We start from the raw sequence: 247,002 nt of genomic DNA, 5'->3' as shown, positions 1-247,002 counted from the left end.
AGAAGGAATATTCATAGAGTAAGGCAGTAGATTCATAATTTAATCCTGTGGCTTCAAAATCGGTCCCCTTTTCTTTCAAAGGGTTCTTTGCTCCAACCTTGGGAGCAAATCAACAAATGCCTTGTTTATGGCATGCTCCTTTTTTATCTCCTCAGACAAGTCATGCTTCCTGCACATAGTTTTTATTCCAAAATCACAAACGCTCTAATAGCTATTGTAAGGATGTCTCTGACCCTGTGTCATTTATCATGAATAATGAAGTGATATGTATCATTTTAATTCAAAGAGTGACCACCTATGAGGAGAGTAGATAATTCTTGATCTAAAACTACTGTGGTGTAAAGACTGAAAATGTTAGGGTTGCCACGGGTTAGGTAAGCCAGTCACATATACTTGAATGCCAATGATTGTGCCATGCCAAACTTCAGTTTATCTTACTAGAGACAGGTACCCCTCCTTTCAATCTTCCATGCCTTATCACTTTCTTTATTTCACCCCATCCCTTTAATCGGTCTTTCTTATCTGTTTCTGTCCAGACTCCTAAAATTGTATAAAATTATTAACTTCTTAATCACTAAAATTTATGTTGTGCCCATTAGTATGAATAATTATGATGAGCGAGATGCCTAATTTGTGTAATAATTGAAAATAATATCAGTTATTCATCTATTAGTTGAGTTGGAATTAAACAGGAGATACAAGTACTTGAAAGAAAATTCATTGGAATATTGAGTAAACTAAACATTACCATGTACTCTTATGAAACTATAATATAAAACTTAAATTTTAATTAAAAGTTGGCAATATTTTCCACAAAATAAAATTTATTAATGTGACCGGTTTCAATGTAACTGCATCATTGTCAGGTAACAGTCATCGCTCGGAGTCCAGTATGTATGCTGGAAAGCAAGTAAGGGGAAGGTAAGGGAAAAGAGGGGGGGAAATGGAGATGGCATGGGTGACTACGTATTTGAGTGGGGGAAGGGAAAGAGGTGGGGTCGGTCGCATTAGTAAATTTTATTTTGTGGAAAATATTGCCAATTTTTAATTAATTACGATATTCCACCATATCACACCTGAAGCATCTCTTTTTTTTAAATTTTTATTTCAAGTTTTGTCTAAATTGCTTTCTCAAACAAGGTATTAATTTTTCATAAATTTTTATTATTGCTTGTTATCCAAAGCTTTTCAAATGTCAGTTTGATGGCACTCGTGGAAACCACTTTGTCTACAATTTTATGTTAATGGGAATTTCTTTTTGCTAATGAATTTTGGTATTAATTGTTAAGGTGTTAGATAAAATCACAACTATAATTCCCAAGAAGGTGTTGCTGTCAGATTCTTTTGGCATTCTCACGCCTCACTATATCAATTTTAAGATTAGTTGGTGTTTAGAATTTTAAGAACTTCTATGTCAGGATGGAATTTGGGAACAAGTCCTGTAGCAAACAATAACAAGCTTCTCTAACTGGCCATAATCATAATTAAAAGAATGGATGTTAATGAAATTTGTTTGAAGCAGCAGCAGAAGTAAAAAGTTTGCATCCCTTTATAGGTGAGGCAAGTAAAGCACAACTTCCTAGGGGGTCAGGGATGTGTTTAGTGGAGTATCACTACAATAATATTGTCTCAAATATTCAAAAGAGGGTGGTCAGGAGAAGTGAAGTTGAAATCATTACTGCTAATGGTAAATCTCATCAGGGTTTCCAAGAAATTTTGGTGCTGGGAAATGGGGATATCAAGAAATCAGTTCACAAACTCAGTAATAGTTTTGTGCAAATAATTTTGTGAAATGAATAAATATTCTGAAGAAGTTAACAATGGACTGGTAGTAGAATATTTTTAGTACTCAATTTCAGAATAAGCAATAGACCGATTGCTGAACAGTTCACCTGAAAAATCTTATAGCCCATATGAGTTTTTGTTAATAGATTATTGATAAAACATAGGAGCAGCTTGCCAAATGTTAAAAGAACTGAAAAACGATAAAATGTGCATGGTGCTTGCATATTGATTGTGCACGTCAGGATGGAATGTCATGGTACTCTTGAAGTATATCAGTATAACTATTGAGAGGTCATAAAAATGTTAGTAAATGTCACCCATAAAGGAAACTCACATAGTGGAAGACTCAAGAGAAATATCTGCACTACAAGCATAGTTTTGAGTATTGATCGTGATTGCTTTGAAAATATGATTTTAAAGAAAATGAAGAGATGATTGCCAATGTACCAGTTCTTTGTTACCTAAATATTGGCAGTATTAAGAGAGATTATTTCTTCTGTATATATTTTTATTGCTTCCATTGCCTTACGTGAAAGACAAGATCTTTATTTGGCAGTGAGTATACATATGTATATTAATGGAATAGTCATTATGAAAGAAAACTTTATTTATAGATTAGTGATGAAGAACACATTAGATAGAGTTGATGTTTGTCAGACAGGCAGTAAATTAATAATAAATGTCAGCAAGTAAAAAAGCCTTAACTTTATGCTGAAAACTATGAAATGGTAGATCCCGGAGTCACTGGTATATGGTTGTTAATTATTGAGTTAGAGTATAAAGTATATTGTTGACATTAAGTAGAGCGATTCAGATGAATATCATTCCTTGATGTGGTGTGATGCTCATGACATGTAAATATTTCTTCACAATGTTACACGGGTACATATTATGAATGGGTGTGGAATGTTTAAATATTCAGAACTCGAAAAATAAATTTCAGGAGGAGCCAAATTGAAACACCAACAATTTATTTCAGTTTCTGAATAGGGGCACTTGAAGTCATCCATTATGGTTCTTGTTCCATTCAATCCAACTTATTTTAATTACCGATTCAATTGAGCTAGGTAACTATTTTCCAATTGAGCAGCGGCCACAGATTTTTTCCCTGTAAAAAGGCTGCCATCACTAAATAACCATATTCTTTCGTAGCTCATTTGAATACATGCACTTGTTAGAAAGTGGAAGTGCTTTTGTAATTTTCTTAAATGAAAATTTTGTCACTTCATGTAAGTTTCACTGATGAAATTTTCATGAAATTTCCATTTTCAATGATCCTTTTGAATTATTCATATTTAACAAAGCATTACAGGTATTTGGCCAAAAATGACAAATCTGTAGATAGACTAGTTTAAAATTTGAATTTTTTACTCTGATAATATGAAAGGCCTCTTTTAAAAACATGGTCAGGGAATGAGTGGATTTAGTGGAGTATCCTTTTTATAGTATTTCATAAAATCAGTCATCAGCAAGGCATTGTCTGGTCACTCATTGTAAGTCCGACTTTTTGTTTCATTTATATGATTTATGCCAACCTATTTTGCCAAATCTCCCACTACAAGCTTTCTGTGCCCTTAATGATTAGAGAGTTAACTTTGGTAGAAAATTATATAAAAAGTAATGAGTTGTGAAAAAATCTGGCATTATTAGTGACTTACTTCATCCATGGCCTCAATATTTCTAGAAATTAAATAGAATGTTTGCAATTGTAAATATCCTATCCTTGGCTTCCTCTGGAAATTTTTTAATTTCCAGAGGAATCCAATAAAGGATGAGTAATTTACATAAACCCACATTATGTGTGATGTTCTCTTTTTAATAATTACAAGCACCTGCTGAGATACTGCATCATTGCTTAGATAATAGGAACAGTTTTACAAGCAATTTTAGGATTGTTACTCTATGTAGCTACTTTAGTTACCATTTTATTCCATTTTTAAGAATATATTGAATGGAATATTGCAAATGTTATGTCATGCACAGGGAAAATTATTGATAATTATAAATAACTACAATCTTCATGAAAAATGTTTTAAATGTAATGAATGTCATTGTTAATCATCAATGATGAGATAACTTTCCTACCAAGCATTTTTTAAAATCTTTCTTCTGCAAAATAAAAAAACAAGAAATCATGGAAAGTACCGTTTTTAAGTTTTCCCATTTAAGAATGTTAAAAAAACATACCAAATATCTAATATATTTTGTGATCCGTTCCATGACAGGTCCTAGCAAGAACATAATGGGGATGCCACCTTGGAAGTTTTGTGATTATTGGTAGGATATGTTTTAAAAGTATATTTAAGGATTAAATGGCTGAAAAATGAAGTAATTTTCATTTATATTTCATCTTGAGAGTACATATTATTTGTGTTATCATTAGATATCATCAGTGAAAGTCTGGAGGTAAAATATCTTTCGCAGCTATAAAGTGATCTAACTGTTGATTGTGATGATACCTTTCTGAAAATTATTATTTTTTTTAAATTTCCATTATGTTTGGTGAAGTGATTTTTTTACAGGCAATGTTGAATCTGGATCATTTCCTTTTGTCTACTTGCGGAATTCCTTGGAAAAGGCTTGTGAGAACGTCTCAAAGGTGGTTCATCACTTGGTGATGTAATTATAATGAAGAATTTTATTGAACATATGGAGGAAAAAAATGGAATTGCTGAACTACTCTGCGGAAAATCTTTAGATGGCAAGGGTAACAAAATATCCTTTTCATTTGAACATTGTTTTTACCTTTACATTATAATTTTTGGTATAATTTTCTATTCAATGAGGGAGGGGAGATTTCTCTTTTATGCAGGACCCTTGGATAGTAGATGCATTTATTGACCTGTGACTGGTGAAGACAGATCCTTTCCCTGTTTCCATGTTCCGTGAAGGCAGCGAAACTAGTGAATTTGTACGTTATTATTTGTTCTTAACTTAGATTATCAGTGACAATGGGTCCCTGTTAATGATTCCATTTCTATTTTTATTCACCCACATATTATTCTCATTTTTACATCCTCCATCTCGAATTTTATTTCAAGAAGACATTATTAAAAGGGTTTCTTAAAGTAAATATAATATGATCACAAAAATCAACACATAAAGACAATGCACCAGGAACAATTACAGGTGAAGTAAGTCATTCTCCTCTTTTGTGTGAAAGAGGATGGTTAAATGGTATTCTTACTTTAGTTTATGTGTTCATAATTAGAAATGCTTTTGAGAGGGCAAATATTTATAATTGCATCCTGGGTGTAATGTTATGTTTTCTCAATATCATGTTTTTGAACCCATTGAATTTACTGTTCATTTCATTATCAATCAGTTTTCTTTCAGATTGCCTCCATGCAGTGTCTACGGCACGAGGCAAAGGGTCACTTCTCCATAATTTCAAGGTAAGTACATTCATTGTAAATCCACTATACCACATATGTACCGCTATATTAATGATATCGAACTTAATATATTATTATATTTTTTAAAATTACGATTCCTCAATAAACTAGGCTCATCACAAAATTTATTGTTTATAATTTGTACCGACATTGTTTACCACTTGGATGTTGTTATTTTTCATAAAAAAGCAGTATAAAAATATATAATGACCGTTTTAATCCCAATAGTATTAATTGTGTAATGATTACGCAAGTTTAATACACAGGACTTAAATCCGGACAAATAAAACTTTTTGTTTAAAAGCAAATTTATTAAAAAAATACAAATGAGAATGAAAATTCTTTTCCATTCAAGTAGTGGTAACTGTCATTAGTAACATTACTCAATGAAACTCCCTTCGGCTGCAATGACCGCCTCCAATCTTGTCCTGAATCGATCGCTAGCAGTCTTTAAAACAGCGCTGTCCATGTTCGCGAATGATGCTACGATAACGGTGCGTAGAGATGCGACATTGGGGTACCTCGTCTAATTTGTAACTCTTTCGACTACGCTCCAAACATAATAGTCGAGGGGGCTCAAATGCGGGCTAATCGGGGGTCAGAACTCCTTTGACCAGAATATGTCAATATTATCTGAGATCCAGTTTTGGACTACATGACTCGTATGAGCTGGTGCACTGTCCTGTTGAAAGACTAATGTATTGTCTCCCCGAGACCACAGTTACCATACACGGTTTTACTATATTCTTCAAAATTTGCAGATGACATTTCTTTCGTGATAGTTTTCCCGTTTTCAAAGAAATGTGGCGGCATGACATCACCTTCACTGGACACAACACATAGAACGTGAACATTAGCCGGAAATTTGGTTTGAGCCACAATCGGGACGTCCTCGGGGTCGTGGGCGAGCCAGCGATCATTTTTCCGGTTGATCTTCGCGTCAACGGTGAAAATATTTCATCAGAAAAGAATATAATTCGCCCCACAGCTTCATTTTTTTAGAGAACACAATAGCAGGTTACAGCGAGCAATCCGCTTTGTTCAGGCAGCCTCAGACCGCATGTGTCGCACCTTTATTATGTACGACTTGCATTATGGGTCCTCCTCTGCCATCCGACGCATTGTTCGCTCGCTAACATTCAATTCTGACGCCTATTTCCTCAGCGATGGCCCCGGGTCCTCTGAAATTAGCGCCTTAGCCTTTTCGCCGACTGCCGCAGATCGTAACACGCGTTTCTTCGAATGAGGTTTCCTCGCCGGGTAAGCGAAACTTTCCCCAGATTTCTCAGAAGCTGGGGTACATGAAGAATCCAAATATTTCACTGGGCGAACGCCCAGCGCGAACACTTTCGATAATAGCGGCTTTTCGATTGTACTCCGCACGAGTAACCACCGCACCCTGTGTGTGTGGGTGTATATATATATATATATACACCCACACACACACAGGGTGCGGCGGTTACTCGTATATGTATGTGTGTGTATATATATATATATATATATATATATATATATATATATATATATATATATATATATATACACACATACATATATATATTTTTTAAAGGTAATCTACCGGTTAAGGTAGGTTTTTGGGTGGAAACAGCTACAAAATAAATATTTTGTGACTCCTAACAAAACACAAAATCCAGTATCCTACTCTACATCAGGTCCCTCTTCATCTCTGAGTACTTTCTTCCTCCCTTCATCCCGTCCAACATCCCTATCCTGTTCCTTCCCTTTCCTCGTTTGACTAGCATTCTCCCCTCTATTACCATCTCCAACATCCCACTTCCGGTCAATACCTCCTTCATCCACTTTTGCTGCCTCCACAGAATTTCTACCAACAAACCCCTCTCTTCGCCCACCATAACAAGTACTTCTTCACTTGTTTTCTTCTCGGTCCATTTCACCTTCTCCATTCTTCTCCACACCCACATTTCAAAAGCCTACAGTCTACGTCTATCCTCCTGCTTCAATGACCACGTTTCCGCGCCGTACATAGCTACGCTCCATATCAAAGTCTTTTCTTAATATCCTTACTCAACGTCCCTGTCATCAACTCCCTCCTCCTTGTGAAAGCCTCTTTGCCCAGCGCTATTCTTCTCCTTACGCCCCTACTACTTTGACAGTGTTGGTCCAAAACACTTCCGAGATACGTAAACTTTTCTACCTGCTCTAGTTTTTGCCCTCCTATTTTAAAGTTTAGCTTAGCCTTTTTCTTTCTAGAAAATCGCATAACCTTTGTAATATTAATATTGATTCTCATCCCATACTTGTCGAACTGAATTTCCAATTCACTCAGCAATGCTTGCAACCCCTTGGCTGACTGACAAACTAAAGCTTGGTCATCAGCGAACCTAACTGATTTTACGAATTCCCCCCCACTTTCATTTCTACCTCCAGTTCTTCCCATGCCTCTTTCTTACTCTCCAGTTCTTCTCATGCATTCCCTCTGCATACAGGTTGAACAGCAACGGTGATAATGGGCAACCCTGCCTTACACCTCTTCCTAACACTGCCCAACCGGACTCCCCGTTCCCCACTCGTACCTGAGTAGTCTGAGACATGTACAGGTTGCGGATTAGCCTCCTTTCCCTCCAATCTATTCCTATTTTCTGGAGAATACTCATTAGTTTTTCCCAATTCACTCTATCAAACGCTTTTTCGAAATCTACGAAACAGGAAAATACCTCCTGATTGTGTTCTATATTCCTCTCGATTAATAATCTCATTACGGCAATGGCATCACGCGTACCTCTCCCCTTCCTAAACCCAAACTGATCCTCCCCCAAGTAATCATTTGCCCTACTCTCTATCCTTTTGTTTATGATCCTAATAACAACTTTAGCTGCGTGGGATATCAAACTAATTGTCCTGTAGTCCTCACATGACGTGGCCTTTACCTTTTTCGGAATAGGAACTAAAACTGATCTCACAAAGTCTTCCGGCCAGATTCCCTCCTCATAAATACTACGGATCAGCCCATATAGCCTCTTCCTCCCACATTTTCCTAAGCATTTTAAAAGTTCCGCGGGAATGTTATCCACCCCCACGGCCTTATTTAGTTTCATCTCCCTTAATGCCCTTTCTATCTCATTGTCTAGTATGCCTGGACCTGAGCTATCTTCTTCTACGCCATGTTCCTTTTCAATGTCTAACTTTGTTAGTCTAAGCTCTTTACTATACAGTTCTCCTACATATTCCTTCCATCTCTCTTGGATCTTTCCTGTGTCAACTATTACCTTACCTGCCTTATCTCTAACTGCTATCGTTGATCTCCCTTTCTTACTTCCCAATAAAGATTTAATTTTGCTGTACAGCGCACCGATTTCACCTTTCACTCTTTAATCATTTCCTCTACATACAGGTTGAATAGCAACGGTGATTATGGGCAACCCTGCCTTACACCTCCTCCTAACACTGCCCATCCGGACTCCCCGTTCCCCACTCGCACCTGAGCAGTTTGAGACATGTACAGGTTGCGGATTAGCCTCCTTTCCCTCCAATGTATACCTATTTTCTTCAATATACTCATTAGTTTGGGCATATATAAAATGTTGCGTGTTTCATGCATGTTTTTCAATTGGTAACATGTCATTTACATCCAATAATTTTTGTGCTAGCTCTTAATCTACCCTAATAAATGAATCGAAATTCAAGATTTGTACCAATATATTTTAAGAGAGATATCTATCTTATTTTTTGCATTTATTTTTTCCGATTCATAAAATATACCTGTTTTCTACTTCATTTTCCGTTTAATATTGAAGCTGAATTGCTGTTGATTAAGACAAATATCAGATAATAGCTTTGTTTTGGATTAGTTAAAATATATTTTTGATTTACTTTTAGACAATTTTTATGGTCTTAATTTGGGCCCTGACTCTTTTAATAAGGGAGCAAATGTAATTCAACGAACAATTTTTAGAACGAGTTCTAACCTTGTTGTATGATATCACACTGTAGTTTTTAAGATTTGCACAATAATGGGGAAGAAGACTTGGGTCGATCGACTTTAAGACCGTCTGCAGGAATAAGAAGATAAGAATTAAAATGTAATCAGTTTTCTTTTGACCTTTACTTTTTAAAAATATAGCATCCAGGCAAATGAATAACTCGAATAAGGAGTTATTGCTGTTGCAATGTTTTTGCACTATGTTTTCCGTGAAATGGAAAACGACGGCTTCATTATCCGATTCTTCGTTTTTCATTTCCACGGAATGCAGTGTAATAATTTCTTTGATATTCCATGAGTGTTCACAGTGCGGGGTGAAGGGGGCACTTTGACAGGCCTTTTACACCCTGACGAGAATAGGATCCCCAAGCCCTTTAAGAAGCATACGCTCCGAGAACTCGGGTGTTGTGTTTTCATGTTCATTCCTTTATGGCTGACTTCCTTCCATGTTTTTTCTATTAAATATGAGTTCATGAAATCCCTACGTTATTACTGTATTACGTTCACTTATTTATGATTTGATATCCATAGTTATTTGCAAGCATTAAGCAATGAATTAGCTCACATTTTGCAATATTGGGCCTATGAATGAATATAGAAATGAAGAATGATTATTGTCTTATATTGTTATATTTTCGTTAATGTCCATGATTGTTTATACGCCTCGTCTCTTTATGCTTTATGCAGATCTCCAGGCACTACCGGCACAGATGGGACGGTCCTGATTCAATGGAATGTTGCAACCTGTAATGCACGCTGAATACAGATTCGGCAACGCATGTTGGTGCTCTGCTCAGCATCATGTTGTCAAACTCACACTATGCACAATCCAAAAGATATTACTGACATCTCGGTAGTAGTAGTAGTTTTGAGGGGAGGCGACCGACAGCTAAGGTCATTTGCGCCATAGGGGATAGACAGGAAAGGATGAAGGGTGGAGAGAAACCCGGCGTCGGCATTAGCCTACTCTTTACGAAAGGCGCCAAGGGGTCCGCAGTTTAACGTCCCATCCGACGGACGGCGTACTCACTCAAAGTGCCCTCCACAAAGCACCTCAAGTAGGGATCGAGATACCTCTGAAAAATATTCAACACCGCCGGGATTTGAACCCGCGCCCTCATGGTGGGAGGCCAGTACGTTAGCCCGCGCACCATCTCGATCCCCCTGACATCTCGGGCAAGTCTCTCTACGCTTCTGGGAGAGGAGGCAATGAAACTTGGCTCCGTGTTGTCTTACTAGACATCAACCTTGAGTCTTCACTTCTATGCTTATGGAGTTAACTACTGCCGAGTGGCCGACCAGCTGTAGGAGCCAGCAGCGTCCGAAATACGAGACGTCTTATGTTCAAGAGCAGGAAAAGCTGCAATTCATGTTACTGGCCGCCAGGACTTGATTTCTGGTCGCTTTTGAGTTCCACAGCCGCTCAACTTAAAAGAATGATGCCGTCCACTTTTCCTCATATTTTAATATGTAAACGGGGATGCACCCCTTTATTCATCGAATAAAATTTTTAACTAAGACCCTACACAAATTTTATTTACCAGATTTGCCACAATTGCTCGTGAACATCAATCCACTGTCTGAAATCTAAGCATTACCGGGAGTCAGAAATCACATTCAAGATATTCTTACCAAGAGGTAGTTATCGGTAATCGTATTTGGATTAGCATATCCGAATTTTAAGCGCATTGTAGTTCACGGTTACCCTCGAATCCCATAATTTTTGTGTATTCCTAGGGAATTACCCCGGAGTAGTGTTCATTATTCTCTAAATAATAGGATTTGACATTAATTTGAATATCAATGTCAAATATGAACAGTGTTGGCTGACAATACTTTGGTTCACGCCTAAAATTATGTATGCTCTTTCGCAGGAGGACGAGGTAGATCATGAAAGTAATAATTTTGAGGTTAGCATTTAAATTAACGATGGTTATTTAAAATGAGTACTATCTAATAATTTAACTGTGAATATTAATTCTTCTTCGACTTTAAGTGAATGATTTTGATGCTAGGTCACACGTAAGCACTCGTTTAAAGTGATAAAGGAGTATTAGTTCTAGCATTACATCTAACCAATATATATGAGGCATAAATAATACGTTTTTATAAAAATATTCCTCAAGTCTGAATATTTTCTTGCTCAAAAGCGTAAACAACCTTACGAAATAATATTGCTATTTAATACGAAAAATTATAAATTTAAGTCTCCTTAAGTATGAATACTAAATTTGTATGAGTACTAATTGTCTGAAATGGTAAATTATTGTATTTTCGGTAGATGTAGTATGGTAACAATCGTTTATACCTCACAATTGCTTTGCACAAAAACTATAGCTCTAGCAAAGTATTTAACCGCACAATGCGTAATATGTCATTAATTTTTAAAGAAAGAAAATTACTATGTAGTTTAGAAGAATTCATTATTCCTGATTTGACGATTTATTGGGGGGAAATGCGAAAATGCTCGAGACAGAGGGGAGAAGCGAGGCTTGAAATAACGGCTGAACATACTGATTTTCAAAGATTTGTATCCGGCGCGCATAACTCGATAGGAGGTATCCTCGTAGAAGGTTCCACTTGGCTCCTACTCCTGGTACCGCGGGGAAATTTCCTCACACTACTCCACCAGCTGCTAGTAGGCAGTTGTCGGTGGCTATTGGCCCGTTGGTCAAGTAGGCGGATCCTCGAGGCTCCTCATAGAAACCATCCAATCATATTTTTTCCCAGTTACCAGGGGTGGTAACTGAGAAGTATTATCGGATTGGCTGATACACTTTTCTCTCTGCCTTCATATCCGCCTCCCCGGTTTCTTCGGCCAATGGGATACCCCCGGAGCGTAAGTGGGAGGGAAATTTCCCGCGGTACCAGGAGCCGGAGTCAAGTGGGACCCTCTACGAGGATACCTCCTAATATGTTATGCTCGACGGATAGGAATCTTCGGAAATTCAGCTTTTCGGACTCGTTGCTTCCCAGGTCCGCCGGGTTTTTTGTACCGCGGAAATTGAAACTCGCTTATGCCATCTTTGCCGCTTTTTCTGGAACGTCCCAGGCGCATAACGCTAAACCAGCTAGGATATATTTTGAATGTCTTCATATAAATAGTTCCTTTTATTGATATGCATTTCGCTTACTAGATTAACCTGATTTCTGATCGATGAATATGAAATGCGTACACTTATTTAGGATTTCATATGTTGGTGTAATCAAACTGGCTCTTAAGAGCGCTATGAGGAGCAAATAAGAGTACCGTGCTCATTGTACTTTTTTAAACCATAGATTAATCTTTCGATGAATATGGGCAACCACGAGACGGTATGATTGATTAACTTGTAACAGTAATCATTTTTATTTAGGCTGGATTTAGCTTTACGCTTCAAGACTGTCATTTGTTTACTTTATTTGAAATTGTTTTAATGGATTTTGGAGGCGAACAGTTGCGTTCCAGCGTGTTAATTCTTTTACTTGGTCTACAATTAAGTTTTCATCAAGCTGTGGATTGTATCTGTGAAGAATTTTAGGTTTACATTTCGGAGAACTTGTTCGTTTTATGCTATGGTTTTGGGACATTTAGCTTTATGTAGTAATTTATTTTTAAGTTAAAATCAGAGGTTTATGAGGGATATAGTTGTGGACTACCGTCGTCTAATTTCCTTATGTGCATTTCCTCTTTAAATGGATGCTTGATATATCTTCCTTACCATTTGCAAATTGTACATTACCACTTTGATGTACAATAAATGTCATAGAGGAATACTCAAATAAGACGGAGAATTAAATGAGTCTACTTATTCGGTGAATAATTTGGAACTGGCCTCTTTTTCCGACATGTATTACTGTTAATTGTCAGAATGTTTCATTTTGCATAATTTCGAAAACGATATATATATACCTACCTTGCTCTAAAATATGTATAAGTAGCCTTGCCCTTACTTAATCATAGAATGCATACTATAGCTACTTATTTTGCTTCAGACAACTCATTCAGAAGTATTGTCATTATCCCAATGAATAGTCATTTCAATTATGGTTAGAATATTTAATCCCTAAAATATTTATTAATCAATAATGGACTTAAAGTAAATATTTTATTAGGAAAATATTTATGGTGTATTAGACAAGGAAACAATATATTTTCTACTTAATGCCTTTACTTCCATATTGTAATTAACTGTAACTATTTAAATAAATTAATATTTTCTAAAGCATTACCTTCGAAATTAATATCAATTTGCACATCTCTCCTCTTCACAACATGAACATATGTATAATCATGCAATGTTTTGAGACAAATATTTAATTACATCATACTAATTACCTGGGTATCCTTTTAGGGTGAGAATTCCTTTCAGGAAAACTTCCGGGGTTTTTATAAAAGCTAGGACCTAAATGTCGCACTTTTACCATTATACCTGAAAGAAATCCGGTGATAGTTTCCTCTATAACCTAATATTATCCAAGTATACAGTGAGAACACTAAAACTATTCATACACATTTGATGCTAATATCTGAATATTAATATACTGGCAGTTCCTACACAAAAAATTAGAAGCTAATTTTTGCGATGAGCTTGGCATATAGCCGAAACTTCACATGGCCATCATGTCCACATTGGAGTTGAAGAAATGAAATCAGGAAATCCAGGGATTTCAAAATTTGAGGTATCTGCTTCACGTATTTCTTAGCAATTAGAATGCTGCCCGATGGATTTCATTCACCAGTATGTTAGATATAAATACCATATTATCCACTTATGCCCCAAAACTTTACATATCTAATTATGTATACATGCATTTATGGATATATACACACACCAAATTCATTCTTCTCCAATAGGCAACATACTGTAGAAAAGGACAGAATTCTTTACAAACTAGATGCAAATTTAGCCTGAGGACATGCTAAGATGTACTTATGCAAAGACCTGACAATTTTAGTTCCCTGCTTCTCAGTAATGTTGCATTTCCCAATAATTAATTATTAAGTAACTGCAAACTGTTCATAATCTGTGAATGGTATCCATATGCCATTATTATACAATGCAAGTAATAAAAAATACAAAAATAATTTAGAACCCTTTTACTTTAATAAGAACACAATAATACAATATTTTCACAAGGAAACTTAGGGGTCCTTGCAGTGATAAGAACAATTGTCAATGGAGGCGTGGAACCTACAGAAAATTTAAAAAAATATAGTCAGGACACAAACTCCCATTCATTTTCAAGTCCTTAAGCGAGAAAGGCCTTTCCCACATGAGAAGATTAAGGTTAGGTTAAGCAGGCAGGTGACTGGATGAATTAAGTAAACTTTCCCCTCTGACAGAGGGCACAATGAGTAGGTGATGGATGGATACTTGGAGGTAACTCCTCTGGATCTCCAGAATAAGAGAGGGATGGGAAAATTCAAAAACCTAGACAAAATTCCTGGGAATGATATGAGCAGTCATTATTAACATTTAACATCTGGGAAGTCTCAAAGGAACATTCTCCTCTCCCTGATTTCTCAGAAAAGTCTGGTCTCCCATATCCTAGATGATTTTTATTAGATCCAGTCCCCTATACATACATTACATAGCTCAGTAACCATATAGTTTACACCAATACTTCTTCCTGCAAAAGATACAGTACAAATGGATGGTCATACTCATTTTGTTGGCATGAATTTTTTGGCAAGCCCTTGATCAATCAAAACTATGTCTTTATTAGTGGGTAAACAGTGGATCAGTGAATTGTAGCTGCTTAATTATTTTTCCTCTTAAATGTCCACAATCAGCTACCTGACTTACAGACTTGGCAAATCATTGCTCACCAAAACATGGGAGATAGTCCTAAGAGGACAGCGTGGCCAAGTGAAACGTACAGCTAAATACCTGTGAATGCTTTTAGACTTAATACCAACAAAATGATAGGGGAGCTTGGCCCATCCAATATGGAAATTAAATAAATACCTGCGAAACTGCAGCATTTATCTGCTCAAGTTAATTTTGCCTCAGGATTGATTGAATGAGAACAAGCCGTATTAATTCAGAAAGTGAAAATGTCACACTGAAATGGAGATGTAAATTGCTTTTCACAAAGATTATATGTGCATCAAGACAGCTATTGGCATTATCCTAGGTAAATAATATTTCCAAATGTTATGAACTAACAATAGCCTAAGTATATAATTTTAATATACAATGGAATCAGTCAAATTAAAGTAGATCCAATTATAATGTATCAATTCACAGTAAATATGACAAAATATAATTATTTTAAGAAAATACCAACATTGGTAGAAATTGGATATAACAAACTGGGCAATTATGGCAGTGATTATCAAATTATATTGCTATGAAATATGCATATTCATGGAAAAGGGCTTGAGGGTACTCAAACAGCTCCAATCACATCAAACCTATCTTGAGAAAAACCAATACCTGCCTTGCCACTCAGGAGAAGCTAAAGTACTTGTGAAGGATATTGATTCAAGTAAAAGTATAAAAAATATGATATTTCTCATTAAACACGGAAAAACTTATGAAATCTTCATGTTTTCTTCAAACATTGAATAGTTGAAATTTATATAATTATTATATTTTATATTATTTACATTATTGTTAACTGCATAGCAAAAAAACATTCATATCCCCATACCTTAAAACCAACATAAGACTGAGGAAACAATACACTTTGGAAATTAAAGAGGTGAGGACACTACAGTATTTGAATGCTCTTAAGTGCATTCTACCTCTGCATTGAATAAGTATTAACCAAATCAATCAGGAAAATTAACTTCATTCTGAAATGCAGATTTGATGGAAATATTCATCGAGACAACCATCCACATAAGGCAAATTAATTGTGTGCTCCTCTACAGTATCCAAATAAGTGTACAGTAATTTATCATTCAATTAGTCAAAATACAGCACACAACCCATTACAATGGACCAATTGATGTTAAATATGTAAAATAAAAATTTCGGAGAGTAATCCAAGTGGCAGCAATGGACACACACCTTACAAATAAATAACTAGCAGTAACAAATGAAATTTCAATGAAACAATCATACAAATTAGGAATAAGGGTTTATGGCGATTCCAGTCACATCAACCCTACCTCATTGTGGTATGTAGATTATGTAGTAAAAGCGGTGCAGCCTTAGGTGTTATTCTGCCATCTTCATTCTTCAATCTGCAACTGGAAACACCATCTGCACTTCTTTGATAAAAAACAAGTATTTTGACTTCCATAACTTTAATGGGTTGAAAGAACACATCGACTTAATTATTTTTACAAATATTTATCAAACAAGTTAATATATACAACTGAAGCAATCAATTCCCATATTACATTGTAAGGCATGCATGATAAAGCATACATGATAAACATACAGCCAAAAAGATTAATTAAAGTGAGCATTTGTTGGGATTCCACCATACACACATACAACTCACAGGTTATTGCAAAAATGGATATAGTTCTCTCAACATTATCAAATTATGTTCTACTAAAGGGAAGTAATTAGTTTTATTCAACAGGTAGTACAAAGGTGGTTGAGTATTTTTATTGAACACCACTGGATTTGTGCCTTATAAGAATAAAAGTTTGACAAAGTATCATTAATGCATTAGCCACACAGGTATGTTGTATGTAAAAAATTATTACTAACATTTTATCCATAACTGCTTTTGCATTAAATGAAATTGAAACCACACCTCCTAGAAAAAGAAAACCTCCCAAACATTTTATGAAAGCAAATATAAAGTTGAAAAGCATTGGTAATTAAATGGTAATATGTACAAAAAATTTGCAGCAGGAAAATATGAGTGATAAAATTAACTAAGTTATTATCATACAAATTAAACGTATTAGATCTTACCGAAATTTTCAAGACAATACTAACGCTTGGATAATACTTGGCTTTGGTATGTAGAAAATGGTTGATCATGGGCGAAGGACTTTGAGTCTTACAGTTCAAGAAATTCGAAAGAACAATACAAAAGTTTTTCCCAAAAAAGTTATGCAAGCCTTGCAACTTAAATTTTACAACAAATGCTTTCTATGATCTCACTTTAAATGGCATAAAACATTGAGATTTGAGGCTGTAGAATCTCTACTCAAATCATAAGTATTTTTAAATAGCTTGGCCATGAAAGAAACATAAACCGATCAACCTCAATAAAAATACACCTCCTTGTATATACCTTCATAGAGGTCCTCTCTCTATACGCCCTCATTGAAGTCCTCTTCATATTTTCCTTCATAGAGGTCCTCTTCATATATGCCTTCATAGAGGTCCTCTTCATATATGCCTTCATAGAGGTCCTCTTCATATATGCCTTCATAGAGATCCTCTTCCTATATGCCTTCATAGAGGTCCTCTTCATATACAGGTATGCCTTCATAGAGGTCCTCTTCATATATGCCTTCATAGAGGTCCTCTTCATATATGCCTTCATAGAGATCCTCTTCATATATGCCTTCATAGAGGTCCTCTTCGTAAAGCCTTCAAAGAAGTCCTCTTCCTATATGCCTTCATAGAGGTCCTCTTCGTAATGCCTTCAAAGAAGTCCTCTTCGTATAGGCCTTCATAGAGATCCTCTTCCCATGTACTTTTACCCTTTCGCTGCAGGTCTCTCTCCAGAAAATTACTTCTCACAATTGGTAAAAAGGGAAGGTATTGTATCTCTGTAACAGTGAATATTCCCCAAATACTAAAATAATCTAAATATAAAATATATGGATGCTGTAAAATAATCTACAGCATATTCCCTGTTTTTTAAAGAATGTTTTTGTTTGTTTACATAGTTTTTATCAGTGTAATCATATTTTCCAGCATTTTGTTGGCATCACGGTTGGTATCATTGTGTGTAAAAATTGTTCCAACCATGAGGGAGTTCTGGAGTTAAGTCCACTGGTAGCCAGAGGTTTAGCACACGGACTGAAGAGGATCAATGTTTTTGGGAGGGGGAGTGGCACCAGGCAGGAAATGGACATCCATGAAACTCTGCAAGACACTCCAATCGCCATCAGGTGAACTGAAAAAAGGCAAATTGTTATAAATTTAAGTTAGAACAAAAACCACCCTGTATTCTTATTTGAATTCATATATTTTACACGTTCACTTTCACCTTAATTCTTTTTGGCTATGTCGTCTCGAGATTTAATGTGCTGCGATGCCTTAATTTAGAGATGGCAGTATGCATTTGCAAATTTATCCTTATAAATGTGATCCAGTTTTGAATGTGAATGGAGCACTTAATTTTATTCGCAGCATGGCAAGAAGTCAACAACAAACAGGAACAAGAATCAATACCATAAATCGAGCAAAAAGTCAGAAAAAATTAGCAGAAATTTTTGAATACTTGACCACTTGAATGATATCTTCAACACCTTACCAGTGCTCCCTCTCTTGAGAAGACACCTATTGTTGACGCCATTTGAAGTCTCTATACCTGAGAGCAAACCATTGCTAGAGATGATGTCTTGACCTTGCATTGATGGAGAATAGCTACAAAATAGGCTAGGAATTAAACAAGTAGAGAGTAAAAGGAACACAATTAGGGACCCAAAAACATTCAGAAATATGAGGCTGAATACAGAAACTAGGCATGAAATAACACCAAAGCAATTAATGCAGAAAATTGAAAAATGTAAAAGGAAACAGACGATTATAATAGAATGCAGACTGTCTGAAATAGAGAAAATTATGTGATAAGAGAAACACTGAAAAAGCTCATTCCTTAACCTTAAGGATATTCAAAATGTGAACAAAAATTTGGGGAAGAAAATTGTAGAAGTAATAATTGGTGACAAGGAATTTGCAGTGAGATGGAATGAATTGTATAAGAAAGAAATATATGCTGAACAATTGCATGCAGGAATTGTATACAGGACAATTACGAAATGATATCCTAGAAAAAGAGCAAACTTGAAGAAATTAAACAAATCATAGTTCATAAATCATTTAGCGCTCATTCCTAATAATCATTTCTTGGCTTGGTGCTGTCAAATACACTATCTGTTCAAGCTCATGTTGGGCTTTGAAGGGAGGAAAGATGAGGGAGGGGGCAGGGAAAAGAAAAAAGATTGAAGAAGGGAAGGCCAAGTTGTTCGGTGGATGGGAATATTTGTGAGGGTTACTTTTAACTCTATTAAATGGGAAATGTTTGAATTATTATTAAGTGGGAAGACTATACCAGCTGTTGTGAATAAACAGAAGGTACTGGCTAATAGGAATCCAGTTTACATATGCCTTCTTCAAAATTCTTTCATACATACCTTCTCCAGAATCCTTTCACATTCACCTTCTTAGAGATTGTCTATCTATATTATAACTTCATGAAAATCCTTTTCATTTACCCTTTTTTGAGATCAAATGCCTTCCAAATCTTCCCTTATGTCTTTTTAATTATCTTCTAACATCCTTTTTTGAAAACCGTGCTCTATTTTCTTTTTAAAAACCCTTTCTAAATGCACCTTATTTGTATTCTCCCTAATCATCTTAATAAGTTTGCAGATAACTTAAAACAACCTAATGATTAACTCATAACGTACTGTGGTGTTGAATTTTAGGACCTACTAAAAAGGGCACAGCAGCAGCAGTATGCTTACACCATCAAAATCTTTTAAAAATTGGAGCTTAACAGACCTATCAATAATGATTCCAGACATTTTAAGCAAACAATGTAGCCTTTAGCATGTTGTAGTGACATCCTAGATGCATTAATTTTGAGATAAGGAGATGATGAGAACAAGTTGATAAAGTAGAGTTAAATATGAATTTTTAGGCCTACTTCTTAATAAGTTTACAGTTTGCATGGATACCAGGCAGCCTTAATTAGAGATTTATACATTTCCACATTTTAAGTTCAAATGTGGTCTTTTGGTGAAAACTTTCCTTCTTATAATTGAAATTTCCACTCAGAATCAAAGTGGGAAGCCACCGCAGGACTGCAGCAAGATAAATTTTTCATCACGTTCACTGGCTCTGCATGTACTGAATGACAATCAGCAATCAACCATCATCCAATGAATTTATCACTTCTTGGATTTAATAGGTAATCTGGAAAAGAAAAAAGCTCTAAGTCTTCTAAAAATCAACTTAGCATTTTTAGATTGTTAAAGGCAGTAGTCACCAGACATTTTAAGAACCATAAGGACAATTTCATTTGGTAATACTGCTTCAATATAAATAGATTTGGTGTGGTAGGGGAAAAAATGTTTCTTTGTCCTAATCTTTATTAAAAAAATTTATTTTTTATCTGGATTGCTAATAACGGGCCTATTAGGAGCTTCAAATTTCACTTGTTAAGGAATTTCTTATATATAACTCTTATTTATGAAAATAAAAAACAATAATTTACACGTGACCCTTCAATTAATAGAACAGCGATGTTTCGAAAATGTTTCATGGTTTAACAGTTACCAACACAAAACCCATTCACAACCAGAGAGCAGTAGAGAGTTGTGGGTGAGGTTAACTATCAAATTAAAGATATCAAATGAAAGACTCATGGAGGATGAAGTGTGAGAGTACCATGAGCTACGAAAAATCCCACTCTTAAGAATGGTATAAACAGAAATTCAGGAATAGAAAAATTATAAGGATTAATGGTATGAAAAAATCTGTATCGGGATATAGAATGAGGAATCCAGGATTATATGATCGGTGTATGAATGTTTGAAGCCCTGCATCTTGGAGGATTTTGCAGCATCTATTGCCTGATATTCAGTTTTTGGCTTGTGGCTGTCAAAGCCACTATCTGTTGAGGCTATGTAAGAATAGAAAATAAATGGGTACTATGGCCCAATTATGGGGTGGATGAAAATGAATGCAGGGGTTGCTTTTATTATAAGCAGTGGTAAAGTATTAAATAGTATTAGAAGGAAAACAATGCTGAAAAAAGGGGGCTTGGTTTATACTAAATAATTTTGAACTACATTTTTGGAATCTAATTTGAAGATGTGGCTCACACAAGAATTATAATTATAATTTTGGGCAAATATTTTGCTAAGAATATGGGAACTCTCCTAAAGCATGAAAAAAGGCAATCTAAGAAGAGATGGAGAAAAACACAATTGACATTATTGGAATAAGCAAAGTGAGGTGGGCAAGTTGTGGTGAAGAAAAATGTGGAGAGACTACATGTTATAACAGGGGAAAAAGAGTAAGAAACAGAGTTGGATTTATTGTAAAAAAAATATGAAGGCTTGCGTCACCAAGGTGATCCATGACAGTGACAGGCAATAAGGTATTAGAGTATTCAAACCAAAATAATTCTAGTCATTCAGTTGCATGGTATGCCAACAGGAGACAACAGTGGTGGGGAAATAGAGTACGTGTATGACAGAATAGAGAAAATGAGGAGAAAATAAGGATGACGATGCTGCAATGCCCTAATATGTGACTGGAACGAGAGTATAGGGCAGTATGAAATTGGAGAGAAAAATAACTGGAATGGAATGAAGGAATGAGTAAATGAGAGTCAATGAATAAGGGCATATCATTCGCCAAATCGACCAGTTTTAAACTATCTTATCCAATTTCCATTTGAAGAAGAAATATTACTCTTGTCGTAGTACCTTCGCACTGTAAAAACTATCTTTAAAAAGTGAACTTTAGTCAGTATTAAGAAATGATTTATTTTTAATTCCCTCCAGAATTTAGATAATATTACATTTGTTCCGGTATTTAATATTTTTAATTTTATTTTAATTTTAACAACGTACGATAAATTATAATATCACCCGGCACACGGTGAGCTAAATCAGAGATGAGACACGATTAGCATTAAAGTCAGAGGGCACACGTGATAAAATATTTATAACTAACCTCGAAATTTGACATACCATCATGTACATTGGAATAAATATTATTTAATATTTTTCAGGTTTCCTTACAACAACGTCTGATCCTTAACGATTATATTTTTCTCTAACTAGACAAAAACAAAAAATCTTAAGTTGAGCCGGTGGGCTTGAGTGACTGCGAAAGAGACATAGTAGCAGTTAATAATAAGAGTGTGAATGCGCCCATTTAAGAGAAGACAGCATCAGATATACATAAAATACTGAAATTATAATTACCTTTCAACAGGTGAAGTATCATTAGCAGCCCGGGCTTCCCGAGATTAACCTTTCCGATCAGCTGTTGACAAGCGCACCGGAGCCCAAGAATTAGTTTATCCGATGCCTCCCTCTCCTGATTTGAAGAATTCGGTGTGCTCCTCTCTTCTGTTTCTCAGGTCCCCAAAAAGTCCTCGAAATGCGAAATGTGGTGAGAAATGTAAAATATGGACTTTGAAGTTGCTGATGATTCGCATTTGTTCTCCCTCGCAGGCGGTCATTCATTCACCAGAAAACCGTTGTCGTAGCGATTTTCTTAATCCATTTGCGATAAGAGTTCCGCTTCCATTTCGATATCGTTAGCCAGAAAAGAAAGAATTTCGACCGTCCTTGTACAAAAAATATTTGTATATTATCATTTTCACTAAAATCTATTCTAAAATACGCAAGCTACAATACTAAAAATTAGGTACAGTTCAATGCAGATTCTATTTAATTAATTTCGCAGTAATAATTGCGAAATTAATTATTTCCGCTGAAGTACTGCTCAAACGTGTAAGAGAACGAATAATGACCAGTGTCATTTAAAATGAGACATTTCAAACTTCTCACACACAAAAATGCTGAATTAAATTAAGACAAATGAAACAGGATTAGCAATGAATACATTCGTAATGATTATTAAAACACATTGGTAACTTATCATTTTAAGAAAAATCAATTTCCAAATTGTCTTTAAATATAAAGAAAGAAACTAATGAATATTTAGAAAGCGAAGCAAGACAATACCTGCCAGAGCCTGCAGGCCTTCCCTGGCAGGTACAATTAAATATGCGGACATTTGAATGAAGTGTAAGAACAATTTGGTAGACAAGCGCGAATATAAAATCGCTTATGGATAAATTAAATTATTTTTACCTCAATTGAAATTGTGAACATGAAACATTTGGATTCGGAATACGATCCCGTAAGCGCTCGCGATTTCACTCAAAGTAAGCACCCTGATCTAAAATTACGATTACTGTAACTTTATTAGAATTAAAAGTTCATCAGAAGGCTAAATAAAATTAGGGCGCAGGAATTGAGTTACCTTTCCGGAGCAGGGATGAGCAGCATCTGAGAACCTCCAGCCTCCTCGCCGCGTAGTTATTTGCATTGCGAAGTGGGACCCTCTTAAAATGATGAAATGGCGATACAATGATATAGTGGAGAGCGACAATGGGCATGAATCAAAGAGACGGAGAAGCTAACTGCTGAGTATTACTACGCAACAAGCAGATACCGATTGTATCGCTGGTCCATCTCAGCGTTTTAACTCGTTAACAAATAACGGTCCGCTAAATATAAAAAGCGGCGAGAACAATCTTATTAAATACATCAATTTAAGACATTTCTTAATTCATATTTTTGAATTATCATATCAGTGAAATTTGTAAGTTAATAAAAGGTTACATGATAAAGGAAATTTAGACAAAATGCCTTATTATGGTAACTGGATGATTAATACTCGGCCAGAAAAGCCCCAATAATTTCAGCAGGCAAGTGGCACCAAACAGAGAATGACCCCCCATGACGTTCGTAAAAAACTAGATCCAATTGCGTAATTACAATCATTTGGGTGAACTGAAAAGAGGCATATTGTCACGGTAAGTTGAAAAGGACCAGATCAAATATTCATATGAGCGAAATTTTAATTAAAGTTTTGCATGAATTTTTGATTTAAATATTCACGTTTGGTCTATGAAATTTATTTGACTATTAAAAATAAATGCGAATAAATTGTTAAAGAATTAACTTTTTCCAGAGCATTTCCACATATCTTTAATGTGCCCAACAGAAAGTCAAAGGGAAACTACTTTCACTACTATGAAATCATTGATCCAATCAGAGAAAAATTCATTTTCATAAAAAATGCTCAAGTCTAAGTGATACTACATTTTCTGAGGTATCAGCCTTTTTAAAAAAACATTTGGCCAGTCAGACATTGAAATTTCTGCAATAAAAGACAGGCTCAGTTCTCTCCAAAACAATACATTGGATATATAAATACCACATACCTAAAGTAGTATTTCAAGAAAATAAGTAATTGACTGAAGAATTTTTCAAATAGAATTCCCTTTATACTATATCTGAGAAATGTTTATTAGCCAGAAGGTGCACCCTTTTCCAGGCAGAGTGTAACAATTAGAGGTAGGTTTTTGGTCATCCCTGATAACTATACACATTCTGTTAACATCTGAAGCTCCTCGCTTAACCAAACTCTGTCTGATTTGGATTATTTCCTTCTATGGTTCTTCATATTTTCTACCTCCCTTCATGAGGCACAAAATGTCCTCTCTTTTCTTACAACCTCCCATCTTATCCAGCATCCTCACTTCAATTGACTCCCTCAACTTACCACAAAGTCTTAACATCTATCTCCTTCATTCTTTCTTTCCCTGCTATTATTCCTTATCATATGACACTTCCTGATGAGTCTTACAATTTATTAAGGCTGTTACTTTATAAGTCTCTGTACCAACTTCTCAGAAGGCATTAATCCATGGTCATCCTCTTTTTTTCATTAGCTTCAAAACCATACAATGCTACACTAAATCATTCAATAATCATTTAGTTCTAGGAGTTCTCATTTCTCTCAGAGTTCTTGCCATTGGTGCCAGAATCCTTCTAAGTGTATTATTTTTAATTCGATGATTCACTCTGAATTTTCTGTATATACTGCCCAATTTTTTCCAAAATATATTTGAAATACTTTATCCATCTACCACTTTTTTTAAATGCATGCTCTTAAACAGCATAGGTGGTTGGTGCATCGTGTTCTGGTGTGCAGAGTCAGGGCAGTCCATTAACTATGATTCAGGATCCCTAATACTGACTGACTAATTGAAAAATCAATATGGGGATTTTAATGCCCTCATGGTCAATTAATGCCTCTAAAAAAATTTTGTTTTAGGAATTGGATACAGTCAATTTCATAAATTTTCCTTTGATGAAAGGACAGCTATTCTTTGTCAGAGAGAAGATCAAGGCAAATGAAAGCTTCTTCATGTAAATTTTTTCATTGAAAAATAGTCACTGAAAGTTTGAATTTTAATTACGAAAGGTGAGTTGAAACATCCAGTATTAGCATAAAGTACACCATTAGTATTAGTTAATATAAGTATTACTATTAAGTACTTGTTCAACCAACCTGTCCCACTCCAAAATAAACATGTGAACATCCAAAATCCTGCCAGTTGACCTTCAATATATGTATATTCATCAACCTTACAGGCATTATTGAGTGGATTAACCCTTCTCTTTCTTTTCTCTCAATCCTCTAACTGCCCTCAACATACAAATCGCAACTTCCAATTAATCTGAATATTGCGTGGTACTTGGACTGAATATGTCGTGGACAGAATACCTTGCAGAAGAATCAAGAAGAACATTTAGGATATGAAAACGAAAAGGAACACCTGGAGAGGAAGTCCATGCATTGAAAATGTGAAGCAATGGCAGAGGGGAAACCAAGAAAATATGATGGCCTGAAGTCATTAGCCAAGTCACAAGTCCTTATATCATCCACTCAGGGGTTGATGGGGATATAAGTGATATAATATGTAATCGAATATCTTGATCAAAGTTCACAATAATTACACAACAAATGATCAATTTGGAATGAGAATGATGAGGGAGTTTGATGCATAAGACTTCACAGACCAAATGTAGAACATAGATACCACACAAAGAGCAGAATTTGGTACAAAGTTGCTCCAAACCAAACATTTCATTGTGGTGATATTATCATTAATATTGGCCTATCATTTGGCTTAAGGAAGGAAATCCAATTATTATTTATTAAGCAACGAAAGATTATTTTTCATAAGCAACGAAATATCCCGATGATGAAAGAGTAATGTTCTCGCCTGCGAACCCTGAGGTCATGGGTTCAATTCCCACCCAGGTGGATTTTCCTCCACCTATGTCTTGCGTATTTGTAATTGTTTTTGATGTTATATTTTTGTTAAAAGTCAAATAGAAAGGTCAAAAGTATCTGTTTTCGGATTAGTGCAAAAAAAATAAAAATGTTTAATTCAATAAAATTCACGTGAGAATAGCTTATATCACTGGGATATAAGCTATTCTCACTGGGACTAGCAAAAGTTATTTACTTTTACAAGTCGCTGCTCTTTTAGATCAAATTTTATAGATATCAGAGAATGACAAATTTAGATAAGATATAGAATATTAAAGAAAATGTAAGTTTTGCAAAAGAAATGGGAAATATTTATCCTCTTGGACGTGGATGTGTTGGAAAGGGATAATAGTCTAACTTTTTCAAGGCGGAATATGGAGCGAATGGTTTAGATTACTTGTATAACCACGAATAAATATCGGTAGCATTCAGTCCGGTTTCAGCCCATCATCCCCATACAAATGTATGTTTTCCCGGGGAACCTCATTGTAACACTTCTGGCCTATTTCTCAGGATACGCACGATTGTTTTCCCATTGAAGTTGTGTGGCGATCCGAGAGCAGAAGCCAAATTTGTATAGTAAAAAACACGTTTTCATTTCATAATGCACGGAAAAAAATAAAAAATAAACTTTTTTCAGTTACCAACTAAATTTCCATACACAACCAATCAAAAATTATAGCGTGGGAAATTTTTCTAATTTAACGTCAACAGAAAATTTCAGATCTTGTGCGAATATTGTGAGCCAATGATCTGTAAGATCATTATGCTATTTAGGGGTTAGATGATGATCCATTAGTCAAGGGAAAGAGTTAAAAGAGCTCACGCTTCTATTCTTGAATGTGTAAAAATGAAAAAAATTGGTTTCTGAGGAAATATTGATTTTCAACTTTTTATTGTGTTTTGAAACAAAAACGTGTTTTTAAAGTCTTTAAAAATATTTTCATTTGACATTGTTTATACATTTCTATAATTTTCAATCTCACTCGCTTCTCGATCTTCACTTAAGCAATCATTCCACCTTAACGACATGCTTTCAAATTTCAACGTTCCACCCCTGTGAAAATGTCTTTCTTCGTGAGATCCGAACCTTCATCCTTCACCGCGAAATTAGATACCCATAAAATTTTCCGGAGATATAAAAATCAAGGAGTTGGGAGAAAAGAAGGCGGTTAACCCAAATTTGAGCTCTGCCCACTATGAACTTCCCCTTTATACCCATATTTCTGGGTTTATCTGATAATATGAAAATACGGGAAGGGAGGTTGAAGTCAAATTTGATAAAATATTGTGTTGTCATCAGGAAGCTTGAGCATTCGAGCCCATTTAGCGTCGATACGTGGGTTAAAAGTCGATCTCAACCCTCGAAGTCTAAAGAACGAACCTAAACAAAAATCCGGTAAAAAGGTTCAAAGAGCAACAACTTCCCTAAGCCCTTAAGTACCCCTTTCAAGTTTCACATGAGTAGATTTTTTCGATTTTGGGTTAGAGTGCTACTTCACAAAAAGCTCATGAAATAGTAATGTGCACATTAATAGTATTGGTAGTTTTAGAGACTGCTGAGGCGGCTAATCTCAGTGGGATGGTCGATCAAAATGATAGTATCACGTGTAAAAACTATGAAGGAGGTAACAAAAAACGACATACATTTTTATTTTCGTGAAAATATTTTTGGAGGTAAACAAAAAAATAATGAAACCGGGGAAGTTCATAACCCACTTGGAGTGGATGACATGCCCAGCAGTGGGGGAGCCCAAATCTCCGCGGTCATCATCAGGCGAAATTCTTGAGCAACCGAGTCGACAACAGCAGAAAATAGAACATAGAAGACGATCACCACTGTTAGAATAGAGAAATGGAAAGTTTGGACGTGAGATGTAGAAAAAACTGGGAGTACTGGAGCAATTATTATCGAATTATTTATAGTGGGGGAAAGAGAAGAATCAACTTGGAATAACCGTACTAGTGAATAGGAGGAAACTGGAAGGAAGAAAGCTGGAGGTGATAGAATTTTATCAGTAGAGATAAAAGCAGACCCAAGCAATTGTTTATTAATCCAATTTCACTTGCCAAATACGAGTATTTGTCATAGGGAGGGAGAAGTAAAAAATCTTAATAGACAAATGCATAAATAATTGAGAACGTACTTGACATAAATACCAAGTAGTGGTCGGAGAACGAGAATGGAAATGTGCATAAAGTCAAAATTTTCAAGATGTTGGTGCAGATAAGTTGGGCAATTGGAAGATAAAATGACAAAGTTTCACACATGGGGGGGGGGAGAGAAAGCTGCTAAATGATTATTTTTAAGACAGAAAAAATCGATGAAGGACGTGAAGGGTATTCGGGCTGTTGAAGGTTGTGATAGAAGCGAGAATTTCGGATACTCGTGTACTACTAATCAATTAACCCTCCTCATTCTGGTAGCACGCCGTACCTGTATACTTTCGCTATTGACTGATTTCCGAAGAAGAATGAACTGAAATCTTTAAGCTTTCTAATTGAAATTGCCACACGCATGCCACCGAAAAGAATCTATGCCCAAGCATGGATTTTAAAATAAGATCTCATGGTTAATCGGCTGGCACATTACTTACCAGGGTATTGGGGTCGGCAAAAGACAACTTCATTTCAGCATTTAATTGGGTGAGAGTGGATGTCCTCGAAGGTCAAAAACACCGAGCCCAATCAATCTGCACATAGTCTAATGACATCTTGCCGTCAATCCAAACGTTCGGTGACGAGCGAAAATTTTCCTGGTCACCTCACATGAGCAATTTGGAGAAAAATGTTCCTCTTTTCTTTTTTCTCTCCCGACGCCTCCGGTTGTTTGAACCTCGGGACTCTGATGAGAATGGCTTGCTGTCCCGTTTCAAAGGGGTCGGACCACCATAGTAAACACAACACGCGCCCGAGGTGAGACTCGAACCCGCGACCTTTGGGTTGGCAGGCAAGCACGTCACTCACCTGACTAACCTACTCAGTCGTTCTTTCCTCTATTTTTAAACCAATGATCGGTTGGAAGAGAATTTTGTTGAAATACTTAAGAACGGCGAATGGTGAATTAACGCACTCACCTTGAGTCACACACACAATAATTTTAGCCTTAATAATTCTCCCAGGACTTCACGATTTTGTCACAAACTAAAGAAAAATTAAAAATATCTATTCGGGTGGAAATTTCTCTAACTTTCGATCAAAATAACAAAATATATACTAAACGGTAACCAAATACCTCAGGGAAACGCCTCCTGAAGTGTACACTTAAGTATACATGTGACTGTTTTAAATATATGTCTCACAGTTGGTTGTTCACGTTCTCCAATCTGAATGTTCACGTCCAAATACATGGCATAACCATGAGGTTCGGCACCAAAGTGAGCACCTATCCTATTATAGTGAACAGAAATCCCGCGACAGCATTCCTTTTCTCGATGCGTGGTCTTAATGGGACGCTTTCTGTATGAATCCAAACGAGTATGATGGGTGCAATAGAAAATGAAGGAAAGGAAATGTCACAGAAAAAATCAAATGTGCCAGCTGGAGAATGCCATGATTCCTATTTTTCTGAGGTTGCTTAATGTGGGGGGCAAGCGGGGGGGGGGGGAAGAATGTGGTAAATTTGTAATAGGGGGAAACCAATTGTATTGGGAAAGGTGGGAACATACAGAATTCCCATAAATCTGGATTCGAAGCTTATCTCCCTGATCAAAACCAAGGCAATGTTTTTCAGTCTGTTATTAAATCAGGATCTCTCACATCCCTTTTACAAAGTTACTGGAGGTGAAAATATAAATTCCAAACAGATTCACTGCCTCCACATTTGTGTACTCTGGAGGAAGCAGAGTACTACAAAATAGAGGACTACCCAGTATTTCAATGAGATGCTTTCTGCGATTTGAAAAAAACCTAATTTCTTCTAAATATCTTCATTTGTCATCACAATTTAATTTCCCAAATATGGCAAAATAATTGAGGTCTTAGGCATTTTGACAATAGCCTGAGGGGATATGACCTCTAAATGGAATTAGGGGATTCCTAAATCCATTTTCTTGCTGTTCCTTACCTTTAAAAACTTCCTTTACAGTCCCAAATCAGACTACTACCCCTAATCACGACATCTGACCATTCATATACATCGATGACTCTTTGCTGTTAAGGTAATGTAAATATCATAGATCCTGGTTCAATTTTTTGTGGCTGTTGTACTTCAGTCCTATTGGAAATGCAATGTTGCCACTCATACACTCCCTGGTAATATTTATATGAAGAAACTCTTTGGCTGTGGCAGGCCTGATCATTTTCTTGTGTAGCAATGTGGGAGAAAGGTGAAGTCTCTCTCCTCTGAAAGTAAATACAAAGCAAGTAGAAGACCCTTGGGTCCTCATCTTTCCTCATATCTTGAAGGGCTGGTAAACACTGAGTACATCTTGATGACTCACCAGGGGAGCTTTTAATTCCAGAGATTATTTTTCTAACTTTGTAAACAATTTATTTTATTTGTTTTTTCACTATTCTTGTGATAATCTGATTGATTTGACACCATACAGTAAACAAATCTGTTGATATTCAGCCATGTAACTTTTACTTACTGAAAATAGCAAGCAGTTGAAAAGTGTGGTCACACCTCCAGTGATGAAATGCAAGCCCTCATAGATCAGGGGGTAAGGGTTTTGGAGGGTGAAAGAGTTGGCTTTTTAATGGTGAGAAAGAGTTCAGGACTGTGGGTCGTGGGAGTGAGAGACGATCAAACATGCAAGGAAGTTCCTCCTGCAGTTGCTCTTGCATACATTCATGCGCACTTTCTGCAGCACAAGGGTTGACTGATTCTTTATTTTGAACAATATTTAATACCACGAAACCACTTAATGATACTTTCATAGAAAATCCATGTTCCTATTGAGGGGAGGTAATTGCTCAAGCCTATTAGTGTCAAGCATGATGACCATTAGAAAGCGAAGGAAACAATAATAGTATTAATCATGATTTCAATGTCAATCAACTAAATAATAGTGTGATAATGAGGACAGAGCTCACCTCATACCTACTTTATCCTGCGGAATTTTAAATATGAGGCAGTTATTTTTGTAAGTACAGAATAAAGCACCTTTATAAATTATCAATTTGAATGGCAAACTAAATGCACTGGAGATTGGAAATAATCCTTAATGTTTCACCACACCAGCTATAAAATCTTTGATACATTTTTAATGCAAATGACTATGTATTCATTGTAATTCTGGTGACCAGAAAATGAAACCACTGGATTCTTAAATGGAGCAGTCCAAAGACATCATGTGGAGGTGAGCACCAGATCTTCCGGTTGAATACTCTACTGATTGAGCTACCATGCCACATCCATAATCAAGCCACCTATGAAATTATACTAAACATAATTTTATTCAATTGAATAAGTGTGGAAATATGCTGTATAGCAAGTTAATTTAATATTTTGTAAAAGATTATTAATTATATTCACTACCCTATTCCATTAATTTGCTACACTTTTAATTAATTCTTTGGAAAGTTTTACTCTATGTCATATTTTCTTAGATAAATTAGTTGCCTTCATTGAAAAATCGATAGGCTTTCTTGTCAGTGTCTTAATTCATAAATACAATTTTTAAGGAATGATTACCATGAATGAGGCTATGAGCAGAATCTTTTTGTCGACTCTTGGAGTGCCATAGCAGATTTAATGAACTTTCTCTCTCTAAATTGCATCCACAGTGGCTAGGAGAATGGAGAGACATAATGGTGGATGTAAAGTGTCATTAGTTGATTGTTCATGGTTTATTAGCAGTAGCAAGGGATATTTGAGTTGCACAGAATTTAAATATAAAAAAACACTTAAATTAACAAAACTGTATAAACCATTAATTTTTCATGTTGAATTAATCACAATATAATAATTGCTTTATTATTAAAATACAAAATCATATCAAATGGTCACATGATATTAGGTACATTAAAAAACATTCTTCCCAGGAAGCAATACCTACAAGAAGTATTGAAACCCACCAAAAATGAGTGGTACCCAACAAAAAATGAGTATCAGTCTTCGCAATGACTTGAAAAAAATCTTTGAGCAATTAAAATATCTCTTTTCAAACCATCCTAGGAAATTACTTAAGATCTTTGAATTGTCGTCATTTAAATTCAAATGATTTGTTCATCTTTGAAAGTAGGTACTTTTGAGAAACTATATCAAAATGGAAAAAAGTAGAAAAAAGGTGCGCTTCCTTAATAATTTAGATTTAAAAAAAGCATAATCTTACTTTTTTCTTTGAAATTTTCACTGGAAGTGAAATTGACTAAGATCTGATTTGTATATGTGTGAGTCTCAACCAAAAGTGACCACAACAAAATTTGGGATCAGCGCATGAATAAATAAATACAAATTTGGTCTCAGAAGAACTGACATCTTTTTTAGATTTTAGTCCATTTAGTAGCTTTTGTCACCTTTTTTCACTTCAGATTTCCAAAGATCCATGAAGAAGGAATTCCCTTCAAGAAATTAAGGTGGAATGCATCAAGCAGTAATTTCAAACAATTTTTATTCTTCACATCTTTGTTGTCTCTTGGGTAGGTTCTTCCACTTCGACACCAATTATGTCAAGGAGAACTTGAGAGTAGTAAGTTAATTTCTCTGAAAAAAAATTAAACTTCATTAAGGGCAAATAATGGACTTCTAGTTACAATCATTACTTCGCACTGCACATTACAAAATCAATGTGGTATGTAATGGTTGAAAATTAATCGTACGAAAATGGAAGGCATAAGATTCTCAATAAACATAAAGTCTAAGAAAATATTAAAGTTTGGAGACATAAATTAAAATAGGTAGTACAGATATATTAGAATAATTCTTATATATAATAATAATTATTTATTAATATAATTCTTTAATATATAGAATAATTCTTATACCAACCAAATGATTAATATCATGATTTTGTAATTTATTGATGAGGAAAAGAGAAAAACTATAATACATTTAAGTAAGTTGCTCAAAAAAACTTACCCATACATTTCCCTTGAGTCTTGGAATTTGCTTTTCGTACAACACAGTAATAGTACACTGGAACTCCACTGAGAGTAATCACCAAACTAATAACTGTAATACAAGAAAAAGACATGTAAGTTTTTGATGAACAAATGTACAATTTGTTGAAAAAGTCATTATAAATTATTCCCCTACTTTTTACCTAAATTATTGACATAAGAGTAAGAGTGGGCTGGGACCATATATGTGCTCATAGTATAAGCAATCAAGAACATTAACATCAGCTCTAAGTAAAGTTAACAGTTAATGCCATCACTTTATTTCAATTTTTACAGATAAATTTTTGGCACACAAGCTATAATAAATAAAATATTTTCATTCACAGTTTAGAACTCTATTTGTAAATCACATAAGTGTAAAATGATTTATTTGAAGAGTCATTGAAGGCAGCAACATAATTTTTATTTTGTTTGGACAATGTTTTACCACCTAACGTGCTAAAACTTTCACTTATATTTGAATAACTTCTTTATATTAACATGATAGTGATCCTTGTCAATTCTAAATGTTATAGTTGTTCACATAGGTTTTTCCTAGACATTATTGACAATATAAAGTATATATTCAGGCTATGTAAGATTGCAAGACTATTTCTGTGATGTAACATTTCTCCCAAAAGGAGTTTCATAAAGTATTTCACTCTTTCATTTTGTAAAATATAATAATCTATGAATATGGAGGCATGTGGGTATTATATTCAAAATAGTGATTTAAAATGATTGATATTTCAATTACTTCCTCACTTTACCATTCCAGATTATTTGGGAAGTACTGTTTCCCAAAGCCTAATGGTCTACGCAGATGTTTTTCTTACAAAACCATTGAATATTAGCGGTTATTGAATTTCAGAAAACATAATGCCCAAAAGCAAATGGCATTTATTCAAGTGCTTCTTTTTAATTGAAAAACCAGTGACCTCTTCAGAATATTGAATGTAAGGTCTGTTGTGGGATGCAAACTTTTCTTTGCCCAAAACCAAGTTTCAGAAATGGGGAGACTAATCGGAGGAGGAACTACATTCATGGGAATAAAGTAATAAGTTAAGGCTCAACCTATTGCAACTAGTTGATTTTTCATACATGCAACTCAAAAAGAAATTGAAATTTTGTTGACTTTTTAACTCCCATGTATAACTGCTAATTCAGGGCCTGAACTGCTCAAAATAGAGATTCAGTTTTCCGAGGGTTGTATGCCATATAGAGAAATCAGCAAAGTATATTAATTTACTTTCACATGCCCTGGAATTTATATTAAATCTCCCTGAGGATCGTTTTGTGACCACATGATTACACAGGGAGTGATTTACCAAATTTCTGTGGGATCAACTATCTTAGTCGTCCAATTAAAACTTTCAGGAACATGACATATTCAATCACAAATCGATCAAAAATCTATAAGGGGCAGTGAAATGAAAACCAATCTTTTGCCATAACACACAATCCATGCATAAGGTGGCAACACTGTTGTCACATATCAATACTGGCATTGCTGTGGTAGGAGAACTGCTTAGTGACAACTCACAGGTGCACTCAGTTATTGGGTTTAGTCCTTGTTGGTGCATGGACTGGTCTAGCGTGTGCTTCTGCTAGTCCAAAGAAACTGCGGCAGATGCCGCAATGGTAACTTTAACAGAGTCATCCGCTAATGTTCATTTCAATGCAACAGTTTCAGAGTATTAAACTCGTTCCCCTTGACTGGGATTCGAACCTGGATCACTCAATGTCCGGTCGAGTGCTATAGTCAGTTTAACTCTGAAATTTTAAGAGGATGCCTTGATAGCTCAACTGGCTAAAGCACTTGACCGGACATTGAGGGATCCAGGTTCGAATCCCAGTCAAGGCGAATGATTTTTACACTCTGAAATTGTTGCATTGATAATCATCCGTTAGGTTTTCATTGTACTGCCCCTCTTGTAAAATGGTATTAAAAAAAGCTCTTTGAAAGAGATGATAATGTCGATACCCAGCAATCTTAGTTAAGTTATAAATATGGTCATTCAATTTAAAACATTTACCAAACATGATTCATTAACATTTTAACTGAACAGCGTTCTCGGTGGTCCAAGAGTCATACATTCACCCTCATGCTGCAAAAACAAAAGCAGGAGAATGAACCCCAAGATATTAATCCAATGACAGCATTACCTGTGTTAATGGGATTCTGTATCGTAGGGACTATGACAAGAATGGAGCATGCCACGAGGAAGAGGATTGCCAATGACAAGGGTGCCCTCAGAGGACGAATCAGATCAGGCTTTGTCCACCTCAGAACGATAAGCCCTGCTACACATGCTCCAGAGGAACCCCAGAGGATCACACTGAAGTAGTTAATGAGGGCAAACACGTCGCTCACACACAGCATGGCAACAGAGGTGATACACTGAAATGTAAAAGGAAAGAAATGATTATTTCAGAGATAAATTCCTCTTTTTGGTAGAATTCAGTATATTGGTTTTATTTTACCTGGGAAAAAATGCTTGTGTATAAGAGTTTACACCAATGTTTTTTCTTTAGTTAGCGTTTTAGTAAGTTTCTTTAATTTTAATCCGTTTGCCGTAAACACACAAATCACCTCTTCACTTTTTGGCATTTTTGGTGGGAAAATTTCCAATAGGAAAATTCAGGAAGATATTTTCAAGCACTCAAATTCCACAGTTAAAATTGGTCATAGAGGTATTTTGAATTGATTCTTTTAGCAGCTGACATATGAGATTACATAGGTCATTTAATAAACCTCAAGTTATGACATTTTGGATTGGTAAGCATCTGCTATTCGGATTGTATTTATTTGAAAAACAATAGGTGGTGTAGCAAATGAAGCATTTCTTCACCAAGTGATTGATTTCATTCTCGGCTTATCTCAACTTGTGAAATATGATCTATATCATTTGAAAACTAAAGTAAAATTACCATATATTGCACAAATATTTCCTCTTGTTCCTAAGACTAGGACTTACTGTGCCCAATACCAACTGTATGTGTTCTTCCATTTTTGAGTATAGTACTTCAATGCTTGGAAATTCACTCAAGAAGTAATTTAATTATTAGGTACCTTGACGACTGAGGTCTGGGGGACCCTCCGTTTTTGTTTGATAATATCTCATTGAGGAAATGAGTAAAGAGGCATGGGAAGAAATGGAAATAGGAAGGAAAGTCTGCTGGGAATTCATCAAATCAGGTTTGCCGATGACCAAGCGTCAGTTTTTCAGTCAGCCAAGGGATGGCAAGTATTGCTGAGTACATTGGAAATTCAGTGTGATAGGCATAGGATGAAAATAAATGTAAATAAAACAAAGATTATTTAGTTTTCCATAAAGGGAAAGGCTAAGTTAAATGTTAAAATAGGAGAGCAAAAAGTAAAATAGGTGGAACAGTTTATGCATCCCGGAAACGTTTTGGATCAAAACAGTGAAAGTAGTAGGGATATAAGGAGAAGAATTGCATTAGGCAAAGGAGCTTTCCCTGGAGGAAATTGATGACAGGGATGTAGTGTTAGAATGCTAAGAAAAGGCTCATTAAAACATCGATATGGAGCATTGCTATCCACGGCAGGAAACATGGTTATTGAAGCAGGATGATAGGCATCAATTGGAGGCTTTGGAAATGTCGATGTGGAGAAGGATGGAGAATTTCGAGTGGGCAGAAAGGGAAACAAATGAGGTGCTAGGAATGGAGGGGGAAGGGAGGAGATTGGTGGGAGAAGTTCTAAGAAGACAGAAAAAATGGATGGAAGGCATATTGATTGGCAGTGGGATGTTGATGACTGTGATAGGGGAGAGAATTTTGGGCAAACGAGGAAGGGGCAGAAATAGGATAGAGATGTCGGGCGGAATGATGAAGAGAGAATTTGTGGCAAAGTAGGAAATTGGGTTTTCTTTTTGTTAGGAGAGACAAGAAAAACATTTAGCAGTTGTGTCCATCCAAAACCTACTTTAACCTAAAATAATAATAATATTATCTCCTAGGTCAGAATGGGTGGCTGGTGGTGGTTTTTAATCAGTTACATTTTCACTACAAAAGCAACGAAAATGGAGTAAAACCTCACTTTTATGTTTTGGTTCAAGGAAGAATACTTGGAAAAAATATGAATACTCAAGAAAATATTTGATTACAACCATATGAAAAAAAATCAATGGTACTCCAATTAACTATCAATGCCAAAAGATTTATTTATTTGACTTATGATTGAGTTATAAAATTGAGATCTCGCAGAGGTATAATAATTTTACAAACACCAATATAGAAAATTAAACATTGAATTCTGTACAAAGGTTAATGTTTTTACTGGTCTAAATACTCTGGGGCAACAAGACTATTCTTACGCATCAAGTATAACCACTCTTGGCAATGCATCATAACTGCATTATCCTTTAAAAAATAGCAGGGCAATGCAATGAGTTCATATTAACCATTGCAGTGTGAAGAGCATTATTCTCTTTCAATGATTACTAAAACATGTTCAGGTTTACATATAACTTGCATATTTTTTTGGAGAGTTGGAAAAGGCGGCTATTATCAAATTATTACTGCACGCATAAGTTGATTGCCGCATCGATTCAAACTCCTCTTAAATTTACATTTACTAGGCAATAATGATTTATCTATTACTTTTATTGTAACGAGTTATTGCTGAGCAATGTACAAGGTCAGGTGTAAGTAGGGAGTTGGGAAAACAAAGCCCAAGGGAGCCAATCACTTATCAATGGTGAGGTTGTTCCGAAGAGGTTTACGCAATGTATATTTCCTTACCGTGAAAATGAGAGCAGGAATCGGCGTCGCCCGCTCGACGTGGATGAAGGAGAACAAGGAGGGCAAATGCCCCTGGCAGGAGCCGGCATGGAAGAGCCTCGCAGATGTGAACAAAATCCCGTTGACGCCCCCGAATGTCGACAGGGAGACAAACACCGGAACGGCCCACGCCAGTGGTCCCAACGCCTTGTATCCGAATGACTGGTCATGGAGAAATCAGGAGAACAGAAATGAGATATCAAAGTTTCTGAAGTCTATGAAAAAGTCAAAGTCGTTTCTGGTTCGGAAGAGAATAACTATCAGAAAGAAGGGGGGAGAGAAAACGTACCACAGCGACTGCCGGGGATGCAAGCATTTCAACCGTCGGAACAACAATGAAGTACGCCATGTTCGTAAGTACATAAATCAGCGTGATGGCGGGCATGGCGATTAGTATGGCGCGGGGCAGATTCCTGAGGAGGGAAGGAAAAAAGAATTCAATTGAAGCTTCGTGAATCAGTTTACGACAAATCATCGAAATAATCAAACAAACTTTGCGAACGTCAAGCAATCAAACGCGCAATTGTACTTCGATTCAACGCGCGAGAACATATTCTCGATAGCATTTGCTATCTCAAGAGCACGAGGGTTCAACTTGAACAAGCAAATACATATCATATATGTCCTAAACTAGGGTATTATGAGCATTTTTTATCAGCGTGCAAGCAGGGATTTCCAAATTACTCAATATGTAAAAAACTTTTCAGTTTGTCACATACGAGGTCTGCTCAAAAGGTTTCCCCACTTCTGTGCTTTTTTCAAAAATAACTTATTTATTCATGAATATCTATTTTGTCCCCTTCAAAGTAATCCCAATTAGATTTTATGCACTTGCGCCAACGTTTTTTCCAATCCTCGAAGCACTTCGAAAAATTATTTTTTGTGATCTTGTTCGGCTCCTCCTTCGATGCATCCTCATTTATCTCGTCTATCGTAGCGTTGCGTCGTCCTTTTCATGGGCTTCTTCAGTTTCAGGAGCAAAAAAAGTCACTGAGAGGCCAGATATGGAAAATATGGTGGCTGCAGCATCATTAGTGTGTTGATTTTGGCCAAAAATTCACCCACTAGTAACGATGGTTGAGCTGGGGCGTTGTCATGGTGCAAAAGCCAATTTTTATTCTGCCACAAATCCGGGCGTTTGTGGCGAATTTCTTCAGCAGATTGCGCATAAATTGCAGGTAATATCCCTTATTTACCGTTCTACCCTGTGGCAAGAACTCATGATGCACCACGCCCCTGCAATCGAAGAAAACTAAGCAAAACTTTCACATTCGACCGAACTCCGCGCGCTTTTTTCGGTCTTGACCTGGGCTGCGGCTTCCATTGGGATGATTGTGAGTTTGGGAGTTTCCACGTCATAGCCATAAACCCATGATTTGTCACCAGTTATGACCCTCTGAAGTAAATTTAGTTCGTCGCGGACTGAGTCCAACACCTCATTAGGAATGTTAATGCGTTGCTGTTTTTGGTCGGAATTGAGCAATTTTGGTACGAATTTCGCGGCGATCCGTGTCGTGCCCGAATCATTGGTAATGGGGCGATCCAATCGATATGTTAAGGTCCTCAGCAAATTCTCTAACGGTGATTCAACGATTGGCCAATACTATTTTCTTCACTTCATCAATGTTTTCCTCTGTTGTTGGCGTGCTCGGGCGTCCGGCACGCTCTTCGTCGTTCACATCTTCTCGGCCTACTGAGAACATTTTGTACCACCGACAAAAGTTGCTTCGATCCAAGGTAGGTTCTCCGTATGCCACAGTCAAAACTCGGAATGCGTCCGCGCACCTAATTTCGTTTTTCACACGAAGTTTGACACAGATTCTTTGATCCATTTTTTGGAACAGGCAAAAATTGAAGACAAGCCAAAACACGTCTAAGCAAAACAGCTATCAACAAGTTACTGAACATTCAAAATGGCCGAACTTTTCGGCATAAGGGAGAGACAAAAGTACCATGCATAACGCTACAAAAAAATCAAAAATAAAATATGAGTAACACGCGGAAATTCAAAATTCGCGATACTTTCTGCACAGACCTCGTGTGTGTGTGTATGTATATGTGTGTGTGTGTATATATATATATATATATATATATATATATATTTATTTATTTATTTATTTATATTTATTTATATGTGTATTTATATATCTGATTATTATAATAAGGTAATCTACCGGTTAAAGTAGGTTTTTGGACGGACACAACTACCAAATAAATATTTTGTGACTCCTAACAAAACACAATCCAGCAACCTACCCTACATCAGGTCCCTCTTCATCTCTGAGTACTTCCTTCCTCCCAACATCCCTATCCTTTTCCTGCCCTACTGATACTTTTTTAACAGACCTCGTATCGCGCATCTTTAATCAACTCCTCAATAACCGTAAATGTATCTGCAGAAATTGAGAAGGTTAGCGATATGACCGGAGATAAATATGATACATATTCTGCTGCCACTTTCAAAGTTTATGAAGTACGTAGAAACGATACTACTAATGGTCAAGTTCGCTTGGGGGCTCTCTCGCGGCGTGTAGTCCATCATTAATGGGGTTTCTTAATGAGGAACCTGAGCGAGGGTTCACATTGGATTCAAGGGCCATCCTAATGAACTGCTATAACCTTCTATATTATACTCGAGACATGACCCAGGGAAATCGCTGCTATAACCGTTGATAACGCCTGGCAGACTCACCAATAAAAAACACTCGGCGGCGTATAGAGAGGCTACATTAATTTTTATTCTACACATGAAAGTACGCACAAAATATTGTCTTATTTTTTGTACCAAGGAATAGTTTTAATACTTCGGCATTTTAAGACCAAGATTTTTATTATGTCAACAAAAGAACGATGGTTCACGACATAGCTTAGCGAGCAACGCATATTCAATATTAAAATGAGCTGGATGGTAACCTCTACAGGTGGGCGACCGAAATTGGCTGTTTTCAGTACATGTACTTTTTTCCTTTCTTTCCGCGTTTAAAACGGATACCAGAGGCGTTGAGTAGGGTGCTGAAAAGATTTTCGAAAAATTTATTAGGTCTACGTAGCGTTGTTATGTACGGCGCGGAAACATGGACGTTATAATAAGATAGGGGCGTTGGCAAAACAACAACGACAAAACACGGCTTTCATGTTTGAGATAGGGTCGTGGAGAAAGACGGAAAAGGTAAAATGGAAGGAAAGGAATTAAAGAAAAATAACAGGGTATGATGGAGAAGAAAGATTGTTGTTGGAAGAAATCATTAGGAGGCAGGAAAAATGGAGTCAGAGCGTTTTGATTGCCAATGGAATGTTGAAATCTGTGATAGACGGGAGGACGTTAGGAAAACAAGAAAGTGGAATGAATAGAATAGGCTTTTTGGGCGGAATGAAGAAAAGTAAAGTGTATGTGGAATTGAAGAAGGGTTTATTGCGGTGAGGGGTTCCCAGTTGTGTCTTGTTGGGCGAGGCTGAGAAATGCAGAGGTGTAGAGTTTTCCTCCATTCAAAACCTACCTTAAAAGGTTGACTATCAAATAAAAAAAATTGTGAGACCGAAGAACGGAGTCTAATTCGCCTCGATCTTTACAACGATCTCTTTTTTTCCAAAACGTAAATCGGGTTTACGATTATTTGAATATTGGACCAGCCTGATTGAACACATTCATTGAATTGCCTCTGTCTGATGTGGTTTGTTCTACACACACAATTAGCTTAAAAGTTAGAATAATTGTAAGCGCTTACCACGTAGTTGTGGGCAGGATAGAAAATTTCAAAACTACAGGTACATGTTACATTTCGTCAGTTTCATATGAAGAATCAATTGATACGATGCTGGGCTTTTTCGACACGCTGGAACCCATACAGTGTCTAGGGAGATTAATTTTTTATTTGATTGAGTCGCAACTCGCCTGATGGATTTCAGCTTCGGCGGAGATGCTGGTTCCCAATGAAGTATTAAATAATATAAAGTAGAACCTCTGAATCTGCCGCAAAAGAGGCAGCTCCTGTCATTTATTCTCTTCTTGAACGATCATTTGAAATATGTGATATTTCGGGTCTGACAGATTCCAGAGATTGACATACTAGTGTGATTTGCACCCATAATTATTAATTTACAAAATACTTACGAGATAATATTATTAAGAAACAAAATTATTAAGATAAAAAAGAGAATTCAATTGAAATATAAATTTTATTAATTTCGTTCGTAACGTAGTTGATTGGATTGATGTGTAAGCACCCCTTGAATCAAGAGCTCAAAGCCGCTCTGCGGGAGAAAATACGCAGCAGATTGCTGTCATCACACGGAATCATGATGTTTACTTCTAAGTACAAACACAAATTTTCTTCAATTACATATTTGGAACGTCAAGGCTTTTTTCTGGTGATTATCCTTACGTTCCGCACCACTGAATCTCGAGCAATCACTATGTAACCTCAGACAATTGAAAGTTGCAAAGTTAATCCTTGCGAGACCCGTACACTGCATTGAAATACGAAGACTTACAATCCCCCAAAATTGATGATTATCCCTATTTTCATGTTAATCCTACAAACGATAGGCAATTTTAATTCCATGCATGAATTTACTGACTTCAATAGTAATTCATTATACAGACTTGATACCGCTAGACTTATCCAATAGAGAAGAATTTTCCCCAAAAATCGCTCTCCATCCCATTTTGTTTCACCTTTGAGACTTTTTCATAAAGATGAAATTGCAGCCGTACTATTTCAGCATGCTATTGGGTGTTAATGAAGGCAGCTTCTGCTTTAGATTCCGATTGTATTTCATGCATTTGATCTCTCCCGGAGTATTGTTATTGCGTAGATATCTTCCAGAGGAATGCAACTCAAATTTTATTCTTGAGTGTGTACGTTTCAGTTGACGTCTGATTCAAGAGTGAGGGGACGACGTTTCGAATTCCACACAGAAAAGACATTTTTACCGATTTGAGCTTTGCAGTTAGAAGACAAGCCGTATGCTGGCAATGCTGTTCGAATTTATATCGTGAGGCGAGTGGAACTTCGCCACTAACTAATGAAAGAAGAGTGCTAAGTATTCTCCACACACTTTTTATTTGGAACAATTAGGTTCAACGGCTATATCCTCAGGTACCTCAGACGCCGATGCGTTGAAACTAGTCGTACCAAATAAAAGGTGAGCGAAGAATAGTTAGCACTCTTCTTTCATTTCAGATGAATTTCCACGTAGTCAAGCATGATACCATCGAGTGTAACGTCTTAACCAACCAATAGATCACCATTTGCTCACAATAGACTCACAAGTTTGAAATTTAAATTAATATCAACTTATAAAGAATACCCACAGTTTTATTTGCAATTAAGTTTGCATAAAATTTTTTATCTACCGATAATATGTTTTGCCTACCCTATAAAATGAATTATCTACCGAAGAAAAGTACATATTTCACTCCATGGTAAATACACGTATACATGGTATATACAAGTACGTACTTGTATTAAAATTAAATACTACCAATTAAAAAAAAGTTTAAAAAGAATTATTACGGACATCAAATACAAATGCACTAAAGTATCTAAGTTTTAAAATACAACTCCATACATGCAAGACGAGTAAGGGTTACTATAAAACCCTTACTAGTTAGCGCATCTTTAATTACCCTATTCCTCATCGTCCTCTTTTGAACTTCAAGCAATGTATGGGCAAATTTCCTATTGGCACTGAAACCACCACCAGATTGCGAATTATATAAAGATGAAAAAGAGGGAGCCGGCTGTGCTACCGGGAGACCTCCCCAATCTTATTTTCCCTCGTGGGGAGGGGAAATGGGAGGGGGGTAAGAGAGAAAGCGAGACGTATCGTCCCGGCGCCGTGTTTGCACGAGCCATTGAATTAATTCGTTCGAGATGTTTGAGGAGCCGGCGCGATATCGATCCCGAGGGAAGAGGTACTGTCACCGCGTACGCAGGCCAAAGCACGTGGCGAACCCCGACTCACAGCCGTGGTGCGACCGACGGTCGGACTAACCCGCGAAAATATTGCCACCACACTCCCGCCCATGAGACGGTTACCCATGCACCACTGCAAGTCCTCGACGGCGAGTTATTTTTTTCCCGATTCTTCAACCTTGACTCGACGTTGGCGCCTCAGGGGCGGATACGGGGGCAGTTGGGATGGCGGCGTGACCCTGCTTCATACCATCTAATAAAATATTATAACTTGATAGGCTACTATTAAAGGTAGGTTTTAGATTTACACAGACTGAGGATCACTACATTTCTTAGCCCCGTGTTTTACCCCCATTACCGCTATTTACCGCCTCATCTACAATAAACCCTTCTTCAATTCCGCATATATTATAACTCCCTTAATTCAGTCCAACACCCCACCATTATTATAGCCTTTTCTCGTTTGACAATTGTTCTCCCCTCTACCACAGTCTTCGGCATTCTATTAACAATCAAAACGCTCTGCATCCACCTTTCCCTCCTGAATTGGATGTCTCCCAACAATTCCCTCTCCTCCCTCATCATGGCCAATACTTCTTCATTGGTTTTCCTCTCCGTGCATTTTACCTTTCCCATCCTTCTCCATACTCACATCTCAAGACCCTCCAATTTACGCCTATCATTCTTCTTCAACGACCATGTTTTCGCACCGTTCGAAAAAATGCTCCGCATCATAGTTTTAACGAACCTTTTCTTAACAGCCTTACTCTTAAGTCCCTGTCATCAATTCCCACTTCCTTGTGAAACCTCCTTTTCCTAATGCATTTATCATTCTCACATATAGGGCCTGCCCCAAAAAAATAAGTAGAATAAATCGGTGGAAAACTTTATTGCAGATCAAAGTACAAATTACTAAAACTCTTCAAAACAGCACCGATGTCAGCGCCTCTGCCACGCTTCTGGTACGCTTCCAGTAGGGCATCAACAGGATCCTGGTTGAAGCACCTCGTCGTGGCATCTTTGATATAATCCAGTGATAAAAAACGGCACTAAAAGGGGTTGTACTTGGTTGGCACTCAAAGACCCATGTTTCGTCACCAGCAACTTCAATTCTAAAAAATTCGGGTCACTTCCACAGTGGTCCAAGAGGACCAAGGTAAGATGGTCACACAAGCAGTCTTCTGACAGCACCTTGGGAACCATCTTGGCACACCTTTTTCATGGCTAAATCTTCCGTAATAATGCAATGCACTGTGGTTTACTGAATATTGCACTCTGCTTAAATCCTGAAACTTGGGAGTTAATCAGAATTGAGCATGCGGCTCACTTTTTGCACATTTTTATCACGCTATGTTGTTGATGTATGTCCAGGGCATTCCACGTCGTCAACATCCTCGTTACACTCCAAGAGCATCTTGTGTTTGCAGAAACCCATCACTTGGGACATTTCTCCAACTCCATAAGCATCCTTAACCATGGTCATGGTCTCCGAACCCGATTACCTGAGTTTTACACAAAATTTAATCGCATATCATTCCTCCATGGAAAGTGTCATCGTGAATTTGTGACGCGACCCTCGAATAGGGGTTCAGTCTAGCAGCGATCCGTAGACTGTAACGGCCTGCAGACAACTGCAGTGGGTCGTGCTGCTCTCCCAAGACCTCTCACCGTTTATCCCGCCACAAATCGTCCCACTCCAACCGTCCGCTTTGCCAGGAAAAATCAATCGTTTTAGTTACTTTTTGGGATAGACTCTGTAGCTACTACTTAGTCCAATTTGGTCCAAAACACTTCCGAGATAGACAAACATTTCCACCAGTTCTAGTTTATAAATTCCCATTTTAATGTTTAACATAGGATTTTAATTTTTTAAGGTTTAACCCTTACTGGAAAACCTCATAACCTTTGTTTTATTTACATTTATTCTCATCCCATATATATCGCACAGAATTTCCAATGTACTCAGCAATGCTTGCAATCCCTTGGCCGACTGACAAACTAAATCTTGGTCATACTCAAACCTAACCGATTTTATAAAATTCCCCACCGACTTTCATTTCTATTTACAGTTCTTCCCATACCATGTTTACCATTTAAAACTCATATCAGTTGAATAGTACGATTTATAATAAAATCAATCTTACTCCTCCGCCTAACACTGTCCCCCCGGACTCTCCATCCCCCGCTCACACCTGAGCAGTCTGACGCAATTTTAGATTTCGGATAAGCCTCCTATCCCTCCACTCAAATCCTATCTTCTTTTACACATTGGTCAATTCTACCTAGTTTACTCCTACAGCCACTAAATATTCTGCATCGTATATCATAGCTCCAAGTTTTATGTTGTCATTTTAGCTATTATTCTTACCCAAATACTTCTAAGAAACTAAAAAATATTTCTGCTAAAATTGTCGGGAAAGGGAACAAATAGATGAGGCACCATTCTAGCGGAGCGGTTAAAACATTCGTTATTTTGCCAATGGATTTAAATTTGTTCAGAGCCATTTTGAAGAAATGTTTCCCTCGTCAAATTTTGCATTGAATTCATTTCCCTTCTTTTCTTCAGGGAGGGTTCTCTTTCATGAGAAAGACGATGTTTCCTCCAACTTACCGCGAATTAGTTCCTCCCTAAGGACCGCTAGGTATTTGAAGAATAAGAGCAACTCCCTCACGAATGCCTGCTGCATCAAGAACATCGAAATTGGAAAGTGTGGACTTAATTAATATACTTAGGCATTACCCTCATTCATGACCTCTCCTGGGTGAAACACACAAGAGGAATATGTGGGCTAAAAAAAGATAAGGATTTATTATAAGAGTATTGGGTAAATGCGATGAAAAGTTTACAGAGAAATTCTATCTTTCGCTCGTTAGGTCTCATTTAGAATATGCTGCTAGTATATGGGATCCTCATTAAGCTGTATTGAATCGGATCTCGTGCAGCGTAGCGGAGCTAGATTTTTGAAACGTTGTTATGACAAACTTGAGTAGCGTATCTAGATTATCAGAGGAGCTAGGCGGTGAATGAATTACTTATGGAGCGAAGGTTAAATTACAGATTGAATCTCTCACATAAATTAGATGAATGTGTCTTTAGCGATGATGTTGAAAATACGTTGTTAACCCCCTCGTACTGCGGTACGCGAGGTCAAGTAAATAAAATTAGAAAGATTAATTATGGAACAGATAGATTAAACATGTAATTTGTCCCACGAACAATAAGGGATCAGAATAACGTTGTCCGACTGCGCTAGGAAGGAAAAGTATTTAGGGTCAAACGTAGTCTGGTGTGTTATCACCCTCTACCACACTCCCTAGAGGTAGCTTGCAGGGAACTATGTAATATTTAATGTAACATAGGAGATGTTAAAATAAAAATACAAGTCTAACACGGTTAAAAAAGGAACTGGTACCAAGAGAGAAGGATAAAAACAGGCTATTAGAAAGGTACCGGAGACCCGATTTAACTTAAAAGACTGAATGAGAATCATTGTCCTCTCTCATTCGGCAGATTAGACCATTCGGACACGATGAGGGTGATAGACTGCAGCACCAATATATTCATGGAATTTCTCTCCTCGCAAGATTCGCCATCACCACAAAAACGAGATTGAACGACGGAAACACCACGCTCAATGAACTTAGCAGCGAATTTCGAGCGCTTAGCCATTTAGTTACTGACGGCTGATGACATAACCCCCCGCCATACGCCTTCCGGGGGGCTCGCAGCGTAGAACGAGAAATCAATGGAATGAGGGTGAGCTCGATATTGCATCAATGACCAATCACATTGAACATTTTTCCAAAATGCCTTTTGTAGTCGTTTAATTGTTTGCACTTTAAGAATTGGTCGGGGCATCAATTACAATATAAACATCGGTTTCATCTAATACACGGATGCAAGGAAACCTTGTTTTTTTAGAAAATCTTCGGACATATTTACTTGCGATCTCCCATAAATCCTTCTAAGTGAGAGAAGGTCATGACTATAAAAATAATTTTCGTATTAAATTATAGCATGTTCGCTAAATTACATGTACTTACTAATTATAGAAATTTACATGCTGAACTTTGACACTCAGAAACTTCTAGAATTTTTCCTTGCGTCAGTGTAAGTGTATATGCTATCGTGAATGTTTTTGCAGCAGCCATGTCCTTTATTGGTGAACATTCTTCGAAATGATTTTCATCCACGTCTTCCGAGTACGAGAAAGTTAAGTGGAAATGTAGTCTAAATTTATTTATTTGTTTTGCATTAGTCCGATAACAGTTAATTTTAAATGCCATTCGCATCTATTTTTAACGTCGGAACTTTTTGTCATGCTAACCATTTTTTTTATTGTTACCGAGTTAGTAATGGCGCCTTACCCGGCCCCGGTATAGCTACTCACTTAATGGAATGGGGGTTGGGGAAGAAGTTTAATATAACAACCTTTGGGGGAAGATTTTAAAGCAAAAGCATCGAAAGCGTATGGAGAGTCGTTTTCCCCATTTAGCGATGGTTTTAGGAGAGAGAGGGAGAGAAAGAGAAACAGAGAGTATGGCGTCCGCGCATGAGATAGTGCGATTCTGTCCAAGGGCTGATGCTCCCACGAACATTCTGCGGGAGGAGTTTAATGTTTATGTAACAGGTAGCACTGGAAGCCCTCTTCAGCCGAACGAGGAAGACGGGGGAAGGAGAGATGGGGACGGGATGAGTCTGGGAGGGAGGTGGGAGTCGGAGGGGGAGGGCGGAAACGATTTATACCGAACGCCCAAGTCGGCAAAAGACATTCGGATAAGACAAAGAAAGAAGAAGATGGGCACTAACCGTCGAAGTAAAGATCCACAAGTCCGAGTGGATGGGGAAATTATTCTGAGGAACGATTCATTCGACAAAGTGGATTCGTGAAGTGTCGAAACCAAGGTTGTCTCTCCTCTCTCTCTCTCTCTCGTACTGCAAAAGAGATAGCGAGGAGGGATGCTGGGAGCGAATGCAGGAAGGCGCCAAGCGGAGGCGGAGCGATAAACTTTCCGCGTCCACAACGAGATTAAACTAGACGCGCACCCGTGGAGGCTCATTAATAGGATCGCAAGACCTCCGAAAAAAATATATTCTCGGGGGGAAAGCTTTGCGTGTGGACTTGGCCGTTAAACACAGACATCATGCGGGAAAGTAGGGTGTGCAGGTTCATCAGTAATAACGTGGGTTCGTTTTTCCAGTCAATAACCAAGTGGATATCATAATGCTACAAGTGGAGAGGTTGTCACGGCGCTGAATTCACTTGCACAAGGCTACGTTGTTAACACGCACGTTGTGACAAAGTTACATCGCTTCCAACTGCAATGCCTTGTCGTAACGTTGTGTATAAGTGTACAATATTCTAAGAGACTTGCAAAATGTTATTACGTAATCAATGTGAATATTTTAAAGCGACATATTTATTATATGATCAGGTTTCGATTTTGTACTATTCACTATTTTGTGGTAAGTTGTGACAGAACATAAATTTTGTGAGTGCTGACGTGTATTACGGAGTGTTAGAAGTTATGCTAATTAAGTAATTGTAACAGTCCAATTCGAAGTATCATGATAGTTTACTTTCACTTGGGATACGTTCTAATTTTTCCCTTAAACGCCTTGAAGCTCCGGAGAATGAGACCGCCGTTCCGTATCAGCATCGATCTCTTCCTCGCTTGCCTAACGTTCTCCCCTCTATTACAGCCTTCAATGTCCCATCGCCAATCAAAATACTCTGCATCTATCTTTCCTGCCTTTGGATTCCTTAAAACAATTCCTTCCCCTCTCCTACCAAGCCCAGCACTTCCTAAATTCTTTACCTCACGCAATTCTTCTCCTTATGTCCCTATTACCTTGATCATTTTCCTTCAAAATACTTCCGGGATAGTTAAACTGTTCCACCTGCTCTAGTTTGTGACCTTCTCTTTAAATCTTTGATTCAGCTTTCTACTTTCTTGAAAACTGCATAACCTTTGTGTTATTGGCATATATTCTCATCACCTATCGAACTGACGTTCAAATGCATTCAGCAATGTTTGCAAACCATTGGCTGGCGGGAAAACTAAAGATTGATCATCCGCGAACCTGAATTTATGAATTCCTCACCGACTTTCATTCCTGTCTCCAGTTCTTTCCATGTCTCTTTTACCATTTCTTCGACATATAGGTGCATCTAAATTCAAATATGGTAACGAACACTCCTGTCTCGCCCCTCCTCTTCCTAAAACTGCCCATCCTAACTCTTCATCTCACACTCGCACCTGAGCAGTCTTGTGCGTGAACAGGTCGAGGATAAGTCACCCATATCTTCAATCTACTCCCATTTTTTGCAATGCATTAATTAATTGTACTCGGTTTACTTTATGGAAAACCTTCCCGGAATCTACGAAACAGACAAATATATCCCGATTGTATTCTATATTTCTCTCTATTTGTGATATCTTTCCTGCTACGGTGTCACGGGTACCTCTCCCCTTTCTGAACCCAAACTGGTCATGCCCTGAGCAATATTTTGCCACAGATGAGTGCCGTAGAGCCTACGTACCACTTTAGCGGTGTGCGGAATCTAATTTGTTGTTCTACAGTCCTCAAAAATATATACCTTTTTTGGGATGGAACTAACACTAATCTGACGAAATCTTTTGGTCAAAATCTTCCTCATAAAATACTACAATTAGTCCATAAAACTTCTTCCTCCCACGTTTTTCTAAACTTTTCAGTAGTTTCGCAGGAATTTTGTCTGCCCACAAGGCATTATTTGATTTCAATTCCCTTGATTCCTTTCCTATCTCACCGTCGAGTAAGCCTGGACCTAAGCAATCTTCATCTGCTTCATATTCTCTTTCTATGTTTTAGCTAGCTGGTTTACTGTCTTTACCATATACTCTAGTTCCTCTATGCATTTTTAAATCTCTCTTCAATCTATTCCAGTCCAATTTATAATTTTCCTGATTTATTTTTAATAGTGTGTGCGAATCAGACGTATATTAATATAATGTAATTTGGTGCTTAATTTTTTAAAGCAATGAATATTGTTTCCTTTCTCCTCACAGATTCAAAATTTTCTTTAGAGACAATGAGGTGAGTTTCATACACAGAAAACTCGATCATATGTTATAAATTATAAACAATTACATAAGAAGCCATTATAGTTAATTAATGAAGCCATAAGCACACTAATTTAACCTTTATTAATAAAAAATAATTTCAATTTGATCGACGTAAAAGCAGCGGAAAGAGTATCGTATTAGTAGTCGTATCTTACGGCGTCAAGGTCTAACCAATTCAAGCTAAAGGAAATCTCACAACAGCTTTGAAATAAATAACGCACAACAACACTAAAGTGGCCATTACGGAGAATGAAGCTTAAAATTTATTAGAACAAGTATTGTAGAAAATTATGTAACGTTATTTAAATGTTCATACAACGGAGCGGAATTTATCACTATGATGTTTAGTTACAAACGAGAACTCATGAAACGTATTTTCATCATTACACAACTAAAACCTTGGGCGATTTGATTAAGGTTCAGCGTGAATAACTTCAGTAAATTTTTAGTTCCAAAAACAAAACATTTCCACCAATATCCACCCACAGAATGTATCATTTTTTTAATTCGTCCTATTTTTCTTGTAAAGAGAGCTTTAATTTCCCGAGGAAGAAAAAAAAAGGAGCTGTATTTCAAGGGGAATATTGTTTCTCCTCCACTTCAATTTCTCCCTTAACCTTTTCTTCTCGAAATTGAAGGCGAAGTCCTGCTGTTACTTTGAAAACGGCTTTCTTTTCACTGCAGGGGGGTGGAATTAATACAGTGGATGCAAGGACAGTAGACCTGGAAAGAAAGAAGCCTCTTCTCATACGTTTGACGGTGGGAGCCGAGATTCGTACGAGGGAAGGCTTTTAGATGTAACGAACAAAGATGCCCCTCCCCTTCTACGGGTCGACGGATCTCCAAGCCTCTCCGTCGTGGTTCTATTTGCTCGTTCAAACAAGATTCCTCCTCGTAGGATACCGAAGGAAACTAAAGTGCAAAAAGATAGCAATCGCAGAAATTCCATCAGCAAAATTAATTCATGATTTAGCAATTTGTTTATCGCTTTACGCCTCCTTCTTTTGATACTGGATAAATAAAAATATGTGCATATAAAATATACCAACATTTCACTCAAGAGAAAATCAAACTCCAAAAGGCCGCAGCAGTCCTTCTCTTCGGGATTTGAATTGCTTCAACAATCAACAATTTAATATCATGTGCACCCTGTTAAAGAGACTCATTATTTTTAAGTAAAAATAATATAAAAGCATACTATATAAAGGCCTAAACATTTGGAATAATTTTGTCAAATTAAATTTCTTAAGAGAAACTACAGGGAAAGAAAATGTATGGCCACAACATCTACTCGTAGAATGCTATTCAGTCTGATTTTTCTGTGGCCGTAGCATTAAAATTTGTCGCTTATTGCGCGAACTTTCTCATGCTTGTCTCGGTTTATTTCCTCCTTCAGAGTATTTACTACCTGCCTCCACAAATTCCAAAAGTAATATAATCTTTCTTCCTCCTTCAACTGCTAATAATATCAAACAACACGTTCAGCCAGAATTTCCATCACATTATTGTATTTTCATTGTATTTTAATGCCTCTTTCTCTTCCGTCTTCTTTCTCAACTGGCAGTTTTCTTCAGCTGCTTAGAAAAAAGGTCCCAAGAAACTGAATGAAATTTTTCAGTAGATTGATTTTACCTCTTCACGGAATACGGTTTGATGTAGGGGTGTTTACATAATAATAAGAAACACGCTTGCAGTTGGGCAATTAGTAATTATTTCAAGAGCTAAAAGTAATGTCGAGGCATTACGTCATCTTCGACCAAATAATTTTATTTGCTCATAAATGATTTTAATACATCGATTGAAATGTAATGAAATTATTGACTTTGTAATTCCGGTGGAATTACAAAAAAATGACCAAGTGGAATTAACAAGTGGAATTGCAAAGTGAAATTACAGAAATTACTAAGTCAATAATTTCATTTCATTTCAATATTTTATGCAAAGTCCATGAAGTTACACCGGAGACAACAAATTTTAATACCACGATATTAAAATAATGCTCTTTAAGTGAATAATTCAAGTGTAATTTTCAATTAAAGTAAATTTTAACTACAGTAAATGAGCGTAAATTTTAATGCAAAGAAAGAATGCAAAAGTGGAATTAAAAAGTGGAATTGCAAAGTGGAATTACAGGAATTACAAAGTCAATAATTTCATTTCATTTCAATATGTTATGCAAAGTCCATGAAGTTACACCGGAGACAACAAATTTTAATACTACGATATTAAAATAATGCTCTTTAAGTGAATAATTAAAGCGTAATTTTCAATTAAAGTAAATTTTAACTACAGTAAATGAGCGTAAATTTCAATTACAGTAATGTGCTAAATGTTCGGAGAATATTAACAGTAAGGGACCGCCACTCTATCTGGGTTGATTATGGGAGAGGGGGGGCGATTGAAAGAACGTTCATGTCTCCCATTATGATGATGACGTTTTTTTTGACGAGGACACGGATTTCTTGCGATGAAGATGGAGTCGAAGTGACGTAATAAAAAAAATAAAACGCACACAAACGAGGGAAAGGGGTCGCGAAGGGATATATTATAAAAGAGGACGGAAGGAAAACGGAGCGAAGTGACGTCACGGGCGGCTGCTTTCTCAGTAACCAAGCCATTGAGAGAGAGAGGGGGGGTGGCTGAAGAGGGGAAAGGGTGGCGGGGCGAGGAGTTGAGGACGGGGAGAGAGGTCCAGGGGGGGTAAAGCTTGAGGCAAAGGAGAAAGAACTCTTCCGCCTACGCATCGAGTTCATCGCGGAACCTCGCAATTGCGTTTATTTTGTCTCCTTCCATCCTTCTTTTTGTCCCTCGCGCTGCTTGGACGTCATTCTCGGCTCTCATCCTCTAAAGAGGACGTGCTAGCAAACGGTTTGGAAGTCGTTTCCATGGCAACGGAAAAAAACTTGAGGCGAGGTGGGGTGATGATGACGATGTGTCCTTCAAACGGTAGATATCAATCACGTCAACCATTTAATCCCCTCTTTGTGTTTGACTTCGGTTTTCAATCCCATCGTGGCTAATATCACATAGCCAAGAGGCCGAGAGAAAAAACGGATATAGCTACAACAGGCGTCATCAATGAAGGAAACACGTCAACGGATGTCAAAAGATATTCATCAATCTTCCGCTTAAATGTATCCTTAAACTAAGATGTGATATTTGCGGATACGCGATAGGAGTGCTATAACGGGGTTGAAAAATGGTCTAAGCGACACCACGCAAGCCATCGAAAATGCAAATTGTGGGCATGGGGTGTTGGGACAAAAGCCATGAAAATGGACAGGAAGAAATCTGCGAAGAGGACATATGTAATACCGTTGTTCTGCCATTATATTTGATAATACAGTCAAATATCTCAGTCCAGAAAATTCAAAGTCAACTATCATATGGATTATCATACTCCATCATTGTTAAAATAAATAGAAAGGTAATAATTAAGATTAGAAGGTAAGAATATGCCTCGATGAGCAACTGAATATTTTCTCAATGGGCCTTCTTTTTCTAAATAGAATTCATCGCAACGAAAACTCGCAGGGAAATGATAGCTGAAACATGAAACGAAATTGTGCTCTTTTGAACGATTTTCAACAATTACCTTAAAAAAGATAATAGGTCAATGAAAAAACCATAAAAATAGGCATCAGCCCAAAGCCCGATTTGGTAGGTGATGGTTACGTTCACCAAGTAATAAGCCCAAGGGCGTGTAAAATTCACGCACTAGGGTAGGGGGACCAGCGCCTTTCTCTGTACCGGTTATGGTTTCCCAGGATAACTGGTACCCGAAAAATCACAAAGCTTGTGTGGTGCAGAGGGTTCCCAGCCGGTTATGGTTTCCCAGGAAGAACTGGTACCCGAAAAATCACGCAGCTTGTTTGGAGTTGAAGGTGCCCAGAGAGGCTTGCCCGGGAATCAAACACGCACACTCCGGTCAGTGGTCCAACGCTCTACACCTGGACTACCACGACCCTGTAATCGATCAATAATTAAATAATATTTCAACCTTTTTTTACTTTCCCCCTGGGAATTTTACTCGTTTGACTAGCAGTAAAATTGACCAAACCCAAATAGGAATCATTTGACCGGCAGAAATCTCAAGACTCACCTGCATTTTAAAGACAAGAATAAGTATCCACACTGATAGCAACTGGTTCAGTGGATTACGCTGATAATTTCATTTTGAACTCAAATGTTATGCTGAAACCGCGAAAATGACAGTGGGCGATCTATCAAATACGTTTGATTTGAGGAAACAGTACTTTTTATTAGTTGCCTATCCCAAAGAAAGGGAAAGAGGGGAATTCAAACTAGCAAATTTGGTCACGCATGACTCGCTCAGGTTGTTCAATTGACATTTTGAAGCATTCGACTTATTGCGATAACTATCAAGGCAAAGGAAATTTTTCCGTGCCGCGTGTTTGAGGAAATGCCTTGGAAATTGAGCTTCCTCGATAGTGAATGAAGTCATAGCACCCAATAGCAACACGGCCGTTATCTACAAAATTGAGATAAGATATCTTTGAATTCGGTCGCCATTAACCAGATCCTCTCCTAGAAAGGGTAAATATTTTACCCTCCTAGTTCAACACGCCACACCCCTACACGCGGCTAATAGGAGGAAGCCACGTGGTTATGTTGAATGCCACCAATTCGTTCCGGTCTTGATTGAAAGAGACACGGAAGGACAGTGTCGAAACGGAAGTGAACAATTTACCCACTAAAAGTGATTATTTCTGGGTATCTAGGATTTTTGGATTTCTTTATGATTCAACGATGTATGAGAAATCTATGGCAATTTGGCTTCACCGTTTGATAGGGTTGGGAGTAGTGGTGTAAGTCTGAGGAGCATGAGTACCCCCAAATCTCTCAATTTTTAACTACGCGTACGTTAGAGGAAGATGGGAAAGTGCCTTTTATCTTTTTATCGTTGCCGAAAAACGTTTTAAGTAAACAAAATAATTATTAAATAAATTGATCAGGGCTCTCACTCTACCAATATCTACCACTCACCCAGCCCCCAAAATAAATCAACCCGCTCGCCTGTGCCAACAAATTCGGATTCACCTTTAACTTATCACCACCCGTCCCGCAATGAAAACAAAATTACTTAAAACATCTTGCTGCCAGTCCTTTTCTCCTTCAGATCGCTGATGGTGGCTACAATGTAGCCGAAATACTCGTGTCCGACGCACACTCGCGTCTTTACCTGTTTTTTGCTAACTTTACTCAATTTGAGTGATATTCTCGCAGTAACGTGGCCCTTGGTAAATGTGTGAGTGATTGTTTTCCTGAGTGCTTGTGAGTGTGTCAGCTCAGTGTTTGTCCCTGGCGCGGAATTTATTCCTCTAAACAGTCACGGATAGTGTACATATATCTGTTCATACACTCAGGTATATTTAACGGAGTACAATTGGTTGTACAGTGAGCACAATTGGTGCTCTCTGACTCGCAGTTCTTCTTTGTGAATGAATTCATTTCTCCCACTCCTCGAAGTCTCGAGGTAGATTCTTCGCTTCCGAATGCGTTTCCCGCCGAGGAGACCCACGTCCCATCTCCGTCGGGATCCCTGGAGAGAAACGATATCGCCGATTCGAGAACCACGCCGTGATCGCCCCGCCCTCTTTCTCCGGGCATAAGATGAAGAAACCCCTCCGACGCCAATCCCCTCTCCAGGAGAGTTGAATCACGACCCCCACGAATTGGGCCCTCGATTGGATATGACCCCTGGCGGGAGATGGGAGTGGAGGTAGCCACTGAAGGAAGAGATTGTTGCCCACTCTTTAAAGTGACTTTAACAATTCATTTAAGATAAATGCATCTATTTTCATTAAATATTGTAAATACATAGCAAAGGCTATTGAGAAGCGTGGAAAAGAAAAAATACAGGTATGTTAGGTACATGTACCAAAAAATTTTAATATTATTGATATGCCAGCATTTAGTGTTGTCACAGTTAAAATATTACCATTTTACAAAATCGGACGCCGAATGGTGGAATATATGAATGTTAGACAAAATTAAATTCCCATCCATTTTCACTAAAATATTTTTATTTACCATTAAATTCCAACTATTTCCCGATTTTTATTGTAAATAAATACGAAGCTAATTTTTTCCGAAGCAGTAAGGGATTTTCCAAAAATCAAACACCTTAGCCGGATGATTTATCTGATGACATTGAGTACTAAAAAAATATCACGGCCATTTCCGCGGTCTAAAATTCAATGTAATTTTCCGGCGACAAAGTGAGTTATTTCTCTCATACTGCAATAAACATCAACCAGAAATTTAAACCCGCCATGGTAAAATTTTGGCCCATTACTAAACGATTCATTAAAGGTATTCTACCTATTTAAAGGTAGATCACGAGGACTTCCTTCTGTTTTCCCTAAATTATTACCTTCTTCATTTCTTTTTTAACTTCTGCCTGCTCTCAAGCTACCTAGAAAACCTACTCTCTTCCTTCCTTCATTTCCCTTACCCCAATATTCTCCCCTCCATCACGGCCTTCATCATCCTACTACCTTTCCATATTTTACCCACCCACTTTTTCTGCCTTTATATAATTTCCCCATGCAACTTCCATCCTTCGCCCAGCCTATTTAAAACTTCAGCGTAGTCATCCCCTCTGCTCAACTTATTTTCTCCATTCTTCTCGCGGATGGAGATGGTGCAGTGACTATCGTAGTCGCTTTTCACCAAGAGCGCCTGGGTTCGAATCCCAGCGGCGTCGAATATGTTTCAGTGGTATCTCGATCCCTTGTTAAGGTGCTTTATAGAGGGTATTTTGGGTGAGTACGCCGTCCGTCAGATGGGACGTTAAGCTGCGGACCCCTTGGCGCCTTTCGTTAAGAGTAGTAATGCCGACGCCGGGTTTCTCTCCACCATTCATCCTTTCCTGCCCATCCCTAATGACGCAAATGACCTTAGCTGTCGGTCGCCTCCCCTAAATACTACGACTACTCCATTCTTCCCTGCTTCCGCTGATAGCGTCGCAGTAGAATGAAATTCTCTACCCCTCCCCTTCTTTGGTTTATTGGTATAAACGATTGTCAGTGTTAGTTCCCTTCATAATCCATCCAGTCCGTGAGTAGATGGGGCTCGGATGGGTTTCCCTAGACGAAGGACGCCACCCCTTGACGAGATCGCGTGGCTCGCGCGTTTGTCTGATCCCCAGAGGGACTTAAGGCGGCGCCCCCGAACGGCGGGATTTGGCCGGTGCGACAAACGAAACCACTGACCCAGAGTACACCCCTCTCCGGGTCAATTTATTACCCTTTGGGCTGACCGCGGATGGTTTTTTTTTCAATTTCTGAAATGAACTATGAGGAATCTCGTTTGAAGTCCGCTTTGAAACCGGCCCATCGGGACGTTTGTGACCCTGAAGTAGCTACTTGAGCACTCGTCTGCACTGAAAGCGTAATTTCCTTTCAATGCACTAAGATTTTCATCTATAGGTGACATTCTTAAACTGCGTCCGTTGTCTAAAACAATATTCGCATTAATTCGTTGAAAATGTTTTCCAAGGCATTTTAAAATTTTGCTAGAAATCGAAAGAGTCAAAATGACGTTTAATGAACACATACAAGTATGTTCACAATACAGAAATACAATCCTATAAATGACTAGGCGTATAGTTTTCCCCCTAACATATTTATTTGGTATATAATTAGGTTTATGTTCGGATAAAATGAACAGTGAAGGCCATAACTGTCGACTAATGATTGTCATACAACTCAATAACTGTGTGACTTACATATTTTGCCATAAGACTTCTCCCACATTTTTCTCCGAAAGTCAAAGAACGGGAGAGTCCTGAATCTTTGTCTCAAAGGAAAAACAATAAATGATTTCGTGATTTTCAAATCGATAACAGTCACGCTGGAAATTTTTGGATTTGATTGGCGGATAAGACAGCATAACAAGGAAATAAAGTATTAAAAGAATGAATGGTGGAGTAAAGCATTAGTGTGGAGCGTAATTGTGGCTCGGAAATGTGAGCGATTAAGGGTTTAAATATTTGGCTGCAACAGAGAGTTGTGGGTCACGAGGAAGACAACTAAAAGGGCACCTGTTATAATAGGCGAACGCATTAGGTAGGACAGGGAATTAGGACAGAGGTTCCTTAAATGGGATAAAATATACATTAATCTCAAAGAGGTATTTGAAGTTTGAGGAAGAGGCAAGTATGACATTTGATCAATACATTTTTTGAAATGGAGAAATGTCACAGGGTAAAAAATCATCCGCCTTGACCTGGAACCCGGATTCCCTCAAATGTCCGACCGAGTACTTCCAAAAGGAGATGGCTTCCACGGAGGATCTAACCCAGTGGAAAACCTGAGATAATTTCACTGATTTTTACACAGTGAAATTTCTGCATTTCGATTCTCATCGGCAGATGGCTCCATTAAAGTTACTGTCACGGCACCTTCCTCAGTTCCTTGGCTATATTTATTAATATTTCGAATCTCAATATGCCTTATACGACGTCTTCACCATGCTTCTTTCATGTATTTTTATTCATGCCAATACGTAGTAAATACTAAAATTTTCTCTTAGAAAATACAGGGGAGCATGTAAGTGATTCTATTCTCAAAAATTGGATGGAGAGCTGAACAAATTTTGAGAACCAGTGGGAAAGGATGGTTTGAAAGCTGTCAGACACATTAATCTAACCGAATTTGGTTCTTATCGGGTTTAAAGCAGAGGACAAGTTAATAAGAAATAAAAGGGACGTTGGGTTAGTGAATTGAGGTTCTTTAATTGGAATACAAACGAAATTCAGGAAACATCAGTTAATCAAATTTTAAGTTTTGATAAAGAAATGAGAATAGTTGAGAAACGCGCGAATAGTTTAAATAAAACAGTCACAAAGAGCTACAGGGTAAACCGTAGGAATGGTATACACAAAAATAAGTAAGCAAGGAGTCTCCAAAGCTACAAGGGATAGGATATTATAGGATCCTTAGAATCGGGAAATCAAGCATCGCTGGAGGGCAGACGACGAAAATGAAATAACGTGATGAATATTTTTTAAAAAAGCACATGAAAGTAATTAAATGACAAAGTAAGGTGAAAAATAAATAAGGAGAAGAAAACTTGGCGAAAAACCCTGACACGGAGAGGATTTTGTGATGCTGGATCGAAGAAGACGATGAAAATAAGTTGATCAGAGAATAGAAAAACGAACGTTAATCTCGGGCAAATAGCTTCCACATAAGAGATCCTCCTCAGATTAAGTACTCCTTAGAAACCCTCATGGTTCGCTAGGGGACGCTGAGTTTCCGGCTCTTCAATATCGACTGCTGAAGCTTAACATTATTTCGAGACCAAACGAAAGGAAAAAATAAGGACTCGCCCCATCCAACCGAGGGTGGGGATGATGGTGCCTTAGGGGTGCGCCCTACTGCCGAGAGTTTTCGGGCGAATCCTTAAGGGTTGGCAACACTAGACGTGTGTGGAAGGAGGGGGGTATAAGGAAGGGCGATGTGGTGAGGTGGATGGGAGAGAGAGGATGGGTGGGGAAGGGATACGAGATCGATACTTCGCAGCATCCACCCCCACCCTTTTCTCCATTCGTCAGTTCGTCACTCTGGAGCACTAGGGACGTGGTGCGGGGGGATGGGGGGTGAGAGGGTGTATTTGAAAAGCCGCTTTAATTCCCAATCGGGTAAGGGCGGGGCCCCTCTTGTCGAGCGGGAAGGGACCCCCCCGCGTTAATCATCCCGGGGAAGAGGAACGATCGTTCCGAAGATACGAAGGGGTACCATTAAAGCGCCCGACTCGGCCCCTCCGCCCTCGCCCCCAAAACAACACTTCAAGGGAACGGTGAAGGCGGAGAGGGAATGCAACAAGTTGCGAATGGCTTGAATGAGCGCCTTCCGCTGGGAACAGCGCTAGGCGCCATCATGAACAATACTGAAACGTCTATATCCCAAGCAGTAAAGCGATAGCAACAGATAAAAATCAGTCGATTGGGCACACAAAATGGGGCATGGTAGTCCACTGGGTAGAGTGCTGAGCAACTGACCGGAAGGCCCGTGTTCGATTCCGGGCAGAAGCGTCTGGGCACCTCCAAGTTCACCCAAGCTGTGTGATTTTTTGAGAACCACAGATCTTAATGGGAGACCACAGATGATAAAGGGAAATAAACTATCACCCCAAACCTAAATGTGAGAATTTCACACAAGCCATATAGGGAGGGCTTAGAGTTAAGTGAGCTCGACCCTCACCTATTTTCGGGTAGATTACTGTGGTTGATACGTAATTTATTTTAAGTCTGATTATAATTTCGCTTTCCCGATAAGATTTATTCCGTAAATTATTCACCGTAACTAGATATATTTAAAAAAAAATTCTAATTGCATTTATCGGAACATGAAAAAGGAGAGGGTTACGACGGAATAATCGATGAATGCGGTCTAGTTGTTGCTCATAATGCTCACATTGTAAAGAAAACAATCAGAGGAAAGGTGAAAAGGGGAGCTGAATATAAAACTCAGCATTTCCTCAATGCTCTTGGCTCGATCTCCCTCGTCTTTGGAAAACGTCACCCTTAAATATTTCCTAGGGATAACAAAAAGAAACGCCCGAGCTCAAAGTTGATCGTCTAATCTCGGTGAGAGAGCCTATGCCGCAGGGATTGTTAGCACCGAATCAGCCTCGGAATAGCAGTTCCGCAACGCGAAACCCGGAGTGAAAATTGTGAAATTCATATTGACGTGTCAATTGAACTGATAATGGTTGACGGTGAGCAGCAGAGTGCTCACACATGTGTAACGTCGATTTATGGTTTGAAATTCTTGGGCACCAAATACATCGAGCATTTTGACCGGAGAGGATCTTATATAGTGGATAGAGACCGGGTTCCAATTCCTTGGTGATTTCTCCGGACCATAACTTTGGCTTTTAGTGGACGGGAGCGGTAAATATATTATTTTGAAGGAGGATAGCATATTTGGCCCGACGGATATAAAAATACAAGTATATCAATTATATTGCAAATTTAAATCCTTCCTCCCCGTTATCTTTAGCATATTTCATATTGAACACCTTTGAAACATTCTTAGACATCAACATCCTTCTACAAAATAGTAAATGAACCACTTTCTTCCATTAAGAAACAAAAAATCAAGAATAATGCCTCCAATTCCGCAATTGTCACCCATCCCACGCTAAATACTCCATGAGTTATCCTTCATCGTTCGTGGCCACCGCATACTGTATTTAATAACACCTCATTCCAACAGAAATGTGCAGAAGGCCTCAACCACTCTCTTAGCATACGCGGGTAACCCGAAGAATTAACTACTTCATAGCGAAATTCAACCCCACCCTCCCAGAGACATTCCTCGTACCTAAACACACCACCCATATAGTCTAAACCTTATCACCACCTCCTTCCCCGGCACTCCCGACACTCCGTCATGCTCTACAGAAACAATAACGTATTCCTCACCCTGGATCCGTCTAAGGTGCATGCTTCCCTCTTTTCTAATCTACAGTTTCTTCTTCCAGAAAAATCAAGTAAAAGGTCTCTTGCGCTTCGAAAAATATAATCCAGAGCTTCTCTTGTTGTTTCTAAAACTCTCTTCAGATGGGCGAATGCAACACCATTCTTTTCATCCGCATGAACAATCTGTACTCCACAGAATCTACAGTATTTCTGTCACCTGTTTTGTTTTCTAAACATACCGCAATTCTTTGATAGCAGCATCACGGTAACAATAATAGGAGTCCCAGCAGAACCAAAAGGCAGCACTTAGGTGGGAAAACGGCACTTGGCACACATTTGGAAGCAACGTACTTTTGAATCGTCCGGATTAAACCAATCACGCTTACAACCAATAGCCAAGATTCACTCCCCTCCATCGCCAAGACACCGCCCCATCTATCTCCTTGCAATCTCCTCCTCCATCCTAAACCGACTCGCTCTAACCTTAAATCCAAAGATTGGCATACTTCTTCGTTCGATGGAGGCGGAATGGACGCCGAAACCAAATAATTTATTAATTTGAGAGAGTCCATTTTATTTGTGTCTATGTGTTATGGGTCAAACGATGAATAAATAAGTACCTACAAGTTCAACGTCGTTGGCGTGAAGCAATACGAAAAAAATACGCGTACTTGCGGTGAAGAAATTCATGGTTTTGTAACATGATAATACTTCTTCGCCTCACTTCATTACTTGTACGTAAATGTTTGGCCAAAACAGTATTCATATTTGCCCGAAATGTCCCCGCGTGACTTTTTTCTGTTCTAAAAAATAAAGAGAACCTCAAAGAACCGTCGTTTTACAAGCATACTTGTAGACGAGATTAAACACGCATTGCTGAGAGAGCTTAAAGCTAATACAAAGATCGAGGTTACGGAAATGTTGCGAGGATTGGAAAAATAATATCTAATGGGGACTACTACAAAGGAGCATTGACATTACCTGTAGGTAATCTACCGATTAAAGTACGTTTTTGGGTGGACACAACTACCAAATAATTATCTGGTCTCTCCAAACAAAACGCAAACCAACATCCCACTTTACCGCAAGGCCCTCTTCATCTCCGTATATTTCCTTCCTCCCTTCATTCCGCCCGACATCTCTATCCTATTTCTGCCCCTTCCTCGTTTGTCCAACATTTTCCCCTCTACGTATCACAGTCGTCAACACCCCACTGCCAATCAATATGCCTTCCACCCATTTTTTCTGTCTCTTTAGACCTTCTCCCAGCAAGCTCCTCTCTTCAGCCTCCATTCCTAGTACCTCCTCAGTCTGAGTATGTGAAAAATTGTGATATCCACAAATATTCTACAAGGCAGAATGAGCAGCTGCACGTTTTATATGTGCGTACAAAAAATGCAGGTGCTGGCCCAAATTTTATGGGCCTTCAACTTTATAATAAACTCCCAGCTGAGATTAAGGCCCAAAAAAGTGTGGCTGCATTTAAAGTCAATCTACTTAGGTTCTTAAAATTAAAAATGTTTTATTCAATGCTGAATTTCTTGATAATGCCTGATGTGTCTTTTATCCACAAATGTATTTTGTCACTTTCCCCTGAAGTGTCTTATATCAAGTGTAACATTTGTAGCTACTTGATCGCTGGACAAATAAAATGTATTATTGTTTCCCTTTCTGTCCACTTGACCTCCATCCTTCTCCACACGCACATGTCAAAAGCGTTCAAACTACGCCTATTATTCTGCTTCAATGAACATGTTTCTGCGCAGTATATAACTACGTTCCACATCAAAGTTTTCACGAGCCTTTTCTTAGCATCTTAACTCAACATCCCTGTCATCAATTCTCTCCTCCTTGTAAAACCTTCTTTGCCTAACGTAATTCTTCTCCTTATGTCCCTACAACTTTGTCCATTTTGGTCCAAAACACTTCCGAGATACGTAAACTGTTCCATCTGTTATAGTTTTTTTAATATGGACAGGATAGAAAGCATTCGATTTAGACGAATAAATAAAATTATTTCCAAACAACTCAAATTCTCATTATTTACTGAACACACCTCGTATATGATTGTCTATTGTTTATACACACACACGCACTCCTACGCGCACACGCGCGAACACGCGCGCACCCCACACACGTTCGTAAACGTGCGCAATCGCGAGCACACGTGCGCAACCACGCACACACGTGCCCAATCCTCTCTCTCTCCCTCACACACACACTAGTATCTTATCCGACAGACGGAGAGCTGAACTTTGAAGATACACCGAACACACGAATCCATTCGATATTAAGTTAGGTACCGTAATTTCGAATGAAGACCCCCAGATTTGTAACCTAGTGCACCATTCGGTTTTGGTCAATGTTTGGCCAACTTCGGTGAGCCAACAGTTCTGAAAAGCGAACGTGATGAGGACGATAGAATTACAAAGTAGAATTTAAAATTATGTAACCAAAATCAGACGAATATAATGTAAGCTGCCTTTTGGCTGCAAACTTTTTTTTTAACTTAAAGGCTTCATAAAAATACGCAGTTTAGGCTGCCGCAGTTTAAAAATCTTCGCCGGGAATAGTTTACCTTAACGAAGAGCATTTAAATGTTTTTAATTAGACCATAATTATTTGTGGTTCCACTAGAATTTGTGCCGTCATAAATTTCGCGGACCTCATGAAGGCCAAAAGAAAATAGAGTGAGTACATTAAATGAAGAGAGAGTATGAGTGCACTTATAGAATTCACGGTGGCGGGGAAAAATAACAAAAAAATATTTTTTATACGCTCCACGATGGTGTCACCCAACTATTATTAATTCCAGAATATTTTTAAATTGTTCTCTTTTCAAATATTAAAAAAAAATGTTTACGCGCGCAATGACCCTTCTGGCCACAATAACTACCGCACTTACGTATCCACTCCGAAGGATGAGGTCCGGCTTTTTTATTTACACGCGACTCCCATTCACAACGCCATTTCACCGTGACTCGAGTCAAGTGGGAAGGAAGAGAGTCCTGTTTTCGTGAGGGGAGAGATTTCTTGCGACCCCACCCCTGCCCGCCATCCTCCACCTCTCTCCTCCCCCCAAAACAACGCTTCAATCGCGCCAGGGAGGAGAGGAGCAACAAGTGAGACGTCACTCCCACGCTTATGAGATGGCAGAGAACCCTCCTTCCTTCGCTACTCCCCCCCTGCCCTCCGATCCCCTCCCTCCAACTCGCCCGAGTGTCCAAACTTAGCTGCGGTTTCCGGCACGCGAGGCCTTATTGAAAGCTGAATCCGTCTCGACCCTCATATCACCAACACACGATCCGGAAAGGACGAAGGTGAAGTTCACCAAACACGACTAAAGAGATTTATGCTCTGCCGTTGGACGCGTGGAGAGGTAGGCCTTTGGGATTCGACCATCGGGTCCGACCAATGACGCACGTGACTTTCGGGAATAAAGCATTTAGATTTCGTCACTGCGGTTTCAAATAGCCATGTGGAATTTCTTTGGTCTACAGATAAATTGGTTGCCACAGAAACAACTACAAGTGACGTAAATAAAAAAAAGATATGGAGACATATAGCAACGCACTGATGAAAGCGCTGAAGGAGCTATTGCGAAAAAAAGAGAAAATTTCGAGGAAATACTAAGGATATTGAACCATAGAAAACTCAATATGAGGCAAAGAAACAGGTTTGCAACATTCATACTGTTGCTAAATACGCTCCTGCATCCTGTATACGCTACATACGCTCAAAAAAATTACAAGAGTAACGAATTAGCACCATGAGCAAGATTTGATAGCAATATAGATCACGGTATCCACGACCAACAGAAAATGGGTAACAACATATCAAAACATCTAAAGACCAAATCGATTAAATACATTATCCCAGGTCATCAAAGCTAATAAGAACTCATAAACCTAAAGGTACAATCTATTTAGTTTATTTTCCCACTTATGTATCTACCATCCATTCAAAAGAGACGTTTGCTGACTCAAGAAAATTAAATGCGAACCCCGCACGTGAAGTCGGAACGGGAAATGAGTCGATTTTATTATTATTTTCGTGCATTTTTCGTTTCATTCATGGAAATCAAAAGGAATTACATATAAGGTAATAGACGTGTTTCAAGACGTGTCATCACCATGGAGTTAATCAGAAGCAAGTAGGTTCATTGTCAATTTTAAAGCAAGCATTGTGGTTAGTTTATATGAAAACTTATGAAACATACGTCGTCCGGCTAAACCGCAGTGGCACAATGTTTATGTAAACGTGTAGTAGTACCACAAAAATCAGTCACACAGGGCGTAATTATGTTGAGAGCGGAGTGCAAGACTTGCAAATGCAGCATTGTAGAGAGACTTATGAGTTAAGTGGCCTAATTGGTACATGAGTAGCATTGTCTGTAACATAAGGGCTGCCTACCTGTTTCTCTGCCATGTTTCACTAAGGTTTTAGGACCATTTTTCAAAGAAAATGGATTTCGAATTCTCGCCTAGTTATTATCAGATAAAAGCAGATGTAATATCTATGTTTTCGTCTTAAGTGAGTATTTGTACATAGTAGGCACATCAGAAAACAGCTTTAGTAATTATATGGTCTTATTTTACAATACTTTTATTAGCGTTATCCTTTGTTTTATTCTAAAATGATTAACCTGGAAGGCTATATAATGATTAAGCTCACTTACTGATCGGATTAATTAATTTTAATTAACATTTAGTTGAATAATTATCGCATTCTGCAATTGGGTAGTGTCAACGTATTACGGGGAGCTAAGGAGGGGACAACGAGAAATTATTTACGTTTAGAGTTCCTTAAAGATACCTTCGTCTCTATGAATAGATGTGACAGAATGAGACTCAATTTTGAATTATTGAACGGGCTAAAAAATGTTGAACGCAACGAAATTAATAGCTGGCTTTCTCTTCCGTCACTTAACAAATGCTATGGTTAATACGAATATGGCCATGCTATGCCCCTGCTATGCAAAATATACGATTGAGTTTGCAAGAAAATGCGGGAGATGCCGCAACAGCGACTTTTAACGGAGTCATCCGCTAATATACATTTCAATGCAAAAAATCTAGAGTGTAAAAATCATTCGTCGGTCAACCATCCCGGTCAAGGCGAATGATTTTTACACTCTGAAATTATTAAGATTGAGTTGATAAATTCAAGAAAAAATTTAAAAAAACATATCTTGCCGAAATTATGGAATTATTAATTGAATACTTAGCTTTGCATTGACGTTGAGTGAAATAATATTACCAATTTTTACAGCACCAAAGTGACCTTTTCGGACGCCATGCCAGTTTATCACAATAATGACAATGTCCAGTAATGGTAGAAATTCATAAATATTTAATTACAATAATGCAATAAAGTACTTTGGAAGACGGAAATTCTCACTTGGAAAATCTGGCATCTCTAACTCTAGCTAGGCTAATCACGGCAATACCGGCTGGCATCCGACCATCAGTTTCGAATATACGAACTCAAACTTCGGTTTCCCTGAAATTTATTCAATGAGTAATTTACTCTCGGCGTTAGTACGTATGTATTTTTGTAAAAAAATCATAAAAGAGGCACTATTCAGCTTGCACATAATTTTAATTTTAACGGATCGAGAGACAATTCGACGGAGCCCCGAAAACGGTGTCGAGGTTGCATTAAGGATTCTAGCGAATGTTATGGATTTCAATTCTACCCAATGCATTTTGGTAGTAGACTCACTGACTGAGGAATTGAAATTTTCAGCAAAGGCTTTCATTACGAAATTCAAATCATGTGCTCAAGTGAGAAGGTCATTCCGTTTTCAAAAGCGAGGGATCTCAATCATTTGTTTGTCTGTTCATTCGTTGCTGGAAACCGAATGAGCAATTTATAGTGTAGTTGATAAAAATTGCTTAAATACGCGATACGAACACAGATTACATGGACGCCACCTAAAAGAAAACCGAAGAAAATGACCTCTTTTTACTAGAGGTTCGGCGCGGAATTGAACCTTTTCAAGCATCTCTGATGCCATTTCACGACCCAAGGAGATCACGTTCTCGTTCAAGAAAGCTTTCCATAGGTGTCCTTTTTAAGTTAAAAGTAACTCCTTGAACCTAGCTGCCATCGAATTTAGTTTCGCTAGCCAATTATTTAAATTATAAGAGCAGTATATATAAATACGTAAGTTTCTGAATCAGCGAACATACCCCATTAAATTTGAAAATTCTTGCATAAACAGATAAAAAATGGTACAATTAATTATTCAATTAATAGAAAATTAATCTCCACCATCGAGAAAGATGAAGCAGGATATCTGAAAGGGAAGAAATGAAAACGAATATCCCGGATGAAACGGAGATACTTAGTAAACAGAAGCATACGACGACGAAAAAGGATGACAGGAAGAAGCCGGAATAGGCTATTTGGATTTTTTAAAATTGCCGACTATTAAGTCTCGATCAAAGATTCGACGAATGAAGGTAAATGACTTGTCACTCCTTCATCAAGTCCGATTAGGTACGTACACAAGTCGGCTTGACCTAATATGCAACATCTATCGGAATTTCCTTATGTCATTTAATATCTACGAATTCTTCCTTGATTGATTCATCCGCAAACAGGGCATCCCAGTTAATAGTCGGCCGAATTTTCTATTAAAAATGACCGCCCACAGCATGAACCGCACTGGTCAAAATGATTTGATGTCAAGGATATTACTCCGAAGCGAAAATTGGATTGGAAAAATATCTCTATGAGGAATGGAGACTTCCAATTCGATTAATCTCTGTAGATAAAGACTCCGTTTTCCCTCGCTCCCGACCACTCCAAGATCGTGCTTTGGAAATCTAGCACGAGAATTTTAACGGATCATCGCACTTTTAAAGATTGTCGTATTTTCGAAATTCAACGCTCAGGTTCAAAGTAGCGAAGGAAGGAAAATATCATTTTAACAGCCAAGACAACTTTAAATAGTAAAAAAACTGATTGAGACAGAAAGATTCCGCGATAGCAGAGGAATGAAGTAACGGGAGCATGATCGCTAACCAGGACGTAGGAAACTACCATAAGGCGTAAAATGCAGGATAACTTGGAAATAAATTGTATGGCCTGTAGGTGAGAGAAGTAATTAAAGGAGAAAGTATCCCATCAAACTTGCAAGTCATCGTAATTTAAATGAGTCTTAAATCCCCAAGTCGCTCGTGACTAAGCTTTAATATCATAACTTTTCAATGAACCTGGCTGGCTGCTTGGCCGCAGGACTTTAATCATATACAAAAGTAAAAAGGGCACATCAGAAAACAGCTTTTGTTAATATTTGGACTTATTTTACAATGCTTTTTGTTAGCTAATTTGCTTTGTTTTATGCAAAACTAATTAGCCTGGAAGGCCACAAAATGATTAAGCTCACAAACCCCCTGAGTTAATGAATTGTAATTAACAATTACTTGAAGATTTATCGCATTCTGCAAGTGGGTAGGGTCAATACACTACGGGGAGCTAAGGAGGGGGCAACGACATCGCAGCCAAGTTTACCCCCACCGAAAAGATGACGAAATCGACAGGAAAATCACATTCGAAAGCACTTTTTGATTTGTTTATGATGATAAGGAAATAAGGAAGATGCTTGTTTCTAGCGGATTCTTTCATCCAACTACCAATCACAGAGGAGCAGGGCCTTTTTTAGAGACTACCGACTTTTACGCCGGAATCAACATTATTTTTGTACGAATCCTTTATTTCTTTATTTCAACAGATAAATCCAATTCTTCATTCTATCCCATCCTAGGGATTGCAATCGTTTGGCAATTGACATTGCTCCTATTAGGACAGTCCTTTCCTCGTCAGAACTACGGATGGAATCTGACATGACGACTGATTAATGCTAATGTGAATTCAAGCGTAAACACTGTCGACGACGAAATCAAAACAAAGCGTTCGCGCATGCGCAAATATTGAAAGTCGAAAGGAGAGTTGGATCGTGTAAAATGATTCATTCGAGACTTAGTGCATAGTTCGCATCCAATATTGATCATCATGATTTCAGTAACTGCAATAAGCATAGTGTAAAAAGACCTTTAGAGCCAAAGTCCCAGCTCTATAGATCGATTTTTCGCTGTTTTTAAAATCCGAAACGAAACATGGATGCATTCGCGGAATGACCTGTGCACATTTCAGTATTTTGCAATCTCTGGAAGCGGTCTACAATTTGTACCGCCCGTTGAGACATGCAGCTTAATGAATGTGTACGCATAGAATATTAGCCAAAATGTGGACTCTATCGTTCAGCAAAACATGGATCGTGCGTTTTGATCTAGAATTCTTCATGTCGGGTAGGCACAACCCTCCCATATCCTGGTCAACTTTGCCCTCACGATGATTCAGGCGTGCCGCTTGCGCCCGCCTGAGCGCTTTCACGTGGTCAATCCCGGTCGAAATTTCCCCGCGGGGAAACTGTGAGGTGACGAGCGAGGGTGAAATCTTTCCCCATTCCCCAGGGAATCGGATTGATTAATGGCACCTCATTAGCCGGGACGATCGATCCGGGAGGGGTCGCTTAACACCGGGGTTTTCTCTCCGACGAAGATGGAGGGAATAAGACGAAGATGATGGCCGAGGGAAAAACTCAGCGCCACGGATGGTGTCGCGGGGAATAGCGGGGATTGGAAGCACCGATAATTCGATTCCGAAGAACCGAGGCAGGATCTCCTTGCTCGGATGTCGGTCGAAGGGAGGGTAATTCGAGTTGACGAGGGCTCTTTGACACAAGATTGTTTTGTTTATTCGAGTGAGCTCGCGTCGATTGGAGGAGGAGAGGGCATATCGGGAGGGGAGGGTGCGGCTCTTCTGGGAACCGTCTGGTGGAGGGGGTGAGAGACGGGGGAAATGGGTGAAATGTCAGGGACTGATCTCCCAGGGGCTTGCGCAATGCTTTGTTCCTTCTCCTTCTTCCGGTGTGAGCGAAGGAAATACAAAACGAAACGGAGCGTTAAGCTGGAGAGCTTGGATGGTGATGCAACGGCCCACCAGTGAAGGTGGGAATTTTCGTTTTTTTCTTTATTTTTCAGAGACGGCCTGGGAGGGAGCTCAAAGAAATAGAGAATGTCTTTCGGTTAGCAGGAGAAAGTCTGCTGGACGTTTGGACCCACGAAATATCTCGCTTTGATTTATTTACTTATTTGTGAGTAGAATAATGGTAAGACCGAGTCAGAAGTTTGGTAGCTTCGAACTGAATGCGGAGGTAGATCTGGATTTTGGAATTATGGGGATGTGTACGTTACGATCTTGAAGCGATTCAAGAAAATAATATTAAATCACCTTAGTAGTTTCCGAATTTTCTATTTGTTTTTAACCATCGCTTAAATCAATGTAAAAATTGAACCTACACGTCTAGATGTACTCTTTGCAAAAATCTACTGATAAGTGCTTCGATATCAAAACCAATGTTCCGATTACCCAGTTTGTTCTACTGACGTACGTACCAACGTAACAGCCCAACGGGCTTTTGTACAGCCTTTTGCTTACCATCTCAACTCAGTGTTCCTATCTCTAAAATATGTCACGAACAAATGAAAACCAGATAAAATATTTCGGAAGTGAAGCACGTCCAATGCCTAGATTTTGCTTCTTTTCCTTTTTAAGATTTTTTCAAAGTAAATTACAATGAAACTGAATTTACAAAAGAAATTTTCAAAATTCATTTCTTTATTTGTATATTTGCGCATCTTTACTTAATAATAAAGCTTTAGTTCATGGTTAACCCTTCATCAAAAGAATGCGATTGAAATTCACATTATGATACTAGAGTAAAAATAAACTGAATATATAAAAATTGTAATACTTAATTGTACATCTGTGATAGAGATATGTTTCAGAAGAGTAAAGGCAACGTAATGTGTACATCGTATATATTACGTTGCAATGGTGCCGGAAAACTTAAACAAGTTCCATAAGCTGAAAGTACACTGGATATATCCACATACCATCAGTTAACTATTGTTAAAGTTGCATTAAGTAGGGCGTGGCGCAGGATAAATAGATATCAAAAGAATATTAGAATGTATTTTGAAATCTGTACACAAATAATAGGCAAATGATACGCTGAATGGGAATAATTGGTAGTGTGCAGCAACGAAGAGGACCTGGGAAAGTAGAAAAACTAATTATTGCCCTTAAAGATGACATTGCATAACGACTGTGCTAGACTACTTTCAATGGGTTTATTACAGAACAGCTGAACTAGTTTGAACACTCACAAAACATATTATTGTTATGGCGTGTCTTGTACCTACGAATGACTCTGAGCTGAAACGAGAGTCCTTTTTCAAAATGTATTATATAATGGAAACAGTGTTTAAATCCCTTTTTAATAAGAATTCTCTCCGTTTCATCACACCAGAAACTTTTACTCTAATTACACAACAAAATTAGATAACCGCAATGATGGCAATATTTCTGGACTTTTTGCCTGTATTATAAAAATTGATAAAATTCCACTACCTCGTCATAAAACAACTGAATCTATTCCAATTCGCAGGTCTCCGTCAATTACCACAATTCCATTCAAACTTCCTTGTTCAGGTTCCATCCGTGCTTAACATCGTCAGTGCCAGCGTTTGGAACTGTAGGTTACGCTCGTAAGAAATTGCGTTCATACACCGTTGTATGCCTACGTGTGTGCATACGACGGTCTGCACGTCTGTAGTGGAAATGGAGCATGAACTGACCATATAGGGGTGGAACAAAGTAAGGACAGCGAGCGAGCTTTGGGGGAGTGGTAATGATCCCCATTATGGGGAATCATGACCACTCCCCCAGTCTACCATAATGTTATTTGAAATTAAATGTTTGAGAAGCTAAGAGGACAGTTATTCAAGCATCACAGGTGCTTCCTGGATCCATTTTGTAATTATGATGATCAATGGTTTGAAAAATAATAACGGATGCAGTAAAATTGTTTAGAATCGTAATTATGCATCGGCGTAATCATGGATATCCATACGGCGTATGTTACTTTTATTTAAGCGATGTATACGCGAGGGTCCGTGACCGCCAACGGCGATACAGAGAAAAAAGAATCACGCTATTGCGTAAACTAGAGTGAAAACGCGAAACAAATCTGCAATCTCACCACCGGAGAATTTTATATTTTCAGACCGCAACTTTCAGTTGGTAGCGTGGCCGAGCGGTCTAAGGCGCTGGTTTAAGGCACCAGTCTCTTCGGAGGCGTGGGTTCGAATCCCACCGCTGCCAGAATTTTTTTCTTAACCAATTATATATTCATAGGCAAGACGTTAATATATTAGATGTAAATGCCCCTCGCAGATTATTTTTCGTGGTTAAACGCAAATGTATGGGAGTTAATCGCAGAATTTTACAATAAGACAGCTAAGTAAAGTCCGCTCTTGGGAATCTTAATGGAATATTTTCAGGGGAAGTAGTACATCAAATAAATTCTTTACCCCAATTATCAACCCGATGATTGGTTTGACAGTTGAGAGTAGAGCTCGACTAATACTAAACCTAACGGCGAGTGATTCCATTAAGCCAAATTAACTGGGAATAATAGGATGATTTCTCCAGCGGTTTGTATTGAGTTATTTATTAAATCATCAAGAGTGGAGGGAAATACTACTGGAGGAACGAAAACCAAGGCTTTGAAAGATAGACAATTTGCTTCCTGCCTTCGAGAATAAGGTAATGATTATTTCAATGGGGAAGCAGGGTGAAGGAAACTTACTTATGCGGTTCCTGTAGCTCCTCTGTGACGAAGTTAAGGTAATTCCAACCGCCGTATGCGAAGAGGCCAGAATAGAACGCGAAACAGATGCTTCCAAAATTTTGGGGAGTGTCAAATGAGCCCGTCAAATGAGACTCCTTACCTGAAAATGTTGAAGAACATAATAAAATTATTAGCATTGAAACATGAAACTGATATTTTCTTCCGCTATCATATATCACGAAAATCAATGCGAAGTGTGCCTCTCATTCTCCCTACAGCTCAGACCTAGTCATGCGATCTTTTACTGTTCCCCAATGCGAAGAAACACCTTCGTGGTTAGCGCTTTTCGGCATTAGAAACAGGCGTGGGCAAACTGAACATAATGTTTGAAATTGCACCGACAGACGCGCTGGCACAATACTAGAGTCAAATTACGGAAACAAATGCCACACATGCATCACACATTGAGCTAACAATATGACATGATATTAAAGTTTTGCACAACAACAAAAAATGGAAATAAAAAATTCATGATCACTTTATACAATATTAATACAATCAGCCCTCTTATAATGAGATGTTTTCAATGTCTATACAGTTCTCTCGCAGTACGAGGTTCCAATGAATATCGAATTATTTTTCATAGAAAAGCATACCATTGTGGCTATAAATTGGCTCCACATGACCGAGTAATTAAGTACTCGCATTGCATTATTCATTGAAGCAATATAATAAACCAAACATATACATTGTAGATACACTTGTAATGCAGAAAAACAGTGTGGTGAGGTCGCTTGCACCTGGCAAGCGTGGAAAATATTAGTGAAATGGGTTAAATAGTAATGAGAGTGAATAGAGCGGATATCAGACCGAGAAATTGGCTCGCTCTCAAAGAGAGGCGACAAGCATTTGAGTGTTCTATTTATTTATTTATTCAGTATAAGTCCGAAAACAGCACATTTTGGCCTTTACATCGAACTATTAACAACGATAACAATGGTCACATTTACAAACACCCAAGCCCTAGATGGAGCGAAACTCACCCAGGCGGGAATCGAACCCGCGACCCTTGGAATGGCAGACGAGGACGTTACCCCGCCGCCACCGGGGCCGGCGATTGCTATTGCACAGGCCGAGCACTTCACTTGAAATTCTCTCCAGTTAGCCAAGAGGAACGGGATTTGTCTAAGAGAAGATATATTGAACTCTCTCGACAAGAGAATGGATTCACTTCCCCCCGTGTAGTGTGTGTCATAGCCGCGCGGGTCGTCATCTGTACGCCACGTTGGGTCGACCAAATGGTAGGCGAAGACTTGACCCCCAGCGTGGATTTCTCCAAAATCAAGCCAATTCCCGTCGATGCATTTATTCTTCTTTACCCGTCCTTCCGTCCTTACTCTTCCAAATGGCTCACATAGTTATCCCTCATGACGGATGCGAATAACCTCAGCCAGTGAGGTGACTCGTCCCATCCACTTCACCTAGCTTAAAAACATATGATATCTTAGTTTACTTTATTATGTATGTCTGTTTATTCTTATGTCATGCTATTTTTTTCCAGGGCAAATTTGATTATAATATTTGGGACTTGGGTGCCACCTGACATTGTCTATCTGTACGTGTAAGTTTTAATAATATATATTTATTGTACTGTACTCCATTGTATATCATATTGTATGTGCATTACCATATTGTTTTGTACTGTTCCTCAAACGGTTATATATATATATATATTTATGTATTTATTTTTCATTATTATTTTATTATCATTATTATTTATTTTTTACCGTCTTGCAGAGTTTTCGCAGGTTTTTCGCACCCCCCTTCTTTTTGTGTGTTTTCCTGCGTGGGTTTTTACTAGGGTCTTCATGTCTTAACTCCCTAGGTTTTTCCCATAAAATTACTTCTTGTGCTTATTTCTTTAATTATATATGTATATAACTTACATTTTTTTTCTTTTTTATATCGCTTTATATTTCCTCCCATTATTATTATTATTATTGTTGTTGTTATGTATTTGACGAAGGGTTAAATGGAAGAAGGGACCTTATGGTCTCAATTTCGCCCAAATAAAGATTTTTATCCATCCACAAGTACTTTTATTTATTCTTTAGACCTTGGACGCACGCCATTCACTTGGGTTCGCATCTTCACCTCATCAACCACCGCCCCACCGCCACGCACACTCACGGAAGCTTGCGGGGGTATTGTGTACATTGAAGTTTAGGTTATCTGAGTAAAGTCATGGATAAAGATGGGTGCGTGAGCAAGTAAATCCTAGATAGAACACAAGCAGGAAATAGGGCATACTATGGGAATAGTAATTGATTGAAAATGAAACTCATCAGCCGTAATACTGAAATAAAAATATATAAGATACTTGTTACACCTGTTTTCGCACATGGAGGTGATACTTGGACAATAGCAAAATAAAGGGAGCAAGAAGTACTGGAGAAATAAAAAAAAATCATACGACATTTTTATGGGCTAGTTAAAAAAATATGAAACATTGAGAATAAGATACACCCAGGAAATAGACGAAATCTTAAAACTCTAATGTGCCATAAGAATTTTAAATATCTGAGCGAATGTACGAATACGATGACTGGGCCCATTGTAGAAAATAATTGATGGCCAAGAAAATCCCAAAGGCATTGGTCTATAAAAACTAGGACGGGTAGACCTGGAAGAATATGGACGATGGATGACGAATTGGAAATATTTAGAAGAATTGGAGTGAGAAGGGCCGAAGAGATTAAGGAGAGGACGCTGGAGCAAATTGGTGCTGCAGGCCATTGCCCACGCCGGGCCATAGCGCTACAGAAGAACTGGAAAATCACTATAAGAACATATACTTATACACAAAATCTTTACCCAGCTCCTATAGATAAATTTTTACAAACCTTACATTATAAAAGATAAAAACACGAACAGTAAAAATGGGTGCATTCCCACCCATAATCCATATCAAAATGGAATGCCAATACAGAATATTCATAAAAAATATTTTACATGCACACGCATACATAGCTCAGCACAGAAATAACAGGTCTTCATATGGCGACTGCGCCTTTCACACGCAATTTCAAAAATGTAACACACGTACATTTTTGGTTTTGTACGTATACACAAAGTACAATGATTCTCCTGTTTTAGCAGATAATCGTACCGCTATTTTTTGTAAAAACTTGATAGATGAACTTTCTCTCATAAGCGGAGGGGGCGGGGGCTGTAGAAATTAGCGGAAATATTTGGAATGAATTTTGAAAATGATTGTGGGGAGGCTGGGATAGTAAAAATTGTCCTCATTTGATCGAATGAAATGAATTGGGTACAATGATTTACTATTAAACATTTATGGAAGGTAACGTGTATTTATGCTTCTGAAATTTTTGCATACAAACACACATACAAAGATAATGGAAGATGCATTCAGGAGACTGTATGCAAATTCACTTCGTGGAATTGCAATGTTGCAAGTGAATAACTTCGTGATATACCGCACTTTTTATTGCTGTATCTCGATCAGTTTCACCATTAAAACGTAATTTCCATGAGCTTGTACTTTTTACTTTTCTCACTGGCACCTACTGAATATGTTATGGGACGAAGGGAGATAGATGTTATGGACGGAGTAACATTAATAAGTGAAAAACAACGGGTGCAGGCAAGGACAGTTCCAGTTCGTGGGAGAAGTAAACGCAAGAAATGATGAATAAAGGAATAGACTTGACGGGGAAGTGGTCAGGGAGGAGAGCTGCAATAGGCAAACACAAGTATTTGGACTGTTTGCCGCTCGATTATGACGACGAAGTTCAGAATTAGTTGAAGGACTTAATGAATACTACTTGTTTTGCAATAGCTTACGGTCATTTGAACACACTGGGCTACTTTATCGAGTTAAATGCATTCTTCGCATATATATATATATATATATATATATATATATATATATATATATATATATATATTTATTTATTTATTTATTTATGTATATTTATTTATTTATTTTAATTTCTCAGAGGCAATTAAAACGATGACAATACCATCGAAAACAAATCTCCAATCAACAGTTATTTCGTCAGCCTCGCGAGTGGTCCTCACTCCGGGCAAGGACGTCGGACCTGTCTGAAAGTTGTTCTCATTTCGTCGCTGAGAAGTGGTCCGGACCCGGGAACCAATTATTCTGCATCCAATACGTACCAAACACTTCAGACCCGAATTCGTAGGCACGAAATTAGACTGACGCGACAAGGCGAAAAACAAACAAATATCAAGATGAGATTTTTTAAAATGGGAATTCTACCGTTTGATGTAGGTTTTAGGTGGAAGCAGGCTGAGCAACGTAAACATTTCTTTGCCTCTCATAAGAGAACAGAACCTGATCTTCGAAGCTAAAAATAAACACTTCTCCCATTCCACATACTTCCTTCGTCCTGTCATTCCGTCCAACATTACTATCCTTTTCCAAACCCTTTAACGCTTACCCAACGTTCTCCCCTCTATCACGGTATTCAAAACTCTCATTCCCAATCAAAACGATCTGAATCCATCCTTCCTGCTTCCTTTTGATTTCTCACAGCAATCTCTCCCTCTCACATCCTCAGCATGCCCAGCACTTCTTCGTTGTCTTCCTTTCTGTCCACTTAATCGTCTCCATCCTTCAACAAGCTCACATCTCAAAATCCTCCAATCTACGCCTGTTATCTTGCTTCAATGACCATGCTTCCGCGCCACACATAACCACGCCACAAATCAAATTTTTAACAAATCTTTTCTTGCTTACTCAATTTAGTTTTCTTACTTACACAACTTATAGTCAATTCCCTCCTCCTTGTGAAAGCTTCTTTGCCCAATGCAATTCTTCTTCTTATGCCCCTACTACTTAGAGCATTTTGGTCCAAAACACTTCCGAGATAGGCTAACCGTTCCATCAACAATTCTTGTAATTCATTATTAAAATTATTGCAGAGAAAATGCCTTCATCAAACAGTATGCATACCCACCCGTGGAAATAACATATTAGACCTATTTCTTACGAACACAAGAGAGCGTATCATGAAGGTAGCTAATGACGAGGGTTTGAGTGACCATAAATCTGTTCATATCAACTTCGACGCAGCAATCAAAAAGAGTATTAGACTAAAACGAAATATTTATTATTACCATAAAGCAGGCTTTGAAAATTGTGCCAATCAATTAAACTATTCACTCCCCGAGTTCAAAACGCGCTTGAGTCATGCCAACGTGGAAGAAGCTTTTTAGTTTCCAGACACAATTTTTCAATATTATGCTAAAAGGCATCACAGATTTCATCCCTATAAAGTACGTTTAAACAAATCGCAATCCCAGGCGGTACAATCAAGGCGTTAGAAAACCCCTTCGAAAGCAGAAAATGTTACACTCTAGGGTAATGAAAATCAAAGCATAATTACGTAGCGCCTTACAAGGCTTTAAACGTAAAGTCCCACGCGAGTATTTGGACACTGACCCTAAACCGTTTTGGTCAAATGGAAGGGAAGTAAAAGGGGGTAAGCAAACCGTGGCTTGCTTAAGGGATTGTAACAATATCATTCACAATGACAGTGAGGGAAAACTAATATTCTTTATACATTCTTCCAAAGCGTTTTCACGAACGATGTTGCTACCGCGTATCTCCAAGAAACGATACATACTGAACCCATAGCAAATATACCAGCGAACGAACAAGGAATCGTCAAATTGCTCAATGAGATTAAACCCAGAAAATACCCGGGTCCAGAAAATATACCGGTTAGGGTGATTAAAAATTTAGTTCCTAACATCGCCCAGTATATCTAAGTTATGTTTAACGAATCCCTCACAGAGTACCAAGTCCCTAAGCATTGGAAAACCACGCAAATAACGCCTATTTTTAAGAGGTGACAGAAGGGACCCCGGTTTACAGATCCATTTCTCCCACTTACATATGTTGTCAAATTTTGGAACATATTATCGTCAGTTCGACACTGAGATACCTCGAAAGCATTAACATTTTAAGTATCGATCAGCAAGGATTCAGGAAAACTCGTTCATGCAAGACTCAATTAGGATTATTTACACATGACTTACTTTTATCAGGTGAGAGTGGTAGGCAAGTGGATGCGATATTTTTGGATGTTCAAAAGGCATTTGATAAGATTCCCCATAGTAAACTTGGAGTTAATAGTTTTTGTAAATTGAAGTTCGCAGGTCTAAACAAGAACGCAATAAATTGGGTAGAAGACTTTCCGTCAGAGCGGGAACAGAGGGTAATCCTTGATGGCGCTAGTTCTGATAGCTTACGAGGGACGTCAGATGTACCCCAGGGAAGTGTAATCGGGCCGTTGCTTTTTGATTTTTGTGCACGATTTGAATAGCGAAGTGAAAAGTAAGATTAGGATGTTCGCGGATGACACATTGATTTATCGGGATATATCTGGGGATGAGGATCGTTAAATACTAGCAAATGATCTAGATTGCATTGCGAAATGGTGCACAAAATGGGGATTGTCATCGAATCATAAGAAATTTTTGGTGATATATTTATTTAAAAGATCAACGGGATTTGTTTAAAAACTATCCGGAGTTACCCTAGAAATATTTGATACGGTAAAATACCAAGGTGTTACAATCACTGAAGATTTAATGTTGAGTTTGGGATCCGACTGAAAAAGGCCTCATTCCGGAAATTGAGAGGGTTCAATGCAGGGCAGCCCGTTTCGAAAAAAACTTACGAAAATCGTCATAGAAATATATATATATATATGAAGTTGGGTTGGGAATCATCAGAAGAAAGACGATTCAATGCTAGGTTGAATTTAATAAATAAATTCAGAGCCGCATGTTTCAGCGCCGAGGTCTTGCAAATTTTCCGCACTCCAACGTACAATGGTCGCTTGGATCATGAATATAAACTTCGGGAAATGGATACCACAGGTGGCAGACTCGAGGACTCCTTCTTCCCACCGACAATACGGGATAGTAACTTCAGGGTTAGAGATAGCAAAAATCCAACATCTTTTAAAATATAGCGCTTTCAGTTCTTATCAATTCACGTACCATGCATGGATGGGTGTTAGTTTCATCACTCTAATGGACCAACGAACTAAGATCACAGAGTTCATTCAAAATCCAAACTCCGTAAATGCCTTCCCAGAAACGTCGTCGTTGGAATTAAAAGGCCTCTGTCCCTTCAAACTGGTCGCGACGCTGAGCTGCAACGTTGCTACGATCAAAAAAATGCCCGGAGCGCTTTCGAAAGTGGTTCTTTGAAAAGCAAAAAAAAAATGAATTTTAAAAGCTGTAGCTGGAAACACTCTTCCCGCTGCTTTCGAAAAAAAAGATGTTTCCAAGACATTTAACCTAAGAGGCGTGTGTGACGCTAAAGAATCAAAACTGCCCACGCCTGTTCTCACCCAATTCTACCCGAGGCACAGAAAAACCCCTCCCAAAAACAAGACCCGACTCTGGTTTCGGATGCTTTTCGGTCGAGTTATACGGCCATCATCACGCCTTCAAAAGACATGGAATAATGACAAAGTGGACAGTTTATTCAATGGCCACATCCATGCGTTCGGACCGCCGCACACATGAGGACCGCAAACGGAGGCCTCATGGAATAACAACTTAACCTAAACGTTCACGGGTGCAACAGAAGTTAACGATTTGAAAAAATATTAAGAATGAATCGCGGAGAAATTAACTGAATTCCCATATAAGATTACATATTCTCCAGACGTTACCCAGTAGTATTTAGCAAGGGAAAAACAGAGCTTTAGGGAAGTTTCTCTGGATAAATTATCGAAAAATACTTATAATGATGTTGTACTCTCTCTCCGCATAATATTTCCGGATTACCTTTCATTATACCAACAGAAATTCATCATTTTGTTACTTATTTTCAATTAAAGCACACGGGAAAGGCCTTTCAGGAATTTTCAAGAGTTGTAGATCCAACGTTAATTTTTATTTTTAGTTTTCTTAATCATTAACATTTTATCTACCAAAACTCTAGGAATGAAAAGAAAACAAAATTTCTTCACCGGAATATTATATTAAAAGACGGCAAGTGTTTTCTGAAATTAACTCAGGTTCGTGAAGGATGTCTAGATCCACGCTTCTACATGTAACAAGCTAGATCCTACATCATTTAGGTGCCAGAAGCCATTCAATGGACAAAAACATTAACAGTTTAGTTGAAGGAATTATCGTAAAATTCGTGAGCCCTGTGTTCTAAACCCTTTACAATACTCCCTACGCAATCTACAGTTACCCTAGGGCTCATTGTCGTTCCCCGGGTACTAGGCGATGCTATTCATAGATGCTTCCTAAATCAATTTGCCCCGAAGTTGGCACGCCACTTAAATTCGGTTTAACTCATGGAACGATAGAACATGTAATATGACAGACTGACTTCATGGAGGGTAGTCGCGATCGGGGTAGGTTAACACCCTCGCTTACTGCTTCAGAGGTCGCGGGTTCGATTCCTGCCTAAGTAGGTTTTCCTACTCGCCCGTCTTATGTGTTTGTGATTTTAAAATAATTGATCTGTAAACATTCTAATGGGCGGATTGAAAATTCACAAATAAATAGATTTTTGTTTACATTGATACTTACATAAAACAGCAAGTTTTCTTCTCTTGAAACTTCATTTATTTCATTTGAAATTACCATAATTTCACAGCAGTTAAGTTCTTTCACTGAAAATCACATGGGCACCATACGCAATAGTTACACCACCCCACAAGAAGTGGTTAGGTTGTGCAATAACCACGATGAAATAGTGAGGGAGGGCTTACTCGGCAACATGGATAAATGAGAGCCCGAATGCTTTTCGAATTCCGGTCTCGCAATTGGGCGAACGATATTCACAACACTTCCAATGGACGCGATCGAGAAAAATTGAAACAGAAAAGCGACGATTTCTGGTGAAAACAAGTAGCGTTTGGGAGATGCGTATTTTTTTCGTGGCTTAAGAATAATATATACAGTATCTCCACGACGAAGTGTTTGTCTATTAAGGATTTTTAACACAAAATACTCTCCCAATAAAGTGATAAAGGAGTACGATTTTTAGGGTCTCCCCGGAATTCATACCGAGAGTGATTTTATAGGATATAGTCGGATGTAGAGACCGAAACTTTGTGAATTCACGATATACCACTGCTATGAAATGTATTAAAAACGAACATATAACTCGTATTTGCCTGACAGCGATAAACGATCGTATATACGTAAATGGGATCCTCGCGAAGTTGGATTTATTGCCGAATTGCATCGCGTGCAGCGTAGAGGAACTAGATTTGGAAAACGTTATTATGATAAACTTAGCAGCGTATCCAAAATATTACAGCAGCTAGGCCGGGAGTCACTCACGGAGCGAAGGTAAATTATAGATAGAAGCTCTCGCGTAAATTGGAAGGTCTCTTTAGCAGTGATGTTGAAAAAGTATTTGCCCCCATCGTACTGCGGAAGGAGAGATCATGTTAACAAAATTAGAGAGATTAAGTGTAGAAAAGATAGATTTAAGATGCCATTTTTTCCACGAACGATAGGGGATCATAATAACATTGTCCGACCGCGGTAGTGTAATTTTCGGGTAAAAATTAGTCTGGTGTGTTTTCACCCCATGCCACACACCATCGCGGTGGCTTTCAGGGTACATGGATAAATAAATAAATAGACAAAGTTGACGGCTGATGTGATTTCACACCATTGTTATTCGAACACAGGTAATACCAAACCTGAAGATGTCACAGTTCAGAGAAATTGGTCGGTGAAAAATAATATACTATGTGGATGCGCGAATAATTTTAAGTTTCTTTGATTTCATAGGAATTTTCACGCATCCTTGCCTATAGTTTTGTTTGAAGTCAGTTATCTAACTCGCCTTAAGTAAAAATTAATAACTTTTTCATCTATTAAGTAAATCAAAGCGATTAAATGAGGGACATTTTACTTGGAAAATGCTTCTTACCTGTAGCTACGTATATTACTCCTGCGATTATGATAACCACCAAAGCCGCCACTTTCGCCGCCGTGAACACAACTTGGATCTTCATTGCCCAACGCACACTTATGCAGTTGATCGCCGTGAGAAACACTGAAACATAAACATGAAACTGTTAAAATCATTATAGCATGGAGGTATCCTAATCATACAGGCGTGAATTTATTTTGGGAAAAAAGGCATGATACATTATTTTTAAAATTTCTATCTAACGAAACTAGACAAATTACTTTATACGAGGGCGGTTCAATAAGTACCCGAGTTAGAAATGAAGAAACCATTTTTTCAAAAACATTTTTTTTCAACATAGTCCCCTGTTAGAGATGCACTTCTCCCAACGTTCCGGCCATTTTTCAACCCCTTCAAAAATAGGATTTGTCGAACTCTCCAAAATATGCCTCTGTCTCGGCGATAACTTCCTCGTTTGAGCTAAATTATTTTCCCGCGAACCATTTCTTCATGTTAGGGAATAAGAAAAAGTCGCAGGGAGCCAGATCGGGTGAATACGGGGGAATACATCATGTACGGGGGAATAAATCATGTAAAATATTAATTGCCGTTCCGGTCGACACACCCACGGCCTTAGCTACTTCGCGCACTTTCGTTCGTCGATCAGCGAGAATCATTGCGAGGACTTTTTGAATGATTTCCTCGGTAACCACGTCTGCCGGGCGTCGCTCCTTATCAAAAGCAGATGTTCGCCCACGTTTAAATTCGTTGAACCAATATCTAACTGTGCTCATAGATGGCGAAGTGTCCCCATAAACAGCTTCCAGCTTTCCTTTTATCTCCTCGCATTTCTTCCCATCCAAAAACCAAAAGCGAATTACCGAACGATACAGCTCTTTTTCCATCTTAGCGAAAATCACGAAACACGTCTTACTCGAATGGCTGCCAAATCCAAACTAACCTTTAAATCAGCCTGAAATTTGTTTCACCGGCGTTTGATAGATGTCAACACACGATGATAACATAAACTTCCCTCAAGAACGCCCTTCGTCGTCAAACACGGGTACTTATTGAACCGCTATCGTATGCTAACTCTAGCGATTTAAGTGAATAAACTCATATCACGATAAAATTAACCACATATGGAATACGCGAACACTTCCAGAAAGGCAAATCGGAAAGTAAAATTCTGAGACAATAAATATACGATCGAAACACAAGTCATCTCTTTTATCATTAACTAGGCCATTTAGAAGCAGGTTTTGGAAGGGCCATGAAAAAAGAGATATAGGATGTCATATGCGATCTACAATACTATACAATAAAAAACTTTATCCACAATAATCAAACCAAAGGTCGGTTTGGTAGGTGATGGTAGAGATCACTCAATTCTAAGCCCGGTGGCGTATGAAATTCACACATCAGGGTAGGGAGGACAGTTCCTTCAACGGATACAGTTAATCTGATCCCTTAACGTTCTTGGGAAAAATAACATCTGAAATTTATCTGTTCAACACTTGATCGTTAGTAAACTACTCACAAAGGTAGAAACATACGGGATTGATAAAAATATCCAGGGCTGGATTTAAGACTTTTTGAATGACCGGGTGCAAAGAGTAGCCATTTATAGTGTTCACTCTAATGCAGTAAAAGTCATTTCAGGTGTTCCTCCGGAAAGTGTAATTGGAACTCTTTTATTCCTTATTTACGTTAACAGCACTAACTCCGCAGTTAATTGTAAGATGCGTTTATTTGCCGACGATGCAGTGGTTTACAGAGATATCCGTAATCCTTAGGATAAAGCAGCTTTAGCAGATGGCCTAATGGGTATACCACCCTGGTGACACACTAGGCAATTAGAATTAAAATTAAAAGTGTGTAGTGATGAATTTTTGAAAAAAGAGCAATTTCTTGAAGCATCGGGAACACTGAAATGGAATATGTAGACTTGATTAAATACTTCGGCATTACCCTCACTCACGACCTCTTCCGGGTGAAACATTAACGGGGAATGTGTGGACAAGCTGACGAAAAATTAGGCTTTATTAGAAGATTACTGGGTAAATGAAATGAAAAGTTCAAAGAGAAATGGTATCCTTCGCTGGGTAGACCACCACTTAGAATATGATGCTAGTCTATGGGATTCATTGCCGAATTGGATCGCGTGCAGCGTAGAGGAGTTATATTTGTGAAACGTTGTTATGATAAACTTAGTAGTGTACCCAAAATATTAAAGGATCTAGATTGGGCCTCACTCACGGAGTGAAGGATAAATTACAGCTGAAATCTCTTAAAGAAATTGGACGGATGTCTATTCAACAATGACGATGAAAATGTTTTATTAGCCCCATCGTATTGCGGCAAGAGAAATACCATCAATGAATTTTGAGCTATTTAGGGCAGAACAGATACATTTAAGATGTCATTTTCCCCCCTAACGGTAATGTATCAGAATAAAATGAAGTTTGTTCTACCGCGCTGGGAGGGAATGTTGTTTTTTTTTCAAGTATATGTAGTCTGGTGTGTAATCGCCCCCTGCTGTACACATCCCAGTGCTGGCTCGAAGGGTACTAAACAAATAAAGATCCGTCCAATTTTATTGACATGACCTCTCTTATCGTAGAACGATGGAGTGAATTTGATAGTTTCAAGGTACAGGCACTGCATTTTCAAAATCATCGTTAAAGAGACACAGGAAATGTAATCTGGATTCAGTTAATCTGAAATTTAATCTACGCTCCGTTAATGTGTCTCAACCTGGTTCCTTTAGTAATATACTATACATACGCTACTCAGTTAATCGTATCAAAGTTTTATAAATCTGGCTCTTCTACGCTTCACGCGATCTAATTCGGTAATCCATCCAAATACATGAGAATTACACACATTAGCAGCGTATTCTAAATGAGGCCTAGTTAGCGAAAGATGATACTGCTCTTTGGCCATCTCGTTTCATTTCCATGGTCAGTATATCTAAAGCTACGACACGTTTTACTTGGTAAGTTAAAACTTACGTTCCAAGTATAGACATTTACGAATTCCTTCTTTTAGCTCATAGTTACGTGCTAGTTGGTTGAAAGGAGTTTCTTCGTTTTGAGCAAACAGTATGTCAGTATGCCTTTTGTGTTTAATACGTTTGCACTCATTCCTTTTCCATTCCCTCGTCTAATATTACGAATGAATATTCTTCCAAGATAACAGAACTCATAAATTTCCTCTACGTTTTTTCTATTGCTATTCGGGAGCTATTAACATGAATTTTTTCGCTTTCAACCACCGTCTTGGATCTCTCTGCGTCGATCCTGAGCTTCAATTCGTCCGACGTCCATTCAATATCCTCAACATCCTATTCACGTATCTTTCAAAATTTTCTTTGAATTCTAAGTTGGATGCAAGAGCCTTATGAAGGGAGCTCCCATTTACTTTGATTTCTTTGGCACCTTCTATCAGAGTTGTGATAACGTATTCTAAGAACAGATTGAATAGAGCGGGTGACTCCAGACTCATCCCTTTTCTATCGTTAATATCGGGCTAACAACTCAATTATCATTCCCATGATGAATAATAGCGGACAAAAAGAGGGAATGAATCTTGAGAACTATGAGACTCGGCCCACTAGGCCGGGTGTCCAGCCCGGAAGTGGTGGTAACAAGGTCTCCGCGGTCGTCATCACGCGAAATCCCACAACCGAGATGAAAGCAGAGGAGAAGAAGACCCAGAGGTGGGCGGCCACCGTTAGCTTAGGAGTTTGGAATGTTGGGACGGTGATGACTCCAAGGGAGTTAAAAAACATCGAGGGATAGAGGTGTTACAGGGTTCGTCCGGAAAATAAGTGTACTGAGCTCAGGAAAAAAAATTATTACACTTTTACATATCTTAAGCTAATATTCCTCAAAATAGGACCCTTGTGAGTCGATACACTTGTTCCAGCGGCGTTCCCATTCCTGGAACGCTCCCGCGAAGGCATCATCGGGAACCTCTCGAAGACTCGTCGTCGACCTCTTCTCTGCCCTCCACGAACATCTTGTGCCACCGAAAGATCATGTTTCTGGACATGGCTGACTCCCCGTAAGCCTGGTTAATCATACCGACAGTTTCGGTAGACGATTTCCCAAGCTTTACCGCAAATTTGATGGAATAACGCTGCTCCAAAAACTTCGGCATCGCGTTCCGTGACGTGGGTCGAGCGTGGAGGTTCGCGTTAACAGAGCTCCTCACTACACCACAGCTCAGAGCCGACTGCCTTTTTCAGCGTCGCTTGCCAACATACCCCCCTCCAATCGCAGCCCGTCAGAGCGGTGCTGGGCGCGCCTGGAGCGGCGCGCCCAGCCCAGGAGTCAGTACACTTATTTTCCGGACGAACCCTGTATACATAAGTGTATGTTAGGTTTGTTTGAGGTGAGAGTGACTGGTGTAAAATGTTTACAAAGAACCCTAAGGCGTATTGTGCAGGAAGGAGGAAGGAAAACCTCATGCGGGATGAAGACCATTTAATAAGACTAATTAATTGATACCCAGGACTTACCCTAAAGGGGTTAAAGATAAAGGACAGATTTTTAAGACTGAATGTACATGAATAAAGTACCTGAAGTAACGTTATGCTGGTGAGTTTTTTATGATAAATTAAGGTTAAAAAGTTTTAAACTATAAAGAGAAATTCACAAAGCTATAACATGAAAACAGGCACTTAAAAAAATAACATAAAGGCACCATTTATTTCTTCAATCTACACTGATGAAATGAATAATGGCATTTATAATCTAAGAACTTGAGCTCTTCGGCCTCGTAAATTAAAAAAATAAAATGAAAATTCCTATAGCCGTAATAAGTTAGCACCACTCGTCCCGCAATGAAAACAATTATTTTTGCTGTGATGGTTTGTGGAAAAAGAAATTCCACGACTGTGACCAACCACAACCTCTCAACCAGAACACCCTTCTGCAGTAGTTTGCGGGCATGTTACTTCCTCGCCAGGGACCAACTACAGACCCAAGCACTCAAACCTAATTGGGATCATTCACGGGGTGAAAGGGACTCCGTTAAGTATACCTGGGAAAATGAATATATATATATATATATATATATATATATATATATATATATATATATATATATATATATATATATATATATATATATATATATATATATACACTATCCGTGACTGTTTAGGAGAATAAATTCCGCGCCAGGGACAAATACAGAGTTGACTCACAATCACTAAGGAAAACAATCACTCACACATTCAAAAAGGGCCTCTCTACTGATAGAATATTACTCAAATTGAGCAAAGTGAGCAAAAAACAGGGAAAGACGCGAGTGTGAGTCGGATACAAGTATTTCGGCGACATTGTAGCCATCCTCAGCGAACTGAAGGAAAAAAGGACTTGCAACAAAAAGTTGTAAGTAATGACATTTAGAATGCGCAGTCGCATGAATACGCAGTCTGTATTTAAAGTGTCCCGGAGCCTTTTGGTCGTGAGAAAATAATCACTAAGTTCAATATAGTACGTCCAATAATAGTTTCAATAAGGTACGGAGAGTTAGAGACTACTGTTTTCCATAACAATTTAGCTCACATGCCTTAAAAAGTACATGTATATTTAAAAAAGCTTTAAGTTTTCTCTAATGCATCACATAAATACAGAGCAATATATAATGCATTTATATAGTTCCGAAAAGATTAATACCATCATAAATACTGAGTGAACCATATACGGACAACAGTTGAGCCCCTCAAATTTCCATTTCATTTCCTATGTGCATTAAGGAATTAAACAATTAAACTCGCCGATGAAACACGTTTAGTTTTTTTATAGTTTTTGTTTAATATTCATGAAAGGATATACGAATTGAACATCATTTCTTACAAGAAGTATATTTTTAATTCGCGAACACGTTTCCAGTTGCTAACGGGAAAATTTTCGGGAAGAGTTCGAATGTCGACACGTTAGAAAGATCAAAAGATGCTGGATGGAAAACACAGCAGGCCTACAGCAAACAGAAAAAAATATTCGAGTGAGCCAGTCCAATTTAAAAAAATAATCGCTGATACAAGCCTAACTCCCAAATTCACAAAAGTCTTCTGTCAAAACGACAAATGCTTCCGACGTCATTCGAGTTCGTCAAACTCGCATGCGAATCGGCCGACCCATCATCGGCTGGGGACGGAACTGAAACGGCTCTAAAGGAAGGCCTCTCCAGTTTTAGGCCTTCAACCCTCAATTATGAAATTCAAACCGTCAATGAGAGTGACAGAGAAGATGGATGGAGGGGGAACGTCGTCTCTTTCAACTCACTCGCCCTCTTAGACGAGGGCGCATTGAGAGCGGAGGCACCGGGACCTCGACCGGCGATTACATAACTTCCCTTTTCGTGTGCGGGAGGATTTATTGACATTCGCATCCAAGGACAAGCTGACGGATGGTAGGCAGGCGGCGGGTATAAGAAAACTCTCCTAAGGCATTAGCATCCTATTCATTAGAATAATGCTACAGCCTCCCTGCCGTCCCTTCACCCTGCTTATAATTCCTCCAACGACGTCAAGATACATTGAAATCACTAAGGGAGGCGAACCCAGAGGATTTATTATAGCCATGCAACCAGGGTGCTCAACAAGTCACGGCCCCCGTATCAACATATTTCCATCGATTACTTTCCGCATTGAGATCTTGAATGAGTGACCTTGACCAGTTCATACGTTTTCTACAATCTTTTTAGGACGACGCTGAATTTGGCGGAATTTGATTAGCGCATCTTCTCATCCGAAACAGAGAAATATCATTATAAAAACGATTCTGAATGACTTCCCTGAATTTCATTAGTTAATATTCCGTAACGCATAACTTCGTCGTGAGCAATGTGGATTTGAGAGGAACAATACTTAACGGGGCGTACCTGAGGATTCAAGCCGGGGAAGACGGGGGATTATTACTTAACTCTTGCACCAGAATCCGAGTTTCTTGAACATTTTTAAATTTTGGAACTAGATCGAGTGCAACGTATAAAAGCTGGGATCGTGAAAAGTTCTTATGAACAATGTAACAGTGTCACGACACTAATTGGAAAAATTAGGATTCAGGTAGGCCGTAGTTAACTTCACATGTTGCAGGCCCCGACTTACTGTGGTACATCAGCTCACGCACGTAAAATTAGGGAGATAGATTGTAAAACGGATAGATTTAAAATATTTTTCCTTCTTATATTTATAGATCAAAATAGATAGGACAGCAATCGCGTAGGAGATAATACGAAATAGCAGCGTATACATTTTGTCGATGCACTGCATGTTCATTTCTGCACGTTATTTTTTTATTTAATAGACCCATATTTTCAACAGTTCTACCGCATTATTTGAATATACGTATCCCGTCATAAGTATTTATGCATGTAAATACCTTCTTTCATGTGATTAACTTCTTTGAAGTGCATAATCAAACTAATATTTGTGTAGAGGTGGCATGACTGGTACTCTGCATGCATGGCTGGCGACTTAACACCCTCCGCCACACGCCCTTGCGGCGGCTTGCGGGTTATTGTATGGATGTATATAACGGCATAAACGGGAAAAGAATACGTTTAAAATAATGCAAAATCTTTCACATTAAAATAAAATATACTTTAAATGTCTCAGGTGATGATTAATCATTTTAGAAATTAAAATATATTTGTGAAGGACACTAAACGTTTTGATTAACCGACCCAGATTTCGGCAATTACACTGCCATTGTCAAGGTGGAGAGGTTAGGGATTATGAGACGTTTTACAGGGGTTGTACATATACCTGTATATGTACATTGGAGTTATGGGAAGGGTTGTGTAGTTAATACCAGTATTCCTGTCTGGTAGACCGGTAGTAGTGAGTGGTCTCTGTCGTGTTTCCATTTCATTTCTTATGGCATATACGTGTGTCCGCGGGGCTAGCGTACTGGCTTCCCACCCAGAGGGCCCGGGTTCAAATCCCGGCGGTGTTGAATATTTTTCAGAGGTATCTCGATCCCTGCTTGAGGTGCTTTGTGGAGGGCACTTTGAGTGAGTACGCCGTCCGTCGGATGGGACGTTAAGCCGCGGACCCCTTGGCGCCTTTCGTAAAGAGTAGGCTAATGCCGACGCCGGGTTTCTCTCCACCCTTCATCCTTTCCTATCCATCCCCTATGGCGCAAATGACCTCAGCTGTCGGTCGCCTCCCCTCAAAACTACTACTACTACGTGTGTCCGCCTCGTCAAATGATTTTAAGTTACGGCGTTATATTGCTAGAAGGCAAGAGAACTGAAGTGGATGACTGTACTCAAGGACCCTTCTCGAAATCTAAGGCTGCTCGATGCCGATAATGTAATCTTATGACAAACATAATCGCGAAGAAATATCCACTTCCGAGTCAGGATACGATCCCAGGACCTTGGGGTGAGACAGCGAGCGGGTTGCCCACCGGCCCAGCCAGGCGGTTGTGATAACCTGTTTAAGCAGTTTTACCAACTGGAACCGAACATGAAATATAATATGCAGGGGTTCTTAAACCGCATGGATATTACCCTCCTTCCCTGGAATTACGACTTCATTATACGTGTATATACCAGTTAGGAAACGTATTTTTTTTCTCGTATAATCAGCAAGTTTGCCAAAATAACCCTAAGGTAATGGGGTACGTATGGGTGATGAGTGAGCCACAGGTGTTCTTTCAGAAATAAAATCGCGCTTTAAACCTACAATATCTTCATCACTTGTGATTCTCATATAATTTACCCCTTACATCGACCGATTGAAGCTCGATCGATGCGCGACAAGTTCGTTTTTAATCTCTTGAAGAGTCTCAATGATAAATATTGGGTTGGAACTTGCTTAATCGCCTGGAACGTTCTATAAATACTTCTCTTTCAATGACATTATTACTTACTTATCAAAACCGATTGAGAGCGGAGAAAAAGCCGGAAATCGAGAGAAATATGTTTCCGCAAATGCTCCAGTAAATATTTTCCTTAGATCATTACCTTTTCAGAGCTAAGTTCGGTTTAATTTTACTCTTCATTCGACTCTCATAAGTGAAAATTTTGTTCCAGAGTTTTTCTCGCTTGTACTTTACGTTTTATGTTTCCTATCTCTTTCATATGTCTCATTAGAATCCTTTTTCAGTACTACAGTAAATGTTATGGCTCCTACTTAAGAGAATTTTCCATTTTTTTCCCTAACGTCCAATGGACCTCCATCGTTAACTATTTCCTTCTGTTTTAGGGGTGGTGACGTAACAACCTCCGCCACACACCCTTGACGCGGATTGCGGGGTATCATGTAGATGAATATTTAATTTATGCAATATTCTTCCGTAAGACTACATTTCATGAAGTCCAACCTTCTTCTTCTAATTGCTGCCACCGTTCTTATCCTTTAACATGAGAGCACAATACTCCATATATTTTGTCTTGCATTATTAGTAGATGATATACTGGGATGATGAAGGTCCTGTGACCCTTGTCCGAATCTCCACTTCCCTCAAGAGCCGTTCTTAAAATCCCTTTCCCAAAGACTTAAAATTCCGATCCAGTTTTCATTTCGTCCTCTGGATCCTGTCCCGCAGGGTTCAAAGGTCTAATTCCTGACTTTCATTCTCTTCCCCTTGGTTCACAATAGTGCGCCAGAGGGTTCCAGACACAGTTTTACCAATCTCCGTCTCAACTCTACAGGGGGTGGCGGTATTAAACTACTGCTGTAGTTTAATACCGACACATTTCAGTTTTTCTTCTGATAAATGGTTTCTTTTGGCTATGGTTACTGGTTATTTAACGCCTATTTCACACTCCCTATTCTCGGTTAACGTACTCCCTAGTTATCTGTACCAGATAATTGGTTCTATTCTTCCTTCTTACAAGTATGATATCTTTCCATAAAAGGTTACCAACCGAAACAGCCTATTCGGTGTAACGCAGCCAACAGCCAACAAGACGTAGAGGCCTTAGCTAGGATACACATTGCTACTTACGATATAGGCAACAAGATCTACTATATATCCACACAATGTCCCGCAAGCCGTCGCGGGCCGGGGGGTGTTCGGACACCACCCGTGAAATAGAATAAAAAACCACATGGAAAACAAACGAAATAAGGCAAATTCACACCTACACAGACGTAGACAAGGACTGAATCGACAAAAAAAATTATAGCCAAATTTCATACATTCACTGAAGAGTCTTTGAAGTGGGACCCTAAGTGCCTCCACACACCGCTGCCGGCGGGTTTTCCTCGTACGCCTTGCGGAAGGCGGCGCCCGGAATGCTGCTAAGCTCCATTATCACGGCCTCTTGTAACGCTTCCACCAAGCCGTGGTGACGTTTTTTCAGCACGGATTTGAGGCGGGGGAAGAGGAAGGAGTCTAGTGGGTTCCCGCCATCGCCTAACCAATCCGGTTTTCATGGAATCCTAGCCTGTTCCTCCTTTTCCACGGCGGAGAAAATAGAAAGGGTTCGTTAGGCTGTCAGCCAGAGAGTGACTAATTCCTCGGATCTTGGGAACATCCTTGCCTAATGAGAACATGAGGGAACCCCTTTCCTTCGCGTCGGAACACCTCGTCCATCTCCCACGCCCACCGCCAATCCTTCCGTCGGAGGACATGGACAGCGCTGATTAGCCGGGCGAGCAAGATAAGATATCGGGAGCGAGTCTCGGAGTTCCTCCTCCTCCCCCCACCTGCCACCATCTCTTCATCCACTAAAGCTGGCTCGAGGTACTGCGGGTACTTAGAGAATTGCGATCAGAACGAGTGGAAGGTCAGGGAAACGAATACTTTTGGCGCGCAAGGGTGATTGAGGACCAGAATTGGATAAAAGCGCGTGTGAGAGACGGAACGAAGGCCGGGAGAACGCGCAGAATGCGAGGGAAAAAGCATCAATACAAGATTGTTAAGGGCGGTAATTTGATGCTGGGGTTTTTTTCAGAGTCTTGAGGAAATATGCCACCGGTGACTGATGCCATGAATATTCATATCGTAGTTTCTAGTCCTCAGGAAGTAAAATATAATGCGAGGGGCGAAATAATGGAACGGAACAACATTATTTTAATCCTTCGTGAAATCCTTTTGTCAACCAGCCATGTTGCATATTGTTGCACACCAACAACCTATCCCGCAAGCCGCCGCAATGGCGTGTGGCAGGGGATGTTAGGACACCACCCGTATTTTTGTTGCTGTATATTGCTGTTTCAATTCCCTTCGCTAATGGCACGTTCAAATATTACAAGAAATCTATTATTGTGACATTAATTACCACTGACACCGCACTGGTGAGTCCCAGCGCTCGCACGATATAATCTTTGTCAAATAGTAATGAATACATTATTATACCCGTTTGTTTGGTTTCCTACCGTACCTGAATTATGAAGATATCAAGAAAAGGAATATTGTAATTTTTAAGCCGAGTTGTTTTTGTTGTTGCTCTAAACCCTAGGCTAACTCGTTCGAGAAGAGCATTTCCGATGCTGTCTTGTGGCCTTCAAGTTAGGCACTACAAGTCGGGATTGTTCTTGTCCATTAGTAAACGCTCTCTCGCGATTCCACCCGTGCATTTCCTTGCCTCATACATCGTTTCTCGACGGCTAAACAGCGGACGTCAGCAGGTAATCCGAGGCATGAATCCGAGATGGCGAAGACTGGATGCAGACAGGCACACTTCCCGCTTCCGCTATATCTCCCGCGCTTCCTCCCCTCTTTCGAAGGGAGATTATCAGAAAGAAATCACCACTGTTTACAACGGAAGGCTGTGAAAGTATGGCCAAACTTAACTTGACATCATAGCTTCCGTGTTCTCACAGGGATCATCCAAAATACTCTTGACTAAAACGATGACTATTTTTTTGAAGGCTACGACGTGGCTGACATGAAAGAGATGTCGCAGAAAAGTGCAATGAAATCCAGAAATTTGAATTGAGAAACCAACAGTAATCATCATAATTCTTCACATGCCTAATTTAATGCTAAACAATCGCACTTATTTTTTCCCATTTTGAAAGATTCACAGAAGTATCTTGAAAAGAAGGTGAGTGACTTAAAGAATTTGACTGAATAAATGGTATATCCCTCCCCATGGGATACGACCTTGACACGGCGGAAAAGCTTGCGCCGTATGATGACCCCTAGATCTGAGTTGGCGGGAACATTTACTATTACTCCTGGTAGGATCCTCCGCGCCAGAAAGGTCTAAGGGTACATATACACAATGCCCCGTAAGCCACAGCAAGGGTGCGTGGCGGGGGGTTTTACATCACCAGCCATACAGGGAAGGAGCCAGACAAAGACAGTCCGCACAGCGTCCGCTTCTAAGTGGGGGGTTGCGAAGGCCTCTGACCCCAGTGGGGCGTTCATTTGAGTGATGTTGTCCACTTTAAAACACTACTGAGGAAGGTAACGGGATACTGCAACAATTATTTATCTCGTGCAACAATGATGGACACTATGATGACAACAAGTCCTGGCAACTACAGGACTTCGCCCAATATGCTGTGCGTCTTACCCGGCAGCGGAAGAGGCAGGGATTCCTCGGCTGTTATCTAATAAAATCCTTGTAATGCGAAACAGAAGAAAGTGGCACAGAAGAGGATCGAACCAGTTAGAGTAAGAGATTGAAATGCCGGGACGATGCTGTGGACAGGGAAATTATAAAATATCAGTTGGAGACGGGGAGAGGAAATAGAAACATTTTAGTGTTGTGAAAGGTGAGATGAAAGGATAGCGAGGACTACTAGAGAATTATATAATTATAGGGTAATGTGTAGCAGAGGGGAAGAGAACCAGCGAGGGGAGGCAATAATATTAAACCAAAAGACAGCAAGAAGCGTAGTTAACATAGAACAAGTGACTGATAGAATATTATAAGTAGAAGTAAAACCTAAACCAACAAATTTGGCCAATGATCATTTCTGCTTGCTACAAAGCAATCATAGGGAGAAAAGTCTATAGGATATACGGTCAACTAGAGCGGATAATCGTGGGTGTTTCTGGAGGGAAACATTTCATAGTTTTGGGCGTCGCGACGGTAGGCGAAAGAAGAGATTCCGGGAAGTAGGGGACTACGGTTTAGGAACATAGAATGACTGCGTGGAGAATTCAATAGACTTCTGCAGGAGACAGGGGTTGATCTTTATGAAAACTATGAGACACCACAACAGGCGTAGGAATACACGGAAAATTTCCGGGGAATCAGGTATATATATCAGTTTGATAATACCAAAGCTAAAAAATAATTATAAAGAGCGTGATTAATTCGCGGTTTCCCGAGAGTGGAAAGCGGAAAGGAATTGGATTCAGATTATAATCTAGTTCCAAAAATATTCAAGCATACCGCATAAAAGAGCCTAACTGAAGGTCCTAGTGTAACCTAAATTAAAATAGTTACGCACACCGTATTGCTGATAGATTTTTATGTTATCAGATTTGACAAGGAAACAATGTTGGTATCAATGCGCAACGGAAGTTACATTACAATACATTTTTTAATAATGCAAAGTGTCATCTAAAATGATTTTTTTTAAGGTAATCTACCGGTTAAGGTAGGTTTTTGGATGGACACGACTACAAACAAACATTTTATTACTCCTAACAAAACACAAAATCCATCATCCTACTCTATATCAGGTCCCTCTTCATCTCTGAGTACTTTCTTCCTACCTTCATCCCGTCCAACATCCCTATCCTCTCCCTTCCCTTTCCTCGTTTGCTCACAACATTCTCCCCTCTATTACAGTCTTCAACATCCCGCTGCCGGTCAATACCCCCTTCAGCCACTTTTCCTACCTCCATAGGATTTCTCCCAACAAACCCCTCTCTTCGCCCACCATACCAAGTACTTCCTCGTTTGTCTTCTTCTCTGTCCATTTCACCTTCTCCATTCTTCTCCAGACCCACATTTCAAAAGCCTCCAGTCTACGTCTATCCTCCTGCTTCAATGACCACGTTTCCGCACCGTACATAGCTACGCTCCATAAGTTTTTACGAGTCTTTTCTTAACATCCTTACTCAAAGTCCCCGTCATCCTCCGTGTGAAAGCCTCTTTGCCTAGCGCAATTCTTCTCCTTACGTCCCTCTACTTTGACCGTGTTGGTCCAAAACACTACCGAGATACGTAAACTGTTCTACCTGCTCTAGTTTTTGCCCTCCTATTTTAATGTTAAGCTTGGCCTTTTTCTTTCTAGAAAATCGCATAACCTTTGTTTTATTAATATTGATTCTCATCCCATACCTGTCGCACTGAATTTCCAATTCACTAAGCAATGCTTGCAGCTCCTTGGCTTAAAGCTTGGATCTAAAATGATATAAAATACTATTATCGTACATGTAAAACTTTGAAGGGTACTTATCTGAGTATTCGAAAAGAATATTGAACCATAGCATTTAGATGAATTTAATAATGAGCGAAATTTCAAACTTAAATTTGCGTCTTCAGCTAACTAGTGTCTTCTTCGAACCACTTCCATTCATATTTATATGTTCCGGACCATGTCTCAATTGACGGTATCCGTTTGTTCCTCGTCCATTTAAAACTTAGCATTTTGGTCCTTATATTTTCACACACATTACTAAAATGAGTAATTATAGGAAAACTAGTAAATAAAATTTTAGCAAAGCATTTTTGGATTTGTTTGTAGTTTACGATTTTAAAATATTGACATGGCTCCGCCTTTTTGAAAATAGCGAAGTATTCTATCCCTTGGCAATGATAAAATGGAAATATCATCAAACACTTTTTAGTTGCGTGACCCGATTCCACATTCAAAAACACGATTTTTCATGCAGAGTAATACAGGCTCATCAAGAATCTCACGGAGAAAATTTAGACAGCAAACCTCCTAGTGCAAGCACAAACAAGTAAAGCTAGGGCAGTGCTTCGCAGCTAAGAGACCGTCTCTGTTAACTCTCCCACTTAATTGCCCATGGATAAGATGTATTTAGGGACTTACGAAGGCACACGGCGGCGAGGAGTCTAATAGAATCCTCCGGGGGTTCGCATCCCCCCTCGGCGAAGAACGGCTTGGCGGCGTAGTTGGCGAACGTGATGGCCACCACAGCCTGCGTGGTCGGCCTAATGATGAGCAGCGCCACCCACAACCTGAGGAACGCCGGAAGTGGTCCGAAGGCAGCGCGAATGTAGGCGTAATCCCCGCCGGCCCCTGCGCCCCTGTCGAGAAAAGGAGAAGAGAGGGATGAACGTTAAACCACGAATACACCCGAAAAACAGCAGCTGGGTGCGTGCGGGCATCGCCATGCAAATGGATGAGCGTAGTCTGACGCGTGAAATATGGAGAAGGCGGAGAACGTTGTCTAGGGCAAGCAATTAAAAGTTGACGGAGGGTTGAAGGAAGTGGTATAGAAAGGAAAGGATAGACTCTGATGAAGGAGGGATAGAGACCGTATGCAAATTAGTAGACACCCATTTCACAGAGATTGGCAAGTTTCCCAAGTTTGAATAATCCCTTTGCATTTACGCAGGATCAAAATAAACTTCAATTGAAAATGCAAAATGTAAAAGCCAAAAATGTGATTCAAAATCAAATAAATAATCAGAAAAAATTGAATTCTAATGCATTAAACAATTCATGTCCCGCATGGGAGGAGCTCAGGGAAGAAAGATAAGTTGGCGAGGAACTCGTCGTAGTGGTAATATGTACTTATTAAGAGAGTCGACCGGCAGCTGAGGTTATTTGCGCAATTAGGGAGAGGTATAGTGATTCGGTAAAGGTATGATTTTCAGGGAATAGGAGAAAGGTGGAGTGAAACCCGGCGTCGGCTTCAGCCCTTCTCTAAAAGAAATCCGCAAATGGATTCAAGCTCTAACACTCCAGGTGGTAAGTGTACTGAGTTCCCGACCCGTCCTGGGTGAGAAGCTAACACACTAGCCACCAGACCAAATCAAAACTATTGGGAGCTCATCATATCACACAGGTTCGTGGATGATGGAGTTTTAGTTAGCCCATCACCTAAGAGATTCGAGTTATTTATTGAGTACATTCCAGAATCAGTACGAAAGTTTTTAGATGAGAATCAATGAGAAAAAAAATGAATGTAATGAGGTTCTCGAAAAATAGGAATGCAAAGACAAATATTAAAATTGGTGGGCATAGAATAGAATAGGTTGACCTAGGTTGAATATTAGTTGACCCATTTCGGAGAAGTTTAAAGCGAAGGGGGAGAAAGAAGTAAGGACATCTAACAAAGAATTATGTTTCTAGAAGCTTTCAGATGGACGAAGGAATTGATAACATGGATCATTACTGAGGATTTCAAGAAATATCTACAAGTAAATACAAGTAAAATCTTTTTTATAGAGCGTAGTACTTCAGGAACCGGAAACGTGGGCATTGAAGTATCATGATAGGCTTCGATTGGATGTTTTTGTGATGTGGGTGTGGAGAATAATGGAAAAGGTAAAATGAACGGCAATGTAAGCCAACGAAGAATTACTAGGTATCGTGTAGGAGGAGAGATGATTATTGGGAGAAACCCAAGGAAGTAAGGAATGATAGATGAAGTGCACTATGATTACGAAGGAATGCCGAAGTCTGTAAAAGTTAAAAGCAAGTCGTTTACCATTAAGTTGTGGCATAGTTGTACGGAAAAACAGCTAATTTTTAAAGATGAAAATATTTTTAAGTTCAAAATTAATATCTACAAAAAATTCAGAAAATATTGTCTTTGTTTTGGTTATGTATATTGTTTAAAATGTGTTAAAATGTGTGTTCGTATGTAACTTTCGTCGTAAGAGTTATCTTTGACCTAACTTGACCGTTGCCACCAGGAAATTTGCCTAATTGCAACGTAATTGTGTAAATAAATATATAAATAAATAAAATTATTGTCACCACTAATTTCTCCATTGGAACCTTGTGAAAATTAAGCCATTTTTAATGACTAATTATGAAAATCATAAGGTGGTCTATATCTTTTTCTTGCAGGTGCGTATCGCTGCATCAAGTACTGATACCGTATGGATTCCAAACCTTTCTTGGATAAGTTATTCAACTCATATCAGACCCACAGTAGTTCGTCCAATAGTCGTCGTCCATATATACGAAGGGTTTCCCAAAAATGACCGGAATTATATTATTAAAAGCTATGCATTTAATTTTTTACATAACAACTTTATCACCTTCAACGTGCTCTTCATCGCATATAATATATTTGTCCAATCTGCGATTCCATTCCTGGGAACATTTTTCAAAATCATCTTTTTTGATGCCCGAAAGCTCCTGCTTTAATTATTTCTTTTACCGCATCCACGTCATCAAACCGTTGTCCTATCATGTCCCTCTTCATTTGAGGAAACAAGAAGAAATCGCACTGAGCGAGGTCAGGTGAATAAGGGGCGTAAGGCAAGGAAGTCATGCTCTTTTTGGCGGTGAAATGGCTGCATGTGCATTGCCATGGTGGAAAAACCAGTCCTTCGTCTCCCACAGGTCGGGCCTTTTTTGGCGCACACTGTTACGCAATCTTTATGAAACCTCCAAATAGAAAACTTGATTAACAGTCTGACCTAGTAGGACGAATTTAGAATGCACTATATCGAAAAAATGAGCATCGTATTGAGGTTTGATTACACTTGACGAGCTTTTTTTGGGCGAGGTGACAATAAAGGTTTCCACTAGCTATACTGTTGCTTGGTTTCGGGGTCCTAATCATATAACCATGACTCGTCACTGGTCAGATGGTCTTTCAATACATGGCAAGTTTTAATTCGATTCTCTTTTAGCTGTTCACTAAAAAATTCACTAATATAATTACAATCAAAGTATATTGTATATATATATAATATATATATAATATATAATATATATATATATATAATATATATATATATATTATATATATATAATATATATATATATATAATATATATATATATTATATATATATATAATATATATATAATATATATACATATATATACCTGTGTATATATATATATATATATATATATATATATACATACTTTGATTGGTAGGAAGTACTCAGAGATGAAGAGGGACCTAATGTGGAGTAGGTTGTTGGATTGTGTTTTGTTAGGAGTCACAAAATATTTATTTGGTAGTTGTGTCTATCCAAAAAAAAACTACCTTAACCGGTAGATTCTAGTTTTCTAAAAAATATGTCACTCACCATGTTTTTCTCTTCCAATGCCCATAATGACACAAATTTTTATTTAGGCTGACCAGCGGATGCGCTGAAGTGCAATCCCAGAGGAAGCCCAGTTCGCGTATCGTGAGTCCGTTTGCACGAAAGAGAGAACCCCGAGGCGATCGCCCTCTCTGGCTCAGCAACCGGCCACGTGCATCACCATCAAACTGAAATATTTTCGAGCCCTCTGAAACGTGGGGGAAGAGTCCGCAAAGAAACCGCAAAATATGATACATTTTCTCCTCAAGGTTGCCTCATTGCCAAAAAAAAGTTTCGATCACCACATGCCGAAAAAAACGAAAAATTTGGAAAAATCCCCAGCGACCGGTAGTTATGTACATCAGGTTGCTTTTATTTTGCAAACAGCTATGAAGTAAGGAATTCCCCTGGTGTTTCATTTTAAGTTAAAAGCCTTTTGCAGGGGAAGGAAATGCACTAATCTTAGGAAGAGATAACTCGAAGACTAGGGAAGAGTACAAATTACCTGCGAAACCAATGATTGGCGTAATATGTTGAATATTAAATATATTAGAGTAACTTCGATTTGTTAAAAATTCATTCTTCACGAGAGACACCATGAAATAAGACGAACATTAGGCATCGTATTGTGGGTTGATGAGCATTGCGAGGAACCGAATAAATACGAATTGCAGAGAATGCAACACTTAGGTAATAGGAAAACCAAGACGATGCTTAATGGATGTCAGGGACCATTTACTATCTACTGTCTCATGAAAAAACCTTTTAAGATGATAATCCCATGACGATGAAAATAGTACAAATCTTCTCGGTTTATCGAGAAAGTTAAATTTCGCAGACATACTACATATTCCAATCGGCCCAACTCCCAGCTCGAAGGAGACCTGTTTTGGAATAATTATTCGGTGACGGATTCCAGGCGCCCAGTAATATATTACATAAGTGACTTATCTGAAGGAAGAGGGACAGCGAAAAAAAAGAGTTCGCAATTTTTTTCCCTTGCCAAATGCAGGTGGGTGCGGAGGATGGTCGGAGGGAATGTTACGTAATGAAGCTACTTGAGTTATATAAAGCGACGAGCCCAACCTCACTAAAACGTAGACATTTTAGTTCGAGGCGGACCGAACCTGCCCTCGTCCCAAATGTTGCGTAAGGTCAGCAAGGCGATTGACCAGAAGGGCACCGCGATGTGGAAATAGGGCGTTCTCAGCTGGGATGTATGACCATGAAATCTTTGAGATGAACGGAAATTTTATTATTAAGTTTTAAAATTATAATTCACCAAAATAGACCAAGAAAATGTACAATCGTGAATACCAAATCTCGTTTTGTAACGTACTTGCAATATCATCAACGAGAACCTTTCTTAGACCTACCTATGCCTTTTTCCACGAAGTTTTTCAATGCAAGAGGGAAAGCTTCTTATTATTTGTCATATTTTCACTCTACTCAGAAGAGTCTATGGGTGCTATATCTGTTTACGCACTATTCTCAACGGAATTGCAAATTGTTGCATATACTAATTCAAGCCATACTATTCATTTACGGGAAATATGCGGTCGCGCTAATAAAAAATTGGGATTTGTAAAAAGAGTGCTGGGTAAATGTGACGAAAAAGTGGAGGAACGATGTTTTCTTGCCCTAGTCAGGCCCCACCTAGAGTATGCTGCCAGTATATGGGATCCTCAAGACATAAATTTTAATTTCGCAATTGGATCGAGTTCAGCGGAGGGGGGCTAGATTTGTCAAAAATTGTTATGACCAACGCAGTAGCGTAACTACTTTGCTAGAAAATTTAGGCTGGGATTCCCTTACACAGCGGCGTTTACAATATAGATTAAACTTATTAAAAACATTTAAAGATGGGTCCTTTTCCGATGACATCAAGAACATAATACGAACCCCAATGTATTACGGGCGGAGGGATCACGAATGTAAGATTAGAGAGATTGACTGCAGGACAGACAGATTTAAATGGTCATTTTTTCCGAGAACAATAAGAGACCAGAATTCTTGTAATCGAAATCTCCAGGAGCCGGCTCGACATAATAAGTATTAACCTACAAGGTAGCGACTGCGCAGGGTTATACGATTATATATATATATATATATATATATATATATATATATATATATATATATATATATATATATATATTTTTTTTTTTGCAGGTTCCCCTTACCTTTCCCCATCCATTTGAAAAACCCTAACCCCCTCATCCCTTACCCTTTCCTCCTGGTGCTGCACCCCCTGCCACACACCTTTTTGGTGGCTTGCAGGGTATTGATGTAGATGTAGATGTAGAAGCCAAGAATCTCGCCAAACCATTCAATTAACAAGACGATTTTTTAAAAAAATTGAATTTAAATCTAAAGGAATTTATCTTTCATTGTCTTTTTGATCTTTAAATACTGTTCCATTTGGGTTTTCAAGCTAAAAAAAAAATTTTTTTTCGAAATATCTCAACTTCGGAGAATTTTGTTTTGGTGAAGGATTTCCTATATCAATCCTGCCATTATATCCTTAAACTATAAATGCAAAATTACAACGGGCAAAATATAATCTGTTACAAAAAGTCTTTATGGGAGTACTTAATGTATAAGATTACAGAAATTGGCAATTATTTCGCTTCATTATAAATACTAAAAAAATGATTTAATCCATTGCAAAATCTAACCTACAGCAAATAAATCACGAGTTTTCTTTAATATTTAAGAGATTCAGCTTTCCAGTGACCCCTTTCTGATCCCTGCACTACTAAGTCTAAGACAATCACTGGAGTGCGTAGACAAAGGATCCTGAATGAAGTTGTCTCAACTTTCGCTTAGTCTACAATAGCCATTATCTCAAGGGAATTTTTCTCAGTTATGAAAAAAAACTGCTCCGTAGTATAAAAGGTGAGTTCTATGCATAACACCAATTTAATCACAATGGGGGACAGTGAAGCAAGATTGTCTAAATTTACTGATTTAACATGGAGTGAAGCATTTGGCCTATTTCACTGCGAACTTTTTATGAAGGCAATGACATGTTATGCGGACAAGATAACGTAAAATTAGGATTTCTTGAAGGGTCCTGAGGAAATGTGACGAAGGTAAGAGGGCGATTTTATCTTTCGCTATTTAAGTCTCATTTAGAATATGTTACTAATAGTACCCTTAGGACAGCTAATAGCGGAACGAGGATCCTCACGAAGTCGATTTGAAATCCGAATTAGATCGCGTGCAGCGAAGAGGATTCAGGTATGTAAAACTTTGTTATAATAACCTCAGCAGAATATCAATATTGTTGGAGTAACTGGGTTGGGAATCACGTAAGGACCGAAGACTAAATTACAGATTGAAAATCCAGCATATATTGGGAGTTCTTTTTTTTGCGATGACGCTGGCAAGTGCATTACTGGCACCGTCGTACTACGGCAGGAGATATTGTAAAAATAAGATTGTGGAGATAAATGGTGGAACCGAAAAGATCTTGAAATGTCATTTCTCTCCCGAACAATACGCAATAAGGGTAGTACTGTATGAAAACATACGCATTTTATGCTAAGTAGTCTAGAGCGTGGCTATTTTTCTACTTAACTTATTTCTTTTCAACGCACACAAAAGGTTTTTCTGGCATGCGTTGGGTAGTATTTTCAACTTCGACGCCGCAATGCATGCAAGCCATGCGTAAAAAGTTTGGAGAAGTGGAAGGATTAAATGATATGGCAACTGCATATACAGCAGGAACTGATAATTAAATGGCAGCAGCATTTCGACCTCCTGGTAGCTAATGGGTGAAATTGACTGAAGTTCGCCCAGGAAGGATACGGGATGTGGTTAGGGGGGATATTCGAGGAAGAAAAAATATACTATATGTTAATAACGAATCGCCTAAAAAAAAGCATGGGCTTAAAAAAACGGCAGAGATATATAGACTCGCGGGTCCTTCGGTTCCATGCTCACGACGAAACAGCGACGCAAATTCTTGGGACGGATCCAATCAGAGCTCAGAATTCAAAGAAGGAGCATTTTTGAAGGACGGGCAGTCGAGAAGAAAGACCACATGCAAGGTTGAGGGGGGAGGGGAGTCTGCACCATCTCACCTTCTCTTCGAGGGGTTGGTGGAGAGAACGACGCGTGAAAGACGCAGTAAACTGCATGGAAACCATATGAAAACAACGCCACAGATTTAGAGGAGAAGAGAAAGGCGTGCGTGTGGAGTTAGCGTGAATCCGGGACGGGAGTGAATTCCGCTATCCGTGATATTACGAAGCACCACACAAGGTTTAGAGTAAGACTTCGCGGTACTCAATTTTTCGATAGATACCTCACCTACATACCTAAAATATATTAAATTTCTCTTCTGTATGAGACATTCCCTTCTATTTAAATATTTCAAATGAAACGCCACGAGATGGAATAGAATTCATCTAATTCCGGCGATCCGCATAGCAATGAAAATTACCTTTTCCTGTTCTGCTCCCACGTACATATATTGATTCGATGTCATTTTCCCTGCCAATTTACTTTTCACCCCCTGCTCCATCATCAATTGAAGAAAGCTCTTATTCCTTACCTGGTCTGTTTCACAAATATCCCGCGTCCCTAGTCCATCTATAGTAGTCCCACGCTCAGCGCACGCCTCCACTCGTACTTCTGTGCGTGATCTATATCGACACGGAGTATTACTCTCACATTCTCTCTCTCTTCCCATTTAAAGCAGTCCAAGGCTACCTTACCTCTCTTTTTTGTTCAATTTCTTATCCTTCCAATGATCTTGACATGCCTTTAAATACCACAAGACCAACATTAAAGTGAGATAAGCGAGGATTCGATCTTTTCCCGTCTCTAATTGAATATACATTCCACCACCAATCCCTTCCGACTAATTGTAACTGTAAACATACAGCTCCAAACGGGACTGGCATTAGTTTGCCATTCAGACGACATCAAGCTTTTGAATTGAACGAACAAATAATTAGCGAACAGTATCATTCCGTATAGATCAGAAAAAGAAGGAATTCTAACTAGGGAAAATAGATTAACAGTCGACAGCACAATCCTCAAAGTAAATAAGCACCCCATTTGAACATAATCTCGATCATGCTCCTCAAACGGTATGGAGACACGAACATTTACGATAGCAGAACGAAAAGAGTGGATGCACCGGAAATGTGGTGCTGCAGGAAAATGGTGTGGATTGATTTGGCTGGTCAAATAAATAACGAATAGGCTCTACGAAGGGAACGAGAAGAAGTAACTGCGACGAAAACTCGAAAAAGAAAAGGAAAAATCTAATCGAGTGCGGAAGTCATAAAAAATATTTGTGATTTATTTGTAAAATTGACGTCCGCAAAATAAATTCTGAAACAGTTTCCTCCGAGCACACACATATTCAAACGCATGGCCAGACGAAAACAGGCGATGATGGAGCGGTAACAACATTCAAAGGAGAACCCCAAATTAGATAATTTTCATAAAAACTGATTAAGGTCAAAGAGAAGAAATGTGTATAAGGACATGAACAGGATAACGGATAATTAGAATCCAGGGCAGGCAAAGACAATCCGATCTTAGCATCGATTATTAGTGATGCCGACCATTGTCTGCACCGTTTCATTCAAAAAGGTGCTAATTCAGATACATTTGGGTTTTTTATCCTTGAAGAATTAAGTTTTTCTGAGAAAAAGCCAAGTAGTCAGTCAACTCACGGTCCAGCCTGTTCACCGGTCAGGCACGTCCCCAACTCCGCATAACAGATGGCCCCGGCGGCCGAGAGGATCCCGGAGACGGTCCAGACGACCAGTGCCGGTCCCGGCGCACCCCTGGTCTCCTGGAGCACCCCAGTCGGCGAGACGAAGGCCCCGGACCCAACCACGGTGCCCACGATGATGGCCACCCCGTTCCACAGGGTGAGCCTCCGCTTCAGTTGCACGGGGCCGTCCTTGGGGGCCTCGCCCGTTGGCGACGCCAACACCTTGGACTCCTCGTCGTCATTATTGGGGTCCGAGCCGGCGGATGGGCGGGTGCGCCTGGAGATGGCCGGCATGCTCCGGATGACCGCTGGAGGAGAAGGAACGGGTCATCAGCTTGGCATGATACACATATGGGATCGAAATTAATTTAAAATAAAAAAATTACTAATACTAGGATCTACGTGATAGTGATGGGGCGTTGTTGCCTAGTGTGTAAAGCGTACGGCTACTGATTGGATGTCCCAGATTCGATTCCCGGTGACATCCATAGCTTTACCTAAGACGTCTGATATCATTCCAGTTAAGTATAGGATGTTTATGAGAAATCCCAGGAAGTACAGGGAAATACACTTGACCCCTCACTCAGAATATGGCTATTTCACACGCCGTCGGGCTTAGTATTAGTTGAGTACTACTCTCACCTATCAAACAAACCAGCGGGTAATCTGCTATAACTTTCATAGGTTAAGGGCCAGGTGTAACGAAATATTTTCGGGGAATTCGAAGATTAGCCAACAAGTGTGACACGGGGAAGAACGTTTCGGAAGATTATTCAGGGAGGTTTTACATAAACTAAGGGGACTTATGCATACAAGGGTATTGGAGATTCACAATAAATGAACTTTGTTTTTCAAATAACGGCTCAATATAGCGTTAGACTCTTGGGGCATGAACAACATCCTTATTCCAATGGTATTTCGCCATCGAATCCTAAATCAGCACTAAATTACGACTCGTTTCTCTAGCTTCCCTGCCAAACTATTAGGTTATCACTTGTTCATTTCTTACCGATTATCCTTTCACCTAGGTCCCTAATGCGCCAACCTATTTTCCCAATATGTCCTCGTAGGGCTTGATTTTGTGTTATTTCAAGATATAATACGATAACTTGTACTTGAATCGAGGGTGTGTACTTGAAACGAATACTTACAGGATGTTCAAAAGATTGCGTAAGTCTCGGTAGGCACTATGGCACTCTTAGTTGTCTAATATTCACCTTAAGATATATATATATATATATATATATATATATATATATATATATATATATATATATATATATATATATATATATATACCTACATAAATATTATATATATATATATATGTATATATTTATATATATAAATATATATATCTACACATATATTATATATATATATATATATATATATATATATATATGTTATTTAACATGCACTATGGACGACTACTAGCACATTGTCAGGGTAGCAGACTACCGACGCATTTATATAGCGTATGGGTTATGCGGTAGCAGATTAACTAATTTGCAATCACATTGTAATGAAAAAAGTATTACTATATGTTCATTGTTGCATTGACATGTATTCACGGCTTACAATTAGCGTACTAGCGAAAGTTGCAAGATGCGATGGAATCAAGGTTGTGGTCACATGCATTATAAAGTATCGAATGACTTGAGCGTGAAAGTTATGCAAGTGACTTGCATTCAATTAATAATACGTCAGTTTAACACCTTCTGGTACTTGCTCACGTGGAACACTCATCATAGAAGTTAATGCATCCGCCAGGAGAGCAAATGGCCTCCAGGGTTTCCGAGAACTGTCATCAATTACTCTGATAGGTAGAAATTAAATTGCCGTCTTTCAAGTTTTAAATTTCATATATTATAAGATGAAAGCAAAATACGTGATACTGAAATAGCTCGAAACGTGCTATGCTACAGTTATAATTTTCAATATTTTTTCTGAAAAACGTACAAGGGCGAAGGAAAAACCGCTGGTTAATTCACGTAAATGGTCCATCAGTGGAGTTGATAGGTTTTTGTTGTGTCAAAAACCTACATAAAACACTATAAAACATGACATCCCGGCAGTAATGACATGTTATCATTTCTCGTATGCATTACGAAGTTCCTTACTAATTGATTAAATCAAAGAAATTCCCTAGTGTTACCTGAAGATTGACTTAAATGGCGATGCAAATCAATCGTAGATGGATTCATTACTTCTGATACGTGAGTAATTCTCAATAACGGCATTATTGAGAATTACTCACGAGCACGCATGCATTCATTTTTTGCCAGAATCGTGTAGAAATATGATCACGTTGGTTCATCTTGAATGATCACGACTTGCTCCTGAAATATTGACGTCAGAACCGAATCTGCGAGGTCAGCGAGGTGGGAGATCACCCCGCGCTCCCTCTAAACACTGATACCATTCCGGAACGCACGTATCTTAAAAAATCTCCTGTTCTAATTGATTCCCATCGTGCTAATTCAAGTAAAACCGGAAATTCACTGGATAGATTTAGCAAGGTGTCGCAAAATGCGAGACATGTTTGTAGTAATGCGCTGCTGACAAAACCTAGCTTTCGATAGCGCTATGATGTCGCATTCCGGTGCAATAGTATGCTATGTAAAGCCTCAATCCGTAGAAAGTAAAAAAAAACACCTTTTGACTGGAATAACTTCGCAGTTTTCATTTTTAGATTCAAATTAAAGTAGGTAAGAGAAATCATAAACGCGTAGTTGAGGTTTGAAGGTTCATCTCTAAAAGTGAATAAGTGCTATGTAATTTACCCTCAAAATGGACGGCTCCATGTGATACAAATTTTTGGTAGGAATTCAAACACTCTGTGACTGGATCATATCTCTTCTCAAGCATCTCCTCTGGGTGTGCATTCATTCCCTTCCACACACGCTAGCGGTGGCTTGCAGGGTACTTAAATAAATAAACAAAGGCAACTTTGGCATTTTTGATAACTGAAGAATGGGTATTCCTCCATCCCTCGACCACACTCACGACCATTCCCTAACAGCGGACTTTTTGTGCCTCCGTGCGCATTATTAATTTTCATTAAAAAAAATTCGACCCGAACGAACGAGATACATTAATACTTAATCATAGGAAAATTGAAAACTATATGATTGATTTCAAATTAGTGCAGCTGAAACATTCTACCCCTTGATGGAAGCGACATCCATCAATGAATTCATTAACGCGTGGCATTTTATTTAAGGTTGTATTGGCCGCGTGGCCTTCCGCATTTCACAACAAAATCATCCAAGATTTATAGTTCAACCCAGTGCCACATCTGATCAACATCTCTTGGCCTCCAGAAATAAACCTGGGACCACGCTGAAGGCAGATTATGCACCGCTGTTCGGCCAAACCCGCTCAATCGGCTTGTGGGCAAGACAGGTATACTCGTTTAAGCGGCAGAAATTTGCCACGCAAATAGCCGTAGAATTATTCCTCCCCCTAAGGGATAGAAATCCGGTTCCGATGGTCATTTCACCAGGAAAATTGGAAATGGGTTCCCTAGCGTTTTTACGGTCAATTTGGATATTTGACCGATTAAAGAACTAAGCACCCTCTCGTTTGTGGGATAGAAAGACCGGCGTTCGATTATTACGATAGGACCAATTAATTTGTCCGACTTTTACCTGAACGGAGGACGGATGGACGTAATCGTAGATGAATTTTCCGGTTAGGAAAACCAACACATGCACCGGAATCTGGGAGGTTAGAAGGAATAGGCGCGGCCTGAATAACCTTGGGGGGGGGGGGAGAACAGCTGAAATAAGGGCCTGATTAAGCAGTTGGATACCCGCCTCACTATCTTCATAGAGTACGACATCCAAAGGAGAGGTTCACGAAACGAAGCAGAAAGATGTTTGGGTAATAATTAATAGATAGGACATGCAGGTATGTCCGGTACCCCTTACATACTTCTTCGAGTTTGAGAGAACTTGAACATTTAACTTTTTCAATGCAACAATTTCAGAGCGTAAAAATCGTTCTCCTTGACTGGGATTCGAACACAGATCCCTCAATATCTGGTCGAGTGCTTCAGCCAAGCCGAGGACGCCTCGATAGCTCAACTGGTAAAAATCATTCGCCTTGACTGGGATTCGAACCCAGATCCCTCAATATCTGGTCGAGTGCTTTAGCCAGATAGCTTAACTGGCTAAAGCACTCGATCGGATATTGAGGGTTCTGGGTTCGAACCGCAGTCAAGGCGAATGATTTTTACACTGAAATTGTAGCATTGAAATGCACATTAGCGGTAGACTCCATTAAAAGTTACGGTTGCGGCATCTCCCGCAGTTTCTTTTAAATTTAACTTTTTATTTGTATTTATACTTCCTCACAAAGAGCAGACATTTTTATTGTGCTACCTTGGCTATTTTTGTCGTGGAACCAAATAACAATTGCTCACGGGGTGTTTCCGTGGGCTCGACGACGTCTGATTAACAAGTACCGCCGTACCAAAATGGAAACGTAAGCAAAATTCAGGTGTAGATAAGTTTAAACCTCTAAGGGCTAAATTGGAAGCCTTCACTGTGAAATACCATCTTAATGTGGAAACGCAACACAACAAAATCAAAATTTAATTATTTATTGGAATGAAATTTTACCTCAGGGATGTAATTGTAAACTTCGAGGTTTTCAACTAAATTAGATGAAACACATTTGATGATGATGTTTAAATGTCGAAATACGTGTTGGTCAGATTAGTAAATTCTAAAATGTTATATTGACCCAGATCAATACAATTTTGTTTTTTTTCCCTCACTCTCATTAAATATTCCCATTAAAAGATTTTAAAAATGCTGTGATAAAGAACGTCAATTTCCGTTTCTAATGCGTACATCTACGATTTGCCTGTCTCAAAAGATCTTGATGAAGTCACTGAGGAGTGCTGAAGAGGGTAATATTATACCTGGTGATTACTAAACCCGCTGATAATGGATCGTTAGGATGAATGGGAGAGCCAAAAATTTCTAAAAAAACATGATCACATTTGAAATCCCTCCAAATTTGGCCTTCGTCGAAAAATAAAATTACCTTCGCAATGGTAAGAGGAAGACGCCAATTTTCGGCGGGCTAAAATAATCACAATTAAACAAATCTGATTCATGAAAAATAATTTTCTTGGGAAAAAAATACGCTGCCATGCAATTGCAATATCAATTGCGGTGAAAATTTCACGGAAAATAGAAATGTTCCCTGAAGACCGTTAATTTTTAGCATCAGCTTGGAAAACTGTACTTCTACATAAAAAGTAGAGATTTTTGGCAATAGAGAGAAATTCCATTAGTTATCAAGAGAAATGAAGACTGGGGCGAGATGAAACTTGTCGAATTCCAGTAGCAATTAAAATATCATTAGCGACGTCAGAACGCTCCATTGCAGAATCACAGAAGGCATACATACACATAAAAACCCATTTCAATACATGCGGAACATTTGCAAACGGAAAAACTCATGCTTGAAATCCAAGAATCCTCGTCGGTAAACAAACGGCTGAGCTCGAATCGACCGGCAACCTCCGTGGACCGACTTCGAACTTGGCCCCGCGGACGTCGGAGGCCGAGACGCGAAGGTCGGGGGACATCTCAGTGCCTCCTCAGCCGACCACCCCAGCAAGGCCTGCCCAGCCACCGCCGAAGCCTTCGTAGGAGTCGCCCGCGTGTCCTTGTGGAGGTGGTCGAAGAACGCGTAGAGATGACATAAAAAAATTTTAGCGCGTGCCGCGTGCCCCATAACATCGACGCCGAATGACATATAATGACAGCAGTTACATTCGTCGTGATTCGGCCACGAAGCACGATGATTGGTATTGAAATCAAGGGTTATAAATTCCTATGCTATTGTCGGCGCATGAATATTCATCAAAATCCCGTCCGTCAATGATGACGGAAAAGGCACCGTTGAACTAGTGCTTCAATTCACATTTCTTTCTAACAAGCGATGACTGTATTACGATGGGGTGTAATCTTTTTAACAGCTGTGCCCAAACCACAACTTTCAGTCAGTTCCCTCACATCCTTCGATCTGACAAAAGGAAAGCAATTACGAAGATGTATTTCATTAATGATCCCAAGAGGGAAAGGGCGTATAGCCGCCCGCTTGATTGTAAACGAAATTTTCTTTTTGAATGTCAGCCCTCTGCGACCTAAATATATAAGACTTAACACTTTCACGAAAGAATACGAGAACATATTTCCAATATTTTTGCATTATTAATAATAATTACAGTATTTAACGGTAGCGAATTGCCTCTGCGAGAGTTGCGAATTTTCAAATCGTTCTAAGTGCAACTCCATTAATGACCCGATGTTAGTTTCAATTTACAGCCCGCGTGGGCTTTCGCATATATTTTAAGGAAAATGGATCGAACCATGTATCAGTTTTGTAAAAAAACGCAAATGTCAAAACATTAAATGATATTTTAAGTTCGGTGCATTCATGTCAAAATAAATATTTCCCCTGCCTAAGACACGATGTAGGCTTATCACCTATACTTTAGTGAGACAGCATGCTTCACAAAACCGGTCGAGGGCCGCTGTATTGAAAGATTGTCCATGATTGATTGATGGAACAGCACAATGGATAATGGGGAGGGAATTAGTTTTCGGTTTCTCAATCTAGAGTTTGAATATTTATTTCAGTCTGGCGCGAAATATTTCCTTTTGGCGCAACGACAATATAACCGTGCACCTGTGCGCTGACTCGTGTGTTGGTTATGTCACAACTCATCTACATTTCTCACTCGCGGAGTGCGAACGCCTCGCCTGATTGGAGGCAAAGGAAGAAACACTGGACTAATGCATGCACTGGTAGTCAAAAAAATAAAAAAAAATGTGTCCCGAACCGAATCGAGTGTTTTCATTCCCCATCGTATCGAATCTAGTCAGTAACTAGCCATCTTTTGAGTTTGGCAAAGTGAGGAGTTGAAGACGAGTGATAAAAGCAGTCAGAGAGCAAGATCCATGGTCAATAACGAAGCGATCCGCCCCGCTGGGGCCCACTACCTGGTGCCCCTTTGTTTAGAGGGCGATAAAAGATATTTTTTAAAATATTTTACCCGGCATACGCTTTCATGAGCATTCAAAATCAAAAACAAATGTTATACTCTCGAATTGAATGAAGTTTGTTGAACAGGTTAAAACTGTCTCTTACCCACCCACAGTATGGATACTATGTTAAAAATCAAGCTCCCTCTTTCGAGACATGGTTCAATTTAGTGGATTCAGGCGTAATGCTGTGGAAGACGAACATGATCGATTCGTAACAAATAATAACATACTATTCCACTGTTAATAAACATTCCACCGTTAATCGACCTAAGTTCCGATGTTTCAGGTGACGAAGACGAAGTAATGTCGAAACCTAGGTCAAAATATATTTTATTAACAGTGGAATGAACACTGTAAGTAAAATATATTTCGACCTATGTTTCGATGTTTCAGGTGACGGAGACGAATAAATGTCGAAACCTAGGTCGAAATATATTTTATTAACAGTGGAATAGTGCACCGTTATTTGCTACGAATCAATCAAGCGAACGAGATTTTTCCTATCTTTAAAATTCGTTTCCTTCCTACGGCTATTGGATATCGTACACGGAGAGTTATTGAATTAGCTCCGTGAATGGCTGGATGGAAAAACTCACACCTACAACTTAATTGCTAAGAGGGATTTGCTTGCTATATTCGGTTTCAGATCGAAGGATCCCGAGGTCAATAGGAACTCTCAGAGCATCCGGTAGAGGCACAGGGTAGCACTCGCGCGAATTTCCACATTTTAGGATAGGAGTTGAGCTCTATATTCACCGATCAAGCCGAGCTTCGAGGTGTTGATAAACTGCTCTAAATAGGGTGGTTTGAAATTTAGATTTTTTATTGATATGGTGGATTAACGAAAACATTTTTCTCGGTGACAGTCACATTGAAGTCTTAGTACTTAGTACCCATGCGAGCTCTTGCGTGGTCCACGGCACAAAAAGTTTGGAGCACCGCTGTGACCTACTCTCCCAAGTTGCGAAATCAGAAACGAACATATTAATCGGACAGAGTGGGTACAATACGGACCACGTTCACCGAGGGCCTAGGAAATTTATCTGGGACAATATTCGTGCACAGATTCATTATTTTAACACGCCACTTTCTCCCGATAAGAAGGAAAAATGCCCGAGCCTCTGCGAGGACCTGAAAAATTATACCTCACATACGGTGAGATTCCCTCGGAGATCCGCGAACTCCCGAAGGCGATATGACGAAGTTTTCCCGTATTCCACTTACCCCCTCGAGAAGAGGACCCTTTCCTTTTTATTTCACGCTCCTCGGGCTCGCCGCGAGTGTGTGGGGCGCTTTGGTGGCTTCCCGATAAGGAGGAAGTAGTAAGTTTTTGACGCTCACTACACGGTCGAATCACCGGCACGGGCTCTGCCGAGTCTCCGACGGGGCGGCTCTTCTTCCGGCGGGGCCGGGTGGGGTCGGTTCGGCGGATTGTATGGGCTCCTCGGTGAGTCGAGGGCGACACGCGCTCTCGTGGGCGGCGAGTGATGATGGAGGCCCGCCGGTCTGGTTCGTGGAGAGAGGGGATCGAGGGAGGATGACGGAGAGGGCGGGGGGAGGGGGCGGAATAGGAGCGGTGTAGGGGGGAGAAGGGGAGGTGGCGAAGGAGGCGGGGGTGAGGCGGATAATGGGAGAGTGGCGTCGGCGGCGGCTTTGGGGAAAGGGGAAGAAACGCTCGCGTCCTGTCAGAGCGGGCTTGGTTTCCAGGAGAAGTTGGGGGAGGGTGGTGGTGGAACGATACCGGGTTCTTGAGGAGGGGGAATGTCGGAGGGGGGCGGCGGGAATGAGTGTCGGGAGAAAGGTACGGGGCGGACACCGGCGGGAAAGAGTTGAGAGTAGAATGGACAGTAGCTATCTCATGCAGTCCTCAAGGAATGGAGCGAAAAAACAGCTCAGGAGTTTTCATATCGAATGTTCCTACGTTATCAGAGGGAATGAATGGTTTCGGACAAGGATAAATAACGTTCCGGGTGCACTTAAAAATACTTACGAGTCATATAGTCAGACTCATTCTGGGTGTTGTGCGCAGATTTCGGGAAAGAGAGAGGCTGGGTAAAAAGACATGCTTTCATTTGCGGAAATTCTTGAGCTCCCATTTCAAAATACGCATCTTTACGCATATAATTTCTATCGTGGTCGGGGTATTCTTCAACCTGTTAAAAGTAGACTTTTTGGCGGTTCTTAACGACCATTATCTTCAACGGATCATGAGAACTTCTTTACATGTAAAATGCCCTAGAGTATTATTTTTATTTTTTTTATTGCTTCAGCCTGTCTTCATACTGTCTAAAAGAAAGCCTCCTCTCTTCATTCTCTATCCCACTTATACCCATCATTCTGCCATTTATCAGGGACTTGAACATCCCTCCACCTTTCAATATTACCTCCATTCACTTTTTATTTTCAGGATTTCCACTTGATATTTCATTATGTTTATTGTAATTAGCCCTAGTCTGTCGGCTCAAGTCTTCGATGAACCCTTAAATAACACGCTACTGTACTCCTAAGTCCTAAATAATATCACAAAGTATCCGTAAAACCTACTAGTATATTAACTCATTCTTTACCTTTGCATACTCCCTTAATTCCATCTCAAATGCCTATTCATTTTCTTCCTGTACCTCTCTGCCCCAGGATTCTCCCCTCTAGCATTGTCTTCGGTATCCCTCTGTACCTTTCAGTATCTCCCGCATCCACTTGTCCTGCCTTCTTCGAATTTCTCCCAACAGCCATCTCTCTTCCCCTTCCGTGCCTAGAACCTCATCGTTGGTTTTACTTTCCGCCCATTTTATTTTTTCCATTCATCCCTAACACCCACATTTCAAAAGCCTCCACTACAAGCTTATCCTCCCACCTCAACGACCAAGTTTCTGAACCATACAAAACCACGTTATGTTTCAAAGTTTTCTCTACTCTTTTAATTGGATCTTTACTTAAGGCTCCCGTCATCTACTCCTTCCTATTCTGAAGCACTTCTTTATCTAATGCAATCCTTCTTTAAATGCCCCCACCACCCTGCCCACCCTCATGCAAACACTTCACAAATACGAGAACTACATTTATTTTCTAAATACTATCTATTTCTAAAGGGGTAATTATAATTTCATTTTGTCGCTCCCTCTACCCAGGTGCAAATATGTTTTGAACCGCTGAATCCAACTTATCCTGGAACATTCCTGGAGGATTGTATTATTTTAGCATTTCATTTAAAAAGAGGCCTCCCTCGTGGTCAGGGTACTACTGGAACAATAACCAGATAATTCACTGTCTGAACCCCAAACCAAATGCAAAATCCAGGGTAATGCTAATGTTTCCAATACGCTTCGAGACGGGAAAGTGTTCAATTGGACTCAGCGTATTTCCGAAAAAACGGTATACGAGTACTCGTAGATTTTTCTATCTCTGGGCTGAGCCAGCTCTTATAGCTTTTCCCCGAGGATAAAACTGGTCAAACAATACGCTTTGAATACCATTCGCAGTTTAAATAATTAGTGGCTACCCAGGATTTGAGAGATACATTTTATTTATTTTTTATTTTTTCCGGCGCCTTGTAAGAACCATGGGCGTTCTAAAATGTTCTATACGGTTGGAACTGTAATTGTGGATCATCGAGTGGTGCAAACTTTACTTATTATTTTCATTATCTTCGCTAACGAATTGCAAAATACTGACTTCCAAATCGGATTTTTTGAAGTAATATCACCATGGATGAAAATCAAAGTATCTAGAGGTCACCTGTATTTGAACTCACACCCATTTGCCATTAGCACTAAGATTGTCCACTAAGCCACATGTATCACGCTCCAGCATTGCGTAGAAATGATGTTTTAACTTTTGGGTTGATTCAATTTTTTTCGATTCCGATGAATCCGCTCGATTTTTGATAATTCAACAGAAGTGTATTCTGAAGGGTTTATTGAAAAACTAGTAGACAAGAAGGATTAAAAAATTTGGTGACTATGATTGTAAGAATCTTGTTACCTCGTAACACTGTAATTTTTGTGTGAATGTAGATTCGAAGAGGGGAGTAAAGGATTGGAAAAAACTGTTGCACACGCCATGAGGTTTTTGTCGGCTAAGGTTTTTCAAAAACTCTTATACCTATTACTATGCAAAATAACCCAATGGAAAAACACAAATTTCTATACTCATCTCATTCTAATTCTTATCTCAATCCATACTCATCAATCGCTTTTGGAAACACACTTCCCCTTTACTGGACAATCAATCAATGAACGTACCGCTGAAGAGGAGTACTTAGTATTGCCATTAGAAAATTAAGTGAAAATAAATTTAGTTTCAGCCATTCCGCGCTTTAATAAATGTTTCAACAACTGGGCACGTTCTACAACTTTCTACCTTGCAGGCGAAAAAGATCTATCTTGAAGTTGTGAGGAATTGCCGGTTTATAAGCTAACAACATATCTCTGGCTTTCTTTATTTTTCCTTCTATCTTTGAAGGAATCCTTTTTCGCATCACCTACCCGTTTCAGAATCACGCTGGAATTATATCGATAAAGAGGGCCATAGTGTTCATAATTATATTCAATATGGAGGTAAATCATTACTTCTAGCATGATACAACATACGTACATGTATTTAAGGCGATAAGGAAGGGGATGGGGGTATGCTACAAACATTCTTTGTCTCTCTGAATTAAGTACTCCCGTAATTAAGATGTAATGTTCCGCAAGTAAATAAAGGTAATACTGTTTTGGCACCTCTCTTTGAAATACTCTCATCAATGCCTCTCATGCTCCGTCGATTAAAATGATAAAGCGATCGAATAAAAAAGTGAAATTCACTCGCCAGAGAATCTAAGAAAGCATATTTCCGTGGCCACTCGCTTGACGGTGTTTGGAGACACGGCATTTGACCAGCGTGGCGTTAACCTGTTTTTACGTTTATTATCAACATCTTCGACCATATTATTTGTTACAGCATAGAAAACAAATATTGGGTTACATAAAACTATGAAAAGAAATTTATTTAAAAAATAATAATTTTGAACAAAACAAATAAATTTTCTAAGAGAAATAAATTATAATTAAATCAAGGTAAAGCTCCATGAAATCATGAAGACACCATATGAATAATGTCAGGCCATCGGGCAATACTTAGATTTTTCGGCGGCTCTATTATATGAGAGGGTCTGATGGCTTGGTTGAGTTTCCTCGTTGTGGTTTTCGTTTGATTAACGCTACCTTGGTGCGGGTGTATTACACATAATTCACCACGCTAATGTCGTTCATGTGCTGGGAATTTACTTGGAGGGAAGACAAAAGGAGTCGCCAAAGCATTGAGGTTATTTTTTCGCGCAATTTTTGACGAATGAGAGGTTAATCGCAACAACATTTAGTGTCGTGAGTAATACTGCAGCGAAAAATCACATTCATGGTACACGGAAAATCCAGTTGGGTGCGAACACCTAAAAAGCCTATTTAAGATGAGAATTTTCTCTCCAAATGGATCTACAGGCTGAATTAGAATATCCTGATACAGCAAAAGAAATGTTTTACTTACATTTTTAAAGGTGCATGTCATTCCATCTCGAATCCGCAGATATTAATTTTTCCCTCCACTATTCTTGATTGAAGTTTTTTAGGAGCTCGTGCTTTTAACAGCAATGGACAAAGGCTAAAACCTTTCCCAAAGGAATACGACGAGCAACGACTTCAAAATACTTCAAATCCGCATTATAGATCTGCCTAAAGTACAGTTAATGAGCCTCAAATTTTGCTAAGCTGCTGAAAATTTTGTCGTACTACTTCTGCGAAATATATAATAATACCTTTGAATCAATAATCTATAAATAACATATAATGAACTATAATAAGACTTTCGAAAGTTTGTGAGTTCAGCGATAATATACTTAATTAAACGAGAGTGAACTATTAATTAGTTTTACTCCCGATACATATGCAAAAAATTTCAAATCAGACACTCAGTAACGTTAACTCGATAAAGAGAGGATGTAGCAAAAACTAGTGGCTAAAAGTAATGAGTAAAATTTTGAAATTACGAATTTCAACTTTTAGAAATGTACACCGGATTTTCAAGCGACGATGGACTTCATGGAAAGAGGAAGTCACCATCTAATAAATGCAATATCGTGGCGACGTATGGCGGCGACGGTTTACGCCAAAAAGAAGGTACTGGAAAAGTAAATGGTGCAAACGAAAGCGTGGTTCGACGTTGATTTTGAAAAATCGATAGAATACGTACAAAATTAGTAGTCCCATACTACACTAAAGACGTACTAAAGTAGTGAATATCAAGCAAAAAATCAATATTCTCCAACTCAATTGTATCACACATGCATAACACAAGTTTTAAGATTCTAGAATACAAGATAAATTAGATAATACGTGAATTTCGGATTTGAAGGAATCAAAAGTCTCCACAAAACTGTGACTCAACGGGTAAGACCTAACCCCATTAGAAGTGACGATCGTGGGTCTTCCGACATTTAGCCCGCACTAAACTGCAGCAAACTGCGCGTGAGGAAGGAAAAGGCCGTCATAAAAACAGATGGCGTTGGAGAGAATGAGAACCGGCGGGGTGAGATAAGATTCTTGGGAAAACTGATATGAACCGCTCCGAGTGGGAATCCTAAATCCAACAAAAGCCTCGCAATAGAGCATCAATTAGACTAAAGACGGATTAGACGAAAATTCCGATGGGTGGAGAATGAAAAGATGGTGAATAATTTAATAAGGTGGTGGTTTTTTGATGAATAATGAAGGCGGAGATGAGAGGAGAATTGAGAAGGGGGAGGAGAGGGAATCTAAGAGAGTCAAATGCGCACACGTCCAGGCTTCGTGAAGCTCCTTGGCGATAGTTTGACCACATACCTATAAGCAGGGCACAAGGGTTATCTATCCGCGCGTGATATTATGGTAAAGATGACACTCACGATTTTGTTTTTTGAAAATGTCGGTGACGCACTTCACTTCTTCTCCGGGAGGAAGAAGACTATTCACATGCGTAATACATATTCAAGGGTGAAAATCCACCAAACGGCGAAAATATATTCATACAGATATAAGTAAAGGAAAAGGGTTGGAAACACATATAAAGGACAAGCACAAAGCTGGCAGGGAAGGTCGAAGGGTTCGGATTCCGAGGAGAAAAAGTTTTCCATGACGGAGGTCAGACCATGAATTTATGTGCGCACTTTGCTACATTATAGCGCGCGAATTTCAGCGGCAATGACGTGTCTTTGATAGCTTAATTAGTATGTCGAAAGTCCGTGGTTTTAGTCCCGGTAAAGGAATCTTTTTTCTTCCAACAGGAATTCCTACCTGCATCTGAGATTAGAATTCGCAATATTCCACCTTCCCCACTAGTCTTGCGTTCGTCCTTATATATTTTTCTAACCCTTTATCTATATCCGCGCGGGTGTGTGTGTATATTTTATATATATATATATATATATATATATCCCTCCCCGGACTACAACCTTGACGTGGTGGAAGGGCTTGTGCGTTCCGATGACCCCTAGAGCTGTGCTGGCGGGAGTAATAATTATTGCTCCTGGTAGGGTCACCCATGCCAGATAGGTCGAAGGTTAGGAGCCAGACGAAAGGTAGTCCACGCAGCGTCTGTTCCTCAGTGAGGCGGCTGCAATGGCGTCTGACCCCAGTGGGGCGGCCAGTAAGTGATGGTGTCACGTTAAAAACACTATTGAGGAAGGCAACGGGAAACCACCTCAATTATCATTCCCAAGAAAAATATGATGGACAATATATATATATATATATATATATATATATGTGTGTGTATATATATATGTATGTATATATATGTATGTATATATATGTATATATATATATATATATGTATATATATTGATTACTGTGTTCATGGTTTATATATATATATATATATATATATATATATATAAACCATGTAACCATAAACACAGTAATCAACCCGAAGGTCGGTTTAGTAGGTGATGGTAGAGATCACCCAGTACTAAGCTGTATATAGCGTGTGAAAATTCACACATCAGGGTAGGGGGGCCAGTTCCTTTCCCTGCGCCGGTTATGGTTTCCCAGGAAGACGTGGTACCCGAAAAATCACTTTAGCTTGGGTGGAGCCGCAGGTGCCCAGAGACTTGCCCGGGAATCGAACCCGGGACCCTCCGATCAGCAGTCCAACGCTCTACCCACTCGACTACCGCAACCCACACATATGTATATATATATATATATATATATATATATATATATATATATATATATATATATATATATATAACGATGATATAAAAGCACTCACGAGAGCAATAGAACAAAAAATAAAATTTTCTTTTATTTTTATTATTTTAGAGTTTCATTATGTATATATTATGCATTTGCATTGAATATTTATGCATTTTTATGTATGTGTATTTATATATGTGCATGTGTGTGTGTATAATAAATTGACCAAACACACATATACGTATTTGTATGCTGGTTCAATCAAGTTGTTAGATAATGTATTTTAGCTCCATTCTTTTCTGTAGATTCCCTTGGTTACGGCTATTAATCAAACGCTCATAAGTTAAAATAAATTATACGAAGTGGGGCTGGGGAGAGAATAAGTATTTGGCAAACTATTATAGCATACCTTTCGAAAATATTCAGTGAACAGTTCAGACGTGAAGCTCAAAGCCCTGAGCACCGTCAATAGAATCCAATTACCGTCTCACGGAATTTTAATTTTTTTGCGACGGCACGAAAGTTCTGTGCCCGAAAATGTGATCACTTCTCCAAAATCTTCCTAAATGAACTTATTCCTCTCGGTCTTGGGTTTGTATGCGAGGAATTTTCGTCGGCACAGAAGTCCACCAATGAAGAGAACTGTCTTATGCCTTCCCGATAGTAGAGCAGTATCGCTCATCAATCTACGTTTAGGGGAACACTATCACTGTGGGGGAGATTCTCTGTTTTAGATCTACACAGATTGCTCATTAAAAGAATAACAAAGATCTTTTTAATCGGCGAATAATTCTGGGACGTTACTAAACCTAGGACTTGCCATTTAAATTTTTTGAAATAAATACTCGGGTGAGCGTCGACGGGTAAATTTGACGAATACCGTTAATAAGGTCGTCCTGTGCATACCGAAAATTCAACTTGACATGGTGACGCTTCAGATTCTCGGAAATGGACAAGATACATAAATGCCTGGTTGTGTCGGCGTAGATATCTGGTGGCAATACGAAGTTTTGAGATGGATCCCGAGCAATCGCACAGTTTCGAGAAAGATTCAAACGAGCGGATGGCGACGATCTCCCATCCATCTACATCATTGTTATCAGGTGCGAATGACTACAGGGAGTGTAGCAGGGGGTGTTAGAACATTATTCTTCATTACACAATTTCGATTTGGAAAATATGGATTCGCATTGGGGTTTTTCAGGTTACGAATGTGATGGCTATCGCCTCAAATTGGTAATTAGTTTAAAAAGTGACGATATAGTTTATATGAATACATCCAAACAGCAACTAAAAGAATGTCGTAGTATGACGAAAAGTATTATGCGCACAGCACTACACTCTTTTAAATCTAAAATGCTAAGCGAATATCTTGAGGAAAATCCAAAGTCATTCTGGTCCTATGTTAGGGAAATACAGGGTAAACGTTCCACTGTTCACTCTTTGAAGACGGAAAATGGAGAAATCATCACAGATAGCGTGAAAAAGGCAAATATTTCAAACCATTTTTTCCAGAGCGTCTACAACAAAAACACAAACGCACCAAACGATCCTCCACACCCACCCGGGGAACACATGAGCGATCTTACACTGACCAAGCAGGGAATAGTACATCTGCTCCGTAGTATCAAAGCACACAAGGCACCTGGTCCGGAAGAAATACCTGCTAAAATATTAAAGGAATTAGCTGAAGACATTGCCCCATTTTTATATATTGTTTTTCTAAAATCGATTGAAGAAGGCTCAGTGCCTCGCGACTGGAAGCTAGCCCATATAACTCCCATCTATAAAGGCGGCGATAGGGATAAACCAACCAATTACCGACCCATTTCTTTAACATCGATCTCTTGTAAAATATTGGAACACATTATTGTCACTAACATTATGAGATTTCTTGATAGTAGGAAAATACTAATCCACAACCAGCACGGATTTAGGAAAAGCAGATCTTGCGAAACACAACTTGGTCTCTTCATTCACGATATACTTAGACCGGGAGAAAACAACACACAAGTCGATGCAGTATTCCTGGATTTAAAAAAAGCCTTCGACAAAGTCCCACACAATAAATTGTTACATAAACTTAAATACTATGGGATCAACGAGAAAATAATTAATTGGATTAGAGACTTCTTGTCAAACCGCAAACAAATAGTAGTCATAGATGGGTTGTGCTCAACGGAGAGAGAGGTAACTTCGGGCGTCCCCCAGGGAAGTGTAATAGGGCCTCTTCTGTTCTCAATGTACATTAATGACTTAAGCACACACGTTGGTAGCAATCTGAGGTTATTTGCTGACGACACGGTGGTGTACAGGGAAATAAGGAGCCAACTAGATCGCGAGCTACTCTCTAGAGACTTAGACAATATCTCGGAATGGTGCAATAAATGGGGATTAACACTTAATATAGATAAATGCGCAGTTTTGAAATTTTGGAACAAAGGAAGCGAGGAGCAGGATATAAACTACAAAATAGAGGGTTCAGTATTGACTACGGCAAATCAAGTTAAATATTTGGGGGTTGTTCTAACACCACGCCTTTCATGGGGAGCACATATCAGGACAATATGCGGATCAGCTTTAAAGAAACTTGGCTTCATAAAACGGGTCGTGGGGAAATGTAATGAAAAAGTTAAAGAGAGGTGTTATTTTGCTCTAGTTAGACCTCATTTGGAATATGCCGCAAGTATTTGGGATCCGTGGGAGAAAATTTGGCAAAAAGAATTAGATAAAGTCCAGAGAAAATCCGCTAGATTCGTTAAAAATTGTTATGATAAGAACACAAGTGTGACAGGTCTCTTAGGGGAATTAGGCATCTACATCTACATCTACATAATACCCCGCAAGCCGCCGCAAGGGCGTGTGGCGGGGGGTGTTAGGTCACCAACCGTAAAAAAGAAAAATACCACATGCAAAAAAACAACACGGAAAATTACACCCACAGCAGTGCACACACTCATGCAAAAATCCCTTCATCCAATACTCATGCAAACACATATACCGCAAAACAACTAAAAAACTGCACCCCATGATGCAGCACGAAAGCCATCCTACAACACGGAAGCCAGGACACAACAAGCAAGAAATTGAAACATCACTACCACATGAAAATGCACCACGAAACACTCTACCCCCAAAGAGTCTCTAAAAGGCAGGGAATGCAACCCAACGTTGCAGGTAGCAGGAATTTGCCCCCGCGGAGAGGGACGAGGGATTGAAAGGGAAACTTAAAAACAGATGAACAGAACATGAATGAGGTCATTCGGAAAGAATGGGTTATTATAGCAAAACACATAAGGTTAGTGGAAGAGCATGCATTTAAATACAACTAATTATTTTTTAGACGCTGAGGGTGGCAAGTGGAATTTTTGCTATCTATAACCCTGCAGTTGCTATCCCGTATTGTCCGTGGGAAGAAGGAGTCCTTGAGTCGGCTAGTTCTGGCATCTATTTCCCGAATTTTATATGCATGATCCAAGCGACTAATGTATGTAGGAGTACGAATAATTTGCGAGACCTCGGTGCTGAAACATGCGGATCTAAATTTATTTAATAATTTCAATCTTGCCTTGAATCGTCTCTCAGCCAATGATTCTCAACCCAAATCCATGAGCATTTCGGTGACGCTTTGCGTTTTATCGTAGGAATTTTTTACAAAACGGGCTGCCCGGCGTTGAACCTTCTCAGTTTCCCGAATGAGACCTTTTTCACTCGGATCCCACACGCTGCATGCGTATTCTAAATGAGGCCTTACAAGAGCGTGGTAACAACGTTCCTTGACCTTCGAGTCACTTTTGCCGACAATGCGTCTAATGAATCCCAATTTTTACATGCTTGACCGCAGACTTTACGTATGTGAGTCCCCCAAGTTAAGTCTTTTGTGAATGTGACACCTAGGTATTTCACCGTATCAACTACTGCTAGGTCACCTCCAGCTAATTTGTAAGCAAATCCCGTTGATCTTTTAAAGAAATTTACCACTGAACATTTATTATAATTTAGAGTCAATCCCCAGTGAGAACACCATTTAGTAATGCAATCTAAATCCTGCTCTAGAATAAAACGATTCTCATCCCCAGATATCTCCCGATAGATCACCGTGTCATCCGCGAACATCCTAATTTTACTTTTCACTTCGCGGTTCAAATCGTTAACAAAAATCAAGAAAAGCAACGGCCCGATCACACTTCCCTGAGGTACCCCCGACGTGACTCGAACGCTGTCGGAACTAGCGCCATCAAGGACTACCCTCTGTTCCCGCTCTGAAAGAAAATCTTTAACCCAACTTATGGCGCCCTTGTTTATACCCTAGGCTGGGAACCACTTGAAGTGCGGAGTGAACAAGCGAGGCTTAGACTTTTAGAAAGGTTCAGAACAAACGAGTTTAACTATGACACTGAAGGAATTATAATGGCCCCACACTACTTAGGTAGATCAGACAACAAAGATAAACTAAGGGAGATAGATTCCAGGACAGATAGGTACAAATACTCATTCTTTCCCCGAACAATCAGAAATCATAATAGTAAGAAACCGAAGTCACTTTAGAAATATTGAAAACATTGAATTTACCAGTCGGAGCAAAGTTAAACACTGCAAAGCTGTTAGGTATACTTTCAGGTGCATGTGTATGTAAGATGTAGATTGAGTGTTTGCATGTGTGTGGGGTGTAAGTGTTCATGCATGAATGTATGCCATGTTTTTTTTGTGGATATATGATTTTGTGGTTATTGCATGCGGTTTTTTTTGTTTTTTTTTCTTTTCTAAATTACGGGTGGTGTCCTAACACCCCCCGCCACGCGCCCTTTCGGCGGCTTGCGGGGTTTTAAGTAGATGTAGATGTAGATGTAATATTATATTTCAAAGGATGAGAACACACTTAGCAATTTTAAGCAATTAATTCACGCCATATATTTCGACGATGCGATCACACCTATGCGTACGACCTCACGTATACCGTGGTAGGATTAGGTATATGGTGGATAAACCGTGAAATTACAGTGTTTTTTAAGCCTTCAGATTACATTACGTTAACTTAATACTACGATTATTCGTTAATAGTTTTTGCGTATGTAGTCCATGATACCAAGGTAGTTCACTTGTAAGTAAAATATAGATAATTGCTCTGGTCGATAGTGTTGAATTTGTAACGTCGTCTGGTTAGCAGCGATAAATCTTCTTCCTTGTTGGCAAAAGCTATTTTTTTCAACGTAAATATGTTAATTTCATGATTTAAACTGGGTATTGTCATGATCGCGAATTTGTTTGAGGAAAACAAAAATATTTAATTATGTCCGTGTTGGGGTCTTATTTCACTTATAATATCCACATGGTCTGATCATGATCAGTGCCCGATGTCCATATTTTCACTCCACCAGACACACCTCAAGTGATTGACTGTTTCAAATGACGAAAGAAGACTATTTAGACATAATTTGAGCCTTAGAATTGCAAATTTGCCCCCCCCCAACACACCCCCGATTATCTGAATAAATGGATCTCAAACCCCTCTCAGAGAAGCTCCCAGATCCGCCCCTGACGTAACCCCTTGCGGTGCAGGCGCTTTGATGTTAAAACAGTAAGTCCGGCGTGAATCCGCCGCCAGACTCGGAAACGCGAGCCTGTGTTGAGAACGGAGGAGTAAAGAAGAGACGGCTCCTCGCCGCTAAGAGGGTGACTTCCGGGCTTCATCTATTTGCGAGGGAAAACAAAAAATATTTCGCTACTGTTCATGCTAATCCGAAATAGCCCGGTTTATGACTATTTTACTCATGGGATTCCTTGTGTGGCGACGTAGATGGGAATGGGGGGTGGTTAGAACAAGGTAAGAGGAGCAATGGTGTACGGGTGTTTAGTTTCACACGTGAAGCGAGAAGCCATAGACTCGTACATGGTTAAGAAAGCCCTCGAAGCTCCGACGTCCGAACGGACTCAGACAGGGGGGGGAGAGCTGTAGTATACGTGAGTAGGAAGCCGGGAGCACTCCATATGATTCGTCGCACTTGTTCCGAATAAATTAAAATTAAATGTATTCAGCAATCGATTTAGGCAGACGAATTCCGTTCAATGGGATATGTATATTCATTCTGTATTCCTATTGGCTTTATCATCTTTTTCTGAAAGCACATTACGTAAACTATAATTTCATAACTAACGTAACCACCATATTTCAATACATTTCTTAATATAAATTCTAGTAATGTGGGAGTAGGAAATTCAATATAAAGATTTACCCTCATGTATATCACCCCTATATGATAAAATTGTGTAGCCTTAGCTTGCATACATTGAGACTATCTATGAAAGAATTCAAGAGGTTTTCAAGTAAGTCGATTCCATACGTAAGTACGTGTATGTTATCTACAATCTTCTCTTGAAGGTGAGAACATACATTTTGGATTAATACGACGTTGCGCTACCTAATAATATCCGCCTAACTACTTGTACGTTGACAAATTACTATTCAAAAAAGAACCTAAAATATTGGACACAAGGGATTTGTTTGGACCGTGACAGAAGGGAATTTAGAGAAATACAAAGCGAACAATTCCAAAAATCAAAGAAAGGAATGCGAGACAAAATATCAGAAGATAAGTATGAGACCAGCATAGTATAGGGCGGAATGGTGAGGCATAGTAGCCTACATAGTAATAAGGAATTGGGTAACTGACCACGGGTGTTCAAATCTGACTGATGCCCCAGGGCATTCGAAGTTGAACCCACGTCGTGTGAGTCACGGGGAAACCTCAGCAGTCACAGGGAAATAATCTGACCTCATGACCAAAACGTATAAATTTCTCTTCCCACTGGGAAGAGAAATTTATACGTTTCTATACGTGAATACCATCTCCAGTCGAAACTGACACTCGGACTGCGTGTTGTGTTGAAGAAAGAAATGTAATAAGTGCATGGAAATATTTATTGATATGCGCTGAGAGTTTTTTGCGTTGTCTTCAGTAAATCGTCATTATTTTCTGCCATGACGACTCAAAATTTTAGTCAGTTCAAGAATCCTCAAACAACATACCATAAAGTAAACTGCCATCTTGCAAATTATAGTGCATTAACCATTAAATATAAATCCACTAACACGACATCAAGTAGAGATGCGGTTCGAGCTTCGATAGTTTCAGCCAACTGCGAATAAATATTTCATTTTGAAACACGTGCATTTTCCGTATTTTTTTTAAACATTCTCTGCCCCCAAACTCACATTCGTTTTCAGGTGGTAACCACCGCACCCCCCTGACCGGTAGTCGTAAGCAACTTGGCTACAGTCCATTAATCTTTAAAGTGAAAAATAAAACAATGAAATAAAACCTTTTACCGGGACCATCCATGCCTATCGGCGCCTTGGAGCGTGTTTCCGATAGGGGGTTGAAGCGAGTTCGAATCCTTCCTAAGAAAGGAGGAAGAAAGATACGTAAAGGTGGTCGGACGGAGTTTGACGGCATCGCATGTTTGAATGATGTTTTGTAGTCCTGGGCTAATGGCCAGGGGCCCCCGAGCTCGATTCTCGGTGACTCCCCTCTTTAACCCAAGCTGTGAAAATCTACGGGAACCAGACGGTCTAGTGAGACTACAGGTGGAAACAGGGCGAAAGGAACGTTGGCGGGTTTAGTATTAGATGAGCTATACCTCCACCGAAATAACTAATCTTCGGGTTCTTTACTGTGGTTGGTATTATTGCGTCAAGTAGGTATTCGGTGCCTTCCTTACTGTCACGGACGGACTTGTAGCTATCCTTTGATGCATAAGTTAAGACGTCACTCGCAGTATATGGCACACAGAAGGCCAACATCGAATCATGGGACAAAGATGGACGTAGATGGGAGGGACGGAGGACGGATGAGGGACGGGTGGAGTAATTAGGGAAGGGTGATTGTTTTTCCTCCATTTGGACGACGGGCGGCTTTCTTCCACTTCCCATTGTTCTCTTCCGATCTCCTCCCTTCCGACGACGGCCGGTGCAAGCCGGTCCCCTGGGCGTGGCGAGAAGCAGGACGCGTGAGAGCAACACCCACATGTGAGAGATATTTCCGTCTGTCGAGGAAACACGGGGACGAATCGAAGAGTGAGATCGAATTGTATTCGAGGATACTATTGTAGAGGAAAAAATGGCAGTGATTGATAAAATACGTGGAGTATATATTCCCACACGTTCTGAGAGTCCGAAATTTTATAAAAATACGGTCACTTAGAACTGTGACATGGGGCGTTGCAGGTTCCACACAACTTCGCGAACAATTTTCGGCAGTGTAGATAACAGCAACGGAATCCTTCAATGACGTCACCATTCATTCTTCATATATTCCGAGGAAAATCGAAATTTAGAGACTAACTATATACTATAAATCACCAAAATATACGATCTCACGGTAGTTATGGGTTCTACTTTAATTTGCTGTACTGAGAAATAAATTATACTCTTTAATATATTAGGAATTAACTCAAGATTTTAATACTTTCGGAAAAAATATCAGTTCAGGTTATAAACATTCAGTAGACTCTATTAGATTGCGGCAAATGTGGAAGGCAGCGTTGAAATACGATGTCCCTAATTCCATTACACCATTAACCTGAATCAATGAATAATCCTCGATCATCATTCGGTCACCCAAGAGGAAAAGGGAGTTTAGAGTACTTGTTCTTTTTTATGGAGTAATTTATTCTCACCCACGGGCTTTTAGGAGCATGGAGTGATTTATAGGCGTTTTATTAAATAAACGGAAGGAGCCACACACGAGGTTATTTTCATTTTAAATGGGCAAAATTCTGTCTCTTTTCGTAAATCATTGTCAACTTCTAAGCTCTTTTAGTTTTTCTTTACCAGAAGTTTCTCAAGCGAATTTCAATTTTCCGTTCACTCCTTCATTCAAAATCATTTCGTTATTATTCTGGAGACCCGTCGTATTTTCATTCCGTAATGAAGTAACGGATAGATGAATTAAACATAAATGGAGGGTATAACACGATCTGGTGGAAAATATTACAAACAGGTAAATTTGTACAACATTTTGGAGCAATGCATGGCCGTGGTAGTAGGGAAATTAGAGTTACAAAATGATTAGCAGAGGAATTTCGGAAGCAAAAGAAGTATTTTCGAAGAGGGGGGAATTGATGATAGAAAAATATGAGGAAAGACATAAAAAGAGAAGATGAGCGAAATCATTCAACTGACATTAAGAAATGTATAGTTTCAAAACTTGTTCGTTGGAAAGTTACTCGTAGTCATTTTGTTTTTAGGTGCCTCGACGACTGAGGTCAATTACACCTTGGAAAGATAAGAGTAGAAAGAAGGCTTTTGCAATTATGAAGAAGAATGGAGAAAATTCGGGGGAGAGAAGGATGCTCATCGATAACTTTTGAAAAATACAGAAAATATGCATTGAAGAGACATTGGCAAGTAGTAGGACGCTGAAGGTCGTGATAGAATAGAAGGGAGAATATTAGACAAGCAGCAAGAGAAAGGGAGAGAAAAGGTTTTCTTTGTTCACCATTTAGGGTAAGATTAGGCAAGAAAAATTGGAGAACAAAATAATGTTAGGTTAAAAAAAATTTTAACAGGGAGGAAGCGCTCAGAAGATCACGAAGTAATGTAATTACGCCAACGGTTTTCCCAGAATCGACCGAATCGTTGGACTACACATGCAGGGGGGAGTATACAGGGTTCGTCCGGAAAATAAGTGTACTGATTTTTTCCCGCCGCTCCAGGCGCGCCCAGCACCGTTCTGACGGGCTGCGATTGGAGGGGGGTATGTTGGCAAGCGACGCTGAAAAAGGCAGTCGGCTCTGAGCTGTGGTGTAGTGAGGAGCTCTGTTAACGCGAACCTCCACGCTCGACCCACGTCACGGAACGCGATGCCGAAGTTTTTGGAGCAGCGTTATTCCATCAAATTTGCGGTAAAGCTTGGGAAATCGTCTACCGAAACTGTCGGTATGATTAACCAGGCTTACGGGGAGTCAGCCATGTCCAGAAACATGATCTTTCGGTGGCACAAGATGTTCGTGGAGGGCAGAGAAGAGGTCGACGACGAACCACGGCCTGGACGCCCATCAACGACACTCACCGACGAAAATGTGCGAAAAGTTCGCGATGTACTGAACTCTGATCGTCGTCTTAGTGTTTGGATGATAGCAGAGCAGTGTAATGTGCCAAAAACAATAGTGCACGAGTCGCCCGCGTCCGGCCAGCGATCAAAAACATCTGGCGGCTGCATCACGACAATGCGCCGTCTCACACCGCGCTTGTCGTGTCGGACTTCTTGGCCAAGCACGGCGTGGCAACGCTGCCGCACCCACCCTACAGCCCGGACTTGGCACCACCGGACTTCTTTCTGTTCCCGAAGATAAAGAGGAGTTTGAAAGGAACGCGATACGGGACTTTGGACGCCGTCAAAGAGGCCGTGACGACGTGTCTTCGAGAGGTTCCCGATGATGCCTTCGCGGGAGCGTTCCAGGAATGGGAACGCCGCTGGAACAAGTGTATCGACTCACAAGGGTCCTATTTTGAGGAATATTAGCTTAAGATATGTAAAAGTGTAATAAATTTTTTTTCCTGAGCTCAGTACACTTATTTTCCGGACGAACCCTGTATATATATTTAAATGATATCCCACGCAGCTAAAGTTGTTCTTAAGATCATAAACAAAAGGATAGAGAGTAGGGCAAATGATTACTTAGGGGATGATCAGTTTGGGTTTAGGAAGGGGAGAGGTACGCGTGATGCCATTGCAGTAATGAGATTATTTATCGAGAAGAATATAGAACACAACCAGGAGGTATTTGCCTGTTTCGTAGATTTCGAAAAAGCGTTTGTAAGAGTGAATTGGGAAAAACTAATGAGTATATTGCAGAAAATAGGAATAGATTGGAGGGAAAGGAGGCTAATCCGCAACCTGTACATGTCTCAGACTGCTCAGGTGCGAGTGGGGAACGGGGAGTCCAGTTGGGCAGTGTTAGGAAGAGGTGTAAGGCAAGGTTGCCCATTGTCGCCGTTGCTGTTCAACCTGTATGCAGAGGAAATGATTAAACAGGCATGGGAAGAGCTGGAGGTAGGAATGAAAGTGGGCGGGGAATTCGTAAAATCATTTAGGTTTGCTGATGACCAAGCTTTAGTTTGTCAGTCAGTCAAGGGGTTGCAAGCATTGCTGAGTGAATTGGAAATTCAGTGCGACAGGTATGGGATGAGAATCAATATTAATAAAACAAAGGTTATGCGATTTTCTAGAAAGAAAAAGGCCAAGCTTAACATTAAAATAGGAGGGCAAAAACTAGAGTAGGTAGAACAGTTTACGTATCTCGGTAGTGTTTTGGACCAACACGGTCAAAGTAGTAGGGACGTAAGGAGAAGAATTGCGCTAGGCAAAGAGGCTTTCACAAGGAGGAGGGAGTTGATGACGGGGACTCTGAGTAAGGATGTTAAGAAAAGACTCGTAAAAACTTTGATATGGAGCGTAGCTATGTACGGTGCGGAAACGTGGTCATTGAAGCAGGAGGATAGACGTAGACTGGAGGCTTTTGAAATGTGGGTCTGGAGAAGAATGGAGAAGGTGAAATGGACAGAGAAGAAGACAAACGAGGAAGTACTTGGTATGGTGGGCGAAGAGAGGGGTTTGTTGGGAGAAATCCTATGGAGGCAGGAAAAGTGGATGAAGGGGGTGTTGACCGGCAGTGGGATGTTGAAGAATGTGATGGAGGGGAGAATGTTGGGCAAAAGAGGAAAGGGAAGGAACAGGATAGGGATATTGAAATGTAATGAAATAATTGACTTTGTAATTCCACACACTTTTTAAAGTGTGTGGAATTACAAAGTCAATTATTTCATTACATTTCAATATGTTATGCAAATTCCACAAAGTTACGCCTGAGACAACAAATTTTAGGATAGGGATGTTGGACGGGATGAAGGGAGGAAGAAAGTACTCAGAGATGAAGAGGAACCTGATGTTAAGTAGGATGTTGTGTTTTTTCTAGGGGTCACAAATTATTTAATTAGTAATTATGTCCATCCAGAGACCTACCTTAACCGGTAGATTAGCTAATAATAATAATATATTTGAATTACATATACTACCTTGATCAAAAAGTTCCCGGAATAACCATCAACCCACTAACCTTATGTGTTTTGCTATAATAACCCATTCTTTCCGAATGACCTCATTCATGTTCTGTTCATCTGTTTTTAAGTTTCCCTTTCAATCCCTCGTCCCTCTCCGCGGGGGCAAATTCCTGCTACCTGCAACGTTGGGTTGCATTCCCTGCCTTTTAGAGACTCTTTGGGGGTAGAGTGTTTCGTGGTGCATTTTCATGTGGTAGTGATGTTTCAATTTCTTGCTTGTTGTGTCCTGGCTTCCGTGTTGTAGGATGGCTTTCGTGCTGCATCATGGGGTGCAGTTTTTTAGTTGTTTTGCGGTATACTACCTTGATCAAAAAGTTCCCGGAATAACCACCGTGTGGCGCTCCCATCGTTCCGATTTGAGTTCTGTTTTTTTGTTAAATTGGTACATCTGTTGTTGATATTCCCTTTAAATCTTAGTGTCATAACTTGACATTTGCAAAAGTTACGTAGCCAAGAGTACATCTATCTCTGTGTGTGTTGGCGATTTTTTACAATTTCAGAAATGGATTTAAATTTGCAACAACGAACTTGTATTAAATTTTGCGTAAAAAACGGATTTAGTGGCGCACGGACGTTGGAAATGTTGGAAAAGTGTTTCGGCAACGATTCTCAAAAAAAAACGGTCGTTTACCAGTGGCACGAGCGGTTCAGAAGTGGTCGTGAGTCAATCGAAGATGATGAACGCAGTGGCAGACCATCGACATCGAAAGTCGGTGAAAAAATTGATAAAGTAAAAGAAATGTTGGTCAATAACCGCAAATTAACCATCAGAGAAATAGCGGAGGACTTGAACATTGCCTATGGATCCGCCCAAGACATTGTGGTTAATGATTTGGGTTTCCGTCGTGTAGCAGCAAAGTACCTCAATTTCATGCAAAAAAGAGACCGTGTTGACGTCGCAAAAGACATGATTTGCGAGGCTGAATCCGATCCCACATTCATCAAAAGGATCATTACTGGAGACGAGACGTGGGTTTACGAGTACGACACGCAATCCAGACATCAGGCAAGTGAATGGCGTTCACCAAATGAGCCGAGACCAAAAAAACCACGTCGTTTTCAGTCAAAAAAGAAGGCAATGCTGACGGTTTTCATGGATTACAACGGTGTAGTGCATCATGAATTTTTGCCAGAAGGCCAGACAGTAAACAAAGAGTATTATTTGGGCGTTATGAGACGTTTGCGTGAAGAAATTCGCCGAAAGAGACCAGAAATGTGGGCAGAAAACTCGTGGATTTTGCGCCATGATAACGCACCGTCGCACAGTGCTATCATTATTCGTAATTTTTTGACGAAAAATGCAACAAATACCATCCAACAGCCACCGAATTCACCTGATTTGGCTCCCTGTGACTTCTTTCTGTTCAATCGAGTTAAAAAACCATTACGGGGAACGCGTTTTAGCAGCCGAGAGGAAGTAATGGAAAAATCGCAGGAAGCACTGATGGACATACCGAAAACCGAATATAAAAAATGTTTCGAGGATTGGATCAAGCGCTGGCATAAGTGTGTTGCAGTCGATGGGGATTACTTTGAAGGGGACAATATAGATTTAGATGAATAAACTTGTATTTTTAATTTTCTGAATAAATTCCGGGAAAGTTTTGATCAAGGTAGTATTCTTATATATACATTTATTATGTATGGTTATGTTTTATATACTTAGTATCCTCAAAGTACTTTCATCTGTTTAACTAATCGGGTATCCTTTTTCATTCTACCTGAGAACGAGAGGGTCCAGGTTTAGTAATTGTTTTTCGCCCAGCTCTGGGAGTGTCATGGTGGTTTCCTATGCCGGAAGCCGTACATTATTTTATCGTAATGACAGAGAGACAAGACATCACGCAACTCCTTGTTTGTCCCTCGAACCCATTCGCAGCCGCTACATTTTTTTCGGGCCTTCCCTTTTGGCAACTATTTGATATCGTCCCCGAAGTGGGATGGATTCCGTCACGAGAATGTAGGCGGAGAGACAAGTGTCCGCAATTTGAAAAGTCAAGGATACGAAGTATTTACCGTCATTAATGGCGGCGGGCCTACTAGCGCTCAACGATTCCATCTCAGTTTTGGCAGCTAGCGACGACGTTACGTACTGAAGACGCCGTTGAGAACTGAGTCAGGAGCATTGAACAGTCTGCGCTTTTTCTTTACATCTTTCATCAAGGTTCTTTTCATCAACTCTCTCCCATTTGTAAATTCTTATTTGCCTAACTCAATGCTTCTTTTAAAATCCTACTACTTTGCCTATCTTTCTCTAAAACCCTTCCTGTATAGGTGAACTAGACATTACCTTAATCCAGTTCATAGGATATTCCTACCTACTCTTTCTACTAGAACCCTTCAATGTTAATGATTCAACTTAGCCCAATTATTTCTTGAGAATTTCATTAATATGCGATTTATTTTCATTGCTCTTTTACTACGATTTTTTTATAGGGTTCGGAAAATGGAAGAATTTAGTAGAAATACGAGGCCGGTACAGAAAGTAACTTACGTTTTCAAATAAAATATGAACCTAGTGACAAGACAAAGCTTTATTATATACATTAGAAAGAGACATTCTCAACCTATTTTTCTACATAGTTTCCATTCAAATTGAGGCATTTATCATAACGATACACTAGCTTTTCAATTCCGTCTCAGAATAAACCTGCCACCTGTCACAAAGACTAGGCCGACCACTGCGGTCCTCGTTGGTGCGGCTATTTTTAAACTGAATACACCACTGCCTCACTCCACCTTCACTCATTATTCTGCCCCAGTACACTTCATTAAGTTGCCTATGAATTCCAATTGGCTTGTGGTTTTTTTGCCAGTAAATACCTAATCACAGATATCACTTCACAACTCGCGGGATTTTCTATTGCAGCGCACATTTGAATAGTTCGCAATGAGTAAAGTAGAAGAAGAACTTCAGCCTGCAAAGTACTACAGCAGGACGTGTACTCAGTATAGGTATGTTAAGATACCACGATGGGGACTAGCCATACCCACTGCCACATTAGGCCGAAACGTAAGTTACTTTCTGGACTGCATTTGTAGGTACAGGTTTTTTTTAATCTGAATTTTTAATCTTTATTTACAGCCACAACCGCAAAAACTTGTATGAGGAGATCTCAAGGACTAATTTTCTGAACTATATGCGAAAAGTCACGCTTCATAGAGATTTATCTTTTCCTTAGCTCTTGCCCTCTAATGCCCGGTCATCAGTTTCCGACTCAAGAATATCACTCTTTTACCATGGCGATTCGCCCACTGACGCCCTCATTTCTTTTCTAATTTTCGTTCATAAAACTCCATAGATAAGTAAACTGTTATAACTGCCTTAGTTTATATTCTGGCGCTAAAATTTATCGATACAACCCTTTATAATTTTTTTCTCCTGCCAGTCATCATCCATAAAAATCAAAGAGTTTACGCGAACTTGCCAAACAAAGTATAGAATGTTTGTCGAAATTTAAAGCTAGTAAATAGAAAAAAGTAAAATCCCCAAGAGGTCGTCAAGGTTCCGTCCATTTTCCATCATTCTCTTGAAGACCTCATCCATCCAAAATATCCAGCAAATGACTTCAGCAGCCGGTTGCCACCCTTGACCAAGACCTAGCACTCTTATATGTAACAGAGCAGGGGTCGACAAACTTTGCCCTTCACGGCGGATCCAACCCGCTGAGAGTTAGACAACGCCTCCTTCAATTTATAGTATAAAGGCCACTTTGGTAACCTTATCATAGGGTTATTTGCCCGCATGAACCACAAAATATGACGGCCCGTCCTGAGACGGGAGGACTCGGCCACACCTCGAGCTGAATATCACCGGTGGAGTGACAGCTGCGAGGCGAGGCCGTCTTGTCACCCGGCGCGAGTCTTGCCCGCGTAGCACTTCGGCGCGGCCGTGACCCGTCTATTGTTTTGGTTCCCACGGAAACCCACGTGATACCCTCAGACAGAATCGCGTGATGTTGCGCTGCAACCCTCCAGTAGAGAGAAAGAGATGACAACGAATGCTTGACGAATGGCATCGGCCGGCAGTGCCGCGAGCGGGGGTCACGAGAACTAAAGTGAACTTGACCGTGGAGACTCTTCCGCCTCGGACGGGATGCTTCTACGATAGTTTTGTCAGGAGATAAATAGGAACATCAAATAGTAAGAGAAGTATAGATATAAATCAACTAGCATTATAAATAAGATAATATGCCGTGCCGTTGTAAAAAAAAGTTTGCATAACGCCTGCTGCGGAGTATTTTAGGGGAAAGCGAATCAGTTTCATGAATTTTGACCAGAGCATGACTTAATTTTCTCATGGACTCATTCTCATTTAGTTACAATATTTACTCATACATCCCTTGTAATTCCACGCAAAAGTAATCGATGGCTGATTTTTCCTTTACAAAGTTGCAGATGAAAACTTAATGCAACCATGTGCTGCAATATCCCCATGCGAAAAAGTACTATTCCAGTAAGTATTCCATTTTTATCGCAATTCAACCCCCCTGGATACTAAACCGTGTCCCCGCCATGCATTTTTAAATTCAATATTTTTGATTGGTCCTATCCTTTCTTCGGTTTTGATCCCAGGACTTGTTCTGCTTCACTGACGTTTAATCCCACAAGTCTGCGACTTTTTGGTTTGAAGTCAAATGAGATTTTTTATAAGAATTTTTTCCTGATTATACTATGAATAAAACAAGCCAGCACTATAAATTTTATTTTTCCTCCATGAATTATTCTCACCCCCTTGAATAAAAAAAACCTGGTTTCTATAACTCCACCAATCGAGGGAAAATTCTCGAAAATTGAAAAAGCCTGTCATCTATGGCAATGGTCGGGAGAAATTTATAATATAGCTCCACCATTCATCACCGCTATCCTTATCGCAGAAAATGCACATGCCAACGACGAAAGACTTGTGAAGTGAATGTAGCTGCTCTAAAAATTGAAATGCGTGCTTTAAAACTTGGTGCACTGGAAACAAGTATGCTCCTGTTTCGTAATATGCCACGTCTCATATGATATCCGGAGCGCAGATGTCGGTTGAGTCTTCGCCAAGGCCAAATTGAGTTTCAGCAGAATGCAAACCCCGGACGCACTCGATCCCAATCGTGAAGATGGAATGTACTTCTTGAGACACGGCATTTTGCAAATCATGACTGTATGACGATGTCTTCGTTCAAAATAGGAATTAGGGTGTTTCGTGTTTTTGGTCACTATTGTCGCCTTTACATGTTTTTTTGTTATCTTCCGAACCCAATGCAAAACTCCCGAATTCCATCGACGAAATACATGTTTCAATTACAAAAAGTCTTCTTAAACACACTATGCACCACTGTCCACAAATAAAGCACAATTAATACCTTCGAATATTTACACCAGTCTAAAATTCATCCATAAAAAATAAGATGATTTGACAAATTAGAAAAATATATGTAATACGGAAATTAATACATATATTCAGCAATTAATAAGTCAAATAACATGGTATTTATCGGTTTTGAGGAAATAATACACTGAATGGATATGGCTTTCGGTAAAATGTGACCCGATAATCAGTATAGCTTTTTGTTTGTTTCTTATGGGAGGCGACCGACAGCTACCGTCATTTGCGCCATTAGGGATGGTAGGGAAAGGAAGGGTGGAGAGAAACCCGGCGTTGGCAATAGCCTACTCTTGTGGAAAGGCGGCAAGGGGTCCGGTCCGCAGTTTAACGTCCCATCCGACGGAGGTCTTGCTCGCTCAAGGTGCTCTCCACAAAGCACCTCAAGTAGGGATCGGGATACCACTGAAAAGTATTTGTTTTCCAGGATCTGAACTCGGGCCCTGTCGGTGGGAAGCCTTTACGTTAGCCACTGCACCATTCCGATCCCCATCAGTATAGCATACGGAAGATAATTAGTAACTAGTGACGATGATTCGATGACCTGAGAGCATACGGCGACTCAGAGCGAAAAATTTGTTTTGTCTCATACAGACACCTACTGCAGGGAAAAGGCCATTTGTCACCGAGCATGGTAGAGTGGACAATCTAACATGGGAGAAGTATGTGCATTGGGGATATCTTCGAACCTGCATTAAAGAAACTTGAGTTCGTCCAATGAATGTTAGCAGGAAAATCTTCGAATGAGATATCGTACTTAAGGATAAATTTTATGTTGGACACCCTGGGTTAGGGAACACTTGAAGCACGAGGATTATATGCAAGATTTAAACTACTGGTAATCACAAATGACTTCAACGCTGAACCACGACCAAAAGTTATGGGGAAACTGAGCAGAAAATCACTAAAACACGGGACGAGACTAACAATCACGAATCGGCACCATATGATGTAGGCAATCATTTAGAAGAGGAAATGTGGCCCTCCCGGAAATACAATAAAAATTTGAAGTGATATCGTCCAAACATATCAGCAACGGTTTTAATCTCATTCGGGAAATAAATCTTCTCTTTGCTTCGTGCAAAAGCATGAAGAAAGTAAGGCAATAGTTCTCGCCGAACCTAAAAATACTTTCATGGAAATGCGATATCTTTTTTACCTCTTTTCGAGTGTGAAGTAATTAGATGAACATTAAAATGATGTATAAATTGAAAATTTTTAACGGAAAATATGTTGCAATAGCGACGAACAAACCAGAGTAATTAAGAAACACTGATGAAAGAGGCTATGACCATTGGATTTGCTGAGAATTCTTTAAGTGTATACTTAAAATGAACAGTAGTAATGTGGAAACTTGGTTGCTAATACAGAGGAATAGGCGTAGATTAGAGGTTTTCGAAATGTGGGCGCGGAGGATAGAAAAAGTGAAAGAGCCGGAACGTAGGACAAACGTGAAAGTTCTAGCAAAGGTGGGAAAGGAGAGTGTGTTGGAAGAATTACGATGTAATCAGGAAAAATGGATGAAGAGCATATTGAGTGGCAATGGAATTTGGAAGACGGAGATAAAGGGTACACGAAGTAGAGACAGGGCAAAAAAAGGCATTCTGAACGTGATGAAGGGAGGCATGAAATATGTGGAGTTGAAGGATGGTTTACTGCAATGCAAGCTTTAGGTTATTTATTTAGGGACGTGTTAGGTGAGGCCTAGGAAGGTAACATAATAATGTGGTCTTGAAGCGATTAAGACATAGTCAAGGCGCGTTATGGCATAAGGCTACGGACCAATATGTAACAGTGGTTAGGTAGTGGATTAATCAAAAATCCACCTTTACCTTTAGATTTATCTTGATATATAATATTAATGTTGTGTGTGTGGTTGTCCTGTATCTTACGTGTGTCACGGTTTATAAGTACATTTTTTAAGGGTAGCCAAATGAGCAATAATTCCAAATCAAGGTTTTTTTATGGTGGAAAATCGCCATTTTCAAGTTTTCCTTTGATTCATCAGCTGTATTTTGAGATAATGATTTTTTTGTTGCGCCTTACGATTCGAATTTTATTACGATACCCGTAAAGTAAGTCATTCACACCTCAAGATGTCGCCGTCAATCTAATATAAGTTTGGTGATATAAAGTTCCAGGAGCACAACTTCTTTCATCAGTGAAAAAGAAAACTATAAGTTAACGCCGAAAAAATTCGTATTTGTCATGAATTGTAGCCAGTGCGCCAATCTCGTACTGAACCTGATCCACTGCGGCTAAGTGTCAAAAAATGATGAGTTATTTTCACGAAAATCGCCAATGTGAGGGCCTGAGATATCGGTAACTGATCTGAGATCAGAGGGTTAATAAATTATTATTCTGAACGCACTGCATAAAAGCTTGAGAATCCACGTGATTCAGTGGGCTGCCCATTCTCTCTTGCCGACGCACGTGGCAACGCGGGAGAAGAAAAGTGCCACTAAACCAACTGTAACCTCGAACTTTTCCTCCGTATCAACACACCAATTCCAAAAACTCAAAGATGAAAGCAAAAGGGAAAGAGAGCTCATATTTACGTGACGCAACGCCGGGACAACCTTCAACCACCTGTGCTGACGACAACATTGATCGTGTGCGGTCCCTTGTCCTTACTGATCGTCGAAAAACTGTCCGAATGATAGCTGATGAACTGAATTTAGGAAAATCAACAGTGCACACTATTTTAACCAGACATGATGGATGGATCCTTCACCATGACAATGCACCTGCACATTCAGCATTGATTGTTCGACAGTTTATGGCAAAAAATTCAATCACCATCCTTAAGCATCCTCCTTATTCGCCAGATCTCGCCCCCTGCGACCTCTTCCTATTCCCAAAATGCAACAATGTAATGAGGGGACATCACTGGGAAGATGTGGACACAGTAGAGCAAGAAGCGACGAGAAAATTAAAAAGCCTACCTGCCGAGAACTTCCAAGGGTGCTATAAACAGTGGAAAAGAAAATGAAATAAGTGCATAGCAACGACTGAAGAGTACTTAGAAGGGGACAAAATCGATGTAGCCTTAATTTTGCAAAATAAAGTTTTTATGGCCTCAGATCGCGTATTTATTGGACAGACCTCGTACTCTACCTACCTTCATTTTTTTCAACATGCCTATCCTTTTTCCATCCTGTCTCCTTTTAAAAGCCTCCAACCCTCTTCTCCTTGTGAAAGCTTCTTTGCCCAAAGCAATTATTCTTCGAAAGTCCCAACTACTTAGACCGTTTTGGTCCAGAGTGCTTCAATTACCATTTCACCATTCTCTAGTGTTTTCCCTCCTATTTAATGTTCAAATTAAATTACCTCCTCCTCAAAAACTTCATGACTTTTGTTTCGTTTACGTTGATCGTCATCCCGAAAGATGGTATTCTAATAGCAAAACCAAACGAAAAATATACCATTTAAAAGTAGATGAGAAAAATGAAAATATATTGTGGCATATAAGAGAATAGAAAACGTCTATAGATACAATATACAGATGAAACGAATATAAAGCAGAACCCCTTTGTTTTGCTTGCATTGATTACGACCTATCACAGTGATTTTCTAATGATGATGCAAGAGAAATTAAATATAACAGAGTTCTCGCGTCTCTAGAGATTACCGCCCGAATTTTTGTAGTAATTACATGACGTTTTGTATTATGTGAAACACTTTTGAAAAAATAGGAGTCTTTTTTATAAGAATTTTTCTTCAATCCTCAACAAAGAAATAAATCTTCAATCCTGACCGCATATTCAATGTTAGCACAAAACGTAGAAACATAAGACTCCCTTTATTTGAACGAATTTTAACTTCTTCCAGGTGGCACAGCCTGTAATACGCCCTTGTATCACGTAAATTACGTCCGAAAATTAGCAAAAATGAAAACATCTGTAAATCATTAGTTCCGCACATAGTGCAGGTGTGCGTGTGTGTGAACGTGGTTAAGTGTTTGCATCATTGCAAACTACTTTCTAAAATAGCATGAATGCATTAAGTTGGTCCATTTGAATTTCATTCCATTTATTTATTTAAACGCGTGGAGCCAATTGTTTATGGCCTCAGAAGTTGTTCATAGTTTGATACGCAAGTATGATGTGATGGTAAACAATAATATTTTTTTTACGACCACGAATTTTTTTCTCAAGGCTGCATCACAATTCACCAGTCACGAGGAAATATAAATCAACTAGGTCATAGTTCACGACTTATCAAGTCAAGGCTTTCAAAGTAAAACATAAATTCACCGTTCCTTTAAAAATGGTAGTAAATGCGGCGTAAAACTTGCGAAAAACGTCATCTGGTATATGTATATGTGGTAGTCCAGGTGTAGAGCGTTGGACTGCTGATCAGAGGGCCCCGGGTTCGACTCCCGGGCAAGTCTCTGGGTACCTGCAGCTCCACCCAAGCTATGTGATTTTTCGGGTACCAGAACTTCCTGGGAAACCATAACCGGCCCAGAGAAAGGAACTGGCCCCCCTACCCTGATGTGTGAATTCACACGCCGTCGGGCTTAGCACTGGGTGAACTCTACCATCACCTACCATACCGACCTTCGGGTAGATTACTGTGTTAATGGTTATATATATATATATATATATATATATATATATATATATATATATATATATATATAAATAGTGGGCACAGACAAAAATACAGAAACACACAAAAAAGAGACTCACTAACTTTCGAATTTTCGGTGGTCGTAGCCACCTTCATCAAGGAAAAGAGGGATAGAACTGATATAAATCTATATATATATATATATATATATATATATATATATATATATATATATATAATGAGACGACACAATAGAACACAAATAATAGTAACATTTAAAAGGACACTCACACGGTAAAATGTTGTCTTACTTGAAGAAGGCCGAAAGCTCAAACATTTTACAGAGTGTCCTTTTAAATGTTACTATTTTATTTGCCTTCTATTGTGCCGTCCCATTATTATACTGCTCGTCTGAGTGTTTCCGTATAATCGATATTTTTAAATATATACATATATTTTTATATACATATACATACATACATATATATATATATATATATATATATATATATATATATATATATATATATATATATATACACACACACACCAGACTCCCACCTTGGCCCAGACTCATAAAGACACTTCCGGGGGTAAATATTTGGGCAACGCCGAATCGAATCGGCAGAAATTCACCTCGTTTGAATCACGCAATAGTGAAAGGGAGAATGTGGGTGTTCTATTTCGACGAAGTTAACCTTCGGTAATCACGGTGCAGAAAAAAAGTGAGGGGTGGAGCGACCCGCAGCATGGGCCCTCACTTCTACGCCGGTATACGTATTTTCAAGCACCCCACGCAAACTACTTCCTCAACATGAAGCACGGAAGTCGAGCGCCTCAGATGAAAACGATCCGTTCCAACTCCCCTTACGCACACAGCTGTATAATTCGCATGCGTAGTAGGTGGGCATACGCTCAGGGCGAATGTTTCGGCAGAAAAGCATCGGAGACGCCGCTAAAAACCTCGCCTTGATCGGAAATGAACCTGAACGAGCGAGTGCCGTTGTTACTCCCTTCTTTAATGGAAGGATTGGTGATGTCCAGTGCGAAGGGAGGACCGCGGTAAATTTAGGATTTCATTAATACGAGGGTCATCCGGAAAGTAGTACCCGTTCGTGAAATCCATCCGTGAATCCCCACTGTAGCTATCTGACCTCGTCCAGCGGCTACTCGCGTCGTCAGCACTTCATGCGGCACGAACGGGTACTACTTTCCGGATGACCCTCGTATATCGTACAAAGTTTATATAGGTCAGTAGTGTCTACATTGACGGTCATTGAACCGGTGCAAGTCTTGGATACAATGAAGAATCCCGAAGAGAAACAGGAAACACGAAGCATGAAAGATGCCCCATGAAGAAAGCGTTCGTTAGCCGAATCAATGCCGTGGGTTGAAGGAACTAGGAAGCGAAATACATGCGATTGATCCAAGTTCGCGACGGTTTCTATGAATAACGTGGCGGGATATAAATGCAACGTCCGATGAGACGATGCCCCGGAGTGACGTAACTGTGAGTACTTTCCGGTACGTGTGCATTTATATATCCATATCATATCTATGTACATACAACTAAGCTGACTAACGACAAAAAAACTAAGAAAATATCCAGGTTAATTGGGGATATAAATTAAAATATTCTTATGTTGTATCATAACAGGAATTTTCGGGAGATTTATCATGCCATGATTACTACCGACATGAATGAAAAAAGAACTACTTTCATGCGATAAGGGTTTAAAAGCAATTTCAGCGGAAGTAAGTAAGTGCATTCACAATTCTGCGTGAGGAACTACAAACGTGACTGTCTAAGGATTGATTCCAAATGAAAATTTTTAAAAATACCTCCTGGCATCTCCTACTCGATAAAGTTTTTTTCTCAGGATTAACCCTTGCCGCACTTATCCTCTTGGAGAACCGCTACAGGATTGCATCATGTACGCCGGGCACATGGTCAAAATGCGAATCACGATTGGAAGACTATGATCATGCAGTGTTCACCTAAGGCACTCTATCCCAGTTATTTTAAACTAAGGGTTTATTTTGAAATCCAAAGTTCCTATAGGATATCAGCTTTCTGATAACGCCTAAGGCACACTAGCATCTCAAACATTCTCTAATGACTGCTACGAGCAGTACACGTGATAAACAGCGTAACACCATATTGCCTAAAGTTTCCGTACCCTAGCGTGAGATGGCTCTGAGGCTTCACTACCTAAATTGTGACGCTGCAGTCGGGGTGAGAGTTTTGGGAAACACGTCAATCCGTGGAAAAAACGCGCGGAATAGAGGGCGGGACTTAAAAATAAGACTCGCAAGCATTCCCCACACCATATATTTATTTATTTATGAATATTGGTGACGATGTCTCATATAATTTGGAGAAAATAAATTATAATGTAGTTTACTGACTTTCGAATCTACTGGTGCAATTAACAAAATATAAATGGGAGGTGGTTGCACGTCAATTCAAAATATGAAAGTGCAATTTCTCTCTCTCCAGTTTTTGCCCAACTTTTTGAATCAATTTATTCCCTTTTCATTCAAAACCGAGCTCAATGAAATATATTTGTCATTATACGGACATTTTTTGCACATTTATGAACAGTTAAAGATGCCATTGGTCTACAAGCCCTCAAGCGATTGAATATAATTTCTTTATTATTAAAAAAAATAATGGCCTTCACCATACTATCCTTTTCTATAAAAACCTTTATTACACATGTATATTGTAATATCAATTTGAGCAAGAGTTAAGACCATGGATTTTTTTAACGGAGTAGAGAGAAGAGAATCACGTAACAAGATTAGGTTTCACTTAAGGAACAAAGATTAAAGACAACATTGATGGATTTCCTTGACGATAAAATTTGCATTATAATTTAAAATTGATTTTTAAAGTATTTTTGACCAGTGAGGCAACTGACACTTCCTTATACGTTCTCGAACAGAAGATCAAAGTGTCATAAATAGATGAATCAAGTAAAATATGAGAGTATATTTTCTCTTTTTTAGCTATTTTTTTCAAATAGGAGCTAATAAGATAAATTCCTCTTCGATATCTCTTTAGATACTGCATAGTTCTGATTTTTCAACATCGTTGTAAAGATTTAGAAGCTTGTATGTGAACGTTCTTGCGGATGTCCTATTACTCTGGTTCTCTATGATTCTGAGTCACTTGCAAAAAGGAGTTTCGATTCCTGGCGGTCCAAAGCGATGGAATGTCTGGGCCAAGAAAACAACATCATTACAGAAACACCATTTTACCTTAATCGGTGGCTAGCCTCAGTGAGAAAAAGTTTAGTTGACCGCGGATACACCTATGTTTCTGTCTCGGCCGCGACATTAGAGTGAGTTTTCGTGTTACATTTTTGGAAGTACCCTATTTTGGCCTTCGTTTGTTACAATAGTAAAACCGAAGCATTGCAATGGATTCCACGTGAAGAAAATGTGTTCTGAGAGCGGAAAACCTATGAAGAGGGGTGAATATATTCTGAAAGAGAGCTGCAGGTATTTGAATACAGGAATGGATATAAATCCAGGACTATAAGAAAGAGAGGCTTTAGGCCTCTATTTCTGATAGCTCCATACGACTGTAAAGGCGCTCAGACACTTTGAAATTCCGCTTTGAAAAAACCAAACGTAGTTTGTGGATGGTGAAGAAGGAAACGGGGAATAAACGCATGGATTCGTTCCCCATCATCACTTTGGGCACTAAATTGTTTCTCTACTGCAGAATGTAACTGAATTGCAGATTGAAAAATGGTTATAAAATAGTAGAATGTTTTCCTGAAACAATTATTGACAATCTAATTTAACCAAACCCACGTCAGCCACATATATTGGATCTCCCTCCTAAGGAATCGTGGAATGTTCCAAAAATATGCAATGAAGCAGATCCGCAAAGCATAATATTGTATCCCGTAAACACGAGGAAATATCTTCGGAAAGCAATGCATCTCATGAGTGCGAGCGATAGCGATACACGTGGTTGGTAGATACTAAAAGTTCCTCCCAAGGCGTATTAGAAATCCTAAATATAAGTTTAAAGACCCTTGCATTATCGCCAAAATTATTCGGAAAGTTTAGAAACAAAAGACATTATATATAGTAATCGAAGAATGTGAAAATCGAAATAAGTATTTCTTCTCGTGGGATATTGCGGAGCAGATATTCGTGGAAGACAAACACCAAGTTGGAATATAAAGAAATAGCCGCAGGAAAGGATGTAACTTTAAGAATAAAAGAAAATTTTCACACGACTAGTTCTTACAGAGAGAAAATCCACACACTTTCAATGTTTTATCGCATTTTGATTATACAAGTATTACAGACAAAAGAGAAGTTTGGTCACTCAATACAGGTGCGCAAGGAGAAGGAATTCGTTTATATGAGCAAGGCATTCTGTGAAACTCCAAAGCAAGTGCGAGAAGATATTAGCTGAGAATTGGTAGGCAAGTTATTTCCTTTTATTCAAAGCCGAATTAAATCAGGAGAATTCAAAAAAACTCGTTAGTGCACACGAAGGAGAGACTGAAATACGGAGAAGAGATTATTACTATAGAAACTTAACGAACATTTTCATTCTTTTGGTGTCAAAAATACGAGGGCTACTCGATAAACAGTAATCATAACAATTATTTCGAGTTATTTACAGAGCAAACATTTAATATATGCTCAATAGGCTATCCTTTCCAGTTCTCGTGAATGGCCCTAGCTTCAGTCCTAGGACATAACGTGAAAAGAAAATTTCGTTTCCCAATTCTGCCAAATTAAGACCAAATAATTGCATATTTATTGGAGCATCAGGAACGCATACTCTGTGCGTATGCTTATCACACCAAAATATGAAACTAATTTTCACCGAAACAAGACTAGGACAGTTTAAAAAGGATGGTGACACTATCATGTTTGCCTGAAATAGGGATTTGTCACCTTACGTAGCGTAACTCACCATGCGAGAGATGCCAATTTCAAATTTCAAGCAAATTCCGGGTCCTTAATAACTACAAAATATCAATTGAAAATTATCACATACGATTATTTAATTAAATCTGTGAACTTCTTTCACCAATTCCAACGAAAACGGTTCCACCGACTGTTTAGGAGGTGGGGGGAAACGATTGACAGCACGTGAGGCTGATATTTAAACATAAGTTATAGTCCAAAAGAGCTCTCCTATTGGTCTAAAATCAAAAATGAGCATTTTATTCTCTTATGCCTAGGGAGTGGGAAAAACTATGCTCGTCATGGCTAACAGTTTTCGTTACGCTACCCTGTAATTGGGATATACAGTTTTCATGCGACTATTTCAACGCCTGAATATTTTATTCTTGTTGCAAATCCATTCCTACTCAGAAGAGGCAAAAACGTGCGGATGAAGGAAGATTTCTCTCACTCACGACCTCTCCTCGGTAAAACACATACGGGAAATATGTGAACAAGCTAACGAAAAAATTTATTAGACGAGTATTGGGTAAATGTGATGAAAATTTTAAAGAGCGATGTTATCTGTCGTTGGTTAGGCCTCATTTAGAATATGCTGTTAGTACATGGGATCGTCATGAAATTTGATTGGTTGGCCGAATCGGATCGAGTTCAGCGTGGAGGAGCCAGATTTATTAAACATTGTCTTAAACTGAGTAGCGTATCCAAATTATTAGAGGAGCTAGGCTGGGAATCACCCACGGAGCGAAGGTTAAATTACAGATTGAAGCTCTTGAATTAATTGGAATAATTTCTCTTTAGCAGTGATGTTAAAAATGTGTTATTACCCCCATCGCACTACGACAGGAGAGATCATGCCAACAAAATTAGAGAGATTAAGTTTAGAACAGATAAATTAAAAATGTCACTTTTTCCCCGGACAAGAAAGGATCAGAATAGCGTTTACCAAAAGCGCTTTGGGGAAAGAGTACATGGGTCAAAATTAGTCTATTGTGTATTCAATACCTGCCACACACCCTAGCAAGAGCTTACAGGGTAGTAAATAAGTCTCAAAATCTAAATCTGAACTTGCGTATCTAATTTAGCTATTGTGTACCAGGTATTGTACCTATTCATTTTCAATATATAAAGAGACATTCTTCCACTTTATGCAAGAAATATTTAATCGGTAATTTAATTCTTTTCATCGGCCAGAGGGACTGTTTTTGGCCGTATTACATCCATTATGGACGGCAATACATAACTGATGAATACACACAATTGAGTGAGAACGTCGCGACGCGCGCTGGATATAATTGAAATTGGAAACTTGACGAAATGTGGTCTTATCATTACCACGGGTTATCAATTAGGAATTAGTTTGTAGCACCTATCCAAAATATCCTTTTACCTGTCAGTCACTTCATTCCCTCGTAGCCACTAGCACCCATATTTTCCATTACCTGGTTTTCGTAGTCCATTCTAGGCATTCCCCGGTAATTCTACTCCTCTATATCTCTTTTTATGCTCTTTAATATACTATCCTCCCACAGTATGAGTTCAATTAGTTCATCTCTTCTTTTTGTTAGTGCCCTCCATAGATTTCTCTCTTCATGTACTCTTCGAAGGGCTTCTTCATGTGTTACTCTGCCGACCCATTTCATTTTCAACATTCTCCTAACGCACCACATTCCCATCGTTTCTAATTCTCTTTTCTCGGCCCTCCTTATCGTCTAAGTTTAACGTTCGTAGAAAAGTATATCTCGTTCAACACAGTGAGAATAACATAACCTTACGCCACAAATATAAATTCATACAATATAAATTACTTATAATTTAGGGCTTTAGGCAGTCTCTTAAGATCGAGTTTACAAAATTCCACCAAATGACATCAACTTCCAAGATGGTAACTAGACGTTCATGTCCTCTCCCTCGCGATAAATCACGCTGTAAATATCGCTTCAGTGTTTCCCACTCGCTCTTTACCTCACGTCACACTAGCCTAACACATCTATACTTTCTTGATTCATTTCTCTCTTGATATTTTTTAGCTTCCCTGTCGTTTTATTACAGGGTCCGTACAATAAGTATCGTGACTGGTTCGCTGTAGCCTCAACGGAACGGTGGATGGGGGTCCGGCCGGTCGGCTCGCTAGAGGGGTCCCCCACCACTCAGGCACTTAGATCAGTCGCCTCCGGGCATGCGTTGAGACAGGAGGTGGATTTTTGTGACGTGTGATTGTTTGTGGTGTCGTCGCGCCAGCATGGAGCGCACCGTCGAGCAACTCTACGTAGTGAAGTTTTGCGTTAAACTTGGGAAATCCGCGTCGGAGACCCTTGAACTCATTAAACAGGCTTATGGGGATGATGTTTAAGCCGCACAAGAGTTTTTGAGTGGCACAAAATGTTTAAGGAAGGCCGGGACCTCGTCGGAGACGAGCACCACGTCGGACGCCCAACGATCGCTCGAACCGATGCTCAGGTGGCCAAAGTGAAAATAAATTTGGACTCTGACAGGCGTTTAACCATCGCCGTTATTAATCGGAACCGTCTACACCATTGTAACAGAGGATCTTGTGATTAGGAAAGTGTACGCGAAGCTGGTGCCGAAAGTTTTGAGCGAGGAACAAAAACTGTCGCGGATGGAAATTTCGCAAGAAATTGTGGACTGCGTGCAGGAAGATGGAGATTTTCTCGACAACGTTATTACCTCAAGGATAGCTCAAAAGGAGCTCAAAGGATATCGGTTCGACTCCACCGAGGCGGTTCAAGCGGCGACGAAAAAGGCTCTCGACAGTATTCCGGGAAACCGATTTCCAGCGGGCTTTTGACGAGTGACAGACGCACCGAACGAAGTGTATCGATGCAGGAGGAATGTATTTTGAAGATTATTAAGTAATTGTAATAATAACTGCAATAAATTTTGATTTTTGGAACCAGTCCCGATACTTATTGTATGGACCCTGTATTTCTTGACGCTATCTTAACTATTGTTGACCCTAACGACTGTTCTTTTCTGCCGCTTTCAGTTTTGTCGTACAATACAAGTTTGTATTAACACATACTTGTATTATAGTGTGCTGATGACTGCAGAGGCCTCGCCTCCTCCGCTGCCGTGTACGACACCGTTACTATTGGGCCCAGTCCCATCGTTGGTAGGAATCGTTTTATGTTTTTGATCGACGATATCGCCAGGGGATAAATAATATAAGTGGTTTGCCGTTACCATCAAAAGTTGTTGTTTTCACAGGACACCATCACTTAAATGGCTACCCCACTGGGATCAGATGCATTTGCAGCCGCCTACCTGTGGAAGAGATGCTGCGCGGATTTACATTCCGTCTTACTCCTACCCTTCAACTCGTCTGGCATGGGTGAATCAAGCTTGAGAAAACATCACTACGCCCCTGACAGGACAGCTAGAAGTAACGATGACGTGAAGAAGAAAATAATATAGCGCAAAAAATAAAAACTCTCGCGATACATAGAAGCAAATAGTCCATAGCGACCACCCAAAACCTAATTTTAATGGCTAAAAACTTTAAAGTATCAACTTTTATTTGTCCTTTGTAATTTTTAATCAACTTTTGCCTTCTACCAGTCTCACGGAGTCCAAAATTCCAATTATTACATTACTCTTCCATCCTGCAATACTCTACCAAACTATCGAGGCCCTCAGCGTCTCACTACTTCTCAATATCTTTTATCCACCTTTTCTCCCTCTGCATCTGCCTGCCATCTCCAAAGAGTTTTAACACCCTTCTAATATTACTGCATTTACATATTTCCTCCGCTCACTTTTCTCATTATTTCGTATTTCCCACGACCCCAACATCCTCTCTTCGTCCACCATACTTGTTCGTTTGTCTTCCTCTCGGTCTAACTTATTATCATCATGCATCTCTACACCCAAATCTCAAAAGCCTTCTTCCTCTTACTTCAAAGACTATTTCTTAACTCTAGGAGGAGCACTATGCCCTTATATGCTATTGCTAGTGCGCTATTCTATCTATTATTATACGCTATGGTATCTTAGTCTTCACTAATATTTGTTATAACTGTAAATATTTACTTGATGTGCTTGCGATAAGTACCATATTCTTTATCAATTCTTGTTTCTCCAATGCAATTCTACTCCTAATTTCCCTTCTCGAGAGATTTATTGTAGATTGGATGGATTTAAAATATCGTTCTTTCCTCGGACCATTAGAGATCATAATAGACATGACAACAATCGCGTAGGAGATAATTAGAATTGGTAATACATATATTTGTTGATATCTTGCATATTTCTTCCTGCATGTTATTCTTTTTTATTTGATAGACCCATCTTTTTAACAGTTCTACAGCATGATTTGACTGTACGTATCCTGTTATGAAATATTGTTGCACGTAAGCACCTTCTTTCGCGTGATTAATATTTTCGAGTGCATGAACAAACTAATATTTGTGTAGAGATAAAATGATTGGGTTTTGCATGTAGTTTTATTCTAATTAACGGGTGGTGACCTAACCAACCTTGGCAAGATTATAATATATGCTTGTCTTTTTTACGATAAGAGTATCATATTTGCCGACTATGATATCTATCCACCATGAAATAATTGGTTAGGGAACTAAATGCATTGGTAAAGTATCAGAAAACCACAAAAAAGTCTTACAAATTTCAGTCGTTTTCGGCAACTGCACGTAAAATAGGTACTTAAACTTGAGAGATATTTTTAAGATATTTTAAAGGTTATTCTTCCTAAAGTAATAACTCGTGACACTGTCTGAAATATAATTATAGCGATCACGCTTTAATTGCGAATGAACTGACAGCTAGCAAATTATTTTCCAGCAGTGGTAAGAAAAACAAAAATCAATGAAAATGCAGCTTGTCATCAATTAAGAAAATATAAAATGGATTAGCACTATATTTGTCAAAGTAGAATATATTTAATCAATATTACTACGCATCTTGAAGAATAAAATCAAACTTTTATTATGATCTAAAAAAAGGATTCTGATACGGTCAGAGGGCTATCTGTTGATCGACAAAATATAATTATATTCTTGTCATTCAAAGGAAATTTAAAATGAGTATTCTTCCGTACACAGCGTCAATTATTATTTTTTGTGAATTAAAATACTTTTAATATGTATTTTCCCTGACTTTTCTGGTACTAAAAGAATAATCTTACTTTTCTTGAGGTTCCAGGTTAGCCGTCATCCTGGATGTCTGCATTAGCTATTTTAACTCCACCACAGAAATATCTCACATAATTGAATCTCATGGCATTGTGTGTAAGATTCCTGAAAAAACTATTCAAAGGCATGCCGATGAAAACTGTAGAGGATAATTGCAGAAATAGAGACGCAATCTGCGGTGACGTGAAAAAGAAGAGGACATAGAGAACTTTTTAATCTAGAGAACTAATTAATCACACATTTCACGCTCGATCAAGACTGTAAGATCCAAAATCAAGGAAATTTCAGATATGTCAATTTAAATTCGGATTTCCATTATTTCATCTCACTTAGGAGATCTAATTGATTGGAAACTTGAATAATATATTATGTATATACAGAAGGGACATGAGTAGGAGACTTGAGTTAGGCAAAGAAACTTTCACAAAGACGAGAGAATTGATGATAGGACATTGGGTCATGATTTTAAGAAAAGGTTCATTAAAATTTTGACATTGAGAGTAGTTATGTACGGCGCGGAAACATAGTCATTGAAGCAGGATGATAGAAGTAGATTGGAGGCTTTTGTAATGTGGATGTGAGAAAATATGGAAAAGATGAAGTGGACTAAAAAGAAAACAAACGAGGAAGTGGTATGGTGGGGGAAAAGAGGGAAATGTTGGGAGAAATCAAAAAGAGGCAGGAAAAATGGGTGTAGAGCATTTTGATTTGCAATGGGATGTTGAAGACTGTGATAGAGGGGAGTATGTTAGACAAAGGAAGAAGGGGCAGGAATAGGATAGGGATGTTGGACGGAAAGAAGGGAGGAATGTAGCATACAGAGATGAAGAGGGGTCTGCTGTGGCGCAGGTATTGGATTGCGTTTTGTCAGGAGAAGCATAACATTTCATTGGTAGTTATGTCCATCCAAAATCTACCTTCACCGGTACATCACCTATAATAATACATTTTTCATTAATAAAGAAATTACTTTATTGCAACTTCTCCGTATATTATCAATTCGTCTACTTAATTTTTCCGCACACGTTTGTAACCACACACGAAGGAAGATCATGATATTAAGGTTTGAAAACGGACGTTTTCATCACTTCATTAAGTCCATCATCAACTTGGAAGAAGATTTTATATGATATAATATAATTTATGGATGATTCAATGGAAATAAGTACCACGCAGAGTGTTCGGTTATTAGCCGGAGGGGGGCGGTTGATGCTATTTATCAGCCTCACGCGGTGCAATCCTCTGATGGCTTGAACTCTGAATGAAAGTCCGATTGTGGCACGGGGAAAGAAACTGGCTCCCATACCTTGAATGTGTGAAAATTCCCACTACCTAGATCAAACAGAACGATGGAAAGAATTCATTTTATCCGAAGAAAGAATTGCTGAAGACTCCTTATATTATCTACCAGCCTGGACATCAGGGAATGGCTAAATAAGCGACATATATCAATCATGTCTCTTTTGTTGCCGTTTCTTATCCCCGACCCTTGTTTATCGGTATCCTGGCCGAGTCGTGGCGGCGTAGCTGTTTTCCGAGCGGTGCGCCCGCATTAAAATTTCGAGTCCCAAATCTCCCGACGCCTCCGCAGTGGTCACCCGGAATGAGAACCCGCCGCGCGCGTCTGGAATATGCACCTCCCACCTAGGGGGTTGTATCCTTCCCTTCTTCCTTCCCCCCCCCCGTCCACCACCCTTATCCCAAACCCCCGGCCCGATTCACCAGCGGACGCGAGAGTGCGCCCGTTCCGAACGAGTGGTCCAGGCGGGGGTTGTAAAAAAATGGCGACGAATCTCGAAATGGAAACGGCATGTATTTATATTTAAAGGCTTCAGAGAGCGTGCGCTCGTGAGACAGGGAAAGTGTGTTTGTGTGCGTGCTTTCGTGCGCGCGTGTGTGTGTGTGCGTGAGAGAGAGAGAAAGAGAGTGAGCAAAAACTTCACGGGATCCGTAACCGCCATCTCCGTCTCTCGCGGAGGAGATGGGAACAAAAAAGTATGCTTTGGAAAAAACGCACGCCATTGGTGGTAAAATACTTTGCTCGTGGATCCGAGAGAGGGGAAGCCGCGAGGAATGGGAGCGAGACCCCATAAAATAACGTGAAATCAGTCCTATTCGACTTCGTCTTCGAAATGGAACGGTTTGCATATGCATGCGAGTAACTTTGGTTGGATGAAAACTGATTAGATAATAACACCAGAATATTATTTCTTTTAAATTAACCCCAAAACCTTTTAAATAAAGAGGGTGAAATAACATTACATACACCGGAAACTTAACCTTCCAATCCTGCCATCTTACTGGTTCAGTTACTACACAAAGTAGGTTTCCAAATTTAATTTCGATGGTGAAATCCTCTTTGATCGATTTCAAATAAAAGTCCATCAGTAATTTAAAAAATTGAGGCGTGCCAGATTTGCTTAGCCACACTACACTGTTTGGATAATCAATCATGCCTAATAATGCAAGTAGCAAGTCTATGTAACATGGGTCTAAATAAAACTGCATGGGAAACAAGATCATTTCCAGTTCAATACAAAACTGATGCAGGATAACCTGGTGGAATGATCCTGGCTTGAAATTAATTTGTCTGGAAATCATCACACACATCGAGAGCATTTAATTTATCACTGAACGAATAAACTTTGCATTTTTTCCACCAAACTTTATTACACTACTACCGCTTTTGACGTATATGCCACATCATCAGGTATGGCACCTGATGATGCCGCCTATGCGTAGTGTAGTTATATTTAGGGCGAAAAAATACAGAGTTTACTTAGTATTCAGTAATCATGGATTTTCACAAAGTACAGCTTGAAACTATTAAATTCGTATATGATTTCTTTTTTTGAGACGAGTGCCGTCACCTATTTTATGACCTTAGAAATTTCTATTTGCAGTTGTTCTAATTAGATAACCATGTATTGAGCAGTCTCAATAGAGTTTGAAGAATTTATCATTACCTGATAATGCTAAGCAGCTAGTCTGCGGGACCTTGAACCCACACTACGTAGAGTGGAAGGAAATATTCCGTGCATCAAAAACACTTAACGAAGGCTAAAGTGATTTCTGAGGGACTCCCACAAGTGTTTGGCGAATTTAATTAAGCACGGTCCATGTTTCACCCGCGGAGTTACCGAAACCGCGAATAGAACACTAATAATAAAGTGAATAGGTTCCGGCGATATGGAGGTCCGTGTCCATTTCGCACGCGCCTACACACACACTCGCACACGCACGCACTTAAACCGACGTGTCGTTCATTTTAATTTTCGTCATCTTCTTCTTTCTCTCCTTAAACACCCCTCCTCTAACCATCCCCCTCCCTCCCCCCGCCACACACACGTCGTTACTCTTTTTCCTCCCTTTTCACTCCTCGGGAAGATGCGCGCTACCCCTTTCCGCAGGAGGCATTACCGGTGCACGCAAAGCCACGGAGCTTGACACACACGCGGCAGGGGAGTATTTTCTTCGAGAGTCAGAAATAACCCCGCGCTAGGGAGGTGGGCGGCTCAGGGCGGGAGGGCTCGGACGGAGGAGGGGAAGGTGGTCCCGAGAGGAGAATCGTGTATTGGAGGGGGGAAAAGAGAGTGGGATGGAGTGGGGGGAACACTCTTACTCGGAAGGCACGGTGGAATGGGGTGGGAGGTGTGTGTGGGGGGGGGGAACGGGGTTGAGATTAGGAGCGGGGAGGAAAACGAGGAGAGAGAGAGAGAGAGGGGATGCCTAAAAATCTTTGTCGTAGGGATGAAATGGACTAGTACCCGCTTATCTCTCCGCCGGAACAAACAACGCGCCCGGAGGAGAGCGCGCGGCGGGAGAGGGCTTTGCCGATTTCTCGCTCAAGTGACTCCTGTCGAGTTAGCGGCCATCTTGGATACAATCTTTCACCCCCCCCTCCAAATCCGCCCCCCCATCACCGTCGCCGATCAACCTTTCAGAGGTAAGTGGAAAGGTAATTTTTTCCAAAGAGTGTGAGGGGTCAAATTCTGTCTCTCTCCTATCCCAACCCCCACCCCCACGTGCATATTATAATTCGCGGATAAAAGAAAGCGGTAGGAAATGTGAAAATTGCGTGACCCCGGAGAGATGAGATCCGTGTGAAATAGGGGTCGTCCGATATCCTTCGAGATCGGAGGATGCCATCATCAGTCTGTTTCCTCCAACACGAATCATATAACTGATCGCGAAATATGACTTTTAAATCTTCATCTTTACTTTCATCATTCAATCCCCGAGCTGAGTGAAATCTCAGAATAGGTAGAGAGACAACATTTTCGCAAAACAGCTGATGCTTGTAATTCGTCCCCCCAGGGCCACCTCGTCGTCCGTGTAATCTCAACTTAGACGATTCCTGTGGAGCCGAAAATTAATTTCGCGAAGATCTGGGAGGGATACTTGGAGGGTTAAAGGTTCGAATCGTGATGGAAAAATGTCGACCGTGAGGTCCCAGCGACGTTGCGCAAATACTGGATCCGAACTCTCAGACGCGAGAAAATGGACTCGTCCAAAAAGTTTGGCAAGCAATGTTTCTTCATTTGCAGCACCGATGAAGCACCTTGGGTGATGTTTTAAAGATCCAACATAATGTTTACGACGCGACAAATCATTTCCCAACGTCCTTTTAGCGAATTATGCCCGTTTGGTCGCAAAATACTTGTTTACAAGATGTTACGCTAGCGAACAATCGCTCGAGCTGCCATCTTTGGTGTGTGTACCGTCACGCAAACGGACGACCATTATGAGTCAAAGAGAGGTCACACAACGGGAACAACCGAATATTTTGCGTTCGACGTCACATTTCCATATTAAATTCTCGTTGTCCATCAAATTGAGATATTTTTAATTTAAGTACCGTGCGACACCAACTTTAAACCTTCGCTGAGAAAACAAAACAAGTCTTCGGGGTTTGCCAAATAACGAATTAATCCGTCCGTTTTCGTCAGCGATTTGACGAAAATCGCATTATTTGTTAAATCTCCGCAATCCCTGGACGTTAAAAACATCATCAATCGAAATCGCGGAGGGATGCCGATTTCAAAGATGGAGGACGCGATGCAACCGCGGATGAATTCAACGGGCGGATTTTAAACAGCCTCTACGCCCCCGCTGCCCCCTCGAATTTAAATGTCTGCAATGGAATGTAATTTTAGACATCTGCCAAGGATTTAGGAGCGTATATGGAATCTATTTTCAAGTGCTAGCATCCCCCACGCAGGAAAACAAGACTGGTTCGTTTTTCGAAACAAAGCGGGGGGTAAAAAAAAAACCTTCCGATCGACTCTCGATCCTTTTCCTCCTTTGAAAAAAATGGATGGGAAGGAGGTGGAAACAGCTGACCGTAATGTGACACGGGGGACGATTTATTTGGGACAAATTTGCTCCTGACTAGTGCCGTTTTGCCTCTTGAGGAGTCAATTATCTCGAGTTCTTAATTTTTCCTTCGCATCCTCCTTGCTCCTACGTTGCATTTACTGAGGCGGAAACTTCGTTGCGAAATATTTGATTTCGAAATGTCACCTCGACGTACCTATGTGAATCAAGAATAGGCGAGTGTTTTTTTTTTAATATGTCCACCACTAATTCATTGTGTGTAACCATCCATTTCGCCAATTCGGCACACCATCCTCTTATATGGATGTTCAACACCGAGAATAATCCGATCCGATAATAACTTTTTTTAAATACTAAATCAACCTATGGTAGACGAGAGGCCATTTTTGTCTTAATATATATAATCACAATCCTCATGTCTATGGAGTCAACTTACATGTTTTTTCTCCTAAGACCGGTTCGATAGGTATATAATGCAATAATTTTACAAACTCCTTTTTTAATTGCGATCTGATATCAAAATAATAGAAATTAACCTGTTCAGCCGTCCATATTTTTAGCGTTTATTGCGACTCAAGCCTTAACTGTCTTACATCCATGTTATATCTGACACCTTCGGGTTTTGCGTAGTTTTTGCCAAATGTTTAGTACATATTTTGAGACTCAATCCTCGGTTTTAATATTATTGGTTAAGTTTTTCAAACAAGATCGGCTAGGTGACCACATTATAAGATTTTGTCAAATAACATTTCCTAGTATCATTCAGTTTATTTACGTACCCACTCTCATATCATCCTAATCTACTTAATAACCTAATGAATCTCTTGGAAAATTGGGTTCCACGACGAATTCCAACATATTACAATGGACAACTGGCCGTTCTTAGATTGCTGCCCTCCTCCCCTAGTTACTCAATTCATGAGACCCAACTTGTCTTTTTCCTTGCACCAGTGCCTTCACTGCATAACATGTCACCGCATTCCATTTACAATATCAAAATAGTCTCATTTGTTAACGCGGAAGCCACATTCTAAAATAAAAAGTAAAACCAAGGCAGGATAAGACAGTACTGCAATGCAATCCGACGGAACATGTTTGTCTTAGGAGACGGTGGAATTTAATATACAATTAGAACCGTTTTTCATACCCGTATCGACATGCTGATCAAGGTATTCAATAATAGTTTCTTCAAATTTATGATTGCATTCCTCGCCAATTTTAAATTGCATTAAAACCAAGCCAAATAAAAGCAGCAAATAGATTTCACCAAAACAGGCGCTAAAACCTTTGATCAGTGTTCAAATATGACGCACCCAACTGTTACGATGAGCAAGAATATTGTAACAGATATAAATATGCAGATAATACCAACTGCTGGGACGAAATTCTGATATGCAAGACTTAAATAAGTTTTACAAAAGGTTTCAAGAGCTATTTGATATTCATCGTCAATAATATAAGAATTCACAATGATTTATTTCCGCTGTCACAGAGCGACGGTCGAGAAACACCGCCAAGAGTAATTTGCGCCCTCCATCAGTTTTGGCACAGATCTCTTCAGCTTCACCTGACCTCCATACAGCTTGAATTTGCACCTGAATGTAATTGAACGTGTGTTCAATATCTCTTCATTGGATTGCGCTCTTGTGGCTATTCCTAAAAATAAGCATGTTTAGAATGAACGATTTTCTCACGACAGTGATAATTAATATTCAAAGCCTCGAAACGGCCACACGAAACATCTCACCAAATCCTGAATTTCCAAAACAAGCCCACGGGACCCGAAAAACAGAAATATTTTCAACACTTCCCTCATGTTTTCAAAATTTTTCATTCATAGGTCATCCCGGAAGGAATCAGCAGCAATGGAGGCAGACCAATCGGAAGAGTTATGAAATGAACGAAAGCCGACACGCTTGCTGAGGGGACGCGCTGAATTCATCGCTATTTTCCTCACCCATAGAGTTGAATGGCAATAAGAAATCGGTAAGAAGAAAATCATGGTGCAACTTGGAGCCTAATTCCCGGACGCGATCACCACCGGTGCATTCCGGTGAAGTGATAAAAACCGTGTGAAGATGTCCCAACATTCATCACTTCCAGGGACTCAGAAGACAGAACAGCAACACCAAAAGATATCAAAATCGGATGTTTCACAAAATCGATCCAAACGATAGAATGTAGCACCAGTCATGACAAGTCAAGGACGATAGAAACTATAAGTACCTATATTCTATATTCCCTCGTGATTCACCGAGAGCCGCTCCCAAAACATTCGCATAGCCCAGGCGCGCGACGAGCTGTGTGTGACATGTGAAGTCCGCCCGCCGTGTGCCCATCTTCAGCGCAGGAGTGAAGAGTAGGGGACGATGAGGGTTGAGGACAAGTGGCCGTTCCAGGTGCAGCAGAAGAGGCACGAGATGAAGAAGAGAAGGAGGGGAAGGGGGTACCTGTCCACGAGGAGGGCCATCGACAGGGCGGGGAGTCGGAGCGGCGCCGTTACTACACAGGGCCACAACGCCCGCCGCCAGGGTTTGGTGGTGGACGGCGAGGGCGACGGGGGCAATCCTCCGCCGCAGACGGCGGCGGCGACGCAGGGTAGCTGCGGGGGGAGGGTCCTGAGGAGCCGGAGATATAGGTGAGTCACCACCATTTCACATTAATCCAAGCCTATCTCGACGCTACAGCCCGCATCTAGTCCATCGACTCGTTTCCTCGGCTAAATCCACGCACCCGCCACATGCAGAGCCCCTGGTGGGCAGGGAGAGAGGAAGATTCCCACCGTCCTACCTACAGATTATCCTAGCCTATCTTTTCCTCCCTTAAAATTTAACTACCTACGTCAATGCTTTCCCCATCTCTGTCCCAATCCATTCCCTACATCTCGGTTCTTCCAAACTGAGTGAGTTCATATCTAGGCTAATTATCTGCCCCATGATTCTGATCCAAACACACAATGTACTACAAATCAAGGCTTAAGATAATCTATTGTCCCCTTTAACGTTCAAGGCCCCAGTCGCAATTCTTTCATTCCGAAATATCTTCATCCATCTGTCATTACCACCTCCTTTTTACCCTTTCCTCTGGCCTCAATTCAACTGAAAATGCGGCCTAAACTCAGAGAATATGCTCCATGATATATTTCACCTCCTTCCCTAATAATCGACTTCGTCTTCTAAATGTTTAATTAATTTATATTCTAAGCTTTATTATCTCTTCCAACATTTCTCTTTGATGCTGTTCATAGAGTTAATGAATAATGCATCGTGAACGCCTTGCAGTTAAGTTCGATTATCACCCTTAAGTCTCAATGTCAAAGAACTTAACTAATATTTGGAGTGCCTTTATATTTGATAATGGCATAAAATGTCTCCAACTTTTTGTTTATTTGTCATTTATTCCAGCAAAAGATAATATAAAAAAATGGAGTACTTTAAAATTTTTCTCAGTTGCAAAATGATCTCTTAATTGCCGGCCGGTTTAATTAGGTGGATCTGATAACCCAAAGGTCGCGGGTTTGAACCTCACCTCGGACATAGCTGTTGTATCTATTCTGGTGGTTTGGCCCCTGGAAGACCTGTTGACAAGGTAATGTCTCATCGGAATCCCAAGGGGCGCTCATACTACAAGAGGTGTCCGGAGAGCATTATTTTAGATATGAGCTCCAATATTCAACGAGTTAAAGTTTAGTGAATCATATCTTTGAATTTGTCACCAGTGGGAAATAGTTTATGTCAATTATTTCCAGAATTCTGTAGATATATCTACAGACTACTGTAACAAGTTACTAGCGTGGAAGGACGCATGAATGCCCACTTAAAGAGTGTGACTCTACAGGCCAGGCCATCAGAAAGGTTGCCGTCAATGTTCAAAATTATAATTAATCGCATACTATAAATTTTCAAAGCATAGGGCTGTAATACTTTATAAATTTTGCAAACAAGACTTAGCAGAATCAAATTTTGAATTATCTACCATCATTGTCCCGAATATTTGAGTATCTAATAACCTTACTTGGTGGCCCATCCTGCCTATCACACGTCCTACTCACTCAAATACATTGGTAAAATGACGATGGATTTGTTTGCTACCACATAACAAAGACAAATTTCCAAACAAAAAGGGAAACGAGCCAAAACGCACCAAGAAGCAATGGGGAATTCAATAATGTAAGTGCCATTGAATTCATAGGGCCAACGTTATACGTAAATAATGCAATCTCGGATGGAATAACACAGAAAATATATGCAGGTAACAGACGTATTTATGTCCTTCACAAAATATAGACCTCAAATAATCTGAAAAAGTAAACCAAACTTTAAAAACTACAAAACAGCGATGAGACCAGTTGTATCTTAGGGGGGGGATAATGGCAAGTAACACAGAAAAACAAGAAAGACTTGACAATTTTTAAAGGAAAACACTTGAAAGTATATTTGGACCAATACAAGAGAGAGGAGTTGAATGGAGAAATAAGAGAAATGAAGAGTAAAATGATCTGATAAAAGAAGAAACCACAGTACTAGCCGTGAAGCCTCAAAGAATCCGATGGTTGGGTTACATACATGTAAAACCATGGGAGACACAAGATGGACAAATAAATTTTAGCAATGGTTACCAGGTGGGAACAGACCCAAAGGGAGACAGAGAAAGATGGAGAGACAATGTCATTAAGCACTTACGAAAAATAAATATTACCTACAGGAAGGTGCTAGCAGAAGAGTAATGAGATATATTTTTGTGCCACAGAGTGTGTGTATATATGTGTACACGTGTGTGTGTGTTTTAACGATATTTAACGATTATACGGAAACACTCACACGAGCAGCAAATCATGGACGGCACAATAGAATACACATAGAATAGCAACATTTAAAAGGACACTCACACGGTAAATTGTTCGAGCTTTCGGCCCTCTCAGAGGCCTTCACTAAAGAAGGCCTCTGAGAGGGCCGAATATATATATATATACAAATATATAGACACATGTATGTATATATATTTGCATATATATATAATTGTATATGTATATAAAATTGTATATATATATATATATAAAATTGTGAAAATAAAAAATATATTTTTTAAATATATTTATATATATATATATATATATATATATATATATATATATATATACACATATACGTCGCACACCCATACATACACACAAAAGTTATTGCTTTTCAATTTCACACAATATAGGATATTGTTTAAATAAGGAACCAGCACTTCTTAGGGGAACAGAGTAGGCAGTAGATTATTAAAAGATCAAATAAGAGCATTAAAAATGTTTTTGATAAGAGATAGAAAATAAAATATTAGAAAATTTGCTTCAACAAAGTTCTGAAAAAAAACAGAAATATACTTGTTTGAGCAACACAGCCTGAATTATAGAAACATAATAATAATTATAAATCAGTAAATTAATACAAAATCATTTTTGATATAGTTTAAGACAACCTCGCAGATACTTTTGAAATTTGCTTACGAGCATTCTAAGGGAGTAAATACATTTCATATCGTAGGTAGACCATTATATGTTTTAATAGCCTGATAAAAAATGGATTTAATGCCACACCTAGCTGAGAGTGAGGTAAATAGAAGGCTCTTCTTTACAGTACCGCTAAGGCATTAAATACACCCTTCCTGCACCAAACCACCAGTGCAATATCAAATTTATACCACGCCAAAATGTACGAACCAGTGTTTTTCCTTGGGGATGGAGATAATTAAAGAAATTAATTTTATCAAATTATTTTGCATGATATATCTAATGTCTTCATGAAAGATTTGAATAATCTAAGGCCACTTTAAAATCCGTAACTTTTTCTCCAATTAAAAATACTTCTTTTTTAGGTACCCGTTTACAAATTTGGCGTACCTAAATTAGGAGTCGTTCGTGGAGTTGGAGAAATCTTTTATATGGCCAGAAAGGAAGCCACTCTCCGGCGAACGAACGGACAAAGCTCAATGTTGCACGAAAATGACATACCCTCTTCCCGATAAAATGAACTTGGCTACAGTTAGATGAGTAAGCAACAAGATTATTCACCAGTTACTGAATGGCGAGCATCTACTAGAGCAGACAAAACAAAATGGTCGCTCGAATTAGTGGTGTATCTGGAAAAACAGACGTCTCCAAGTGAGACATGAAATGGTGAGACCACGTAAAATTTTTTAAGCAATGTACTCGCATCGCTCTAGTGTTTTGTTTTCCGTGTGTGCGATTGACGAGCCGTGCGAATCCTTTGTGGGTAAGTGCGATCGTGGCTCGTGAGGAGAATCATCGTTTGAGTGCCCGCGCGGTTACGTTAGCTTCTTCTTCCTTTTTACAACCCAAGTACGTTTTTAGGGTCAATGTCACAGGAATAACTCCACATAAACTCCAAGATCTTGCGTAACTATCTCACTAGGAGCGCTGCGTGGAGTACATCCGAGTGGGAGTGCGTTTGTATCAGTATTTTTTTCTTTGATCTTTATTCTGGCACTTTAGATTGGTCACCGGAGCGGGAGTGCGTACTTCTTAACAAACCCTGAGCGTGTGTATATGAGATGGCACGTCGTTTACCACTCTCACATACGAAGAGTATTACCTTAAAGATTGTTTAAAAAAATACTCTATGAGGAAAAACTTCTAATGGCCTAACTCTCAGAAGCATCGCTCATTACTTTTTCTTACCCTTACGTATTTTCTTACCCGTAATATTATAAGCGATATAATTTCAATAATTAATATCCATGTACCTATATTGTCGTCAAAGTGGGAATGTACAGATGAATAATGAAACTTTTCTTCCTGCAACGGGCATAAACTTGGTTATTTTCCGTGTTTTTTCAACCTTTCAGCTCCTTTTTCCTACGACCATGTAACACTCATGTCTCCAATTCAGTTGAACCCCATAAAGTTGAATAAATTATCCAAAGTTTGAATTTTATCTTGGCAATGAAAGGCATTATTTTGTACTAAGATGACTAGTTTGGAAAATATTTATGTAACGAAAATATATTCTGTTAATATTAGCATAGGAATAAATACTTCATGAGCTTATACACTTTTCACAACGAGTACCACGTCAATAGCCGTTGGCAACGTAGGGATTCTCGATAAAAACCCACTTCCATACACGGTGCCTTAAACTATGCGAATAATCGTGAGCGTCGGTTAAAAATATCCCGTACTGTCCTGTATAAAGCACGTGTATGTGTATTCAACGCAATTGAGACATGCAGAGAATATGATAATTGCTCTACTGCACTGTTTCAGTAGTTATTTTTTAAGTGCCGATTACGATTCCAGTCGGCGAACAGAGGATAAATATTCCTCCAAGTGAACAGGAGGTATTCATAATGCACATTAGTGGCGCAGCTTTTCTCAGCTTCGGCGCCTGCATGGTGGCAGTCGATTTGGAGCCAGCGTAGATGGCGTGGAATGACGACCATTAATATCTGTGGGAGGGAGGCTCGTAATCAGTTTTTTTAACATGATATCCGTGGTTAGGTTTCACAGTTCATTAAACTTTGCTCCCTAACAATTCGCTCCCCTCCCATCTCCGGTGTCATCTTGGCTTTCTTCCAGAGTGAAAAAATAAGTAAATGGGTGTTTCATTCCGATTCCCGCGATGACGGATTGGAACGAATAGCCTACCAAACACGGCAAGCGTTCTTCTATTTTCCTGGCGTGAAAAACTCAAAGGTCATTTTATTTTTGACTGAAACACAGAAAATTAGGTGGGAATTATGAGGATCAAGAGGGTATTTTAACCATGCGACATCGATCTAAGTTCCTGTACACATCAGGATGGCCCTCTCTTGTTTTAGATCTGACGATCCGTTCCTTTCGGGAGGCACTGGGATATTTCTTCTGGAGTAGATACTATCAACGGTCTATCCATCTTTTGGGTCCTCTTTAAGGTGTACTGCGCTGCCCTATTGGTTTTCTTTTGGGTGCTTCATGATAATCTACGTTCAGATGACATCCCTAAACCTTCAGCAATTTCTCACACTTTCAGTCGGCGATCCTCCATGACCATTTTATTCACTTTTGCAATAATATCCCGAGTAGTGGCACATTTTGGCTGACCACTACGCAGATCATCATCTAAGCTGTCCCGACCAAAGTTTAACTGGTTGGTCCACTTGGCAACAGTTGAGTATGAAGAATCAGAGTCCCTCCAGGGTGTTCCGAAAGTCGGCATGAATTCCCTTTACTTTCATACCTTTCTTTACGAAGTATTTAATCACTGCTCGAATCTCAATTTTTCCACCTTCACAAGTCACTACGCGAGAACAACAACAGAGAGACGTTCGCCCGACAGATCTCTTCCCAGAGCACTGTGTTTACTCATAAAAGATTACCTATTACTACGCGGGGAACTCGTTGCGTTAGCGCTGACATCTGGTGGTGGTTCCGAGAACCTTTCCAACAACCTTTGTATTTCGTTTTTCTTCTTATCTGATGATGAGGTGATCCATGTCTTCGTCGCCCCCAATGGCAATGCCCTGCACTTTAAATTAGAATTGCCATTCCTGACAGTCCATCGGATTTCCCAAATATTGTCTTTAATGTCTTGATTTCAAAGGTTCCTCAATCATTCTTGTTTTCCTTTGTATCTCCTCTCGCTTCCGTACGATACGTCCTAATTAGTCTAATGCAAGTGCTATAAATTTGGGTCATGCTGCATGAATGCGTGTGCTGATTGTTCCAGATATCCTCTCTCTCAGGCAGTCAGACATTGACGTGCTTCAGTAGATTTGCTTCCTTTGGTGGCTCTCAGGGTTGTGATTACTGCTTAGCAATTCCAAGCCGTAATCTTTAAATTAAATTCTTTCTTCTATCGGTTTGTCCTCAATCAGATATTAACTCAAGGATGACACTCTACTGAAAGAAAGGTTCTTAAATTTTTTGGTCCGTGGATAATGTCATAATATAATTTTGAGCTGATTGATAAATCTTGGAGAGCTAATTTAGTATTTTTTTCTTTTCAATTTCATAACTGGAAGCATATTTTCTCCTTCCCTTCCGATGTCCCATTGGTCTTATTTTGATTACATCTGAATGATACCCTGCAAGCCACAAGTAGGATGTGTGGCATGGGGTGCCACACCAGGCATGCAAAACCACAATTAAATTTTATTTAAATATTATTGGCCAGTAAAATAGAACAATGTAATTCAAATCACGGAGGAAATGCTATTATTACATCTACATGCACCACGGTATCTAAGTGCGAAATAATTCTCTTCACATGCGAGACGAGCTGATAGTAACAAGATGTACCTCAAGGGACTGTTTATTTATTATTCTCGACTAAACAGATTCATCGATTTACATGGTAAAAGTAAAAAAGTCAACAATTCATATATTAATAAAAAATAGCAACGTAGAAAAATTACAATAAAAAAGTACCAGAATTAAGATGAGCAGGAGAAAAAGGTGGGGAGAAGAATATTAGGCGTTTGAAGGATTGCGACGCATATTGGGGGAGGAGGCAAAGTCGGGGTGATGTTTCAGGTAGGAACACCTATGACCAGCTGATGGAAGTACAAAATTGGATGAACGGAAGACGCGGGGTGGTGCAGTGAAACAGTTCTTTCGGCCGCGACGGGAGTGAGGACACCCGAAGCAGGGAAATGGAGAGAAGTTCGGATGATCTAAAGTTACACTTGAATATATTCATGAGAAACTTGTTGTTTTTACGGGAACGGCGATCAGTCACGGAGTTAATTCAAAAGGAAAGATCTTATGATTTCAAGAGGCAAGTTGCGGAAATGTAATTGTCGGTGACGGATGATGGAGGAAAAAATTCATCGGGCGTTGAGAAGTTTGGGGAAAGAGGGCGGAGCCCTAATTAGAGACCAGTATACAATTCACATACATATTGGGGACAGGAGCAACGAAGGCAAAAGGAGAAGTATGTATAAACGCAAGTTTAAATTGTTCACGTTATTGGTAATTGAAAACCACATTGAACGAGAGGAAATAGTTTTTATGTGCTCACCAAGGACCTTTGCCTCAAAGGTGGCACCTAAACCTCTCTAATCGGTAACCGCTGGAATGACCCAACTAGAAATTAGATAAAAATGAGCTGGTAATAATTTAAGAAGAGTTAAATATTTAATTGATCATTTTGATTAATTAATTTAAAGGCATCAAGAGTTAAACTTACTGACTAAGGCGTCCAAGTGCATACTGCAAAGTACTGCTGTCGCCAATGGAATTGATATGACTGAAAATTTTACGGTTGTCGGCATATAGGACGATTTTACATGTTGAGGAGGAGTTTACGTCAACAAGTCGTCCATACATATCAGAAAGTACCAGCAAGTAGCTTTCTCCCAGCCAGAGTCGTAGATTTAAAATGTATCGTCAATCCATCTCAGTTAAAGTCAAGGCAAAAATCCAAATCATAACGACGTTTCGTCGGTAGATGGTTATCTACTACTTAACAGACGTCGCCACCATGTTTTCCCCGTCATTCATGGCTAATGTCTGTCACGGAATGGATGTTTCGAACGGGACAGCTCGCAATCAGTAATGCTCAATTTGCCACATCTTCGTGAAGTTAATCACTTTATAGCGCCCCTCATTCGTGCCGAAAAGAGTCGACAGTGATTGGCTTGTTTTTTTGACTGTGCGGACATTTTGGTAAGTTTTTAAACACATTTTGGGATCAGGATTAATTATGCATTAAGAAGAGAGTAGCAATGCAAAAAGTGGGCAATTCCAACGGACGAAATTCGGTCTAAATAAAATTATATTGTATTCATTTCCATAATTATGCACACACAAAGTAAATGAATGACCGAAGAAAGCTAATTCTGTCGTTTAAAACCATCTCATGTAAAATTCAACGCTCTGGACTTGGCCACGATATTGCACCGCGGTCCCGAACTGCCGGTCATCCACAAAAGAGGGCATTGCTTTAGAAATAATTCTTATCCTATCAAGAGGCATATATCTATTCTATAAATAAACGTTGGCGGTAAGAGTCGAATGTTCCGTTGGACACGGACGGTTGGTTACGCCGTTGAGACGTTGCTCGAAAGGTGACGTAATCCCCAATCCAGGGACCGCCCTCTAGCTCTTTCTTTCCTTGACCTCGAGGGTTAATCTCGGAGGGGGTCCACCTGCCAGTATCACGGAGGGGTCACCATGTCCTACGCGAAAAAGTGAAGAGGGTCCCGGACGCGTGGGAAAACAACAAGGTACTGACACGTTTAAAACGCAAGGGTATTAGTAAAACATTTCGCCTCATCTCTTACTGCCTCGGAGAAGCAAACTTAGTGCAGATAACTTGTAAGAAACCGGCCATTTACTAAGCAGTGGTTGCTAGGTTCTGTGGCTCATACGTGGGTCTAAACATTGGATAAACGAGGGTATAGGCACATGAAATAGTTTTAAATAGGCTTGACAGGGTGAAATTCTTTCATCTTAATACCAGGAATAATCCGGCGAAACCAAGATCGTGTTCAATGAAATTCAATGAGGAATTGAAAAGTTATAATGATATATTCTTTCGGTAGGTTACCACAGGTAAGGAACAGAATGAAGGAAAGAAAACCACTGTCACAGCAATAGTCTACCCTTCACGAAAGTCACCTGATGGGACGTAATACCTGTACTTCACGATGCCCACTACCCTGAAGTGAATAGCTTTTAAGTGAATCACGTCTTTGGCACAGTAGACAATGCGCATTTTACCACTCCAAATCCTTCGCAATCCAAAACTCCAATCCTTTTGACAATTCCTCTCTTGAATAATCTGTCCACTGACCGTTAATCTCTTAACACGCGTGCACCTAAACTATTCGTTAACAATCTCGTTCATAATATCAGATAATTTCGTTCATAATGCAAGTATGACGTCATTTTCATGTATAATATCCGCGGCATTAAAATCAAAATATCTGTAAATTTTCAAACTGTATTTTGTAAATCAACCGAACGTGGTGACTACAAACTTTTTCACTATCATAGTAAGGAAACGAGTCTTTTAAGTAGGTTTCAATAGTACTGTTAATCCACGAGATTAGTTTTGACATTACAATGTGAAAGCATAAATTATTATTCATTATAAACATAAAGTGTTGTTATCTACCATCGTGAATCTCATTAACTTTTTCAGTATTCGTCTTCCTCCTCCTTTCATTCCGTGTTTCCCATTGACCTCTAACAATAAAAAACTATGGATGAATTAAATTCATTACAAGCCACTGACGTGCCCCGTAATGCACGAACCACAGTTCATTTATTACTGTAGAAATTTTTCAAAATACTTTAAATTTATATGCTAAATAACAAATTGTATGATCGTTGAGTGGCTAACACAAATATTTGCACACTGGAGAGGAGAATGAAATTATTGAAGTTAAATCTAAAATTAAGACTTTTGTTGGTGCTTCTGTTTTTGATAACCGAGGTGAGGGGGTAAGAACCTAATGAGTGAGAAGAGGAATCATTACAAAAACGGAAACAATAAAACGGAAATAATACGGGGATAATCCAAAAAATTGAGGTCTTCAACTTTTTTAAAACGAGAAATAAACGTTTTTTTTAATTGATGCATAATTTCAAGGCTTGAACATTCCACCATTTTTATAAAAGACTGCCATTTCGTTGAATGCAATTTTGTAGACGATGGGACAGTTTTTGCGTGTCCATGTCAAACCAGCTCTTCACCATGTCGTTGAGGAAGCGTTGGACCTTATCTTTCACCTCGCCTTCGTCGATTGCCACAGGCGACGAAAATTGGATTTTCTACCACATTCTTTTCTACAAAGCAAACTGCCGGAAAAATGATGGAAACTGTGTTTTGGGATCAAAATAGGGCATTGCTGCTCAAATTCACAGCTCCAGGGGCCATAATAAACGATGAAATGTATTATGAGACACTTCAACAGCTCAGATGGGCGATCCAGACATGAAGAAAAGGAATGTTGAGCAAGGGTGTAAGACTTTTCCACGACAACGCTCGCCCCACGTCCACCGTCAAACCGTCACACTCCTGCAACATTTTGGATGGGAAATCATCATTCACCCACCCTAGAGTCTGGACTTGGCACCCAGTGACTACCACTTGTTTCCTAAGTTAAAAGAGCATTTGGCCAGGAGGCGCTTCAACGACGATTACGAGGTGAAAGATGATGACCAACGCTTCCTCATCCAAACGGCGTCGAGCCAGTACGATATGGTCACACAAAAACTCCACCAGAGCCTACAGAATTTCATCGACCGCAATCGCAATTTCGCAGAAACATAGCGAAACGTTCAAGCTTTAACGAGGATAAAATTTTGATTTAAATTTAAATGGTTTTACTCATTTAACGTAACGATTCTCTCTATCTGTAACAAAAAATTGGGAGACCACAATTTTGGGATTGCCCTCGTAAGTCTGCTGTAACCAAGAAGGAGGGGTGTTTTTGGGGATAATTCTTCCATAGTGACACACATAAGACCATGGTCGGATTTCATGACTAACGATCGCAGCTTCGTCTTTATGATTTTCAGTGGTTTGCGTAACGAAATGTTTTAAGTGCGCAAAGCCAATCATACAGGAGGTAAACGATAGCAATATCAGTCGAGAAGAACTGATCTACTGTGACTAATGTCGATAGGAAAGCAGGAAAAGCAGTTACCTTTCGGCGAGAAAAAAGCAGTAAGAGACTAGTAATTTGTTGACGAATTTTTGATATGTTTTCCTGTTCCGAACACAGTATACAAGATTTTCAAATATCCTCGTTGGGTAATGATCACCAACCGTATTGGAGGAAATGCAAAGCCAAAAAAAAGATGAACCATTCTCATTGACAATTTTTACGAGTGGAAACAAGATTAGATATCACGAGGTCAATGACCCTTGCCAAATCGATTTGAGACTTCCACTTCAACAAGAAACTGAACAGAAAATGTTGCTGGTTAATTTTAAGTCGAACCCATAACCTTTAGGCTTTAAGCATGATTAGCTACTATTTAATAAAGTAGTAGATGAACTCTTCTAGAGTTCTAGTATTCGTATTAGTCTCGAAAATGGTCCTTTGCGAAATATTCTTCTGAGGATGGGTGAAAAACATCGAATGGAAAAACGAAAATCAAATAAATTTACTAATCTACTTTGATATTATTTTTCAGGCGACCATTTGAGGACAAGCCCATAAAGCGCCTATTCACGCCAGAGATTAAGAGGTTCCTAAAGGGTTGGCTGGTGAGGAGGAGGGAGAACCCTTACCCCAGTCGCGAGGAGAAGAAGGAGCTGTCGAGGCAGACGGCCCTCACTTACGTCCAGGTGAGAGTAACTCACCCAAGTGAAGAAGACAATTCGAAATAAGTGCACGCGTCTACACACCCCTGAACGGTCACAGGCCCTCGTAGAGGGTGAGAAAGAAACAAAGGGAGCCGTGATAAACTAAGGATGGGAGAGTGCGCGTCACGAAAAGGAAGGGGGACGGATGGAAAATATTTAGAAGTAGCCAATGACTCAAGAGGGAATTTCCGGAGAAATCTTCGCTCGACTTTCCACCGAGAGGAGGATGAGCGAAGGCTAGCGACTTTCACTGCGAGATTTTATTTCAGCATTATTCGAAAAGCTTTAAATTAGATATCGCTGCATTGAGAGCTATAATCTCGTGAATGCGCCATCATGTGAAAAAGAGAAATTATTTTTGCACAGAATTAATTCATTGAATGTACGTTCTCTCTTTCATTTCATGGATACACAAAACTTCTACGAATTGAAGCCTGGCCCTGTAACTTTAACTGTGAACGCGTGTTTTAAATAATTCTGTTTCTAAGTATTTTCTTCCCCATGTACCTGACATCAAAACAAATGTCCAGGACCGAAATAAAATTCATAATTTTGGCACGGGAGCAAAAAACGTAACGATTACGTCATCGGTTACACCTGGAGTCGTCATTACATCTCAGGTATTTTCATCAAGGAAATAATGTTCCTCGCGCATTTTGATGGGACGGATAAAACAAAAATGATTCATCAAGTCTCTGAATCGAAAAACTGATTATTGCGCGTGAAGAGAATACAAGCATGCACTGGACAGAAGCAACTTCATTCTCCAGCAGATTTGGGAGAGGTGTGACCACTGTGGGTGGAAGAATACGTGTAACTAGGGAATATTGGAGATATGACCAAAGGGTGGAAAATTCCTGCGCGATCCATATATTATTAGCGAGTATTCATTACTTCCCAATGAAAACTTGAAAAGTAAAACTTGAGAAATAAATATTAAAGCAAACAACAGCTTACTCAGAGGCGAAAAAATTACAATGAACAACGGATTAAAAAAATTAAGATTTACTTTAAGAGTACTTTTTGTTAAGCATATACACTGATTTAAACCACCTTTAAGATTTGTTTTCTAAGGTAATTGATCTCCCTCGTATATTTTTAGAGGAAACCTTCTGCAGTATTATTCACCATTATAATGATCTATTTCCGTTATTATGCACTCCAAATTTCTTTAGTTATGCTTGAGAGCTATAGGTCTATTGCCCAATCTTCCCTCTTCACTCAATGTTCTAGACTTGATTACAACTTTTTAGCGGCAGTTTCCCTATACTTCCTCATCTTATCTAATCTCCACATGAGGACAACCTTCGTTAATTCTTTACTTTTCTTGGTGGATCACGATCTTCCTAGTGTAAGTCCGACTAACTTAGCCAAAAATGCTGTCATTAAATTCCCTTCTTAAATTAATTCTTCTTGAAATGAAATCTCAGGGAAATACGAGAGAAATATTACTTATCCTGTAGGAATGATTCAAAATCACTGCGGAACCTTTTTCCGGTTAAAATTTTTACCATACAATTGAGAAATTAAGCCAAAAAATAAGTACGTAAATACATGGTTAGTATAAAAGGTATAGGGAAAAGTTTCGGGAAAATAGATTTATTTCAGGTATTGCTACAATGCCTCAAAATTCTTCAAAGTACCTGTACATCCCTTGAGCATCGACATACTTTTGACCTGCGGCTTTTCCATAACTCGAAGGCTCCCTGGTAGGTGGATTCCAGAAGGTCCTTAAGGGCACGCATGCAAGCTTCTTTGAAGGCATTTAGGGTCCCAGGGTGGTTTCCTTTGAGCGAGGATTTCACTTTTTCTAATAGGAAATAGTCAGCTGGTGCCAAGTCGGGACTGTGAGCGGGTTGAGGAATCGTTGAGATGCCACTGTAGAAGGTCTTCGCAAGCAGACAGTCGACTCTTCTCTTGGTCGTCCGTCAAGACCTTCGGGACGTTAGCGCAGATATTTCGCATCGCCAAATTTTTAGTAATAATGGTGTGCACTGTTATATTATCAATGCCAATACGATCAGAATTCATGCGCACACATAACCGACGGTCTGAATCCAACACTTCACGCACACGTCAGGAAAAAATTGTTATTGATACTTTTTATACAAAACTTGTACTAGGATGATGTTAAATTTTAACATTTTAAACAAATGACATCCTTAGAATCATTTGTGTTGACTAATGACGTAAGAGAGCAAAGCAGAAGTAACGACACGAACAATTCCCAAATGCTAATAATGTTGCAAAGCACATTCAAAAATTAGAAAATTTTTAACTAGTTTCCAGTGTCTATGAAGTCCAGTGAGTAGAGCGTTGGACTACAAATCAGAGGTTCTGGGTTCTAATGCGAATTACACCCTCCACGTTCACCCAAGTTGCGCGAGTTTCGGATACTAGTTCTTTCTGGGAAACAAAAGGCGGCACAGGGGAATGAACTGGCCCTCCTAACCCCATGCGTGAAATTCACACACCGGATAGATCAGCTATAACCTTCTGGTCAATCACTGCGGCTGGTTCAATGGGTGAATATTTTGACTAGTGAGTTTCAGAAACCTACAAATTTTGTAGAACACATATTTAAGAAAATTTTTTCACCCCCGTGAAGTTTAAAATATTCATCGTGGACCCGTCTCCTGAACCTATACTTAAGTCAATTTACAAGCCCTTATAAGTTATACATGCGGGAGAGCTGAGAGAAATGGATGGCGCAGCACTATATACTTACCCATATTATCAGCATGCAAATTTGAAAGTTACATAACACCAACATTGTCTTCAGGGAAATTGCGAATCGACAAGTAAATTTGAAAAGCGTGCTCTGGATGGTAATGTGAGCTAAGAAAGCATACATGATCATCCCTCATATACCATCTTTTAATTCAAAATATTTTCTCTCTCTCTATTTGGACGTTTTTATATTTAAAAAACGAAGATCTGCAATTGGTTCGCTAACTGGCGACGGAAACTGAAAAACGCGGCCGAGGACGGCGGGTCGGCTGACGGCAGCGGCGGTGCCCGCGATATGGACGGAGAGACCCCGGAGGACGAGAGGGAGGAGTCCTCGGGACCTGAGGACGACGGCGCGGGGGGCGAGGACAGGGGCCGCGGGGGATGTCGCCGCACCTGGGGCAACCTCATCCGCAGTTACAACTCGCGGGCGCACGGCAACGTGGAGCAGTTCAGCATCACGTCGGACGACAGCATCTGGGAGGAGGAGGTGGAGGAAAGCGTGGACGTGGAGGAGGAGGATGAAGATTACGGGCGACGCCCGGATCCCCCTTCCAGTGACGACGGCCGACGTTCTTCCTCCGGAGGTGAGGAGGAGGACGACGTCCAGGGAGGAGAGGAAGGGTGCCAGGAGGACTGGCCGACCGTGGAGCACAGCTATTCCATCCTGCTGGACAGGCCCAAGGCGGGGGGAGCGGAGGGAAGGCACCAAAAGCTCACCTCCGCCGCGACCGTCTCGCCGGGCCGGAAGACCGGAGGGGACCGCAAGGGCGGAGGGGTTAGGAGGAGGATCTTCGGTGGTGTCCGGCAAGGGGGGAGGAAGGGAAGCTGCGAGGTGACGTCGTCCTCATCCTCGTCGTCTGGGGGCAGCGACTGCGAGGGGGCCCGCCGTGGGGGGTGCGGCGGGGTGGTCGTCGTGGGCGGGGACCGACGCCAGCGCGCCCCCAGTAGCGTGTCCAAGTGGCTCGAGAGCGCTTACGCTTTCGACGAGCGGAAGATGAACTTCTCGTCAGTGGTGGACGCCGGTGGAACGTCCGTGCAGCTCAAGTGGGCCGCAAGGAATGTCACGTGGCCGAGCGGCGGAGACACCAGGGCAGCGGAGAGGACGTCTTGGATACTCTCGAGTGAGTATCCATCCGGGGAGGCAACCCGGAGCCGGCATTCTCGCATGAATTCTTCTAAGTGTCAGCTTGAAAGTCCGATACATATTGAATGAAATAACGTAAGGACTCAACTTAGACGTAGAGTACCCAGAAATCAGTATGTCGTTCACATTTCCGCAAATATAAAACCTATAGCCACTAAAACCAAAGGGTTTTTCTTTTCTAAGTTCACTAACAGGAACAACTCGTCTAGACAGGCTCAGGGAGGTCAGTTGTGCAAAAAACTGAAATGGTAATAGGGGCAATGACGTGAAAAATCATGCGTAAATATACATATAGACGAATTGATGTAGAATATTTTTTTTGCTCGTTTATTGTTTTAATTTATAAAACTGTATCAAAGAAACGGGTTTTCCCTCGCAAGTTCAATAAACTTCACCTCCATGCCGAATAACTAGTGTATTTACATCAGTATATTATGCTTTAGTCACTCGTGGTGCTTGAGTGCCAGCTATGATCGTTCATTATTGGAAATAAGTTAACTGAGAACTCGTCCTCGCCTGTGATTAGGTAACTCAGTAACTCGCAGTTAAAAGATGAACCTGGGGGAATTATCGAAAGGCCCAATATGAACGGTACTGTTTCTACCCTTATCCTTAGTTCTAAACTTCTTTAAGTTCTTACGTTTAGTCCTAAAATTCCATGTGAACCGACCTTTGAGGCAGGGGTTCTCCCTGGTCCATCTAAATTAATCATCAAAGGTCACAATTTAAATCTAGCCAAACGATGAAACCTCAAGCAGGAGGCGGTTTCAGGATCGGATTTCGGAAGAGGGCAGTGTCCGGACCAAAAGGTTGAGCGGGGGGAGGGAGAGAAGACTGAATTCGGTCCTTTTGAGCATCGGTTTTTGAAAAGCTAAAAGTCCCCCCTCCCACGAGTCCATTGAAATTAATCGCCAAAAATTTTAATCACGTCAAACGATGAAACTTCGATCCAAACGCGGATTCAGTCGACTTTCTGAAAGGGAGGAGCCGGGAAAGAAAACTGAAGCCGTTGAGAACGGAAGCGTAACAGTTTGAGGAGAATCAATTTTTTTCGATATTCGATACTTGGCTCTTTTTTTGCGTTTTATTGAGACCGAACAAAAACATTTATCTTGGAAGAAAAATAGATAATAAGTACACAGAGAGAAAGACAAACGCTCAAGTTTTAAATATGGCCGGAGAAGAGATGAACTTGCTGGAGAAGTTCGAAAAAAGCAGAGAAAGTGGGTGGATGAAATATCGAAGTGTGGCGAAATATCGAAGGGTGGCGAAATATCGAGAAGTGTGTTGGAAGGGAGATTCGTGGGTATTTGGGGAAGAGGAAGGAATAGAAAGGCCTTTCTGGACACCATGAACACAGTTAGAAGTTACAAAATCATGAAGAAGAAAATAACGAAAGGGGAAAATGGAAAGTTTTGTGATCAGTTGAAGGATCATAGTCATTGGGAAGAATCAAACACCCGCCTTTTATAGATAGAATACTTTAAATGAATGATTGAAGGGGAGCAAAGGATATGTACTCCTTCCCCCCAATCCGTTGTGTACCCAGTGACGATTAAACAAATGAATGGACTCCCACGGCGACCCGCGCTGAGCGTCGGTGTTTATGCGCACCATTGCCATTACGATATAGCATTGAGCCACAACTGGGTTCGATACTTGGAGGTAGTAACCGACACTCATACGTAGTAAGTGAACTCGGTTATTGAGCATATCGTTCGGATTGGACTATTATACAGCGTGCTTTTGATTTATATTTTGCTTTGAGGATTTTACATATAATTTATATATTTAATGCTAAAAGATATTGAACTTGAAATCAAACCACTTGTCTTTTCTACATAGCCAAGTGGTTTAATTTCAAGTTCAGTATGAAGATTTTCCACCAAGTGACGCCAGAAACTGTTTTATTTGCCTAAAGATGGTTTGATTTCGTTTCGCTACCCACTTCGACTAATCCGATTAATTCTTTTCCCTTGTAGACCGGACTGGCCTTCCGAAAATCGATATGGTATTTGATTGGATAAAATCGATGAGTTACGAGTAAGTTCCCTTGTGTCTCTGTGGCTAAAAGATTTCAATTTTGTCAATATCAGGCTATTTAATGGAAAATTTTGGCCTCAAACTGGATTTGCATGATAGCTCGATCTCTAAATAAAATGCAGTACTCCGAGGTTCTAGAAATCGAATCCGATTTCCTTGTATTCCTCAACGATATTTTTTTAAAATTTCAATCTTGGAAAGGCAACCAAAAGGCCATCAGCCAGTAAAAATTAATTTAGATGTTTGAATGAATCCTTCGTTTAACCAATGTCCCATTCTTTTTCGTGCGACAAGTTTTAATTTTAAGGCATACGTACTCAACGAAGACGGAATGATTTTTCGGTGTCGACCAAAAACGGTAACTAGTAACGATGATGATCGCCACAACACGCTGTACGGAATGCCGATAATAATTCACAAGAAACAACGATAAAGCTTCACATTCATTTCAAAGTTGACATCAATTTCATAACGAATCGATTTTATGATTCATATCAAATCGGTTAAATTTTCTTATATTCCTGATTCGACTGGAAAAAGTTTGACTTAAGGACGAAAACGTAAATGAATTCATTTCCGGTCTGCAAATATTAGTGCGATTCATTATATTTTAACTAAGAATATAATCTATTTCATACCTCTAGAAAAATCGTCTGACTGTCAAAACTAAGTACGTGACTTGACATTTCACTGTCTCGAAATCAGAAAATTTAAAATATCTTGTTAACTCTCTCGATTGCCGTGCAGAGAGTTGCTCACTCTTTTTCCGCTCAAAACTGCTGTAATCCTTGGTTGCACTCGTCGTGTTTTTCGACTATAAAGGTTCTCTAATATAACTAACTCGAATATTACAAACATCGAGGCTAAAGCTTCAGCAAAGGATTAGGTGATCGGCGTAAAATATACCCGATCAAAACACATCTCACGATTTAAAAAAGGTGAGACGGAGAGTAATTAAAAACTGGTGCCATGTTTGAGAAGAGGTGCATCTGGTAAACGGAAATGCTAAGTACCTTATTTTTTTTTTCGCTGAATATTCTGGATTTGGTACTTGCAAAGGCAAATGTCATGGGTGTAACAACTGGGATGGCTTTCGTCCACGGCATGTTTTGAAAAGAAATGGACGACAAAAAACATGTTTCAAGCTGTGTTAGCTGTGTTGGGACCGTCAATAGTGTTAATTCAAAGTTGTTTGTAAGAGGTTCCGACTTCCCCTATTTCATCGCTGTCATACTTTCAAATATTCTTTTGAGAATAGGTCACGGAGGGTTGGACTAAAGTACTGTCTCCATATTTTTACCTGGAGAGTACACTCATTTGTAAAATTTGGCGTGGAAACGCACGTGCTCCTCTCCTTTTCACACTCTTTTATGCCAAAATGACACTCTCTCTCTCATAAAAAGAGACGTTTCAGGCGTGATATGGTGGAATATCATGATTAATTAAAAATAGCAATTTTCCACAAAAATAAAATTTAATGCGACCGGTTTCAATGTTACTACATCATCATCAGGTGCTCAGCACCTGATGATGATGTAGTAACATTGAAACCGGTCGCATTAAATTTTATTTTTGTGGAAAATTGCTATTTTTAATTAATTAACTCTCTCTCTCGCCAAAGGGAGCACTGCAATACGCTTCCTCCATCAGATAGATAATTGGTTTTGCTACACCTCTGGCTCTGGTGGGAAGTAAGCGAGGCAGACTGACATCGGGTTTCCCCCACACGGTGACTAAAACCTTCTCCTGAAACCCGGAGGTCTCAGGAGAAACACGATTCTTCCGTTCAAAGCCTCCTTCAGAAAGAGAAATCCTAAAAATGGCAGTTGTATACAACTCGATAAGGAAAACAATCTTCCCTTAACTCTTTCTTGCAAAAACTCTCAGATATTCTCAAAAAATGGCGATACAATTCAGCGTTCCAGCGTCATTTGATGGGATTAGTGCGAAAACATAGCTCTCCCGACGCAATCTTATGACTGCACCCCATCCGTAAAGCTTGATCCAGTTTTGCCAAGACGACAGGGTGCCATGGCCACTCACTGAGTAAACATTAATCACATTTTAATTGTATACTTATTTTTTCTTCACTCACTACACGCAGATTCCACTTATTTCTTTACACAAACACGCAGATACTCTATTGTTTTAGTATATCTTCCTTGGTCACCAGATTAAGTTTTTCATTCAAAAGGAGTAGATGAAATTTGTTGTTTCAGGCGTAACTTTATGGAATTTGCATAATATATTTAAATGTAATGAAATAATGAAGAGCAGATGAAAATTCATAGAAATAAATAACACCAAATTAACATTTTAAGCGTTCGAAAATAAGTCATCAAAATCTTCATCCCAGATGTTGTAACACGGTAACGGGGCATTAGGTAACACACGAACGAAATGAATCTTAAATCTCAATGAAGACGAATGAGATGTCCGTAAATGAGAACTACAGTACCAGGTGGCTGTGCAATATAATGTTACAGGCAACCAGTAATTAATAAAATAATATTGGTTGGTAAGGCCATACATTTTATAATCACACAGAATCCAGCATCTCGTGGGTTGGATTTCGTCCTCACTGTTAATATGACGGTTAAGGTACTCGAAAGTATTTTGGGGATCGGAAGAGTGATGTAGTGAGCTGTAAAATTACGGAAGCTTTGAGTTTAAAAAGGCAAATGCCAAATAAGGAAAGTAATTTCAAACAATTCAAATTTCGTCATCTCTACGATGCATCAGCACAAAAAATCATGAATGGCCACTTCGGCACTAATAGCTTTCAAAACATTCTAATTAGGATGTATTGTATTTACATTTTAATTAAGTGAACGACGCAGTCTAACACGCACCACCATAAAACGTTCCTTCTGGCGATTGGGAGCAACACGTACATTTCCCAAGGGAACCTCCGTCGATGAATGGAGAGTAAAATTACAATAGAGCGAAGCAGTTGTAAAAGGACTAAATTTCTCTATATCATGCAGTTCAAAGTTTGCGATTTACAGAAAAGCATCAGGTGGGATGTCTTTTTTTTGTTCGTGGAGTTACACTTTTTCCAGCGGTTAATCTAGATACAAAGACACATTTACATAAGAGCCTCATATTAAGATGAGATTCCACCTGCCTCCTACATGACTTTCCAGCAAAAGTGAGTATTGCGCTCTAAAGAGAAGCACAGTACCCTTTTAGCATTTCCTTACCCTTTCCCCACCGTCGCCGATTCCAGGAAAACAATCGGTTTGGACTTTAGCGCAAAAATTAGAGGGAAATGAAAGGTGAAGCAAGGACACATCGGGCAGTGACATCGCGGTCCCTTACGCCAAAATTGGTTTTGCATGATAGAGAAACATTAAGGAAATCAAATCGAAAAACGCACAATAAATGTCTGCATTCGAGTGTATTTTTATAACTTATGACCCACATTAAAAAAAAACACGGTCGCCGTGCGTCGGTAGCACACGTAATACAGGCCCACACGTTAAATACCTATAAAGATTGTGTGGAATATTTTGGAGAGATTTCCTCCATGGAGAAATAATACGAGATGAAACTGCGGGATGGCATAACATTAATCATCTCATTTTACCTTATTTTGCAGGAGTGGGTATCGATGCCGTTCAAGACGACTCGTGCCGTTGGTCCGTTCCTGGGAGGCACAAGGAAGAACTCGACGCCGCCGAGGCGCTGGCTCGACTCGCCGCAACGGCTTCGCCATAAATCTCTCGACTGCCTTCGCTGACACCGGAGAAGTAACAAAATGTGACAGATAATCAAAACCAACAAAAGTAAAAATTAAGAAAAATTCTTTCGATCATTCGCTAAATAAATAGGTATTTTAGCGGTGAAAAAACTTCAAACATTCTTTTGCAGACACCTATTATATTAATGGAATTCTATAAATGGCAGAGAAGTCTGACCAAATTAAAACAGCATGAAAGTAATTCATTAAGAACGAACTCAAGCAATATTATAAGTAAAAATCGGTTGTTTCTCCATATCACTTTCCAAGACATTTTCTGTCCATAATTTTACGGCTTCTTCAAGTTCCCCTTTCAAGACCTCGTCAGCAAACAAACACTCGATAAACATTCTAGATACTTTAACAAATGAGAATAAATAAAATTAAAATAATATTTTTCAATTACTGAATTAAAGATCAAATATTTATAGTACCATTGCAACGAATTTTTGGTCAACAATGTACGAGTCGTATTCCTCAGTTTGAAAGTTATTTTTTAGAGCACAGAACTTCTTGATGTACAGGAAACCCTTCAAAATCGATGGCGAATATTTTATGAGCAGACTAATCAACCGTTAACCGCTTTGCAAAAAGTGGAAGGGTACTCAAAATCTCTTCCCTCTCAACACCACAGCAAATTATAATGGATACTTACAGGGGCAATGCAGATCTTCGTAATATTGATAAATCCCAATGGATTTTCAGATAGTTGAATTTAGTTTTTCAAAGCGTTCCATTGTTGGAAGAAAGGGGGTTTCTTGTCAATAATGATTGTACTCTAATTAAGAAATGCACAGAATCACTAGCGAAATCTTCTTCTTTACAACTTATCAGGCAGTTTGTTGTTCGCCCTTGCCCGCTGGCAAACGATGCCTACCAATGTCCGCTGCTACCCTATGGAGTTCATAAACTATTTTCAAAGTCCGTAAAATGTTCCGTATGTTTTATATTGGGCGTTAGGAATGATCTGCTCTTCAAAAAAGTTATCATAATTGACATTTAAGCGAAAAGTTTACGAGATGCCTTCTATACTGTTTCTCCATATACTCTAATGAGGTAGATGAGCACATTGCCTTTTCTACATGTCACATAATTGAAACTTTAAATGACCTCTAAAGCTAAAAAAAAATGCTGCAGATGTCATGACGTTTAAATTGAGGGTCCAATTAAATTGACAGAAAGCCACTACTTAAATTAATTGCAGTCACTCTTTTAACAACATTACTTTAAAGCGATTTTTGGAAAGAAGACTCCTTGGTTGTTCCTCGTGGCGCTTTGATATTGTAGTGTGTCCATGAGGGAGAAATGTCTAACATTCGACCAACATATGAGCTAATTTTTATTTCTTGGCATTAAACTAAAATGATTTTTGGGATGTCATGAACATTGTAAGATTAAGCCCAGATATTACAGTGTCTCTTTAAAGGAAAGTTGACTTTCAACTTGGGTTAAAGACTAAACTCTCACAAAAAAACTTTTATGACCGTTAGTTATGTTCAAAACCGACTGTTGAACTGCTCAATAACTGACGGACGGTGTTACTACAGTAAAAATGTTCACGTTAATCAATGAGAAATCTTATTTGTTTAACACGCCGGATTTCTTGGTAATCTCGAAGTTAAGTTAACGTCCACATTAACTAACGACTGGATTTAACGAGACATAATGAAACCGGGCCTAAAAGAATTAACTTAACCATAGATAATATTTTAGGAAGTCACCAATTTCATGGAGTGTTCTGACTGTAAAAGAAGTAGACTGCAGACAAACCCAAGTCAAAAAAGGTTTTATTAAATAATCTTTTCATAAATGTACACACTTCGAGGGTGCAAACTAGTCCTGTATTGGGTATTTCTCGTTCGTTTCTTAATGCCTTTATGGCGTCTATGCGGTCGTAAATTTAAAGAGTAGAAAGCACTTGCGTTTATCAATAAATTTCAATGAAATATTAATTTAAAAAATGCTGTGATGTAGATAATAAATATGAAAAAAAATTTTGGCCTACAGCAACATTACAGAAAATTAACAGTCTTGCGGGATTTAGTTTTCAGAAGAGACAATCTCTCAAAACGGGGAGCAGTCTCAGTCGAAGCAACTACGCTATCGAGACGTAATTTCCCAAGGAAAATCTCGAAGAGACCATTTAGGAACAGGAATTCATTTCTTTAGCCGTCCTTTTCAGATATGACTCCGTTCCATTCGCTCTTCATTTTCTGCGAGATCAACCCTAGACCGGACGGTGGGAGAAGAGGATTAAAATGGATTTGAAAACTGCACGAAATGCATTTCTCGGTTTTTTAAAATACATATTTGAAAATTTTCATCAGTGAAATAACCTCATTGCGTAGCTCATTGCCCATCGATTGATGGATTCTAATTCTACGACCTTTCCTCAAACTGTTCGCCTCACAGGTTTGATCAGAGGGATACGCTGAAGGTTGAGGTTACCTCGATGGGTGTACATGAATAAGAGTGGACTGGACTTAACTTTGACAATAATTTGTTTACACATTTACCAACTCTTCCATTTTGAAGCAATTAACATTTACGTTCTCACACGAAAAAACGGAGAAATCTATTTTACAGTATTTGGCATTTCCTCGACGGTTAATATGGCAACATAAGTTGCCTCGGCAACCCGCTCTCACGTGTAAGTTCGGCGGGTGGCGCGAATGTCAGGATTTGCAAAATAATAACAGCATTTCGCCGGACGACTAGCCTTCTAAGACTGAAAATGACTTAAGATGGCTTTTACGATTCCACCGGCTCACGTAAATGGCTAATTATTTAGTGTGGCGCGGTCATTATTTAATGAGATTACTACGTGATAAGTATTCTTATGCATAATAGTAAAAAAAGATCCAATGTTGAGATGGAACATCAAATGTTGGAAATATATTTATATATATATCTCAGATACAAGAACTAAGGATGTGCCTTTCAGAGACATTTGATTAATCCTTATTGTGATTATAAACATTCAATTTTTAAAATGTACAACATTCGATTAGATGTAGCTTACATTGTGATAAGAAATAATTTTATAAAAGATTTTCGGTTCCCAAAACCTACCCAGGAAGGTAAATTTGCTGGGAAACATTAAATTTTCCCATACCAAACTTGGTACATTTTAGTGACATTAAAATATGGCTAATTGATGACAAAACCAAATTATATGGAAAAGTAAAATGTATTTCTAATCATTCATGTTGGTAACTACTTGTGATGCCGTTAATACAATCCTTCCATTTTTGCCTTCCATGTCTGTTAAAAGAATAAAACATTTTTTAACTCATGAAAGATACATTAACAATAAATATTTTATTAATGCTAGTTGCTTTACTTAAATTGTTTTTTTTTTAGCCCGAGTTATGCAAATTTGTTAGCTAAATGAACATCAGTCAAATGTGCAATTTGATAATAAATATGATAAATGAAATTCCTAAATTGAAGATTTTCTTGGACAAGGATTAAAATATATATCTTTTGATTTCTCCATGGGGATAACCATCCTTTCAGAAAGAAGGCATTTTTATTTTTATAACAATGCTTTTTAAGTTAGTTCAATTAATCAAGTTAAAATAATGTTTATTTCACACACTGGGGATTGAATGCTACACATATTTCCTTAAAAAAAACTATGATATTTTTTATGTTCAATGTAATTTTGTGGGTGTAAATAATGGTTCAATGCTTTATTTTATTTGCTGAGCATAATAACTTCATGTATTTTTTTTATTGAGCTATTAAGTTTTAGGGTGCTCTTTTCTAGCCAAATTTCTGATTAGGTATATATAATGAACAAGTTGAGAGCTTAGTATTTTGTAAATATTTTTTATCTGTTTGTGAGAATAAAAACTGTAAATAAAAATGTACATATTGTTTGTTAAATGTAGGCTATCACAACAGTGATACAAAACTCCTGCAAAGGAAAGGATGAGTAAATCTAGTCAAATAAACTGTACTTATCTATATATTTTTTGATTATATCCAGCATAATTTTTAATTTAATTTTAAGGCATCAAGAATGGAGTGTTATCAATTCTTTATTGAATGTAAGAATAAATTTTTTCGCCTGCACTGCTTTTATTTTCAAAATAAAACAGCAGAAATAATTTACCTGAACTGATTCTTAAGAAAAGTTGGAGATGTTCACAGGCACCATTTAGAAATGTGATTTTCTAAATATGTTTCCAGAATATTTTGCCTTAACATATTTGACCGAATGCTGCATATTTATACATACGATAGTAATGAGGGAATAATAAAAAGTGAAAATTTGGAGACAAAACCAAAATTTTTCAGGAAAAAATATGGCACCTTCTATATGTACCTGGGATTCTGAATGGGTTAGCAGATTAAATGTTGATTTTAGCAAAACACTTTCACAAAATAGAAGGTATATACAGGTAACAAAAGATGAAATGAACTAGCCTGACCCTACTTCATCAATTATAACAGGCCAAATGTGAGTGAATTACTGCATGCTGATAGGAGACCAGATGCAACTAAGGTGCATCTGCCAACCATATACAGAGACAGATTACTACTGTAGTAAAGATTCACACAGATTATTTCATAATTCTCCCAACTGACTTTTTTTACGAACATTTCAGCATGCAAAGTCGTATTAACATTTTAATACTTTTAATAGCCCACCTAGAACAATGAAGTCTCCTTTGAAGTACTCCCCTTGGGACCTCACACACTTATCCCACAACGCCTCTTCCACTTTTCGAACCACAAAGTCCTTTTCTGGAATGGTCATCAGCTGCCTCATTGCATTCTCTTTTATCTCATCATGAATTTAGTGCCGCAGTAACAGGGGATTTGCTCGAAGCTGCAAATGATGACCCAGATTTTCTAAAAAAAGGTCAGAACTGGAAATGAGTCATGATTCTATGGGTATGACCCTGAAAAACAAAAGCCCAGTCCTCCCGACAGTCAGTTAGCAAGATAAAGGAGAATGCCCTAAGAGTTCCAATACCAAGAGAAATTGGAGTGATTTCAAGTAGTAACACATCTCTTACATCAACTTGAATGATTCCTGCTTTCATTGCAGTTCCAACTGGTAAAACTCCATACAGATTGTCTCCTCTATGTGGAGCTTTGCCAAAGAATTCTTTGACTTTTGGCATAGGAGTCATGCCACCAATAAGAATAACTTCATCCATTTCATCAGCAGACAAACTAGCAACTTCAAAAGCTTATTTTACAAGGAAGCATGGTCTTTTTAATCAAAATTCTCAATAATCTTTCAAGCTTTGCTCTTTTTAACTTCATATTTAAGTGTTTTGGCCCACATGTATCAGCTGCAATAACCCCCTGCACAGGTATCTCTCACTGTTAGCTTTGAAGGTAGAAGATGGATGAGGGGCTATGACTTAAGAGAGGTCAGATCTCATGATAACTCCTATCACCTTCCAATTCTGCCAGAGTGCCACAATGTCAGTGAGTTGATTGCTTTTGGAAGGAAGGAACTATTTGGACAGGAGCAGTAAGGCTAGTGTACACAGGATTTTTTATTTAATTTTCAAAGACAAGAAGAGAAGTTAAATTGCATGAGGCTGTTTTGCTGTTTTTTGATGTGCTATTAGTATATATTAGTGGATATCTACATATATGCATCCAAAGCTATAGTTATCAACCTGAAGGTTGGTTTAATAGATAATAGCATTCCTAGTACTAAGCCTAAAAGCTTGCAAAATTCACACATCAGAATTCTTTTCCCTGTTCTACCTATGGTATTCCATGAGCATCTTATACCCAAAAAATCACACAGCAAGGGTGACCCTAAGAGTGCCTGCAGGCCTCTCTGGGAATCAATTCTGGATCCTCCAGGCTGCAGTCCACAACTCAACCCAATGAACTACTACATGTCCCCCTTATCGATATATCCGTAACTTTTGAGCCAAGAGCTGCCTTTTACCATATTTATCATAAGTAAGTAGAGATATTTTACCATTTTAAGTACCATATTACCATGGGATGTTTTGACTAGGAGTAGAGCATGGACTACTGACTGGAGAGCCCAGTTATGATTCCTGTGCACCCTCAGCTTCATCCAAGATGCATGATTTTTTGGATACCAGTAATTCCATTGGCAGCAAAGGAAGAGGAACTGGCCCCCTTAACCTAATGTGTGAATTTCGAATGCCGTTAGGCTTAGTATTAAGGTGGCCCCTAACATCACATATCAAACTGACCATCAGACGCATAACAAGAAAGAACCAATGGGATGGACACTGGAATTTTTGTAATGATTAGGAAAAAATTGAATAACAACCTATCCTTTTTCCTACCACCATACCTATCCTTTTTCTCCCCCCTTACCTTACTTACCCAATGTCGTCCCACCTATCACATTCCTTTTCATTCCATCGTCAATCACAATTTCCCGCACCACCTTTCCTACCATGTTTGAGTTTCTCCTAATAATATTGTCTCCTCCCCTACCGTGCCAAGTACTTTGCCATTTGTTTCTCGTTCCGTTCTTCTTCACTCATATATTCAAAAGCCTCCTATGTAAACTTATTGTCTAACCTCCTAGACCAAGTTTCTGAGTCATACAAAATGAAGCTCCACATAAAAGTTTTCTTTAATCTTTTATTTATATCCCTAATCAAGATATATGTCATCAACTCCCTCCTCCTTATAAAATCTTCTTTGCCTCACACAATTCTTTTTATGTCCCCATTACTTTGACTCTCTTTGAGCACAATACTTCCTAAATAGCCAAATTGTCCTGCATGTTGTAAGTTAAATTTAACCTTCTTATTGTTCAAACACCTCATTACCATTATTCTGATGATCCTCAAGAGTTATTGAACCACGCAAGCACCTCCACCACGTCAAGTTCCAAGAGGAATGTTCTATGTTATACCTGTATGCCAATGAAAATCACAACATACGTAAAGACTGAAATTTACTCATGTGGATTATCCATCACTCTTGCTTATCCATCGGCATCTTCTCATCTATCATTTGAAACTACCAACACTACCAATTTTGAAGCTCTTACCACTGCATTGTAGTCTAGACTACTGTAGTCTAGGACACCTAAAGTTTATAGTCTATGGTGAATCTCACTAGGATATTAACTACTAAGTTGTCTTAATACTCGACAAGTGTACCACCAAACCAGGGTAATCAACCCAGAGATTGGTTTAATTGGTGAGTGTAGAGAACAAGTCACAATAGATTCTTTAGAATACTCAATGCATACATCAGGTTAGAGGGTTAATTTCCCTGCAACATCTGAGGTTTTCCAGAAATATTTGGAAGAGGAAAAATTACACAGCTAGGGTGAAGCTGGGAGGGTCTAAAATTACCAGGAATTGAACCTAAAACCTCTGTTCAGTAACCAAATGACCTACCCACTACCTGACAATACCTGATTGACTTACCATACAAGCATTTGTGAAAATGGTAAACATTCTTGACAATTGGCACAGAGTCCAAGATGGGTACACATGAAGGTAATGATCACATAAACCATCCAAAAAGATTTGATTAACAAACTATTACTGTGGAATCATTACTTCTCTCATCATTTTCATTCCTCTTTGTACATATTTTCTGCTGGGTCCTTCACTGTAGAACTGGAAAATATAATCAGGAGCAAAATTTGAGAACCTCAACATTGGCTAATGGAAAAACACTATTTTACAAACATACAGTATAATCATTCTCAAAAGAAGTTTTTGGTTCCAATAATTTTGACCAGATAATGGGAGTGCAATGGCGGCAGGTTTTTGCATAATGGTATCATTAACTTCACTCCACAAATTAGGCTATCTGTTCCATTTCCAAAGATTTTCCAGCCCCCTCTACCTATTTTGACTCTTGTTCTGTCTTTCTCTTGTCTTACACTCCATAATTTGAATGTTTATTCACGATTCATACATCCATCACACATGATTCATCTGATCCTTTCAAAATTCTTATACTCTGTAATTTGATGCAGCAAATATTAAATTATTCTCCTATGTCTATATTTCTGATTTGTCTAATCCTGGGCTTCCTCTAACCTGTATAAAAATTTTAATCTACCTGTACAATACCTCCATACCTCTCTCTTTCAATGTCCATATTTTCCTACCACACTTTAGAAAAGGAGTTACAATGTTTAAAAAATTGCAAATCGTGCTTACTTCCTTGCTCAATTCAATAGAGTCCTATCAATAATGCCATATATCATCGAGTATTTAAGCAATGCGTGGTCCTTGTTATACCTATTGCTATTTCCTTATTAAGTTAATTGGCTGACTTTAGTTATAATTTTCTTTGACCGATAATTTTTGCTCTTTAGGGTGTGGGTTTGCTCTTTAGGTTAAACCTGTGGTGAAGTACAGATCTTTCTTTTTAGTATGGATATTAAATACTTCCACGAGGTGAAGCCTGAAACAATAGAATATATCTGCTCTTTAGGCTTTGCAATGTGGGAGACCATTCATTACTTTTGTTTTTGCACCAGTAACTCATTCAAGATTTGTACCATTTGGAATTTTTTGTCAGTAAAAATATTTTTAATCAGAGTTCCAATAAAAGAAGTCTGAATATAGAGGAAGAGTAGAAAATAATGATGGATTTAATAGTGCCATTGAGTGATAGATTCCGAGTTTGAAATAAATGTTTCATAAGCTAAGTTGAAGAAATGTGACACAGGGAGAAATAAAACTAAGAAGCAGGTGGACCTCTTCATTCAGATTTCACATAATTAACTGAGTTTAACTTTCATCAGAAAGAAATCATAATGGTCCATATTTAATCCATTATTTTTTAAGCAGGGATAAAATATTGTAATAGCTAACAATTCTAATTCATGTTTAGAATACATAATTCATTTATAAAATAAATAATTATCGTAGTTCTTTGCTTCATCTATATGAATACATACATATATATAAGAAATTGATTATGTTTACAGTAAATTGATTGCAGCCTGTTTACTAATGAATATTAATCAAATTATCCATTCCATATACTGCCTTCATTCTGTCCAACATGACTAACCTATTTCTGCCCCTTCCTCATTTGTCATTCTCTCAACATTATCCCCTCCATCACAGTCTTCAACATCCCTTCTCCAATCAATATGTGCATCCATCTTTCCCACCTCCATTGGATTTCTCTAAAACTCCTCTCTCCTCCTTCAATATGCCTAGTACTTCCATTTGTCTTCCTTTCTATTTCACTTTTTCCATCCTTTGCCACACCCACACATTTTTAAATTCTAATCTATGCCAAACATCTTACTTCAATGACCATGTTCCCACGAATGTATTCCTAATACGCTTACTCGACATAGTGGAGCATTACTATTATTATTGGTAATCTACCGGTAAAGTTAGGTTTTGGATGGATAAAGCCTACAAGACAGAACAACGATGCATTCACCTGCCTCATATCTAGAGGCACACTTTAAATTAAACTTCTTTTGCGAGGCATGAATAAGCAAAAAATGCAATATAAATTTTTCGAAACAATAGACTCAGTAGTTTATATAATCAGGTATAAATCAAGGCTCCTGAAAAAATTAATGCATTTAATTTTTTTCAATGCAATTATGACCATAGAAAAACGCTTAGAAAATAAAAGCAAAGGCTATCTCGGGTTTCCATTTGCGTTCAAATAGTCACCTAGATTAAACCAAGGCCTAAAAAAAACAAGATGTCTATAAATATTTATTTAATCATAAATTTGATAATTTATTCAAACAGCTAAACAATATGGGACACAACACTCCAAAATAAAGAACTTATTATAAGTAATCTACTAATAAGGTTTTGTTTGGATACAAGCTACTTAATAATTTTCTTGATTTCCTAAGAAAAAACAACACTACAATAAGCCCCTCTTAAATTCCACACACTCCATTCCTCCCATCCCACATCCCTATCCTATTCCTGTCCCTTCCTCATTTTCCTGGCATTAGACCCTCTTTTTATAATCTTATACATTGTATAATTCATTCACCTATTACTAGGGCGGAATCTGGACAAATTTTCTTTTATTCTATCCTTCTATTTCTTTTACATGTTCAGTGTGTTAAAGTATCATGAATATGATTTAAAATAACACTTTATGACTGTTCCTGTAAAATTTGACCAGTAAGAAAATATTACAATACTCTGATACTGATAGCTATAAATGCCTTAAGCCAGTGGCTCCTAAAGTGGGTGCTACCACCCCCTATGGGACGGTCCTCTAGTCAATAGGGGCAAAATGAAGCAAGGAAGTGGCAGGGGAGTGCTGGAAGGTCCTGACAATGTGAAATTTGCAAAGGCTGGGGAACCTTCCTTTTTTCTCCGTTTTTAAAGTTTACATTGTTTCCCGTGCCTAGAAGTAAGTTAAAATATGTGTTTACTAACATTTTAAAGTAGGAAAGGTTGAAAAATATTTCAATGCCTTTCTTGCACAAGGAAAATTTTTGGAGAGGTTAAATCCTATTTGGCCTATTGTTGGCCCAACTTCACGACACTGAGTACTTCATCAGTAAGGTTCAGTGTGAATAAAACAGGTGTGAATCCAGAGAGGAATCAGCTCATCTGATAATTAGATTCGGTAGTTTTACATGAAATATTTACCAGGATAATCATTTTCCAAACCATTCAGTTCCAACGATATTATAAAGGCTGTATTGGTAAGATATTTTTCATTCATTGCATGATACCATTCTTGTTATCGTACTATTTTATAATTTTTTGTATTATTTTATGATGGCAAAGTATATTACAAAAATAAATGGCCATTATATTGTTTAAGTTTTGATGAAATGGTAATAGATAGTTCAGAAAGAGTACATTTTCTCTCCCTTTGCCAGCTAGATATCAATTAAATAAATTACCAGTTCACCGATCTAAGTCATGTTTTGCTGACATTGCACATTTCCTTGAAGCATAGTTTTTTTTCCAAACAATGGGTAATATTCACAATAGTTCTTTGAATAAAAAGAAAAATTTGGAAATATTTTGCTTTTACGAGTAAATTGAGTAGTAAACATACTTCTTCACAAAATTACTCTCCATAATATATCATCAAATGAAAAGGTGGTCTTGCTATGGAATAAACTTTATTTGAACCAACGCACACACAAGTATCCAAAAATTGAATCAAAGCCAATTTCACCGCAACAGTCCGTTGAACTGCCTTCCTTATGAATACAATTTAGGGGATTGAATGGACTAATACGATCATAACGACATCATATGGTATGATAATGATCGCAGACAGTATAATGTGGATTACCTTAAGTACATATTTATAGAGTCCCCTATAAACAAGCGCATGCCGATGTGCTTACTATGCGAAAGGGTGTTTTCAAATGAGGCGATGAAACCTTCCACACGAATTCACCATTTTAGGAAGGCACATCCTGACAAGACAGAAAAGACTTCAACATTTTTTCAGTCACTTCATGACAGATTGCAAAATCGCCCAACACTTTCAAGTATGTTGTGTAATGCTTCAAAACATATCATTGATGGTTTGCGTGCGTGATCAGTAAGCGAAGTCCAGAGTACTGTCCTGCATAAGCCACCATACGATACAATAAAAATTATTTCCTTCAGCAACACTTCAGCTCAATGAAGAATAGATGAAATGGCTGAAAATATGGAAGATAATTTGCATGGCATCCTGTGAACAACAGAATTTGCATTACAGTTGGACGAGTCAACTTTGCCAGGTAATGAATCTGTGCTTCTAGCTTACATACGCTTTATTAAAGATGAAAATCTGCCTCAAGAGCTGTTGTTTGCAAGGCAATTAGAAACTGACACTAAAGGGGAATCAATATTTCATATCGTAGAGCAGTTCTTCAGGGACAAAAAAATGTCAATTTCTAACATACTTGCTGTTGGGACAGACGGAGCTCTGTCAATGACTGGTCGTCACCATGCTTGTATTACATCTTTGAGAAAATATGTACAAAATAGTTTTGTTATTCATTGTGCCATTCACTGACAACTTCTAGTGGCTAAACTACCAAGTGATCGCTCTCACAAGTCCTTAGACATTGTAATTACAGCGGTTAACAAAGTCAAAGCACATGCTCTGCAATGCCTGAACTATTTGCAAAGTTCAATGAAATGAAATTACAATTGCAGGGAAATGATAATAACCTTATAAAGGCAAAATCTGTGGTGACTCTGTTTCCAAGTTGCTTTTATTTAGGCGCAACACACGTCGCCACGAGCTTTATCGATTTCCTTCCCTGCTTAAGCTAGAAGGGCAAACTGGTAGAGGTGATGATGATTTGTGAGTCTTTTTTGATCATTAAGCCATCTTACATAAAAAGATGACGCAGCAATTTGAGGATATTCTTTTGTTGGAAATTCCCGACTGGTTGATTAATCCGTTTGTAGATATTGAGGAAGTAGGAGTATTAGAGGAAGAATGAATTGGACAACAAAATAACATTGAATTGAAACCAAAGTTTAAGATAAACTATCAAGAGTTTTGGTTACAGAAGGTTTCCAATCGCTATCCTGCATTATAGATGGTGTTTAAAAAACTCCTTGCATTTCCAACTTCATATTTGTTGGAACATGGTTTTAGTGCAGTCATTCAGCTTATTTCCAATCAGAGAAACAGACCTCAGGTTTGTGAACGCGGTTTGACTCCTGTTAAGTGACATTAATCCAGACGTTAGAAAACTGGTATCAGGTCATCAAGTCCATTTATCCCATTAAAATTTTATTTGATAGAAATATGTTATTTAATTAGGCAATTGAATCTCCTAAATGACTTCTAGATCATGAAAAACTACAATCAATAATTACTTAATTTTTTAACTAATTTTAACAATACATGATTAGTTATTCTATTTTCAATCATTGAAAATGTTCATGTTATATAATTGCTTGATTTAAGTAAAAAAAATAACATGTTAACTTCTAAAAAAAGCTTTCTTAAAATTATTTGTTTGATAATTTATATTTATGTAAAATGAATATTCTCACAAGTTCCTTACATTGTGTATTAAGTCTCTTGCATAAATGTGATATGAAAACTATACATTTTTTTTTTTTAAGTAATCTACCGGTTAAGGTAGGTTTTTGGACGGAAACAACTACCAAACAAATATTTTATTACTCCTAACAAAACACAAAATCAATCATCCTACTCTATATCAGGTCCCTCTTCATCTCTGAGTACTTTCTTCCTCCCTTCATCCCGTCCAACAACCCTATCCTGTTCCTTCCCTTTCCTCTTTTGCCCAACATTCTACCCTCTATCACAGTCTTCAACATCCCACTGCCGGCCAACACCCCCTTCATCCACTTTTCCTGCCTCCATAGGATTGCTCCCAACAAACCCCTCTCTTCGCCCACCATACCAAGTACTTCCTCATTTGTTTTCTTCTCTGTCCATTTCACCTTCTCCATTCTTCTCCACACCCACATTTCAAAAGCCTCCAATCTACGTCTATCCTCCTGCTTCAATGACCACGTTTCCGCTCCGTACATAGCTACGCTCCATATCAAAGTTTTTACGAGTCTTTTCTTAACATCCTTACTCAAAGTCCCCGTCATCAACTCCCTCCTCCTTGTGAAAGCCTCTTTGCCTAGCGCAATTCTTCTTCTTACGTCCCTACTACTTTGACCGTGTTGGTCCAAAACACTACCGAGATACGTAAACAGTTCTACCTGCTCTAGCTTTTGCCCTCCTATTTTAATGTTAAGCTTGGCCTTTTTCTTTCTAGAAAATCGCATAACCTTTGTTTTATTAATATTGATTCTCATCCCATACCTGTCGCACTGAATTTCCAATTCACTAAGCAATGCTTGCAGCCCCTTGGCTGACTGACAAACTAAAGCTTGGTCATCAGCAAACCTAACTGATTTTACGAATTCCCCGCCCACTTTCATTCCTACCTCGAGTTCATCCCATGCCTCTTTGATCATTTCTTCTGCGTACAGGTTGAACAGCAAGGGTGATAATGGGCAACCCTGCCTTACACCCCTTCCTAACACTGCCCATCCTGACTCCCCGTTTCCCACCCTCACCTGAGCAGTCTGAGACATGTACAGGTTGCGGATTAGCCTCCTTTCCCTCCAATCTATTCCTATTTTCTGCAATATACTCATTAGTTTTTCCCAATTTACTCTATCAAATGCTTTTTCGAAATCTACGAAACAGGCAAATACCTCCTGGTTGTGTTCTATATTCCTCTCGATTAATAATCTCATTACTGCAATGGCATCACGCGTACCTCTCCCCTTCCTAAACCCAAACTGATCATCCCCTAAGTAATCATTTGCCCTACTCTCTATCCTTTTGTTTATGATCCTGAGAACAACCTTAGCTGCGTGGGATATCAAACTAATTGTCCTATAGTCCTCACATGACGTGGCCTTTACCTTTTTCGGAATAGGAACTAAAACTGATCTCACAAAGTCTTCCGGCCAGATTCCCTCCTCATAAATACTACGGATCAGCCCTTATAGCCTGTTCCTCCCATATTTTCCCAAGCATTTCAAAAGTTCCACGGGAATGTTATCTACCCCCACGGCCTTATTTAGTTTCATCTCCCTTAATGCCCTTTCTATCTCATTGTCTAGTATGCCTGGACCTAAGCTATCTTCCTCTACGTCATGTTCCTTTTCTATGTCTAACTTTGTTGGTCTAAGCTCTTTACTATACAGTTCTTCTACATATTCCTTCCATCTCTCTTGGATCTTTCCTACGTCAACTATTACCTTACCGGCCTTATCTCTAACTGCTATCGTTGATCTCCCTTTCTTACTTCCCGATAAAGATTTAACTATGCTGTAAAGCGCACAGATTTCCCCCTTCCTCTGCAGACTTTCCATATTCTCGCACTGCGTCTTCCACCCTGCTTCCTTTGCTTTATTTGTGGCCCGCCTCAATTTATTGTTCAATTCTTTGTACTTCATTTTGCCTAATTCTGTATTTATATTCTTCCATTTTCGCCGCTCATCCATTTTTGCAATCATCTCATCCGTGATCCATGGTTTACGAGTCCTTTTAGCGTTAACGGTTCCAATAGTGTCTTTTGCCGCTTTAGACAACCCTTTTTTGATACATTCCCATTTTTCTTCAATAGTACTTAGCTCTTTACCGTCCTCCATGATTTTCTCTACCGCCTGTTTGTATTCCTTTCTTTTCAACCCATTTAATGCTTCTACATTCCATTTTCTAACTCGCCGCCCCTGCCTTATCTTTTTAAAACGTACGCTACATTTCATAACAACTAAATTGTGGTCTGAGTCCGCATCTGCTCCCGGGAAGCTGTGGGAATTTATCACACTGTTCCTAAACCTGTGTCTAACCAGGATATAATCTAGCTGATATCTTCCCGAGTCACCTGGCATTTTCCATGTATACCTGCGTCTTTTGTGGTGTCTGAACCAAGTGTTGGTGATAACTAAGCCCTGTCTCCTGCAGAACTCAACTGCTTTCTCCCCGCGGTCATTCCTCGTGCCTAAACCGTAGTCCCCCACCTCATCACCATCTCTTCCTTCGCCTACTGTCGCATTCCAATCCCCCATCACTATCAAATGTTTCCCTGCAGGAACACATGCAATCATGTCTTCTAACTGATCGTATATCCTATCGACCTCTTCTTCCTTATGGTTGCTCGGTGGCATGTATACCTGGATAATAACTAAGTTCGTCGGTTCTGCTTTTATCTCCACTAGTAGTATTCTATCCGTTACCTGCTCTATGTTGACTACGCTTCTTCCTACCTCTTCATTTAATACTATGGCAACCCCTCGTTGGCTCTCGTCCCCACCGCTGTATATTATTCTATACTTATCACTCCAGTAATCCCCGCTATCTTTCCATCTCACCTCGCATAGACCTAAAATATCTATATTTCCCCTTTCCATCTCTCGCTTAACATTCTCCAATTTCCCCGTCCTCATCATTGTCCTAACATTCCACGTTCCTATTCTAACTAATTTGGTCTTCTTCTCCTGCGTCTTCTGTCCTGCTGCTGCTGGTTTTCCCTTGCAAGGGTTTCGTGGGATGACGACCGCGGAAGCCTTGCCTCCCCCGCTGCCGGGCACGACACACGGCCGATTGGGCCGAGCCCCGTGGTTGCCAGGACTCAAAATATCTCTATTGTCCATCATATTTTTCTAGGGAATGATAATTGAGGTGGTTTCCCGTTGCCTTCCTCAATAGTGTTTTTAACGTGACACCATCACTTACTGGCCGCCCCACTGGGGTCAGACGCCATTGCAGCCGCCTCACTGAGGAACAGACGCTGCATGGACTACCTTCCGTCTGGCTCCTAACCTTCGACCTATCTGGCATGGGTGACCCTACCAGGAGCAATTTTTATTACTCCCGCCAGTACAGCTCTAGGGGTCATCGGAACGCACAAGCCCTTCCACCACGTCAAGGTTGTAGTCCGGGGAGGGACTATACATTTATTGCATTCTAAATTAACATTTGATTAGTCATTGTCTTCAATTTAATTATTTCAATGTTCCTCATTTGGTTACTTTGCTTTGTGATTTTTATTATTATTTTAAAGCTACCGATTAGGGAAGGTTGAGTATAGGTTTATGAATCCAAGGGGACGGAGGCTCGAAAAAGTTTGGGAAACACTGCTCTAAACAATTCAACAGTCAACAAAATTTCATTAATTGGAACCAAAACAACACCCAGAAATGTTGATAGGAATTTCTTCCATCTGCCTCTCTTCCCATGAACACTTAATGAAATACAATCATATTCTCGACACATGTTTTCACAGCATTCAGATGAATTACTCAATGGCTCAACGAAAAACGATTCATGATGACAACAGAGGCCATGGCCAACACAGATGCCTATTTTGAGGACCTTCCAAAAACCTACTTTTTGGATGACTTAAAAAAGTCAGAGAAATGCTGGGAATTTTGTACCAAGCTGAAAATAAATTATGTAGAAAAATAAAAAAGATCGAACCAAAACATTTTTCTATTTTTTCCTAAAGAATTATTGAATTATCCATGCATTAGGACTCAAAACAAGTTCTGGGTCCGGCAGAACAGAGAAATTGTCTAAAGATAAGTAAATATGTGAATTTTCGCTCTCGCAGACACATAATTGTTGTCCATTACTAAAAAAGAAAGAAAGACTCGTACTTTTCCACAGATTTACGTACGAGTCTTTCTTTCTTTTTTAGTAATGGATATTAATTACTTCCACGAAGTGAAGCCTGAAACAATAGAACATAATTGTTGCTTTAACTATTATAATGAACATGGGTTTTTCATATCATATTTTTCAGACATTAATATTCTCCTCTTCGTTCAACATGGGTAAAATTATGAATAGTAATTTAGTTCTTTTAAAACCTTACATGATTTAAGCTCTTCATGAATTTATGTAAAATATATATCCCCACTGGGAGAATGGAAATTGTCACACCTGTCACGGGTAATGATTATCTTCATGGTCCTGGGAACAACATAACTCATAAAGAGTAGCCAATACCAAGGACACCTATAAAATTTAAATTATTATATTTAGTAATTTACAAGCCTATATAGATATTTAGTCTATATAGTTATATGAATATATATATTCAGGGAACAAAAATATGTAAAAGCAAAAAATTACACGAAAATTGTAATGAATAATACTGAAATATGAGACCGTGTTATGCACTTTATTCTCAATTCTGAGCATCAAAACTTCATTGGTAATAACACATGCATAAAAAATTTCATAGATGGGAAAAAAATTATTGCACAAAAAATCTGTGACACATGGTCGAATTGAAAATAACCATAATAAAACTATAAACATCAAATCATTTGTTCATTTTAGGTTTTTATTGCTTTTTTTAGGAAACAAGAGCTCATTAATGTCTTACCAAACATCTTTCCAAGAACCACACTAAGCCTGTTTCTTGTTACGCACACATTTCTTCAATTTGTTAAACAATAAATAAGTTTCATGCACACATTTCCTCACAAAATCTTGAGAAAAGGTCTGTGTCATGCTGAACCTTCAAAATACTACTGATACTTCAATTTCCTTGACTCTTCTTCCACACTTTTACACAATGCAAATCATACTCTTCACTATTGAAATGGTTGGTATCCCTAAATGCATTTTACTCAGTCTTATCCAGTTTCCCTTCAACACTATTATCACCATCTGTTTCACTCCCAGAAGATTGTAGCTGGGTTGCTCGCAGAGTTAGCTGATGAATAAGAACGTTCTGGAGTGAGCTGAGATTCTGCACTAGGGAACCTCCAGCAGCCACATTTAACAGGGAAGCAAACTTTGCCCTTTCTGTGGTTAAATCTGATAATTTTGAATACTTCTCCAATTCACTGACATCCATCATTCTCTTATCAACTATTGCACCTGGAGAAAAATAAATAAAGAGGTATTTTGAAGTTTTTATGAATCAGTTTAGAGATAGTTGGTCATGACATGCAAGTCAATGAGAGTCCAAGAATTCCAAACACACATGGTAGTCACGGTTGAAAAAAATGGCAACTGTTAGCCTCCTCAAACATCATTCAAAATTTTCACTGCCAATGGGTAAAATAAAATCTACCCTGGAGAGAAACTTACACAAAAACAGTTATCTCATCTAGGAGGAGAGACCACTCTCCTAAATTTGGAAAGAGTAAACACATAGGTAACTTGAAAGGTACATAATTAAAGGACTTTGGGATTAGGTGTACATGAAAACTTTTTTGGCAAAAATTGTTTCCCCCCAACGTGGTCCAAAATCAGTCCACCTTCTGAAATTATCATGAAATAATTCCATGAATTAACAATTGTAAATACTTTCTGACAGAACCTACAGTAGATATAAGTTGCTTGAACTGACTGTAAGCACAAAAGTAATGACGTTATATTTAGTTCAAAACACCCTACTTGTTGCCAAACTCTTTGGTGGTTCATGGTAAGCCTCTCATGCTCCAGAAATCACAACCCAACGGAAAAATTACATTAATGGTGAAAAAGTTACAATAATCACTCCCCACTTCAATAAAACCGGTAAACAAAATTTGAAAAAAGGACTGATTAGTAAGCCTGCAAAATTAACCAGCGTTGTATTATATGCACCTTAATGTTGTATCTATATTGAAATAACAACCAATGCATTTAGTATGAAAAATGCACAGATTAAGCAGGGATGGTTACATGGTTAAACAGAAGAATGTTTAACTTTCACGCATTGAAGGATTTCTTTAACTTTTATGACCTTTAAAGAGGGTGAAGTGGGGAATTGTGTCAAATGATTAAAGGAGTGCATTGACACCATGGGGTTAAGGGAGAGACAAATAATAAAATCAGGAATTGTGAAGAGTTTTCACTGCTTTGGGATTTATTTTGATAGATTCTAATGGAATACTCATCATTTTACAAGAAACAAATTGGGCACCTTTCATCTCACTACGAACTGTGCTAGCTTAGTTCGTTGTCATTCAGGTTTCACAGGTTCATTCATTCATATACTTGAAAGTGTGTTGCTCAAAAATTAGCATTACTTGTATGTGCCCTCAAACCAACCACAGGCTCAGCTCACAAAATATCATTAAAAAACTACCAGCAGAAAAGTATTGTTAATTACTAGAGTCACAGCATTCAATCAAGCCCATCCCCGCCTTTTTATATGTAATGCTTATTTACAAACACTATAAGTAAAAAAATTATTTGCCCTAATTTGTTCTTAATGCGGTACCAGCAAATTCCAAAGATTCAGAATCTCAACTCAAACCTGATGATACAACACGTCAAAAGCTAGGTGGAATGCAAAAAAAGTTAAATCGTGGATAATTGCATTTGATTGCTCTAAATGACTGATATCTATACTAGCAGTTGACCTAGCTGCTGGTGGGTAACTAACTATACGTTGGATGTCAATTTGTACATTGGAGGCTTTTTTTATTGTTGTAGTTATTGTGGGGCATTTCAAATGCCTGTAAAACCAAACTAATCAGGTATACATAGTACACAATTCAATTAGGATTATGTAACCACACTAAAGAATTTATGAATCCTTCCTTATTCTAAAAATGAACTGAAGTCCATGTGGGTAAAATTGGATACAAATGACTTTGTATCCAATTCAACTCTTGTTCCATCTTTTTACTACACTACCCATTTTTAAGAAAATATTGTCATCAAGTGTGACAGGAACGTTTTGCTTACACTATTCTTGATAGATGAGAGAACATACAAGAATAGAAAATATTGTATGTACATATATAAAATTTCAAAGGACTCTTGGATACTATAATGAGCTAAGGCATGATGGGAAGGAGAGATCAGTCAAAATATGACCACTGTAATAAATGGTGGGCTCCTCAAAGCACTGCAGGTTTTGGTCACTGAATACTGGCCGAAAAAAACCATAGAAACCCTACATTTTAATTTTTTACAGCAATTAACATTGGCTAAAACATAAATCATTAGATTTTGAACAAAATCTTTTTTTCCAACTTTGTCTTTTCTCTTAATGTCTTTAATAATTGATCAAGTAATTCAATATTTTTCTACAGGCAACAGTACACAACAATAAGGTGCATTTAAATTTATTTTTCATTCTAGCTTAGGTCGTTTCATATCATAATCACAAATACTTTGTTCTAAACTAACTTCTACACTGATAATGAGACTTGAACTTATGTTAATTGGAATAGCTCCAACTGTACAGCTCCAAATACACTAGAGGCAAAAACCTGGCTGCCCAAATCACCACGCTGAGAACTAGAGAGTTAATCCAATGTCATGCATACTATGATATTATGAAAAATAAATCAATTATAATTATAGCTCACCCATTAGCAACAATGCTGGCACCCGCCGAAATATTTTGAAAATAGATCGAACAGTCTTTGGACTCCCATCCGGACAAAAGACTAATGTTGTATGGGATTTAAATAGACACAGTGCTGGTTCATAATAAGAATTAGCCCAAGCCATTTCTGCAATTCTTCTCCCATATACCTTTAACGTGCCTTTATGTTTTAGCAGAGCAACTCGTACCTAGTGCATAAAACAGTTCAAAAATTGGTTAAAGAATCCAAAGCATATTACAACCTATTTTTTAATTAGGGATGTAAAATAAACTTTTTTACTTTGATGTCACGAATTTAATTAATGTTTGTGTACCAAACTCTGTGAAAGGAGGTTCAAAGTTGCTGTCCAGTAACTCAAGGCTGGGTAAAACAAAAGATGAGAGGCCTCCAATGTGTATTCAAAAACCTTTAAGATAATTAACAGTTATAGCCCTGGCAGAATCATATGAAAACTATAAATAGATTTTAATACTGCAAGAACTTTGAAAGTGTGATAATGCTTGGAAAATACAAACATTGACTCATGTAGCAGGAATTCAGAGAGAAACTACAAGAAACACAATGAATATAATCGGATAAAAATTGGCAGAAATAGCACAACTCTATTTACAGGTAAAATTTTGATACACTGGGTGTAGTATGCTCTTAAAATGAATTTTTGCAATTTTGATAATTTCATTCAAATTTCCTTAACTCCATTTAAATGTAGTGTTATTGATTAATCAAATTTGTTGAATCCAAAATGGAAATACAGGTATTGCCAAAGGAGTGGAATGCATTGTCAGTGATTTCCCATAATTATGATCTGGATTTCAGGCCAAGTAAAGACATTATTCCATAAAGTCCAGCTTTCATCCATTTCATTCTTTTTCAAATTGTGAAGTGCAGGTGGTCATAAGTTAATAATTGACATGTAATACTCACTAATATGCGGTTTATGCCATATATATTCACGAACTTGCCAAAGGAATTGTTACAAAAATAAAAATTGTTATTATAAAATTTATTCAAAATAATAATTTAAACTCCACTTCAGAAATTCACACTATGGCAGGCAAAAGGGATTACAAACAAATCATTGCATATAGGACAAACTATTCTGAATGAAAAACAATCTGGTTTCAAATCCGTAGGCTGCTGTAACTTTGAACCGGAAATATGGCTCTAGTAATAAAACCATGGCTTGTTCGTATTTTATTATTCTGAAATGTTCTTTAGAAGTCAATGATTCGAAGCATCTTATAGGCAAAACATAAAGTCAGAGATATGCGCCATTGCTTAAACGAATAAATTATCAATTAATGGATAAGAAGAAAAAAAATGCAGAGTTAACATGAAATCTCCATGAGAAATATTAGGGGTTTCCCCGAAAGGTTATAATTCTTTATTTTATTATTAATCATCGTGACCGTGAAACTCATACAGCACTGTGAAATTCAGTTATTCGCCGACAACATAGAGGTTGAAGCTTAATAATTGACATTTAGTATTGGATTTTTAAAACGAAAATTGAATTCTTAATAAGTGGTATTCTCTCCGATGCAATGCCAAACATTTGAGCTCCAAGAATGATTTACGGTGCGAAAAGACCGAAATGTAACGAAACTCTGGGGTGAAAAATGTAAACAAAATCTTTATAGCAGTACCTAGGGTAGTTTTGCCCAAGCTCTCTCATTTTTAAAATTTATCTGCTAGGGCACTGCGCAAGCCTACGACAGTACCCCAAACTGAACGAAGTACCTCAAAGCATCACAAGACTTTGGTAGATACGTGCCTTAAATTTCTCTTCCTCGCTAATAGGGCTTGTGTGGAAAAATCCTAAGAACTGCGACTGCTCAGTTTCGATGAACATCTCTTTCGCAAGAAACTTTGCATACATGTTTTCCTGCAAGAAAAATTTACCTTGGATAAGCAAAATAAAGTATGCCTTTCGGTACAACAGGATATATATGACTAACCTCTTCATCATTCTTCTTTCTACTTGTTGGTTTTAGACAAAGTTCAACACTGGGTCGCCGACTAATAGTTGGTTTATTGTACATTGGTTGAACTACCCTAAGAACTTTTGCTCTCTCATAATGTGGAAGAGCAGGCCGCTGAATATTTATTTTGTTTCTATATCTAACACTTTGTAAATTGGGCTTCCATGGGACCAAAAATGCTGAAATAGGAAGTTAACCGTTAAAACATTTCAATACCTTCGTACTACAATGTTCACCAAACCAGCTAACCTTTTCTAATATATGTCGTCATGTTTTCAATAAATCACTTTTTATAAAAAATATACTAATTCATTTTAAACACATCACGCTGTAACTGTGAAGTAAATTTGCTTCTCTACACAGCCACACCAAACCTTCGGAGAAACCCTCGTGTAAATAACACGCCAGTGGTTGTTCACCTTGTTCGCTTCGAACAATTGAATACTTATCACGCGCGATACCATTCGACAAATCTGGAACAAATCCTGTTTTCAGCTAAAATGCCCTTATAACTTACGAACGACTTCGCAAATGCGAAATTAGTTATTAAAAGCCGTCAAATATGTTTCTAAAAGATACTCCGCCATCGTCCCCTGACATAACATCATCAATGGATGAAGAAGAAGTGGAATTTTATGAGGAGGATGTGGACGAAAGGGTAGACAGTGGGGAAGAACTACCAGATGATGGTGAAGAAAACGAAGAACCTGACGAAATGTCAGAACCAACACAGGATGATGCTGATTTGGTGTTTGAAGCTCACACATGTAAGTATAAGTTTGAATACTTATAGTTTTAGCCCACAATAAGGGACAATTACTATAAAGTTAAAATGTTTTTCACTAGTATTGCAAACTATTTTGGGTATCTTTACGTGCATTGCGCATCATAAGTAAATACGAAATATTAATAAAATCGATGTGTGTTATATATTGGCTTATGAATGGATAAACATGAAAAACTACAGAAATTTTTGTTGGACGTTTTATAATTTCGGTTATTGCGGTAATGCACTACAGTGCCGAAAGTATTCAAGAATTTCATTTGCCATTTTTGACCGTGTTATAAGTGCTCATTAGATGCAAAGAAGAGCATATGATCGTTGTTGAAAACACTATCGATCTATGATGACTAAACATGTTGACTGACTTTTTTTTACGAAGCTCCTGTTTTTTGCTGTGACTTAAGCCCTGCTGGAAATTTAGCTGTGACTGGTGGTCAGGATGATATGGCGTATGTATGGAATTTGCAGACAGGACAGACTGAAATCAAGTGTGAAGGGCATAAGGTTAGCATAGAAGTATAGAATATTCCAGTTAATATTTCATGTTGAAATTCTGTTACTACTGAACGTAAATATCGTTACGTATCTTAACGAATTCAAAATTGCACAAAAAGGGAAAAGTTGAGTTGATCTGCTGGCCATAGTTTGTATAATATTATGGGCAGTATTATTATTGATTGACGATGGGCAGAGTCAATAGTCACATGGCCTTTTTTATATGTCATTCACTGCATAAGGTATTTTTGTACTGAAGCAAACTCAGTTAAAATAAAATCCTTCCGCAAACTCTAATCGGAATTAAATTGTTGAACAAAAAGGAGGGTTAATATAGTTGACTTTTGGTGAACACGCATGGGTAGCATAATGGCTGAAGTTTCAAAACTATTTAGGTTATTATGTTGTTTTATCGTCAAAATCGGTTCACTAACTATGTTGTTTTAACTTGCTCAAGCTATGGTTGACTTCGTTGTGACTGGATGGAAATTTAAATGTGATAGTGGACATTTGTTGGAACTTAATCAGATTGACCTACTTCATCTATTTATATACCTTTCCCACTCAGTAATCCTGAGTGCCTCATTGGGTTATTAGTAAATAACTTTCTATCCATTAATGTATGCTTTTGTAATATTTTATTTTTTGTCCACTCATCTTTATGTATGAACTTGTAGGAATTTTAGTTTTGTGCAACATTAAATTGATGGCAGGAGAAACTGTTACTTCTATAAATTGAGCTAATGGATTGCTTTGTAGCATCACAATTATTTGGTGCCTCAATACTGTGGGAAAATATTTGCTATCTCTGACAAATTTATGGTTTTCGGATTTTATAATTCTTGAGCATTTTCTGTTTGCATTCTTTAAGTCATAGGATTGGTGAATTATTGATCAATTCACAAGTGTGTGGCAAATTTTATAAATGTACGTTTTCATGATTCACAAATATGCAGTACTGTAAAAATCAATAAACTTTCAAAATTCACAATTTAAATATTTTCTCGTTAATGATAAACATGGCAGCATTAGATATATGTATATTTGTGTATTAATGTGAAGTTATTCTCCACCAGTACATTTTGGCTTGGTAAATCTGGGAATTATGTCATTATTCAGCCTAATTTTGCCATGAATAATCTGCCCTCCCTTATGTGCATAGGTTTTTTATCAGTTTCTCTGGATTTTTCATCCCAAGATATTTTCCAGGACTCCGTTTCTCATGCCTTTTTCAACCATGATGGCACTTATGTTGCAACTGCTGATATGAGTGGTATTGTACAAGTTTGGAAAACCTCCAACAAAACTTTGATATGGAGCTATACAATGGGAGATCTTTCAGTGAGTAAGCTGGTTGTTCTTTCTGTTTATGTAATAATCATTTGCAGTGTTAATTCATTACTCCTTTCAATTGCAGTGGCTGAAATGGCATCATGGAGCAAATGTCCTTTTGGGTGGTGCTGTGTCTGGTGAAGTTTATGTCTGGCGCATCCCTAGTGGAGATTGCAAAATTTTGCAGGGTCATGGGGAGAAAAATTCTTGTGGCCTTGTTATGCCTGATGGTAATTGCATGTTAATATTACACTTCTGTTTACTGGATTGCCATTTCCCATATGAAATTATTTGATGCTTGAATCCCCTTACCATGCAGTGTGATAAACTTTTTAAAAGTTCAACATTTTTGAAATTTTCCACCAAAAATTCACTTCTCACTTTCAGACATGTTTCCACAATGTCATATCATTTTCATCTCCCCAGTTAATAGGATAATTCAGGGTTGTCAAAATTGTGTAAAAATCAGATTAATATTAGTCATGGGAATTCCATTAACAGAAGTACTTGGCCACTCACTGATAATAGCGGCAGGTGTCCTCTGCATTTGTCAGTTCGGCATGAGAAGTTCATGAGAAGAATTTTTCATGGACGCAATTAATGCCTCTAGCACTTAAACAATTGATCCTCTACTTTTGGACCACATATATAATTGTTCTTTATATGAACAAATTAAAACAAAAAAGAGAGTCTAAGACTGACAAAATCCATCAGTACAATTTTACGTTTTGTTCAACCATTTCATCTATCAAAGTTAAGGGAAGAAGCAGGTTTACGGGATGCCATTCTGTACTGTATTACTTAAAAAAATCACTATTTCAAATGATGAGAGGTTCTACATGTGGAAGTAAATGGAAAAATAACATCTCGGAAATCTGGTAAGACAGCATCCAAGGAATGTCTCCACTGTTGTAAGAGTTTAGGTGGCAGAATCTCATATGCCAACATATCAGCAATGATAAAGTTGACTGCAAATTTATTGCCTGCTAAATGATCAAACTTTGCTGAATACTTTTTTCTCAAGCAAAAATTGCTCAAGGCATAAGATTACAAAATCATTGAAATAACCAACAGCATCATAGTTGTAGCACTATAGGGATGTACTGAATATTCTCCCAGATCATATAAATTGCCAAAGAATACATTTCAAAGCAACTGCCTGAATACTGCCCTACGATGATGCATGACCAGACATTGCAAGTACTATCACTGATGTCTCACAAAAATCAATGTGAAGTTTGCTCCTTACTCTCCCTATTGTCCAGAACTAGTTCCATTTGACTTTCCTCTGTTCACCAATGTGAAGAAACACCTTCATGGAAAGCATGGCATTTTTCAACATCAGAAGTAATGATAGGTGAACTGAGCATGTTTCAACCTGCGATGACTGCCACTGATTCAATAATGGAATCAAATCAATGGAACTTGTTCCACATGTATATTAAACATTGAGCTAACAATATAACATTAAATTACATTTTTGGGCCATAATTATGCAAATAAAAATGTATGATCATTCTTCTATGATGAGCAGACCCCAAATTTGGCTGGCAAAATTTCATTTATTTAGCTAAGTATAAATAATATTCTTAGGCCTTTTTAAATTTTCTATTTTCTTGAGCAAATAAGAATGAACAATAACTGTGATAAAAACTCCAGTAGACTGGAAATGTGAAACATTTTACATGGACCAAAAGTTAGCATACTACTCTACTAATCCTTGCAAAAATATCATTTTTGTGACATTGAAACTAGAAAAAAATATTCCTATGCATCTGAAAACACATTGCCTATTATCCAAACCCAAGTTACCTTCTGAATATGTTTGAGTCACATTTGGATTTTCTCCGAGACTGGCTGGCACAAAATAGGCTTTTATCAGATTTAGGTGAATTGTTTATGATTTTTTCCTTTTATAATTTTAGCACCAACCCCTTTTTTATAATTTTCTCTTTAAGGACCCAAAACATCTTGTCCAAAAGAAATAATTTCTGTAATGTTTTTGATTGCATATGAATTGTCTTTTATTGATCACTTTGAATTGCATTCTTTTGAGAAAATTACCGTAATCTCCTCAATTGAGGATTGTATTGCTGATTTTCCTTTTGACATACTGGCCTGTTTATTTGTGTCCTCTAGAAGGAAGGGGCTTGAGGTTAACTGAGAGTGCAGATTGATTTTTGTAGTAGTGTTATTGTCTTCGCAGGGGAGATGATTGAAGTGCAGCATCCCTTAGATTGGGATGTTTCTACTCGGGAAATCCTACAACCTCTTGTTGAGGGCAGACTGATGCTAGTGGTAGCATCTCTTCCCTTATCTTTTCCTCTTCATGATTCCTTCCTATCCTAAAAGGTGAACATGACCACAACAACGTTCACCATCCCTAATAGCTATGATGGCCCTAACGGTGACTTGATGGTTGACAGGCAAGCAAACTATAATTCATCCTGTATGCTTTTGATTTTTGCACAGTTCTTTAATTGTTTTTTTTCAGTTATATATTCTGTATGGAAATGAATACACATTTATTTGATTCAGTTAACTTGTTATATCTATTTGGTTCAAAAGTAATGCATTTCAAAGTGCAAATTTATTGCATTATGCAGATCTTCTGGTTCCTTTCAGCTTAAAAAGGAATTTGGCTTTAATACTGCCAGAGTCCACTTTAATCATGAAAAATAACTTGTATTGTTTAAAAGTTTAAGAACTAAATTTGAGGAGACTAAAGCAATAAAATGCAGGCAAACCATTAGGAAAATTTTTAGGCATTCTAGTTTTTGTGGCATGCGTTTAAGACGTTTTGGTATGTTGTGCCTACTCTTGACTTATTATTTATCAAATGGGGCTTATTTGTATTTCCTTATTTGTAGTATTTTCAGTTCAATGTATTGATTCTGGAGTGAGATATAACTTATAAGTGATACCTTATCATTGGCCCTGAAATGAAGCAAATTCAGTGACACATTATTCTCCTTGGGCTTAGAAATTAGATAATGCATATACTTATAGAACTGATATTCATTATAGAAATGAATTGAATATTCCAATGTCAAGGAACTTCTCTCATGATTTTTTACTCCTTTATTGATTATTGTTGCCTGTTCTAACTTCTATGTGCTATGCTTAGCCTACCAAATATGATTGTTATTTCCCTTAATGTTGGAAATCTGTTTAGGTGAAGCATGGCATGTCAGTCACATTCCATTCCATCCCATTCTTATGGATGTCAGATATAACCATTATTGTCATCTCATTCTGGTGCTTAAATGTTGTGATTTATATTTTTTTAGACACGTGCATTTCACTGACCTGGATTTTACTTCTTTGTAGGTAAGAGAGCTGTTATTTGCTACGAGGATGCTGTTCTAAAGGTTTTTGATATGAGAAGTGAGACTGTACTACATAGGGTGGAGGTAGGAGGCCGGATATCATCTGAAAGTATCCCAATATCAGTGACTGCTCACTCTGATAACAGTTTGGTGCTTGTTGGTGCAACCAATGGCACTGCAACTCTTGTGAATACTCAAAGTGGAAAGGCAAGTGTAAATTTAGATCTAAAAGCTAAGGCTAATATATAGTGTATTATCACTAATATCATGATAAAATTGTGGTAATGTATCTTCTAAAACATCGTTTTCGTTATTTACAAAGTGAACTCTTGATTATCTTTTCCCTCTAATGCTTGAAAGGAAAAAGTGAAACAATTAAAAAATGCCGTTAATCTAAAAATTATTCCTCATTTTCAAGTATTGATGAGTGATTTAAAGTAATAGTTATTTCTTCCCATGGCAAAGCACTCATTATCCTTTCCTGTTTACTATTAATGAACTTTTAAAACTTTTCTTTGTCATATTTTGAATTTGAACGCATTCTATCCATTAATTCATAATGTCACTACTAAATGAGCTCCATGGCATCTTCAAAACATTTTTGATATCTTTGGCATGCCTGGTGATAGGAAAACACCTTTACTGAAGCCCAAATATAACCACCTCCTAATTATAGTAGCACCTGTCTTGTTATGAAGGAAACCCAAACCACAGTGCATCAGTCCCCAGTATCTCTGTCTGTCACAGGCCCTACACACATGCTGGCTGTGACTCACAGACTCACTGCCGGGATCATCTTTAATCCTACCATCCTCCTTTATCTTGACCAGTTGTGATCTGATGTAATCCCCATCAATCCAATAATACTGTTTGCTATTATATATTGCATAATACTCAGTGGTTTTTCTAATAAGTTAACCACTCTTTGTTCATTCTGGAATCACTGAAATACTTTAAATGTAATGTATCTTATTTTAATTTGGTACATGCAAAGCTATAGGTTACCACTGCCATGCATCTAACTGCCAAATCAAATTAGATTGTGTAGATTAAGAGAACCAGAAGACAGATTTTCATTAGTTTTAAGGATGTGTTTTAGTGGCAGAAATGAGAAGCCTCGGCAGTCTCTCTCTCCTATGACCATAGATATTCTTTAGATAGGTTGACTTTCTGACATCAGAGAAACACTGATTAACGATCAGACAAAATGCTACAGTAATCAACCTGAAGGTTAATTTGATAGGCGAGGGCAATCTTGCCTTGTACTAAGCCCTGAAGTGTATGAAAGTTGGTACTTGTGTGTAAATTCCTTTGCCAGTGGTGGACATACATTGCATATAACACCACCAAACATGTATTATGTGATGCTTAAGAGGAGCATTGAATCCAGGGTGTAATTTTAAGGGAGATTGCAAATTGTATTTTGTTTGAATGTGTCTTTCATTTAATATTTGTTGACTAAACAATGCCTAAATTTTCATTTAGCTAATTGATAATTTATGAAACATTGTTAATTGTGGATTGCTATTCAGTAGCTTATGAGGCAGAATTTGTTATTTATTGTAGAAGAAAAAAGCTAGTGCATCATCACTGTCGCAAAAATCACCTGTAATTTCTTATAAAACAAAAATTATGTTATTTTCTCGTTTAAGAAATAAATTCAACTGCTTGTTTGACTCTCTAAGTTGTCTCTTGTAAGAGATAGGGAGGGGTAGTGACATAAAATTGTCCAGAGTTCCACTAGAGGGAATTGCTCATTTTGAATTACCCTGACAGTATTTTCAGTGAACCAGAGTCAAAGTTATTCAGGATGCTCAAAAATATGGCGAAATATTACAAAATTCTATGAAAATAAATTTGAGCCAGAGGTGGTGGCTACTGACAAATAATGCCAAGAGTCTGAAGTGGACTTACATAGTTCCATCTATCATATAATTGATAGACATATATGTTAATTCTAAATTATGCACGTGTCGTGAAAAAGCTTTCAGAACTAACATGTAAAGAAGTGGAAACAGTAAAAACAAAAGCCTCTGAAAAACAATCATGCAAAGGCATTCCTGTTTTATAGCATTATTGAGTCCCAAGCCTATACCCTATACAAAGCACATAAAAATGCAAGGCTTTTATATAATATGAGCAGTCTGCAGTTGTGGATATGTGTGGATTAATGTTTGGGCCATGTAAAAACTGCTCATACCTCTGAATTTTCAAAGAATTCAAATTCTGAAGAGTCCAAAGTTCAACAGTGAAGTAGTATAAATCTCTATTATGTGAACCATTAGTGCTTATCCTTAAATTAGGATGAAAAATATAAATATGCCATTGATCACAAATAATCATCATCGATAATTGAGTAGTAGATATGTACAGGTATGTCATATGGAGAGCATATTAATTGGGAATATTATTGATGTGAACATTTTTTCTCTTTTAGCTTGAATTATCGATAATAATACTCCTTGAGTGCCTTTGAATGAATTTGAGTTTTTGCAAAATATTCTCTCAGCATGTAGGCACATCCTGTAATACTAAATGCCTAGTGTTTGTCAATGGGATTATGGTGACTGATAATCTTATTTTGAACAACCTCTTTTTACCTTATGCAGTTCACGGATAAAATTATAACTCTAAATGTATGCATGCATATAGCTACATTTATTTACATTGAGCTTACTGCATACCCATTTGGGTACTAAGCTTATAAGATAAATATATTGTAATATCTAAAGTTTCCATAAATCATACTGTTGTGGGCTTACAATAGTGTAAACTCTCTTAATTGGAAAATGAACAGGAAGAAATTCTTAAAATATCCATAAATATTTTATTTTCTTGACCTTAGTTTCAACTCCTAGTGCCATCATCAAATGACTTGAGGAATAGAACCCGAGCTGTCAAAACTAAATATTAGTGGAAATTATATGCTTTTTTCTGTTTATTGTTCCAGGCGTAACTTTGTAAATCCTCATGAAAAATAAACTTTAATGTGACATTGGTTTCACTGTAGTGCAGCATCATCAGGCCAGGTTTCTTTCTGTTCATTTTCCAAAAGTTCCCTCTTTACCTAAAAAGTAATTTTGGGCTTTCCCTATTTACACCTGGGTGTTCATCCCTTTCAAATTAGTACACATTGTTATACAATGATCCCAATTCTTATGCTACATGTCGAATTCTCTCTCGTAGTCTTTTCCTTAAAGCCTGCCAATAAACATGTGCGATTAAATGTAAATTTCTTGAGCGGGTGCAGCAGGATAGGGATACTAGAGCCTTAAAGAGTATCAGGTCTAAAGTGTTGGAATTTTTGTTTCAGTCAACATCTTGTATTTTGCTGCAGTTGAGACATGTGCAAAATGTTTGAATAATAAAGGGCAACAACTATTAAATGATGTATCATTCATAAGCCACTCTCAACTCTTGGCATTAGCATTTTATACCTGTCCCCATTTTGATAACCTAAGTAACAGATACCTCTCCTCTAACTCTCCTCCATTAACTAAATCCAGTCCCTGAGCTTACCCTAATACTCCAATACAATTATTGTAGTACCCTGCAAGTGTTGCTATATTCACAAACACTGTAAAAGAATCATAACAACCTAACATGAAATTCCATGAAGTTATGACATCAATTAAAATCATGTAACTCATATTTGTTGGGCTAAAAACTTCTTAGTTTATTTTTAGATTCCTGACAAGCTAGTGCTTGAATAGTGTGAAAAATGAATAGGTTTCCAAGATATTTCCCCAATCGTCTACTTTTTCCTATTTTCAGATTGTGTGTGATGAGTATTCAGAACTTTCTTGTGAAGAGTGTAAGTTTTCCATTTTCACAATCTGATTTTTCTTCATTTACAGGTTCTGAGTGTGTTAGACTGCCGAAACTCCTCCTCTGCAAGGACATCAGAAAGATCTGTCAGGGGGTCTAATGATGCTGAGGAGCCTGAGAGCACCAATTAGCCTGAGAGCACCAATTCATCATCCTCTGTCGAAGCTGTTGGACTCTGTTCAAATGCATCATTGCCTCTGGCGGCTACTGGAACATTGGATGGTCGTCTGATTATTTGGGATGTGTCGAAACAGGTGAGTGAATAATGTCGAGTGCACGTGGCAAATTTTTTAACGATAACTAGGTTTAATTTTAAAGTGGTTCTTTTTTATTAAAATTTTATTCAAATCCACTTGTGCAATTCTGGGTCGACAACTTGAATTCAGAATTCAAATATGGGAGTAGGCTTTCCTTAAGTGAATTGTCACTGAAACTTTTTGGTTAGTTAAATCCTTTAATTAAATACTGATAATTCAAAATGAAAAAGGAGACCATGGATCTTTCTTTGTGCATTTTTCTAATGCTGTCTGTAATGCACTAATACATACTGTAGAAGTTTTTGATTTTGTGTCTTGTAACCTAGTTCCAATGATTCATGACAGACCTGAGAATCGCATGGTATTTACGTCCTGTAGCCAGAAATAGAAAAACAGTGATTGAGAGTTTTCATTATTTATTGTGTTAACTTGGCCTGTGATTACACATGTACATGAAGGTACGTGATTGTAGCCATGGTAGCCTCTGTTATGCCCTTTATTAATTATAATCTATATTTAAGAGGCCTGCCTCTTAAATATAGATTAGCTAAATGCATTTCAAGGTAAAATATACAGGGTGTGCGGATAAGCAAGCATTTCCTCAAATGAGATTTCCTTGTTGCTTTAGTAAAACCTTCCCCAGACTTCTCCAAAGCATTATACTTAGCAACAATATCGTTAACAGTTGATCTGGGGCACCAGAAGAATCAAACTATTTCAAAATCTAACGCCCAGTGTGAACACTTCTGATAATAATGGCTCTTCGATTGTACTCTGCACTTGTATGTAACATCTCCACCATTTTGAGGTTATGGCTGTTTATTAGATGCCTATAGCTGTTAACAACGCCAATCGCGACCTCCAGTGGAACTATTTCCCGATGGTGGGAAATTCGAATTGAAATTTGTCCAGAGTTAGGCGCTGCACCCTGTACAAGTATAGTCAGTCAAATATCAAATGGTGGGGTTGTGTCTGGAATACAGAGTGTCATTCCTTGTGATGTTGATGTTTTCAGGTCCGTCGCCTGGAATGCCAACTGGATAGTGGAGTGACATGTCTGCAGTGGAATGAGAATGCCTCTTGTGATAGCATGATATGGGTTGGCTGTGTCGGTGGGGAGATCTACCACATAGACGCCAGGGATGGCAAGACTGAGACAAGGCTCTATGGGCATACAGATTCAATTCTCAGCCTTTGCCTATCAAAGTGAGTATACTTTTTTAGCTATCATAGCATGTTGTACTTGAAATGTTTTGTGTTCATTTTGGTTCCTAATGCATGCCTGAAGCTGAGTTTGTGAAAGTTAGCTGCATGACATAGGGGTAGTAAAGGCATGCAGGTTAGATCCTGCACTAAGTAGAAGATGGGTACATGCTGTGTCTCAATAGACGAATAAGGGCATGAGAAGAAGAGGAGAGGGATTACGTCTGTAGTTTAGTGATTTTGAGTTTGCTGGAAGGAAAATATAATAATAGCAGTGCCCACTGTGCATTATCAGACTGAATTTGTCTGTTGATTTTGCTTGTAAACTCATTTCTGGAGAGTATTTTTTCATGCCTGAATATTTATATAGTATATACCAGATTGTGTGACCTTGCATTCAACATGGTAGGCAGTACAGTTCACTACCTTTGCCAATAATTATTAGCAGCTTTGGCAGCATGCTAATGTTCCACAACCTGTGATGCATAAATGAAATTATTAGTGGAATACTATGGCTTTTGACTGAAAATTTGCACCCTCTGTGCTAATTATGTCTGCTCTTAATTAAAATCAGTTTCACTTATTGGTGTTTTAATATCAGTGATGTGTGATAGAATACTGCCAACGAAAGTTTTCATTCTTTCCTGGCGACATTCTGATAATTATGCCCTCTTGGGATTTCCATCAGGTGAGGTGATGAATGGTTGATGTTTTGATAAGTTGACTCTGCTCTTGAAATGTCAGTCATTCATCAACTCACCGGTTGGATATCCCAAGATGACTCTGTAAGCTGAATATTGCTAATTTTCTCTGAACAGTACACATCTAATTGATTTGGTATCCATAAGTTTTTGCCTAATCTCCATGATTGATATTTTTTAGGGATGGATCTACTTTGCTAACGAGTGCAAATGACTGCAAGGCACGGGTATTCAGGCTTGTGGAAACAGCAGCACCAGTAGACACAACTACCTGAATTTGGAGATTGTTTATGCAATTTGGCCACTGCCTTCAAAATACCCTCTGTAAGGGTCAAAATGTTACTGAAAAGCAGTGCCCACTGCTCGATAATGTTTGTTTTGTTATTAATGTATTCTGGTATATGGCATTTTGTATCTTTGATTTATTTGAATAAAAAATGGTTTTAAATTTTTTAATTTTTGATGCTTTGTGTCACTAACTGCATGCCAGAATTTTGCCTTTCTTTTTTTTGTAAAAAAATGTTTATTTCAAAATTTAAATTGCATGTATAAAATTTTAATATACATGCCCTCTATGTCTCTGGATGCATTGAGAAAATTAACATATTATAACAATACACAGATGCCAAGAATTTCAGATAAAATCAAAATGTTCATAGGCTGGTTCAATCAATGCATAAAATTTTTCTTCAGGGACTCTCAAAACTTTGATAATAGTTAAATGCTCTTAGAGAATTTTTTAAATTCAGTTTATGAGGATATTAGCTGGAAGAGTTTGTATTATGAAAGCTCTTAGGGCCAATTCTATCTCTTAGGTATTTTGACTTCTAAAACGTATAGATCACTAACTCTTTTTAGTGGACTGTTTTGTGTGGACTTTTAATTTTTAATTAACTTAATTAATTCAATTAACTTTTGGACTTAAGGACTAACTTTTTTTAGTGGACTGTTTTGTGTGGATCTTCTTTTACCCTTGGAAGATTTTAATTAAATTTCATAGAATGGTTACATTATATCAAATTTTGGAACATATTTAATTTCATTTAAAGTCTCTAGAATGTGGCATTCCCTATCCCATGAACCTCAAGTATGATTTTCCTCAAAAGCTTTTATTTTGCATAGTAAGTAATGACATCGACTGGGCCAGGTAGCAGTTATGTGTGTGTGGTATGCTAATCAATTCGAATATGGACAAACTACTAAAAAGAATGATAAGGTCCACACCACAGATATTTGGCTGCACTTGATAGGATTTTGCAAGAGTATGTAATTAAACAGTAGAGGAGAGGCATATTATTTCACCATATGGAGTCACATTCTGAATTTGCAGTAAGTTCTTGGTATTTATCAGAGAAAGTGTTATTTGCACAATACATCCATGCCACTCCATTTCGGAGGAAGAACTGTCAAGAAAACTATGGTGTTAGGTTATAAAAGGGACCACTCCTTTCTTAATTTCCTCTAACTTCCCTGTCCTTGAATGATTATTTTTCCTGCTCTTCCATATTCATACATTGTTTCATGTGTGCTCTTGTTTTCTTGAGTTTTTTAATATTCCTCATTTTGGCCTCTCTTCAACTACTTTAACCCATGACTTCATTAGCTTTCTCCCTCCTCTCGAAACATTCAATCTTTCCTCATGTGTGTGTTTGGTGATTTGACTCAACCTGCTCAACTTAGCATAACACGAAGATAGATCAGCATTTAAGACTGAACAGTAGATTAGGTAGGGAGAAAGCACTATTCAAGGAATTAAATGAAAAGAAAATGGAGATTAATGAAAAAAATTACAAGTGGAAAGTACATACATACATTTCTGGCACAATTGATAGGCAATGAGATGTTGGAGACTGTGGTAGAAGGGATATGTTAGGCAAATGAGGAAGGAGCAGGAATATGATAGAGATGTTTGATAGGATAGAGGAGGAAAGAAGTATGTATAATTGAAGAATGGCTTGCCACAGTGCCCAATTTTAGGTTGTGCTTTTTGTTAGGAGAGACAAGTAAATGTATTTTTGTGCCATTGCATAGGCAGTGTCCACCCAAAAACTATCCTAACCTGTAGAGTACCAATAATAACAATAAGTCAGGAGGGGTTTACATAAGTCTTTGCCTACTATTTTACCTTAAGAATCTACAAACTTCCAGGGCAAAGTTCACTCCCAAGAAGTCAATTTGAACTATCCTCTTAGTTATTAGATAAAACTGTTATGAAACTTTTTTACCACCATATTATGGTCTTGTTTTTTAAAGAGAATATACCCAATTTCCTGAGAGGCAGCAAAAACTGGTCATCATGGCAAAAAAAATTAGGTATCACATAGTTTTGTCTATACTTCAGTACATGTTCTTAAAATTTTTTAAAAATATGTAATAAGTCCTGTTATAAAACTCAAAATGAGTCTGCCTCTAGAGCTACCTCAACTGATGCTGGATAGCACTTCATGGGATTTCACATTCACCAGCTGACCTGGGTCATGATGCTAGAAATAGATTTTTATTGTAAGTGAAAATGCCAAGGGTAAAACACCACTATGGGTCTTGATACTGTGCTGCGGGGTAGTGAATTGTCATGAGTTGAATAGATGGCATGAAATAACTGATCATATAGAGAGAGTGTAGAGTGGACAAAGTTATTGAAAGTAGATGGCTAGAGTGAATTAGAACCATAGGTGACATTCCAAGTCCCCATGGGAAAAACGCAAGACAGGTAGGGATGAGGGTGGGATCATAGGGATGATCAGCGATATGCACAGAAGTAAAATAGGGTTGTTCTTTTACCCTAGCACTCACTCTAACTTAAATGCCGATGAAATGACGTGACATGGGAGGGGCTTATGTATAGAATAAAGAAGGGTGGGCACTAATTCAATTTAAGTTTAATTCATCAGCTCAATTTAATTCATCATTCAAGGGATTAAAGATAACTCAGTGAAGTTCAATTAATATATTTTTAACTCTGTTGGGTTCAAAGTTAAAGACTGATGAAACTAATTTCAATTCAAACCAGAAGTGACTTTTAAAATCCTTTAGTATTTAACAGTTTTTTCCCTCCATTGAAAACTTACGCACATCTTTTCTTTCATTTCTTAAAGAAAAAAGGAATTTTCGAAGAGGTTAGTTAAAGGTAGAAGTGCAGATTAGAAGTCTTCTACATTCTCTCTTAGATTAGTACCAACCAATACAACTTTATTCTCATGAATTTATCCTTTAATTTGATGGCATTTTAATGTAATAATTTGTGTTTATTTTGTACCATAAAATAAAATAATCAAATTAAAACATTAACATAAAATGAAAGTTAGAGCTACTCAAAAATTAACTATTCAACTTAACATGATAATGTTCAATATTACCACCAAAGTCAGAACAAGCATTGCAGAATCAAGGATGATGGTAAAGAATAACTGGTACCTATATGAAATAAATGAATTATCAAGAAGCAGGATGCTATAATAATGAATGAAGTATGAAAGAATAAATAAGACCTGATGAAACTCTTCACAACTGCTGGTATCATTAGGGAAGAAAACGGATGTAGTCGTGGGTGCATTCTGAGAGAATTGGCAAAAGAAGTATTTACAAAAAGGAGGGAACTGATGCCAGGTAAGTATGCCAAATAAAGAAAAAATTAGTAAAGACTTTGATATGTAAGGTTATATGTGATCCAAAAACATTATCTTTCTTCCATCCTCATTTCAAAAAGTAAAGGCTCTATTCTTATTTCCTTACGGAAAGATGTATGCATAGATCACAGAAGTTTTGTCAAGAAGGCGATATCAAGTGGTGATGGGATGTGGTAGTCTATCACAGAAGCAAGATTTGTATTGGACAGCATGAAGAGTGGTAAAACATAGGTATGAAGAACTGAAAATGCAATGTGTATTGTAGGGTAGGAGTTTGGACTGCAGGAAGTTCATGATTTAAGTTTTGTACAAGTATAGTTGCTAGGAACAATTCAAAAACCTAACTATAATCAGTAGACTAGACACAATAATGATTTAGATTCAGCATCTTTGGTATTGCAATCCTAAGATTGGTTTACTGCAGCCCTCCATTCTTCTCTATTTAGTGTTAATGCTATCTTTTCTATAAAGATTTTCTGTTTTACGTTCTAAATTTATCCTTTTTAATTATCTCTTGGTCTCCACATGTGCTCTTTCCTTTAATCAATTAAATAAGGAACTTACTTTATCAATATTGTTGGCACCTGATGGAAGCTGAACTGTTGAATGGACCTGATGATAGCTATGAAGCTAATGATCATCATAATGTAATAAAAGTGAGAGGATGAATCCAGTGTATTCCTTTTTTCACGAATATGAACTTCCACATAACTGAGCCTGAAACCATTGAATTCTTCCCTTCAATTTTCCCTTCTAACATGTTTTTAACAAATCCATTGTGCCTCAAGATGTGTCCAGTCCATCTAGCTCTTTTTTGCTACAAAGTTTTCCATATGGTCCTTTCCTCTTCTGCTCTTCTCTATTCTTCAGTGATCCTCACATTATCTGTTCATTTAATCTTCAGCATTCTTTTGCGACACCATGTTTCAAAGGCTTCTATTTTTTGATAGTCAACTTTCACAATGTTCTATGTCTCTGATCTGTACAGTTCCATGCTCCATATGAACGTTTTGATGAACTGCTGCATTGTTTATAACATCAGGTTCTTTGAACATAGTAGTTACCTCTTCTTTAAGATCACCATCTTAGCTTTAGCTTTTCTTCAGTCTATGTTGGTGGAACTTCTTCCATCCCTTGTTATACTGCTGCCCTGTTAGATGAAGGATTTCACTTGCTCTAGTTTCACTCCTTTGATTGTAATAACTACCTTCAGCTTCTCTCTTCCACACATAAGGAATTGAGTTTTCTTCTTGTTGATGCTCATATTACAGTACATTCAGAGTCACCTGCAGGTACTCTCAGGTTTCTATAATTACTGGGATACCCTCTGCAAAACAGAACATATTAATTTCTTCTTCATTCACCTTGAAACCTATTGATTCCCATCTCTAGTGCTTCTTTGATTGCCTCTTCTAGATAAACCTTTAATAGTGCTGGTGAGAGATTGTACCCTTGTCAAATTCATCTGTTTATTTCAGCTTCTCTTTTCCTTCCATTGGCAAAGTTGTTATCTGATTCTTGTAGAGGTAATGGATTATTCTTCTGCCATTTTAGCCCATTACGAGCATTTGTAATATCCTGAACATCTTGTTCCATTTTCTGTAGTTGAAGGTGTCCTTGAAGTCCACAAATGCCACTCATAATGACTTATTTATGTGTATCAATAATTTTAGGCAGTACTCTCAAGCTGAATATTACCTTTCTCACTTCTTGATTTCCCCTGAATCTGAATTAATTTTCTGTAAGGTTTTCTTCTGTTTCCTTCTACCCTTCAGGTAATTATCTGTATTTTTTAATTAATAGACATCCGGCTCAATGTTCTGGGTTTGTTGCAATTATTTGATCATAGTTTCCTTGGTACCGTGATCATTGCACTTTTCTTAAAGTCCTCTAGTATTTTTTTCACTGTCTTAGCCAACTTTATCTATTCCAAAGAGGGTTTACTTTGATCCTGAGTCCCTTGATTATTTCTCCATTTATTAGGTCAATTACTGGTGCCTGATTGTTCTTCAGTTCATTCATGATGTCACTGTTGGAATTGCTTCTTACTATTTTCGGGCCATGTCTTTTTCTATCAAGATATCTCCTTTAATGAAGTTAACTTGAAGTGGTTTGGGCCTTTGCTAAAGTACTTAATGTATTTCTTCCATCTGTTCTCATTTCCTTCATCTTCTTTTGGTATCTTTCCATTAGCATCTCGGACGTTGTTGGACTTTGTTTTTCTTTCTCAAAATCATCTCTTCGCCGGTTTATTAGCAGTTTCGCTGTTTCCCTTCCATGTTATCACTGTTGTTATTGATTTCCTCCCAGCAACTTTCCATCTATCTCCCTTGGCTTTCCTGCAGTCATGTATGACTTGGTTCTGCAACTTTTTATTAGTTATATCCTTAGTTTCATTTCTTTAATCATTTTATTTTCTTCTTGCTTCAATGAGTTTTCTTATTTGAGCTGTTATCCATGACCACTAAGATTCCACTGCCTTCCTCATGAGTTTCTCATCTGCTCCTTCCATTAGTATACTTTTTTATTTCTTTCTATCATCCTTCTATGCTAATCTCATTTACGCCTTCCATTTTTCTGCTATGGTCAAAGTCAATCTTTCTCTTGCTCGTATTTCCTCCAGTATCCGTGTGCTCCATCTGAGCTCCTGTATCAATTTCCTCATCTTCTTGTATTGTAGTCAGCTGTCCATGACAACCAGGTTGTGAATACTACTTATACCTGATATGGGGTAGCTCTTACACTAATTAACTTGGCATAGATTATACATATTAATTTGTTTTTTATTTACATAAGCAAACGCTAAATATTTTAGGTGACAAGCACAAGGAACTTCAAGCAGACCACCCTTTCAGGTAGTTCTCAGAGGAAACATTTTTTGCATATGAAAGTCATTTAAGTCACGTTTTGAGATAGAGGCATTTGCATGAATTGATAAATATTATTATGTATCTTTGAACCATAAATAAGTGATATGTTTTCTTAGATGAAGTTGCAATAGTGAAATCAATAGTTAAGTCTAGAAAAAGAAGTCAAGGTATGGTACATATTGCACCATATTCATACCTAAAACCGGAATCAATATTTATTGATTTGTCATTTAAAATCAAGAGTATAAATCCAGGTGTTGACATAACTATTGACCCTCCAGAAAAAAAATTTTTATCTAATTCAATTGTCAGGTCAAAATTTCTACCAAAGAGAAGACTTAAGTTACTTTGATTTTTTCTGTTTTCATAGTCTTTGGCCAATAACTGTAAAAAAATATTATTAATACGTACGAGTATAAAATATGGAAATGGATTTCGAGCGACTACACCTTTCTTTTACAATATCTCTGAATATGCCCCATCGCTATTCCAGAACAGCAATTTTTTTTTACATTTGATAAGAAGTTTGGATGTCATTCTTAAAAATGCGCCTACTCTTGAATGTCGTTCATTGCCGATGAAATGAAATGCGTTGGGATCCGTTCCTCGCGCTGTGGTCCGAAATATGGGAAGTTTTCCACTCCGAAATTTAGAAAGTGGAAGGCATGTTTGAATAACCTTGACCTTGTCGATTATGGACGGATGGTGTTTTAATTCCCACGCACATAATTTGACCGGAGCGTTTGCTTCTGGCGTCGGGGACCTGGACTCCTTCTGGGTGATTGCGTAACCATAATTTCCAAATTCTCTTTAATAACATACGCGTGGTAATCTCGAGAACTAATACCTTCTCCTATAAACAAGTCCACCGAGAGTATATGATAACCCCCATGGGAAGTTACCCTCTACCCATTGAAAATTCCATTTTCTTAAATGTAAAAGTCACTGCGGTATCTTTTAAAAGTAATACATTAGAGCTTCTCCCCGTTTCAAAATATTTATTTCTTAAATTCATAATTATGGACTCCTCCCGAACTTTTAAAAGTTTATTTTTTGCCAAATGGCGAAAAAGAATGCTTGCATACTTGCATTGTAACCAGTTCTTCCTAATATTTTTCTTAAGATGAACATAGAACTACCTCCCTTACCTCTTGTACCACATACGCCAATTACAAGCGTGTCCTCAATAGAAAAGTTACCTCAGAAACACCTCCTCTCACGCAATTCCTCCTAGTGGTTAAGTCAACAAAAGTTTCAATTGTTGGTGGTTTGATGATGACACAATTTTTACGCCAGATGAAAATAGGAGGTGGAAGAATGTGGGTTGCGGCAGGGATATTCAAGCTTCGAATACCGCTGGAGTCAATGTCCCTTGATGCAGTTAGTTAGCAATGCCCCGCCGAGGTGTAAGCCAATTTATTTACAAGAGAATATTTTTGCCCCTGCAAGACAACTCGAGAGATATTTGGAGCGCTAGTAAGTGGAGACACCTGTGGGAATAGCTTCAGGGAATGTACGTACACTTCATGAAAAACACTGCACAGATGACGTGTATATAATATGCTCACACGATGTTGAAAATATTGACGATATATATACGTATACACACATACAAATTAAAATGAAACTAACTGAAATACAAATAGCGTCTATACTTGTACATACACTCAAACGTATATAAGCATATCATTCATAGGTAATCTACCGGTTAAGGTAGGTTTTCGATGGACTCACCCAACAAATAATTATCTGGTCTCTCCTTACAAAACACAACCCAACATGCTACTCTAAAAGTCTTCATCTCTGTATACTTCCTCCCTTTATTCCTTCCAATATCCATATCCTATTTCTGCCCCTTCCTTTTTTGCCTAACAATCTCCCCTTTATCAGAGTCTTCAACATTCAACTGCCAATCAATATGCCTTCCGTCAATTTTTTCTGTCTCCTTAGAATTTCTCCCAGCAATCCCCTCGCCTCCCCTCCATTACTAGCATCTTCTCACTTGTTTTCCTTTCTGTCCACTTACTCTTCCCCATACTTCTCCACACCCACATAAAAATCCTCCACTCTACACCTATCATCCTGCTTCCATGACCATGTTTCCGCGCCGAAAATAACTACGTTTCACATCAAAGTTTTCACGAGCCTTTTCTTAACATTCTTACTCAACGTTCCTGTCATCAACTCCCTCCTCTTTGTGAAAGCCTCTTTCCCTATTGCAATTCTTCTCCTTACGTCCCTAGTACTTTGACCGTGTTGGTCCAAATCACTTCCGAGATACAAACTGTTCCACCTGCTCTAGTTTTTGCCCTCCTATTTTACTCAGTTTGTCAGTCAGCCTACTTGGCTGACTGACAAACTAAAGCTTGGTCATCAGCAAACCTAACTCATTTAACAAATTGCCCGCCGACTTTCATTCCAGTTCTTCCCATGCCTATTTAATCATTTCCTCTACATATACGTTGAACAGCACCGGTGATAATGGACAACCTTGCCTTACACCTCTCCCTAATACAGCCCATCCGGACTCTGCGTCCCCCACTTGCACCTGAGCAGTCGGAGACATGTACGAGTCTCGTACATGTTGCGAATCGTCGTCCTGTACCTCCAATCTATTCCTATTTTCTGCAATATACTCATTAGTGTTTTAACCTTCTTGTATAGCGCACCAACTTCACCCTTCTTCCGCGAAATTTCCCTATCCTCGCACTTCGTCTTCCGCCATATATAAAAACATAAACACAGTAATATAATAATATATGTATGTATTCCTGTATATATATAAAGATTTTATTTTAGTATTAATAATATAACCTTGAATGGCAGTATACGATAAATGTATACTCAAAAAATACGCCAAAAAATTTTTCTGAAATGATAACATTAATGCCTTTTATGATGTGTATGTATACAGGTCTCCTGTATATTACAAGTCTCTTATCGCGCTAACAAATATACCAAGTATTTATCGATCAATGAAGTATTGTGGCGTCCTTTTCTTAATTTGAACATATTTATTTCATTCATTATACCTTAGATGATAATATTAATGCTTAACGAAAATTGTTTTCTCGGTGAAATATAGACCTTGCATGAAGTCACTCTCACTGAATGGGACGACATCCTTTGTCGTCATTTGCTGTCGTGTCGTCAGTCATGTTTCTCAAGAGATCTAAAACGATAATTTTCTCTTTTGCAAGAAATGAATATTTTATCAGTTTTTTAAGTTCTATCGTTATGCATCTAGTCATCTGCATTAATCCGGAGGAGTGCGTATGATTTAATTCCATAATTAACCCATAAAATTACAATCCAGGGAACTCCCTCCCACTAGCAGAATAGACCCATTATTGAACGAGCGAACGTTGTATTGATCAGGTAAATATATGTAGGTACTTCCAAGTAATATTACATCATTTATTACTACTTCCGATTGCTGGGTACTCATTTGCTTACTTTAGTTTAGTTTACTTCGCGAACGAACACAAGTACGAATATATCCGATGCATGAGTTGTGATATATTACAGTTATACTCCAGTATTCATACGAATACTCTGAGTGGGTACTTGAGCAATCATGAAGGAGTATTACGGGTATTATACCATATAGATATACGTGGTCTGTGCAATAAATGCGCGAACTTGTGCAATCTGGTGGCCATAACGCGGACTATAGCCCCGCCCATAAGTGGCGCTAGTTGCCTGAGACCCAATGAGCCGTCTGTGCTTGGCGGATCGTCGAGCTGTGCGTTTGGTGCCACTTACAGGGTTCGTCCCGAAAATTAGTGTACTGAGCTCAGGAAAAAAAATTTATTACACTTTTACATATCTTAAGCTAATATTCCTCAAAATAGGACCCTTGTGAGTCGATACACTTGTTCCAGCGGCGTTCCCATTCCTGGAACGCTCCCGCGAAGGCATCATCGGGAACCTCTCGAAGACACGTCGTCACGGCCTCTTTGACGGCGTCCAAAGTCCCGTATCGCGTTCCTTTCAAACTCCTCTTTATCTTCGGGAACAGAAAGAAGTCCGGTGGTGCCAAGTCCGGGCTGTAGGGTGGGTGCGGCAGCGTTGCCACGCCGTGCTTGGCCAAGAAGTCCGACACGACAAGCGCGGTGTGAGACGGCATGTATGTTAATTTCTGTTGTCCTTGTTTTTACTGTTTGTTGAAAATGGAAATTGACGAAATCATGGAGCAATGAATCAACATAAAGGTTTTTGGTGAAGTGCATTAAAAGTTATCAAGAAACTAGTGAAATGTTGACAGCTGTTTATGGTAATGATGATCTGAAGAAAACATCCGTTTTCAAGTGGGTTGAGCGTTTTAAATATGGCTGACAAGACGCCACTGATGATGCAAGACCGGGACGACCTTCAACCACCTGTGTTGACGACAACATTGATCGTGTGCGGTCCCTTACCGATCGTCGAAAAACTGTCCAAATGATAGCCGATGAACTGAATTTAGGAAAATCAACAGTGCACACTATTTTAACCGAGGATTTGGGTTTTTAAAAAATATGTTCAAAAATCGTGCCCAAGCTGCTGACGCCAAATCAAAAGTTGAAAAGAGTTGAATGTGTTACTGACTGGAAAAATTCTCTTGAAAACGATGCTGGATTTCTCAATAGGGTAATCACTAGTGACGAATCGTGGTTTTGCGAGATGACATAGAACTAAATCGCAAAGCAAGGAGTGGAAAGCATAAGATGTACCTCGAACCAAAAAATTAAGAAAAAGCCGATCGAAAATCAAAGTTATGCTCCTGGTTTTCTTTGAGGTCGAAGGTATTGTTCATCATGAATTTCTTCCTGAAGGACAAACAGTAAATTCTGAGTTCTACCTTACAGTTATCAAGCGTTCGAGAGATGGCGAGCGTCGTGTGCGACCAAATTTGACTCAAGGCGATGGATCCTTCACCATGACAATGCACCTGCACATTCAGCATTGATTGTTCGCCAGTTTCCGGCAAAAAATTCAATCGCCATCCTTGATTATCCTCCTTATACGCCAGATCTCACTCCCTGCGACTTTTTCCTATTCCCAAAATGTAAAAGTGGGACGAGGGGACATCACTGGGAAGATGTGGCCACAATAAGGCAAGAAACGACGAGAAAACTAAAAAGCCTAAATACCGAGGACTTCCAAGGGTGCTTTAAACAGTGGAAAAGAAGATGTAATAAGAGCATAACAACGAATAGAGAGTACTTCGAAGGGAACAAAATCGATGTAGACTTAATTTTGCAAAATAAAGTTTTTATGGCCTCAGTTCGCGTATTTATTGGACAGAGTAGTAAATGTTCCGGATCATGGAAAACACAAACTAGTACTTAAGGAATTAGCCAAGCGTAGAATTAAGTATTTGTTTAGATAACCACGCAAACATTCCGGCTGCCATTGTTCCTACTGCAGTCATCAACTATGCAAAATAGAACTAGAACATGGAGTCATGAATACATTTAGCACTTTTCCTAATCCATTTAAATATATGCAGGGCGAAGGGCTGGAAGGAAGCTATTCTACGGGGTTCATTCGTAAGGTCGACGGAATGGAATTTGTGTTAATGATGCCTCACGCCCACTGCTTGTATCCTCAATAATCACCAAAAAGTCGTTAACTTAACATCAATCCTAACCCCAAGGGATTTTGCATTGTTCTTTTCAAACCTCTGAAAAAGATAATGAGCTATTTATGTTTTTTTGACAGCTCGACATTAGATAACTTGGATGTGATCGGAGTACTAATTACATTCTATTCTTCTCTGTCGCTTGCATGTTAGCCAGCTGAACTACTCGGCTACGCGCGCCATGCCAATCGTTCGCACGAGTTAGGTGACTTTGACTTCATGTTACTGGCTGATTCACGAAAGTTGGCAGGTCAATTTGTTGTTTATTTGTATTCCTCCAACATTATCAGTAGTATATAAACCGTTTAAATTATTTAACATTTTTACAATAAATAGTTCTGTTTATCAACTACTCCTGGAGACATCTGAAATGGGAGGGCAAACATATACATACAGATACGTGCTTCGAAAATGGGAGGGCAAACATATACATACAGATACGTGCTTCGAAACACCAGAGCGAAAGTTGGTATTTGGATTATTGATTGATATGTAAAGGTATTACAAAGAATAATTTAAAATAATGAGAAGTAAATAGAGAAGCGATTTGAACAGAAATAAATATACAAAGTAAGAATTTTAAATAATTGCGAAGTGATGTACAAAGATTTCCCAAATAGCGGAGCCATTAATTACTGCTGCCAATTATACTTACCGAGGTCTAAGTAACGCCTTCTTGCTACTCGAATATGCCAGACATTTCACCTTATCTCTGATTCCACCCTTCCCATGACTAAAGTCACATGCGTGCGTACTTATCTACTGAGCGCATATGCCACGAATGCGTTTGTAAAATTTTGTGAGAATAATATCTGTATTCCAGAGTTCCCATCGATAAATGAGAGGGACAATCACGTTTCAAAGGCAGTGGACAGTTGATAACGTTCACCTGTGGCGAAAAAGGTGAATGTAGATATTTTCAGATTCATTTTATGATAGAAAAATAGTTTTTATGAGACGATAATAGCGGATTTATAATTGATTTTTTTCTCAAAACGTAAGAATTCTATATGAATTAGTGAAAAAAATTTGTATCCACCAGAACCTACTGATTAGTGTCACATCTTCTATGTTAAAATGTTATAAAATACTTTAACATGTGCTGTTCCCTATTCGATTTTATCTTCCCTTAAGTTCACCAAGCCCGTAATTACGACAAAAAGAAAATTATCCATGGTTTTTACTGGAAATAAAGAGTGCGCTCCTCTGATCAAGAACCTGCGAGTAACAAATCATTGCAACATCTGCGATAAACGTTTGTTTTTAATTTCTCACATTTTAGGGCACATAGTAATTAGTAACTGTATATTCATAGACAAATATCTCAATGCTATTGGTCCAAGCTTAACTTGGACAAGAAATGGTATACTATGCACCACCTCAATAGTCCTTGCCGTGAATGTGAAATGGAAAACAAACAGGGCATCTCGTAATGGTCACGTTTTACTGCTCACCCAGCTATCCTAGATTTTAAATATTGGGAGGCATTTCCTTCACTGGCTTGGTGAAAATGTTTGTCACTTTCGACTTGCCAAAGAAAAATCTCAAAGACATGCCATGCGTTTTGAGGAAGCTTCTTTACCTAAGGTAATTCTTTTTCTGATGTCCCTCCTATTATGACCATCTTGGTACAAATAATCTTTCCTACGAAGGCAGGTAAACTATTTTACCATTGCATAAGTGATATTTATCACTGTTATCCACGAAAACATTATAATTGTAAAGATTAAACGATGAAACCCTGCAATAAATAATCTCTTTCTAGTACTAAAAAACATTTTTAGTACTAGCTACTTTTCAGTGGTAGTACCTATTCCCTCTGAGCAGAAGAAAAAATCAGTAAGTTTCAATGATTTAAACGGTTTAAATTTTGAACACTGGTAACCAATCCTTAAATCAGGTAACAGTACCATTTAATCTACTGTATGAAATTAAAATTCAACAAAAGATAGTAAGACATTCGACTAACCAAAATATTGTGTGCATAGACCCAAAAATACTATGCAGTCCTTGAGTGGTGTGGTGACGCTATACTTGTCGAATTCTCGAATCTTTCACAGGAGTCATATTCTAGACAACCAGAAGAAAAAACATGTTGACTTTTTAGCAATTATGTACCTGAAAAGATACACATACACATGTAAACGACAGATTTAAAGATAATAAATCCATCTTTTCCGAACAGAATACAAGTACGAGATTAGTAGTAGATTCTAAACGAAAACTGCATATTTTAAACAATTATAACTTAAAGGGACGTGGTATAGAATTATTCCCTCATTACATTTGTAGCCAGGAGAAGTGAGGAGAAATTCATTATCAAACAGACTGATGATAATATAAGGAGTAATAGACATAAGAAATATAAGGAATATTCTGTTCTTTCACACAATTCGTGACTACTACAGTAGAGAGTATTACTTACAAAAATTAAACCTCCAGATAATAAAAATAACGCGAAATAATAGTATATTAGCACTATACGAATCAGCAGCAATTAATCCAAAGACAGGTGACCTAACACTACCTGCCACTTGCCCTTATGGTGGTCCTAGATGTTCATTTTGGATGATTAGAAAAATGTGTACGGCTTGAGACGCCCGCCTTCTTCCCACTGCATCTACGTTGGATCTCCATTCATAGAGCAAGTACTACATGACTGAATTATTTCCTGGGTAGACCCCTTGGAATAACTCGCTCGTTACAAAAACGTCCAGTATGCACGAAAGACTGTTCATTCTTAGTGTGTTCATGACTTGTGGTATCAGCATTATAGCCGTTGGAATCTTCATTCAAAAGCAACATTTAATGTTGAACGCAAGGCTAACTAGCTTGATTGTTGACTTCTTGAAAATTTATAAAAGATTATCTCAAGGGAAATCCGCGATGTAGTCCGCCTTCGTGAAAAGGCGACTTAAACCAAGAAATATAGATTGGTCGAGATGCAGGGTGCATAAATAGTTTTAGAATTAATACAATAATTTTATAGTTATTTTGAAATACTATAATATTCCTTTATATACTTAACATATATCTTTAAAGATTCGCCGACAGCAAATTTGATAGCATACAAGTATAAAACAAAGTAGGACTTCATTCATTTACCTAGTTTCACATTTTGGATAAAGCTTTCCTGCTTAATAATGATGCTCACTGTATAATTATTCCATTACTTCAATGCTCTCAGAAGAGCTATTCACGACGTCTACATTTTATTCTATTAAAGGAGACTAACACGATTACAACATTTTACTACCGGCTCCAGTTACGCAGTGCCTACATATGTCCGTTTTTTTATTATAGACATGCCGTGCATACTGGACGTTTTTGTAGACGTTGTATCGTATGTTACATTTATAATTTTCTGAAAGATCTACGAAGGCCGAAAATATAGTATATAGTCACTAACATAATTAGTATGCACGTAGGCCATTAAAAGAAGCAAGAGAGATTTAAATTTAGTACAATGGGGTATTTGTCAATGATTTCTGCCGCTGATTTTCAACGGGGATGTCTTATCACTTTTATAATACCACGTAATCATTCAGATACTAGGTCTGTTCAAATAGTATTGCGACTTATAAATTTTCGCGGGTTATGTATATTTGATTTTTGATTTTCTTGTGGCATTATGTTGGCACTTATGTGTCTCACTTATGCTGAGAAGTTAGGCCATATTGAATTTTCAGTTAATTGTTGACAGCTGTTTTCCTTGGAGGTGTTTAGGCTTGTCTTCGATTTTTGCCCGTTCCAAAAAATTGATCAAAGAATCTGTAGCAAATTTGTGTGATAAACGAAGTGCGCGGACGCATTCCGAATGTTGACTGTGGCATATGGAGAAGCTACCTTGTACCGGAGCAACGTTTATCGGTGGTACAAAATGTTCTCAGAAGGCCGAGAAGATGTGAACGACGAAGAGCGTGCCGGACGCCCGAGCACGCCAACAACAGACGAAAACATTCAATAGAAGTTGCTCAGGACCTAAACATATCGATTGGTTCGTACCATTCGATGTTTACCAATGATTTGGGAATGACACCGGTCACCGCAAAACTTGATCAATTTGGACCAAAAACAGCAACGCATTAACATTGCTAATGAGGTGTTGGACTCTGCCCACGACGACCCAAATTTGCTCTAGAGGGTCATAACTGGTGACGAATAATGGGTTTACGGTTATGACGTGGAAAATAAAGCTCAATCATCCCAATGGAAGCTGCAGCACGAGCCAAGACGGAAAAAAGAGCGCCAAGTTCGGTCGAATGTGAAAGATTTGCTTACAGTGTTCTTCGATTGCAGAGGCGTGGTGCATCCTGAGTTCTTACCGCAGGGTAGAACGGTAAATAAGGAATATTGCCTGTAAGTTATGCGCAATTTGTGCGAAGCAATACGCCACAAACGCCCGGATTTATGGAGGAACAAAAATTGGCTTTTGCACCATGACAACGCCCCTGCTGTTACTTGTGCGCGAATTTTTGGCCAAAAACAGCACACTAATGATGCCGCAGCCACCGTACTCCCCAGATCTGGCCCCCAGTGACTTTTTCTTGTTCCCGAAACTGAAGAGGCCCATGAAAGGACGACGCTACGCTACGATAGACGAGATAAAGACTGCATCGGAGGAGCTGAACAAGATCACTAAAAATAATTTTTTCAAGTGCTTCGAGGATTGGAAAAAATGTTGGCAGAAGTGCATAATAACTAATGGGGAATACTTTGAAGAGAACAAAATAGATATTCATGCATAAATGAATAATTTTTGAAAAAACACAAAAGTCTCCATACTTTTTGAACTGACCTCGTAGTTAAGCTGATTCGGAAAGATTTGAAGACCCGTGATTAAATAGCAGTATATTTTTATAGAATGAAACGTAATTTAGGTTGATTATCTCTCATTTTGTTACGAGAGCATATTAAAATGCAGGATAATTTTCAAGCGTTCATAAAGGCTCCGCGAGTATGGTTCCACAAGGAACTACCCCAAAGCTATCCACTTCAACGTTGATCGATTGATGGAATCAAGGAATATGTTTAATATTAAATTTTAGGTGTGTACCTATATGTATATATATATATAAAACATTTGACTGTATATATATTATATTGATTATTGATATATATGTATATTTAAATCCTGAGTTCATTTTATAAGGACGTCCAGACACTTTGACTTTTGCCGTGAAGTGACTGGATAAGTCTACGGGATTCCTCCTCAGCAAGGAGTTACTACCTTTGGAATTGTTTTGCGTGGTCAATAACTACGGGTTACCACTCGGCCGCCAAGCTCAAGAATTTGGAGAATCCCAAACTCAGCCGTAGTCATCCAGTCCCTTGCCATTTTGCGTGGTGCAAAAGTAAAATATGGTCGGGCATCGCACCCAGGCCGATAAAAATAATTATGCAGCGCGGAGCAGTAGAACGGTCCTCTTGCGGGAAGCTACTCAGCGTATTGGATATTGAATAGCTGCATACAAACGCAGAAGTTCCAACATGGAAAAGTTGTCGGTCAATGACATTATAATGCTGAAGAATGCTCACAAACAGCTTTGTGAACGACCGCTACATTCGTTGGGGGACGTGAAAATCGATCGATACACATACTCCACGAGAAAGAAAATTTATGGAGACTGCATGTTATCTACTCCGTGGTCAAATACTGCGCCAAAAGTTGTAACGGCGGTTGACATACAGGGGAGGAGTTCGATTGTACTTATAGAAGAAAATGATATACGCTGTGTAGGCACGTGCAATTTGTATTTTTGAATATCACATATCAATATATACGAGGGTCATCCGGAAAGTAGTACCCGTTCGTGAAATAAAGACACAAAAGTAAATATTAACAAACATAAAAAATTTTATTTGAAAGAGGATACTTTAAACTACTTCTCAACATAATCTCCAAGCAAATTAAGGCATTTGTCATAACGTGTGACAAGTTTCTGTATTCCTGCTGCATAGTCCTTCGCCGCCAGCTCATTGAGATACGCGAGGGACCCATCTTGCACAAATTTTTGCATAATGCAGATGGTGTTTAACAATTTCATGAACAATTGTTCGAGAAACATTGGGAAAATGCTCACAGATGTCATCAATTGTGACGCGCCGATCGTTCCTCACGAATTCGTCAACTGAGCTCACCAGTTGGTCTGTAATGACAGACGGTCTACCCGAACGCTCATCGTCGTGTGTGTTCCCCCTCCCCATGTTGAAGTTGCGACACCACCGCCGAACAGACGACTCGTCCATTACATTGTCTCCATACACCTCCTTTAATTGGCGATGAATATCACATGGGCGAACGTTTCTTGCATTGAGGAATTTAATCACTGCCCTCACTTCACAACTGGCGGCGTTCTCAATTTTTTTAAACATTGTAAACAATCACAGAAACAACACAGGCAATGCTAGCGTCACGCAACTTGGCTCAGAGAAGGCAGACAAGCCACTGAAGCTATCTGACCTCGTCCAGCGGCTACTCGCGTCGTCAGCACTTCGTGCGGCACGAACGGGTACTACTTTCCGGATGACCCTCGTATTTAAATGGAACAAATTGAAAAAAAAAACAAATTTCAAAATACAATGAAATGGTAATACTGCTGCTTACTATTAAAGGTATGATTTTTATCCAGGAATTTGTATATTTACTCTCTCTCTCTCTCTCTCTCCCACAGGCAAAATTTGTCTTCTGGACGGGGGAGATAAGTTTTTATATAATTTGTCAGAATAATTATTGGAAGTATATAAACAGTAAAATAGGTTGACTTATAACTTTAAACCATGCAATTATGACGGAGATATGACTTTTAATAAATACATACGATCGTTTCGTTGATGGAGGATCATTAATTTAATGTATTGTATGACCTGACTCAGTGCCACTAATTCTCTGTGTATATCTAATCACAAGATAAATTATATGGAATTGCGATTCATGTCACATGTGCAGATACTTATTATTCTAGATCAAAACATGTGACTTGCGACAAGAGTTTTCAAGGGATGATTGCGTCTTCTCATTCGGGGACTGTCTCTGTGCCATTTTCAAGAGTGAAGGCTTTTTAATCTACTACCACGCTTTTGTCTCTTTAGCTTGACGTCCGTGTATAAGATCCAAATCTCCCGTCAAGTCTTTGAATAAAACAAAATGTTGCTATAAATTCACTCGGATGACGGCGAAAAAGAATAAATGGAAATGGGACAGTAGTTCTCTCGGCAATCAGATAAGCCCCCGGGTGGATTTTATGTCGCGAATGGATTGCCGAAATTTTTTCTCGAGTGAATCTGGCCGAAGCTGCCCCGATGCTTGGAGATTCTCGCTGCTCTCCCTTGGAGATCGGAGTGGGTTCACAAGGTCCAGTGATGGCGCCAGATCGCGGCGACTGACCGACGACTCGCGGGGCGCACTCCCAGCTCAAGTCGCCCGTGGACAAAACCCTCTATATAACATCCTCTACCACCTCGCAACACCCTCTCCGTGCTCTGACGTAAATTCTCCAACTTTGGGCCGTGAAGGGGGGGGGGGGGAGGAAAGTGAGGCGCCTCACTCAAAACGCCCGCAGGTCGTCATAAACAGATAAAGTAAAACTAGTAATCGTAAAAAAAAAGAAATGTGATAATGCAATTACAATCAATTAAAAAATTTAGTGCAGCTAAAGCATCAATAAAGACTGATAAACTGTAAGACAAAACGCAGTCAAGGTGACTCAAAGACATCCATAAATATAACTCCAAGGCACTATTTACGGTATTAGGATAACTTCCTAGCACGTGGTTTACATGTTACAAGTTCCTGATTTACCAACAAGACCTGTAAAAAATGGTGGAACACGATAAGTGTCGTTTCATTTTTTTCGGTAATTTTTGTTTCAACTAATTCCGAAGGTCAACGAAAATGCTGCACTACCCAGCGAGGAGGAAACTAGGGGACAAGGGCACGGAAATGTTTGTTTTCCAGTTACCAAAGGATGAAAACCTGAATTTAAAATAGATTCAAGGCATCCCATGATAAAACTTTCATCTATCGCTCATTCCGGGGCAAGCAGGCATCCTTCACACACGTATTTACTTTGTTTTTTTTTGTCAAAATGTGTTTTATTCATAGTGTTCCATTAAATATGGTAGGTTTTGGAAGATACCAAGAGACTACGAGTATTACCTATGTAACTCGAGGACTTCCTTGTGCTTGCTCCAAATCCTTTCCTTCTTTATTTATTTGTACCTAGAAGGGTTTAGAAATAATTAAATACCTAAGGACGCTTGTCCTTGAATTAAATATTAAACGGCCTAGTTTACATTCCCTGCGTAACTAACACGTAAACGAAAGAACCTACAACTTTTGAATAACTGCAGGTATTCCGCGAATCATCCGCTAAAGTGCACCGGCTAAATGTCACAACAGCTTATATTCTTGATGTAGTCACGATAAAAGAAATGGGGGATTTGAACATATCAGGCTCTAAAGTCATATATGCCTAAACAGACAAAATTTCAAATAAATAGAAAAACTATGCCTTTCTTTAACAGGTCTCCTACGCCAAGCATCTTATTATCGACACCCTAGTGATTTGCCCAGGTAACTTTCTTATGTGATCGAACCATTACATATATTTAAATGTATCCGAAATGACTGGGATAGCCTGAAAAACGAAGACATTTTCAAATGAGTAGAAATGAAGGAAAAATAAAATCTTATTTCCTGATTTCAATAACTCAAGCTGGAAAAACTGCTCCATTTGCAACTCTAAGGGAGCTCAACGCCTCGAAACTGAAAAATTGTTTAAATATGGTTACCAAAGGAATGTGCAGTTATGGATATGGGAGTAAGACAGCGATGCCCACTATCACCTGTTCTTTTTTTCATATATGCGAAGTAAACAATTATATTGCCATTCTGACATTAATCGCACACTATTCAGCCCGAAAGAGCTTCAGGGGGTCATGGTTGATGAAAGAGATTTCGAAGAACAATTAATGACATGCCTGTGCTTATTTATATAGTTGGATATTGTTATTTTAAAGAGTTTAAAAAAGTAGTTGCGATGAACTTAAATATGCTCTAGTGGCTAAAATATCATTTGACATTCCACAATCTAAGCTAATTGTGAAACATGATAAGAGGTGGATTTAAATACACACAAAAATGTTAACTGATATTGTAATGCACACTTATTACAAGAATAACTTAATAGGAGAGAATACTCAGAGTAAATTTATTAATTTAGATACCCAATGTCATTTAGCTGTAAGCATGACCAAGCTAATGCTAGAGAAGATGCTTACTGGGACATACAGGAATGAATGAATCAACAATCACCTAGAAAAGGACGTGGTAGGCATGATAATATTGTCAATAAACTGTCTCCTAAATATAAAAAAAATAATTGATGAGCAAAAACTTTTTTTAAGATTTCTGTTTATCACTAAAAAACGATCTTTCTTCCATGAGAATGAAATGAAAAGTAAGTTTGGTAATAAGTACCATTAACCATAAAAAATCAACACCAGGACCCTCTGGTGAGCAGTCCAACGCTCCACCCCTGGAATGTTGCGTCCCCTACGCAATAAGTACGAAGACACTTAAATGTTTGAATCGTTCTTTAGTCGGCATATGTAGAAATTTGAAGTCTCACAGCATCTTCATTTAACCTCGATGTGTGTTGATTTTTAAAACTTTTTCCGTTCTCATTAGGTTTTCTACTTAATGAACTGTTTACTTTTTTATTATTGTAGAAAAAAGAATAATTGTGTAATTTTGCTTACGTCATTCTAATCCAGGTAGAATTTCTATGATGCATTACTAGTAGATACGAAATATTTCACTTTTTTGCAAAATACGAGGGTCATCCGGAAAGTAGTACCCGTTCGTGCCACATGAAGTGCTGACGACGCGAGTAGCCGCTGGACGAGGTCAGATAGCTTCAGTGGCTTGTCTGCCTTCTCTGAGCCAAGTTGCGTGACGCTAGCATTGCCTGTGTTGTTTCTGTGATTGTTTACAATGTTTAAAAAAATTGAGAACGCCGCCAGTTGTGAAGTGAGGGCAGTGATTAAATTCCTCAATGCAAGAAACGTTCGCCCATGTGATATTCATCGCCAATTAAAGGAGGTGTATGGAGACAATGTAATGGACGAGTCGTCTGTTCGGCGGTGGTGTCGCAACTTCAACATGGGGAGGGGGAACACACACGACGATGAGCGTTCGGGTAGACCGTCTGTCATTACAGACCAACTGGTGAGCTCAGTTGACGAATTCGTGAGGAACGATCGGCGCGTCACAATTGATGACATCTGTGAGCATTTTCCCAATGTTTCTCGAACAATTGTTCATGAAATTGTTAAACACCATCTGCATTATGCAAAAATTTGTGCAAGATGGGTCCCTCGCGTATCTCAATGAGCTGGCGGCGAAGGACTATGCAGCAGGAATACAGAAACTTGTCACACGTTATGACAAATGCCTTAATTTGCTTGGAGATTATGTTGAGAAGTAGTTTAAAGTATCCTCTTTCAAATAAAATTTTTTATGTTTGTTAATATTTACTTTTGTGTCTTTATTTCACGAACGGGTACTACTTTCCGGATGACCCTCGTATATATGCTCAATCCTTTTCCTCAATAATGAAAGCAATACAATAGAGAGCAGAAACTTTCCCCTGTCGACCAACGAGGTCGGTCCACGTATGGTAACATCACAGCGAAGTGAAGAGACCTTTTTACATAACTATAGAGGGTCTTGCCTTGGACCGCAGGTGATCGATTCATTTCCTTTCGATGGATTCCTCATTTCCGGCCGCGAAAGTCCACGCGCGCGCGTCGTGTGTGGAGCAAGTGTTGGAAAGCGGATCGCACAGCGTTGAAATGGAACGCGGGAGGGCGCGAAGCGCAAATTGGAAAATTGTGAAGACCGTGGCGCAGGTCGGAGCTGGCGGGCAGATAAACACCAAGGGGTCTACCGCGGAAGCGAGAGGAAGAACGGGAGAGGATGGTGGATCGCGTACAGTCGGGCCACGGAGGGCAAATACGTACTTTGATATTGACGCGGAAGTTTCAGAGCAAGCACTTCTTCCGATTTGCTATTAAACTGGATGAGCCGTTTAACGTAAATGTCGTTATGTATTCCAGCAATTGATATCATTATGTCAAATATTAAGTAATAAAAGCTTCGATAAAAGCATGCAGACACCTCGTTGTTTTAAGGTAAAATAGGTTGTATTAAATCTTAGGTTTTTACTGGAAGATTGACCGTGAGGAGTAAATTATAGGTGCATTTTCTCCTTATATCTACATATTCCAAAGAAACTACGAGAAACGCTGCAACAGTATATTTTAGCGGCGTCTTCCGCTAATGTGCATTTCAATGCAATAATTTCAGAGTGGAAAAATCATTCGCCTTGACCGGGATACGAACCCGGATTCCTCAATGTCCGGTCGAGTGCTTTAGCCAGTTAAGCTATCGAGGCATACCCTTAAACTTATATTATAGGTATTCGCCACAAACGTCCGGATTTGTGGAAGGGCAAAAATTGGCTTTTGCACCATGACAACGCCCCTGCTCACACGTCTTTACTTGTGCGCGAGCCTTTGGCCAAGAACAACACACTAATGATGCCGCAGCCACCGTTTTCCCCATATCCAGCCCCAAGTGACTTTTACTTGTTCCCGAAACTGAAGAGGCCCACGAAAGGACGACGGGACATGAAGGGGACAAAATGTATATTCATGAATATATAAATAAATTTTCAAAAAACAAAAGTCCTGATACTTTTTGAACAGACCTTGTATTACGACCACATAACTGTCCCGAGCACAGGCGAATTTCTTCATTGTCACATAAACGTGGCGTGGTAGCATATTGGGAAAGGATTTCGCCTACTGACCAAGGTTCAGAGTTTGATTCCCAGACAGCCTCAGGATTACCCAAGCTGTGTGTTTTTTCCGGGTAGCGGATCTCCCTAAGAAACCAAGGGAAGCAGGAGGCACAGAAATTCCTGAATTCCTATTCATGAATTCCACGCGCCTCGCCGTAAGGCTTAGCACGATGTGAACTCTAACTTCGAATGTCACATCAAACATTGGGTCGATCAGTGTGGTGGTTGGCGTAGAAATACAACAACGCCGCTAAAATATTTTTGATCCTGAAGCAGCGGTAAGGATGAATGATGTACCGAATAGAATCGATAGATATGACCAAAATAGCAAAAGCAACTATCTTGCACATTGTAACGGTTGTTACTCTCATTTCTTGCATCACCACATTTTTCGTACACAAGTACCAAGCACACAATATGATATACGAGCGTATCGTATTTGGTCTCCAACGTTACCAGATACGTAATTCCCAAGGCGCATTACGATCAGTTTCGAGTCTCCATTCAATTCATTTCTCCTCTCATTCGCCTCCGTCAAATGTTAATGTATTAACACAACAAGATGTTAAGCGATATACCTTCAATCTAATTTTCTCTTTGGCACCTCCTTAAACAATCAATCCTCGATTTTCACCAGTGTTTTTGTTCCTTGGGGAACAGATCCAGAATCGTCACAAATGGAAATATTATTTGTTGCCTACGTATTTTAATTAATGGATATGCATTTTATAATTCCTAGCAAGACATACAGGGGTTTACTTGTGAATTGGTGCAAAGTAAATTGATGTCAACTGAGGATTACCTGAATTAGTGCTTAAAGGAGTTTTTTTAAGTGTTCAACTAATGGAACCTAGGGCAATCCGTACCATTTTGGATCAAGATTAACTTTTAGCCTTCCCCTTATTCGATAAAAATGGGTTGACATTTGTAAAAAAAAGAAATCTGGGGTCTGTCGTCTTGTGCAAATCAAAATAACAAATGAATCATCGCCATTTAATGAAACTATTTTCCTGCCAACTTTTTGAAACCTTAACTAAATGCTTTAAGAGAATTAATTCGTTACGTTTTTAGCAACAGATTGAAAATGTTTTCCTAAAAATGCTCATCTTGACATCTTAGATCTTGACGAGATATTAAATGCGGAGGCGCACACAAGTCTTGTCTCACTTGACCTATCTTTCTCTGTTAAAAGTATCGACTGTTCCGTCGCATTCACCCACATTTTTCGCCAAATAAAAACAGATAACGCCGCAGTCCAACTTCTGCAACGGAAGAAAACATTGCGTGAGCTAGTTTTCATTCCACGAAAGCTAACTTGGTACTTGGTTGTCAGTTTTTATCAATGCTTTATTTTTATCAATTCAGTGTCAATACTGGCCAATGTTTAGTTTGGGTACTCGCGTTCGGTTCTTGTAGATTCCCATATCCTTATCTTCTACAAACTATATGCGACATTCCTCCAGCGAGAAGAAAATCTAAAGGAAATCCACCATTCAAACTAGAGGTAAAAATACTCACAAGCATATTTTACGTGTGAAATTTCATTCAAATTATAACTATGATTAATCAACTTTATTCCAGGGGATTAATATACTATACCCCAGTGCAAACTGGTTAAGTAATCAAAGATTCGAATTGGTCATAACATAACCAATAGCCGCCTGTGATAACCGATTTAAAGATAAGGCCAAGAATACGCCAGAAAGAGATACTTGAAGCATAAACACTGCGTGTTCAGTAACACACCGACACCACAGTCGAATTACTAACCATACGCTCGACAGGTTGAACTGTGCACAATTAATGAACGTATCGCAGATGATGAGAGTAGACTGGAGGGACAGTAGACAGTAATCGGGCAGAGGTTCCCGAATCGGGAATCTTTTCCTGTCTCAGACGGCAACGGTGCGGGCAGGGGATGGAGAAGCTGGAAGTACTAAAATGAGAGTAAGAAAGGGCTACTAATTTTCACCTATTTTTTTCAATAAACATGCGGAGGAATATGTGAAAGAGGTATTTTTCCTAACCAATTTTGGGGAAAAACACACGTAAATCTCTCTTCGGTGCGTATGTGTGTATATATATACACACATATATATATATACATACACACTCGTATATATACATACATATATATATATATATATATATATATATATATATATATATATATATATAATTATATATATGTATGCACACATACACACACATATTCAAACACGAAAACCCGCCAAATGGCGAACACTAATTCATTAAAAAGGGAATGGATATTAGGAAAAGGAACACGCATAAAAGACGAACGCCGGAACCTTTGTGTCTTTTACATGTGTTCCTATCCCTTTACCTCATTTCCATTTCTTTGTGAATTAATATATACATTATAAACGGAGAGGAAAACATACATACATATCTATATATCTATATATATATATATATATATATATATATATATATATCTATATATCTATATATATATATATATATATATATATATATATATATCTATATCTATATATCTATATATATATATATATATATCTATATATATATATATCTATATATCTATATATATATATATATATATATATATATATCTATATATCTATATATATATATATATATATCTATATATATATATATATCTATATATATATATATATATATATATATATATATATATATATATATGGACTCCATAATTTTAAAAAATCACTTAAGAGCGAGCAGGTAAATTAGTGGAGTGGAAGTAGTGACGTTAGCTGGGAAAAATAAGGCCATTTTTTTTTTTAGTAATTAACAAGTAGAGTAGAGTAGTAAAGTAGAGTGGTCTGATGAGCATTGAGGCTTTGTCGTAGAAACTTTCTTTAAAAACAATGATATTGTGGTGGCGACGCAGAAACATCGTGGCAATGATAGCGTCCATTGAACAATCTCCATTGCGCTCTGCGCGTAAACATGCTGCTGCTCTTGGAATATCGCCCAGAACGGCAAGGCGAATTTTACACTCTGACCTTCACTTACACCCCTACCAGATGATGGTTGTTCAAGAATTGAGTTCAGAACACTGGGTGAAACGTTTAGGTGCTTGCAATGCAATCTTAACCTCTGTGCAACCCGACACTATTCTGTGGTCTAGCGATAAAGCACATTTTCACCTCTCCTCTCTGTAAATAAGCAACTTTTTCGTTTCCTGTGCGACTGACAACCCTCGTGAACTTCACCCAAGAACTCTTCATAACCCCAAAATGACAGTTTGGTGCGCTTTGCCCTCCATGGGTATTATTGGGTCTTACTTTAACGAATCTCAAGGCTCAACTATTAACGTGAACTCTGTGTGCCGTTGTGAAATGCTGGAGAACTTTTCAATCCCCAAAACAGAAGAGTATGGAGAGGAATATGACACAGAAGCCTTTTGGTTTCAACAGGATATTACCACGGCTCATACCACCCTGAGTTCATGCCAAATCCTCCAAGAACAATTTCCCAGCCGTCTTATCTCCTTACGAGGGGACTTTCCATGGCCC

General features: G+C 38.7%; 4 protein-coding genes and 1 non-coding gene across 7 annotated transcripts; 3 read left to right on the top strand and 2 right to left on the bottom strand.

Moving 5' to 3' along the window:
- Nucleotides 1–31,993: 31,993 nt before the first annotated feature.
- Nucleotides 31,994–147,464, bottom strand: JhI-21 (Juvenile hormone Inducible-21). 2 transcript variants are annotated; one of them, XM_071592019.1, is made up of 10 exons: nucleotides 147,212–147,464; nucleotides 107,979–108,330; nucleotides 99,093–99,310; nucleotides 84,173–84,298; nucleotides 74,215–74,356; nucleotides 38,296–38,419; nucleotides 37,968–38,168; nucleotides 35,364–35,598; nucleotides 33,178–33,270; nucleotides 31,994–32,802 (listed from the first exon to the last, which is right to left on the bottom strand). In XM_071592019.1, the coding sequence occupies exons 1-10, from the start codon at nucleotides 147,219–147,221 to the stop codon at nucleotides 32,717–32,719; spliced, it is 1,587 nt and encodes a 528-aa protein (XP_071448120.1). In that variant the 5' UTR covers nucleotides 147,222–147,464; the 3' UTR covers nucleotides 31,994–32,716. The 2 variants fall into 2 exon arrangements, with proteins under 2 accessions (XP_071448120.1, XP_071448121.1); XM_071592020.1 differs by lacking the exon at nucleotides 147,212–147,464 and adding an exon at nucleotides 116,320–116,560.
- On the top strand, nucleotides 73,646–73,727 carry TRNAL-AAG (transfer RNA leucine (anticodon AAG)). Its single transcript has one exon. It is a non-coding gene; the product is annotated as a tRNA-Leu (tRNA).
- Nucleotides 147,465–159,256: 11,792 nt separating the features above from the next.
- On the top strand, nucleotides 159,257–188,861 carry LOC139693479 (uncharacterized). Its single transcript, XM_071591656.1, has 5 exons — nucleotides 159,257–159,427; nucleotides 162,659–163,456; nucleotides 174,950–175,103; nucleotides 178,057–178,975; nucleotides 184,643–188,861. Exons 2-5 carry the CDS (start codon nucleotides 163,188–163,190, stop codon nucleotides 184,759–184,761), a joined length of 1,461 nt encoding a protein of 486 aa, XP_071447757.1. The 5' UTR covers nucleotides 159,257–159,427; nucleotides 162,659–163,187; the 3' UTR covers nucleotides 184,762–188,861.
- Nucleotides 188,862–202,169: 13,308 nt separating this feature from the next.
- On the bottom strand, nucleotides 202,170–207,973 carry mRpL10 (mitochondrial ribosomal protein L10). Of its 2 annotated transcripts, XR_011702071.1 has the most exons (6): nucleotides 207,810–207,973; nucleotides 207,537–207,739; nucleotides 207,353–207,463; nucleotides 205,558–205,765; nucleotides 202,626–203,125; nucleotides 202,170–202,252 (listed from the first exon to the last, which is right to left on the bottom strand). XR_011702071.1 is itself a non-coding variant. In XM_071592043.1 (5 exons), exons 1-5 carry the CDS (start codon nucleotides 207,829–207,831, stop codon nucleotides 202,869–202,871), a joined length of 801 nt encoding a protein of 266 aa, XP_071448144.1. In that variant the 5' UTR covers nucleotides 207,832–207,973; the 3' UTR covers nucleotides 202,423–202,868. The 2 variants fall into 2 exon arrangements, 1 of the variants encoding a protein (XP_071448144.1); XM_071592043.1 differs by lacking the exon at nucleotides 202,170–202,252 and having other exon boundaries at nucleotides 202,423–203,125.
- Nucleotides 207,974–208,021: 48 nt separating this feature from the next.
- On the top strand, nucleotides 208,022–219,940 carry LOC139693727 (angio-associated migratory cell protein). The gene is given in 8 exon segments (XM_071591991.1): nucleotides 208,022–208,327; nucleotides 208,724–208,848; nucleotides 210,049–210,180; nucleotides 210,257–210,401; nucleotides 213,502–213,707; nucleotides 217,358–217,582; nucleotides 218,601–218,791; nucleotides 219,671–219,940. Coding segments are annotated over 8 exon segments (1,323 nt in total). The 5' UTR covers nucleotides 208,022–208,122; the 3' UTR covers nucleotides 219,765–219,940.
- Nucleotides 219,941–247,002: the final 27,062 nt, after the last annotated feature.

Source organism: Hetaerina americana, unplaced genomic scaffold (assembly GCF_022747635.1).
Source record: "Hetaerina americana unplaced genomic scaffold, ioHetAmer1.1.p SCAF_5, whole genome shotgun sequence".
Taxonomy (NCBI): domain Eukaryota; kingdom Metazoa; phylum Arthropoda; class Insecta; order Odonata; family Calopterygidae; genus Hetaerina; species Hetaerina americana.
The sequence above is the reverse complement of the archived record's forward strand: the minus strand, read 5'-3'. Positions and strand labels throughout refer to the sequence as shown.

Coding starts and splice junctions, on each gene's coding strand:
- mRpL10 (XM_071592043.1), bottom strand. CDS start 207,831: ATGACGACATATATTAGAAAAG. Junction 207,464..207,536: donor GAAAGAAGAATGATGAAGAG/GTTAGTCATATA, acceptor TTTTTCTTGCAG/GAAAACATGTATGCAAAGTT. Junction 205,766..207,352: donor GCGAGGAAGAGAAATTTAAG/GCACGTATCTAC, acceptor TTTATGCACTAG/GTACGAGTTGCTCTGCTAAA.
- JhI-21 (XM_071592019.1), bottom strand. Junction 38,169..38,295: donor CATCCCCGGCAGTCGCTGTG/GTACGTTTTCTC, acceptor CTCCATGACCAG/TCATTCGGATACAAGGCGTT. Junction 33,271..35,363: donor ACAGAATCCCATTAACACAG/GTAATGCTGTCA, acceptor CTTGTATTACAG/TTATTAGTTTGGTGATTACT.
- LOC139693479 (XM_071591656.1), top strand. CDS start 163,188: ATGAGGGTTGAGGACAAGTGGCCGTTCCAGGTGCAGCAGAAGAGGCAC. Junction 163,457..174,949: donor CTGAGGAGCCGGAGATATAG/GTGAGTCACCAC, acceptor ATTATTTTTCAG/GCGACCATTTGAGGACAAGC. Junction 175,104..178,056: donor CGGCCCTCACTTACGTCCAG/GTGAGAGTAACT, acceptor TAAAAAACGAAG/ATCTGCAATTGGTTCGCTAA.